At 50.3% G+C, this 285185-nt stretch overlaps 2 protein-coding genes across 2 annotated transcripts; one reads left to right on the top strand and one right to left on the bottom strand.

Annotated features, from left to right (window-relative positions):
- Positions 1-38272: 38272 nt before the first annotated feature.
- CD9 (CD9 molecule) lies at positions 38273-73740 on the bottom strand. Its single transcript, XM_082849357.1, has 8 exons — positions 73579-73740; positions 49422-49527; positions 43177-43274; positions 42509-42583; positions 40833-40931; positions 40622-40711; positions 39920-40003; positions 38273-38782 (listed from the first exon to the last, which is right to left on the bottom strand). Exons 1-8 carry the CDS (start codon positions 73642-73644, stop codon positions 38717-38719), a joined length of 684 nt encoding a protein of 227 aa, XP_082705483.1. The 5' UTR covers positions 73645-73740; the 3' UTR covers positions 38273-38716.
- A 63000-nt stretch (positions 73741-136740) lies between these two features.
- Positions 136741-273393, top strand: VWF (von Willebrand factor). The gene is made up of 52 exons (XM_082849290.1): positions 136741-136861; positions 138023-138077; positions 139542-139706; positions 149355-149457; positions 149739-149947; positions 157575-157696; positions 173891-174107; positions 175411-175533; positions 176424-176535; positions 177379-177425; positions 184918-185054; positions 185473-185611; positions 186583-186683; positions 190819-191014; positions 191925-192140; positions 195997-196237; positions 201955-202049; positions 204060-204220; positions 211628-211731; positions 212757-212895; positions 215383-215517; positions 218487-218633; positions 220847-220987; positions 221128-221241; positions 223074-223230; positions 223778-223936; positions 224594-224729; positions 226016-227370; positions 228765-228881; positions 228962-229102; positions 229395-229538; positions 232284-232448; positions 233501-233544; positions 233849-234026; positions 235872-236092; positions 237489-237681; positions 237866-238207; positions 239998-240197; positions 246251-246353; positions 246757-246831; positions 249047-249151; positions 250309-250514; positions 252064-252213; positions 257164-257274; positions 259760-259940; positions 260895-260935; positions 261408-261524; positions 265413-265511; positions 266203-266331; positions 266860-266899; positions 272549-272646; positions 273101-273393. The coding sequence occupies exons 2-52, from the start codon at positions 138023-138025 to the stop codon at positions 273287-273289; spliced, it is 8415 nt and encodes a 2804-aa protein (XP_082705416.1). The 5' UTR covers positions 136741-136861; the 3' UTR covers positions 273290-273393.
- The last annotated feature ends 11792 nt before the right edge of the window (positions 273394-285185 follow it).

The raw sequence follows: 285185 nt of genomic DNA, 5'->3' as shown, positions 1-285185 counted from the left end.
GCTGCCCGGGGGCCCGAGCTGGGCGGTGGCACTTCCTGCGGGCGGGGGGATGGGGAGGGGCGTGGTTGCCTGGAGAACTGCTCCCAAAAAGGCGGCCGGGCCCTCTGGGATGCTCCGGGTGCCGGGTGGGCTGCGGGCGGCGCGGAGAAACTCGCCCTCACGCCAAAGCCACACGCAGAAAGCCGGCTCTGTACCTTGGCGTGCCGTCTGTTTTCGCCTCTTCCCGGACTAAGTCAGAAGGAAGAGGAACCCTAGTCCTGGCTGCAGGTTGACAGGTGCCCGGTGTCCAGAGAGGGTCTGGCTCAGCATCTCCGGGGTCAAAGATGCCCGAGGCCTTGCGGAGCCTGGGCCCTGGCTTCGCGTGGGAGATCCGGCCCAGGCAGGAAGGTGATTTGTCCAAAGGCCTCAGAGAGGAGGCCGAGCTCCTGGGTCTGGACCTCCTGCTCACCAGGCCGCGGAAAGTGCTTAAAATAGTTCCTGGCGCATAGTCAGTCGTAATGTATAATAAATAGTATATGTATATATGTGTCTCATAGCTCATCTTATGAGGCGCTTACTGCATGCCCGGTATTGTTGCAAGTGTTCTTCATGGATGAATTGTTTGATTCTCACCACCGCACTAAGATATAGATACTATTCGTATCACCATATGGCAGCTGAGGAAACATGCTCAGAGAAGTTAGGTAACCTGCCCAACATCACACAGCTAGGAAGTATAGTGTGGGAGTTAAACCCAGACCCCCTGACCTCAGAGGCCGTATGCATGAGGCTGACTTCAAATATTGTTGAGGTCCAGGTGCTGACACAGAAATTAACCAGTCGATCTAAGAAAGAAATGGGAAATTTTATTCACGCCAAACTGAGGGTTATAACCTGGGAACAGCCTCTCCGAAAGCTCTGAGAACTGTTTGGCCTGTTAGAGGTCAAAGCACAGTTACGTAAGTTTTGAGCGAGGGCTGTATATTAAATGACGTATTATTGACAGTTTACACAATCCAGATCCCCTCGTACAAAGCGTGGTCATGGGTCATTGTGGCCTCTTACAAGATTAAGAAGGAAGGTTATCTCTTAAGGAGCTGTGACCCTTTATGAGATTAAGAAAGAATGTGATCTCCAAAGGAGATCGGGTTAATGCAGATGCAACACACACACACACACACACGCACGCACGCACGCACGCGCGCGCGCGCGCGCGAGGAGGGAGGAAGCCCAGATGAGCAAAGAAAAATTTTATGTTTATGTTTCTTGTCTTACCATAAAATTTGCATTTTATTTCATCACAGGAGTATGCTGCAGATGGCTTGCTTCTCAGGGTGTCTGAAGAGCATAGTGTTAAACCGAGAGCTAGCTCCGTGCTGGGGGAGGGGGTCCGGTGAGCCCTGCCCCTCCTGCTGGGGCCCCAGTTCCGCAGTTTCCCATGTGCCACAGTGCAGAAGAGAAGCACTGGGCATCCCTCTTGTCCAGTCATTGGCTATATCCCTACTGTAACCGAAAGCGGGGTCCGCCGCTCAAAAGCCAATAAAGAGGCCAGGCTGGTGGAGAGTTTGCTTTACTTTGGATGCCGGCAACCCCGGGGGGTGGGGGGGAGGGTGGACACCTGTCCAAAGACTGAATTACCCCACCCCCCACCCCGCCCCATCAATCAGGAGGCAAGAGCTTTTGTAGACCGAGGGAGGGGGCTACCTGCAGAAACAGCACAATCAGCTCGGACACTCATCTTTTTTTTTTTTTTTTTTTGCGGTACGCGGGCCTCTCACTGTTGTGGCCTCTCCCATGCGGAGCACAGGCTCCGGACGCGCAGGCTCAGCGGCCATGGCTCACGGGCCCAGCTGCTCCGCGGCATGTGGGATCCTCCCGGACCAGGGCACGAACCTGCGGACACTCATCTTGAAATTAGTCATGAGGTGGTCTGATCAGTATCATCTTGATTGTTTTAAGTACAGTTAGTCTTCAGTTCCAGGGTTGGTTTGTTCCCACTTCCTTGAGGCCATTTCCTAGAATTGTGGCAGCTTGTGTCATGGCTACAGCCTGGTCATCATGTAGTTCACTTCTTCCACCTGGTGGAGGTTTCAGTGTCTATAAGACAGCTCACAGGATATGGCTCAGAATATTATCTATAGCCCTTGAGGAGGAATTAAAGGTCCTTGACTTTGCTTAATGACTAAATTATTATTATTTGGTCTCCTTCAACTGTTTTCCTTTGTTTCTGCATTTTCTCATTTCTCTGATTAAATTTATTCTTTGGCTAAAGTTTTTCCACAGACAAAAGGCAGGCAGAGGACATGGGGGCCAGGGAACATAGGGTCCTGTTCCGTTTCACTACGGCCCCAGGACCTGGTCTCCAGCCCCCACCATTCCCCCTGCTCAGTCTGATGGACCACACTCACTGCTTTGGGGAACGTTGCCTTTAGCAGAGCTTCCCAAATACTTGCCAACAGAGTGAGGCCTACTTGGGGTTCTTTAGAATCCCAAGCTGGGGAGCACGTTAAACACACAGATCCCAGCCCACTGCAGAGCTGTGATCCTCAGCCTTGATCATACACTGATACTCAGTGGACTTGATGCCTAGGTCTTCCCCCCACCGCCGCGGAGATTCTGACTGAGTCTATCTGGGGGTCCCCCTGGGTGTTGGGACGATCCTCGTGTGCAGCTGAGATTGAGCGCCGCTGCTCCGATGGTTGAGTCCGTAAGGTTGAGGGGGCCCTAGGAATCTCTATTTTTAAGAACCTGCTTGTGTGATTTTCAGGTGCTGCCGTGTTTGCAAACCTCTGATGTGGAGCTCAATTTCTTCTAATTGGCTTTGAAGAGTGTCCCAGATTCTTCTAATGGGACCATCTGCGTCACGTGTGGGAGCTGCTTCACAGCTTGTCCCGGAAACTTTGCATCAATTCTCCCATACAAGAAAGGGAGCAGGGGTCCCTGCTCAGCCTCTCCTGGCCCCGTCTCAGTTGACAGGATTTCTCTCCTTGCCGGGCGCCAGCATTCTTGCCCACCCAGTCATGTTCATTTCTCAAAGGTTCTGGGCAGTGCGGTCAGCTCCTCTGAGCTGGTGGCCACCTGGAGCTCGGGACCCTGGAACTCTTGAACACTAACCAGCTGTGTTGGCAGCCCAAGGGCCTTAGGGACCCTCACTTCCAGCCTCTCTCCCCAGGTGTTAGTAGACTGTGTTATCATGACAGGTGAGCTGGGTGGAGTGACTGCTTCCCCCCCCTCCTCTGGGACATGCTGTTAAAGCTCTTTTTCAGTGTTGCCTCCTGCCCTGAAGTAGTTACGTCTGCTGTCTCCCAGCCTGATAGCCTTTCCTGCGTCTGTGGCTACTGTGTGTTCTTCTGGATACTTGGTGCACATGTTGGGTGATAGGCTTGGAGTCTGGGAACCTGAGTTCTGGACTGTGTGCCCCAGGGTATATCACAGCCCCCGCCCCCCCAATCCTCTCCCCTTCACTCTGAGTTTTCTGGCGTCTCTCTGCTCCTCCCACCCCAATCTCTGTCCCTGCCCAAGTGCTGCACCCTCCGCCCAGAGCTGCCATCCATTGTTCTCCTTGGGAATGGATGCATCATGGGAAATCACTCTGTCTGGGCCCAAGGAGGAAGGAAAGAGGGACGGGAATGGAATGGGCGGGTGATGGAAAAAGTGACTGCCAGCCGTTCCCTGGACTTGGGCCTGGAAGGCAGCTCAGTGTGGTTGCCGTGGTGACAGTCAGACAAGCACACTGCTGTTTCCCTGTCCTACGAACTGAAGAGTACTTGTTGTGCCTTTTCCTGCCTGCTCTGATAGCCTCAGGCCCACATCTGGGATGGGGTACAGACCCCCAGGTTTAACTCTCGTGCCTCAGTTTCCCAGCCTGACCAAAGGAAGATAAAGAGAATGTGCTGGGTATTCCATTTGCCCCTGCAGACCTTCCAACCTTCCCCACCTGCTCTGTACCTTAGCAGGCTGACCTTGGTGGACCCCTTCTCCTGGGCTCCCTGGTCTTCTGGCTTCGGGTCAGCACCCCAGGGGGCTTCATCATCCTGGCTGGTTTCTCTCAACCCCATCTGCCCCTCTGTGATTAGCCCCTCCACCAAACTCTCCCTGATCACCCCTTTCTCTCTGTTTGCTGCTGGGGGCCTGACTACTGGAGAAGTCATCTTAACAAGGAGGAAGGAAGGAGGGCAGTCACTTAAGGACTCCTTTCTCTGCCGTGAGGCTCTGGCAGGGTGGCTATGTAGGTGGGGTAGCCTTGTAGGTGTAATCTGAGATGTACCCAGAAGGCGGCCCTGCCCAGAAATAGCCAGGCTGAAATCCTGAAGTTCAAGGGTCACTCTCTGGGTTAAAAAGTTTCTCTGTAAAGATCCCACATTCCCTGGGAAGGTGAGCACCTTCCCTTCATTCATTTCTAGACATGTCTTAGTTTTAGCAGGTAAGAAGCTTGACCGTAAGCTTCAAAATGCAAGGACTGTGGCTGTCTTCCTTGTGTAGACATGGGTGGCATGGGGCCTGATGAAGAGTAGGCTTAAAATAATATCTGCTGAATAAATTCATTGCCCTTTCAATACATGTTTCTTGAGCACCTACTGTGTTCCAGGTGTTCTAGGTTCTTGGGATACATTAATGAACAAAACCAGTAAGGATCCCCCTCAAACAGAGAGACAGACAGTACATTTTATATACATACATATACATATATGTATGTGTGCGTGTGGCCAAAGCCTGCCACCCTCTCTGAAGAACCCCACTGAACCCCACAACCCCACCCAGACTTCCTCTGTCCCCACTGCTCTAAGCAGACCAGTCTCTTTGTGTCTCCTTGGTATAGCTGATCTCAGAGACAGTTGACAAGGAAAACAGAGACTCCTAACCAATGAGACAATTGTGGACCCTGGGAGTTTTTAAAGTGGATATTTTATAATGAACCCCACATTGGTGAAATTTAATGCAGTGTAACTGACTGTATTTAAAACACTCAGGTACTGGGACTTCCCTGGTGGTAGAGTGGTTAAGAATTTGCACTTCCACTGTAGCGGGTGCAGGTTCGACCCCTGGTTGGGGAACTAAGATCCTGCATGCCAAGTGGCCACACAAACAAAAAACCAAACCCAAACAAAACAAACCCCCAGAAAACCAATCCAAGATGGAGATATAGGAGACTCCTGAACTCACCTTCTCCCACAAATAGAGCAAATCTATAGTGACATGTGGAGAAATTCCACCAAAAACTCCAGAAATCAGCTGAGTGGCTTCTACACATTGGATGAATGAGAAAATATTCAAATCAAAATGCGTAGGAAGGGCTGAGACACACTGGCCATAAACCCCAAGCTACACAATGCCATGCCGTCAGGAGGGAACTCAAATCCCAGTGTCCCCCTGAGGAGCCAAGGCTTTGGATGTAATATCTTGCACACCAACTTTTAAGACTTCCACCTTTGGGGGATGGACCCCCCAAAACACCTAGCTCTGAAAGTCAACGGGACTTGCATCCATGGGGCCCACAAGGCTATAGCAAACAAAGCAATAGTTCTTAATGAGCTACACCCCCCCCCCACCCCCAAGGCTTAGTGCAGAGGGAGAAGACAGAAATGCCCATCTCCCAGTCTTTCCCTGAAGACTCCTATTTGCATATCTTAAAAACTGTTGCCTCAGCATCTGGCTTCCAATCAGTCTGCATCCAGATCTGCAGACTGAGATCTTCCACTTTGGGACACTGACAGTTCTTAGCACACCCTCAACTACTGGGAGCCATGGAGAACAAAGAAATCAGCTTGGACAATCACAAAGTCTTGAAAGACAACAAAGAACTCAGGCTGAGCTGAATGATAAAGTTCATCTGCTACTTGAGACCAGCCTGTCAAGATTGGGAGAGATGGCTGTTCTGTCTGTTGCACAGAAAACAACATGGAAAGTCAAGGAAAATGAAGAAACAGAAGAATATGTTTCAAGCAAGAGAACAAGATAAAGAAGTGGACATAAGCAATTTACTTGATAAAGTGCTCAAAATAATGGTCATAAAGATGCTCACTGAGGTCAGGAGAACAACGCATGGCCAAAGTGAGAATTTCAACAAAGAGATCGGAAAATATAAGAAAGTACCAAGCAGAAATCACAGAGCTGAAGAATTCAATTATTGAATCGAGAAATTCAATAGAGAGGATCAACAGCAGACTAGATCAAGTGGAAGAAAGGATCAGAGAACTTGAAGACATGACAGTGGATTCCATCCAATTAGAGGAGCAAAAAGAAAAAAGGATAAAAAAGAGTAAAGATAGCTTAAGGGACTTATAGGACACCATCAAGTGGACTAATATTTGCATTATAGGAGTTCCATGAGGAGAAGAGAGAGAGGAAGGGGCAGAAAGTTTATTCAAAGAAATAATGGCTGAAAACTTCCCTCACCTGGGGAAAGAAACAGATATTCAGATCTAGTGAGCCTAGAAAGTTCCATCAAGATGAATCCAAAGAGATCCACACTGAGACAGAGTATAATTAAATTGTCAAAATTAAAGACAAGGAGAGAATTTTAAAATCAGCAAGAGGATCGCTTCTCGTGCTTTTGGCTAAGATCAAGTGTAAAATCAGCAAGAGGAAAAAAAAAAATTTGCTACATACAAGGGAATCCCCATAAGACTACCTGCAGATTTTTCAGCAGAAACTTTGTAGGCCAGAAGGGAATGGCATGATATGGACATATGCAAAATGCTGAAAGAAAAAAAAAAACCTGCCAACCAAGACTATTACCCAGCAAACTTGTGTTTCAGAACTGAAGGAGAGAAAGAGTTTTCCAGACAGGCAAAAACTGAGGCTGTTCATCACCATTAGACTGTCCTTAAAAGAAATGTTAAAGGGTGTTCTTCAACCTGAAATGAAAGGACACTAATTAGTAACAGAAAAACATATGAAAGTATAAATGTCACTGGTGTAGGTAAATATATAGTTAAATTCAAAATACTCTAATGTAATGGTGGTGGGTAAATCACTTATAAATGTAGTATAAAGGTTAAAAGACAAAAGTATTATAAATAACTATAACTACATTAATTTGTTAATGGGTACACAAGGTAAAAAAATATAAATGGTGACATCAAAAACATAAAATGTATGTGTGGGGAAAGTAAGAACCTAGAGCTTTAGTATGTGTCCAAAGTTAAGTTGTTATCAGCTTAAAATAGGGTGTTATAGATATAAGCTGTTTTATGTAAGCTTCATGGTAATCACAAAGCAAAAACCTATAGTAAATACACAAAAGATAAAAAGAAAGGACTCCAAAGATACTACTATAGGATATCATCAAATCACCAAAGAAAAGAGTGAGAGAAGAAGAAAGGAACAAAGGAATTACAAAATAGCCAGGAAACAATTAACAAAATGACAATAATAAGTCCATACCTATCAATGATTACTTTAAATGTAAATGGACTAAATTCTCTAATCAAAAGATATAGAGTGGCTGAATGCCATAAAAACAAGACCAACTATATGCTGCCTACAAGAGACTGACTTCAGCCTTAAGGACTAATATAGACTGAAAGTGAAGGTATGGAAAAAGATATTCCAGGCAAATGGAAACCAAAAGAAAGCAGGGATAGTTATACCTATATCAGACAATATAGACTTTAAGCCAAAGACTGTTACAAGAGACAAAGGGGTCAATTCAACAAGAAGATATAACATTTGTAACTATTTATGTACCCAACATGGGAGCACCTAAATAAATAAAGCAAATATCAATAGACCTGAAGGGAGAAATAGGCAGCAATATAATAATAGCAGGGAACTTCACTACCTCACTTTCAACAGTGGACAAATCATCCAGCAGGAAAATCCATAAGGAAACATTATACTTGAGCTACACATTAGACCAGATGGACCTAACAGACATTTACAAAACATTCCACTTAACAGTATCAGAATGCACATTCTTCTCAAATGCACATGGAAGAGTCTCCAGGATAGATCATTTGTTAGGCCACAAAACAAGTCAATAAATTTAAGAAGATTGAAATCATATCATAGCATTGTTTCCAACCACAACGGTATGAAACTAGAAATCCATTATAAGAAGAAAACTGGAAAATTCACCAATATGTAGATATCAAACATGCTGCAGAACAACCAATGGGTTGAAGAAGAAATTGAAAGAGAAAAAAAATCCTGAGAAAAATGAAAATGGAAATACAACATACCCAAACTCATGGGATGCAGCAAAAGCAGTTCTAAGTGGGAAGTGTATAGTGATAAATGCCTACATTAAGAAAAAAGAAAGATCTCCTATAAACAACCTAACTTTATACCCCAAGGAACTAAGAATAAGCTAAGCCCAAAGTTAGTAGAAGAAAGGGGATTACAATGATCAGAGCAGAAATAAATGAAATAAAGACTAAATAGACAATTAAAAAGAGCAATGAGACTAAGAGCTGCTTTTTGGGAAAGATAAACAAAATAGACAAAACTTTAGTTAGACTCATCAAGAAAAAAAGAGAGAGGACTCAAAATTACAAACGAAAGAGGAGACATTACAACTGATACAAATGACCACACAAATACAAATCATAAGAGACTGCTATGAACAATTATATGCCAACAAATCAGACAACCTAAAAGAAATGGATACATTACTAAAGACATACAACCTATCAAGACTGAATGATGAAGAAACAGACAATCTGAACAGACCAATTAGTACTAGTAAGGAGATTAGATCAGTAATCAGATCCTCCCAAGATGGAAAAGTCCAGGACCAAGTGGCTTCACTGGTGAATTCTACAAAACACTTAAAGAAGCATTAATAAAAATACTTCTCAAATTCTTCTAAAAAATAGAAGAGGAGAAACACTTTCAAACTCATTTTATAAGGCCAGCATTATGCTGATATTAAAACCACTATGCCACTATGGAAAATAGTATGAAGGTTCTTCAAAAAATTAAAAATAGAACTACCATATAATCCAGCAATCCCATTTCTAGGTATCTAGCCAAAGGAAAGGAAAACAGGATATCAAAGAGATATCTGCACTCCCATGTTCATTGCAGCATTATTCACAATAGCCAAGATATGGAAACAACCTAAGTGTCCACTGATGGATGAATGGATAAAGAAGATGTATATACAACGGAATGTTATTCAGCCACGAGAAAGATGGAAATCCTACTGTTTGTGAAAACAGGGATGGAACTTGAGAGCTTTATGCTAAGTGAAGTAAGCCAGACAGAGAAAGACAAATACTCCATGTTATTACTTATAGGTGGAATTTTAAAAAGAAAAAGAAAGTCAAACTCATAGAAACAGAATGTAGAAAAGAGGTTGCCAGGGCCTGGGTGGGGGGTGGGGAAATAGGGAGAGGTTGGTAAAATGGTACAAACTTTCAGCTATAAGATGAATAGGGTCTGAGGATCTAATGTAAAACAAGGTGACTTTAGGTGATAACAATGTATTGTATAATTGAAATTGTTAAGACAGTAGAACTTAAGTGTTCTTACCGAAAAACAAAAAACCAAAAAAACCGAAAGATAAATATGTGAGGTGATGGATGTGTTAATTAACTAGATAGGGGGAATCCTTTCATAATGTATATGTATATCAAATAACCATGATGTACTCCTTAAATATCTTGCAATTTTATATGTTGATTATACCTCATTAAGACTGAAATAAAATAAATCAGGTAGTTTATGTGTGTGTGTGTGTGTGTGTGTGTGTGTGTGTGTGTGTGTCAGTGTTCTTAGTTGCAAAATATAAAACTCATTCATGTTTTGGTCAGAAAAGGAATTTATTTTAGGATATTTGATTCCCAGGGAACTTCCAGTAGGACCAGAGAACCCAGCTTGCAGGCTACACAGACCCTATCTCTAACTAGATCAGCGAAGGCTTGTGTCCATCTCTGGTCTTGGGCAGTGCATCTCATATGGCCAACACTGGTCCCCCAGACACTGGAACCTCCTCTCCAGCAAATCCCAGACCCCCACGCCTCTATCTCCTTCATCACCAGGAGATGTAGCCCCCCTGGTACCTGCTTCCTCACACTCTTTCTTCACTTCCCCAATTTTAAACCTCAGGTGGTTTCCTCTGGTGGGTGAAGCTTAGGTCACACGCCTGCTACCTGGCTACAAAGGAGGCTGGGAAAGCAAGTTTTCTGGCTTCTACCAGGCTCTGTCATCCGCATTCTTTAATTCTCACATCAACCTTGCGAATTAGGTATTGTCACTCTCACTTCACAGATGAAGACACGCTCAGTGAGGTTAAGGGACTTGCCTAAGATCGTATAGCTAGTAAGTAGCAGATGTAGAGATAAAGTCTAGAACTTTCTGATTTAAAATCCCGCGCTGTTTCTGTGGTTTACTTTTCTCTATTTTTGTGTGCATGGATTTGCCCAAAATCTCCAAATACTTTCACCACTGCTGGAGTCCTGGCAACAACAGCAAGTGGGGTGGCTGCCAGGGGCTGTGGCGGCAGAGGCGGCAGGAAGCTGGGTTGTGCCTGTGTGGGCCCTTTGTAGTCAGGTATTTATAAACCTGGACCTTCTCCCTTGTAACAAATATCAGAGGTATTTCTTCTGGCTCTCAGACTTGGGAAGGGTACCTTCCCCTCTGTTCACAGGAATACTTCCAGGAGAGGCAGCTCCCCAGGGGTCAGGTGAGGCCAGGCCAGCCTTGGGGGTGAACTAAGGCTCTTGGATTGCAGGTGTCCTAGGGATTTGGGATATACCATAAGATCCCCGGCCCACAGCCCCTTCTGAGAGATACTGTCCTGGATCATGTGGCCCTGTCTCCTCTGGCCATGGATGGGTGGTCCAGCACCAGCACCCACGTGAGAGCAGCCCCACCACAGGCTGGCCAGGGGTCCTTGATGGGGTTTTGGCGTCAGGGCTGTGCCCATGTCGGCGTGCTGGGGATGGGCTGGGCCTTGTGGTAGAGCGGGGAGAAGCAGGAAGTTGCCCAGAAACAGCAGGAAAAGAGGCAGCCCGCCCGAGAGGTGGCCGGGCTCTAGAGTGCCCTGGGTCCTGGGCAATGTCCCCTTCCTGAGTTACGGGGCCCCCAGTATGGCTGTTACTGGGGGTCCCTGGAATCCTTTAGACCCTTCTTACTGTGACTTCCTCACAAGTACATTTTTAGACTTAATTGAGTGAGTGACTGTGGTGACCAGACGGGGTGAACGAGGACAGTCCCAGATCACAGAACCTGATGTGGTCTGCCCGCCACATCCTCGAGGGCCGCAGCTGGGGGGCTGTGGCTGCCCGCACTTGGGCCCCGGCTCCTGCTGTTCAGATTCACAGGGACGCCTCAGGGCCAGAGGCTGAAGAAGGTAAGATGTGGACTCTAGAAGCCCAGGGAGAGGGAAAGGAAGGGCCAGAGGGACCAGGGGTGGAATGGTGGGCTTCCAGTCATGACATCACCACGGAGCTTGGCCGTGGGGTATGTTTTCAGTAGAGTGTTACTCACCACAGTCAAAGCACTAGTTTGTCTTTTAAAGCGTACATGTCTTCATTTAACCATTTCAAAATTCAGAAGGCACAGAAGGGAATCCGCTGAAAGTCTCCCTCCTTCCCGGCCGCCAGCTCCCCTCCCCCAGGCGACCATTGCACAGTTGTCGGCATCCTTCCAGACATGTTTCATGACTTAGAAGCAAGCACACGCACATCCCCCTTATTACACAGATGTTAGCACACGATTCCCGCTGTCCTGCGCCTGGTTTTCTTCATTGTGGATAACTGACTAACTTTCCCCCTGGGTGAGGGTACATTCAAGGTCATCCCTGTAGCAGGGGCATTTTCCCAAGCAACTTTCTGCCCGGCATGGTGGGTGGCAGCCCTTTCTGGCCAGGCCCTTAGGGAGGGTGTTTGCGCGAGTGTGTGTGTGTGTGTGTGTGTGTGTGTGTGTGTGAAAATGAATGTGTATACTGTGTGTATGTGAGTGTGTGAGAGTGTGTGTGTGTATGTGAATGTGTGTGTCTGCATGTGAATATGTGTGTGTATGTGAACGTGTGTGTATGTGAGTGTGTGTGTGTGTGTGTGTGAGTGTGAGTGTGCGCGCGTGCCTCCAGGAAGACCTTGGGGGAGCCCTAGTGCGGCAGCCCCACGCTGCACTGTGGTTCTAGGTTTGTTGTCTTAACCCTCCTCGGACTTGGTTTCCTTCCCACAAGTGAGGGTGACAAAAATATCCCTTGGGGTTGTCGCGAGGGTGGCATGAGGATGTGCTGGGAAACCGTCTTGTGACTTGTCATATCCCTGAGGGGAGGGGTTATTCTCGGCTGGACAGATAGGAAGAGGTTCTCCCTTTCCTCTCGAGGGCGGGTCTGCCCTTCTCGGCTGGCCTCCTGCCCACCTCCTCATTCCCCGGACGGTGACATCATCTCCTCCGGGGGAGTAAAGGGAAGGTGGTGCCCCAGCTTCCCACTCCCACCCACCTACCCACTGACTGGCATCTGCCCCACCTCCCCTCCCTCCCGCCCTCCCTTGGGCACCTGAAACCTTCCGCCTCTGCCCCCTATTCCCCAGGTCTTCCACCTTCCCCTCCTTCGGGGCTCCAGCCAGCCAGCATTCCAACATGCTCAGATTTTTCCTGTTTTAAAAAGTAAACCCTCCCCTGACTCCCACATCACCGTCAGCTGCTGTTTTTCTCCCCCACTTTGGGGTCAAACTCCTCGAAAGATGAGCTTAGGCTCAGAGCATCACCCCCTCCAGCGCCTTCACTCCTCGGCCCGTCATGTTTGCTAATCGAACGCTTATCGAGCTCTGTGTATCAGGTGCTGTTCTAGGTGCTTACATGTGGTGACCCACTGAATCTTCAGACAGCCACCCAAAGAGGCAGGTACTATTACTAAGCCATTTGACAGACGAGGAGACCGAAGGGGAGAGGCTAAGTGAGGTCACACTGAGCAGAGCCCACACCCAGGGAGGGAGTGGCTTCAAAACCAGGCCGCCTACCTCCCGTGCGTGTGGCCCCAGGAAACGGGTCAGCAACCAGCTCGTGGTCCACACAACGGCACCTGCCGGTGGGTTTTGCCTCTCCCGGCCTGTCTTGGCTTGGGACGCTTTGGTTTCTTCAATCTTGGTGTTCCTCTTTCTCTTCCCATTCTGCTCCCTTCCCTTGGGTGAGCGCACCCATTCCAGGGCTCACTGTGGGCTCACCGACCTCCTTCTTATGCCCCCACCCCAGCCCCCAGATCTGCCTCTGACCCAAGTCTCTTGCTGCCATTGCCACTCTACTCGCCGTCCTCCTTTGGAGGTGGCAGAGGTATCCTAAACAGCCCCCAACGGGATGCAGGCCATGCTCAGAAGTTTGTATTTTCTCATTCAGGTGCGGGAAGCCAAGGAGGGCTGCTAGTCAGAGGTGGGGAGGGGCCGGGGGCTGGTGGCGTTTGATCAGATTAGGGCTTTAGAAAGACTCCAGCCTGCACTGTTCACCGTGTCAGTGAACTCCTCTGCAGCACCAGGGGTCTCAGCTTACAGGTCACTTTCTCAGGAGGTTTTTCCTAAGCCCGTCTCCCTGTGTGCTCTCCAAGTCCTCGTCTGGCACTGTCAGATTGCTTCCTCCTCTGGACTGTAATTGTCCATTTCCTGGTTTGTGGCCCTGCACCCCACGTTTGGTGAGTCTGGTTCCCTTTAGATCTGATGTCACCATGCCGTGCACGCAGAGGGCACTCCATATACGTGTGCTGAGTGGCACTTTGTTGACGCAGATCTCTGTGGAGCTGTGGGAGGGAAAGGAGTTGCAAGGCGGTGGTTTAGGTCAAGAGAAATCAAAGGGGAGGAGGGATAAAGTAGGAGCTTGGGATGAACATACAGACACCACTGTACATAAAATAGATAAACAAGGACCTACTGTGTAGCACAGGGAGCTACAATCAGTATTTTGTAATAACCTGTAAGGGAAAAGAATCTGTTTATTTTATCTCTACTATATATAAAATAGATAAACAACAAGGACCTATGTATAGCACAGGGAACTGTACTCAATATTTTGTAATAACCTATAAGGGAAAAGAATTGTATACAATGTTGTGTATACACATATATGTACACACACAATATATATACACACAACATTGTATATAATACAGATCTGTGCCCAGCATCTCTCAACTTCCCTTTCAGGGGCCGTGAGAAGAGCCTGGGTTCAAATGGGGAGGATCTGGGTTCGTATCCCGCTCCACCACCTGCTGCAGTGTGATCTAGAGAAAGTTTCTTAACCGGTTTGTTTCTCATTGACATAGGTCACCTGAAACCACAGGACAATGGGCCAGGGCTCTGCTCCTGCTCTGTCCCCAGCTGTCCTTGTGCAAATGGGCCCCCTCTCTGTTTCCCAACGGCAAGATGAGAGCCGTGGCCAGACCCTTTCCAAGGGCACTTCCGTGTTTAAGCCCCTTTACCTCCACGTATACTTAGATTTTTGCCTTGAACGTTCAACCCAGCAGGGAACATCTCTCCCGGAGGAGGAAGGTGGTGATGTTTCACCGGGCCATCGTACACCCACAAGATAGCACGCCCCTGCCCACCCCGAGGAGCAATGACAGAAGCTGTTTATGCAGATGAGTGTGTCATCATCACACTGACTCTGGGTACCTAGGCTGGAAGATCTGATAAGACCCACAGCTGATAGAACCCCACAGTTTTTGTGCAAAGCTTATCTCTTTCAGCTTCACAACAGCCCTGGGGGCAGTGACCTTTACTGCAGGGTGGGCTGTCCGCCTGGAGCCCCAGGAAGAGCTGGTGTTTTGGTTCAAGATTGAAGGCTGCCTGCTGCAGAATGTCAGAGGAGGTTGGTCTTTCTTTCTACTCAGGCCTTCGACTCACTGGATGAGACCCACCCACATTATGGAGGGCGGTCTGCTTTACTCAATTCCACAGATTTAAGTGTAAATCCCATCCAAAAACAGCCCACAGAAACAACCCAGAATAATGTTTGTCTGCATGTCTGAGCGCTGTGGTCTAGCCACGGTGACACATCAAATTAACCATCGAGGGGGCTCTCCTGTTTAATCCCTACAACCTGGAAGGTAGGTATTGGGGTCTCCATTGAAGGTAAGGAAGCAGAGGCTCAGAGCAGTGATGAGGTTAACTCAGGGCTGCGGTGCATGCCGTCACCAAGGGGCATCTCCCACGACTGCACTGAGGAAGTTCTCTGGGTGTTACTCGAAAACCGGCACCCAAGGTGCCCAAAGCAGCGACCCATGAGGTCATGATTAGACCCTGATGGAAAGGGATAGCCCTGTCAATTTTTATTCAAGGCTCTGTTCCTTCTAAGACCGACAAGGGTCTGGGCTTGGGGATCATGTATCTAAGCAACCTATTTATAATAATAATAATATCATCATCTTACTTTGATTTGGTGCTTTACAGTGTTATAGCTTCAGAGTGTGTTGGAGCTGAGCACCCATAGTGAAGAGGGGAAGATACCTCTCTGCTCTTCGCGTTGTAGTTCATTAGAAGGAATCTGCATATCAATAAGCTAAGCACATCCAGACCACTTACGGTGCTGGAAAGATTCCTAGTGGAAATAAGGATGAATCCTTTTTATTTATGTAACAAGTTTTCCCGGTCTTCATTGGACTGTGGGTACTAAAGAAGTGACAATTATGTTAGTAACTAAAGAAAAAAAAAAAAACAGAAGGGAGGCTCTGGGCAGCTGGGTTAGCACATCTGTCGACATCTAGATAATACCGGCCGATTTCTTCAGCCTCCAATGTGGAAAGTCCAACGTCTTCCGCACCGTTTCTAAGGTGGCCTGGGGTGGAGGTCGGGGTGCCTTCTCTTGGTCAAGTGACCCTGACTTCCTGCTTCTTCCCGGACAGCGATATTGTTTGTCTGGCAGAGGAGGCCGGTCCTGTGGGCTTTGGAGGCAAACAGATGTGGCTTAAATCCTGACTCCCTCACTTACTGTGTGGTTTTGGGCAAATTACTTAACCTCTCTGAGCTGTAGTTTCTTCATTCGTAAAAACGGGCGTTAGAGCATCTCTGTCGTGAGTGCTGCTGAGAGAATCCAGATTGGTGAGATACGGCAGTATCTTGGCCCAAGACCTACCTGTTCAGTCCCAGGTCCAGGGAGCAGAGAGCCTGGCCCCTGCCCTCTAGAGCCTCAGAGAAAAGCCCCACGAGAGGCCACTGGGAGATGTGATCTGTGGTTCCAGCTCATTAATGAAGGCAGCGGGGGCTGCATCCCCTTGGAAGCAGTTCTATGTGGCCAACCTGAGCCCTGGGGGTCCAGGAAGCTCTTTCATGCAAGTCAAGATGCTCCACTTCCCTGAATAATCCCCCCAGATAACAACAGCCTTGGGCGTGGCCCCCAGATAACAGCCTTGGGCGTGGCCCCCAGATAACAGCCTTGGGCGTGGCAGGGATGCCCTCTTCTGTGTTCGGAGGCTTCCTCTCTGTGTGAGCTCGCAAACTGCACTCCAGGGTGGGCAGCCCTTGCTTAGGTGAAAGCTTGTGGTCTCTTAGCCAGAGTTTGGACAGGAGAGAAGGTTAGAAAGAAAAAAATCAAGCTCAGGGTATCCTTGCAATAATTTTTAGTGACACCTTCTGTGGGTGAGGCAGTGCTGCCTCTAGACTGGGGTGGGGTCCGCATATCCCCACTCCCCACCCAGTGTGCTCTTCCCCCCTCTACCCCCTGCATGGACTTGAGCCCAGGAGCTCTGGGCCCCGCAGCCAGGCCTCAGTTCCGGGGGTCAGCTTGTGCCGCCGGCCAGTGTGGGATCATGGGAGACTGAGCTGCCGGAATGGTGCTGACATGCTGATTCTGTGTGACTCCAATTGTCTATCTAGATAGGAGCCCAGAAAAAGAATATCTGGGCGGGGGCTCAGCTGTCCTGGAGGTGGCCCTAGTGGCAGGGCCATCCAGACAATGTCCTGCCCTCCAGGAGCCTATATTCTCCTTGGGGGACACAAACTGGGGGGACTGGGCTGTGAAAAGAAAGAAAGCAGGTTCAGGGGGCTAGATTACAATGAGGAGGCCAGCTGGGGAGGCCCCACTGATAGGGTGGCACTTGAAGAGCAGTGAGAAGTATGCCGGTGTGTATCTGGGGGAGAGTTTTTCAGACAGAAGAAGAGGAAGGCGGCAGCCTGCTTGGCCTGAGCCAGAGAGAAAACGATGAGGACAGAGAGGTAGTGGGGACCAGATCCAGCAGAGAGCTTGCAGGCCCTTGTAAAGATTGGCTTTCACTCCAAGAAAGATGCAAAACCGTTGCGGGGTTTGAGCAGAGGAGTACATGATCTGACGTATAGTTTTAAAAGCACGACTCAGACCCCTTTGTGTTCACTGCTATACAGTATCTCATCATGTGACAAAAACAACTTACTTGTCCAGTCTCCCGCCGGGAACTCCCTGGCTGCTCTTTGCAATAATAAACAGCCCTGTTAAGAACAAGGGTTTACACATCTCCTACTGTTCCCATGTAAGCACTTCTGTTGGGTAGGTACCTGGGAGAGGAATTTCTGATGGATGATATCATCTTATGATGTCATAAAAAAAATGCCAAGTGGTTTTCCAAAGTGATTGTAGCTATTTACACTTCTCCTGGCCATACCCAAGAGAGCTGGTTGCTGTATTTATCTCCCAGTTTAGAGCTCCTTCCTGGACTCCCCTCCTGAACTTCATATATTGAACTTCTGACCACGTATTCCTCTGTTTGGACTGCCGACTGATGTAGGTAAAATTCGATGCCTGATTCCCTCACCAGCAAATCTCTTCCTAAAGTCTGCGCTTATCTGTAAAAGGCAGCTCCATACTTTCCACTGCTCAGGTCAAACACCTTGGCGTCCTCCTGACTCCTATCAGCAAATGCTATTAGACTGACCTTCCTAATTAGATCCTCCTCCCCTACTACCCTGGTCTAAACCACCGTCATCTCTCACCTGGATTAATCCAATGGTATCTTAACCTGCATCCTCTTCCTTGGTTTCCCTAGAATCTATTCTCTAAACAGAGGGAGCTTTTGAAGACCTGAGTCAGATCAGGACCCTTCCTCTCCCCCAACCCTGCAATGGCAGCCCACCTCATTGAGACTAAAACCCAAAGTCCTTGGAATAGCCTGTGAGGCCATCCGTCTCTTGTTTCCTGTCTGACCCCCTCCCTGTGACTCTCTTGATCTCGCCGGTCTCTGCACTGTCCCTGGGACCCGCCGGCACCCTGCTGCCTTAGGCTCTTGCACTGGCTGTTATACTGAAACAGCTTCAATGTTCTGCTTTATTTGTTTATTGTCTGTTTCCCTCAATAAAAAGCGCTGCACAGGCAGAGCCTTTGTTTTTTCACTGTTGTATCTCCGGCACCTAGAACAGCGCTTGGTACAGTGTGGGTCCTGGGTTGCTGTTGATTGAATGAATCATTGAGTGCATGATTTATTATAAGCTGTATAATCTAAACCAGACAAAGAGGAAGTGACATCAGGAGGGATGAGAGGCAGGGGCAGGTGGCAAGGTCAAGGGATGGAAGGCTCTGGATAGGGTGGGAAAATGGTTGGGTTCAAAGTTCTAGAGGAAGGAGTTTGAGAGACAGGAGGAGATGAGATGGTGCATACCTGGACTGAGTGATGAAGGGGCGTTTTATTCTCCTGTCTCACTGGCTACTTCGTCTCAGTCCACCTTTGCTGGTTCCTCCTCAACTTTTTGGTCTCTAAGGCTGGGGCAAAGCCATGAAAAAAATCGAGGCCAGTGTCTTTCAAAGTGAGAGACACAGCCCATCAGTGGATTGTAAAATTAAGTTAGTGCATCTCTAAAAATGAAATAGAACAGAACAGGAAGTAGCAGAGATCAATGTGTGTAGGAAGGGTAAGTTTCGTATGATAAAGCCTTATTTTATTGAGGTCTGTACCCATGGTGCCTGTGTGTCCTGAGTCACACATATGATTGGGTCATAGACAAACAAATTTGAAAGCCATTGGCACTGAGAGTGGGCGAGGAGGTGGAAGAGCTCAGAGGCCAGGTGGTTGGAGGAATTTTACTGTGAATCTTGAAATCACCAATGCTTCATAGGGGTAGCGCTGGAGAGCATACTGTACCAGGGTCAAAACTCTTCAAGAAATGCCCAGGAGTCTGAAGGTGGTCCTTCCTCCTTGCCCCAAGATTTCTGGGTCTAACTCTTTCCAGTGGTCCCCCAACCCCGAGCAGCTGCTGGCTCCTTGCCCACCAGCGATTCCAACCTGCCTCAGTATCCTAGCAACCTGCCTCCAATGCTGGGTCACAGCCCTGGGTGGGTTTCCTCACTCAGACCTCTCACTCTTTCCAGGTGTGTTCATCAGGACAGCAACACGATGTCAAGGTCAGTCACCAACTTTGGAGCCCCTCTGTGTGCCTACAAGCAACGCTGCAGGGCACAAATTACTTCTCATTTTATAGGGGAGAGTCAGGAGTTCAGAGGTTGAGTGCCTTGCGCAAGGTCACTCAGCATCAGAGGCAGGATTTGAACTCAGGTCCATCTTACTCCTCAGTGTAGCCTTTGCAAAGCACCTCCCAACCTCCCCCACCAGCTGACTGATCTCTTACAGACCATCCTCACAGCATAGGATTCAGATTTCATGCTTCAATACAACTACAAAGCACCTATTTCGTAGATGTTGGGTTCTATAGCTCTGACACCAGTTCTCCAACAGCAGCTGGGTATCCTACAGGTCAACATGGTTCTGACACCATCTACCCAGAGACAGCATCGAATTCCACAGGTTGGGGGCTCAGTCCCACAAGACTGCTCACCCCCCACCCACTTCAGATGTCAGTGCACATCCAAGTCGTTAACCGTGCTCTGACTGACTGGCTACACATCAGAGGTTCCCACTACCCTGTCCTTGGGTTCCATTAATTTGCTAGAACGGCTACGAGAACTCAGGGAACCAGTTTACTCACTAGACTATGAGTTTATTACAAAGGATATTAAAGCATAGGAATCAACAGCTGGATGAAGAGATATATGGGGTGAGGTGTCCAAGGCAGAAGCTTCTGTCCCCGGGGAGCCTGAGGCCCAGCACGGCACACGTGGACGTGTTCTGGTTCACCAGCTTGGAAGCTCTTCACACCCCATCCTTTTGGGTTTTATGGAGGCTTCATTATGTAAACATGGTTGATTCAATCATTGGCCATTGGTAGCTTCAACCTCTAGCTCGTCTCCCCTTAGCGGAGGTCAAGGGGTGAGACTGAAATGCCCAGCCCTCCAATCACCTAGTTGGTTCCCCTGACACCCAGCCCCATCTTTAGGTGCATTCCAAAAGTCACCTCATTAACATAACCTCGGGTGTGGTTGAAAGGAGCTGGTTAAAACAGTACCCCTTTATTGTTCTTCTCACTAAGGAAATTCCAAGGGTTTTAGGAGCTCTGTGCCAGAAACAGGATGAAGACCAAATACACTTCTTGTTATAAATCACAATATCACAGGCTCTCCCACAGAGCTGAAGTGTAAACATTAACATTCTTGAATGGCTACTGTCCCCACAAATGCCAGCCCTGCACCCAGAGCTGCGAGGATGGGGATGCAGAGAAAGAGGGAAGACCCGGTCCTGGCGCTGCAGAAAGTTACCATCACGGGACTTGAGGCCTTAGGGAGCTTCCACACTTAACAAGTGACAAAACTGAGGCCTGTGTCACAAGGCAGGAAAGAGTTAGAAGCCTTGGAGCAAGGAGTAATGGTCGTTGTCATTGTTTACAGACTCCTGGTCCCTCCGTGTCATTTCTTGAGGTTTTGGTGCCCTGTAACATACCTTTCCCTCCAACTCTGTCCCTGTGACATCTTGGTGGCTCTTCAGAATCCAGGTCTCCTGCCCAGTATCTTATACCTTTCACAGGTTGAGATGATAAAAGGAAAACATAGGACACATATGAATCTGATTATGGTGTTAGCGAAACCAAGCAGGACCCTGTGGGGGTCCTGGGCATGCAAGCCTTTCTGTGTCCCCTGTTTCTTGTTTGTAGGGAACAGACTCCAGCCTCCATGACCTTCCCTGAGCTCCAAAAGACAGAGTGGAACTGTTGCTAGTCAGGGAAGGGAGGGGATGCAGAGACAAGGGAGGAGCAGCCCAGAAACAATAGTGCAGCCTCGGGGCAGGTCCTGGTTCCGCTTCAAGGGATACACATGACAATATGTTTGAAGATGTTAGCATTCTTTTTTTTTTTTTTTTTTGGCCCTGCCGCTTGGCTTGTGGGATTTTAGTTCCCCAGCCAGGGACTGGGGATCGAACCCAGGCCCACAGCAGTGAAAGAGCCAAGTCCTAACCACTGGAAATAGCAGGGAATTCCAAGCATTCTTCATTGCAGAGAAGATCACAGTTTGATAACCTCAAGAAGCTCATCAGGAGACCCCCTGAGACCAGATTAAAGGAATGCAGGGCTTCCCTGGTGGCGCAGTGGTTGAGAGTCCGCCTGCCAATGCAGGGGACATGGGCTCGTGCCCCGGTCCGGGAGGATCCCACGTGCGAGGCGGCTGGGCCCGTGAGCCATGGCCACTGAGCCTGCGCGTCCGGAGCCTGTGCTCTGCAATGGGAGAGGCCACAACAGTGAGAGGCCCACATACCGCAAAAAAAAAAAAAAAAAAGGAATGCAGGCCCTGCACACACCCTGATCCTTACCAGCAACTTCACCCTTGAACTATTGTTATAAAACTCCTCACCAAATCCCCCTGGGTTGGGACACAGTTTTTGAGGCACGAGCCCATTGTGTCCCCCTTTGCCTGGCAAAGCGATAAAGCTATTCTTTTCTACCTCACCCAAAACTCTGCCTCTGAGATTTGATTCGGCACTGGTGCACAGAGACTGAGTTTTCGGCATCATTAGGGCCTGTCCAATACCATGTCCTACCCCAGGTGCAGGTGTCCAGAGGCCACATGCCCCAGGTGAGGCTGGGATCCTCCCCAGCCCTGGGCCTGGGGAATGAGTCTTGTCTGACCCGTTATGGTAATTCAGCTCCATGTGCTTTGATTTTAACTGCGTATATGATCAATTCCGGCCAATGAGATGTGAGGGAATCTCTTCTAAGAAAATTCTGGGAATAGTTTTCATATTCTTGAAAAAGAGACACAATGAGGAAACATTATTTCTTCCCTATTTTAGACAGAGACTTTGTAGGAGATGAAGCCCTGAGTTACTTCTGGCACCATGTGACCTCGAAGGGACAAACCCAAGTGCAAACGCTACGGATCAGCTCTACCTCTGAACTTCCTATCTGTGAGGCAAGTTCCTTAGTGCTCCTCACATCTGTAGCCCACAGCATCCTAACCAGCATTGAGTGGCCCTGCCTCTAAGGACTGTGGAAGGTCAAGCGGAGTGGGAGTCAGTGGCAGCTGGATCTGTGATGGTAGTGTGACCCGAAACACTGGGTTCACTTCTCAGTGGAAGTCATGCCAAGACACAACCAAGGCAAAGAGCGTGAGAAGGAAGGACTTATTATTTGCAGCAAGTAAGATTTTCCCCAAAGCAGTGTCTTCCCAACAGTAAAACTGGCAAAGTTTTAAGCTGAGGGTACGTGCGTATTCATGGAGGGGCTTGGGTGGCTGACAGAGGCCAAGCTTCACTTGATTGAAGTCACAAGGGTCAGAAAAGGTCAACATCATCCTCACTTAGGTTCCAGTTGATCTGGTGGTGGAGCGCTTCAGGCTAATCTTTACCATTGAAACAGGAAGGGGAGTCTTCGAACTGATGTATTAGCTTTGCTATTGTTACTTCTCTTGCCTGATAACAGCGCTTTAACCCTGCATTCTTTTGTTACCTTCGATTGTTAATTACTGAGACCTGTCCAAGGACACTCATGGTGGCCAGGCTTAGCTCCCCAAATGACTTAGGCCCAAAATGGCTTCTCTTCTGTCATGAAAGCCATGCCTGGTTCTCGTTCTCGGGGGGACCCCCTACTTTCTCTGCTTACATAACCAGTTAAGGAGAAGCATGGCATCGGATGGCCCTGCTGGTAAGGACTGTACAAGGTCAGGCAGGGCAGCAACCGGTGGCAGCTGGATCTGTGATGCTAGTTGCTGTAACAGACAAGCCGGAAAGTCTCAGTTGTTGTACAAACTATTTCTCACTGTGTCACTGTCACTGCACAGCCAGTGCTGACAAGGTGGCCTTTCCCGTGCTCCTTCAGACACCCAAGATCCTTCCTTCCTTCCTCTGGGTCCTCGGGGTTTTACTCACTTAGCTGGTGAGGAAAACACGCCTGCTTCTTAAACACACGGCTGCCAGGAGACCAGTTGGGCAGCCATTCCAGCAGCAACTGCTCCCTCCGGGAAGGGAGCAGGACCTCTGACCTTCAGCGGGTGTCCTCTGCCACAGCTACTGTGGCGGCTGAAGAGGATCTGAGCCGGCCTAGAAGGAAGGAGGGACCTAGGGAGGAAGAGAGGGAGGGTCTCTCAGTGGGTAGCGCTGGGCCCAGTAAAGAGCTGATTGGGGTAGGGCCTGCATTTGGGGTGGCGAGGTATGTGCATTTGGGGAGAAAGAAAGAGACCAGATTATAGTGCCTTGAATGTGTCGGTCTGCTTTGTGTTGTGTTTGGAACTCTTATGCAGATGGGCTCTACCTGTAACAGGGAAGAGACAAATCAGGCTACACGTTGGATCTGCTTCTTTTACTTGAACCTCTGCTCTCCGCTGCTTCTGTTCACTAAAAGGATACTGTCTCTACATAATGGCCTGCCTCGGGGAACCCTGCTCCTCTGCCTGAATGTTAAACCAAAGTGCCTTTGTTCAAGGAAACATCCGGACCTGTCTACCTGTGGATGGCTGCAAGAAAGAAGAAATTAACACATTCCCTCCAAGAGGGGGGCCGTTCCAGGGGATATCTGCAAAACTTATGACCTTTTTACTTTACTTCCTCATCTCCTCCCCCTCTCTGTGCTATAAAAGAAACTGGCATCCAAATCCCGATAAGATGGTTATTTTGAGACTTTAGTCTGCCGATTCACTGGCCTGTCATGTGGCGAGCAGAGCTTGGACTCAGTAACATATGTGGGACCTCACTGCTAATCACTGGGTTCTGGGATGAATCCCACAGTATCCCATGGCGTGGATAAAGGAATGAGCTTTATTTATTTATTGGGGGGTGGGGACAGGAAATATTGACAAGCCCAGGGTCAGCAAGACCAAGTTGGCACGTTTCAGGGAACAGCCCCTGGCCCTTTCTGTAGGGCAAATTCTAAAGCAGCCTTGTTAGTGAAGGACGTGTTCGTGCAAGTTCGTGTGCCCGACGCACCGTGAGGCCAAACATACCAAAACGAAAGGGGACGGCGGGCTCATGCCCTAAGAAGCCCCGAGCTCCCGGAAGGGTTTCGGCAAAGCCTTTTTAAAAGCCAGGTGAGGGGGGGGCGGGGTCGCAGGGTCCGTGATCAGCTCGTGCACAGTTCTCTGATTGGCTGATGGTGAGGTAACAGGGCGGTGTCACAGGGGTTAACGTGATCAGTCCTTGGGCTCCAGGTGGCCTGGGGCTCCGTTCTCGGGTCATCCAGTAGTTAACATCTTCCGTTTGGTGGGGGGTTTTCACATCTGCAAAACAACTCAGGAAATGTGCATTAAATACTGTTACGTAGGTCCTTCAGAGAGGAGCTAAAGGAAAGGGTATGGGGGAGGACCCCATAGGGTCCTGATCGGTTACAGACCCACAAGCTGCTTGGGGTCAGCCAGCCTGGGTTTTGGTGCTTGACGGGCACTGGGAACAGCCCAGCACCTGGAGACCTCGGCCTAGGACGTGGCTGTTCCCTGTAAGTTGTGGGAAGCTGAGCGTGGGGCAGCCCTTCCCGCTCAGAACAGGGAGTCCCAGAGCCGCTTTCAGACAGCCCTGCTCCTGGCAGAGCTGGGCCTGAGGATTTTGGAATCTTCGAGGAGGTGAAAATCCAACATTCTCTTTACCTTACCTTTGGTGTAGCTTCGTGGGAGGAGTCAGAGCCCTGGGATTCAAAATAACAATTCGATCAGTGCGTGCCTACTGTGTGGTGGGCATCTTATATTTGCACCTGGTAGGTTAGCAGGGCCCGTGGGTTGCAGTGTCACAGCGACTCTGCCTTGTTCCTAACTTGTGCTCCGTGGGGCAGTTCTCCCTGGCCCAGCAGTGATGTGCAGTCCCAACACTTCCCTGATGACTTTTAGGATAAGGCCTACAGCGGCTTCGAGTTGCAAAACAGCCTTCATTCCAGAATGACAAGGTTCAGTCTCAGATAATAGCCACAGCTTCCAATTATAGTCAAAGTTATGACCATTTTCTTTGGGCCTCGAGGGACCTGCTCCTGGGGGAGGGGCATGGCTCACCCCTGCTCTCCTAAGTGTTTCTTCTGAGTTCCCAGTCAGTGAAGGTTCAGAAATCCCATGCCAACGATCAGAAGTGTAGGATGTGGTGCTCCCTAAATCAGCTTCTTGGCAGCCGGCAGAGGTGCCAGCAACAGCGGGGACGTGGTCCCTCCTTAGAGTCTGTCCCAGCTCTCAGGGCCCCTCTTCTGAGCTTCTAGGGCCCGGGAACCCCACATCTGCTCTCTGTTCCCCTAGCCCTAGGGTTGGTAGCTGTTTCCCGTGGTTATTATTATTGTTTTATTGGGGTATAGTTGCTTTACAATGTTGGGTTAGTGAATCAGCTGTACTTATACATACATCCCCTTTTTTTGGATTTCCTTCCCATTTAGGTCACCACAGAGCATTAAGTAGAGTTCTGTGTGCTCTACAGTATGTTCCCATCAGTTACCTATTTTATTTTTTTAAATTAGTTTTTATTTAAAAAATTTTTTTTGCGGTACGCGGGCCTCTCACTGTTGCGGCCTCTCCCGTTGTGGAGCACAGGCTCCGGACACGCAGGCTCAGCGGCCATGGTTCACGGGCCCAGCCGCTCCGTGGCACGTGGGATCTTCCTGGACCGGGGCACAAACCCGCGTCCCCTGCATCGGCAGGCGGACTCCCAACCACTGTGCCACCGGGGAAGCCCCAGTTACCTATTTTATACACAGTACTAATAGTGAATATATGTCAATCCCAATTTCCCAGTTCATCCCACCCCTCCCCTTTCCCCCTTAGTTTCCATACATTTGTTCTCTACGTCTGTGTCTCTATTTCTACCTTGCAAACAGGTTCATCTGTACCATTTCTAGATTCCACATATATGCATTAATACATGGTATTTGTTTTTCTCTTTCTGACTTACTTCACTCTTACAGTCTCTAGGTCCATTCACGTCTCTACAAGTGACCCAATTTCGTTCCTTTTTACGGCTAATATTCCATTGTATATATGTACCACATCTTCTTTATCCATTCATCTGTCGATGGACATTTGGGTTGTTTCCATGTCCTGCCTATTGTAAATAGTGTTGCAATGAACAAAACTACAATGAGATATCACCTCACACTGGTCAGAATGGCCATCATCAAAAAATCTACAAACAGGGCTTCCCTGGTGGCGTGGTGGCTGAGAGACCACCTGCCGATGGAGGGGACACAGGTTCGTGTCCCGGTCCGGGAAGATACCACATGCCGCGGAGCGGCTAGGCCCGTGAGCCATGGCCACTGGGCCTGCGCGTCTGGAGCCTGTGCTCTGCAATGGGAGAGGCCACAACAGTGAGAGGCCCGCGTACCGCAAAAAAAAAAAAAAAAAATCTACAAACAATAAATGCTGGAGAGGGTGTGGAGAAAAGGGAACCCTCGCACTGTTGGTGGGAATGTAAATTGATACAGCCACTATGGAGAACAGTATGGAGGTTCCTTAAAAAACTAAAAACAGAATTACCATATGACCCAGCAATTCCACTACTGGGCATATACCCTGAGAAAACCATAATTCAAAAAGACACTATTTCTTCATTCCCTGTATTCTCTTTTTGATTTTTCAGTCCTCCAAAACTTGTTTAACCAATTCCCTATATTAAATTCTCTCTGATGAATTACCTATTTTGGACCCTGTCTTCTTGACCAGACCATGATTATATACTGGTTATTTAACAATTTCCAATCCACCACAATTGAAAGCAGATGTAAATTATACTGAATATAACAACCAGTTATTTATGAAGGAAATGATGAAATATTTGCTTATGTCAGCCAGGGTTTGATAAAATACTACTCTCCAGGGGAGAGAGATTTGTACTTAACTGAAGTGCTATGACCTTTCTTCTCTGCCTTTGCTTTACACCAAAAGTTGCCCAGAATGTCATTCATGGACCAGACTATGAACTGGACAAGAGCTGATGCCAAGTTTCAAAACGGCTTAAGCCACGCCCCCCACCCTGTTACTATAGCGACCCACAGGTCAGAGGTGTTATCTTAAGCCACACCCCCACCCTGTTACTATAGCGACCCACAGGTCAGAGGTGTTATCTTAAGCCACGCCCCCCACCCTGTTACTATAGCGACCCACAGGTCAGAGGTGTTATCTGTAGGGATAGTTAAGGAGTCAAAAGATAATTGAAAAAAAAAAAAAAAAAAAGATAATTGAAGGCAGGTTACAAGCAGAGGGTTTTTTTTTTTTTTTTAAACAATTTGTTCCCTTACCTGCTGCTCTGTAAGACAAGCTCAAGAATTTCTGTTAGTCACCAGTTTCTGTTAACCCTGTGGGATACGGTTTCCTTTTCCAGAATGTCATGTAGTTGGAATCACACAGTTGGTAGCCTTTTCGGATTGGCTTCTTTCACTTGGTAATATGCATTTAAGGTTCCTCCAGGTCCTTCTGCAGCTTGATAGCTCATTTCTTTTTAATACTTTTTATTTCCAAAACTACCCCAGAGATATGTTGTATCAGCTCCAACTTACACATGAAGAAACCAAGGCCAAGGACCATGTTTGCTGAATGCCAGGGACAGGTCTTTTGAATGTACATCTGTTTCAGTGTCTCTGCCCTGTGGGGGACCAGAATTTGTTACCTCCAAATGTGTCTCTTTGGCATGTTAATTTTTTTAAGCGGGTTATTTTATAAGAAACAGGAGACCTGAAAGAAACTCTGCAAACCAAGGAGGAGTCACCCTTGTGTAAGAAACACAGACATTTATAAGGGAAATCTCCATTTCTAAGATGTCTTTCTTGTTGTACCAGGAAGAGAATGACCAGATCTCTAGAAACATCCTTGGAGAAGCAATGACTTTAAACTGAATCACCGGGGCTTCCCTGATGGCGGAATGGTTAAGAATCTGCCTGCCAATGCAGGGTACACGGGTTCGAACCCTGGTCCGGGAAGATCCCACATGCTGCGGAGCAACTAAGCCCGTGCGCCACAACTACTGAGCCTGCGAGCCACAACTACTGAAGACCCCGTGCTCTAGAGCCTGTGCTCCACAACAAGAGAAGCCACCGCAATGAGAAGCCCGCGCACCGCAACGATGAGTAGCCGCTGCTCGCTGCAACTAGAGAAAGCCCGCGCGCAGCATTGAAGACCCAACGCAGCCAAAAAGATAAATAAATAAATAAATAAATAAACCGCATGATAACCCTACCCTTGTTTGCTGGGCTTTTCCTGGTCACCTCCCCTAACTGGCTCTTCCCGCCCTCTGCAACCTCTTTTGTCTTCTGCTGAGGGCGGTATTTAAGGTGAGGCTTACTCAGGTTTCCATCTCCCGTGTAGGCGGGTTAGAACCGTTTGTTTGATTTTCTCCTGTGAATCTGTCTCACGTCAATTTAATTCTTAAATCAGCCAGAGGAGCCTGGAGGGTAGAGGAAAATGTCTTCCTCCCTGATAGCCCCTCCCCCATGGCTGTGGGTCTTCTCTAGCCGGCTTCGGCTTTGTGGTCCTGCAAGTCCACACCTTGTTTTTGTTAAAATTTTACTTATTTATTTATTTAGTTTTGGCTGCTTTGGGTCTTTGTTGCCGCGTGCCGGCTTTCTTTAGTTGAGGTGAGCGGGGGCTACTCATCGTTGTGGTGTGCGGGCTTCTCACTGCGGTGGCTTCTCTTGTTGCGGAGCACGGGGCTCTAGGCGTGCGGGGCTCTAGGCGTGCTTCAGCAGTTGTGGCACGCGGGCTCAGCAGTTGTAGCTCACAGGCTCTAGAGCGCAGGCTCAGTAGTTGTGGCACACGGGCTTAGTTGCTCCGCGGCATGTGGCATATTGCTGGACCAGGGCTCGAACAGTGTCCCCTGCATTGGCAGGCAGATTCTTTTTTTTTTTTGCGGTACGCGGGCCTCTCTCTGTTATGGCCTCTCCCGTTGCGCAGTGCAGGCTCAGCGGCCATGGCTCACGTGCCTAGCCACTCTGTGGCACGTGGGATCTTCCCGGACCGGGGCATGAACCTGTGTCCCCTGCATCGGCAGGCGGACTCTCAACCACTGCGCCACCTGGGAAGCCCCCAGGCAGATTCTTAACCACGGCGCGCCGAAGAGAAGTCCCATGCCTCTTTGCCTCTTATTTTCCCATGTGTTGAGAATGTAGAATAATCCACGTGTCTCCCTGTTGATTGAAAGAAAAAATGCACAACCTAAAAGTTGAGAATTATGTTTTATGTGGTGGACTTTCTGAGGACTTAAGCTCAGAAGACAGCCTCTCAGGTAGCCCTGAGGGACTGCTCTGAAGAGGTAAGGTGAGGGCCAGGATACACAGGAGTTTCTGCAAAAAATCCCAAGTAGTCGGAACATCAAAAATTACTGTTGGATTCCCTGGCGGTCCAGTGGTTAGAACTCTGTGCTTCCACTGCAGGGGGCACAGGTTCCATCCCTGATCAGGGAATTAAGATCCTGCATGCCATGCGGTGCAGCTAAAATAAATAAGTAAATAAATAAAAAGCTTACTGTTAATTAAAGAAAACCCACCAGATATCTCAAGTCAATGACTTTAGTGCTTTTCTATGTATGGGAAGATGCAAGAGTCTGGGTTCAGTGAAATCCATCCCTTTGATGTGCACCTTAACTATCTAGGGCCAGTATATATCTAGGGCCTGCTTTTCTCCATCCTGAATCCCCTCTGGTACACAGTCAGGGCCGCTGCAGTGGCTGGTGGCTTGGCGGCCGCAACATTCTTTGTTTACTGATATAGCAGGCAACATTTTTCATCCACAGGGAAAAATGAGGACTATAGCCTGGGAGACAGACTCTCAGGGAGCTCTGAAGAACTGCTCCAAAGAGGTAGGGGGCAGGTCAGTACATGTATGATTTTAGTGAAGCCCACATTTTGGCAGAAGGTTGCTGCTCGTCACGAGGGACAGATATCTCTGTTAATGATTTTAGCGCTTTTCTAGATATGAGAAGATGCAAGAAATTGGGCTCATAAGATCTTCTCCTGATAATATCGAACTATCTGAAGGACTGTTGGGCCAGTTTTTCCCAGAGCACAGAGACCCTCATTCCTGATCTCCACCCTGGACTCCTTTCAGGATGTGTTGAAGGTCAGCGGCTGCAATGGCTCACGACTTCGTTCTTGTAGAACAAGATGGTGAGTGACAATTTTTAGCTGGCATCCCTGACTCCTAGGGCAGTACTGAGGGTCAGGTGGACAGCCCAAACTCTGCTGAGATCTATGGGTCCTTGCAGGTGGTGTTAGAACAGCCCGCACTGGGTCCCTCACTGCCTGACTTGGCCAAAAGGTCAGCTCTGCCTCCGTGGGACATTGCAAAGTAGAGGGGATTCTATCCTGGAATCAGATCTGGTCCTGTCTGCATCGCCACAGGGGAAGCAGATGGTTTGGGGAAATCCAATTTAAAAGGAAAGAAATCGAATTAGCTCTCCAGGGGTCTGCCAGCCAATGCCTGAGTGAAAACTATTACATTAGCTGCTCAGGCCTCTCCAAGCCAGCATTAAAACTGTGGGTGGGGTGGGCTGAGCCGGAGAGCAGAGAACTTAGCTTGGTGGAATAAAGTCCTAAGACTCCGATGATCCCTGGCTTGGGACCCAGGAACCTGCAGCTGACTCTGCCATTGACTTTCCACGGTTCTTAGACCCTCCCTGTAACTTCCCTTTCCCCAAGACCCACACGCATAATCCCAGCCCTCCCGGAGTGTGGTCACACTTATGTAAGGAGAACATACTTCAACAGGCCTATTTACTCCGAGTATTCCATTGAAGATCCCCTTGGGGTGTGAGTGCTGTGGGGCGGAATCATCTAGGGAGGCTGTCCCAGGTGGTCCTTGAGCCAGTCAGCTCTAACAGGGAAATGTGTCCAAGGAAGTTCTTTTTGCCTAATTTCCTGTGCTTGGGAGACCATGGGGCATCCTGAACGTGGACACTGATCCCTTCACCATAACCCCTGGGACCAGGGATCAGTGTCCTGACAAGAGGTGCCAGTAGGGATGCTTCTCATTGGATGGTGCCAACTATCATTTAGATCCGTGTTTTGGGGCTGCGTCGGGTCTTAGTTGCGGCACGTGGGGTCTTCACTGAGGCGAGAGGGATCTTTCGTTGCGGTGTGGGCAATGATCTTTGTTGTGGCGCGTGAGCCTCTCTCTAGTTGTGGCTCCAGGGCGCGTGGGCTCTGTAGTTATGGCGCACGGGCTTAGTTGCCCCACGGCAGGCGGGATCTTAGTTCCCCGACCAGGGATCGAACCTGCGTCCCCTGCACTGGAAGGCGGATTCTTTTTTTTTTTTTGCGATACGCGGGCCTCTCACTGTCGTGGCCTCTCCCGTTGCGGAGCACAGGCTCCGGACGCGCAGGCTCAGTGGCCATGGCTCACGAGCCCAGCAGCTCCGCGGCACGTGGGATCTTCCCGGACCGGGGCACGAACCCGTGTCCCCTGCATCGGCAGGCGGACTCTCAACCACTGCGCCACCAGGGAAGCCCGAAGGTGGATTCTTTACCACTGGACCACCAGGGAAGTCCCTAGATCCTTTCTGCTAAGGGAGCTTCATTGTGAGATCAGAGAGAAGCAGAGATGCCATATGCAGAGCTGGGATGAGCCCCTGTCCTGGGCTTCTGTCAGGTCTGTTGTACGATGCAGACGAGAAGCGCAGAAATGCAGAAGTCATGGTGTGGCTGCCGAGAGGCTGAATATCCTCCCCCAGAATCCCATTAGTTAAGGGTTGGGGTGCTCTTTTCTTTGCACCTTTGTTACCCCAAAAATGGGGTCGCTTCCTGGTGGACGTCAAACCAAAAGACTCAGCCACGCCAAAGAGCGGGAAGAGGAAGGATTTATCACCTGCAACAAGTAGGGAGGACGCCGGGGGTCTTTCCCAAAGCAGGGTCCTTTCCGAAACAGCAAAATTGGGGAAGATTTAAGGTAAGGGTCCGTGCATATTCAGGAAGGGGCTTGAGTTGAGGGGAATTCAGCCTAGAATCGGGGCAAAGGTGGACGGAATCCCAGCTTTAGTTGATTGAAATCCTAGGGTCAGAAAAGGTCAACATCTGGGAGTCCCCTGGTAGCCTAGTAGTTAGGATTCTGGGCTTTCACGGCTGTGGTCCGGGTTCAATACCTGGCTGGGGAACTGAGATCTCTGCGGCCAAAAAAAAAAAAAAAAAAGTCAAGATCATCATTCCGATCTCCACCTGCGTTGGGCCCTTAGTTCAAAGGTATGTATCAGACTGTTACGCTCCTTGGGGAGGAACTAGGACCCTGTTTTATGGCTCAACTATTGTTTCTTGACTGCTTTTCCTGTGTTCCTGCATTCCTTTGTTCCCTTAAGATCATTGATTACTGAGACCTGTTCGAGGGCAAGCACTGTGTCCAGGCTTAGATCACAAACTGGCTTAGGCCAAGGACGGCTTCTCTGATGTCAAGAAAACTATGCCTGGTTCTCTTTCTCTGGGGACCCCCTACCCTATCTGCTCACATCTTGAACAGCCCAACCATGGCACTGTATATGGAAAAAACATGCAACAATTTCAGAGATAAAGCAATATTTTGAAATATTTTGGGGTTGTCCATAGAAATATTCACCATTCCTATTACTTTAATCTTTACTAGAGGTCCTCCCCTCACCCTTGCACCCCAAGTGAAAAAAAAATAGAGAGAGCCCTGGTTACATGAGTATTCGCTGGGAGACCTACGTCTTTATGAGATCTCTGAGATGCAAGGGATGTAGGAGTTCCTCAAGTCCCCATCTCCAGGCTCTCCTGTTCCCCCGCCGCTCCCCATAGCCCAGGGCCCACCGCTCTATCAGGCAGCCCTGGTTTCAAGGAGTTTTCTTGGCATTATGGCAAAATCTGTTCCCTGTGAGTTCTACCCATGAACTCTCGCTGTGGCCCCTGGGACAACATATACCCCTGGTCCACCTTATAGTTCTCTAGATACTTGCAAACAAAGTTTGTTGTGTTGTTGGTTCCCCATCCTTGCCCAGGTTCGAATCCCCTGGTCCCTCACTCTTTCCTTGGAAGACAGGGTTCTAGGGCTGCCCCCTCCGGGTCTCTGGAGTTGGTCACCTTCCTTTCTGAGGAGGCCCCAGACTGGAGCAGGCTCTGGGGCCTGACTGCTGCATCCGTGGCTTTATTTTCTCCCTCCACCTGGACATCTACCTCTCTGGATGGAGCCCAGGACAGCCTTACCCCACAGATTTGGCTTCTGTTAGGTTTGTGATAAGCTACATTTTCATGTCTTTTTCCAAACGGTATTGTTTTCTATCTTGTATTTATGGAATTGAGGTCTTCCCATGAAAAGGTGTTCCAGTATGTTTTTGTTAAATCTCCTCCTGCGATATTAATCCTGGGAGGCACCACTGTGTAAAATGTGCAATAAGACCAAAAAAGTACAGACCTGGATTCCAATCTGTATCTAGTATATTAACTGGATGATCTTGGGACAAATAGGTAACTTCTCTGAACCTCAAGTTCTCCAGCTGTAAGATGGAATCAAACACATCTGGGAATTCCCTGGTGGTCCAGTGGTTAGGACTCAGCACTTTCACTACCAGGGCCCAGGTTCAATCCCTGGTTGGGGAACTAAGATCCCATAAGCCGTGTGGCGCGGTCAAAAAAAACCAAACCAAAACAACACCAGCGAGACACTCACATCTCATTTGCCCCTTTTCCACTTTCACTGTAGATTGGAAGAACTAGATACTCGTGTTCTCAGCTTCCTTTATGGCTCTGAGTACCCATGTGTCAGATTTTGGCTAATGGTTCACAGATGGAAGTTGGCTTCTAGTCTGTCGGGAGAAGCTTTTGCATCTTAGATAGAAAGGGTAGTTGTATGCAGCATTTGCCCTTCTCCCCACTTCCTGCTGTGAATGTAGAGATGTTCGGAGTTGTGGCAGCTACCTTGTGACCATGGGATACAAGCCAAGAGAATCACAGCGATGCCATTTTTGACAGTGCCTTCCTGCTAAATCAACACCTGGGGTTGCCTCTGGACTTATATGGGGGATAAACACTATTATCCAACCAGACAAACATGTTATTAACTTACTCAGCTCCTTGAAGCGTAAGGATCAGGAACTCTGCTAAACGTGTTATACTGATTGCTTGACCTCATTTACTGATTATTTATTCCTGTTAAGATATATCCTTTGGGTGTTATAATCCATTATTCTAGACCCTGAGATCTCTTTGAACTATAATTTGTTACCCAAGTTACTGGATATTTCTCAGAGCTTTGTGAAACCTACAGTGTTTAATAATATTCCAAGTTATCATTAAAAACGTTGACCAAGGTAGGGCAAAGCAGGGCCCTGTAGCTCCCCGGGGGAGCCCTCTGCCCTTGTACGGGGGCTGGACTCACCCAGCTGTGGATCTGCCTACGTGCGCTGTTTAGGTCCACTCATACTTTTCCATCTTGCGCCCAAGAAGCTCATAAGATGCCCTAGCCTGTCAGTGAAATAAAAATTCACCGTACCCCTGCAGTGTCCTAATGCACTAGTTGAAACCTCCTTCCTGGGGGAGGGAAACAATAGGGGTCTGGAACGAGTGCTGGGATACAGAGGGGGTCTTGGCTCCAACCTTGCATCACTTGACTCAACTCTGGAGGATGAGGGATGTGGAGAGGTGGGCCCTCGTGAGGAGAGTGCCAGGAGTGTGGGGATTTTCAAGCACTTTCTGTCCTGAAGGGCACCAGGTGCGTTAATAACCTTTTACTATCCAGCTGTCTCTATTCATATTTGTTGCCCTTGGGCTGCATTTCACAGTTGAACCCAGAGGCCAACATACCCGCTATATCCTCTTTTGCTCAAGGGGATTCTTTCTGGACCCACAGCTATTGTTGCTATTGGCTGTCAATTGCCTGTTTGTAAAAACTTCCTGAGAGCTCTGGGCCATCTTGGTTTTCCCTCTGCTGCAGAGCTTCCCCTGGTCCTGGTGGCCAGCAGAGCAGGATCGTTCCGGTTGGACTGAGGGCAGCGAGGGAGGACCAGCTGGCTCCTTCCCGGGTGTCTGCCAGCTCTCACGATCCCTCCTCTCCCGGTCCTGGGCCCGGCCTGCAGGTCAGAGGGTGGCCGAGTCCTTATGATGTGCTGATCCCCCCACCTGACAGCTGACTGGTCAGGGCTAGATATTCCACTGCAACTGGGTCAGACTTTCTCTCCTAAAAACTTCAAGTGGGGGGCTTCCCTGGTGGCGCAGTGGTTGATAATCTGCCTGCTAATGCAGGGGACACGGGTTCGAGCCCTGGTCTGGGAGGATCCCACATGCCGCGGAGCAACTAGGTCCGTGAGCCACAACTACTGAGCCTGCACGTCTGGAGCCTGTGCTCCGCAACAAGAGAGGCCATGACAGTGAGAAGCCCGTGCACCGCGATGAAGAGTGGCCCCCGCTTGCCACAACTAGAGAAAGCCCTCGCACAGAAATGGAGACCCAACACAGCAAAAACAAACAAACAAACAAATAAATAATTAAAAAGCCAAGCATTTGAAGCCCTTTAAAAGCAAACAAACAAAAAGTTCCAGTGGGGCTGGTGGAGGTTGTCTCTGTGTAAGCCTGGGAGCTGAACACCTGCTCTCTTTCCACCCCTTGTAGACTGAGTAGCAGAGACGATTGGTGTCTTTGGAGAGCAAAACACAGCACCCAGCAGCGGAGAGCTGCAGGAGTGCCCAGTCTGTGGTTCCAGGGTCTTTTACAGCTTAACTGTGTTTCCATGTTTGGGTTCCATGAGATACTACCTGTGTTCTTAATAAACTGTTCGCTTTCGCTGAAGCTACCCAGGTGGTCCATTATTTATGACAAACGGAAAGACAGGGTATAACTCTGAGGTATTCCTCAGTTTATGTAGCAGCAATCTGTTTTGCTGACTCCACTCTCTCCGGCAAAGAAGCCAGGACTGGCAAGTGTGTATATGGGACCTGCTTTTCCTAGCGGGAGCTGGCAGTCACGAGCAGGGTGGATATTACCTTTTTTTTGGCGTGCGGGATCTTGGTTCCCTGACCAGGTATTGAGCCCATGGCCCCTGCGGTGGAAGCACAGAGTCCAAACCACTGGACGGCCAGGGAAGTCCCCAGGGTGAATACTACCATCATTCAGGGATTGTGATGCCGTGAATTAAGACAGTCTCACTCGCTGTGAGACGACTGGCCTGTTATGCCCACAACTGAAATAGTAGTTAGCCTTCAAGTGCTCAAATTAGTAAGGGCCTGAGGCCACAGAACAGCAGAGAGACCCAAGGATGCGAACCCCGCTTGGATTTGTTTTGTTAACTGTGGTAGAATAAACCCAGCTGACAACTTACCATTTTAACCACCTTTAGGTGTACAGCTCGCTGGCACTGCGCACATTTCACAGTGCTGTGCAGCCGTCATCACTATCTACCTCCACGCCTTTTTCTTTATCCCAAACGGAAACTCTGCACTCATGATACAATAACTCCCCATTCTCCTCTCCCCAGCCCCTGCTTACCTCCAATCTACTTACTGTCTCTATGACGCTGCCTATTCTAGGTACCCCATATAATTGGGATCGTCCAGTATTTGTTCTTTTTTGTCTGGCTTATTTTGCTTGGCATAATGTCTCCAAGGCTCATCCGTGTTGTAGATGTGTTGGAATTTCATTTCTTTTTGAGGCGAAATCATAGAGTAAGTCCCCTACATACAAACGAGTTCCATTCCGAGATGACGTTTGTAAGTCCAATTTGTTCGTATGTCCAACCAAGTTAGCCGAGGTACCCAACTAACACAATCGGCTACATACCGCTGCTTTTACTCTTGCTTCCGGACATCCTGGGCTTGAAATAAAAATACTGTACTACTATACTCTACACAGTACTGTACAAAGTACACAAAAGCACAACCACTTGCAGAGGATGCACCCACGTGACCATGTATGCCAGACACGAGAACTAACTTAGGTGACTGGACATGCGAAGGCACGCTGGCGTCTTTGAAAGTTTGCAGCTTGAAGGTTCGTATGTAGGGGACTTACTGTACTCTGTTGTATGGATCTAGCACATTTTGTTTATCCCTTCATCTGCTGATGGACATTTTTGGGCTGTTTTCACCTTTTGCCTCTCGTGAATAACGCTGCTGTGAACATCGGTGTTCTGATTTTTTAATATAATGGCGTTCAGGGCCATTTTGGTTCTCTCTCTCTTTTTTTAATGTGGAGAAAGAGCCCAGACTGACTCAAGGAGTGGAAGATAAAAACAGGTTTGCTACGCTTCTGTACTTCCCTTCTTGTGGTGCTCATCTCACTCCGTCGCAATTGCTGGCTTGATGCTCTGAACCGCTCACTAGATTTTAGGCTTTCTGAGTGAAGACTGTCTCCCGCACGGTGGCTTGGTGAGGGTGACTGACATCCCCCAGCATGCTTCTTCCTCCTCCTTTCTGGTTAGAGTGGAGCACAACCGGAGGTGGAAATGGAGCAGCAGGCATTCCGCAGCTCACACAGAGGGCTGCCGCTTTGCTGGCTTACTCAGGTTCTCCACATCCCAGCCGGTGTGTGCTCGGGTCCACCGCGTCGGGTCCTCGCCTCTGCAGGACCCACGCCACCATCATCAAGAACAAGAACAGACGCCGATTTGTCTGTCCTCGTGGGCTCCACATTCTCGATCTCGCCCACGTTACATCAAACTGTCCTCCCTGACTCTCTGCCTGTGGGCGTCAAGTTCCAACGTCGGAAGCAAAGATCATAGTCTTATAGAGACTGCTTAACCAGCTCCAGCGATTGTGTAAGGTCAAATCCCTGTAAAAAAAGTTATTTAATATTCTGCTTCTGTTTAAACCTCGATGAGTATACCCTCATCAACAAATCTTGAGTACCCACCATGCACTAGGCAATAGGTGCTAGGTGCTGAGGGTGTAGCAGGGAATAAAACAAAGTCTGGGCCACCGGGGACCTCATGTTTACTACTGTATCCTCAAGACACATCACATTGCTGCAAGAAAGAGTCCCGGGCTAGGCTCCAGTGTTGATGTGTGAACAACGGTGAGATCTTGGATCAAAATCCCTTCATCCCTCCATGCCCTCACTAGTAAAGTAGGGAGACCAACCTTCCCATCTACTTCTCATGTACGCACAGAGCAAAGAGCAGGTGAAAAACATTTGAAAAAATAAGCAGCTCTAAAAAAAATGTAGGGAAGCAAAACCCCAGAACCAGTTTGGGATGTTGTCATCATCTTTTATTATGTATCAAATTGTCTTTAACATAAGTTACAACCTGATTAAACTCGATAGACATTTTTTATCTATTTAAAGACACACACAAAAATCTCTTTATATACAATATCTTTTGCCTAGAGCCTAGCAAATATAGTACCTTTCAATGCAGGATTTCTGCTTAACATAATAAGCAAAAACAAATGACCAAAAAAATATAAACCAGAGCAAACCCAAATCCCTTAACTACAAATATCAATATTGAATAAAGCATTAAAAACACAAACGTAGAATAACTTTTTTGTTTAGAAATGCAGAATGAATACTAAAGTTAGTGGCAAAGAAAAACAAACAAACAAAAAAACCACACACACACAGAAACACGGAACCCCGAGAAAATAACCAACAGTCTTCAGGGGTGACCTTTCCTGCTCGCGGCTGCAGCGCTGCCTCTAGACCATCTCTCGGTTCCTGCGGATGGCGCAGCACAGGATCATGCTGAAGATCATGCCGAATATCTGGAAGACAGGAAGGGGTGTGAGCAACTATGTGGCTGTGCTGCGGGAAGGCGGAGGGAGAGGGGAAGACAGGAGACACGCCGGCCGCTACAGACGACAAGGGGAAGGCGCCCACGAGGCCAAATGAGGTAAAGGGTGTGAAGCAGGAGAAATGTAAGGAAGACAGTGGAGGGACTGCTGACCAGGGGGATTCTGAGTCTGCAGCCCTCGGCCACGGCAGGCCGCACAAGCCAGCTCCCTGGGAATTCTCAAGGTGAGCATTCTTAAATTGAATGCTCCAACGCCAGCTATTCCCGTAGTGTCTACAGGCCAATACTTTCACTTCCCTCTTTGTGTACGTCTGTGTTTTCTATTCTAGTTTTAAAGGTATTGTCATGCCTTTTACTGAAAGCTACTTCAAGCCTTTCCTAGATGCAGAGGAGGGGTGTCAATTACCCCTAAGACAGGAGGCGATTCTCTCTCTGGGGGGGTCTTTGCAAGGGGCAGAGGAAGGCTGTGTCCCCTACAGAGTCCCATCACTCCCTGGTGGGGGAAGACGGGTGACCCCAGGGAAGCTGGCTGGCCCCTGGTGGCTTCTGGGGGCTCCTGACATGACAGTAGATTGTTGGAAGCTTTCAGTCTCCTCCTGGTTTTCCACCTTGGGGTGTCTTTCTGACCACAGTGGGAGGTGAGACAGTTCACATCCATGTTGCTTTTACTGAACTACTTTCGTGGGGCAGAGAAAAGCAGGTGCACGGTGAAAACATGTTCTTAAGATGATCCCGGGATCACTAACAGGTCTGGGTGATCTACATCCTTGCTGTTCCAAGTGTGGTCTGTGGACCAGACACGGCGGAATCACCTCATATTTATCCCTGCACCTTAATGGTTATGGGAATGGATTCTGGAGACACAGTGGGTTCAAATCCCAGATGCTTCACTCCTGACCTCAGAGACTCTGATCAATGTACGCAACCTCTCTGTCTCTCCGGGCCCGAGTCTGTGAAATGGGAATATGAATAGTTCCCACTTCGTGGATACGGCGAGGCTTAAATCAGTTGATAAATTAGTTGATTAGCTAAAACAGTGCCTGGCCAGAGCAAGGGCTTAATCAATCTTAATTACTAAGATTCCCTCCCCATGCCCCCCGGCACTCACCATCACCACGGCAATCCCGATGCCCACGGCGCCGATGATGTGGAATTTGTTTTGGAAGACTTCTTCGATGGCCTCAGGGCAGGACTTGGGGGGGCAAACCAAGACGCAGGTCATACACGGTCCTGCTCCAGGCTCCCCCCCTACCCCCCATGGCACCCATCTCATACCCGGAGCGCTGGTGGTCCCAGGGCAAGGGCTGGGGACTGGCTGGTGGATGGAAAGGAGAACCAGGAGAGAGATGGGAGGTGGGTCCCCAAAATTTGGGCAAGAAATCAGGGAGGGAAGAGGGATGAGCCCTTGCTTTGGGGTCCATGTCTTATGTGGCCATAGGGTTACCTCCTATTATTCTGAAGTTTGGACATTTGCTCTAGCTCACAACCATGGGCTGCTCACAAGTCTATAAAGCAGGAGTCCAGGCCTGGGAGCATCGCCCATGCACGACGGCTGGAGGGCCCCATCGTTGCAGGGAGCTAGAACACTTTGTTATTTCCCTGGCCTTTGTTTTGCTGCCCTTGAGGAAACAGAGGCCCAGGGCAGGGGAGAAAGGAGATGGCCACCTTGGGTCCTTCCCAGGGGGAAGAGGTGTTTAGGAAGCACTGGGATGCTGTCTTCCCACATCAAGGGAGCTGAATGCAAGTCCACTTTGGCAGGATTTGCCCAGAGCATCTGGGTCGGGCACAAGGGTCTTGCCCGTAAGCTTACCTTCGTCGTGAGGTTGTCGAGTATGTCCTTTTTGGGGCAGATGTCTGAGATAAATTGTTCTACTCCCCCAGCCAAACCACAGCAGTCCAACTGCAGAGGGAAGGACAGGGATGGGGGTGGGAGAGATAAATAAAGAGGACTGAAATAGAGATGCACACACGTTCTGAAGAAAGGCAAGGAGAAGGGCAGCGTCTTAGCGAAGCCGGTGTACCGCGTAGTGGATGGCTTTCAGCGTCTCCCGCTGGGGCTCGTCCTTGTTTTTCAGCTTGTTGTAGGTGTCCCTGTAAAATTCCTGGACTTCCTTGATCACCTGGGATGCACAGACAAGAGAGGAGCAGAGATGGCTTCTTTATGAACGAACGTCACCTGTTCCGTCTTGTTCACGTGCAGCCACAAGTTCCCGGAGCGGACAAGCCACTGGACTAGGACCTCCCCGCCTTGGGGCCCGCGGGGTCCCCCCTCATCTCCTCCCACATCCTCTAGGAACCGCTCCAGCCATTTCCCCTTCTTTTTGCACCTTTGGTTGGTCCCTTCAGCCCCACTTGGCTCCTTCCCTTCTACCTAGAAACAAAATTAAATTGCCTCAATCTAAGGAACCAAAAACAAAAAGCCTACTCCTGATTCGGCTAGTTTTTCAGGCTTCCATCTTTTTTCCTTCACTCAGAGACTGGGTGACTTTTGGCAAATTACCAAACCTCTCTGTACATGAGTTTCTGCGTACGTAGAATGGAGATCATAATAGTCCCCATCTCAGAGGTTATGGCGAGGATTTAAAGGTGATATTGCATTAAGCCTGTAGCTATTGTTTTATAATACGAAGGAAGTAGCGTTATGCTTCTGCACCGGGTGCATCCGGGTTTAAGAATGCCTGTAGGGCTTCCCTGGTGGCTCAGTGGTTGGGAGTCCGCCTGCCGATGCAGGGGACACGGGTTCGTGCCCCGGTCCGGGAAGATCCCACATGCCGCAGAGCGGCTGGGCCCGTGAGCCATGGCCACTGAGCCTGCGCGTCCGGAGCCTGTGCTCCGCAACGGGAGAGGCCACAACGGTGAGAGGCCCACGTACCACAAAAAAAAAAAAAAAAAAAAAAAAAAAAGCCTGTATCCAGGGTCTCTCTTCTTTGGCCCCTCCTGCTAAACATGACAAGACAGCCCTTCCTGAAACACTGTTCTGATGCAGCCCACCCTGGCGCCCCACTGAGCCCACCCTCAGCTGTGCTCAGACCCTTTCTTTGCCGGGAAGGTCCAGCCTCCACCAGCTTTCCTCCTGAAATCCTCTCTCTCCTTCCGGGTTTAGGTCAACACCCCTCTCTCTCCGTGAAGCCAGAAGAGAGTCCCCTTCCCCACACTGGCTTTCAAATCCCACGGGGCTTCTGATTATAAATGGCTTCTGAGACGCTAGTCAAATGCATGTCTTTCTCCCACACTAGGGGCCACAGCTCCTTGAGGTGGGGACCACCACCCACGCATCTCTGGCCCCCGGCGAGCGGGGTGCAGCCCTTGGCTGGTGGTGGCACGGACTTAGAGACGAGGGGAGGGACTGGGGGTGGGTGTGGTGGGTCTGGGCCAGACGAAGCCACATTTCCCTAAGTCGTGTTCCAGAGAAGTTGAGGGGAGGGCTGCTGAGGTGTGAGGGGCAGACACACTGACCCAACAATACTACCCGAACACCCACTCCGTGCCAGCGCCGTCCAGGGCACGGGAAGCAGCGGCCGGCACTCACCCACCCAGGGTAGTGTGAACACTCGCATTCCCTTCCCTGGGGAGCTCCCCTCAGAGGCACGTCTGATGGCTGAAGGCCAAAGGCCGAAGCAAGGGACCAGCTGGGACACCCTTCCACCGCCATCACCCCATCCCCTAACTCCCAAGAGACCTTACGGGAAAAACCTACCTCATCCTTGTGGGAGTATCCCCAGATGGCCGCAGCGATTTCAATGGCAAATATCACCAAGAGGAAGCCAAAGAACTGGAAGGAAAAGGGCTGGGGTGAGGCACAGTCCCAGCCGGCCGGCTGGAGCGAGCATCTGGGGACCCAGCCTCTGGGGGCGGGAAGGGATGCCTGGAAGGGACGGGAGGGGGTCCACAGAACTACCAGTGCCCTGCCAAGGCCAGGAGGGGAAAGCCGCAGGAGGAGAGAGTGGCACAGACCCCAGAACTGATATTTCTAAGGTGTCAGCGAAGAGTCAGCGATAAAACGCCCTCACCTGCTCACAAAAACCAGAGATTTGAGGAAAGAAGGAGGTGAATACAACCCAGAGTTTGAGGAAAATTGTAACAAACTTTGAAACAAGGAGGGGAGGCGAAGGTACCTGTGGATTCAGGGAAAAAAAGCAAACGTGGTCCTCGACAAAGGGAAAAACAAAGTCCTGGCATTTAGTTGCCTAAGGGAAGTGATGAGACAGAGGCTCCAGAAAGGAAGAGGGGCAGCGTGTCATCCGGGGCCGGGGATGGGGGCAATGGGATGGGCACCCGCTCTGCCCCGTCCCGCCCCCTGGTCTGTGGGGTCTCGGGTGGGCACCCTGGGACACCAGGGGCTGTGGGCACAGAGGGGACACTCACCAATCCCAGCATGCACTGGGACTCCTGCACAGCCCCACAGCAGCCCAGGAAACCCACCAGCATCATGAGGGCGCCGGCTCCAATCAGAATGTAAACTCCTGAGGGCACAGGGCAGAGGACACGACAAGGAGCTGTTAGCGGGGACGTGTAGGTGCTTCCTGATCTCGTTCCCTCTCCGCATCCTTACTGCCCCCGTCAAGGGCACAAGAGGCCCAAACAGCCTCCTCCCACCTGTCTCTCCTCTAGGACCCACTCATCAAACCCCCATGCCCACCTTACCCTCAGCCCTCCTGGAAGATGCCCACTGCCCCTGCCCCAGGACACAGAACATCCACGGGAGCCCCAGATTCTACTCGGGATGGACCGGTCCAGTCTGCACCCGTCTCCAGCTGGATGGACCCGCTCCCGCTAGTTAAATTAGACTCTCTAAACTTGGGCTAACGTCCTGAGGCTCTGACAAACCTCCTGCTGGCCTCTACCTGACACAAGCGGCGAGGAGAGCAAGGCTTCAGCAGGAAGGGGCTGTGCACACGCAGACACCCACGCTCTGGGCGGGCCAGCTCTGCCACATTCCCAGAGGGGATGCCTTCCCGCCCTGCTGCCTGGTGGCAGCCAGGCCTGCACAGTTAGCAACGTCCGAGGGCACGAGAACCCTGCTCTAGTGCAAAGAACAGCCCGGGTGTCAGAAGACCCTTGTTCTGGTCCCAACTCTGCTACTAACTGCTGTGTGACCTTGGGTAAGATCACAATTTCCTTATTTCCTTAACAGTAAAGTGAGGAGTTGGTTGCTAGAAAGTTTCAAAAGATCCCTTATAGCACACCAGTGAGATCTTACAGCTGCAATTCAGTTACACCAGGCTAAGAGTGGAAAGGATCCTCCTTGCTAGAGGGAAGGTGAGTGACACGGTTTCTAAACACTCAGTTGGGGTGTCCAGTGCAGAAAGGGTGGTGAAGGGCTGTGAGTTCCACAACTCTGGCCTGGGACGGGGGACACAGTGGGACACAGCCCCGGCCCTAGTCATTCCACACTCCCCCAGGGAATGCCCAGAGGGGCCCATCGTTCAGTTATATTCCTGAGAAGCACAGCTGACCTGCAGTGACCACCCCCTTCCCCGGTTCCCTCCGCCACCCCCCAGAGGCCCCGGGAAAACTGGCAAAGAAGTCCTAGGCCTCCCTGGCATCTGTCCACTGCTGGGAGGGGCCTCCTGTCACACGTCGAGAGCCCCAAATGCCTGGGTTTGAAAGCCGGCTCTGTGACCCTGGGAAGGCCACTTATCTCTCTGTGTAACTGTCTTCCATCTGCAAACTGGGGACAGGAAAAATGCCCACCGCAAGGATTGCTGTGAGGGTTAGGCCATACGCTCCAAACGTCCACAAAAAGTGCTAGCTGCTGCTAATCCTTCTAACTTGAATTTAAAAAATTTTAATCTTTTATTAAGGTATAGTTGACGTACAGTCAGCTACTGTCAATCTTCACAGTACGAAGGATGGACGACAGTTGGGAATAATCACGATTGTGAGGCCGAATTTCACAGACGTGTTGCTCTCTCCCTGCTGTCCCCTCGCTGGGAGCAGGGAGACCTCCCTAAAGCAGGCGTGCTTCGCCACAATGCACAACAGGACGCTGCGACGAGAACCCCGGCAGGTGTCACAGTGATTTCACTGTCCCACATCCGTACCCTCCTCCCAGGCCGGAGCTGTGTAGGCAGCAAACCTCGCAGCGGCCCGTGGCTGAGACGCCCGGGCAGCACAGCGAGGGGCGCACACAAGGGAGCGTTTGTCCTCCGCCCGTCCCCTCCCCACATCTGTCGTGATGTCAAGTCACGTGGCCTTGCTGGCAGACCCCGATGAATATGGGTATTGTTCCCGTGCACGCCCGGCCCAGACTGGGCAAGGGGACAAATGCAGCTTGTCTTGGAGTCAAGTCCCATCCTCCTAGGTCGTCCACTCCATGGGGCCACAGGCTGGACTTGGGGAGGCAGGTCCGCCCCGCCCACACAGGGCCACTGCAGGGGAAGGGGCCGCGCTTTCGGGTCTGGGCTCTGACTTGGGGACCCCAGTGAGCGGTAACACGGCCCCCGTTTCTCCCCGTCTCCTCATCTCTCCCCACTGGGGCAAGACAACAAAGGATGAGGTCCCTCCTTTGAGCTCCATCGCAGGGTTGAGTGGGGATGACCACACAAACGCGCTCTCTCTCCGTCCAGATCCCAGCCTGGCCGGGCGACCCTGGCAGAAGGCAGAGGAGTCAGGGTGGCGGCAACAGAGAGCCATTAAAGGAAAACGCATTTCCCATGCAGAGAGAACATTCTCCTAATGGGCCTGTCGGTTAATATTAAATATTCAACCTTGGTTGGGCTCAGCAGATGAAGATTTTAGGTCCAAGGGTCTTGGTTTTAAATCTTGCTCGGACAGCTGCTAGATCTGGGGTGTCTTGGCGTCACCCTCTCCATCCAGTGGGGGACGAAGATGAGCAATTCCCTGGTGGCTGTTTATGGGGATTTTGGACGGCAGCCGTCAAGCCATAGGGCGGCTCAGCTATGAGGTGCAACCCCAGAAGCCTTCCATCCACTGCAGGCTGAGGGCTGCCGCTTCAAAGGGCCGTCCCGGGCTTCCCCTTGGACAGGCTCTGCCCGGTCTGCACCCCAAGCCTGTGAGCAGGGGCTGACGGGGATAAATGACAGAGCATTCCCCTTTATAAAACAAGTGGATGTTAGCTTTCAGTCTGACGCATGGAAAAAGTTATGTGTCACGGAGCCTGCTCTGGGATTTTACTGTATTCACTTGCTTAAGGGCTGTTTGTTCTGCTTTCTTCAGGCTGATGTTACAGGCCTACTCCAAAAAAAATAAAAAAATAAAAGCTTCTAGTGAAGCAGTAGCATCTGCCGTGTCCTTTACACAAAAGCCTTTTTCCACCTGTTGACTGGGGCTCTCGGCCTGGGGAAGGCAGGGGACACGTCAGCCTCCTGTCATCACCCCCATCCCATCTTGCAAACAGCGCTCCCCACACGTTCGTGTGCAGAACAAACTCCGGCCGAGCCTCTGGCCTCCACTTGCTGAGAACAGTTTACTGTCTCCAAATAAGTCAAGCAGGGGTTCCGAGGAACCCTAAGTCTGCTCCCCGATGGCTCTCTCCCCGTCCCCGTCCAGCCCACTGATGGCTGGACCAAGGACTGAAGAAGGGCTGCTGGGCTGGGACTGAGAAGAAGAAGTTCCCCAATTCGTCTGCAGCCTGGGATTATGGATACCGTTGACGGCCTGATCTCCAGGGCCCGAACTGCAGAGAAGGCCCATATAAGGCTGTCAGCCGTTCTGGGTCCACTAGAGACTGTTCTGAACGTTGCCAAGTTTCTTCCCTCGCTTCTCTGCCTGATTATGCATTCGTTCTCTACCTTGAAAGCTGTGGCCCCGCTGGAGAAAAGACACCCCTGGGTCCTTCAGGTTTCCTGAAGGGTCAGCTGCACGGCCAGGCTGGCCTGTGGCTTGCCCTGCAGATGGTCTGTACCCAAGTGCAAGGGACGGTCACCCATGATGTCAGGAAGAGCAGCCAGGGCGGAGCTGGCACCCTCTGCTGGAAGAGGGGCTGTGGGTCAATGCAAAGGCTGATGTCACAGCCCGAGGGGGAAGGGGACACAGAGAACGAAGCCTCCTTGGCCCTTTGCCCGGCTGTGACAATTATTCAGTTGCCCAAAGCACTCAGCGAAGCGTGGGGCCCAGCCAGGCCCAAGTGGTCAGTCGCTGACTGTGTTCTATGTGATGTCACTTGCATCACCCTCCAAGCCCTGGGCTTCTGCCAGCAGAATGAAGTCTTCAAAGCCGAGCCCTTTCCCAGGAAGGGGGTCCAGTGCAGAGGGTTTGTATCTGTCTATGAGAGCTCAGGGGGCAGTGGCCACTTGTCCCTCAGTAGGGGTTTTGCTGTGTCTCTTTGGGATGTGCCTTTGGACCAGCTCCTGGCCACCTCAGGTAGGACCACGGGCCATCAGAAGGACGCCGCAATGACCAGGGGACCTGAGTCCTGGGAGATTCCTGGAGGCAGGCCTGGCCCCTCTGGCTGTATGCTTGTCACTCTCCTGCCACCTGCCTGACTTTCCTACCTGTCACCTGCTGGGCTGCTGGTGCCGGGGGCCTGTCTCCCCCAACCACAACTGGGGCAAAGTCAAAAGGCCTAGGGAGGGACTTCCCTGGCGGTCCAGCCAGTGGTTGGTACTCCATGCTTTCACTGCTGAGGGCCCAGGTTCAATCCCTGGTCGGGGAACTAAGAGCCCATAAGCCACGAGGCCAAAAAAATAAAAAAAAAAAAGAGTGGATACATGTATAACTGACTCACTTTGCTGTACACCTGAAACTAACACAACATTGTAAATCAACTATACCCCAATAAAAAAAAAAATACACAGAATGAGCCAGAGTCCTAGATAACAAAACAGAAACTGGTCGTTGGAAGCGACCAGAGGTATGGAGTCAGGCACCTGCAGAGCATGGGGAGGCCGGGGACTCGCTCTAGGACAATGCCACCTGCTTGCACACGCCTGCTTCCAGATCTGCTCTCCCTGCGGAGGGTCCCCAGCTCCTTGTTGTGACGTGACGTGGAGAGCTCAAGGCCTGTCCTCAGCCCCTGACCCTACCCTGCAGTCCCACTGCCCCAGCTCACAGAGTGGCATTCCAGGCCTGCCGAGGCTGCCAAAAACCTCACAAAAGAATGCTGTAGCTAAAACAAGTCAGGGCCCTGTGGAAACCTGCTCCCTAAAAACCCTGTGTGTGTAGTTTTCAATGTACTTTTTTTTTTTTTTAACTTTATTTATTTATTGTTGGCTGCATTGGGTCTTCGTTGCTGCACACAGGCTTTCTCTAGTTGCGGCGAGCGGGGGCTACTCTTCGTTGCGGTGCGCGGGCTTCTCATTGCGGTGGCTTCTCTTGTTGCGGAGCACAGGGTCTAGGCGCGCGGGCTAGTTGTGGCATGTGGCTCAGTAGTTGTGGCTCACGGGCTTAGCTGCTCCGTAGCATGTGGGATCTTCCCAGACCAGGGCTTGAACCCGTGTCCCCTGCATTGGCATGTGGATTCTTAACCACTGCGCCACCAGAGAAGAGCGTGTGTGTGTAGTTTTTAAAAAAAGTATGCTGTGCTTTTCTTTCCCTTACTTTCTTTCTGACAATTGGGAGACACTCCCTAAAAAACCCCAACTAACAGCACCACCAAAAAGAGACGAAGGCAGGGAAACCATTCCCAGACCCAGGCGCCTGCAGGGCCACCAGCTGGAGGCTGGCCCTGGGAGGCGGGAGGGGGTCATGCACCACTGGCCACCGCGTTCTTCCTGAAGGTCTGGGTGATAACGCTCTTCAGACTGTTTGCTCCGTCTTTTTTTAAAAATAACTTCTTTGGTGGGTGGAAAGGAAATGACCAAACTTACACTTTGAGCCTGATGACATGACAGCATCCTCCTAAAAATAGGGGGCCACTTTTGTTTTTTGCAAATGAAGTGGTTCCTATCCCCCAACCAGGCGAGGGGAGAGCCGAGAGGATCTGTGAGCTGACTCAGAAACCAGGGAACTGCCTCAGACAGGCCCCGGCCCTCCCACTCCTGTTAGAGATGCTTACACGGCAATATGCTGGTGAAAGGGACAGAACGATGCTAGAAGAAGATGCCGTGTGCAGAAAGAAACCTGCTAAATCTATTTATCTTCAAACTGGAAGCCTTTGCCCTAAAACAAAATCACTTTAGAAAACAGATAAGACTTAACATGCATGGCCTGTGTCCCAGCGCAGGGGTCTGAGGGGCTGGTGTCTCTTCTAGTCTCTCGTATTAATCTGAATGTTATCCAGGAGGCAGGTCCTCTGGGTCTCTGAGCCCCTATCTGAACCGTGGGGGAGATGCTCCCTCTCCTTCCCCTGGCTCTGTGGGTCCCCAGGACAGAGTTTTTTAAATTAAAGACATGAACCAGGCTTCTTAGACATAAAATTCAGAGAGAAGTTCAGAGACAAGAACAGAGGTTCTGAAACCCTCCAGGGTGGCAGCGGCTTTGGTGGAGCTGACTTCACATCAGAGAATGGTCCCAATGCCAGGCTCGGTCAGCTTGGAAAAAGACACCACATCAGTTAAATGCAAATGCGTGGGCACAACTACACAAAAGCCCAGCTGGAAAAGGACCCGACTGGCAATGCAGCTGGAGCAAAAGTCCTCCCCAGCCCAAGTCTTTGGATCGACGTGGACTCTCCACAGCTGGAGGGAACAGCAAGGTCCCCCACTCACCTGTGTAGAAGCTGGAGTTATTATTATTCTCTTGCTCGAAGATGCTCTTGGTCTGCGAGTCGAATCGGAGCCATAGTCCGATGGCAAGGACCGCGATCCCGGCAAGCTGCAAGACACACGGGACATCGGCGTGAGCCCGGCTGTCAGGAAGAGCGTGGTGCCCTAGCTCAGGTGAGCTGCCCTTGGCCTCTGCCTCTCGCCGGGCATCTGGAAGTAGCAGCAGCCAGGTGGGGGTGGGAGCAGGGGATCGAGCCATTTGCTAAAAATACCAGCCAGTTGGGAATAAACAATTATCTACCAGCAGTACGGGGATGGATACCTCGTGGACAACAGAATATTATACAGCCGTGAAAATGAACCAGCCACAGTTTGTGCAATACTACGAGTGCATCTCACGATGTTAATCAGAAGAAGCAAAAAGCACCGGACACGTACAATACAATTCCATACAGTTAGAAACTCTTGTTTAGGAGGGCATGTATATCATAACAGATAAAGAAGGAAGTGATGATCATAAAGTCGAGTGAGTGGTGGCCTGTAGGGAGGGCGGGGTTTCTGAGGAGGGAACAGCGCGGGGGTGGGGGGGGGGAGGCGGGTCTAGGGCACTGGCGATATTCTAGCTTTGACTTGGGTGGTAGTGGCCCGGATATTCACTTCATAATTATCCTTCACACTGTTTGTGTTTTCTGCACTCCTCTGTATATATACCAGACAATAAAAGAAAAGAAGAAACATCGCCCAACGCGTAGGTACCTCCCTGCGCTGTGAGGGCAGCTGTGATTCCGGACTAAACCGTGCTGCTCAGTGAAACCTACCCACAGCTGGCGCCTCTCTCTTCACACAGGGAAGCCTAACAAGCTGACCCACCCGACTCCAGGCTTAGGTGGACATTTACTTACGGGTGATCCTTGTAAACATTAGACAAGAAATCTCCAGAGGATTGTCCGATCCTATAATTTAGTGAAAATCCCATTTCATAGGTGGGCAAGTTGAGATACTGGACCCTAAAGGGCAGACTCTCCCAGTAAGGAAAGACTGAGGCATCAATCCTGGCCCGTCAGGCACTGCTGAACTTGAGGCCAGGGAGGAGGCCCCCTGCCAGGCCCCGCCAGGCCAGCTGAGCTCCCCTCCCCACTGCTGCTGGCCTGTACCAGGGCTTGCTGGGGTGACTCACAGGCTGTGGGTGGTGGCCGGCTGGATGAGGCTGTGTGGGCTCAGGGCCAGTGCCCAGCCCCAGGTTTCGCTGGCCCACCCTCCTCAACAGAGCTACCCTGTGTCAGAACCCTCCTCCTCAGGGTTCTTTGCCCCAAGGGCCAGGACAGCCTGCAGTATAGACAGGCCTCTTCTCTGTCTCTGCTTCTCTCCTTTTCCCATGACTTTGCAGCGGGTTTGGACGTGCTGGGTGGAGAGTGGAGACAGCAGCAGTGGGAGGGGTGACCCAAGACTTCACACTGCAGTAGAGTTAAAACCTTGTCTACAGGGAATTCCCTGGCAGTCCAGTGGTTAGGACTCTGTGCTTCCACTGCAGGGAGGGCCCAGGTTCAATCCTGGTCAGGGAACTAAGATCCCGCATGCTGCCTGGCGGGGCCAAAAAAACCCCAAAACCCTCGTCTACTCCCGTAGAGGTGTCCACAGTGAGGGTCTGGAATGCCTTAGAGTTCTATTGCTTCAGTTCTCCCATCTGGCGAACAGGCGTGGTGAGCTCGGATGCTCTGGTTCAGTCTGGGTTCTCCTGACTCTCAGGACCTCTTAGAACAAGGGCCCAGCTGGGAATTCTCGGTGCACTGGGGACTAAAACCCAAGACCCTGGTCTAGCTCCCCTGGGGTCTTGGAGAGTTTTAAGAAAGGAGGTAGCAGTTCCCCCTTCTCCACCCCCAACACAAGCAGGCCCAATCAGATTCCTGGAGAATGGAAGACGGAGGCCATTGGCCTCTTTGGGAATGTGAAAGCATTAGCCTGAAAAGCCTGGAGGCTGGAGCTTCACATGCACTTGCAGGTAGTCCTAGACTGTGGTTAGCACTGAGCCACAAGCCCTGGCCTCAGTCTCCCCTCTCGCCCTTATCTTGGCGGGGCTGTCGCTGAGAGCACCTGGGCCTGAGAAAGCCGTGTCCTTTCACGCACGTCCTTTCTGCTCTAGGCTGCCTGCACGTATCGAAGGCTTATCCTCCAGTCATTCTCCCTGTGGATAAAGTTACTCATTCACCCCTTACTCTGCTGGAAAAATTCTTAAACGAGTCACCACAAAAGGAACAAAAACAATCCCATCCGAAAGAACGAAACTACAAAAGATGATGACAGCTCCACTCTGCCCAGAAGCTTGTCAGGTCAGGAGCTGGGTCTCTTTGGGAGTGATGCCATGCACAGGTAACAGCACCCAAACGAAACTTCCAGTTTTAGTCTTGAGGATCCTGAGCCAGTCGTTTACCTTTGACCTGGTCCAAACGCACAGGTGGCAAGAAGAACACTGTGTGGAGGACAGTGTCCCAGAAGGTCACCCCGGCCAAGGACAAGGCCAGAGACAGGAGAGGAGTCCAGGGTCCTGCCACATCTGGACACCATCCCAGACCTAACATCAGGAGGAAGGAAAAGTGGCGGGCTCTGCAGAAGTGGAAAAAGCATGGGACTTCCCTGGCGGTCCAGTGGTTAAGACTCTGCGCTACCACTGCAGGGGGCGCGATCCCTGGTTGGGGAACCCACATTCCACGTGGTGCGGCCAAAAAAAAAAAAAAAAAAAAAGAAGTGGAAAAAGCAGTAATAGATCTCAGTTTCTTATGCCTAAAAACTCACCATGAGTGGGAGGAAGGTTCAAGAAAACCCAGGAGGAAGGGAGGACAGGGGCGGGACTGGGAGGCTCGGTTCACCAAAATCACAGAGAAATGAGCACTGCTGCCCGTTTTGTTTGAATTACTGAGTTAACTGGCCTGAAGGGACGCTGCCAGCAGCTGCCCCGTTTTCTGTAACGCTATTGGAGAAACCGCTTCAGTTGGCTGGAGGTCACAGGGCCACGACACCACTTCACAGTGGCCTTCCCGGGTGTGCAGGCCATGCTATCCGGGGAGCTCAGAGCACTTCCCAGGAGGGCACACTTTTCGGTGTGCACAAAGGGGTCCCCCAGCCCCCCATCTGGCTCTTGTCCCCAGCTACTTGAGTCCTAGGAGAAACCAAACAGGAATGACCAGAACCACCAAAAAGAGCTTCAACCTTTAAAAAGGGTGCCACTGCAATGTTCACAGCAGCACTATTCACAATAGTGAATAGGAAGCAACCCATGTGTCCATCGACAGAGGAATGGATAAAGAAGATGTGGTACATGTACACAGAGGAATATTTCTCAGCCAGAAAAAAGAACGAAATAATGGCATTTGCACCAACATGGATGAACCTAGAGATGCTCATACTAAGTGAAGTAAGAAAGAGAAAGACAAATACCATATGATATCACTTATATGTGGAATCTAAAAGAGGACACAAATGAACTTATTTACGAAACACAAACAGACACACAGGCATAGAAAACCAAAGGGGAAAGGGGATGGGGGAGGGATAAATTAGCAGTTTGGAACTAGTAGATACAAACTACTATATATAAAATAGATAAACGACAAGGTCCTACTGTATAGAACAGGGAACTATATTCAATATCCTGTAATAAACCATGATGGAAAAGAATATGAAAAAGAATATCTATATATGTATAACTGAACCACTTCGCTGTACACCAGAAACTAACACAACACCGTAAATCAACTAGACTTCCATTCAAAAGGGTGTCAGCAACTTACTGAGGGGCTCCATAGAATAAGGAAATAGGGGTCTGCGGGACCAAGAAGCTGACCGTTCCCTCCAGGGTTAATGAACAGTACGTGGCAGGAATGTCAGCCACACAGGGGCCACGGCTGCAGCCCGCCTCTTACCCATCATGGCAGGACTAGAGTGCGCAGGCCGAGGATGCTCAGACAATTCCCTGCTCAGGGCGTCCCTGAAAGAGGGCAGCGACCTGCCCACCATCACCAACCGGTCTGGCGGCGACAGAAGCAGAAGGTACAGCCCCTCCACTCCCAGCCCCAGGCTCTGCCCAGTCGGCCTGGTTACCGCCTTCCAACAAAAGCCAAAGGGACGCATTCTGCCTTCAGGCCAGGAAAGGTCTCACCCATTTGATATCTCAGGGAAAAAGGACAGTTTTCCCATCGTTTTATTGGAGATTTATTTCCTCACACACGCTCAGTTTCTTCTTAGAAGATGGGCCAGGAGAAAAACACGAGACAAAACCTAACCTGCGGACATTCTACAAAATACTTGACCAGAATTTCTCAAAACTGTCAGGATCATGAAAAATGAGGACAGAAACTGTCACAGGCCAGAGGTGACGGAGGAGACAGGACACTCGTCATGTGGTATTGTGGGTGGGATCCTGGAACAGAAAGGGGACTGGGCTGGAAAACCAAGTGAAATCCGAGTAAGTCTAGCTTAGTTAAGAGTAACGTACCAATGCTGGTTTCTGAGCTGTGACAAATGTGCCCTGGGAATATAAGCTGTGAACAAGAAGGGAGACGGGGAGGAGTACAAGGGGACTCTCTGTAGTATCTCTGCAACTTTTCTGTACCTCTAAAGCTGTTCTAAAACTCTGTGTGTGTGCGTGTGTGTGTGTAGTGTGTGTGTGTGTGTGTGTGTGGTGGGGCCTCTCCTTCAAAACTTCCTGTCTCCTTCAAGAACCAGCTCCATTGGGCTTCCCTGGTGGTGCAGTGGTTGAGAGTCCGCCTGCTGATGCAGGGGACACGGGTACGTGCCCCGGTCTGGGAAGATCCCACATGCCGCGGAGCGACTGGGCCCGTGAGCTGTGGCCGCTGAGCCTGCGCGTCCGGAGCCTGTGCTCTGCAACGGGAGAGGCCACAACAGTGAGAGCCCTGCGTATCGCAAAAAAAAAAAAAAAAAAAAAAAAGAACCTGCTCCATTAATCCACCTCTTTCCTGCCTCTGTTGTCTGTCTCGGCTACTGTTTCACTTTTTAAAAAAAATTTACTTTAATTTATGTTTTATACAGCAGGTTCTTATTAGTTATCTATTTTATACATATTAGTGTATATATGTCAATCCCAATCTCCCAATTCATCACCCCCCCGCCACTTTCCCCCCCTTGGTGCCCATACGTTTGTTCTCTACATCTGTGTCTCTATTGCTGCCCTGCAAACCGGTTCATCTGTACCATTTTTCTCGGCTCCACATATATGCATTAATATACGATATTTGTTTTTCTCTTTTTGACTGACTTCTGCCAACACACATGGGCAGGTCTGTCTATCCTAAAAAAACCCCAGAAAACAAACCGTCTCCTCCTCCAGCTGCACTGCTCCTCCTGGCTGCTCTGCGCTTTAAACCCCGAACCTGTAGCTAAACCACCTCCAAGTCCTCACTCAGTAAGGAGTCCCTGTGGGGCCCCCTGCCCTTCATGTAGCACAGTGGCCATTCCTCTGAAAGGCTCAGACGGCTTGGGCTGTCACCGAGTGTTAAGGCTTCTACTCCATCCTTGTACTTCTGGATCTCTAAGCAGTAACAACATTGAACCCTGCTTCCTTCTCCCCTGCTCCTTAGATGGAATCCCTCAAAGTTTCCCAAATAAGTCTCGTAAATCCCGCCTCAGCTGGAGGGAGCCCCTCCTCCTGGAAGGCTGTCCCGACCACCTAGGCCAGCTGCTTCCCCACCAAGACGTCCTCAGCTTCCTCCCCGCTCCGCACCGGTCCTCGCCAGCATCCTCGCTCCCTCCCTTCCTGTTTACACTCTCCTGGAGGGCAGGAGGAGTTCTCGGTCATTTCAGTAGCTCCCCTGCACCCCATCCATACTTGGGACCAAATAGTCATTAGTAAATCATTATTCAATAAGTGAAGGATGACTTCAATGAAAGAGAAGCTCTGAAGCCCATCAGAATTTCCTCTCCTGGGTCCTCTCACCTTGGACAAGCCTTCTTTCCCACCGGCTTGTCATCCAGACCCATCTTCCAACATCTCCCAACAAGGGTCAGAAACTACAAAGAACAACTACTTGCCCAGAATAAATACTGAGAAAGAGCCATGAGGGTATGTGATGAATGTCACAGTGAGATTTAGGGGCACGTCCACATCAAGTCTTTTGGAAAATGAGGGTTTATAAAAAGTCCATGCCCTGCTGTGCTCACCGCCCACCGAAGTCCAGTTAGACACGCCAATCCTTTTTTTTTAATGCATTCATTTTTTATTTAATAATACTTTATTAAAGATGACTAGATATAATTAAATAAAATAAACCTTTAACCTACATAGCTTTGGATATCATTATACTTTTAACAGCAATATTCAAGTGGTGACGGGTGTTTAATTCTTTCACTCTAAAATATATGTGACCAGACTCCCCTGGTGGTCCAGTGGCTAAAACTCTGTGATTCCAATGCCCGGGGGCCTGGGTTCGATCCCTGGTAGGGCACTAGGTCCCACATGCCGCAAGTAAAGATCTCCATGCCGCAGCGAAGATCCCGCGTGCCACAACTAAGACCCCACGGAGCCAAATAAATAAATATTAAAAAAAAATATATATATATATGTGACGTTTTAGATGTCTGGTGATAGGTGTTGAATTCATCACTCTAGAATATCTGTGAATTTATGATTTTGAAGTTTTTCTGGATGACAGATGTTTCAGAATTGGGTGAAAGTCTCAGAAAAAGTCTGAAAAGCATCGCTATAATTTTCCATACAACCTCTAGAGCTCACAGACACTCTGAAACCATTCAGAAAACCTGGAGGGTATGGATTCCATATTGTGAGTACTTGGATAGACCCTCCAAGCCTTGAGGATCACACAGGTAATCCAGTCACCTGGGGCGGGATGCCAGCTTCAGGAGGCGTGAAAGCCCAGCCCCACCCCGGGCGGGCCCAGCTTCCTGTCCTGTCCTCTCCTCTCCCCTGGCTGAAAGCACAACACGCCCAAGGCTCCCTCCCACGCAGAGATGAGGATTTCAGTGAGTCACACCAGACCCATAGGGACAGGCCTAGAAACCTTACACTACAACACACACCCGGGGTTAAAGGAAAGGCCTCCAATTCCAAGGGGCGAATTGAAAACAAATCCTAAGTGCAGTGTTGCTTAGGGGCACCTGAATTCTCTGGACCCCCTGCCGAGTTTGCAAAGCCAATTCCAGCTGGGGCCAGCCGAAACACCTGAAGCAAGCGTGCAGAAAGGTGGGAGGTAACGAGGTGACACAGAGGAAAAGGGCAACCGGCTGACTGCAGAGGTGTGTGTGTGTGTGTGTGTGTGTGTGTGTGTGTGTGTGTGTGTGTCTCTGTCTCTCTGTGTGCGCGTATGTGTCACCTTGCATCCCATCCCTCAGGTGGAAGGAACCATGTCTCCCCGTGGGGGAAACCCCACTGCAAAGAAAAATCCTCCCAAGGCAAACACATTGGGTGGTCTTGGCTTGGGCCTCTTTCCTCTCGGTCCCCTCTGTCTTCTGTAATAGGACCTGACGGGTCACACATTTTTTAAAAGGATGAAATACTCATGGACACTTTCTCCACCCAGTTGTCTTGGCCCAGGAAGTGCAGGGCAGATCATCTCCACATGCAGTTTCCTTTGAGGCTGACTGCAGTGGTCCCATCTGCCACTTTGGAAGCGGCTAGAGGTGGGCGGTGGTGACAGGAGGGGGTCGGGGGAGAAGGCAGTGCTTTCTTTCCTATGTCCCATCGTCCTTCTGTGAAGCCTTGGCTATTTGGTGACTTTGGTCAAAGGGATGCAGCAGACATTTTAGTAAGGGACAGGTGGCATGACAGAACAGTGGGCAAGAAGCAGGGGGCCCTAGCTCTGCCCCCTGTCACTTGCACACCGGAGCCAGCCACGGGGTGATGTGAGAATCACCTGGCAGAGTTCTAAACACGTATCCGCCGCCACTCCATCCCGGGGCACGCGAGCGCTCCCAGGAGAACGCACATCTCTGCTGAGAGTAGCTGCACGTGTGGACAGTGGCGTGGCCTCTGGGGCTAATTCCAGCGCTGCCGCCTGGGAGCTGTGTGACACTAAGTACTCTCCGTAGCTTCTCTGAACCTCAGAGTTCCCATTTGTAAAAAAAGAGTTTGATACTTTCCTGCCTTTGACCCAGGAGGTTGAAGGGGAAGATTAAACGTGTAAAACACTCTGACGACTGTGAGTGCTAGAGACAGCCAGATTCTGTGGGGAATATAATGATGACAACGATAATAACAAACCTTGCGAACGAACGAAGACAAAAGTGGGGATATTCACGGCTCTTGGCGGCCTCAGCTGTGTGTCCTCCTCTGATCTGAGGAGGCGGCTGGGTGGGCACAGGGCGACTGAGGACAGTGGGGGTCTGTCTTCTGTGGGTCTGTGTGAGCGCAGTGTGCTGGGCGAGATGCCTCCAGAGCTCCGCTAGGACCAGCCGGGATGGGGGGAGAGAAGTGGGGCGGGGAGGGTAAGGGACACGGCTGGCCGAGAGTGGAGGCCTCTGTCCTTCCTGGGATCCCAGGCTGCTTCCGTGAGCGAATTCACGCTGCAGGAAGCAGTTATTGAAGGAGCAGATCACAGAGAGGGAGGGGATTTGACCTCTTTACTTCCTTCCTTCGGTAAGATCCGTATCAGCCCTGGATTTTTTTGTTAACATACTGGGCTTGGGAGACCTCAGCTTAGCTGCCGCTGGCCACCCAGGCAGTCACAGCGGCTGAACCCTGAGGATGTAAGCAGCCTCACCACTCACGCCTGATGCAGCCTCGAGAGTGCAGATAAGGGCCTCTGTGTTCACATGGCCTTTAGAAACAAGTCGGGCCACCTAGACCTGTGGGCTCCAGCCTCACCCATCTCCATGGCAACCCTGGCTCAGCACAGAGTGCCAAGCCTGATGGGCTGATTCACCGTCAGGAGCCTGGGCCGGGCACTGCTGGCAAGAGCAAACTGGAGCTGGCTCCCCAACGCCTCTCTCACCCTCTCCCGGCACCCTCCTCCCCGAGCTGCTGTCTCTGGAAGGATGAAGCACTTGGGCAGAAGCAGAGGTCTTGGAGTCCTGCCCTCTCCAGGCCCGCCGCACAGGATAACAACAGCTAAAACCAAACTCCACGCTGATCAGAAAAAAAACTGCCATGGCTTGCTTTCCTTAAGGATCACAAGTAAACTGGTAGGACTTCCCTGGTGGCGCAGTGGTTAAGACTTCGCGCTCCCAATGCAGGGGGCCGAGGGGGGGTTTGATCCATGGTCAGGGAACTAGATCCCCCATGCATGCCACAACTAAGGAGCCCGCCTGCAGCAACTAAGGAGCTGCCTGCCACAACTAAGGAGCCCACGTGCCGCAACTAAGGAGCCGGCAAACCGCAACTAAGGACCTTGCGAGCCACAATTAAGGAGCCCACCTGCTGCAACCAAATAAATAACTAAATAAAATTAAGTAAATATTAAAAAAAAAGTAAACTGTTCGTTCATGGCAGAACTGAAAGATGCCAACCAGGGCATATTACTAACGTTAGATTTATTAGAGATGAACAGAAAAGCCCCAGAGATCACAGTCCTGAAGAACAACTGTCCCCTACCTTCCCTGTGAGTATGATCATTTTGGGGGCCATCTCATCCCCTTGGGGCTTCTTCTGAGCTGCACATCTACAGAAGCCTGTATCCTCAAAGGCCACTGGGAGATTTTTTTCCAGGCCAGTGGTTCTCAACACGTGGTCCCCAGACCAGCTGTAGTGGCAGCAGCATCAGCTGGGAACTTGTCAGACGTGCAAACTTGTTGTCCCCGTCCTGGACTTATTTGATTAGAAACCCAAGTGAGGTGAGGCCCAGTGATCTGTGTTGTTGTTGTTTTTTTTTTTTTTTGGCCGCGCTGCGTGGCATGTGGGATCCTAGTTCTCCGACCAGGGATCAAACCTGAGCCCACTGCAGTGGAAGCATGGAGTCCTAACCACTGGACTGCCAGGGAAGTCCCAGCAATCTATGTTTTAACAAGCACCCCCAGATGATTCTGCTGCCCACTCAGGTTTCAGAACCACTGCTCTAAGGCTTTCATTTAAACACTGAACAATTGGAGGAATGGAAAAGCTCTTTCTGGGGGGTTCTGAACCCAGAGACCAGCTTTTGAAATGCCAGTGCCAAAGGGCACGAAGCTACGGAGCGGGGATGTGAGCCTCCCCTGGGTGCAGGGCTCCTGCTGGCACTGGAAAGCCAGGGAGGGGGACTGGGGCTGAGGACCACCTTGGCTGCTGAATGGTGACAGATAAGGGGGAGGATACAGGACACGTTAAGCAGGAAGGAAGCAAGAGGTAAGAAACACAGATACTGGCTAGACAACGCCCTCTTGAACCCACTGAGTGGGGAAGTCACAGTAAGTGCTCAAGTCGGAACCTGCATTTGGCTTCTCCACATGCCTCCAGCCACAGACTCACCTGGTGAACCCTCCTCCCCCAGACGCCAAAATGACTCGGGCAGCCCCTGCAGCAGGGCGCTCTTGGCAAAAACTTCCCCAATTTCTGCAGCCTACGTTCTCCCCAGGACAGGCTGCCGTTGTGTATGGAAGTGGACTCTTTCTCAAATCACCCCAAATTCTAGGCAAACAACATTAAAAAAAAAAAAAAGAACACATGCAGAGGCTGATGGTCAATGACCTTGTAGGCTTATCTAGAGTTACTGTTGATTTGACTGTGGCAGGCTTTTGTCCATTAGTAACTCCTCCAGAGGCTAGGGAAAGGAAAATAAATAATATAATAACAGTAGCAGTCACTCTTCATGAGCACTCACTCGTGTCCTCCATCGCAGGAGGTGATTTAAGTATATTATCTCATTTAATCCGCTCGTCACACTTATTTTATAGGTGAAACAGAGAGGTTAAGCAACTCACTCAAAAAGACACAGCCAGCAAGAGGCAGAGCTGACTCTGAACCAGATCCATGCAGCCAGCAGCTCAGAGCCGCACTCTTCCCAACACTGTGCTCCCTCCCTGCCAGCTGGTGAACTGGAAGAATGGGAACCCCCAAGAAATTTTCTGTGGGGGACAAGAGTCTGGTCTGGACACCGTGAATTTGGCAGGATGCTCTGACCTAAACCTTATCCTGCCTGGTGGCTAGATGAGTCCAATTTAGGGCATCAATGCCAGCCAAGGCCAGGGCCAAGGGAAGGAACGACCACAGACTCATCCTTTGGGTCCGTTCTCTCTCCCCCCCTCCCTCTGGTGAGCATGGGACAGGTGGTGGCCTCAAGCCCACCCTCAAAGTGTCCCAGGGGAAATGAACCCTTCAGGGCCACTTCTATCTTCCTTTCTTTGCTTCCCAAGGTGTCCACACAGAAGCAATGGTGCCTTTGGCTCTGTCCCCTCTGGGACCTGGCTTCAAGGTGTCAAAAATTTCTCCATAAGAGGAATCCAGCCCTTCTGGGAAGCAGAAGGTGAGTGTTGAAGGAGAGGTGCCGAGGCTGCCCCTCTTGGGCAGATTCCACAAGAGAGGTCCCTGTCAACTGGGTACGCTTATGGGCCACTCCAAGCAAAGCCCCAAACTGGTCCCTCCCTCCCTCACCTTTCCCAAACCAGGGGAATCTCTGAAATGGGCGTTTTGTAGACAGATGAAAAGATAAGTCGTCTGTTTCACCTTCTGAAAGAGAGGAAGCCTAGTGGTAAAATGTCAGCTTTGAGCAATGCCCTCAGTGATGCGGCTTCGCAGAGCTGAAGCAATAAGATGGGGACGAATGTGAGTACTTAGGACAACTTCAACCTCTGAAAAATTCTAAGGAGGGGCAGCTCCTTACGTAATCCTAACTAGACAACAGTTGCAGAAGCTGACAGCTGAGCTCTTGCTACGAGCAGGTACCATGATAATAACTTGACCCTAAGGAGAGTCACCAACTGGCCACCTCCCCCCAGGAATCTACATTTCCAACAATTCAACCCCTCCTTCCCCCAATAATCCCCCTGGGTCATAACGCCCCCTGCTGCTCTGTGTTACTCTTTTACACAATGCAGCACCTTGAGGGGGGGAGGTCTCAACAGCAACAAAAACAAAATCCAACCATCACCCTCCCTTCTCCCAAGCCAGGACCTCAGGCAGGCGGACTTCCGCTATTTAGTGCCCTAAACACTGAGAAGATTGTGGTACCTACCCCACTGCCTAGATAATTCAACATTAAAAAATAATAATAATACAAATTGTAGGATAAGTCTAAAGAATTAACTTTCCCCAGGTTCCTGAGCACAGGCTCAGCCTGTCTGTGGACCTCCTGGGAGGACGCGGGGTGGTGGCTAACAGCTACAGCCTGTGGGTACCACCATCTTGCTCTGCTGGCCTCTTTTGGGCAACTGTGTTCAGCTTGCTAACAGGGGAACATTCCCTGGAAGCACATAGTGAGAGATGTCCCAGGGAGAAGAGGAATATTGGGAGACTAGAGTCCTCCTGTCAGGCCCTGCTGCCCCTTCTGAATCTGAGGATGCTGGTGGGACTGCCTTATACTCTTCGAGGTAGTTCCGATCATCCCAGCTTGAGATGACAAAACAGGCTCAGAGAGGTAAAGTAACTTGCCCATGGTCACACAGCAGGTATGCAGTGACTCAGCTGACAGTTCTCTCCCTCTGTCACATGCACAGCATGTGCCAGGCAGAGGTTAGTTACTTGACTGCCTGTCTCATCCCTGGTGGAAGGGAGGTAGCTGGGTCCCCTCTCTGGGGTGTGGCAGAGGATGAAAGACCTTGTAAACTTCTTCTCAGCACACCTTTATGGAAATTAGGCAGTGACCTGGTCTGAACAAGTTCAAGACTTGAGAAATCCTCCCTCCTGAGGACTGAGCCAGCATCATTTAAAAACCAGAGCCCTGAGTGGGACTTCCCTGGCGGTCCAGTGGTTAGGACTCCGCGCTTCCAATGCAGGGGGCTCGGGTTCCATCCCTGGTCGGGGAACTAAGATCCTGCATGTCTCGAGGCGTGGCGAAAAAAGAAAAAAAAGAAAAAAAAGAAAAAAAGAAAACCAGAGCCCTTATTCTGCCTGAGAGGAGAAAAGTTTTAGCTAATACAAGGTGCCAGTGTTAAGTCACTTGGGGCTGAGGGATTGGGAGGGAGGCCTCTGCCCAAGGTAACCTCCTTCCAAACAAGAAGTTTCAAGTTTCCACTGCCTGCTGGCCAGACGTGCAGCAGACGTCAGCCAGCCCATAAATGCATTTTCTGCTGAAAGTAGCCATTCTGATCTTAACCAAAATCATCTGATGTGGGGATTGTTTTGGGGCTGTTTTGCTTTACATTCCAGAATACCATTGTGTTTTCCATTGTGTATGCCTAACTAAGATGCCCGGTGATCGCGCACACACACACACACACACACACACACACTCTTGCTGATACACTTTAGCCACACAGACCAGCTAGCTCTCGTTCCATCTGTGGAACCTGTTACCACTTGCTCGCGTGACCCTGAGTGGTGGGAGGTACCCCTTGCCCTATTCCTCTGCCACGATCCCGTCTTCATTTTAGTCTCAGTGATTAAACAGCAAGCCCTCCACTGTCTGCTGTGTCCCCTGCCTCACCCGAAGCACTTCACTTGAATCATTTAATTTTCTCAACAGACCCACCAGGTAGGTAATATTAACTTGTTTTCGAGATGAGAAGTTTCAGGCACAGAAGTTCAGGAGCTTGTCTTGAGATCACACGGCAAAGAGGTGCCTGAGTTACAACCTGGACCCACAACAACTGCAAAGCCCAAATTCTCAATCATGTTGCTAAGCTCAAAGGTCTTTTTGATCCATTTTGTTAATTTCAGGGCCAGAATTTTTCGTCACTTTTATCCTTTCTCCTTCCTGGTCACAGCTGATTCTATTTCAAAAGTGGCGTCTTCGATCCGTAAAGGCCCCAAGAGAGCCCACAGGTAAGAGCAGAGGGCCTATCTTCTCACGACAGGAAGGTACCTGCCTTGGCCACCTGGCCTGCACGTGCCTTCGGAGTCTGGCGTCGCTGTGGGGGAGCCTGACGGACAGAGTCTAGAGAGAGAGCCTGGGACTCCTCTTGCTGGCCTCTGGCTGGAGAGCTCTGGGCACGTTCTTGCTGGCCAGCCAGAAGTGAGTGTGGCCACAGCCCTGCTCTGGGAGTAAGCTGGTACATGCCCTTCTCGTCCCAGCTGCGCCACCGCCGCAAGCCTGGCAAGTGCAGACACCGCTGCAGCTGCCCATTGGCCACTGTCCTTGTATCCCTATAGGCATGGCCTGAAGGTGGGACCCAGAGCCTTTGCCCGCCCCTTACAGCACCATCCTGCCAGCAGAGGACAGAGGGAACGAGAGGGCATCACTGCAGGCCTGTCTCACAGCCCTGGGCACGGGGCCCTGAGAGGCAGGAGGACCACACCAGCTCCCCATTCTAAGGGTCCCTCTCCAGCTCTGGAAGAGAATGTAATTTCTAGCTGAAATGAGTTTTCTGATCTCTTAAGGGTTATCTGTCTTGGGGAGCCAGGGATATAATTTGATTGAAGAGGGGGAAAGTAGAGTGTGGGACGACTTCCCCAGGCTTGTAGAAAGGAGGCTTTAAAAAGTTTGAGCACAGGGAGGACTTCCCCAGTGGCACAGTGGTTAAGAATCCGCCTGCCAGTGCAGGGGACACAGGTTCGAGCCCTCGTCCAGGAAGATGCCACGGAGCAACTAAGCCCGTGCGCCGCAACTATGGAGTCTGAGCTCTAGAGCCCGTGAGCCACAACTACTGAGTCTGAGTGCCACAACTACTGAAGCCCACACAACAAGAGAAACCACTGCGGTGAGAAGCCTGTGCATCGCAACGAAGACCCGACACAGCCAAAAATAAATAAATAAATTTATTAAAAAAATTTTTTTTTTGAGCATAGGGATTTCCCTGGTGGTCCAGTGGTTAGGACTTCGTGTTTCCACTGCATGGGGCCCGGGTTTGGTCCCTGCTTGGGGAACTAAGATCCCGCAAGCTGCCCAGTGTGGCTAAAAAAACAAAAAAAAGTCTGAGCATAATAGTAACAGGTTGAAATCCATGGCCCCACATCACGAGAAGGCGCTTATAGTGCATCAGGGTGAGCAGGAGGAAGAGTCTTTACGGGGGACGAGTTTCCTGTCCCTGCAGGACACATTCTGCTGAGGGTGGCTTCCCACACAACAGAGGGGTGCATGGATGTGAGGGGTGCATGCAAACTGCTACACTGCAATTGTTCATCTAGATGGGAAGAGGCGTTTTTGGTTCGGATTTGTAAATAACTTTGTCTTAGTCCATTAAGGCTGCTGTAACAAAGCACTGTGGACAGGGTAGAAGTCCAAGATCAAGGCACCAGCAGACTTGGCATCTGGTTTGGACTCAGTTCCTGGTTCATAGAGGGTTATCTTCTCACTAGACTCTCACATGGTTGAAGGGAGACGGGAACTCTGGGGACTCTTCTTCTTTTTTTAAAAAATAAATTTATTTATTTTATTTATTTATTTATGGCTGTCTAGAGAGCGAGCCGGGGACTCCTCTTGGGTCTTCGTTGCTGTGCGCAGGCTTCCTCTGGTTGCGGCGAGCAGGGGCTACTCTTCGTGGTGCACGGGCGTCTCATTGCAGTGGCTTCCCTTTGTTGCAGAACAGAGACTCTAGACACACGGGCTTCAGTAGTTGCGACACGTGGGCTTCAGTACTTGCAGCACGTGGGCTCAGTAGTTGTGGCTCATGGGCTCTAGAGCTCAGGCTCAGTAGTTGTGGCGCATGGGCTTAGTTGCTCCACAGCATGTGGGATCTTCCCAGACCAGGGCTTGAACCCATGTCCCTTGCATTGGGAGGCGGATTCTTTTTTTTTTTTTTTTTTTTTTTTAGTGATACACAGGCCTCTCACTGTTGTGGCCTCTCCTGCTGCGGAGCACAGGCTCCGGACGCGCAGGCTCAGTGGCCATGGCTCACGGGCCTAGCTGCTCTGTGGCATGTGGGATCTTCCCAGACCGGGGCACGAACCCGTGTCCTCTGCATTGGCAGGTGGACTCTCAACCACTGCGCCACCAGGGGAGCCCAGGAGGCGGATTCTTAACCACTGCTTCACCAGAGAGGTCCCGCCTCTTCTTATAAGGGCACTAATTCCATTCATGAGGGCCCCATCCTCATGACCTAATCACCCCCAACAGCCTCGACTCCAAATAAAACTGCATTGGACTTTAGGATTTAACATATGAATTTGGAGAGGCGCAAACAGTCTATAGCAAACTATCTTTTAAACTAAACTTCCCAAAGAAGACATACAGATGGCCAACGGGCACATGAAAAGATGCTCAACATCACTAAACATCAGGGGAATGCAAATCAAAACCACAATCAGATATGATGTTATACCTGTCACAATGGCTATTATCCAAAGGACAACAAATAACAAGTGTTGATGATGATGTGGAGAAAGGGAACCTTGTGCAGTCTTGGTGGAAATGTAAATTTGTGCACCCAGTATGGAAAAGAGTATGGCAGTTTCTCAAAAGATTAAAAATAGAACTACCACATGATGCAGCAATTTCACTTCTGGTTACATATCCAAAGAACATGAAAACACTAATTCGAAAAGATACATGCACCCTATGTTCACTGCAGCACTATTTACAATAGCCAAGACATGGAAACAACCTAAATGTCCATCCATAGATAAATGTATAAAGAAGACATGGTACATATATACGCTAGAATATTATTCAGCCATAAAAAAGACAGAAATCACACCATTTGTGACAACATGGATGGACCTGGAGGGTATTATGCTAAATGAAATCTGGAACACAAAACAAATGAACAAACCAAACCCAACCAAACCCACAGACACAGAGAACAGATTGGTGGTTGCCTGAGGGAAGGAAGGCTGGGGAGGTGGGTAAAATGGGCGAAGGGGATCCAGAGGTACAAATTTTCAGTTATAAAATAAATAAGTCAAGGGGATGTGATGTACAGCAAGGGAACTATAGTCAGTGATATTGTTTTCCAGATTTGAAAGCTGCTCTCATCTCAAGAAAAAAAAATTCTGTAACTTTGTATGGTGACAGATGGTAAGTAGACTTACTCTGGCTATCATTTTGCAACGTGTATGAATGTCAAATCATTACGTTGTACGCTGGAAACTAAAGGAATGTTGTATGTCAATCATACTTCAATTAAAACACACACATGCTGTAGAGAAGAAATTAAACACAACATTGCAAATCAACTATACCTCAATAAAATGAAAACACACACAACACCCCAAACTTGAAAAGCAAAGAATTCGCAACTATGTATGACTTTGCTGATCTTTCATTTAAAGAGTCAATAAATCAACCTTATCATTTGCTACTGATTCAATCAGTGTAAGTTTAAAGATAAATTAAAACTAAAATGCTATAGAAATGTGTTTTGAATTCACTAAAACGGTCTAATTTACTTTATGATATTTTTAACCCCCAGTCAAGGATTTTCTCCTACGATCCACGTGTGGTGTTGTTTCTGCCCTTGGACACTGACATGCGGCTCAGACTGGGAGGAAAAGGGGCCTCCTCTAAGCAGTTTGGAGGCAGGGGCTCTGTAGGAGTCATGGCCCCCATCTGCCTGGGTCTGAGAGAGGTGGATACTGGGACCTTGAGAGTGTAGCGGGTAGGCTGTGGAGGGTGACTTCCCTAACACAGCCAGGGACACCGTTTCTGCTCCCTTGCACCATGCCTGGCAAGAGGATTGAGCAAAAGGACTGACTGACTTTCTCCACGTCAACAGTCCACACACCTCTCTGCTCAGGGATCTTCCCTGGGATCAAACAGATCTGGCCCCTCTCCTGCAAGTCAGTGGGCTTCATCCTCCCTGCTACGTAGCCAGGCTGTACATCACAACTCAGAGGTCTGCGTCTCCAGAGACTCCCGGGGGGCGCATCTCCCTTTCCAAAGTCCTCAGGGGCAAGGCCAGAGAAGGCCAGCCGAGCCTTCTAGTTTCCATTTGTGGGAAAGACAGGACCCTGCTCTTTCCCAGCAAAGACAAATCACCCAAGCTCCAGGACTAGGAATACAGAACACTCGTTGAATTAATCTCGAGTCCAAGCCACTCCTTGGGCCAGGATTAAGCTGACGGTCAGAGCAAGGATGGGTGGGAGGCCAGAGCTCCAGTCAGGGCTGCCCTTGATCCTCGGGGAACTTAGGGGCTCTCTAATGCCTTCCTCAAAGTCCCCACAGCTCCCCTGTGCAGTCCTGGAGAGCAGTGAGGCAACCCACACCTCATGGCAGAAACGTGGGATTCCGGACAGAGCAGGGGTTGCCTGGAAACCAATATGCGGTGTTTGATATGGGGAGGTTCATGGGTCTCTGGAGAAAAAAGCAAAAAAACCGGGGACTGTGTGTTTCTGGAGGCAGGTCCCATTGATTTCATGGGATTCCCCCAAAATGTTCGGACCTGCCAGTCGAGGATGACAGCAAGCAGTACTTAAAAGCTATCCAGGGACTTCCCTGGTGGCGCAGTGGCTGGGAATCCTCCTGCCAATGCAGGGGACATGGGTTCGAACTCTGGTCCGGGAGGATCCCACATGCCGTGGGGCAACTAAGCCTGTGTGCCACAACTACTGAGCCTGCGCTCTAGAGCCTGCGCGCCACAACTACGGAGCCCATATGCCACAACTACTTAAGCCCGTGTGCCTAGAGCCTGTGCTCCGCAAGAGGAGAAGCCCATGCACCGCAATGAGAAGCCCATGCACCGCAATGAAGACTAGCCCCGGCTCGCTGCAACTAGAGAAAGTCCACGCAGCAACGAAGACCCAACGCAGCCCAAAATAAGTAAATAAAAAATAAATAAATTTATTAAACAAAAAACCAAACAGAAAACTATCCAGAACTAAGTATTTCTTTGGTGGACGGGAGGAATTACTGGATGGATGTAATTAAAATAAAATTATCTCATCTGGAGACAGGACGCTGCTTTCCACAGCTGCCTGCCATCACTTGACGGAAAATGCAAATGTCCCTGGACCAGCATTACTTTTTCCACGGAATGAAACAGGCAAGTGATCTGCAGTCAGACTTTAAGAACATAAATTAAAAAAAAAATATTGTTTAGATTAGCGCTTTTGGTCTCCTTAATTCCCTCAGTTGCAAATTATCTCTGGGTGAACCTGGGTTCGACAGGCTCTTCCCCAGATTGTCAAACCCCCAAACCATGAAGTCACTGCTCTTCTGTAAGTAAGAGGGAAAGACGGTTTCTGCAAGTCTTTGGTTGAAAAGACCTGAGGCGGTTCCAAATAAAGTTCCCCTGACCCCGCCCCAGGAGGGAGGCAGGAACGCGGCACAAAAACATGAAGCTTCCTGAAACTTTTTCCTCACGCTCCTCTCCCCAGACTCTCCAGAACATGCAGCCACCAAGGAGGCAACAGGACCACAGAAAACACCGTAACCCGTGACGTCGGGTCCCTCACCCTCACAGCCAGGCACACCCAAGAAAGACGGTCAAGGCTTGCGCTCTTTGGCAGAAAAGGTGCTTTTGTTAAGTCCCAGGCGTATTATTAAGTCCCAAACTGTGCAACCAATCCCCAAAACCGTGCCTCCTTGTAAAATGGAATCGAACAGGAAAACAGACATATCGAACACGGACACACAGCTCTGTGTGTTAATAGTGAAGATTTGCATCTGACACAAAAGGAAGATGTGAGAACGGTGATGTGTGAGGTCTGAAGCCGCAGAAGACTCGTTTAGCGGAGTAAGTGCTCCAAAGGGCTTCTTATCAAAGCAGTTCCAAACTCAGGTCTGAACCGGCAGCTGCTTCCTTGGAGCACCAGAGAGTGAGGTCTGGAATGGTGCCAGGTGAGTGTGCGTACGCGCGTATGTGCGTCCGCGCGTGTAGAGGAATCCTCCCCACTCCCCAAATCAGGAGTCCCATCTGTTGTTGACAACCATCGCGGGGCAAAGTGGGGGGAAAGCCTCAGGAGTCCGGGCAGGGAGAAGTCTTATTTTCCTGAGCAGATGCAGACACCTGGCCTCCCCAAACCTGCCAGCCTCTGTGCAAACACAGCCGGCTCTCGCAGGGCTCGGGCTGTCCGGGTGCCAAAGGTGGAGGCCATTTCACGCAAGAGCTCCAGCCGCTTGCTCAGGCCAGCACTGAAGGCAAACAGCTTCTGGGTGAAGCAGCAGGTTGGGTGGGAGGGGCTTCTGCCAGTGCCATCCCGCTCGCCCATCCCCCGCCCGGACCCCGCATTCCGGATTTCTCCGCACGCAGTTTTATTTTCAGAAGTGGGGCTGCCCCACAGTCAGACTTGCGGCCACACATGAAATGGAGTCAGGGTCCTGAGGTGGGAATCGCAGAGGTGTGTGGAGGAACGAGGCTGGCAGTGATGCAGGATGAGAAGAAGGGGGGACGTGTGTGGATGTGGGGTGTGCACCTGGCTACCTCTCTCTGGTTTCAACTTCCACACTTCCTCAGGCCAGTGCTCCCACCCTCCCCACCTCCTCAACCTCCCTTCCATACAGGGATGACAAAAGCTACGGCTGGAAGTTTACTTCTCATCCAGGAGGCTAAGTGCGTCACGGGCATGCGCTCCTATAACCCACAGCAACCCCAGGGGGTAGTCACCAGCTCCACACGGTGACGGGCAAATCCAACCCAGAGCCACTCTGACCACTAGGCAGCACTGCCACAAAAGGCTGAGGGCGACCAAAACAGAGAACCCCCCCAGACAGAGAGACCCCACCCGGGGGAGTAGAGGGAACTTGGGGTTACCTGGAAAGAGAGGCACGACTCAGGCCCCAGACGTCAAGAGGCCCCTGAATGAAATGAAGCCACGCTGGGTCAAGCCTGGGTACCCACTGCACACTTCCATTTCCTGACTCCTGTTTTGGGTTGTGTGGGAATGTCCTTTGCTCTAGGCCCTGGGGGTGGGGCTGGTTTCATAGACTGAGCTACTGAAGGGACCTTTCTGGACCATTTGCTCCAACCCACTGGTTGTACAGATGAGGAAACTGAGGTCTGGAATTCAAAAGTGACCTGCTCAAAGTGAGCTGGGGGCAGAGCTGGACTAACACACAGGTCCCTGAGCTCTGGTCCAGGCCTCTGTCCATGTTTCCGTGAAGCCTGCCTTAGGCCTGCGAGACACCATTTCTTGGGAAAGAGAAATTCCCTGCTATTCCCATCAGTGAGGAAGGAGACGGGGTGAGAGGCAGGGAACAAAGGGGTGAGGGGGTGGGTAGAATGTGAAGGCCTTGCTCCTGGCCTGGACCAGCCCCGGTTCCCCACTGTACAGCTGAGGCTGCCCCTTTGGCATTGTAAAATGTTTCCCCATCGAAATTTTTTGGAGGGTGGGTAGGCAAAGAGGTCTGAAGGAAACCCAGAAACAACTGAAACAGAGCTGGGAAGTTAGGGTCCTGGGGGCACTGGAAGAACAGCCTGACTGCTGGCTTAGCTGCGGGCACCAGAGGCCCTACTTGGGGAGGGCAGGCAGCGCAGGCTCTGCTGTCACTGAGGGTCCCACAGGGATGAGACTGGGGGCCAGGCAAGAGGTACACCGCTCCCCTCCCCCGCCCCAATCACCCCACTGCCGCTGAGGTGGGCTTCTCCTCTCTGGATCCCTGCTGGACCACCCCTCAGCATCCTCTGTCCATGAGGTACTGGTGGCCCCTAGCCTCCCAACTCCTGCTCTTCAAGGCCCACATCAGGTCCCAAACATCAAGTTTATAAATTCCTGGTCTCAAGAGAGAAAGGGAAGTGATGACATCATAACAGTCCAAGCAACCAGTTCCCTCAGGTCATAGCTTCTCTTAAAAGTTATTTTTTGAGAGCTTGTTGCCCCCCTCCCTTCATTCCCACTCAGCTGGGTACAGCAGCAGGTGGTGATGGAAAGCGTGCTGAACTCGGAGCCAACCAGACCTGCCTTCAGACTTACCTCTGATGCTATCCTGCCACATGACCCTGGCTGAGTCGTGGAACCTCTCTGGGGACTAGTTTCCTGGTCATCAGTAAAATGGGGAGAATGTTACCTGCTCTGGCTATACAATGAGATTTGGAAAAGGACTTTGCAGTAACACGCTGCACAAGGGGATCATGGTGTTCCTTTATTCCAACACCTCCTAGGAGGGAGATGAGGGCTTCAACTCTACAGGGACCTGAATACAGGACGACTGAACAATAAACGATTCAGAGACATGAAGCTACTGCTGACCCCCATACACCACCCGTTACCAGGTCCCCTTGTTGGTTTTGTGGTGGAGACGGAAGAGGACAGGACTTAAGGGACCTAGGGGTTGGGGTATTGGCTGGGTTCCCGTGACGCTGGGCAGGTCAGCCCCTCTCTGGTTCCCGCTTCCTCGCTGTGAAGAAGAGGCTGGACTGAATCACCTCAAAAGTCATTTCTAATTCTATACCCAGCCGTTCCTAGAATGAGTCATTTCTGTTTCAGATGACACAGCCCATCAGCAGCACCTAGCTCAGGCAGGGGCAGGTCTGGATAGAGTGGGGTGGCAGGCAGGAGTCAGTGAGAGGCTGAGCAGATACCTGAGTGGCCTGGGAGCCTCCCGCCAGGCTCCTGCAGGTGCCATGGGGCGGGGGGTATGGAGGCAGCCTGGGAGTCCGTGGGTCCCCACGCCCCAAACCCTCACACAGCCTAGGCAGATAGCTAAGGAGTAACCAAGAGACTGGCAGGGGAGAGACGGTGCTAGGGAGGAGGGAGAGAAAAACTCCTTAAAGGACAAGGGCGGGGTGGGGCGGGGCTAGTCAGCCTTTGACGTTCTTTCCTAGAGCCGGAGTTGGAGACGGGTGGAGCCAAGGCTGGCAGCTAGCTGGCTGGCAGGGACACCCGGGAGGAGGGGGTGCCCACCACAGGAGGGTCTCCCTAGAGCAGGCCATGGGCTGGGCAGGGCACACCTGTGCACTGTCCTCACTAGAGCAGGTGTTGGGTGTGATGAGTCTTGCAAGGGCAGGTCAACCTCATACCCCGTCAGCTCCAGAGACAGGATTAAATCTCAGGAGGTTTTCCCTGGGCTTCACGGGGAAGCAGCTCCCGGGAAATAAGCAGATTTTTGTTACAAGCCCCTGGTGGCTCGCCCCTGCTTCTACAGCCGTCTCTATCGAGCGTGGCACAGGGCCTGCCTTTCCACATGCTTTCCTGACTGCAAAGGGGCAAACACTGTCCACCTGTGAGCAGGGGATGTGGCCCGTGAACCAGGACACCAAAGTCCCCTATTCCTTGCCTCTTTCTTGGGGTGGCCCCTTAAGCCCTCAAGGAGAGGTGCGGAGGGACCACTCCCCTTCCCTGCCGGCCTTAGCCTTCCCATTTGCAGACAGGCTGAGAGTGGCCGGCAGCGGGAGTCCTGGATCTCCCTGGCCTGCGTCCTCCCCAGGTGACAGTCCACTCCCCGTGGCCCCGCCCGGCTGCTGGGTGGGCTGGCGGGGAAGGGGGTGAGGCCGGCACCTTATCTCTCCCGGAAATGGAGAAACAGAGGACTCATCCTACTGAGGGCGCCGATAGGCATCTGCCCCACCCCTCCCCAACTCTCCCGGAGTTCTCTCCAGCTCAGATACTTATCGCTCTTCGGGGGAAAAAAAAAAAAATCAAGACAAGCTAGTCTTTCAGGTAGTTTCGAGGGAGCTCGGACTTTCTCACGCCGGCTCAGAATCAGTCTGAGAGCAGGGGGCCTGAAGGTTCCCCCTCGGGGGTGGAGGAGGGATCCCGACGCTCATTCAGGGACGGGGCCCGGGACGCTGACACCCGCGACCTGCGCGCCCCTTGCTCTCCGGCGTAAAGGTGCCAACAGACCTTCACTGAGCTCCTCCGGCGCCACCTTAGTCCCTTGGAGGGTCCGCATGCTCCCCTCCCCGCGGCCTCGGCCACTCGGGGGGACCACACCCGGGTCACGAGCTGCACTGCCCGCCACAGTCCCCTTCGGGCAGGGCCTTGAGTCCCCAGCAGAGGGGGTGCTCCGTTTCTCCCTCCTGCACTCGGAGGGGATCGGGGTGGGAGCAAACACCCCCCCCCACACACACTCCCGGCTTACTAGGGCCCCGCGCCCCCTGCCCGCCCCGCTTCGGACCAGCCCCGGACCAACGCGCCCTCCCAGCCCGTCTCAGCCCCCGCCGAGAAGCCAGCTGGCGGCCGCAGTGCCCTCTCCTCCCGCCAGGAGTCTTCCCCTGCGCAGGCGATGCCGGTGACCGGCAACCCCGACCGCGGACCGGGTGCCCGGGGTGGACAGGTGGCCCCGGAGAGGAGCGCGCGGCAGTCGCGCTCACTCACCCAGAAGATGAAGTTAAATCCGAACAGCAGATATTTGATGCACTTGGTGCCTCCTTTGACCGGCATGGTGCGCGCTAGACTGGCCTGGGCCGGACTGGTGTGGGACGGGGGCGCTTGAGGCCGGGACGGGCGGGACCAGTCTTCGGACCGAGGTGCTGGCGGCTGCGGGTTGGCCTCAGGGCTGCACTTTTAAAAAGTGCCACTCCTCGGGCGCGCGCCGCCGCGGTGCGCATGTGCCGGGCCCCGCCTCTGCCCCCGCCCTCGCCCCCGGCCCCGCCCCCCGCCCCCGCCCCCCGGCCCCCGCCCCCCCGGCCCCCGCCCCCGCCCCACCTGCCCCGCCCCGCCCCGCCCAGGCCCGGTGGCCGCAGCCCCTCCCGCCTCTGGCTCGGCCCTTCCCACCGAGTCGGCCGGCTTGACTTCCCGCCATCCTCCCCGTTTCCTCCCAGCAGTCCTGGGGTCTTTCCAGTCAGTCATCTTCGGCTGCTTTCGTCCCGGAGTAAGTGGAGGCCTCGCCCTTCCGGTTGTCCCCTGGTTTCCGTCCTTCTCGAGCCCTCTGCTTTGGGAGACCCCTTCCCCGGTGGTCGGGGCCGAGGTCCCTTAACCCCAGGCCGGCTGCCGCAGAATGAGGGCTCTTCTTGCTTTGGCCTTGATTTAAACAGAAGCTGCCTGGCCTTATGTATCCCTGGGGCGGCTCCTTGCAAACCTTCCCTCGTGAAGCACACTATTACTCGGCACGTCATGCGGAGCAGGAGGAATTAGAAGCTCGCCGTCCAGGTGGGAAGATCGGTCGGAAGCTTATGGGAGTAATTCTCAGATACCATCACTGAATAGTAATATGTCTGAGGGCCGGGCAGTCCGGGAGTGCTTCCTGGACTTGAGGTTCAGATGGCCCAGAGGAGAAGACAAAGCCTGTAGCCTGGCTTCTGTTCTTGCCTCTACTCCCCGGCACCCGCGCTCTTGCCCTTTGACTCTGCCCACTGCTACCTCTTTGAAGCTCCAGTGCCAGAGTGCTTAGGGTGTTTCGCCCCCGCTCAGAAATGTCCCGCAAATGATAAATGTTGGCGAGGATGTGGAGAAAAGGGAACCCTCCTCCACTGTTGGGGGGAATGTAAGTTGGTGCAGCCACTATGGAAAGCAGTATGGAGGTTCCTTAAAAAAATTAAAAAGAGAACTACCCAGCAATTCCACTCCTGGGTATTTATCCAAAGAAAATGAAAGCACTACTTGAAAGTATATTTGCACCCCTGTGTTCATTGCAACATTATTTACAGTAGCCAAGATACGGAAACAGCATAAGTGTCCATCAATAGATGAAGGGATAAAGAAGATGTGTATATACACAATGGAATATTACTCAGCCATAAAAAAGAATGAAATCTTGCCACTTGCAGCAACATGGATGGACCTAGAGGGTATTATGTGGAGTGAAATAAATCAGAGAGAGAAAGCCAGATACTGTATGATTTCACTTACATGTGGAATCTAAAAAACAAACGAATATAACTAAACAGAAACAGAGTCATAGACACAGAGAACAAACAGGTGGTTGCCACAGGGAAGGGGGGTAGGGGTAGGAGAGAATTACGCGAGGGAGATTTAAGAGGTACAAACTTTCACTTACAGAATAAATGAGTCATGGGAATTAAATGTACAGTGTGGGGAATATAGTCCATAATTATGTAATATCTTCGTATGGTGACAGATGGTAACTAGCTTATGGTGATCATTTTGAAATGTATAGAAATATCGAATCACTGTGTTATGTATCATGAACTAACACAGTGTTGTAGGTCAATTTATACTTCAAAAACAAGCAAACAAACTCAGAAAAAGAGATCAGATTTGTGGTTACCAGAGGTGGGGAGGGGAGGGGAAGGGGAATTGGAGGAAGGTAGTCAAAAGGGACAAACTTCCCGTTTTAAGGTAAATAAGTACTAGGGATGTAATGTACAATATAATACATAATTAACACTGCTGCAAGTTATAAAGGAAAATTGTTAAGAGAATAAATCCTGAGCTCTCATCACAAGGAGAAAATACAAATATTTTTCTATTTCTTTAATGTATGTGTATGAGATGTGGATATTCACTAAACCCACCGTGGTAATCATTTCGTGATGTATGTGAGTCAAATCACTATGTCGAACACCTTAAATTTATAGAGTGCTGCAGGTCAATTCTATCTCAGTAAAACTGGAAGAGAAGGATTCTTTCTGCAGCTCCCCACATTCGATGAGATAAGTTAAAATTCCTCATCTTGCACCTGTAGGGGACACTCTGCCCTCCCCAGCACCCCAGGTCTGCACCTGGCATGTGGTGTGTGCCCTCTGGCTGGCCTGCCTTCCCATCTTCTCTTGTAGAAATTCTATGGCCCCTTAAACATTCCTTTCCTGTTTCTCGCCAGAGGATGAGGAGATTCCCCCTACTTTTGAAATCCCAAAACCCTTTCGTATTTTTTTCAAAATGAAGTTTCCTTTGGTGGTTTTTTTCTTTTTTAATTACAAAAACAAAACCTGCTCAATTACGGAAACATCAGAAAATACCAATAAGCAAAAAAAAAACGTAACTCAAAATAACACTCACCAGAAACAGCCTGCGTTACCACTTTAAAGTACGCGTTACCACTTTAAAGTACATATTTTGCTCTGTTTACTATCGTTGTTAGATCTGTCTCATTGATGCATTCATTCGACACCTTTCAGTATCCTGTTATGTCCTTAGGGCAGGAGGGGGATGAGCGTGTTACAGGAGGTCAAGGAGAGAGGCTTAAAGGCCAGGGGGGCTTAAAGGAGGGGCCTTTGACCCAAATTGGAAAGCATGCTGCAGAACCCCAGGAAAAGTGGTTGCAATCATGGGAGAATCAGGCAAAGCTGGGGCTGGGGCCGTCTGGGGTCTAGGCTGGAGCTCACAGCTGGGGGAGGCGTGTAGGGAGGTGAAGGTGGGGATGTAACTAGAGGTGCCTCATGGTCCTGGACTCTGCAAGCGGGGGTGAGGGGTCGCCGAAGTGTTTATAAGCAGGGAACCTGTGCTTTGGGTAGTTAGGTGGCTGGTGGCAGGGGGCGGTTGGGGGTTGAGGGGAGGAGCAGGCAGGAGGCTCCTTGAGGACAAGGACCATTACCTCGATCTCCAGGCCTTGGCTCAGAGCTTTGGGGGGTTAGACTGAAAGGTGAGGTGTATAGTAGTTCAGGTGAGAGACCAAGGGGTGGGGCAACGGGGTGGAGGCTGGAGAGAGGGGGGCAAACCAGGAGAGGGGGTAGCGAGGGCAAGATCAGAGTCAGGCCAGCTGGAGCCGAGGAGGATTTCATTCATTTCTTCTTCCAGTGTTTCTGGAGAGCCTGCTCTGTGTCCTATACATACCCGATGCTAAGACCCCTGTGACACTGCCCTGTTACCTCACCATCAGCCAATCAGAGAACTGTGCACGAGCTGATCACAGACCCTGCGACCCTTGTCCCTTGCCTGGCTTTAAAAAAGCTTTGCTGAAACCCTTCGAAATCCTTCCTGGAGCTTGGGGGTTTTTTGGGCGTGAGCCACCCATCTCCTTGCATGGCCCTGCCCTGGCAAACCTTTCTCTGCTCCAGACTCCGACGTTTTGGTGTTTGGCCTCACTGTGTGTCAGGCACATGAACTCGTGCCAACAGGGGGAGATGTTGCCTAGGAAACAGCAGGGGCTGGGGCGTGTACCCAGGTCTGCCTGAGCTGGGAGAGGCTTCCAGCGAGGGGGACACCGCAGCTGACTTTGGAAGGTGGGCCAGCAGACAAGGCTGGGGAGGGAACTCCAGGCAGAGGGAACCATGTGGAAAGGCACAGGCACAAAACCACAGGCAGCTGCTGGGGAAACCACCATAGTGGGTGAGACAGGGAAGGAAGGAGGACTGGGAAGGAGCAGTCACGGAAACAAAGTTCCCTAAATGTGGCCAATAGTGGCCACGGGCAGAGGAGTCTTGATACTCTTTCCTAGGTCACTGCCCCTGACCCACCGTGGCCAGGGATGGCTGGGGTCCAGCAGGGTGTGGGGTGCTGAGGCCGGAAACCAGACAAGGTCTCATGGTGCTGTTGGGAGAACCTGCCTTGGGAGAACAGGTCTAAGGAGAGAAAGGATTTTATCTTTTTTATATTCTCCTCTCCTCTCCCCGCCCCACCTCCTCATTCACAAGTCCAGATGGGAGGAGTTGAGCAAACATTTAAGCTTATAAAAGAAACTCCTTCTAAGGGTAATTGTGAGCACTGACTGAGGTCATCCACCTGCCACTGGAGTGCCCAGGGAATGTTGGCTACTGTTACTATTACTGTTACTATTTACCCTCAAGAAACCATTGGTGGGAGAGGGCTATGGTGAAACATCAAATTACGTACAATCAAGGAGTCCTGAGAATGTGAGTGAGGAGATCTGAGTTCTGTTCTTGATCCCACCCTTTGGTTTATTCTGGACAAGCCACCTCCTCTGTCTGGGCCTGTACAGTGACATGTTGAATTAGGAGATATCAGGCCCCCTCTGTTGTGTGGTGCCCTGAGCCTCCGCCCCAAAGTGTGTTAGAGGCCTTTAGTCCTACAGGCAACCAAGGAAGGGAGCAACGGAAAAAATATGGTTTTGCTTTAACTGGAAGGGGAAAATCTGGGTAAGCCCCTGAGTCAGAGATCACATGAAGGCAGTGAGGCCTTCCAGGCTGTGTGGTGATGGAGTGGGAGAACTTTTCCTCCCTTCCCTCAGGGCATCCTGTTTCTGGAAAAACCCCTGCCCTGGCTGAGGGTTCACTCTGGCTCTTGTGCCCCACCTGGTGGTAAGATTTGAACACAGGGCTAGGGACCTGAGGACTGGCCACACCCGTCTTCCTGGGCCCGGTCTTGCTTCCAGCTATGGGAGGCGGCTGGAGAACCCACTCTCATGGGCCACTAAGTACTCCCAGCTGCCACACTGGTGGCCATTTCTCCTTGCCATGACCCTGCTGAACAGCCTTTCTTTCGGGACACCTCTCCCTTGCTGTCCCTGGGGTTGTACCACCCACCTTGGTTCACTCCCTTCCCTTCTAGAAACGTCTTTGCTGCGCCTCTTACTAAGCTCAAATGTCACTACTCCGTGAAGCCTTGAACACTCGGTCTTTTCCTCCACGGATTACCTTGTTTGGATCTCCTGTGTGACTCATTGGGCTTCATCGTAATCTCTCCTGTGTACACGTTTTGGAGGCGAGCTCCTCTAAATACATGTGCATTTGGTTAGTTTCTGTGTTCTCCAAGCATCCAGTCCCTTGCTGGCCCATAGGAGCCCTCTGCAAACTTGTGAAAAAACTGCCAGGGAGTGGGTCTCCCTCAGGCATGGCTCCTCTGTCCTCTGCTCCCCTCTTTCCCTGAACGTGCATCCCCCCTTGTTCCTCCCACCATTTTTCTTTTGCGCTTAAATTCATCATGATATCTGAGGGCCTGTAGAGCATTTCCCTAACCCTAATGTCCCCGCAAATATGCCCACATCCTAACCCCCCAAATCCGTGAAGATACTACCTTCCATGGCAAAAGGGATTTTGCACGTGTGATTACGTTACGATCTTGAGATGGGGAGGCTATCGTGGCATGTACTTATGGGCCCAGTGTAATCCCACGAGTCCTTAGAAGAAGAGGCAGGAGCATCAGAGCCAGAGAGGGAGACGTGGAGGCGCAGGCCGAGATGGGAAGGACACAGGGCTGCAAGCCAAGGAATGGCAAGGAAGGTGGCAGCTCCAGAGGTGGCAGCTCCAGAGGTGGCAAGGAAGCAGATTCTCCCCTTGAGCTGCCAGAGGGAGCAAATGTCATCCTGCCGACTCATTTGGGCTTCTGACCTGCAGAATTGTAAAGTCATGTGTGCTGATTTTAAGCCACTAAATTTGTGGTAATTTGTCACAGAGTCAATAGTATATGAATAGACATCTCAAAATAAACATCAAGATCAGACTTCATAATCTCCGAGGGGCTCCCTACACAAGAAGCCGCCTGCCCTTCTCCTTGCCCACACCCTCCGGTCAGCCCCGAACCCTCCTCTCACCTGGGATTCCTCTGCTCCTGCTGGTCCCACACCTGCTCACTGAATGTGCTTCCTGCTTCCTTGTACTGTTCCCGTCACCGGTAGGAGGTGCCACTGAGGCTGTCCGACTTCAAAATGAAGAAGCAAAGCCCAAGGCAGGAGAGACTGATTTCTTTTGTTTCTTATTTTTTTCTCTGTTCAAATGACAGGGTATTATTGGATTGTTGGTGTCTTTCAAAAATTTTTTATCTTTTTCAAGGAAGTTTATTTATTTATTTATTTATTAACTGAAATATAGTTGATTTACAGTGTTGTGTTAGTTTCCCAGGTAGGTTATCACAAAATATTGAGTAGAGTTCCCTGTGCTCTACAGTAGATCCTTGTTGGTTATCTGTTTTATATATAGTAGTATGTATATGTTAATCCCAACCTCCTAGTTTATCCCTCCCCACCCAAGAGAGAGGGATTTAGAGAGAGAAGCAGACCTCAGGGCTTCTGAGTCCAGCTCCGTGTTGATAGCTCAGCTTTCTCTCCACCTGCTCCACCCAAGATGGGGCCATGTCCTCGAAGCCCTTCCTCAGTCCCAACAACTGTCCCATCCTCCTACCCGCGTTCCTGTCATTCACTCATCCAGTCTGCACGCATCGCTGGACTGACTGCCTTGCCACGTCACTGGGCTTGGGCTGCCTTGGGCTGCCCTACCCCCACCATAACTTCTTTTCAGTGTGTTGAACACACGCGTAGTCCTTGTGGAGACCACCCACGCAGAGTATGGAGTTTATGAAGATTTCACGGAGAACTGGATGAGGGGTGACAGCTTGCATGCCAGAGAACACCATTCTCAAAATGCTTTTTGGATCTTTCTTCAAACTTCCATTCTGTGCAGCCACGCCTGCCTGGTCTCCTGCACCCCTGCCCAGCCCCTGCCAGCCTCTGGCCCTCGCCCTCCGCTTCATGGGGAGCAACGTAGCTCTCACTCGGCATTTCCAGTCTGCATCCTCCACTTCCCACTACCCCAGCTCAGCAAAACAAATCATATTTCTCAGGATCTGTCCACTTCAGGAGATTGGGTGGGGGGTGACGAAGAGTTGTAAGTAACTAATATTTTTTTTATTAATTAATTTATTTTTGGCTGCGTTGGGTCTTCGTTTCTGTGCGAGGGCTTTCTCTAGTTGCGGCGAGCGGGGGCCGCTCTTCATCGCGGTGTGCAGGCCTCTCACTATCGCGGCCTCTCTTGTTGCGGAGCACAGGCTCCAGACGCGCAGGCTCAGTAGTTGTGACTCACGGGCCCAGTTGCTCCGCGTCATGTGGGATCCTCCCAGACCAGGGCTCGAACCCGTGTCCCCTGCATTGGCAGGCAGATTCTCAACCACTGCGCCACCAGGGAAGCCCCAGTGACTAATATTTAATATCGTCTTTTTGTCGTAACTCCTAAAGCTTTGCTTCGCGCATTTTTCCTGCTCGAAAACCTCTTGGGCTCTACTTACTGCTAAATTGTTTGCCATCACACTTATCACCTTCTAACAGAGGAAAGAATTTTCTTAGTATGTGTTTTGTTTATAATCTGCCTCCTTCCGCAGGAACGTAAGCTCCTCCAGAGCAGGGACTGTGACTGTCTTGTTCTCAGAAGTATCCCAAGGGCCTTGCACAGTACCCGACACACAGCAGGTGCACAGTAAATATTTTCTGAATGTATGAAAGGCTCGTGTCCTAATTCTAAGCTCATCATAAAGGCCCTCTGCTCTCTTGTCACAACCTATAGTATTTACAATTCTGTTCCCTCTCTTGGGACACCGCATGCACACCCACACCTATGGCTGGGTTCCCACCGCCTCTTCCCTCTGCCCCAGTCCCTGGCCCATCCTTTTCTCTTCTCCCCCATAAGCAGCCCCCATCTTTGAGGCCAGCTCGGCCCCTGCGTTTCCCGAATCCTCGATCATCCCAGTCTGCGCTGGCCCTCCCTCTCAGCGCTCCTGTAGCAGTTGCTTTCTGAGTCACCTGCTAGACTCTGATCAGACGTTGTCCCGGATGGTAATTTCATGTGTGTGTCCCGGATGGTAATTTCATGTGTGTGTCCCGGGTGGTAATTTCATGTGTGTGTCCCGGGTGGTAATTTCATGTGTGTGTCCCGGGTGGTAATTTCATGTGTGTGTCCCGGGTGGTAATTTCATGTGTGTGTCCCGGATGGTAATTTCATGTGTGTGTCCCGGGTGGTAATTTCATGTGTGTGTCCCGGGTGGTAATTTCATGTGTGTGTCCCGGATGGTAATTTCATGTGTGTGTCCCGGATGGTAATTTCATGTGTGTGGTGTTTTTTTTGGCTGAGCCGCGAGGCATGCGGATCTTAGTTCCCTGACCAGGGATCGAACCCTTGCCCCCTGCAGTGGAAGCACAGAGTCCTAACCACTCAACTGCTAGGGAATTCCCAGTAATTTCATGTTTCATGCATCTTTTTTAAAAAATGTCCCCCAGTAGATGATCAGCTCCTGTAGTACCCACAGTAGGAGCCCAAAGAACGAACACTGGGATGGGCACAATTGCTATGTGGAAACCCGTTTAATCTTCAAACGGCCCTCTGAGGTTGAGAGTCTTACTATGTCTATTTCACACATGGGGAAATGGAGGCCGCATGAATTCACTTGCTGGGAAGCAGCGGAGCCGGGATTTGAGCCCAGGGGATCTGGCTCCAGGACCCGGGTGCTGAACTACCTCTGCACGGCGTAAATGGCTGTGTTAACATGGGTGCTCTGTCTTTCTTGTCCTTTGGTTGTGGAGGTGGGTGAAGGGACTGCAGGTGACACCCGAGGGGTTGTGCCATCTTGAAGGTACCCCCCCCCGCAAGCTGAGTGTCTGAGTCTTTGGGGCCGAAGACAGGTGGAGAGTTTGCGTCTTGGTCCTGCCTTTGCTGGAGGCTGTCCTTCTGAGGCTCCCTTTTCACAGCTGCGGAGCCGGGAGGGTGACTGCTTTTCCTCCACCACGGGGAATGGGGATGGCTGCTGACCTCTGTTCTGGGTGATGGTTCTAGATTCCCGGGGGCGGGGGGGGGGATTAGAGGCTGGACACAGGGCTCCTCCTAGATGAGCTGTGTGTGTGCGTGCGTGTGTGTGTGCGTGCGTGTGTGTGTGTGTGTGTGTAGCAGACCTGGGATCTTTGTGTGTGTGTGTTCAGGCACATATGGGCAGGTGAAATATAGTTAAGATGAACATGAATGTAAGAAACTGTGGCTGGCGTCCCCCTGGGGCCTGTGGGAAGGGTTCAGAAAGAGGGGACATCGCCGTGGAGTATTGCAGAGAGATGGAGTCTGGACCCCGTGGTGGGGCACAGGAGGCCCCGGTAAGCCGGCTTCTGCTGATGCCCATCACCCTTTCCCCCCTTCTGGCAACTTACATGCTTTAGCCATTTTGTACTGCTCTTTTTGTCTTTTTTCCTTCTCTCTCTTTCTTACTAACTCTTTTATTTTGGAATAATTTCAGGTTTACAGAAAAGTTGCAAAGATAGTACAGCTTCCCCCCAATGTCAACATCTGAAAAAAAAGTGATTTGTCAAAACTAAGTACAGTACTATTAACTAAGCTGCAGATGTTATTCAGATTTCACCTGTTTTTCCACTAATGTCCTCTTCCTGTCCCAGAGTCCAATCCAAGATCCCACATTGATTTAGCACTTTGAATTCGTTTTAATTCTCTGAACGCCCTGGGCTCATTCCCGCCTCTCTTCCTTTGACTCTGTCATTCTCTTTGTCTACGGTAAATTTCCTATTCCCAGCAAACTCCTATTCATCCTGCAGCAACCCCTCTTTCAGTCAGGGATAATATGGGGAGTGGGGCTTTGGGATCTGGCTGTTAGCAATATTAAGTGGGGAGAATTTCCACTGCTCCTTCCGTACTCAGGATCTCTTTGACTCTCATTTTTTTTTTTTTGATAAATTTATTTATTTATTTTTGGCTGTGTTGGGCCTTCATTGCTGCGCGCAGGCTTTCTCTAGTTGCCGCGAGTGGGGCTACTCTTCGTTGCAGTGCATGGGCTTCTCATTGCGGTGGCTTCTCTTGTTGCGGAACGCAGGCTCTAGGCACGCGGGCTTCCATAATTGTGGCGCATGGGCTCAGTAGTTGTGGCTCGTGGGCCCTAGAGCACAGGCTCAGTAGTTGTGACGCACGGGCTTAGTTGTTCCGCGGCATGTGGGATCTTCCCGGACCAGGGCTCGAACCTGTGTCCCCTGCCTTGGCAGGCGGATTCTTAACCACTGCGCCACCAGGGAAGTCCCACTCTCATCTGGTTTTTATGTAACCTTCTTTATGCAAATCCAAGTACATGCTGGTGCATGCTGTTGCTTACTCCCCGCTCCCCCAGCCATGGTTACTCAAGGTGCTGCGTCTGCAGGTGACCTTCACAGGATCCTGCAGACGGCTGAAGGCAGAGCTGGCACAGAGCTCAGGTCTCTCACGACTGGGAGTTTCAGCGGCTCCTCTGTCCTTCGTGATTATCCGCCTCTGTGTTCTTCCGCTGTCCGGTCTGGGGGTGCTTTGGTGTAACACTAGGCTCGGTTTGGTGGGTAGTGGGTTTCCTGTGGTTTCTCGGCAGGCTGCACATTTAGATAAGGTTGCATCGTCCTTTTATTGATTTATTTATAAAGTCCCCTTTGGGGACTTTCCTCAGGATGCTGCAGCCTAGGCTGGCGCTGGTGTCCCTGCAACCCTTCCACCTACCTCTGCCAAGCAGACCAGGAAACCCCCCAGAATGTTGGACCCCTGGGCTCCCTGACTCCACCCACCTCCGGGGGCTTCGGCGGGGGCCCCCCTCCCCCGCCCCCCTCCTCTCTGCTCCTGAGTCCCCTGCTTGGGATGGTCTTCTTCACCCCCATCCTTTAACTCTCCACGCAGCATTAGATTTGCAGTGTCTCCCGAATTTAACTTCTGTGTAGATCATTCATTTACATGATTGAGAAATAAAGATATAAAAGTGTAGAGAGGGAAGAGTGTATCTCCTGGAAATTGTTATAGGTTGAGAGAAATTTAGGACTCACCTCAACCCAGTACAGCATGAGGGCCTTGTCTGGGTCCTGATCCAAATGAACCAATTATTAAAAAAAAAAAAAAGTTTGTAGGCAGTTAGGGAAATTTAAATATAAACTAATTATTAGATGATAGTAAGAAACTATTTTTAAGTTTATTAGGTGTGATGATGGAGTTGTGGTATACTTCTGAAAAGCCCCTGTCTCTTAGAGCTACATACTGAAGTTTTTAAAGCTAGAGTGATACGATGTGTGGGATTTGCTATACATTTTCAGTCCTTTCCCAAAAGGTGGGGAGATAAATGAAACTAGAAGGCAAAACGGTCGTAACTGTTGATGCTGGGTGACGGGTAGAAGGATTCATTAGACTATTCTCTCTAGTTTTGTGTGTGTTTGAACACTTCTGTGATAACACAAAATATCACCATCCAGCCTTGTCCCCCATCAGCCTGGTTCTCCTCCAATAACCAATGCTGGTTTTATGTATCCTTTATGCAAATACTAATACATATAATTACTCACTCCTCCCTCCCTCCCCTTTTAAGTACCTTGCTACTGGTGCATTTGCTTTTTCCCCACTTTATTATAAGTGCTAGGCAGAATAATGGCCCCTGAAACTCCCACACCCTAATCCCTGGAGCCTGTGAATGTGTTGCTTTACATGGTAAAAGGGGCTTTGAGATGGGGAGGTGACCCTGAATTACCCAGGTGGGCCCAGTCTAGTCACGGGGATCTTTAAAATCAGAGTCTTCGCTGGCTGTGGTCAGGGGAAGCGTGAGTAAAGGTCAGAGAGACATGGCAAAGCCGGCTCTGAAGCCGAAGGAAGGGGCCACGTGCTGAGGGCTGAGTATGGCCTCCTGAAGCTGGAAAAGGCAGAGAACTGAATTCTCTGCTGGAGCCCCCAGAAGGGAAGGCAGTCCTGCCGACACCTTGATTTTAGCTTGCACTCCTGCCCTACACAAATGTTATATAGACGTGTGTTTAGGCTTGTGCTAATCTGTTAAGCAGCAGTACGAAACAATTACGTTCTATCCTGGAGCTATTTCTGTGCCAGGGCAGAGATGGCAGAAGCACCAGCCTGGAGTCTGACAGATCCGGGCTTGAGTCCCGGCTCTGCCACGTTCGCTGTGCAATTTTGGGCGAGTTACATCCCTTCTCTGGGCCTGTCTCCTTGTCTGTAAAAAGGCGATAAAAGCACCTGTCTCACGGGGTGCTCTGAGGGTTAAATCCTACAGTGCATCCGAAACATTCAGCACAGTGTCTGGCACATAGTAAATGCTCAAAAAAAAAAAAAAAAGCTGTGAATAACACTATTAACACTATAATTATTAGCGCAAGGCACTTTCCCTGGGTTCTCCAGGCCCCATTGTCCTGTCTTTTGACTCCTTATAAACCTGGGAGGCGGCCCGTTAAGTTAGCCCTTGTTTCTGCAGCAAACACCCTCTCTTGCCTGGGTCTGGCGTGCTTGCTTCCCTCTGTGTGGGAACCCTATTTCCCTAGAAGGTACTCAGCAGCCTGAGGACCGGGCTCTGTTCCGACCGCTTGGTGCTGGATATCAGGGTTGCAAACGGCTTGAATGATTGATCCATTAGCAGGCAGCTTCCAGAGATGGTTCCCTTCTTCCCAGACTCAAGGTTCCCTCCTTCCCACACCAAGGACAGGTCAAGGGCAATGTTAGACCCAGGCAGGCCAGGCTCCCGTGCTGCTTCCGCATGGCACAGACCCTGAGAGTGATGGGAACCTCCTGGATCGCTCTCACGGTCCCCAGCAGCCAGCTTTTGCACGAGCTTGCCGCTTCCTGAGGCCGGCCACTTACTGTGGGTAGTTCTGGTTATTACAAAGGTTTCCTCCCCGCCTGTGACCCCTGTCCCTGTTCTGCCCTCTGGGGCCACCTGGAAAGGGTCTGCTTCCCTTTCTGCCTTTTAGATGAGTGACGGGTGGCAGAAGGAGTGCAGGCTTGGGGGGCAGAGCCTTGGGGTCCAGTCTCAGCTCTGCCACTGACATGCTGGGTGGCCTTGGGATTATGTGAGTCTTTTGTGAACCCTGTTTTTTTCCTTCCTCCCTTCCTTCCTCCCTTCCTTCCTTCCCTCCCTCCCTGCAGTGGCAGCACGGAGTCTTAACCCCTGGACCACCAGAGAAGTCCAGAATCCTGTTTTCATAATCTGTCAAAACGGAGCGAAATACCCACCTTTCAGGATCGTTGTGGGACCCTGTGGAAAACACCCCCGTCTAGTGAACACCCAGTAAGTGCTGTGTCCCTTCCCTCCACTCCAGGCCACTCCTGGGCTCCTTAACTGCTCCCTGGGGAGGAGGCTTGGAGGCGGCCCCACCCCTCTCTGCTACTCTGGCAGGGATGGGCCAGCCTCCAGGGTTGGCCAGCAGTAACGCCTGGAGTCTTTCTTCTGCTGCGGGACAGCCTCTGCCTCAGTCCTTCCCTGCCCGACTTCTGCCTTCTCTGGGCGTCGGCTTCCCAGCTGGGAAGAGGAGAGAGGCCTCCCGTTTGGGGGGAGCATCACCCTATCTCACTGCTGAGACGGAGGCCCGGCCAACCCCTCCCTCGCCTCTTCTCTGGCCTCACTGTGCCTGGGGGCGCGGAAACTCCCCTCTCCTCTGCCACAGTCCCACAGATGCTAGCGCTCCCGCTCGGCATAGAAACACGGCTTATTTTTAGTTCTGGCCCTGGTCCATCACACGGTACCCCTCCCTGCGTGAACTTGTCCAGATCTGCTTAGAACCGCAGGAATGCTCTCGGTCAGTGCATTTACATGGGCTCCGCTCCTATTTCTCTCTCTGGTGGCCCCGGTTGCTTGTACGCAGTCTGTTTCTGCCACAGACACTCTCCAGCGTGCCTCCCAACTCCTTCCCCATCTCCGCTACCCGCCCCCGCCCCTCCCTCCAGAAGAGAGGAACAGTCCCAGGAAAACCCCGAAGCTGAAAGGGACAAAGGAAGGCAGCGGCGTGTCGATGCACACCCGCCCCACGCACGCGTGCACGCGCTGTGTCCTGCTTTCCATGGCACAGGGCTGGCCGTGGCTTAACCGAGGTATTACGACACTTTCCCCCTCAATTTAAATTTATGACGAACAAACAAACAAGCACCCGCTCTGGGGACAAAGAGTCAAAAGCCGGCCCTGACGCAGAGCGGCAGGCTTCTAAGCTGAGGCAGGCGGCGTCTCCCCAGGGCCGGCAGAGAACACTCCTGCGTTCCCAGAGCCTTTAGCAGGAAGCCCACTGTCAGCGTAGCCCCTGCTGGGGATTGTTCCACTTCTGATTCTAGACGGGAAGCTCCTTGCGGACATAGGACATTTTGTTCTCAACTTTTAAAATCTCCAGTTCCTCAGGGTTAAACCCCAATTCCTCAGGGCCTGTGATATGATGCCCATACCTTAACGGTGCATCTGGTCCCCACTCACCCTCCCCCAACACACACACCCTGGACACTAGGTTGTTTCTTTTTTAAAATATATATATATTTATTTATTTTTGGCTGCATTGGGTCTTCGTTGCTGCGCGCGGGCCTTCTCTGGTTGCGGTGAGCGGGGGCTACTCTTCGTTGCAGTGCATGGGCTTCTCATTGCGGTGGCTTCTCTTATTGCGGAGCACAGGCTGTAGGCGCGCAGGCTTCAGTAGTTGCGGTGCGCGGCTTCAGTAGTTGCAGCACGCGGGCTTTATTAATTGTGGCTTGCGGGCTCTAGAGCGCAGGCTCAGTAGTTGTGGCCCATGGGCTCAGTTGCTCCGTGGCATGTGGGATCTTCCTGGACCAGGGCTCGAACCCATGTGGCCTGCATTGGCAGATGGGTTCTTTTTTTTTAGAGTTCTTTTATATATATTTTAAATATACATGTGCAATACATTAAAATATATAGAGATGTGTGAATAAATATTTACATATATATATATAAATAAATAAATACATATATGTATATCTATCTCACAGAGGGCATACATACGCACGCTCTCATGTCTGTGCACATACCCCAACAGGACCCATCTATACGTAAACCAGATGCAGTCCATATCAGGCCAACTCGGACACAAATGAGAGCCCTGACTTAGCAGATTGCAGACTGCACCTGCATTGGAGCAACCGTTCAGTTTCTTCTACCAAGTGTAAGGCCATTTAGAAATACACTGAGCAGACCTCCTTTGGGTGTGTGGCAGAGCCCAGGGCCCCCCTGGCAGTGCACAGTTTGCCTGAGTAAGGACTGCAGGATTGAGATGTGAAGGAGCTATCAAGGAGGAGGGACTTGTGTTGTTTTGGGTCCTGAAACTAATAAGGAAACTTCCGTAGAATGACTTTAGCTCCAGGAGCAATGCACTAGTGTCAGAATCCTTACTGATCTCAGCTTTAAGCAAATTTCAGGAGGAAGCGAAGAGAAGTGTGTGTTGCTGCCACTCGTCACCATCCAGCTTGACCCAGAGAACCGGGCACAGCTTTTAGGGGTGGATAAGTTCAAAGGTCAATCAGGCAGACTTGTAAGGTAAAAAGAAGTTACTTAAATGGAAGGACTTGAAAGCAACATGAGAGGTGACAGGTACTGGTTTGGGTTTATAAATGTTCCAAGAAGCCAAACCTTGTGTATGGCATCATTTGCAGCGATATCATTAACATTATTAATGATCATCATGACATATTTATAGATACAAAAATAGAGCAAAGCAATTCTAGAAGAGGAGGTGAAAGAGAAGGTGAGGGTCTCTGTGCAGCCCAAATGTCAGCACACTTCAGGAAGCTTCAGAACCAACAAAGACTGAGAGGCACGTATTCCTGCAGTATGTAGCCAGCAAGGGGACATGCATGTTCTCTTCTTCTTCCCCCTGTGTGTGACTGTACATTTCCCCACCTTTCCCCCCTGTAGTACATGTCCACGCACACTTTAAAAGAGTGACAGGTGATTCTTAACCACCGTGCCACCAGGGAAGTCCCTAGGGTGTTGCTTGAAGCTGGTGGGCACGCTGCCCCTCCGACCTGGCCTCCCGCTGCTCCTTCAGCTGATCCGTCTCCCCCACTCCTTCCCTCTCTGGGGCTCGCTCCAAAGGACCCGTACCGGAGATGGCTCCTTGGCTGGAGGCGTGGCACGGCCCTGCCCACTCCGTGCATCCCTGTCGTCTCCCCTGTTTTGCTCCCTCTGTTGACTTTATCACCAGCTGACATGGTATATGTTGATGTTTCTGGTCTTTGTCTCCATCCACTTGAATGTGAACTTCACGGGGGCCGTGGCGAGTCCTTACGTTTGCCGCTGTATCTCCAGGGCCTAGATGGCGTCCACGGTGGGTGCTGATACTTATTTGTTGAAAGGGAAGCAAGGGCTCAGTATGTGTGGATGGATGAGTGACTTATAGTGGAAGCCTCTCAGGACAGCTGGGCCCCTGGATAAGGGACCGTCCAGGGAGGGAGAGCTGGGCCCGTGTAGCATCCCCCTACCCAAGAGGGCTGAGTGACCACCTGCTAGAAGGCAGGACACACAGAGAGGGGAGGGCTGGTGTGTGTGGGCTCCCCAGAAGGCTGTGTCAGGTGTGGCCAGAGACGAGGGGTCCCTGGTCGGCAGCCAGCCCTTGCAGCCCTTCCCTTCCTGTCCAGTGAGTCAGCCAGGCCTGGAAATGTGCTAGGGAAGTGGCCCTCTCAGGAGTGCAGCAGGGCTAAGGGTCAACAAAACAAGAACCTGCTCAACTGCCCTCCCCCTCTGCCCATCAGAAGGAAGCACCCCGCCCGCATCTCCATCGCAGGCTGCTGGGCCCCAGAAAGTGAGAGGACGCATCCCCGGCGTTTCGGCCCCCAGCCTGTGGTCCTCTGTGATGCCCCCGAGGAAACGATGCAAAGCCCCTCCTGCCCGCTGATGCTCGTCTCCTGGTCCCTTGATTTCTGGAGTTCAGGCTAGAAGGGGAGGGCGAGCTGCCTGTGCGGACCCTTCTGCTTCTGGCTTTCTTCAGCTGTTGTCTTGTTTCCCCCTCCCCTTCTCCCCTTCTTGTGGGTCTCATCACACAGATTGTTTCCGGTTCAGTATCTGTCGCCCCTCTAGACTGCAGGTCCTTTGTGTTCATTTGCTGCTGTGTCCTCAGTGTGTGACACCCTGTTTGTAAATGAACGACTATGTGAATGAAGGAGGAAGGAAGGAATTTTGTCCCCTTGGGCTGGTCAGAGAGGCTTTGACAAATGTAGGTGCTTAATAAGCAGGGGCAGCAGGGTACCCCTCGTGATCACGCCAGCTGGTCCAGACCTCTCCCGTGTGGGGCTGTGTTCTGGAGAAAGTCCTGCTGAGGCAGCCCAGGTAGCCCTGGGGCTCTGGGGACAGGGTAGAGGGCCTGGTGGATAACACTTTTTCCTCAGGTCCACACAACTCACACCTATAGCACTTTCCAGCAATAGAAAGGCCAAGGAGAAAGGCTTCCCATATTATGTAAGGCAGAGCCTGAAACTGGATTGGGAGAGGAAAGTGCGGGGGCTACTGGGGTACATGCCCCTCTTTCTCTTTACTCCTGCCTGCGTGCTTCTCTGTTATGGGACCAGAAAAAGGCAGGGGGGATGAGAAGGACACAGAAGTCTTCTCCTCATCTTTTATTCATATATTCAGTGAATATTTATGGGCCGACTATGTGCCTGACAGTGCAGTTGAGCCAAGGACGGAGAGCTGAGTAGACTCAATCCCCAGCCCCAGGGAGCTCACAGCTGGGCAGGGAGACAGACAGGTAAATGGTCCCAGGACAAGGCCACAGCTGCTCTGGTGGGCTCTATGTAGGGATGCTGTGGGGACAGAGGAGATACTCTGAGTGTAGGACTTGGTGCAGTCTGCATGGAGGAGGTGCCATCAGAAAAAGGCCTTGAAGGATGAATAGGAGTTCGACATGTAAAGAAAGGGAGGGGGTGGGGAAGAGAGAGAGTACACTACAAGCCGAGGGAGTAGCAGCTGGCAAGGCGGGAAGTTGGGGACGGGCTCTGTCGGTCTGGGGTAAGGGGCTTGGGCATCAGGGTGGTAAGAGAGGGGACCGGGGTTGGAGGGAGAAAGTGTGGCCAGAGCACCTGCTACTCCAGGCTGAGAACTTGGGCTTGCTCCAGAGAGTGGCGGGCGGGGGTGAATCTAGGCCTCACCCTGGTGTGCTGGTTATTTTCTGTTTGCCTCCCTCTGCCAACCCTCTCTAACCTGCTCTGACCTTGTACACTGCTTCGCCCGGCCTCCTGGACCATCTGTTTGGAGGGCAGGAGGAGACCGACGTTGGGGTATTTATCGTCCGGGATCTCAAATTTCCTTTAAGACTCTCTCCCTCCCCACCCTCTCTCTGCCCTTTTGCTTTGGGTGCGGTTGATCCAGCTCTATAATTCAGCCTCATTGGCCAAAGCCACGATGGATCACCAAAGCCACAGTGATGAGTTTCGGGAGGGATTTGGGCTCCACCCAGGGCCAGTGAGACTTCAGCTGCGGTTTCTGAGGGAGAGGTAGGGGTTCCTCCCTGATGAGCTTGAACCTGGATGCACAAACCCTGGAACCACGGTCTCCATTTGTCATCACATGTGGCCTGAGGAAGACAGCTGCTGAGAAATGGAGAGAATTCAGGTCTTTGAGGTCCCAGGCAGGCTGCACTGAAAGGCAGCCCAGCCTGACCCCTGGACCTTTCAGTTAAGTGAGCTCCTATTTCCTATTTTGTTTTTGTCGCCCCCCCCGCTTTTTTTTTGTCACTTGCAGCTGAGAGAGTCCTACATGAAGCAATGGTCATCACCAAGTTTTGCCTTCCATTCTAGTTCTCTTGGAGATGGTGCCGCAGGTAGAAGGTACCATGGGATTCAGTCAGAACATCACAGTTCTCCACTTAGGCTTCCCCTTCCATCTCCAGCCCGTGTTTGTAAAACAGCACTAACTACGCCTGCCTGCTCTGAAGGAAAAGTGAGAAAAGGAAAGGCAGACTGTAGGGCGGTTTTCAAGCTTTAGTTGTTGTTAGAGTTTACGGTCCTTGAGGGCAGAAACTGAGGTGGTGTTTTTGTTTGTTTTGTCCGTCCCACAGAGACTGCCACAGTCCCTCAAAGAAACTGGATGTTGTGCGAGCATATACTCCCCATACGGTGGATGAAGACCAGGTGATCACAGAGATGAGGCGTGAAGCCCAGGCAGGCGAAGACTCGGGAACCCGGTGTGCTGACTCAGCTGAGGACAGCAGTGAAGCCTCTGCTCTGAGGTGAGGAAGAGGCACCAGAGGAGGAGTCTGGCCCCAGGACCAGTTCTGTCAGACCTGATGGGTGACTTGAGGTCACTTCAGCCCCCGGGCCTCAGTTTCCACATCATTCAAATGGGGCCAAGCCTCACCTGCAGGGATCAGCGGGTTCTGTGTTGAAGAGCACACGTGGCCCCCCAGCGCCCTTGCTGCTTGCCGTGTGGAGCCGCGGAGCCACAGGGCGGCCTGGGGAGTAAGAAAGCTGGAGGGCTGGAGGGCCCTCTGCCCCTCCATCCACCTGGGTTCTTTGATTCCTGGGGTGTGAGGGTTTGTTTTTTTTTTTTGATGTGGACCGTTTTTAAAGTCATTATTGAATTTGTTACAATATTGCTTCTGTTTTATGTTTTGTTTTTTTTGGCCGTGAGGCATGGGATATTAGCTCCCCGACCAGGGATCAAGCCCACACCCTCTGCACTGGAAGGCAAAGTCTTAACCACTGGACCGCCAGGGAAGTCCCAGGGTGTGAGGTTTTGCAGACAGTCCTGTTCTCCCCAGGATGGGGCAGGAAGCTGAGACACTGAGGGGTTAGAGATTGCTCAAGGCCATGTGGCAGCGTCAGGACTCACGCCCCAGCTGGCCTAGCACAGGCCTCTGCCCACCTGTCTGGACAGCAGGTGCCCCCCAGGGCTGCCCAGGGGCAGCTGTGCTCCATAAGTTCCGAGGGGTGGGCTCAGGGCCCTGCTGGCCTGGCCGCTCTGAGGTGGCCTTGCTGCGGCCTGGCTGGTGAGGGCGCTGGAGGCCCAGGTTCCCTGCAGTTTCCTCGGGGTGGTGGTGCAGCCAGCGGTCCTGTGAGAGGTGGGGACTCCTAGGGGAGGCGCAGATGCTGTCTGTTTTGCTGGGCCTGGGCCCTGAGTGGCTCTTCCGGCCATTGTGCTCTGGGTCATGAACAGAGACCAGGATGCCTCTGTAGCCTTTGTAGTGGACGCAACACCCTGTACTTCCCGGCATGGCAAGGAGGCCCTTGAGTGTGGTCACTTACGGGAGGCCTCCCAGACCTGCCTTCCTCCCCTTCCCCTGGACTCCATCCTCCCCCAGAGGACGTGACCCTCTTCGTGGTGGAGGCCTCTGGCCACTCAGCTCTCCCCATGACGGGCAGCCGTGCGCCCAGATGTCCTTGGGTCCTGGCCACACAACAGATCAACAGCACAGTGAACATTTTCTGACTTAAGGGCTTTACACACTAATCTTGTGAACAGTTCCACGAAATTGTCGCTGTAGTTACCACTCCTTCCCGTTAAAATGAAGGAACCTGAGGCTTAGAGGGGTCCAGTAACCCCCCCAGGACACAGCAGCAGTGAGTGACAGAGCCAGGTCTCAGACCTCACGTGTCTGAGGCTGGAGCCTGTGTTCGTATCTGCCCGCCATTCTGCCCTCTAGTTAAGCCTAGTACTTTGTGTTTCAGAGGTGGGTAAGGATGAAACAGAGCCACTCATTCATAATTCATTTTTTTAAATAATAAACTTTTAATTTTAGAACAATTTTAGATTCACAGAATTACTGCACAGACGTAGTACAGAGAATTCCCGTACACCCAATGCCCAGTTTCCCCTATTATTGACATCTAACATTAATGTGGTACACACGTCACTATTAATGAACCAATATCAATACCTTATTATTAAGTGAGGTCCACAGTTTATTCAGAATTCTTTATTTTTCCCCTAATGTTCCTTTTCCATTACAGGATCCCATCCTGGATCCCACGTTACCTTTAGTCATCCTGTCCCCTTGGGCTTCTCTTGGCTGTGACAGTGTTTCAGACTTGCCTTGTTTTTGATGGCCTTGACAATTGGGAGGAATTTTGCAGAATGTTCCTTAATTGGGATTTGTCTGATGTTTTTCTCATGATTGGGCTGGGGTTATGGGTTTTGGGGAGGAAGATCACAGAGGTCAAGTCCCATGTTCATTACATGTCAAGGGTATGTTCTGTCACTATGACCTATGATGTTGGTGTTGACCTTGATCACCTGGCCGAGGCGGTGTTTGTAGCTGTGAAGTTCCTCTTCCTTTCCAGGACTTACAGTACTTGAGTTATGCTTTGGGCACTAGGAGGAGAGGCAGATGGTGACTCTCCTGGGACTAGGGAGGGGGAGAGAGGGCAGAGCAGGGTGATGGCAGGTCTCGTGGAACAGAAAGGGAATTTGCACCTAGCCAGGAGGAGAAGCGGATGGCCTTCCAGGCAGGCTTGATGCGAGAGAAGAGAGACTAGGTCCAGGATGCGGGCGAGAGCAGCCACTCAGCCAGGCTCAGCTGTAGGAGGGCATCTAGGAATTCCCGGGAGAGCCGGGCGAGAGGAGCTTCAGCCCTGGACTCCTGTCTCATTTTCGTGGACTTCATCTCCCAACAAAGTGAGCTGCAGTCATCACAGAGACACGCCCACGGAACTGAAAGAAGTCGCTGCTGTTCGTCTGTAAACTCCCCCCTATCTCCCCACTAGACCGCTTTGCCTGAGAGTTCAGGATACGTGAATGTTTGTTATAAATCCTGAAATTATTCTGCGGATCAGCGCCGTTAGATTGCACTATCCTTGGGGGTCGAAAGTGTAAACTTTGCAAGTAAATGTTTAAAATAGACCACAAGTTCCATAACCCTGCTTGGGGCATTTCTTCATTTTATAAAATATATGTACCGGTAATCTCAAAAGATGGAAGTGGCCTGGGCCTTCTTATGTGACCTCAGAGAGACCTTGCATCCTTCAACTTCAGGAGACTGGTGAGGGAAGGGGACTGGGGGGCCAGCTGGACCACGGCAGAGCTGGACTCAGTGGTCAAATCCTGTGTTCACGTTTGTCTGTCTGCTCAGAGTGTGAGCTAAGCGGGTGACACAGACTCTGGACAGTGGATCTGAGAGACTTTGGTCACAATTTTTTTTTTTTGCTGCGCCATGTGGCTTGTAGGATCTTATTTCCGCGACCAGGGATTGAACCTGCGCCACGGTAGCGACAGCGCGGAGCCCTAACAATTGGGCTGCCAGGGAGTTCCCGAGATGCTTTGGTTTGAAGTGGCATCTGTGGTTTTCAGTGCAGCTCCTAGCGTCTGTCACTGTGCCTGGCGTTACACAGTCAGAGAGAAATACCTGTGGAGGTCTGGGGGTCTAGGAGGTGTGTGTTCAATGCAAATACCCCTAGGATAGGAAATGACTTTAGTTGTTGGCAACTAACACAGCAGCGGAGGGCAATCAGCTTCTTGAGAAGAGCAAGGTCCTGTGAGAGTGGGACCCAGGACAGAAGTGTGGAGAAGTGCGGAGGGCAGGGGTTCGAGAGCAGGGGTAGGGGAGACACCGCGGGGGGTGGGTGGGTGGAAGGGAGGCGCCAAGCGCCTTCACAGGCCTGTGGGAAGCGGCCCTGGTGACATCCTGTTTATAGCCGAGTGACCTCAGATGAGTCACCCCCGGGATTCAGTTTCCCCACTTCTGTGTGACATGGGGAAGGTCAGCCGGTCAAGAGGGGACTCTTTTCCTCATCTTCCCGTCACACACTTGGCGCCACCACCGCGGCCGCCATCGGCTAGCGGAATGCGCCGCACGCAGGAGCGCAGGGGGCTCTGGGCTGAGGGCTTGGGATCCATTACACCTGACTTCACTCTCACAGCCCTGGGACACGGGTGCTGTTCCCGCCTTGGCTTTACCGATGGGGAAACTGAGCCTTCCAGAAATTGAATAACACACCCAATGTCACGCGCCAGGGATGCGTGGGTGAAGGGCCGCCGCAGCTGGGTCAATCCTGGTCAGGGGTGCGCACACTTTTCCCACAAAAAGTAACTATTTTAGGCTTTGTGGGTGACATCGAGTCTTCTGTCCTCCTCCTCCCTCTCTCTCTTTCTTCATCCGTTTAAAAACATACAAGCCAGGGCTTCCCTGGCGGCGCAGTGGTTGAGAGTCCGCCTGCCGATGCAGGGGATGTGGGTTCGTGCCCCGGTCCGGGAAGATCCCACATGCCGCGGAGCGGCTGGGCCCGTGAGCCATGGTCGCTGAGTCTGCGCGTCCGGAGCCTGTGCTCCGCAACGGAAGAGGCCACAGCAGTGAGAGGCCCGCGTACCGCAAAAAACAAAACAAAACATACAAACCATTTTCAGCTAGTGAGCTGTACACAAACAGGCCGCTGGCTGCATTTGGCCTTGAGGCCATAGTTGACTGTCCCCTGTTAACAGGTAAACAGAGACGCAAGTTGCTGCAGAGTGGCGCCTCTTTCCAGCTTTCAGAGGGGATGTCAAATCCACTCAGAGACCCCAGGCCTGAGAGGGTGGCAGGGTTACCTGTCTGGTCCAGGTGGATGCCGGCTTCTCTGAAGATCTAGTGGGATGTGGGCACCAGGGTCTCTCTGCCCCTCATACCTGTCCCTCCATCTGCCCAGCCTCCCCTCTGCTCCCTGCTCACTGGGGCTGGACCCCTCTTCCTCCTCAGCACCCATCTCGCTTTCTTTTCTCCTGGGACTTCTGCCCTCGGTTGGGTAAGGCCAGCCGAGAGGATCCACAGATCCATAGATCCACAGCTACTTGTCCCCAAGCCTTTTGCCAGACTGCCTTGGTGGCTGGTGTGGAGTGAGAGGCGCTGAGGCAGAGCGGGGAGAGGAGGCCTGGGGGTGGGGTGCTGCAGCCAGAGGGAGGAATGCCCCAGCCCGGGCAGGAAACTGGGAAACCTCTTTGTTCCTAAGGCGTCTCAGAGTCAAGGAGGTTTGGGAAAGGAAGCTCTGGTGTAAACACAGGCGATGATGTTTGTGTGCAGGGCAGGGGACCAGCCTGTGTGAGCCTGTGCAGAGGCAGCTTGGGAAGCGCTGGGGTCCCTGTTCTGGGCAGCGTAGAAAAGGGTTAAGCCAGGCCCACACGTGGGCTCAAGTCCTGACACCACCATTGACCCACTTTGTGACCTGGTCCGGATCCTCAACCTCTTCTCGTCTATTAAGTGGGAATAGCAATATCCAGCTCAGTAGGTATCCTAAAGCTTACAAAGTCTTAACACCAGTATCCATCCAGTGCTTCCTACATGCCAGGCCCTGTTCCACGGACTTCGTCTATACAGTTGATCTTCACTATTTGTGGATTCCGTATTTGCGAACTCGCCTACTTGCTAAAATTTATTTGCAATCCCCCGAATCATTACTCAGAGTACTTTGCAGTCTTTCGAGAGTGCGTGCAGAGCAGTGACAACTGTCAGTTGCTGGACACTCATGTTCCCAGCTGAACAGGGAGTAGCTCAGCCATCTTGCTTCAGCTCAGTCTCTCCTGTTCACAGTCTATTTGGTGCCACGTTTTTCTCACGTTTGTGTTTTCTGTTGGTGATTTCGCTGTTTAAAATGCCCCCCAAGCACAGCGCTGAAGTGCTAAGGTTCCCACGCACAAGAAGGCTGGGACGTGCCTTGTGGAGAAAGTACCTGTGTTACACCAACTTTGTTCAGGCCTGAGCTGTAGTGCTGTTGGCCGTGAGGTCAGCGTTAACGAAGCAACAATTTATATTAAATAAAGTGTCTTTAGGGAATTACCTGGTGGTCCAGTGGTTGGGACTCCAAGCTTCCACTGCAGGGGGCACGGGTTCGATCCCTGGTCGGGGAACTAGGATCTCGCAAGACGTGTGGCGAGGCCAAAAAAAAAAAGTGTCTTTAAGCAGAAACACACATAAAACAAGCTAACATATTGACTGGATGATGAAAATGTGACCGCTCGCGGAAACCTTGCCCTCCCTGATTCCCCCCCACCCACCCCCGGGAACACTGGTTCAATATTCTCTAATTCAGTGTCCATAGTGACCTCATAGGACATCACTACCTAGAACGACAAGAATCAACTGTACTAACTCATTCCATCATCACAACAACTCTTTGGGGCAGAGTCTCATTATCCTCTATATTTTGCTGATGAGGGCATGGCGGCACAGAGAGGTTGCCTAATTTGTCTGAGGTCACACAGGTCTAGGTGGCAGAGTTGGGATCAAAGCCAGGTAGTCCCTTCTGAATTAGGTAAAGCAAGATGCAGAGAACCTCAGGCAGTGCCCGCACATAATGTGTGCTCATCAGGCCTCTGCCATGTGGTACCACTCTGGCCGTAGTGTTGGAGGTCTCTGATGCCCATTCTGCTCTGATTTTCTAAGGCTTTGTGATTTCTGCCAGTCCTTGCAAGCCTGCCCAGCACTGTAGGAGTGGGCTAGGTCTGCAGGGTGGGGGGTTATAGCTTCAGGAGTGGAAATTGCGACAGACAGGCTGTGGGTATGGGAGGAAGGATGCTGGGGGGCAAATGTCAAGGGCTCAGGTGGTGTCCCTGAGGAGCCCGGGGGGAAGCCTGCTGTCCCCTCTCATGGTGCCTTCCTCTCTCCCTCCCTCCCTCCTCTCCTCCTTTCCTTCCTCCCTCCTATCCTTCCTTCTTTCCTTCCTCCATCCCTCGCTCCCTCCCTCCCTTTCTTCCTTCCTCCCTCCCTCCCTCCCTCCCTTCCTTCCTTCCTCCCTCCCTCCCTCCCTCTTCTCCTCCTTTCCTTCCTCCCTCCCATCCTTCCTTCCTTCCTCCCTCCCTCCCTTCCTTCCTTCCTTCCTTCCTTCTTTCCTCCCTCCCTCCCTCCCTCCCTCCCTTCCTTCCTTCCTCCCTCCCTCCCTCTTCTCCTTCCTTCTTTTATTTTTTTGAATTTTATTTTATTTATTTATTTAAACAGCAGGTTCTTATTAGTTATCTGTTTTATACATATTACTGTATACATGTCAATCCCAATCTCCCAGTTCATCCCACCACCCCCACCCCCCTGCCGCTTTCCCTCCTTGGTGTCCATACATTTGTTCTCTACATGTCTGTCTCTATTTCTGCCCTGCAAACCGGTTCCTCTGTACCATTTTTCTAGGTTCCACATATATGCATTAATATACGATATTTGTTTTTCTCTTTCTGACTTAATTCACTCCGTATGACAGTCTCTAGATCCATCCATGTCTCTACAAGTGACCCAATTTCATTCCTTTTTATGGCTGAGTAATATTCCATTGTATATATGTGCCACATCTTCTTTATCCATTCTTCTGTCGATGGACATTTAGGTTGCTTCCATGTCCTGGCTACTGTAAAGAGAGCTGCAGTGAACATTGTGGTACATGACTCTTTTTGTTGTTGTTGTTTTTTAACATCTTTATTGGAGTATAATTGCTTTACAATGGTGTGTTAGTTTCTGCTTTGTAACAAAGTGAATCAGCTATACGTATACATATATCCCCATATCTCCTCCCTCTTGCATCTCCCTCCCACCCTCCCTATCCCACCCCTCTAGGTGGTCACAAAGCACCGAGCTGATCTCCCTGTGCTATGTGGCTGCTTCCCACTAGCTATCGATTTTACATTTGGTAGTGTGTATATATGTCCATGCCACTCTCTCACTTCGTCACAGCTTACCCTTCCCCCTCCCCGTGTTCTCAAGTCCATTCTCTACGTCTGCATCTTTATTCCTGTGCTGCCCCTAGGTTCTTCAGAACCTTTTTTTTTTAGATTCCATATATATATGTGTTAGCATATGGTATTTGTTTTTCTCTTTCTGACTTACTTCACTCTGTATGACAGACTCTAGGTCCATCCACCTCACCACAAATAACTCAATTTCATTTATTTTATGGCTGAGTAATATTCCATTGTATATTTGTGCCACATCTTCTTCATCCATTCATCTGTCGATGGACTCTTACGTTGCTTCCATGTCTTGGCTATTGTAAATAGAGCTGCAATGAACATTGTGGTACATGACTCTTTTTGAATTATGGTTTTCTCAGGGTATATGCCCAGTAGTGGGACTGCTGGGTCATATGGTAATTCTATTTTTAGTTTTTTAAGGAACCTCCATACTGTTCTCCATAGTGGCTGTATCAACTTACATTCCCACCAACAGTGCAAGAGGGTTCCTTTTCCTCCACGCCCTCTCCAGCATTTGTTGGTTGTAGATTTTCTGATGATGCCCATTCTAACTGGTGTGAGGTGATACCTCATCGTAGTTTTGATTTTCATTTCTCTAATAATTAGTGATGTTGAGCAGCTTTCATGTGCCTCTTGGCCATCTGTATGTCTTCTTTGGAGAAATGTCTATTTAGGTCTTCTGCCCATTTTTGGATTGGGTTGTTTGATTTTTTAATATTGAGCTGCATGAGCTGTTTATATATTTTGGAGATTAATCCTTTGTCTGTTGATTCATTTGCAAATATTTTCTCCCATTCTGAGGGTTGTCTTTTCGTCTTGTTTGTAGTTTCCTTTGCTTTGCAAAAGCTTTTAAGTCATTGGGTCCCATTTGTTTATTTTTGTTTTTATTTCCGTTACTCTAGGAGGTGGATCAAAGAAGATCTTGCTGTCATTTATGTCAAAGAGTGTTCTTCCTATGTTTACCTCTAAGACTTTTATAGTGTCTGGTCTTACATCTAGGTCTCTAATCCACTTTGAGTTTATTTTTGTGTATGGTGTTAGGGAGTATTCTAATTTCATTTTTTACATGTAGCTGTCCAGTTTTCCCAGCACCACTTATTGAAGAGACTGTCTTTCTCCATTGTATATCCTTGCCTCCTTTGTCATAGATTAGTTGACCCTAGGTGCGTGAGTTTATCTCTGGGTTTTCTATCCTGTTCCATTGACCTATATTTCTGGTTTTGTGCCAGTACCATATTGTCTTGATTACTGTAGCTTTGTAGTATAGTCTGAAGTCAGGGAGTCTGATTTCTCCAGCTCCGTTTTTTTCCCTCAAGACTGCTTTAGCTATTCGGGGTCTTTTATGTTGCCATACAAATTTTAAGATTTTTTTGTTCTAGTTCTGTAAAAAATGCCACTGGTAATTTGATAGGGATTGCACTGAATCTGTAGATTGCTTTGGGTAGTACAGTCATTTGCACAATATTGATTCTTCCAGTCCAAGAACATGGTATATCTCCCCATCTGTTTGTATCATCTTTAATTTCTTTCATCAGTGTCTTATAGTTTTCTGCATACAGGTCTTTTGTTTCCCTATGTAGGTTTAATCCTAGGTATTTTATTCTTTTTGTTGCAGTGGTAAATGGGATTGTTTCCTTAATTTCTCTTTCTGATCTTTCGTTGTTAGTGTATGGGAATGCAAGAGATTTCTGTGCATTAATTTTGTATCCTGCAACTTTACCAGATTCATTGATTAGCTCTAGTAGTTTTCTGGTGGCATTTTTAGGATCCTCTATGTATAGTATCATGTCATCTGCAAACAGTGACTGTTTTACTTCTTCTTCTCCAATTTGTATTCCTTTTATTTCTTTTTCTTCTCTGATTGCGGTACCTAGGACTTCCAAAACTATGTTGAATAATAGTGGTGAGAGTGGACATCCTTATCTTGTTCCTGATCTTAGAGGAAAGCTTTCAGTTTTTCACCATTGAGAATGATGTTTGCTGTGGGTTTGTCGTATATGGCCTTTATTATGTTGAGGTAGGTTCCCTCTATGCCCACTTTCTGGAGAGTGTTTATCATAAATCGGTGTTGAACTTTGTCAAAAGCTTTTTCTGCATCTATTGAGATGATCATATGGTTTTTATTCTTCAATTTTTTAATATGGTGTATCACATTGATTGATTTGCGTATATTGAAGAATCCTTGCATTCCTGGGATAAATCCCACTTGATCATTGTGTATGATCCTTTTAATGTGTTGTTGGATTCTGTTTGCTAGTATTTTCGCATCTATATTCATCAGTGATATTGGTCTGTAATTTTCTTTTTTTGTAGTATCTTTGTCTGGTTTTGGTATCAGGGTGATGGTGGCCCCATAGAATGAGTTTGGGAGTGTTTTTTCCTCTGCAATTTTTTGGAAGAGTTTGAGAAGGATGGGTGTTAGCTCTTCTCTAAATGTTTGATAGAATTCACCTGTGAAGCCATCTGGTCCTGGACTTTTGTTTATTGGAAGATTTTTAATCACAGTTTCAATTTCATTACTTGTGATTGGTCTGTTCATATTTTCTATTTCTTCCTGGTTCAGTCTTGGAAGGTTATACCTTTCTAAGAATTTGTCCATTTCTTCCAGGTTGTCGATTTTATTGGCATAGAGTTGCTTCTAGTAGTCTCTTAGGGTGCTTTGTATTTCTGCTGTGTCCATTGTAACTTCTCCTTTTTCATCTCTAATTTTATTGATATGAGTCCTCTCCCTCTTTTTCTTGATGAGCCCGGCTAAAGGTTTATCAATTTTGTTTATCTTCTCAAAGAACCAGCTTTTAGTTTTATTGAGCTTTGCTACTATTTTCTTTGTTTCTGTTTCAGTTGTTTCTGCTCTGATCTTTATGATTTCTTTCCTTCTACTAATTTTAGGTTTTGTTTGTTCTTCTTTCTCTAATTGCTTTAGGTGTAAGGTTAGGTTGTTTATTTGAGATTTTCTTGTTTCTTGAGGTAGGCTTGTATTGCTATAAACTTCCCTCTTAGAACTGCTTTTGCTGCCTCCCATAGGTTTTGGATCTTCGTGTTTTCATTGTCATTTGTCTCTAGTATTTTTAAATTTCCTCTTTGATCTCTTGGTTATTTAGTAACGTATTGTTTAGCCTCCATGTGTTTGTGTTTTTTACGTTTTTTTCCCTGTAATTGATTTCTAATCGCATAGCGTTGTGATTGGAAAAGAAACTTGATATGATTTCAATCTTCTTAAATTTACCGAGGCTTGATTTGGGACCCAAGATGTGATCAGTTCTGGAGAATGTTCTATGTGCACTTGAGAAGAAAGTGTGATCTGTTGTTTTTGGATGGAATGTCCTATAAATATCAATGAAATCTGGTCTATTGTGTCATTTAAAGCTTGTGTTTTCTTATTAATTTTCTGTCTTGATGATCTGTCCAATGGTGTAAGTGAGTTGTTAAATTCCCCCACTATTATTGTGTTACTGTCGATTTCTTCTTTTATAGCTGTTAGCATTTGCCTTACATAGTGAGGTGCTCCTATGCTGAGTGTATATATCTTTATAATTGTTATATCTTCTTCTTGGATTGATCCCTTGATCATTATGTAGTGTCCTTCCTTGTTTCTTGTAACATTCTTTATTTTAAAGTCTATGTTATCTGATACGAGTATTGCTATTCCAGCTTTCTTTTGATTTCTATTTGCATGGAATATTTTTTTCCATTCCCTCACTTTCAGTCTGTATGTGTCTCTAGGTCCGAAGTGGGTCTCTTGTAGGCAGCATATATATGGTTCTTGTTTTTGCATCCATTCAGTGATACAAAAGTTGTCTTTTGGTTGGAGCATTTAATCCATTTACGTTTAAGGTAATTATTGATACGTATGTTCCTATTACCATTTTCTTAATTGTTATGGGTTTGTTTTTGTAGGTCCTTTACTTCTCTTGTGTTTCCCACTTAGAGAAGTTCCTTTGGCATTTGCTGTAGAGCTGGTTTGTTGGTGCTGAATTCTCTTAGCTTTTGCTTGTCTGTAAAGCTTTTGATTTCTCCGTTGAACCTCAATAAGATCCTTGCCGAGAAGAGTAATCTTGGTTGTAGGTTCTTCCCTTTCATCACTTTAAATATATCATGTCACTCCCTGCTGGCTTGTAGAGTTTCTGCCGAGAAATGAGCTGTTAACCTTATGGGAGTTCCCTTGTATGTTATTTGTTGTTTTTCCCTTGTTGCTTTCAGTAATTTTTCTTTGTCTTTAATTTTTGTCAGTTTGATTACTATGTGTCTCAGTGTGTTTTTCCTTGGGTTTATCCTGCCTGGGACTCTCTGCGCTTCCTGGACTTGGGTGGCTATTTCCTTTTTCATGTTAGGGAAGTTTTCGACTAATCTCCGCAGATATTTTCTCGGGTCCTTTCTCTCTGTCTTCTCCTTCTGGGACCCCTATAAGGTGAATGTTGATGTATTTAATGTTGTCCCAGAGGTCTCTTAGGCTGTCTTCATTTCTTTTCATTCTTTTTTCTTTATTCTGTTCCATGGGAGTGAGTTCCACCATTCTGTCTTCCAGGTCACTTATCTGTTCTTCTGCCTCAGTTATTCTGCTATTGATTCCTTCTAGTGTATTTTTCATTTCAGTTATGGTATTGTTCATCTCTGTTTGTTTGCTCTTTATTTCTTCTAGGTGTTTCTTCTTTAATTCTTCTAGGTCTTTGTTAAACATTTCTTGCATCTTCTCAATCTTTGCCGCCATTCTTTTTCCGAGGTCCTGGATCATGTTCACTATCATTATTCTGAATTCTTTTTCTGGAAGGTTGCCCATCTCCACTTCATTTAGTTGTTTTTCTGGGGTTTTATCTTGTTCCTTCATCTGGTACAAAGTCCTCTGCCTTTTTTTTTTTTTTTTTTTCCCCCGTACGCGGGCGTCTCACTGTTGTGGCCTCTCCCATTGCGGAGCGCAGGCTCAGCGGCCATGGCTCACGGGCCCAGCCGCTCCGTGGCATGTGGGATCTTCCCGGACCGGGGCACGAACCCGTGTCCCCTGCATCGGCAGGCGGACTCTCAACCACTGTGCCACCAGGGAAGCCCCTCTTTGCCTTTTCATTTTGTCTATCTTTCTGTGAATGTTCTTCCTTCCTTCCTTCCTTCCTCTCTCCCTCCCTCCCTCCTCTTCTTCCTTCTTTCTTTCCTTCCTTCCTTCCTCCCTTCTTTCCTCCTCCCTCCCGTCCTTCCTTCCTTCCTTCCCCCTCCCTCCTCTCCTTCCTTCCTTCCTTCCTTCCTCCCTCCCTCCCTCCCTCCCTCCCTCCCTCCCTCCCTCCTTCCCTCCTCTCCTTCCTTCTTTCCTTCCTCCCTTCCTTCCTTTCTTGCTGCTCCACACAGCACGTGGGATCATAGTTCTCTGACCAGGAATCGAGCCCACGCCCCCTGCAGTGGAAGCATGGAGTCCTAACCACTGGACTGCCAGTGCAGTCCTAACCACTGGACTGCCACTCTGGGACTCATGACAGGTGATAATAAACCTATTTTCACAACCGGTGGCACAGACACCAACCCGTAATCCCAGAGGATGCTGTAGGCGAGGAGGCCGTCTGCCCTGGGGTTGTCAGCTGATGTGTACTGACGGCTTGATTCTGCGTCCTCTGCGTCCACGTCACACATGCTGATGTGCAAGGGGAGCAGAGCCTCTTCTTCCACAAGCTTGATGGCATTGCCTGGGTTCTAGCAAGTTGCATCTGTCTCTTAGCAGCTGTCGTTCCTGAAAGATTGTAGTGGTGGTGTTGGTGGTGGGGGTCACCTGTGCCCCACATCAAAATAAGAATCCATTAAATGACCTGTTAGTGAGGAGTGAGGGCAAGGAATCTGGAGAGAGGGTCAGAGTTCAAACCTCAGAGGTCCACCAGCCTGCGACCCTGTGCAAACCCTCCCACCTCTCTAAGCCCTGGTTCTCTTGTGGGTAAAGTCTGATAAAACTACCTCCCTAACAAGGTGTGGTGAAGATCAAGTACAATTTCATGGGTGAACATGCCTCGTATGGTGAAAAATTCTGTACGAAAAATGAAAGGGGTTGAGTTGGACCCTATCGCTAGCGGCTCACACAAGGAGTAGGAATTGAGCTTCAAGGCATTGACCTTCAACTGCTTTGGGGACCCACAGGCAGAGCTGCCACCTGCCCCCATTCTTCCCTTCTTTCACAGCCGGTGGATCCAGATGGGGACATGAGGTCCCAGAATCCAGTCTCTGTTTCCCAGCCTCCTTGGGTCCTACAGTCCAGTTCTGGCCAGTGGGATAAAAGCATATCCTTAAAGGGCAGGGCTGTCTTTGCCACAACCCTGCCCACTCCTTCCTTCCCCCCCCCGGCTTTCCAGGGCACGGATGTGGTGAGAAGCTGTCTGAGACCATGAGATATGGCCAGGTCCCCGGGTGGGGGGATGGCAGAGCAGAAATAGATGGTGCCAGGTCTCTGTAGCCTGGATGACTTACCTACTGAGTAGGAGCCGAGGGAGAAAGGCTTTCTATCCTTTTGGTCGTCTGTTACAGTGGTCAAAGCTATAGCCTAGCCCTGTGAGGATCAACCCAGTGGTGAAGTAAATGCGGTAAAACCAGTTCTCAAACAGGCTAGCACACTGCTTTGGTGCAAGGATGAGAGCTGGGGTTGGGACGCAGATGGGTGTGAGAATAACCCCTGGGAAGGGCCGGGCCAGCCGCCAGTGCTCCTTGGGTCATTCTAGGAAGACTTTCTGGGGAGGCAGGACTTTGTGGATATCAATGGTGTGAGTACCCTTTCCTTCACCTGCCCATCCCCCCAGGCCTCCCCTCTCTTCCTGGATTCCTTCCTCTCTCTCTGATCATTGGCCGGGCACTGTGCCCTCTGTCTCTCCCGAGGAATACAGTCAGGAAGAATAAGACAGTGTCCTGTCTTCATGGCATGATGTCATACAGACTCAAGCCACTGAGATCACGAACCTCAGGTCATCCTTGACCCTTTCTTTCTCTCATGCCCCATAAAGACTTCATCAGCACGTCTGGTCAGATCTGCCTTCAAAATAGAACCGGGGGAATTTCCTGCTTGTCCATTGGTTAGGACCCTGTGCCTCCACTGCAGGGGGCACAGGTTCAATCGATCCCTGGTCGGGGAACTAAGATCCTGCAAGCCATGCAGTGTGGCCAAAAATAAATAAATAAATAAATAAAATAATAAATAAATAGAACCAGGACCCTGATTCCACTGCCACTATCCTGGTCTGAGCTGCTACCACCACTTGCCTGACTTTTTGTTGTTGTTGTTGTTAATTAATTAATTTATTTTTGGCTGCGTTGGGTCTTCATTGCTGCACGGGCTTTCTCTAGTTGCGGCGAGTGGGGGCTACTCTTTGTTGCAGTGCGCGAGCTTCTCATTGTGGTGGCTTCTCTTGTTGTGGAGCACAGCTCTAGGTGCACGGGCTTCAGTAGTTGTGGCACGCAGGCTTCAGTAGTTGTGGCTTGCGGGCTCTAGAGTGCAGGCTCAGTAGTTGTGGTGCATGGGCTTAGTTGCTCTGTGGCATGTGAGATCTTCCCGGACCAGGGCTCAAACCTGTGTCCCTTGCATTGGCAGGCGGATCCTTAACCACTGCGCCACCAGGGAAGCCCTTGCCTGAACTTTTGCGTCAGCTCCCTACCTGGTTTCCATGCTTCTTCCCTCACCACCTCGCCCACTGTCTGTTCTCAACAGAGCCTGCAGAATGATCCTCTTAGAACATGAATCAGATCATGTCCCTTCCCTGCTCAAAACTTTCCAGTGGCGCCTCATCTCTCCCAGAGTAAATGCTAACTTCCTTTCACCAGCCCATAAAACCCTTCATGATGGGTCCCCTGGCCATACTGGCCTCAGCTCCAATCATGCTTCTCTGTTCCCTTCATTTAGGGCTGCCTTGAGCCCAGCAGGTGTGCACCCTCTCAGGTATTTCTGTGCAGCTCTCTTTGCCTTGAATATTCTTCCCTAGGTATTCTAAGACTCAGCCCTCATACAGGCCTCTGCTCCTATGTCACCTCCTCAGAGAGGCCCTCCTGACTACCCTCCATAAATACCACTCGCCCCCATCACTTACTCCCATTACCCTACATCCTCTCCCTAGCACTGTCACCATCTGACTTATATTGGTTTCCTCGTATCTTTTTTTTTTTTTTTTTTGGCGGTACGCGGGCCTCTCACTGCTGTGGCCTCTCCCGTTGTGGAGCACAGGCTTCGGACGCGCAGGCTCAGTGGCCATGGCTCACGGGCCCAGCTGCTCCGCGGCATGTGGGATCTTCCCCGACTGGGGCATGAACCCATGTCCCCTGCATCGGCAGGCAGACTCTCAACCACTGCGCCACCAGGGAAGCCCGGTTTCCTCGTATCTTAGTCAGCTTGGGCTGCCATAACAAATGACCATGGACTGCATGGCTTAAACAACAGACATTTATTACTCACGGTTCTGGAGACTGGAAGTCCAAGATCAAGGTGCCAGCAGATTCAGCTCTTGGGGAGGGCCCTCTTCCTGGTCTGCCTTCTCCTTGGACCCTCACATGGCCTTCCTGGGTGCAGGCAGGCAGAGAGATCTTGGGTCTCCTCCTCTTCTTATAAGGGCACCAATCCCATCGTGAGGGCCCCACCCTTGACCTGTTCTAGCCCTAATTATATCTCAAAGGCCCCACCTCCAAACACCATCACTTGGGGGTAATTAGGGTTTCACCATATGAATGTTAGGGTGATACGAACACTTGTTCATCAACTTCCTCCCTCACCAAGTATAAGCTCTTGGAGTAGATTGTCCCACACTCTGGGTCTCCATCACGTACAATGATGCCAGCACCCAGGTAAGGCTCAGCTGATGCTCCCTGGATGGGGAGTAGGGAGTTAGAGCTGATGGATGGCTCTAAGAGAGTGCAGAACAGAGCTGGAGGGGGTGTGGGTGTGGGTGGAGCCTTTCCCAGACTGTGGTTGGTGCTGGGTCCCAGAGTCTGCTGGGTGCCGGCTGTCCCCTTCCAGTCCTGGCCGTTTGTTTACTTGGCCAGTAGTTTGGGCAGCCTTGGGCTTTTCTTGCTGAATAGTTCTTGCTGAACTCCAGGGGAGGAGTTAAATAAATACTGGCTCCCAGATACGGGAACCAAAATCCTACAGGAAATGTTGAGGTGGGAGTGAGGGAGAGGACCAGCCCTGGGCCTCCCCTGCCAGGGCCCCCAGGAGCACACACCCGATTCTTTTACCCCAGCTCCTGTGGGAAGTGAAGCGGGTCATCCTGTGTTTTCAAGTGGAAGCTTCTTGGTTCTCCTTTACAGCATTCATTCGTCCGTAGAGCTGGTGAACATTTATTAAGCGCTACCTGCCACTAACAAGTTAGAAATTCAGGAAACCTTACTGGGGCAAAATTTCTATTCAATGTTTGCAGCGTTCGTGTTTGGCAGTTCTTCCTTCTCTCACTCTTAAAACTTTCCCCCATTCTGATCCCATGCCCTAGACGAGCACTCTGTATCCCAGAGCAGTGGTGTGCTGATAAATGATTAATAGCCGGCTTTCTGCAGCCTCCACTATGGCTACATTTTCATGCTCCTGATGTGATGTAACTGAACCAGGTTTGTTTACCTGACTCTCAGCAAGCCAAACGCCGAGACACCAAGGTTTGCAGCAGAGAAAGAGTTTATTCTCAAGCAGCCAAGTGAGGAGACCGGAGAAAAAGTCTCAGATCTGCCTCCTTGAAGGCAAGGAGCTTGGGATATTTATGGCATAAAGAAGCAGGGTATTCTTACACGTGGAAAAAGGTGATGGGAGGTAGAGAAAAGGTGAGGTAATTGGTGTTCTGCGCAGGCGTATCTGCGTTATGCTTCTTCATGGGACGCGTATTCAAAAACTGGAGGCACTCAGCATGATCTGAGGGTGGAGTTTTGGGCCCTCTGACGTCAAAAGGTCGTTCATTGGACATTTGTGCAGGCCCAGTTTTAGGATCAGTGGTCCCAACCGGTCTTAGCCATCTCAAACTGGACACGAGTTGACTCCAAGTTTCTGGAAAACAGCTTAAGCCTCCATTACTATGGCAACCCATACGTCAGAGGTACTACTGTCTGCAGGGGTGGTTAAGGAGTCTTGCAATATATTTCTAAGGTATATGAAGCTTGGAGGGTAGGCAGTTAAAGAAAGTAAAAAACATAACTAAAGAGAGCTTAATCAGTAAAGTCAGGTTTCAAGCAGAGGGGTTTTAACATGCTGTTCCCTTACCTGCTGTTCTGTAAAACAAGCTCAGGAATTTCTGTTAGTCACCAGCTTCTATTAACCTATGGGGTGTGGTTTCAATGTCACTGAATGCAAAATTGGAAAGAGTTGTGTAGTACCACACCATTGGATAGAATTGCCACTGTACTGATACATATGTACGTATAACCTCAAGAGTATAGATAATGGTAAAATGTATAATAATCAGGAAATGATGAGTTTCCAGTATTTATCTCTGTTTTAAATATAATTTATTTAATTATAAGTTTATATAATTACATTTTTATTTTTTAAAATTTATTTTATTTTATATTTTAAGATTTTTTTTGATGTGGACTATTTTTAAAGTCTTTATTGAATTTTTTACAATATTACTTCTGTTTTATATTTTGTTGTTTTGGCTGCAAGGCATGTGGGATCTTAGCTCCCCAGCCAGAAATCGAACCTGCACCCACTGCATTGGAAGGCGAAATCTTAACCACTGGACTGCCAGGCAAGTCCCTTAAATTTTTAATAATGACTACTTAATAACTGATTTACAAAATTCTTAAAAATACAACAATCAGCTCTTGCAAGCCAGAATGAGCTGGTTCCAGTTATCACTGTGTGGGAGCTTGTGAGAGATGCAAAATCTTGGGCCCCACCCCAGACCTACCAAATCAGACTACGAATATTAACGCCTTTAACAATGTCCTCAGGTAATTTGTATACATGTTAGAGTTTGAGAAATGTGGCCCTAGAGGTAACCACTGTTTCTGATTTTGTTTATGTCTTTTAGACCTTTTTCACAACACAGATGCATATATTTTGAAATGATTTTTTTCTGGCTTTTTCTTTGCACAATTTAAAATAGATCTTATTTTTAAGAGCAGTTTTAGGTCCACAGCAAAATTGAGCAGAAGGTGCGGAGGTTTCCCGTATACCCCCTGACCACACACATGCACGGCCTCCCCCAAAACAGCATCCTCAGCACAGGGTACTTTTGTTACAATTAATGAATCTACATTGACACATCAGTATCACCCAGAGTCCACAATTTACATTAGGGTTCATTTGGTGTTGTACATTCTATGGGTTTCAGCAGTGCGGAGTCTTAACACTGGTCGGCCAGGGAAGTCCCTAGATTTTCAAATATTGATCTTATATTTGGCTACCTTGCCAATGTTTCTATTAATTTTTAATATTTTGTCTGTAGATACTTTTGGGACAATTATATTGTATGTTATTAATAGTTTTTTTTTTTTATTTCTGATCTTTATGACTCTAATTTATTTTTCTTGTCTTGTTGTATTTGCCAATGTGATTTAAACAGAAGTGGTAAGATTGGGCATCCTTATCTTGTTTTTTATTTGAAGGGGACTGATGTTACATTCTTACGTTTCCTCATTAGAATAGGTTTTTAGAAAAATTGAAATACAGTTGATTTACAATGTTATATTAGTTTCAGGTGTACAGTATAGTGATTTGGTATTTTTATAGATTGTAATCCACTTAAAGTTATCATAGAATATTGATTATATTTCCTGTGCTGTATATTAAATCATTCTATCTTGTTTATTTTATACCTAGTAGTTTGTACCTCTTTTTTTTTTTTTGGTGGTACGCAGGCCTCTCACTGTTGTGGCTTCTCCCATTGCGGAGCACAGGCTCCGGACGTGCAGGCTCAGTGGCCATGGCTCACTGGCCCAGCCGCTCCGCTGCATGTGGGATCCTCCCGGACCGGGGCACGAACCCGTGTCCCCTGCATCGGCAGGCGGACTCTCAACCACTGTGCCACCAGGGAAGCCCAGTTTGTACCTCTTAATCTCCCTCTATCTTGCCCTTTCCCCCACCCTTCTCCCCACTGGTAATCACTAGTTTGTTCTTTGTATCTGTGAGTCTCTTTCTGTTTTGTTGTATTCATTCATTTGTTTTATTTTTTAAATTCCAAGTGAAAACGTACAGTATTTGTCTTTCTCTGACTTCACTAAGCATAATGCACTCCAGGTACATCCATGTTGTTGCAAATGGTATCCCATACGTTTCTGTCAGTTAATCTTAGTAGGTTAGGGCTTCCCTGGTGGTGCAGTGGTTAAGAATATGCCTGCCAATGCAGGGGACATGGGTTCGAGCCCTGGTCCGGGAAGATCCCACATGCCGTGGAGTAACTAAGCCTGTGCACTACAACTACTGAGCCTGCGCTCTAGAGCCTGAGAGCCACAGCTACTGAGCCCGCAAGCCACAACTACTGAAGGCCGCACGCCTAGAGCCCTTGCTTCACAACAAGAGAAGCCACCGCAATGAGAAGACCGCGCACTGCAATGAAGAGTAGCCCCCGCTATCTGCAACTAGAGAAAGCCCACGTGCAGCAAGGAAGACCCAACTCAGCCAAAATAAATAAATAGATTAAAAAAAAATCTTAGTAGGTTAAAGTATTTTCTTCTATTCCCAGAGCTTTTATGAATGAGAAGATTTGTCAAATGGTTTTTCTGCATCAGTTGAGATGCTCAAATTTTCATCCTTTAATCCGTTAGGGTGGTATGTGATAATGATAGATTTTCAAATTTATTTGAAACTTATTGATAGACCACTCAAATTTCTGGAATAAATATAACTTGGTCAGAATAGATCTTCTTTGTAATATACTGTTGTATTCAGTTGCTAACATTTTGTTTAGGACTTTTAACTTTTACTTGTTACTGTATCTTCATGAGTAAGTCTGGCCAGGGATTTTTTTTTTTTTCCTCATATTGTTCATGTCTGGTTTGGGCATCAAGGTTACATTAGATTTATAGTCTCAATCAGGGATAATTTTCTTTGTGGCAGAATCTGTTGCTGATTCTCTAATAGTTATTCTGACCCTCTTTCTTTAGCAACAGAACTCCAATTTTTAGCTGGACACATAGCTAAAGATTATTTTTCCCAGCCTCTCTCATAGTCCTTCATGTGATTAAATTTTGGCCCGTATCCCCTCATCAGCACCATAGTAAGTGAACTCTTTATAGACCCAAATCCTGAGATTTATAATTCCTACTTTGAGAAATAGGTCCCTGAGGCGTTTATTTCTAATCGTGACTAGTTTCATTAAAACTAAAAATATGATCTAGTATGTAGACTTCATATATATTTATACATTTGGGTAGGATTAGAGAAATATTTTCATTGCTTCTTGATCTAGACTTGCAGCTTCTCTAGATAACTTAAGTGGAAAGAATATCAATTATTGAAGTCATTAAACTGGCCACTATTTGCATGAAAGAATGTCAGTTATAGACCATTTTCAGCTTTTAAAAAGATCTTTAAAGAATTTGTCTTCAGTTGTAAGAAAGCTTTCTCCTAAACATGTGAACAAACGCAACTTTCATATTAAACTGAAAATATTCCAAATTTTACATGCATTGTAGCCAGAACCACAGAGAGAAGGTAACCAAATGCAGAGGAATATTTTTCAGTTTCTACAAAGAAATATGGCCTCTTGTTTTTCTTGAAACTCAGCTCTCTTGGAGTGTCTGACTTTTTTCCATGTTTGATAGAGAAGTGGCTACAAAGAAATGTTTCTGTGCTCTAAAAAAAATGATTAAGGCGGGGCTTCCCTGGTGGCCCAGTGGTTGAGAGTCCGCCTGCTGATGCAGGGGACACGGGTTCGTGCCCCGGTCCCGGAGTATCCCACATGCCGCGGAGCGGCTGGGCCCGTGAGCCATGACCGCTGAGCCTGCACGTCCGGAGCCTGTGCTCTGCAACGGGAGAGGCCACAGCAGTGAGAGGCTCGCATACCGCAAAAAAAAAAAAAAAAAAAAAGATAAGGCAAGTGGAATGATAAATGACAACTGATGATGAACCTCATTGTTGGAGACAGAAGAGCAGGTGGAAGGGACTTGCAAATTTTAGAGAACATACCCATCCAACGAGGGCAGCCCCTCATCTCCTGCCGATTGTTCCCTCACGAGAGTGTGAGCCAGTCTTCCTGCCGGGTCTTCTAAGTGAACCAGAAACCCACATTTTAACGTAAAAGACCCTGAGCTTTTAATATTGGCTCAAAACTTACAAACGGAGACAGTAGTTAAACTCCCCCCACACACATAGGACTCTTTGGGGGGAAAGCGAGGGCCAGAGGAAGTTTGTAACTTTCTCGAGGTGGAGGATGAAGTAAGTGGAGACTCTGACCTCCAGGACTCTGGGACTTCTTCCATTTCCGAGGTCCTGTGATTAAGTATATGCAGCTATTAACTCCAATCAAGGGCATGATTATATTCTACTGTTTGCTTGTTGCAAGGGCGGGATCCTACGTGTCCGAGGCTTTCTCTTCCTGCAAGAGGCTCCCTTCTCAGAAAATGACTTGAGGGAGGGGTGGTGGCAGCTGGCTCAAGGCCCACGGTTTAGGATACATTAAATTTTTCATGCAAATTATAGCAGGTAAATTCAGTCGCACAGAAAGAGAGAGGTTGGATGTTTAGGAGGACATAAGGATTTGTCCTTGAACATTTGTGGAAGCAGAAAGAGGTACGTGCTTTTTCCTAAATCAACAAACGTTTTCTAGTATGGAGAGGCCGTTTCACACAGAGAATGGTTGTGTTTCAGGAAGGCATAAAGATAAGGGGAAGGTTCCTGCGGTTCCCGAATGAGTGGGTGAAAGCTTCCTATGAGAGGATGTGGCTGGCTCACAAGAGGCATTTTCTGTGTTTCAAAGCAGACGCCTGGAAATGCGGACTCACTGAATTCAAAGCAGCGTTGCTTGATCCAACCAAACCGTATCATCCCAAAGCCTTTTCCCACCAATGAAGTCTGAGCTCAAAGGATTCCAGCCCGTGTTTCACAGTAAACCGGGGAAGGCTCAGTCAGAGATTCTGGGACCCTTCAGCCCTTTCCTGAAAGGCTAGAAGGTGCCCTTCCAGCTGTGAGACCCGGAGTCTCCGCTTTGGGATTTGAGGGTGGGGCCCTAAGCAGGCTCAGCTTGGACTGCAATACAGGGGGTGCAATGGTGGTGCAGGGCAGAGAGCAGGAGTTGAGAGCAAGGGGTGAATTTGGGCTTTCCCACTTCCTCTCTGTGGCCTCTGGCAAGTCACCTTCCTGAGCATCCGCTTCATCTGCAGATCGGGAACGGTCCTGCCGGCTCTTGCTAACACATGGCGGTGCCCTGAGGAGGGCATGTCTGTGAAAGTGCCCGGAAAACAGAAACGATTCACGTCACATCTGACGCCTTCTTCCCTCTCCAGCCTTATCACCTACAACGCTTCCCCTGTGTTCTGTGTACCAGCCAGGCAAACCGTCTTTTGGGTTCTTCATAGGTAGCTTCCTCCTGCCCCTGGGCCTTTGCACATGCTGGTTCCATGACCTGAAGTGCTCCTCCCATCTTTGGTTTGATTTGTCCTATTCATCCTAGAACTCAGCTCATATACCTCATATACCTATTTGTCCTATTGGTTTGATCTTTGGTTTGATTAGTCCTATTCATCCTAGAACTCAGCTCATTGGCCCCCCAGCCCCATCAGTTTCGGTTGGAATCCTCTGTTACAGGTGTACATCCACAGCATCACTATCTTATAGACATAGGTCTCATCACCATTTGTAGTTAAGATTTGTTTAGATTTATGTCATTCTTGTCACTAGACCGTAAGCTCCCTGAGGGCAGAGGATGATGCAGTTTTGCTCATCTTTGTATCCCCAGACCCAGCCCAGATACCAGGTAAGTGTTAGGATTGCAGAGTGGTTTCAGGAGTGTGGGCAGCGGGGATTCTGGATTTAGTCGCCTGGGTTAGGATCCTCAGGATGAGGGTCACAGAGTGTCTCCTCTGAACAAGCTCTGTGTTCGCACCTTTTCTTCCCCTCCCTTTAAGCCACGCTGTGCCCCATCGTGTGGTGTCACGTTGATGTCCATATATGTTGCATACATCAAATTATGGCAACTAATTATTCGTGGTAGGTGGAGGTGCTCTGTGGGCATCAGGAGAGGCAGACAGCTCTGGTCCGGAGAACAGCTAGTTGGAACAGGAAGTGGGCTTCAGAACAAGGGGCACAAAATTAGTAGATTCTACTCTGTCTGGAACACTGCTTGGGAGATTTGAATTATTAATAAAAATTCTAGGAAGCCCAGTAGCTTTTTAGGAAATTTTATGCAATTAAGGGAAGATAAATTCCAAGCATGCTTCCAAGCACTATTATTGTTTTTTTTTTCATTTTGAATACTTTATATTGATATAATATTCATAGAGAAAGTATACAGATTATAGGCACCCAGTTCAAAACTTATTCACAGACGAAACACCCCCCTCATCACCAGCAGCCAGGTTAAGAATTAGAACATCACCAGAAACCCGGAAGTTCCTCTCACGCTCCCTTCTAGGCAGCCCCCCGCGCCCCCCACCACCAAGGGAACACTCTTCTGACTTCTAACAGCATGGATCTGCCATTTTCTGGTATTCTACGCAAATGGAGTATCCAGTAAGTACTTTCCTGAATCGAGCTTCTTTCACTCAACACTGTATTTGTGAGGTTCATCTGTTCTGTTGTGTGTGATTGTAGATCGTTCTCATTGCTGTGTGACAGCCCATCGTGTGAACAGACCGCAGTGTATTCATCCATTCGACTGTGGATGGACATTTGGGTCGTTTCCAGCTTGGGGCCATTACAGATAGCCCCAAGAGTACTTTGGTTCATTGTAAAGAGGTATTAAAAAGTAAATCCAACTTTTTTTTTTTTTTAACTGTGCTCTTTTAGCATTTTTCTTTCCATTTTTACCCCCCAGGGAAGCAAGAATCTGATTGGGTCAAGAAAGAGCCTATCCTTTTCCTAAGAATTCACGGTGTGTTCTTCCTCCTCAGGTCTGCAACTTCACCTGTAAGCTGAATTCTCAGTAACCTGTGTTTATTCTCCCCTCTCCTCCTTTTCCTAAAATTAAAAAAGTAAACACCCCCTTAAAGACATTGTAAGCACATTGCCAAAAAACGTGGAAACTCCTGAGAAGTTTAGATAAGAAAGCGACAACCTCGTGCCATCTGGAGATAACAGTGTAAATATGTTAGCGCCATTCTCCCCAGTGTTTTCTTCTACACCTATTTGGCATAGTTGAGATCATCTCTTTTCACTTAAGATTATACCGCAAGTGTTTCCCCATGTCATTTGTAACTGTGCCTCAACAGTGTTTCTCCTGGCTACGTGATAATCCATCCCATGTGTGTGCCAAAATTATTTGACTAATCTCCTAAACTGGGACGTGTAGGATGCTTGCACTTTCATTTTGACAATCAGAAACAATGCTGCAGTGATTATCTTGGAGGCAGATCGCTGTTCTCATTGTAGGCAATTTCCTTAAGCTAGTTCCTAGAGATGGAATTTACTGGATGGAGAATGTAAGCCCTTTAAAAAGGTGCTATTTAAATACTCCCACCAGCTTTAAGAACTGAGAGCAGGAAAGAACACATTTCACTACATCATCACACATTTTGAATATTGGTTAATATGGTGTATCTTCATATTGTGTGGTTTTAAGTATTTTAGAATTTCTCTTCCGATTTATTTTTTGACCTGTGAGTTATCTGGAATATGTTTTATTTATTTAAAAAATTAAAAAAATTTTAATACAAGTTTTAAAGGTTACACGCCATTTACGGTTATTACAAAATATTGATTATATTCCCCGTGTTGTACAAAGTATCCGTGTAGCCTGTCTTACACCCAGTAGTTTGTGTCTCCCACTCTCCCACGCCTATATTGCCCCTCTCCCCTCCCCACTGGTAAACACTAGTTTGTTCTCTATATCTGTGAGTCTGCTTCTTTTTTGTTATATTCACTAGTTTGTTATATTTTTTAGATTCCACATATAAGTGATATCACACAGTGTTTGTCTTTCTCTGTCTCTTAGTTCACTTAGCGTAATGCCCTCCAAGTCCATCCATGTTGCTGCAAATGGCAAAATTTTGTCCTGTTTTATGGCTGAGTAATATTCCGTTGTATATATACCACATCCTCTTTATCCGTTCATCTGTTGAGGGGTACTTAGGTTGCTTCTATGTCTTGGCAATTGTAAATAATGCTGCTAGGAACATTGGGGTGCATGTATCTTTTCCTACTAGTGTGTTTGTATTTTGGGGATATATACCCAGGAGTGGAAATGCTGGGTCATATGGTAAGTCTATTTTTAGTTTTTTGAGAAAGCACCATACTGTTTTCTGGAAGCATGTTTTAAAACGTCCAAGTGTATAAAGATTTAAAAAATCTTTTAAGCTAAGTTTTAATTTAGTTGTATTATAGTCAGAGAATATGGTGTGTATTTGACCTGTTCTTTGAAATGTGCTGAGAATTGTGCATAATTAGTTTTTGTAAATGTTAGGGTGACTAAACATCTAAATTCTTTGGGGGGGCTGAGGGGTTTCCTGGGATAAAAGACTTTCAGTGCTAAAATCAGGAAAGTCCTGAGCAAACTGGTTTGGTTCCTTATGTACACCTGGGAATAATATGGATTCTCTCATTATTGGGCGCAGAGCTCTAAGCAGATACATTAGGTCAAGTTTATTTATTTTTTTTAAAACAATTTTTAGTTAAAATTTTTATTTTGAAAACTGTAGACTCCCATGCAATGGTAAGGAATAGCACAGAGAAATTCATTGTATCCTTTACGGTTTCCCTTAATGGTAACATCTTGCAAAACTATAATATAATATCACCACCAGAAATCAATGTTGATACAATCCACCCATTTTTATTCAGGCTTCACCAGCTTTACTTGTACTCATTTGTGTGTGTGTGTGTGTGTGTGTGTGTGTGTGTATTTAGTTCTCTACAATTTTATCACATGTGTAGGTTTGTGTATTTACCACCATGTCAAGATATGGCCATCACAACCAAGGTCCCTCCTTTTGCCCTTTTATCACCACAAGTATCTCTCTTGTTCCTCCTCCCGCCTCACCCTTCTCTCCTACCCCTAACCCTTGGCAACCTCTAATCTGTTCTCCATTTCTAAAAGTTTGTCATTTCAAGAGTGTTATATAAATGGAATCGTACAGTACTTAACCTTCTGAAGTTGGCTTCTTTCACTCAGGTAATTCTCTGGAGAACTGCACATGTTGTTGTGTATATATCAATAGTTTATTCTTTCTTTTTTTTTACTTTATTTATTTATTTATTTGGGACTTAGTTGTGGCACGCAGGCTCTTCGATGCTGCATGTAGTTGTGCTACATGCATGTTGTGCTACATGCATGTTGGGCTTCTCTGTAGTTGTGGCACGTGGGCTCTAGAGCACGCGCGGGCTTAGTTGCCCCGTGGCATGTGGGATCTTAGTTCCCCGACCGGGGATCGAACCCACATCCCCTGCATTGGAAGGCGGATTCTTAACCACTGGACCACTAGGGAAGTCCCAGTTTATTCTTTCTTATTGCTGAGTAGTATTTCATGTATGGATTGACCAGTTTGTTTAGCTGTTAACCCAATGAAGGACATCTGGGTTTTTTCCAGTTTTTAACTACAGTATTATGAATAAAGCCACTATGAACATTCATGTATAAGAGTTTGTGTGAACCTAAGTTTCTATTTCTCTGGCATAAATACCCAAGGGTACAATTACTGGGTTTAACAGTTGTTTAAAAAAATCTTTATTTTACCAAGTTTATCTGCTTGACTTATGGACAATTGAGAAAGACTTTAAAGTTGATTTATCGATTTATGTATTTTGAAGCTATTTTATAAGATGCAGACAAATTCAGAATCTGTAACTTTCTATCTGTAAAATTAGAACCCCAGCTCCTGGGATAGTGGTTCAGGAATCCTACTGGGCTACTAGGACCAGAAACTCCACAAGATATAGCGGTCTGAGCCTTCTTTAACTCTGTGGCAATAATAGTGTGGTGTCTGTCATAGTTACGGAGAACATGAGAAGATTAGTCTGCAGTTGTGCATCCTTTTGATAGTAGGCATTTCATTACTTTGATGGTCGTCCTGAAGGCGGGAAGTGAGCATACTATTTCGCCCACAGATGTCCCTGGAGGAGAGGAAGTGGAGGAGGACGGCTTCCCTTTAGCTGAGGTGCTGGCTGTATATGCTGGGACCTGGGAGCCTGGCTTGAGAAATCTGGTGTGTTTGTTTATTTGGCATAAACTGACAAGAAAGTTCTCTTTCCTGTGGAGTTGGCATAGGAGAAGAGATGCTACAAAAATATGAGACGCCAAAGATGAGCCCTGCTAGGAAATCTCTCCCCCCTTGAAGTTCTTTTGCATTTGTGCCAGCTCCACCCTGGAGAACTTACTCCCCAGGCAGGCAGAGGTCAACTCATCCATCCCCCTGCCTCTGGGTAGCCCTGCCCCAAGTGCCTCTGACAGTCACACCTTCACATGTGAGCTTCTTCTCTGGTTGCATCTGTTCATCTTCCCAGCCTGGTTCTTCAGGCTCTTACACCCTGGCCCTCAGGGATCCCTCTTCCTTGAGCTCATGGTACTTACTGTTCTCTCAACACCAATTTAGCAGAGCTGCCTGGAACCACCCCCCAAGAGAGCAGGGCACTCAGCCGGTGTCAGTTTCCCATTGCTGCTCTAATAAGTTGCCACCAGCTTAATGGATTAAGACAACAGAAGTTTGCTATCTTACAGTCTTGGTCAGAAGTCTGAAATGGGTCAAAGTCAAGGTATGGGCAGAGCTGTGTTCCTTGTGCAGGTTCCAGGGGAGATTGTGTCCCTCACCTTTTCTGGCTTCTCCAGGCTGCCCTCACTCCTTGGCTCGTGGCCCCTCACAACTCCAACCTCTGCTTCTGCAACCACCTTCCCTGCCCCTGACCCTCCTGCCTCTCATGTAAGGACCCTCGTGATCAGACTGGGCTTCCTGGGACAATCTAGGATAATCCCCCATCTCAATATCTTTAACTGAACCACATCTGCAAAGTCCCTTTTGCCCTGTAAGGTGACATTCACAGGTTTGGGGGACTAGGGGGAAGATGTCTTAGGGCAATCACCTGGTTGACTGTACCCATTCTTCTCTTCTCAAGCCCATGGCCCTCTTCAGGCCCTCACTGTGCCTCTTCTGGAAGAGTCCATTAGCCCCCTGACTAGTCTCCCGTGTCCATCCAACCCCTCTACAATCCCTTTCCACTGCAGCCAGAGTGTTTGGCCCAGAGTCTACTGGAGAAACACAGACCCTTAACCCTGACTCAGGGTCCTTGACGAGCTGTCTTACCACTTTTTCTTGTCTTATCTCTCACTAGTTTCCTTCACATGCATTAACTACCAGCCTATTACGGCATTTATTTATTCCAACATGCCCAGAGCTTTCCTGCTTCTATGCTTTTACTTCTTTCTTTGCATCTGAAATGCCCTTTGCCCTCATTTTCACCTGGCACAATCCTATTTGGCCTCATCATCAAAGGCCTTAAAATGTGGATGACCGTTGACCCAGAAATTCCATTTCCACGTATAGGAATTTCATACTATGGAAGTAATCCTGAGGGTTGTGCATAGATACCGTTTCAAAGATATTCATTGCAGCATTGTTTTTTATTTTACTTTATTTATTTTGCAATTTAAAAAAAAATTTTTTTTATTGAAGTATAGTTGATTTACAATGTTGTGTTAGTTTCAGGTGTACAGCAAAGTGATTCATATATATATATATATATGTATGTATATATTCTTTTTCAGATTCTTTTCCATTATTGGTTATTACAAGATATTGAATGCAGCATTGTTAACAAAAAGAAAAAAGTAGAAGCAACCTAAATAAACATCCAACGGTATGGAGCTGGTTAAATTGTGGAATAACAAGAAGTGAAATACGCAGTGAACAAAATCCAAACACCCGGAAGTATTAATGCGTTGAAAAACACTTACGATATATTCAAAAGCAGATTACAAAACCCCTGCATAGGAAGATTTTATTTAAAAATTCTATTACATATACATTGAACAAGACGGGACAGCAGCATCCTAAACTGTTGATGGTGGCTGTTTCTGGGTAGTGGGATTATGGGTGATTTTTATTTTCTTATTTTTATTTGTCCATACTTTTTCTCCCCTACGATGACCACATGTTACTTTTAGAATAATAAAAAAGCAATTAAAACTATTAAAACGATCATTCTACCCACCCTACCCAGGCCAAGTCAACCCTGTCCCTCCCTGAAGCCTTCTGCAGCCATTATCCTGGATGAATGTGAGGGCTCTGTCCCTTGACCCCCTTGCACTGTTCGAAGCTCTTAGCACGCCCCCTTTATTTGTATTTAAGAAGTTGCTACAGAGCAATGTCTGGGTGTGGGGCTTCACCTCCATGGTGTGAGGCTGCAGGGCTGCTCTGCCCTGGGGCGGTGCCCCCGCTAGAGAGGGGTGCGCTCAGAAATCCTGAGGTGGGGCTGGGGTTCAGGGATTTGAAGGGTCACTTTTGCCAAGGGTCCTGTGTCTGGAGGCGGGGTGTCATTTGGGAAGGCAAGCTGTTTTCAAAATTCCATTCCTGTTCTCATGGAACTGGTGGTCTGATTAGGGAGATAAGGCAACAGCACATCACATGTTATAGGAAAATACGAACATTGCCGACAGATATCATGTTGGTCCTTGCCAAGTGAGTAGTAAGAGGGCAGAGGAGGGAGAGGTAGCCACAGGTCAGGGCAGAGGAGGCGTGCTCTGGGCCGGTGACGCATCCATCAGGTCAGTGCAATTTTGCCCCAGACTTACGTAAATGTAACCCAAACACTCGGGTAGCTCAAGGCTGCTGTGGGCCACAGTCTATAGCTTTCATTTCAAATAGCACGCTTTTATTTAAAAACTTTTTGTTTTTTAGTAGATTACGTGTGGCATGCAGGATCTTTGTTCCCTGATCAGGGATAGAACCCACGCCCCCTGCAGTGGAAGTGCGGAGTCTTAACCCCTGGACTGCCAGGGAAGTCCCTCAAAGAGCATGCTTTTATATACAAAGAAGTTTACAGAATTCCAGGAAAACCAACAACCTCAGTGGAAAGAGTAACTCAGAAAAGGTACCCTGGGCAGTTTTCAAATGTGTTTACTGATCAATTGCATTTAATATATAAAATATCTATTGAAACCACTGGGCTTAACCTGTCAAATGTAGAACTCGATGTCTTGGCCTCTGACTTGGGAATTTCCTGAAGACAGTGGCTCTTGTGGTGACAGCAGGAGTCTAGGTGTGCTAAGTGGAGTCCGGCATTGGAGAGTTGATCACCCTGCAGCCCTGTGCCCTCTGCTCACAGCACCAGCACACCCTCCACTGCAGCTGGTGGTTTACACAGGCTCCCTTCTTAGCCAATCAGGAATCCCAACTGTATTTATCTATGTTCCCCTGTATTGAAGGAAAATAGTCTTAATATTCCAGTCAAGAGTGTTACACTCTGACAAAACAGAAATTCCAGTGTCATTTAGAAATATATGGAGTCATACCTGGAGAGTCATACCAGTTACGGCTGCAGAATGACAAATGGGTGCACGACCCTGGTCTGATGTCACTGTCTGATGTCACTGTCCCCTAGGAGAGCAAACCCATGACTTTCCCTTTGCAATTTCCCCCTGAACCTCTGGTGAGTGCTTTTCTTAAACCTCTGTGTTGACAAATTGGAGAGCAGCTAACAACTTCCTCAGATTCTGAGCAATTCTTTCCTTGCGATATCAGCCCTGGATCTGCTTTTTAATATTTTATGCTAATGAAGCAACACAGGGAGTTCATCAAGCATTTCCGGAACACTTACTATGTGCCCTGCTCAGACCAGCGTACTTGGGAAATTACAGGGATGGGTAAGGCGTGGTCCGTCTTCTAGGAGAGCAAAGAGTAGAGGAGATAAGATCTAAAGAGGAAAATACAAGGCAAGATGAGTTTCCCTAGAGGCATCCAGGGTGGTTCAAAGATAGGAGAGTGGTTTCTAGACAGGGAAGTGGGGATGAGGGGAGCAGGAAAGGAGAGAAGCCTCCTGGAATAGTATACGTGTAGTAGAAAAAACATGAACTTTGCATCAGACAGACGTGGGTTCAGAGCCGGCTGTCTTTCCGTAACACGGTGATCTTCTGCAAGTTATTTAGCCTGTCTGAGCCTCAGCATCCTTATCTCTGGGGTGAATGTTGTTAGGAGGTGTAGTGGGTTGAATGGTGCCCCTCCCCAAAAGATATGTCCACATTCTCGCCCCTGGGACCTGTGAATGTGATCTTATTTGGAAAAAGGGTCTTTGCAGATATACTTAAGGATATCAAGATGAGAGCACCTTCGAGTACATAGATGGGCTCTCATGACAAGTGTCTTTTTAAGAAATACAGAGGGGAGACACAGAGGGAGAAGGGGAGACAGTGTGAATGCGGAGGCAGAGATTGGAGCGATGCAACCATGGCCAGGGAAGTCTGGAGCCCACAGAAGCTGGAAGAGGCAGGAAGCTCTCTCTCTTAGAGCCATTGGAGTCGCTTGGCCCTGTTGCCATCTTGATTTCGGACTGCTACAGAGCTTTGAGAGAATACATTTCTGATGTATTAAGCCACCCACTTGGTGATAGTTTGTTACTGCAGCCCCAGGAAACTCTACAGGGGGATTGAGTGTAAGAATGCATGTGAAGCATGTAGCAGAGTGCCTGGCACCAAAGGCCAAGGGAAGGACAATTAGCAGAGAGAAGGAATGGGCGGAGCGGGAGTGCCTTTTGGACGGTGAAACTGTGTGAGTGAGCACGGGAGGTGTCTGGGGAGCGAGGCCAGTGGGCGATGAGTGGCGTGCATGGTGGGGTCGGGTGCCGGTGCCCATGGGGGCCCAGGAGGAAGTTAAGACTGGTCATGAGGCCAGAGAAGGAGGAAGGTCCACAGAAATTGAGGTGGTGGGGTCTCCAGAGGCCATTGGCTGCCAGACCCAGAGGTCATGCCAACAGGCCCTGGAAGTTGCTGGGCTGCTGAACTTTAAAGAAGTCCTGTGGGAAGACTTCCCTGGCAGTCCAGTGGTTAAGACTTCGCCTTCCAATGCAGGGGGTGTGGGTTTGATCCTTGGTCGGGGAGCTAAGATCCCACGTGCCTTGTGGCCAAAAAACCAAAATATAAAAACGGAAGCAATATTTCAAATAGCTCAAACTAATTCAATAAAGACTTTAAAGATGGTCCACGTCAAAAAAATCCTAAAAAATAAATAAATAAAAGAAGTCGTGTGGGCTTGGGAAGGGGGAAGCAGAGAGAGGGGTGCACTAAAGATTTGAGATCAGTGTTTTCTGAGCCCTCCATAACCCCCCTGGCTTCTCGTGTCACCCTGACTGTAAAGAAGGTTAGATTTAATTTGATTTAAAGAAATTAAAAGGATTTGACATGTCTTTTGCAAATGCAAGTTTCTGGGCTAAGATTCACATTCTCTGCAACAGATTTGAAGATGAATGTTTAAAACTTTTGTAGTATTTTTGGAAGGCTACCCAAGAAACTGGAGACAGTATTGCCTCTGAGAAGGGAACTAGGAGGCTGGTAGGGTGACCAACTGTCCCAGTTTGCTGAGAACTGTCCCAGTTTTAGTAATGAAAATCCTATGTCCCCAAAAGTCCCTCAGTTCAGGGCAAACTGGGACAGTTGGTCACCCACTAGGGAGGAGGGGAGATTTGATTTTTCACTCTTTCCTTTCAAACATTTTGTGTTTGTACTTTTACTTTGTACCCATGATACCTAACACCCCTCGCCCCCAGAGCATCATACAATCCCCCAAAACCCATAAAAACCCCACCATAAGTAAAAATTAAAGGTAAATGAAGAACTGAGAAAAACATTCACATATTAACGTGAGGAAACGAAAATATTATTCCTAATCTCTAAGGAGCTTTTACAAATCAATAGGAAAATATAAACATCTCCATTGAAAATGAGCTAAAGACACTAGCCAGGGGATTTCCTTGGTGGTGCATTGGTTAAGAATCCATCTGAGAATGCAGGGGACACAGGTTCGAGCCCTGGTCCGGGAAGATCCCACATGCCACAGAGCAGCTAAGCCTGTGCTCTAGAGCCCTTGAGCCACAACTACTGAGCCTGTGTACCACAACTACTGAAGCCCGCATGCCTAGAGCCTGTGCTCCACAACAAGAGAAGCCACCGCAATGAGAAGCCTGTGCTCTGCAACAAAGAGTAGCCCCCGCTCGTGGTAACTAGAGAGAGACCCCACGCAGCAACGGAGAGCCAATGCAGCCAAATAAATAAATAAATAAACTAGCCAGAAATTCACAAAAGAAGAAATACAAATGGACAATATTAGAAAACATCCCCCCAATATTTAAAGGGTTGAATATTAAAAAATAATCTCATACCAGTTTTTGCCAGTTAAATTACTAAATAATAGGGCTTCCCTGGTGGTGCAGTGGTTGAGAGTCCACCTGCCGGTGCAGGGGACACGGGTTCGTGCCCAGGTCCGGGAAGATCCCACATGCTGCGGAGCGGCTGGCCCCGTGAGCCATGGCCGCTGAGCCTGCGCGTCCGGAGCCTGTGCTCTGCAATGGGAGAGGCCACAGCAGTGAGACGCCCGTGTACTGCAAAAAAAAAAAAAAAAAAAAAATTACTGAATAATAAAAAAATAACTGTCTTAGTCAGCTCAGGCTGCTGTAACAAAATACCATAGAGTGGATGGCTTAAACAAAAGACACTTATTTCTCACAGTTCTGGAGGCTGGAAGTCCAAGAACAAGGTGCTTGCAGATTTGGTTCTTGGTGAGGGCCCGCTTCCTGGCTTGCATATGTCTGTCTTCTCCCTGTGTCCTCATACAGTAGAGAGAGAAAACGCTGGTGTTCCTTCTGTTCTTATAAGGGCACTAATCCCTCCATGGGGGGCCCCACACTTACAACCTCATCTAACCCTAAATACCTCCAAAAGGCCTCATCTCCGTATGCCATCACGTTGGGGGTTAGGACTTCAAAATATGAATTTTGGGGGACATAAACATTCAGTCCATAACTAATAAAATGCCATGGAAGGGTAAATTGATATAGTTCTTGGCAGGATGTATATAAGTCTTAACAATTTTTGTGACTTTTAACCCAGTGATTTTTTTTCACATCTAGGAGTTTAGCAATAGGCCTTGTATGTGAAGATGGGTGTGCAAGGATGCTGGTCCCTCTGCTATTTGTGAGAGCAAAGCCAACACGCCAAGGTCACTGGCATCAGGGCTTTATCTTAGTTATCTGGTAAGTGAAAATTTCAACTGTCCGGAAAACTAGAGAGGATAATATAAAGACATCCATGTTCCAGCCATCTTTTTATAAAAATTTATTTTTTTATTGAAGTGTAGTTGCATTACAATGTTGTGTTAATTACTGCCGTATAGCAAAGTGACTCAGTTATACATATATATATTCTTTTTCATATTCTTTTCCATTATGGTTTATCACAGGATATTGAATATAGTTCCCTGTGCTATACAGTAGGACTTCGTTGTTTATCCATCCTATATACCAGTTTGTGTCTGCTAATCCCAAACTCCCTATGCAACCCTCTCCCACCCCCCTCCCCCTTGGCAACCACCAGTCTTTTCTCTATGTCCCTGATTCTGTTTCAGTTTCATAGATAGGTTCATTTGTGCCATATTTTAGATTCCCCATATAAGTGATATCATACAGCCTTTGTCTCTTTCTGACTTACTTCACTTAGTATGATAATCTCTAGGTCCACCCATGTTGCTGCAAATGGCATTATTTCATTCTTTTTTTATGGCTGAGTGGTATTCCATTGTATATATGTACCACATCTTTATTCATTCATCTGTTGATGGACATTTAGGTTGTTTCCATGTTTTGGCATGTTCCAGTCTTCTTAATGTGTTTCCATATTTGTCTCATATTTTTGGAATTATTAAGTAAATAAAACATTTACATGTACCACTCTCTGGATCCCGTCTTCTCTCTTCCTTCCTGAAGGTGACCACTACCCTGAATTTAGTGGTTATCCACCATACATGTTGACTTTTCCTGCAATTAAACATATTTATAAACAGTAATATACTGTTTTATTTTACATGGTCTTTATTTAGCTTTACATAAATACTATTGTACTGTAGAGAGTCTCTGACACTTGCTTTTATTTTTATTCTGCTCAACATTATTTTGGGGTTTTATCCATGTTGGTAGATGTAGCCTTGATTTTTTTTTTTTTTTGCGGTACGCGGGCCTCCCACTGTTGAGGCCTCTCCCGTTGCGGAGCACAGGCTCTGGACGCGCAGGCTCAGCGGCCATGGCTCACGGGCCCAGCCGCTCCGCGGCATGTGGGATCTTCCCGGACCGGGGCATGAACCCGTGTCCCCTGCACCGGCAGGCGGACTCTCAACCACTGCGCCCAGGGAAGCCCAGCCTTGATTATTTTTGACTGCTGTTTGGTATTTCATAGGATGAATGTATCACCATTTATTTATTCATACTGTTGAAGTGTATTTAGTTGTTTACATGCTTGTGAACTACATTCACTGCTGCAGTGAACATTCTGTGCAAATTGCTTTGTGCACGTAGGTGAAAGTTTCGCCAAGTGATATGCCCAGGAGTGCATGTACTGGGCCATGGGAAGAGCAACTTTAAATCTCTTAGCTATTTCCAGATTTTCCTCCAAAGTGATATACCACTTGTCCTAACAACAGCAAATAGTTCCAATAGCTCCACATCCTGGCCAATGTGATGGGAATATAGCTATGTGGTTTTATTTTGGATTTCCCTAGTGACCAGTGGGGTTGAATGATTTTTCATATGTTTACTAGCCAAATGGTTTTTTTTCTTTTCTGTGAATTGCCTTTCTGTATCACTTATCTATTGTTACTTGGTAGTTTGTCCATACCTTAATTTTTTAAAAAAAATTAAGATATAATTTAAAAAAATAAAAAGAAAGGAAATTCCCTGTCAGTCCAGTGGGTAGGACTCAGCACTCTTACTGCCGTGGCCTGGGTTCTATCCCTGGTGGACAAACTAAGATCCCACAAACTGCATGGCACAGCCCCCGCCCCCACCCCCGCCAAAAAAAGGAATAACAGACATGTAACATTGTATTGGTTTCAGGTATACAATATAATGATTTGATATTTGTAAATATTGTGAAATGGTCACCTCAATTAGTCTAAGTAACATGTTAACATCTATCACCACACATAGTTACAGTAACAACTTTTTTTCTTGTGATGAGAACTTTTAAGATCCACTCTCTCAGCAACTTTCCAATACTGAATACCGTATTATTAACTGTAATCACCATGCTGTATAATACATCCCATGACTTACCTATTTTATAACTGGAAGTTTGTATTTTTAACCCCCTTCACCCATTTTGCCCACCCCTTAGCCCCTGCCTCTGACAACCACCAATCTGTTCTCTGTTTCTGTGACCTTGGTTTCTTGTTTTGCTGTTGTTGCTGTTGTTGTTTGTTTTTGTTGCAGATTTCACGTATAAGTGAGATCGTTCACGTATAAGTGAGATCATTCACGTACAAATGACATCATTCACGTGTAAGTGAGATCATTTACATATAAGTGACATCATTCACATATAAGTGACATCATTCATGTATAAGTGAGTTTTTGTTTCAGATTTCACGTATAAGTGAGATCATTCACGTATAAGTGACATCATTCACATATAAGTGACATCATTCACGTATAAGTGAGTTTTTGTTTTAGATTTCATGTATAAGTGAGATCACATATTTGTATTTCTCTGGCTTATTTCACTTAGCATAATGCCCTCAAGTTTCATCCACATTGTTGCAAATGGCAAGATTTCCACCTCTTTATGGCTGAATACTAATATCCCATTGTATATATACCACATTTTCTATATCCATTCCTCTATCAATGGATATATCAGTTGTTTCCCTATCTTGGCTACTGTGAATGATGCTGTAATGTACATGAGGGTGCAGACATTTCTTTGAAATAGTGATTTAATTTCTTTCAGATATATACAGGGAAGTGGGATTACTAGATCATATGGTAGTTCTATTTAAATTTTTTTGAGGAATCTCCATATTGTTTTCCACAGTGGCTCTCCCAGTTTATATTCCCACCAACAGTGCACAAGTGTTCTCATTTCTCCACATCCTCACCAACATTTATTATTTTTTACCTTTTTGATAATAAAAACTTATCTTTTTGATAATAGCCATTGTCCATTTTTATTGATGATTTAAAATTTGAAATTGTCTGAACTATTCTTAATCTTTTGCTTTCCACAAGGATTTTGTATCAGCTTGTCTAATTTCATGAAAAACCCTGTTACATTTTGATTGGAATTTCATTTAATTTATACACTAATTTGGAGATAATTGGTATCTTTACAATCCTGTGATTTCAGTAAGTATGAACACAGTGTATCTCCCTGTTGGGTCTTCTGTTATGTCTTGCAATAAAATTTATGATTTTCTGCATAATGGTTGTGTGCAGATTTTATTGTATGTATTCTTAAGAATTATTTGTTTATTCTTAAGAATAATTTATTTTTATTATATTCTTATTGTATTTATTTTTTGTTGTTTTACTAATAGTGTCACTTTAAATATTACATTTTGTAATTATATAGGAACATAATAGATTTTAAAGGTTAATCTTATTTTAGCAAACTGCTGAACTCTAATTAAAAATTCTCTTATGTAGAATTCTCTGGAATTTTTTCTACGTAGACAGTCATATCTTTAAATAATAACTATCTTGCACTGTTTTTTTTTTTCTTTTGCTGTACCACACGGAATGCAGGATATTAGTTCCCTGACCAGGGATCAAACCTGTGCCCTTTGCGTTGGAAACACAGAGTCTTAACCACTGGACCATCAGGGAAATCCCTCTTGCTGTTTCTTTTTGAAGCCATATACCTTTTTTTTTTTTTTTTTGAAGCCATATACCTTATATTTCCTTTTCTTTTCTTTTTTTTTTTTTTTTTCTGTTCTGACCTGGACATCTGATCCGATGTTGACTAGCAGTGATGATACTGGGCATTTTGGTCTTGTTCTGACTTTTAAAGGGAAAGTGGCTTATATTTTTACCATAACTGTGAGGTTTGCGCTATTACTCAGGTCAAGGACACTCCCTTCTTTTTGTGGGTTACAGAGATGTTTTTGTGTGCTTGTTTTCCATAAGTGGATGTTGTTAATTTTTACCCAAAGCTTTTTCCACCTTGCCTTATAATTCAATAATTTTTTTCTTTATACATTTCGAGCTGATATTATGAAGTGCACATAATTATAGCTTCCGGGTACATTTCTCTTTTTATCTTCTTTGTATCCCCTTTGTCTGTAATAATGACTTTTTTTCTTAAGGTCTATTTTGTCTGATAGTAGTCTAATCAGCTGTCTCTTGGTTATCATTTGGCTTTTCTGTTTTTTTATTTCCTTGAAGTATTGTGTCTTTATGTTTTAGGCCTAGCTCTTAAACGTTGCTAGATGTGTGTCATCCAACCTGATAATCTGTTTCTTTTTACTGTTGACTGTCATTGTTTGCATTTTTGCTATCTTATTTTATACTATTTGTCGTGCTGTTTCTTTGTCTTCTCCTGGGTGAGTCTAGATTTCTTTGCTTCCAGCTCCCCACCCTCCACCCCTCAATGGTTTGCAAAACATACATTCAATTCTATTCTTTTAGCATCCTATCTTAAAATTTGACTGTGCATTCTAGCCACCGCAAAGTCTACAGTTACCACCTCTTTCTTCTGAGCAATACAAGGACCTTACTACACTTCCACTCTCATCACCCCCCCCCCCCCCACCATCCTAGGTGCTATTGCTGTCTGGTACTTTGGTTCCATCTTATTTTTTAACTCTCCAGTTTATCCTTATTATTGTTATTGTTTTGTGCAAATCACTGCCTGCTCCTCTATACTCCCATATTTACCAATTTCTTTCTTTATCTTTTCCTCTGGCATTTTCTTTGTGGGTTTAATTTTCTTCTTCCTGAAGTATCTTCTTGAGTAGTTCTTTCAGAAAGGACTGTTAATAATAAACACACTGCCTGTTTTCTGAAAAAATGTTTCTACTTTCCCCAATCTCTGAATGATAATTTAACTACCTAGTTAACCCCCTCACACATCCCCCTGACATTAACCTTCATGTGCTTCTTCTAGACTGCCAGGGTCTGAACCTCTGTGCTCAAGGCCCAGAGTATTGAGGAGTTAATGAGCCCAGGAGCAGCCCTCGACAGTTAAGGACCAGTGTAGGGTATTTTAGAAATACCTCTGCTTTCTTGACCCAGGAGTGGGATAATTCTGTGGCATGTGTCTTAACCTTTCTCCTAGACTTTCCTCATGGATGAAGCTCAGCTGACCATGTGGTAGCTGGCTTAATAAACACCTTTTATTGGCTGTTCTCCCTTCCCCATATCATATCTCCACTTGCCTGCCAGTGTTTCCTGCTTTCCCAAATAAATTAGCTGCACTAAAATTCTCAGGGCCTGCTTTGGGGTTGGGGGAGGGAGTGGCATTCAAGCTAAGGTAGCGTGGATGGGAATCTACATTGAAGGACATATTCTCAGTACTTCTTTTTGGATCTTCTCCTTCTATCGTTTTTCATCTCCTTATAATTTCCTAAACTCTATCTTCCAGCAAATTTTTCTTCCAAGATGTCTGGTGTTTGTACTGGAATTTTAAAAATTAATTTACTATATATTTTCACTTCTATAAGTTCTTTTTTAAAAAAATTTTTATTGGATTATAGTTGTCTAAAAGTTCTTTTTCAAGTCTTCCTCTTCTTTTCTAGCGATGTCTTATTCTTTTGTTTTCAATTCCTGCTCTTTAGTCTATGATTTCTTTCTTTCTTTTCTTTCTTTCTTTCCTTCTATTCTTTCTGTGTTGGGTCTTCGTTGCTGTGCACGGGCATTCTCTAGTTGCAACGAGTGGGGGCTACCCTTTGTTGTGGTGTGCGGGCTTCTCCTTGCCTTGGCTTCTTTTGTTGTGCAGCACGGACTCTAGAGCGCAGGCTCGGTAGTTGTGGCGCATGGGCTGAATTCCTCCTTGGCATGTGGGATCTTCCTGGACTAGGGCTTGAACCCGTGTCCCCTGCATTGGCAGGTGGTTTCTTAACCACTGTGCCACTAGGGCAGTCCCTAAACACCTGTTTTTAATTTTCCTGAGTATATACCTAGGAATGGAATTGCTGGGTAATATGGTATTTTATGTTTAACTTATTGAAGAACCACCAGACTATTTTCCACAAGAATTGCACCATTTCACATTCTCACCAACAATGTACGAGGTGAGGGATTCAAGTTTTCCACAGTCTCTCCAACACTTTTCGCTTCTTACTATATCCATCCTAATGAAGTGTGAAGTGGTACCTCGTGGTTTTGATTCACATGTCCCTGATAACTAATGATGCTGAGCATCTTTTCATGTATTTTTTGGCCCTTGTGTATGTATATCTTCTTTGGAGAAATGTCAATTCAAGTCTTTTGCCCATTCTATTCGGGTCATTTGTCTTTTTCTTTTAAATTTATTTATTTTTGGCTGCATTGGTTCTTTGTTGCTGTGCGTGGGCTTTCTCTAGTTGCAGCAAGCAGGGGCTACTCTTCATCGCAGTGCGCAGGCTTCTCACTGCGGTGGCTTCTCATGTTGCGGAGCACAGCCTCTAGGCATGCGGGCTTCAGTAGTTGTGGCTCATGGGCTCTAGAGCGTAGGCTCAGTAGTTGTGGTGCACAGGCTTAGTTGCTCCACGACATGTGGGATCTTCCCAGACCAGGGCTTGAACCCATGTCTCCTGCATTGGCAGGCAGATTCTTAACCACTGCGCCATCAGGGAAGCCCTAGCTGTGCTTCTAAAGAACATTTGTTGGGACTTCCTGGTGGTCCAGTGTCTAAGACTCCATGCTCCCAGTGCAGGGGGCCCGGGTTTGATCCCTGGTCAGGGAACTAGATCCCGCATGCTGCAACTAAGAGGCACATGCTGCAACTAAAAGAGCCCATGTGCTGCAACTAAAGATCCTGGGTGCCGCAACTAAGACCCAGTGCAGCCAAATAAATAAATATTAAAAAAAAGGAAAAGAACATTTGTTATATTTAACACAGCATTTCGAGATGTTTTGTAGTGGGTGGATTTTCAGGTTATCTAGTAAAAAGAAAAGTTGGAAATGGAAATCCTTAAGTGGCTTTTCTGCTATATCATGCTAATTCTGCCTCTTCTGCCACTTCTTTCTTGGGAACATCTTCCTCTCCTGGGGCAGTAAAGGGAGTGGTGGGGTGTGAGGGTGTGCATGGGGTGGGGGAGGTTGGGGACAAAAGGTTTCCCAGACTCTTAGGGCAGGTGCCATGACATGAGAAGCAGCAGTGTGGGCTTCCTCACTGAGATGTGTCTTAGGCTGCCTGTCACAGAGCCTGGGGTCCCAGCATGAGAGTCCCCATCCTCCTCTGTTTTATTGGCTACCTCTTTTAGCAAGAATTAGTTTAGCAGTTGATTGAGAATTAGGCTCCAGGGAATTAGAGGTTGGGAAGAAAGATTGGTGTGTGTGGTGTGTATGTTTGTGGTGTATATGTATGTGATGTGTGGTGTGTGTATGGTGTGTGTATTGTGTATATGGTGTGTGGTGTGTATGTGGTGTGTGCGTATGTTGTGTGGTGTGTATGTGGTGTGTGCGTATGTTGTGTGTGTGTATGTGATGTGTGGTGTGTGTATGGTGTGTGTGTGGTTCATGTGGTGGTGGTGTGTATGTGTGTGTTGTGTGTGGTGTGTATGTGGTATGTGTATGTGATGTGTGGTGTGTGTATGGTGTGTGTGTGGTGTTTGTGGTGGTGTATGTGTGTGTGTATGGTGTGTGGTGTGTGTGTACGTGATGTGTGGTGTGTGTGGTGTTTGTGGCAGTGTATGTGTGTGTGTTGTGTATATGGTGTATGGTGTGTGGTGTGTATGTGGTGTGTGTGTGGTGGTGTATGTGTGTGTTGTGTATATAGTGTGTGTTGTGTGTGTGTTGTGTATATAGTGTGTGGTGTGTGTGTTGTATGTATGTGTGTGTTGTGTACATAGTGTGTGTTGTGTGTATGTTGTGTATATAGTGTGTGTTGTGTCTATAGTGTGGTGTTTGTGGTGGTGTATGTGTGCGTGTTGTGTATATAGTGTGTGTTGTGTGTGTGTGTTGTGTATATGGTGTGTGGTGTGTGTGTGGTGCATGTGGTGTGTGTGTATATGATGTGTGTTGTGTGTATGGTGTGTGTGTTGTGTTTGTGGTGGTGTATGTGTGTGTGTTGTGTATATAGTGTGTGGTGTGTGTGGTGTGTTGTGTATATGGTGTGTGTGTGTGTGTGTATGGTGTGTGTGTGGTGTTTGTGGTGGTGTATGTGTGTGTTGTGTATATAGTGTGTGGTGTGTGTTGTGTGTGTGGTATGTATGTGTGTGTGTTGTGTATATGGTGTGTGTTGTGTGTATGGTGTGTGGTGTGTGTGTGTGTGGTGCATGTGGTGTGTGTGTATATGATGTGTGTTGTGTGTATGGTGTGTGTTGTGTTTGTGGTGGTGTATGTGTGTGTGTTGTGTATATAGTGTGTGTTGTGTATGTGTTGTGTATATGGTGTGTGTTGTGTGTGTGTATGGTGTGTGTGTGGTGTTTGTGGTGGTGTATGTGTGTGTTGTGTATATAGTGTGTGTTGTGTGTTGTGTGTGTGTTGTGTATATGATGTGTGTTGTCTGTATGGTGTGTGGTGTGTGTGTGTGTGTGTGGTGCATGTGGTGTGTGTGTATTGTGTATATGATGTGTGTTGTGTGTATGGTGTGTGGCGTGTATGTGGTGTGTGTGTATGGTGTGTGTGTGGTGTTTGTGGTGGTGTATGTGTGTGTGTTGTGTATATGGTGTGGTGTGTGTGTGTGTGTGTGTGTGTGTGTGTGTGTGTGTGTGTGTAAGGTCAGGGAGGAGTGAGGGCAGCAGAGGTGGTTGGAAGTGTCTTCGGGAAGAGTTCTAGCATCTGACGGTCCAGCCATCATTTCAGAAAGGCCTGGAATAGTGACCAGGCCCCTCATCTTTAACTTGTCCATTCTCTGGCCAGGACCCACACTGACAGTTCCCATCAGGGCTGGAACCGGATCACTCGCACCTAGCGGGACAGGATGCATCAGCTCTCTCCTTCCTCTAAACACGGCTGCTAAATTGGCTCAGGCTGAGGTGTTTTTCCAAACTTCCCTGGAGTCTGGCCCTGGAAACTGGATCCAAAAGTTCAGTTGCTCCAGTCTGGATTCTTCCCTGTCCTGCACTGGCCTGCCCCGGACAGCCAGCCTTCCTGGTCCTGCCGTCTGTGGGGCACTGTCTGAGGGGGGACCCGCGCCTGTGTAGGGGCGCCAGGAGGGCCAGGCAGCTCCTTAGGGCAGCTGCTAGGAAGCCTCCCACCAAAGCGTTCAAAGCCTTATCGCCTTGGAGGTGTTTCTAATACCATTTCCGTTCATTGTTTCCTCTCGGTCATTAGGAGGAGGCCTGTCCCCTGTGGTGGCAGCTCACAGCTATTGTGGTGGGAAAGCGGGGGCTGACGGACGTCACAGCTTGGGCTTTATCTCCCCTCGGCCCAGGGTGTCCACAGCACGGGGGTCACTCACCAGCAAGACAGTCCCAAGCCACAGAAGGTCCTGGAGAGCATGGCCTAGGGCTGGCGGCACCACTGCGGAGGCTGAGTTTCCCGAAGGACCTTGGGGTCACCCGCAGTCCCCATTTGCAGGGGAAGGTATGGTCTTTGGGGAAGAGGGCTGGCTCATAGTGGGAGGAAGATGCAGGACTGATCCTCACCGCTGGGGAGCTGGGGTTCTCCATCCCTGGACTAGCTTGCAGGGTGATTCACAGCCAGGGACCCTCTAACGCTACCTCCTCCACTTGCCTCTGGAGGTCCTGTGGCTGCCTACGCTACTGCCTGGGCTTTACTGCTTGTAATACTTGACCAGATGGGACAGGAATGAGCTCTGCCCTCACCTCTGGGTACCTTCTGGAAGCAGCCTGATGTACCTGTGTGTTGGGCACCTGCTCCAAGACCAAGCCTTGGCCATATCAGACATTAGAGTGTTCCTTCCACAGATACATCATGGATGGGGTTTTCCTCTCCCTTGTTTGGCTGGATGGGGCAGTGGGTGGTAAGGGAGCTCCCCACCCCCAGGGAATCTCAGGTGACAGACTGCACTTAATCTTGCCACTTTTGCAGAGGAGGGAGCTGTGGCCGGGGCCCTAGGGGATTCGGAGTACGCTGGGCCAGCCAGGGTCCGTTGTCCTTTTCTGGGGCGGCCACACCACAGGGAACCTTGCCCACCACCCAGGGCTGCTGGACTCCTGTCTATTTATCAGATCAACTCAGCAAATGTTGCCTGAACACCTCCTGGGTGCTGGGCACTGTGCTGGGTGCTGGGATGGGAATGAGAGAGGAGTTGGTGTACATTGTGGGTGATTGCCCAGAAAGCCTGGTTCCTGAGTGTTCTCAAAGCCTGGTGCCCATGGTAGGAGCAGAAGCAAGACAGTTCCTACTCCCCAGTTTGCTGCCGAGCGTGAAAGGATGAAGAGGAGGAGGGAATGAGGTGCCCCTGGCTCTGAGCGGCCGCGGGAGCTCAGGGGATGACACCTGGGGGCGGGTGGAGGCCAAGGCAGGGCTTTTCCTCTCTGTGTGCAGCAGGGACCACTGTTCGGGGAAGGATGCCCGGGGTCCTGGATCACAGTGATTGTTACTCTTCGGCCTGGCCACAGGCTATTTTGGGGACCAGCAGTCCATGTTTAAGGGGCAAATGAGAGTGATTCTCTTCTCTTGCTTGAAAAAAATTCTCCCTACTTCATGCATGGCCAGGAGCACATAGCGGCCACCTGTGTGGCCAGCGATCGCGAGCTCAACTCTCCTGCTTCTCCTCAGATGATCCCTGCCAGGCTCACGAGGTTGCTGCTCGCTCTGGCCCTCACCTTGCCAGGTAGGTACAAAGGTGCTGCTGCCACTCTTCACTCCTGCCTCAGGGCCATTGGGAACCACCCCCTGCCAGGGATCTGCAGGTGTGTCTGGAGCCCACCTGTGTGCCCAGCCCCACGTTCGGCTCATGCTGGGGCTGCCGGAGTCACTGGCTCCCTGGTTAATTCCTCTTATGAAGGTTCTGCAGAGCCCACTGCCCTGGACTTGTGTTTCTCAAGGACCAGGTGCCTGTAAATGTCTTCTCCAATTGGGGAACTAAGAAGCACCAGGGCCACACAGAACAGTCCTGTATGCTGGGGATGGAGGATGGAGAGGAAGGAATCCAAGACTTGGGAAGATTATTAGATTTAGAATGGATTGTGGAGCTCATCTAGTTGTACAGGTGTACATCTGATAGTACCAATGCAGAGACTGAGGGTCAGAGAGGAAAAATGACTGCTCCAAAGTCACACAGAACCCAAATCAGAGGCCAGCTCTCCTTCACTGTACAACACTGCCCTCCTTCCCGCACTGAGATGCTGAGTCTGTGAAAGGCAAGGGGGACGCTTTTCTGATCCTAGTCTCCATTTAGATGACTAGGCCAGCAGCATCCAGCCTACTGCTCACAGGTTAGTCTGGGGCAAAGTGTACATCCGTCATACCCTCTGCATCTTCCCGCTAGGTGTGTTCTGTGCCAGGGGAGCTAGAAAACTTAGAGATTGACAGCTGTGGTTTCCACCTGCCAACACACACACACACACACACACACACACAGTGTGAGAGCGGCAGGAGATAGCATATGACCCTGCAGGAGTCAATACTTCACAGATTCTGTGTCAGGCACACAGGTTGATCTGTTCAGAATTCAATATATTCAAGATATCCCAGTAGATGAATGTAGAAGGATGCTCAGTACAATCTATGTACATATCAGAAAACTGGGAAATGCTAGAACCTGTACCAAATACATTTAGAGGCAAAGTATAAGGCAGCCACCGAAAATGTTTTGGAAGTATGGCACGATACATTCTTTACACTATATTGAGAAATCAACAGGTTATAAACAGTTTGCTCCGCATGCTGACAAATTTGCAAAAAATCTGTAAGTGTATATACACAGGAACATACAAATAAAAGATAAACGCTAAAACGTTAACTCTGGTTACTGCTGAATGTTGGTTACAGATGATCTTAATTTCTTTTTGTTATTCTTCCATAGTCTCCCAATTCTCTCTAATGAGCACGCAGTACATTTAAAATCAGTGGATGTGTGTCATTGAAATGAACGGGTCTCCTGGAAGGCAGCTCCTCCATTATTGCCGAGTCCTGGGTCATATTCTGGGGCTGAAAGCGACAGCTTTATTGTCGTTGAGGATGGAAAGTTCTTCCCCGGAGCCTAATTTCTAACAGACGCAGCCTCGTTTCTACCCGGCTGCAGTGGTTTGGGCTGGTGGTACCAGCTGTGCTCACGTGTGGCCTTTCCCTCCAGGGGCCCTTTGTGGAGAAGGCGCTCTTGGCAGGTCGTCGATGGCCCGATGCAGCCTCTTCGGAGGTGATTCCATCAACACCTTTGATGAGAGCATGTACAGCTTTGAGGGAAGCTGTAGTTATCTCCTGGCGGGGGACTGCCAGACACACTCCTTCTCTCTCATAGGTGAGTCCGGGCCCTGAGGGGAGGAACTCAGAGGCGGGTGGGGAGGGGGGACAGCAGAGCTCAGCCCTGGCAGGTGAGGGCCTTGGGGATTGCGGGTTGGGATTTCCTACTCTTAGGACAGTGCCTGAGCGGAGAGCATGGTGGGGAACGGCCTCTCCATGACGTGGGGATTCCCTCGGCTTCTCGCTGGGCCCCTACCCATGGGAGCCTGGTGGATGGAGAGAGTCTTCGTGCTTCTCCAGTGGTTGAGTCTGTCGCTCTGGGTCCAGGCAATGCTCTGGAAGCCCCAAAGCATCGAGAGAATCGATGACCCAGAAGGTGGTTTTTAATAGCAAAAGCCTGTAGAAAAGGGAAGGAAGGTTGCATGTTCTCGCTGGAATTCAGAGTATCAGCTGATGTCGAGCACCTCCTGTGTTCCTGGCCAAGTGCTGGTATCATGCCCGTGTTATCTCTGCCCCTGTGCAGCAGCTCTGAGATGTAGGGGCAGGTACCATCACCCCCCTTCACACACGAAGAACTGAAGCCCGAGGAGGTTGCACGATCCTCCCAGGTGCTGACGGATAATAAAGGAAGAGCTGGCTTTCGATCCTGGGCTTGTCAGGAAGGAGGACCTTTCTTCTGTGTTAAGGAGAGAGGGCACTTTCCAAGGCTGGGAGTGGGGCTGGAGGCAGTGATGGAACACTGTGGTTCGGTGACCTTCACAACAATTAATGAGATGTGTGTGGTGCATGAATGAGGGACGCAGCAAAAACCAGCAAAGGCGACGGAGTCCTTAGCCTTGGCGCGGCGGGGCGTGTGGAGGGGAGATGGCAACGGACAGACCTACACTGTTACAGCAAAATTTTTCGTGACAATAGTTATAAGGAGAGCGAGGAAAACTTTACTCAGGACGGACCAGTGCAATGGAGGTTTTGCAGTAGAGGGGAGAGATGGGCTCCACTCAGAATATAACAAAGACGAGTGAGGACTTACAGTCAGGGAGCTGGGTGTGGGCTGCTGGTGGAAAACGACTAAGAGGAAACATCAGGGATCAGGGGGAATTCTGGCTAAGCCAACTTGACAGGATTCTTGCTGAAGGGAGGCCAGGGTGATACGATGTCCAGGGTGGGTTACAAGGAATATGATCAGATACTGAGGGTAGGGGATTCTCGCTAAACTGACCCAGCAGGATTCTTGCTAAAACTGGACTAAGCAGGCCAAGGACAGAGTCCGTGGGGGCACCTAACCGAGGAGAGGGCTCGGAGGAGCCTGACTCAGGTTTGGTTGTGGACAGCTGGCCAAGGAGAGCATCTTGGTCAACACCCAGACCCTCACACGAGATGCAGGCTGTAGGGATCTTGAGGCGTTAACTCCGTCAGTCAGGAAGGATGGGAGCAGAACCCTCTGGGTCTGCCGCCGGGCGAGGCTCTGCTTGGTTGCTCAGAGCTGACAGCTGGCCTTAGCTCTGGGTTCTCCTGCTTCTTTTTTAATTAATTAATTAATTAATTCATTTTTGGCCATGCCACACGGCATGTGGGATCCTGGTTCCCCAACCAGGGGTCGAACCCGAGGCCCCTGCAGTGGAAGCGCGGAGTCGTTACCACTGGACTGCCAGGGAAGTCCCATGGGTTCTCCTGCTTCTCTGGCTACCCCCTTCCTGCCCTGCCTTTTCCCCACCTGCCCTGCCTCTGCTGGAAAACCTATCCCAGCGTGACTTGAGTAGTCTGAACTTCACTGCAATGCCATTTCCCCTACTCCTCCGTGAATCCCTCAGGGCAAGGACCATGTCACATTCATCTCTGTTTCCTTAGCTCCCGGGGGTCTCTGTCATCACCGAACGGGGGATCCAGGAAGCGCGGTGCTCTGCTGTACCGAAGAGCTGGCTTCATGAACAGCACGTTGTGCCGGACCTTGGAGGAGGGGGTTTTGCTTGGGCAGAGAGGACCGGGAGGATGCCCCATTCAGGGGGGACAGCAGGAGCACAGGGAAGGCTCTGGAAAGGGTGTATGTTGGGGCCGTGCAGCCCAGTGGGGAGGTCCTTGTGCTGGGAGCCGTGGTTCCCTGTTTCCAGCACGCCTCAGGCTCACCTGGAGGCTGGTTAAAACAGATTGCTGGGGTCCTCCATCCCTCCCACCCCGCCCAAGGTTTCTAAGTCAGTGGATCTGGAGCGGGGCCTGAAATGTTCATTCTTAACAAGTTCCCAGCTGCTGCTGCTGGTTTGGGGCCCCAAGTTTGAGAAGCACAGGCCTGGGGAATAGTGGAGTGCAAGACTGGGTCACGGGGGCAGGCTGATGGGGCTGCGTCTTGCTATCTGATGGGGGAGTTTGTTTCTTGATTTCGCAGGCAACGGAGGGGCTAGTGTAGAGCCTCAGCAGAAACTGGTTCTTTGCCAAGATGCTTCTGAAAGGGAGAGAAGCGGGATGCAGGGTGGCCTTGGCTGTGGTGACCAGGCGGGTGATGAAAAGGACCAGAGACACCCCTAGGGCATGATGAATTGAGGAAGTCATCCTGAATTCTGAACTCTGGGGACCCGTCTTGCTTCAGAGGCAGCAATGGAGGGAAAAAGCACCCCCTCACCTTCCCTGGGAAGCTGAAGGCCCCAGGCCCTTCCTCCGCAGGTGGTCCCAATGTTTATTTCCGTGGATTTCTCCACCTTAAAAGTCACAGTGCATTTGCTTTGCTTGCTTTTTAAGAGTCCACATGTGAGATCGTACAGTATTTGTCTCTCTTTGTCTTATTTCACTTAGCACAATGCCTCCAAGGTCCATCCACGGTGTCACAAATGTACCGTGGGCACTTGGGGGCATGTCTATCAAAGTCAGGGTAACACTGACCCCTCTGCCTCACATCCACGCGGGTTGGTGTCAGAAGTCTGGCCTCTCTGGCCATCCTTCTCTGGGTTTCAGGGGCCAAGGAGGAATGGAAGGGCTCTCTAGTTCAGAGCATCTCTGTGGGATACCCCCTCTGTGTCCTCCTTTTCTTACAATTTGCTCTTGTCAAGTGTCAGTTTTCTGGCAGGTAGTTGGCTTAAGTCAGGCTGTAGATCAATCCCATTTCAATGTAGAATAGTTTCATTCCCACCCAAAATCGTGCTGCTAACATCAGAGAGCATGGGCGGCTACTTTTTCTGTTTTTTAGGGGTGGGAGGGGGGTATTGGCAGGAGAGGGATAATCTGAGGAGCTGAGCCCGGCAGGGTGGGCTGGCACCGCTGCTCCGGGGGCCGGAGGTGCCAAGGGGCCCAGCACCCCTGGACGCTGCCTTTCCATCCTGCAGGCGCGGCTGTGCCCTCCCACACGTCTCTGCTCTATTGTTCTCCAATGACATCCTGTTTCCTCGCTTCTAAATCGCAAATTCCCGTTCCTCTCCCGTGAACCTTGTTCGCATCCTGGGTAAAGTGTTTGTGTCCGAGCATCAAGGGCCACCTGGTGCCAAGGCGAGGCCCCTTGTTCTGATGTCGGCTCCCGGTCCGGCAGGCTCCATCCAGGGTCCCAGGTCAAGGCTCCTAGCCGGCCAGCACGGGGACCCGGGAGAGACCTCGGGAGTTCTGGTGGCCCCTGAGCCACCCTGCGGGATGTGTCTCCCAAAGCAGCCCCGAGAGAGCCACAGACAGCCAGCAAGGTTCTGGTGAACTCCCCAGCGTGAGCCTCTGCCTCCCGATCAGCATGTGGCCAGGTCACTCCAGATCGCTGTCGTGCAGCTTTCGGACAGTGATCGCCTGCATCAGAATCACAGGAGTGGAGGATGGAGTGTTCGTTAGAAACACAGAGTAGTGACTCCCACACTCTAGACTCAGAGAAAGCACTCGGGTCTGACTCTGCTCCCAGCTGCCCCCTGCTTCCCTGAATGCTCCTCGCTCACCTGGGGGAGGCCTTGTTCCCTTACTCAGAGCCTCAGTTCCTGAATTCAAGAGGCCAGACTGGAGATGGGGCCGCGGGAAGAGCTTCCCTATAGCTCGCCTCTGGGATGGATGCCTTGCCCGTCTTCCGGCAGTTACAGGAAGTGCGGGCCTGCAGGTCTGCAGACCGTGGGAGCGTCCTCCCGCCCCGGGGCTCGCCGGCAGTTTCTTTTCTTTTTTTTTGGCCGCACCTCGTGGCTTGTGGGATTTTTAGTTCCCTGAGCAGGGATTGAACCCAGGCCCTCGGCAGTGAGAGCGCGGAGTCCTAACCGCTGGACCGCTGGGGAAGTCCGTCCCTGGCATTTTCTACTGGCTCATCTTCCTAATGGCTGCCCATCGTCAGATGCCCTCCTGAGTTCTGCAGGGAGGGAAGGAAGCAAATAAAACATAAGGCTGATGGAGAGTTCTGTCCTGCACTAGTGGTTAACTGAATCCTGAGCGCTCAGACGCCCCGTTAGGTGGCTTTGTGTTACAAAGGGGGGTTTGCACTTGGAGTTAGAAAACCCTGATGTGGGCTCTGCCCGTGTTAGCTGTGTAAACCAATAGTTCTCAACCAGGGTGATTTTTTTCCCCCAGAGGACATTTGGTTGTGTCTAGAGACATTTTAGATTGTCACAGCTTGGGGGGTGGGGTGGAGGCTAGTGTCATCTGATAGGTAGAAGCCAGGGATGCTGTTAATTATCCTACGTGCACAGAGTGGCCACCACAACAAAGAAGTATCTGGCCCGCAGTGTTAATAGCGCCGAGGTGGAGAGAGCCTGTTGTAAACTTGAGCCTCAGTTTCTCCAACTGTAGAATGGAGTCAGTATAGATCAGTGTTTTGCAAACTGAGTCACAACATATGGGTCATAAAATGAATGTAATCGTTGTAACCAGCATGAAAAAAAACTACGTGGAACAGAATAGAAGACATCAGAAAGTACCAGAGCGCCTGGCACAGGGTTAGGGTAGGAATGTTATGTGAACTGTGTACGGTGCATGCGCTGGGTCATGAAGTTACTGGCATTTTTACTCCACTTGCTGGGCAAAAATGTTCTTTTTTTAAATTTTATTTTTTATTGAAGTATAGTTAAATTACAGTGTTGTGTTAATTACTGCTGTTCAGCAAAGTGACTGTTATACATATGTATTCTTTTTCATATTCTTTTCCATTATAGTTTATCACAGAACTATACTGCATATAGTTCCCTGTGCTCTACAGTACAGGACCTTGTTGTTTAGCCACTCTCTATTTAATAGTTTGCATCTACTAACCCCAAACTCCCAATCTTTCCCTCCCCCGACCTCGGCCACCACAAGTCTGTTCTCTGTTTCTGGGAGTCTGTTTCTGTTTCTCAGGTAGGTTCATTTGTGTCGTATTTTAGATTCCACGTATAAACGATATCCTATGATATTTGTCTTTCTCTTTCTGACTTACTTCGCTTAGTAGGATAATCTCTAGGTCCATCCATGTTGCTGCAAATGGCATGATTTTATTCTTTTTTGATGGCTGAGTAATATTCCATTATATATATATGTGCCACATCTTCTCTATCCATTCATCTGTCGGTGGACATTTAGGTTGCTTCCATGTCTTGGCTATTGTGAATAGTGCTGCTATGAATATAGGGGTGCGTGGATCTTTTTGAATTAGAGTTTTGTCTGGATATATGTGAGCAAAAACGTTTCAAAGCCACTCGTTTAGATGGCCTCCAAGCTCCTTCATGCCGCCACGGTTTGCTTTTCTGAAGTCTCCTCCTTCCAAACGTCCCCTTGCTGCCCCTGCCTTGGGGGTGGAATTCCACAGGGTCCTGCAGTTCTGTCCTCACCAAGGGTCTCGATCCCAGCACCTCTACCCCCACCTCCACCAACGGGCTGCTGCCTTACGCAGTGCTGGGCTCTGGGTGCTCCTGGCAGGCTCCTCAGCTTCCCGATGCCATCGCTCCTGGGACCATGCAGAGCCCACCCTTCACATGCTTAAACCAGCCCCTGGTCTGAGTTCCCAGTCCCGTCATCACTCACCAGCTGTGTGACGGTGGGCAAGTGACACCGAGTGTCAGCTACCCGGTGGACCCAGGTCCCACGGGCTGTGGAGTCAGGCTGTATCCCCTTTTACCTGGAAAAGATGGGAGCTCCCATGCACCCCAACAGTGGGAGGCTCGGGGCTCTGTCACGTTCTCCTGGCTCCCTTTTGAATGACTTCCTGCTGGAGTCTTGGCTGGCCCAGCCTTCAGGTCCTTCCTTCATAGTGGTAGTGACCTCTCGGCTTCCCCACGGCACCTGTTCAGCCCTGCTTCCCGTGGAACAAGTGACTGTTGAGGTGATCTGACATCCTTGAAAGCCTTGAAAGCAACTTCAGGATGGTGGCTCACCCCAAGCTGCCTGATTGCAGGCAGCGTTCCCCACCCATTCTCCGGCAAACACCACCACCCCACCTCCTGCCCCACCCCTGGCTGGCTGCCTAGCTCTCTCAGGCTCCCTTTCTGAATCCCCATGATGGGAAGGGAGCACCTTTGAGGAGAGGTGCCCAGGGTCCCTCTCCTGTTTCCAGGAGGGAGATGCCTCCAGCTCAAGGTGATGTTACCTAGTGAGGCAGGGGCAGAACCCTCCAGCCCTCTTGAGCCTGGGGATGGACAGGAATTGTACTGGTGAGGAGGAGGTGGGTTCTGTGGCCGGGAGGAGACCCCAACCTCTTGGGCTCATTGTACCTCTGCCAGCAGGCAGGTGGTGAATGGGGCTCCCTCCAGGCTGGGGTGTGGTGGTCAGGGTCAGCCCCAGCAGAGGCCGGGAAGGGATTCAGTCTTTGGCCCACTGTGCATGTCGAGGGGCCGGGAAGGCTCCTGGGAGGGACCGCAAACTGAAGGCTCTTGCCGGGCTCTCCCATTTGTTCGCGTTTTCCAGCATTTTATTATGGAAAATTTCAAACATACGGGAAAGTGAAAAGAATAGGACAATGGACACCGCTATACCCACCACTCAGACTCTACCATTAACATTTGAGTGTATTTGTCCTATCACTTATTTTTGTTTTTCTTCGGCTAATTTCTTGCTGTCAGAAAGTCTGTTCCACTTTTGAAAGATTTGCTTGCTACAGAAACTGTTGGAAGTGAAAATGCAGTTTGGACAAGACTCCTCAGTGGGATAGGACAAAACCCTTCCCCGCGGTTGGCATCTCTTTTAACCCCTGCCAGCGTTGGTCTGGGGCCCGGCAGATTGTGGCTTGTGGGCTGTGGGTGGTCTCTGGGCCTTTCCTGATGGCCCCTGAGCTACTAACAGTATATCATTCAAGACTCTATTCTTAGAATGGGCTTGTTAGTTACATGCCACGGCCCTCACTAAAGTCTTACCAGAAACAAGTCTATTTTCTGGCTCATTCTGTGGTTCTGTGTGTGTGTGTGTATGTGTGTGTGTGTGTGTGTGTGTGTGTGTGTGTGTGTACCAGGTGTCGCTGTCCTCCAGCAGCCTGGGTCCAGCTCAAGCCCTGGTTGGAGGACACCTCCTTCCAGACCTCTGCTGGGCTGTCCTGAGACCACCCATCTTAGCTCGCTTTATCAGTGGCCCCAGCCGTGGCAGCTGCACGTCACGTCGACAGACCTTCCAAGCCTCCTGCACTTGGTTCCATAGACATTCTTGCCTTCTCTCTCTTTATTTTTTTTAAATTAATTTAATTAATTTATTTTTGGCTGTGTTGGGTCTTTGTTGCTGCATGCGGGCTTTCTCTAGTTGCGGCGAGCGGGGCCTACTCTTCGTTGCAGTGCGCGGGCTTCTCATTGTGGTGGCTTCTCTTGTTGTGGAGCACGGGCTCTAGGTGCGCGGGCCTCAGTAGTTGTGGCACACGCGCTCAGTAGTTGTGGCTCGCGGGCGCTAGAGTGCAGTCTCAGTAGTTGTGGAGCACGGGCTTAGTTGCTCCGCGGCATGTGGGATCCTCCCGGACCAGGGTTCGAACCCGTGTCCCCTGCCTTGGCAGACGGATTCTCAACCACTGCACCACCCCTTGCCTTGTCTTTTGCTGAGGAGCTGGAGCTACAGTCCCCTGACCCTTCCAGGAGCAGGCACATGTCCTCATTTCCAAGCTTAACCTTTCCACCTGGGTCCCCGTCCCATTTCTTCAGGAGCATGAAGGCGTGGCACCCCCAACGTTGACCCCTGTTTCTCCAGCATCTTCCGTCTCTGTCTTCACCGGCTGCCCTCATCTTCCCTACTTCCATCAACTTCTCAGTCTCAAAGCCTTGAGACGCGGACCACACTGTTCCTTCTGGATCCCTCATCTCCTGTGGCCACTCAGTTATCTTTGAAAACCCATAGCCCAGCACAGGCGCCTGTTCTCCGGACAAGCGGTGGGGTTGTTAGGTCTTCATTAAGCTGCAAAAATGTCTCTTCCTGTTTTCCGGCTTTCATGTCAACCGCCATCACCCTTGCCTCTGCATTTGCCCCTCACGACGGGGATGGCAGAGGCCATCTGATCACGTGTTCGGCTATTCAGACATCTCTAATGGCAACATCTGTGTCCTTATTAAGTTCCCCGCACGGAGAGCGGCATTTTACCTGTGCTATCTCTAAACCTCTCCCAGGGAAGCGAATTCAGTACAGCGAGGAGACGCACGAATCTCCATTTTATTTATTCTTTTTAAATTTTTACCAAAGTACAGTTGATTTACAATGTTGTGTTCACTTCTGCTGTATAGCCAATTGACTCAGTTATACATGTATATGTATTCCTTTTCATATTCCTTTCCATTATGGTTTATCATAGGATATTGAATATAGTTCCCTGTGCTCTATAGTAGGACCCTGCTGTTTATCCATTCTATATATACCAGTTTGCATCTGCTAATCCCAAACTTCTAATCCTTCCTTCCCTCCCTCCTCCTGGCAACCACAAGTCTGTTCTCTATGTCTGGGAGTCTGTTTCTGTTTCATAGATGGGTTCATTTGTGTCATATTTTAAATTCCACGTGTAAGTGATATCTTATGGTATTTGTCTTTCTCTTTCTGACTTCGCTTAGTAGGATAATCTCTAGGTCCATCCATGTTTCTGCAAATGGCATGATTTTGCTCTTTTTTATGACTGAGTTGTATTTCATTATGTGTGTATGTATATATATATATATATACACACACACACACACAACACATCTTCTTTATCCATTCATCTGTTGATGGACATGTAGGTTGCTTCCACTTCCTGGCCATTGTGAATAGTGCCGTAATGAACATAGGGGTGCACGTATCTTTTCGAATTATAGTTTCGTCTGGTTATATGCTCAGGAGTGAGCTCACTGGATCATATGGCAACTCGAGTTTTAGTTTTTTGAGGAACCTCGTACTGTTTTCCACAGTGGCTGAACTACTTTGCATTCCCACAACAGTGTGGAGGGTTCCCTTTCTAAGAGAACATTTTAAATAACACATCGCAGTGTTCCTGTCACCGGTAACCACGTTGTGGCTTTGATTCACTGCCTTAGAATGCATCCGACTCATGCTTATTTTATCTTTATACTTCGATTGTAAACTCCCAGAAGGAAGGGGTCAGAATGTTACATTTCTCTTTTGAGAAATATGAGAGACTACTAGAGGGCTATGTATTCAGAGGCACACGATAACCATTTTTAGATGAATGGAAAGATGAGTGAGCCAATGAGATTGTTAGGGACATTTTTGTTGCCCATCTGTTAGATCTTTGGGGGGAGTTTTCCACTGAGATAAGATTATAGAGATGATGATTATAAATAAATGTATTCACTTTTTTGGGTAATAATTGCTACCCAGTTTAAATCATTCTTTTCTCTTTCAGGGGACTTCCAAGATGGCAAGAGAGTGAGCCTTTCTGTGTATCTTGGGGAATTTTTCGATATCCATGTGTTTGTCAATGGTACTGTGCTGCAGGGGGACCAGAGGCAAGTCAGAGCCCAGAAATGTCAAATTAGAAGGGGCCCTGATAATTCCCCTGTACTCCCCCATCGTCTTTCGGATGAAGCAGCAGGGCCCAGAGAGAGGAAGTAGATGTGCCCAGAGGAAGTGAGCAGGGTGTGCAAGAGGGGGGTGTCCCAATGCTTGGACTAGGCACACAGCCTCTGTTCCTTGGTCTGAATCCTGCAGCGTGGTTGGGTTGAAGGGTGGAGGGACATCCAGAAAATGGATGAGAAGGCCACTTCCTGAGTTCCTCCTGTCCTTCCAGGGTCTCCATGCCCTATACCTCCAAAGGGCTGTACCTAGAAACTGAGGCTGGGTACTACAAGCTGTCCAGCGAGGCCTACGGCTTTGTGGCCAGGATTGATGGCAGCGGCAACTTTCAAGTCCTGCTGTCAGACAGACACTTCAACAAGACTTGTGGGCTGTGCGGCAACTTTAACATCTTTGCCGAAGATGACTTCCGGACTCAAGAAGGTAGGCTTTTCTGGCACACCGTTTCCCAAGCACATGGCTGTGCTGTCCTGCTCACCAGTCTTCACTATGACTCTTCCCCTGGCGTTCCAGCCTCCCCAAGTCCTCAGCTCAATTTATCCCACCAGCCTTATCTCTTAGTGTTCTACTTCGCTGCCTAGACCCCCCATCAAACCAGATCTTGGGGGCTCCTCAGACCCGACGTTGTTCAGCCTTGAATTCCCCACATGGCAGATGGTTGATAAATGCTGGATGGTTTGAACAGATCCTCCTGAGCCACTGTGTTGGAACTTTGAGGATGAAATCTATAAAGGGTGGTCCAGTGGTTAGGACTCCATGCTTCCACGGCAGGGGGCCTGGGTTCGATCCCTGGTTGGGGAACTAAGATCTTGCAAGCCACACAGTGTGGCCAAAAAAAAGGGTGTCCTCTACACTGTCCAAAAAGGCTAGTTTATGTGGATGTGCGTGCGTGTGTGTGCTCACAAGCAACAGGAAGTAATATGGACAATGTGAAAACCACTGCTAATCTTTATTCTTCTTCTGATAATTTCAATTACATAAACATTTAAGTAGGGATGTTCTTTTGCAAAAGCTGAACATTTGTGTATAAGTTCTCCTTCTTTTTTACGGTTAAGGGGTAAGTGTGTAGAGAAACAGCTGATTATTCCTTTCATTGGACTGGAGAATAGTAAGATCATTTGTTGCTGTCTTTGCCAGCCCTGATTTCTTAAACTTTTTATTGTTCAATATGTACATTTGAGGCTATCAACTTTCCTTAAATACTGCCTTAGCTGTATCACACCAACTTTGATAGGTAAATATTTTCATTTTCATTGAGTTCTATGAATTTTCTATTTCCATTTTGAGTTTTTTTTCAATCTATTAATTGTACTTAAAATTTTTAAATGTTTAGAATTTTAAAAGCTATCTTTTGCAACTAAATTGATTTCTGACTTAAATTAGAAATTTGGGGAGATTTATTTGTGGCCTAGTACATGATCTTTTTTTTTTTTTTTGTGGTACGCGGGCCTCTCACTGTTGCGGCCTCTCCTGTTGCGGAGTACAGGCTCCAGACGCGCAGGCTCAGCGGCCATGGCTCACGGGCCCAGCCGCTCCACGGCATGTGGGATCCTCCGGGACCGGGGCACGAACCCGTGTCCCCTGCATTGGCAGGCGGACTCTCAACCACTGCGCCACCAGGGAAGCCCGTACATGATCTTTTGTAATTGCTCTATGTATGCTCCAACAGAATGTTTTCTTATTTATTTATTTAATCTCAGTAGAATCTATGGTACAAGATGTTTATTAGAGATCAATATCGAAAGGAAGGGGAGGAAGGAGAGCTGAGCAGAGGGAGAGCTCTAGAGCAAGGACTGCCCCTCAGAATGTTCCATACCAGGCTAAGATGTCTGGGCCCCATTCGCTCACTGCATATGTACTGCCTCTAGAAGGGTATGACATCAGGAGGTAGTTCTCTGTAGCTGAGACAGACTCTGAAGAGCAAATCAAGTCCTGCGTGAAAGGGATCTGGGTAGTGCATCTGTTTCTATCTCAGATGGGTTGCAAGATTTTTGGCAAAATGTGTGAAGCAGGGCCTCATCCAGCTAAGATTACTGGTAATTGAAGTAGCCAACTATTAGTTCTTTGCTACCATTATCAGCATTATAAAGCCATTTCTCTGTCATTACATATATAAAACAATTTTCAGTGGTAAAAAGATAATGAATTATGGTCCTATCACATTGGTTATATGGGTGTAAAAACCTGGGCTGGACAACAATGTCATAAATACATTTGCTTTTGGAATTAGTGTTGGATATATTTTACATCTGAAGAAAAAGAAGAAAATAAATTGAAATATAAGACAAGAAAAAAATTATCTCAGAATGCAAATTGCTTCTTTATTTTAAAGTCTATTTTATCTGATATGAGTATTGCTACTCCAGCTTTTTTTTGATTTCCATTTGCATAGAATATCTTTTTCCATGCCCTCACTTTTAGTCTGTATGTGTCCCTAGGTCTGAAGTTGGTCTCTTGTAGACAGCATATATACGGGCCTTGTTTTTGTATCCATTCAGTGAGCCTGTGTATTTTGGTTGGAGCATTTAATCCATTCACATTTAAGGTAATTATCAATATGTGTGTTCCTATTACCATTATCTTAATTGTTTTGGGTTTGTTTTTGTAGGTCCTTTTCTTCTCTTGTGTTTCCCACTTAGAGAAGTTCCTTTAGCATTTGTTGTAGAGCCGGTTTGGTGGTGCTGAATTCTCTTAGCTTTTGCTTGTCTGTAAAGCTTTTGATTTCTCTGTTGAATCTGAATGAGATCCTTGCCGGGTAGAGTAATCTTGGTTGTAGGTTCTTCCCTTTCATCACTTTAAATATATCTTGCCACTTCCTTCTGGCTTGCAGAGTTTCTGCTGAGAAATGAGCTGTTAACCTTATGGGAGTTCCCTTGTATGTTATTTGTTGTTTTTCCCTTGCTGCTTTTAATAATTTTTCTTTGTCTTTAATTTTTGTCAGTTTGATTACTATGTGTCTCAGCGTGTTTCTCCTTGGGTTTATCCTGCCTGGGACTCTGTGCTTCCTGGACTTGGGTGGCTATTTCCTTTTCCATGTTAGAGAAGTTTTTGACTATAATCTCTCCAAATATTTCTTGGGTCCTTTCTCTCTCTCTTCTTCTCCTGGGACCCCTATAATGTGAACGTTGGTGTGTTTAATGTTGTCCCAGAGGTCTCTTAGGCTGTCTTCATTTCTTTTCATTCTTTTTTCTTTAGTCTGTTCCGCAGCAGTGAATTCCACCATTCTGTCTTCCAGGTCACTTATCCGTTCTTCTGCCTCAGTTATTCTGCTATTGATTCCTTCTAGTGTAGTTTTCATTTCAGTTACTGTATTGCTCATCTCTGTTTGTTTGTTCTTTAATTCCTCTAGGTCTTTGTTAAACATTTCTTGCATCTTCTCGATCTTTATCTCCATTCTTTTTCTGAGGTCCTGGATCATGTTCACTATCATTATTCTGAATTCTTTTTCTGGAAGGTTTCCCATCTCCACTTCATTCAGTTGTTTTTCTGGGGTTTTATCTTGTTCCTTCATCTGGTACATAGTCCTCTGCCTTTTCATCTTGTCTATCTTTCTATGAATGTGGTTTTCATTCCACAGGCTGCAGGATTGTAGTTCTTCTTGCTTCTGCTGTCTGCCTTCTGGTGGATGAGGCTATCTAAGAGGCTTGTAAGAATGTTTCCTGATTGGTGCCAGATTCTGTATCTTTTTGTTGAACTACCTTTGTTAATTGTGTTATTCAAGTCTACTATTTTTTTTTACTACCTTTTGTCTGCTTCATCTACCCATTACTATATGAATAATGCCCTCACTGTCCCCACACCTTGTTTGAATAACTACTAAATTTGGCATTATTATCATAATTTTACATAATTGGTGCTTCTTTGGCTATGCCTTCATGTTTAACAGGTTTTTTGCTCATAATTTCTCCTTTTATGCTACTATTTTTTGTAGGTTCAATTTCTATTTTTTAAAAAACATCCCTTTGTAGTTCCTCACTCAGAGTCTGGTAGTGATAACTGAAACAAACACTCCTTCATTCTTATATGATATGTTAGCTAGGTATAGAATTCTAGGACATTGGTTATTTCTAACAGTGCTTTGAGGATGCTATTCCATTGTTGCTATCGAGAAGTATGTTGTCAGTCTAATTGTCATTTCTTCACAGATAATGTGTCTTTTAGCTTTGTGTATGAGTCATCTCATTGCTTTTGGTATTCTGAAATTTCACTGTGCTATTTCTATGTGTGGGTTTTATTTTTATTATCTTGCTTGAGACTTTTTGTGACTCATGAATCTGATGATTCCTACCTTTCATCAGATATAGGAAAATTTCAGTCATTTTCCCTCTTCTGTTAGACATATGTTGGATATTTTTATTCCACCCTATTTTCCATACTTCCACTTTTCTATCTCTTTATCCCTCTTTGTTGCTTGAGTGGTATGGTCATGTTGGCTGGTGAGAACCAATCGTGTGCATCTTTTCCAGCTCCATTTTCAGTAATGTCATGTTGGTAGCTTGGAACTGGCCATGGTGGGAGTATTTACACCATGGAAACAAGCAAATCAGGGTTTTGATTTCCCCCCAGAGAGCTGGCTTATCAGCACATCACCATTTAGATCTATCTTCTAGTTCACTAATTCTCTCTCGCCTCTAATTGACAGATGATGTCTAATCCATCAATTGACTTTTCTTTTCTATTTCATTGACTATATTTGTAATTTTAGAAGGTAAATCTGGCACTTTTCAACTCTATTATTTTTCTTATTGTCTTGTTCTTTTATCAAGTTTTGATTTCTTCTTTATAACAGCAATTTAAAATATATTTCTTTTATAACCTCTGTACAAAAGCTTTATTATCTGAAGTTTTTAGAGCTTGAATCTTGTTATCTTTATGTCTGCTGGGTCTTGCTTGAAGTAGATTGTTGCGTATGTTGCATAATTTTGGATTGTAAGCTCATCTTTAGAAGGGTTTTATGCTAATTTTTTAATATGAAGTTACTGAATCTCACAAGAAGTATAAATTGGAATCTCAATGCTAAATGAGGGCTTTCCTATCACTATAAATTCTCAGAGGAGACTTTTCCCCTCCTATTCAGAGTCCAGACCAAGGAAATAAACTTCCTTTTTATTTTCTTACTTCTCAGAGTGAATTTTTTTCTTGTTAGCTTTCTCACGGAGGGGGTAGTCCTTCAAGACTGCCAGGACCACAAAGGGGTCCAAGCCCATCTCCCTACATCATGCAGACCCAAGACTCATTTCCATCAATCTCCAAGGAGCTGTTAAAACCCAAGCACATTAGTTGGCAAGATTGCCACCCCCACTGTAATACCCTGTAGTCAGAACATCAAGTCGTATTTGCCAGTTCTATTCTTAAACTTTCTTTCCTTGCTTTTAAACTTTCTTCCCTTCCCTTCCTCCTTTCCTTCTTCTCCTTCTTTTTTGTCCCTTGTCATTCCCTCTACTTTTTAAAATGGGATTAAACACAGATTCAACAGGATATTTGTCCTTTGCAGTGGCAGAGTTTTCAGATTTTTCTAATGTGCTGTATTGCCAGAAATGGAAGTCCCAGCCCTAAGATGTCTTCTTCTCCAGGCTGTAAGATCTAAAAAAATAAAAATGGTTTGGGATTAACAGATACACACTACTGTATAGAAAATAAACAACAAGGACCTACAGTATAGCACAGGTTATATTCAATATCTTGTAATAGCCTATAATGGAAAAGAATCTGAAAAAGAATATATATGCATATGTATAACTGAATCACTTTGCTGTACACCTGAAACATTGTAAACCAACTATACTTCAATTAAAAAATACTAACTAAAAATGGGACCTATGTTCCTAGGGAGAAGGTGGTGCATGTTGGCAAAAAGTCAGGGCTCTGGTGATATTTTGGAAATCACTCTCAGAGGACTGCGGGTTAATTTTTTTTTTTGGTTGGCAAAGACTCGACAGTTAACCCTGCTTCCTGACATCATGGGAGCCTGCCCAGCTGGTTTTAACTCTGGCTCTTAGAGATTTTTCTATAAGCGAGATGACTTGTAATTCCATCTATCAGACATCCTTATGTCTCATTTCAGATTTAGCCCATAGGGTTTCACTTCCTAAAAGGTCAGGAAAGGATCTAGAGGTCCTCTAGTCTAACCCATCATTTTACATACGAGGAATCAGGCTCAGGAGATTATGGGATCAGCCCAAGATCACACAGGGCAATCGAAGGAGAACTGAGACCAGACCAGGGGTCTTGATTCTCTCTCGGGCTTTCCCCACATAGCACAAAGCCTCTTCTCCGCCTCTTCCTTGAGATGGTGTATTAGAAGGTGGGCAAGCCTGTGTGGCGTGGTGACTAAGAACCCAGAGAATGCCTATCATAATGCCCGGCACATAGTAGAAACTTCACAGATTTAAGTGCCCTTCCCTTTGGCTTCTCCATGTATTAGTTTCCTGCAGCTGCCAACAAACTACTGCAAGCTTGATGGCTTAAGACAACAGAAATTTATTCTCTCACGATTCTAGAAGGCCAAAAGTCAAAAACCAAGTTGATGACAGGACTACACTTCCTCCAGGGGCTCTGGGGAGAGTCTGTGCCTTGCCTCTTCCAGCCACTGCCAGCCATCCTTGACCTGTGCCTGCATCATTTCAATCTCTGCCTCGGTCTGCACGTTGCGTGCTCTGTGTGTGTCTCTGTCTGATCTCCCTCTGCCCCTCTCTTTTCTTTTTTAAGATTTTTTTTTTGATGTGGACCATTTTTAAAGTCTTTATTGAATTTGTTACAATGTTGCTTCTGTTTTAGTTTGCTCGCTTTTTTGGGGCACGAGGCATGTGGGATCTTAGCTCCATGACCAGGGATCGAACCCGCACCCCCTGCATTGGAAGGCAAAGTCTTAACCTCTGGACCACCAGGGAAGTCCTTACCCCTCTCTTATAAGGACATATGTGATTGCGTTTAAGGCTCACTCAGTGAACCCAGGATAAGCTCTTCCTCTCACAATCCTTTATTCAATCACATCTTTTGCTGTAAAATATTCGCAGGTCCTGCGAACTAGGAAGTGGACACACCTTTGGGGGCCATTTTTTTCTGCTCACCACACCCAGAGGCCAACTGACTATACTTCCAAGTCCTGCTTTCCTTTTTCCGGGGATAGTGTATTTCCTATTTCCAGGTGCATGATCTGACCCTGAAGCGTGCTTCACTCTTCCAGATCTGGCTATGCAGAGGGACTGCTTGCCTTGCTGCTCCGCTAAGCCCCTTTGCAATGAAGGTGCAGCAGTTCTATCCGGCACTGACTTGGTACCGGGCCATGCAGGCCCGGAAGGCCCTCACAGTCCCTTGTGGGTGGCTGATAGGAGCGTGTTTGCTGTGGGTACCAGGGCACAGATGCTCTGCGAGCACCAGGGATGCAGTGATGCGGATGCTTAGGTTCATGCCACATTCTTACCTTCATTCTGCAAAAATATGTTGAGTATCCACCGTCCAGCAGATAAGAGTTCAGAGATAAGAGGCACAGCCTGTGTCCTGAATTAAGGAGCTCACGGTTGAATGGGGGGTGAATATAAGCAAAAAGGATACTAACACAAAGGATGATGAGAGCTTTGATAGAGGGATGGCCAGGGTGCTGAGGGAGCACAGAGAAGGGGCACCCAACCAGACTGGGGAGGGAGACAGGGAGTCGAGCTAATTCAGAAGGGCTTCCTGGAGGAAGTGGTTCTGGGGCTGCATCTCAAAGAATAAATTGAGAGAGTCAGGGTAGTAAGGGGGTGGAGAACATTCCTCACAGAAGGAGGAAAGGGAGCAAAGTCCCGAGAAGCAAGAGTGGCTGGACTGTTCCTCATCGCCTTTCCTGGCATCTTCCTCACTGTGCCCATCCGCCCAGCCACCCCCCACCAGACGCTGGCTGAACCCGGGTGCCCGTGCCCTGTGGTGTTAATGCTGGGGTACTCCTGCCACAGATGCCTATGTTTTAATCTAAATAAAGTTGATTCCGGTGACAACAGACCTAGAGTTCTCACTCAGAAGTGCCGGGTCTCACGACCGTGGCTTCATCCTCCTGAAACTTTCTCCACAGGGACCTTGACCTCGGACCCCTACGACTTTGCCAACTCCTGGGCCCTGAGCAGTGGGGAACAGCGGTGCCAGCGGGCGTCCCCTCCCAGCAGCGTGTGCAATGTCTCCTCCGAGCTGCAGAAGGTGGGTCCACCCAGGCTTGATGTGGGCTGCGGGGTGCGGGGTTTCTGGAGTCAAGAGGCAGAACGATATGCAGTCCCAGGGCCTCCATCCAGGGGAGGAGCGAGTCCCTCTGGCTGCTCTGTGTCCCACGGGCCGCTTTCCTCCTGAAAACCAGCTGGGGCTAGAGTCGTGTTGACGCTAATCCTAATACTGTCCTGGGCCTGGAGCTCTGAAGATGGGCCTGGTTGAATGAGCTGGTACCGCGAGTGACTATACTTTTCTGTTTTATGTTCCAATGCCCTCTCAGCCCCAAATATCACCACCATCACCTGCCACCTGTCTGAAATTCTGGGGTAGAAAACCATTCCTTTGTAAGGGCCCAATAAGTGGTTGTTATAAAGCACAAGTATGGGGCAAGGCCCCAAGGTCTCACCAGCACATCAGCAGGAAGGGGGTTACCTCCTGGTGGGGGAGGGAAGAAAGCTGGGGGGAGGGAGGAAGGTGGGGAGAGGCAGGGGCAAGTCCTGATGCACCCAGCTTGGATGTTGTAATAGTTTCCTGAGGCTGCAGTAGCAAATTATCTCAAACCCAGCGGCTTACAGCCACAGGAATGTATTCTCACGGGTCTGGAGGCCAGAAGTCGGAATTTGGTTTCAAGGTGTCTGCAGGGTGGGCTCCCTCCAGAGGCTCTAGGGGAGAGTCCTCCCTGCCTCTTCCAGCTCCTGGGGGCCGTGGGGTTTCTTGGCTTGTGGCTGCCTCCGCCACTCGCTGCCTCTGTGGTCTCGTGCCTCCTGTCTGTGTGCTTCTGTCCGGAGACAGAGCAGATGGGGGCTTCTCCTGCCCCTCCCCACATGGCCCTATTTCTCCCTGTACTTAGCAGCTCTTTCCCCTTCAGGGTTGCCCTTTATGATCGCACTTGGAGAGGAGGGGGTCTGGGCGGGAGGGAGTGGGCAGGACTGCACGCTGTCTCCTCCTTTTGCGGGTGGAGATGGCCTTTGTGCTTCTGTGCGGGGTGTTGGGAGGATGATGCTTTAGGTGGAGAAAGACCTCCCTCTATGGACGACCTCCCTCTCCCCCTTTGGGGGTCAGGCTGCCTGGGCTGAGGGAGGAGAGAGCGGCATGGCCCCAGATGCGGCTGGGCTCTCGTCAGCACATGGATGCCCTGTCCAGGCTGCCCTCAGAGACTCACTGTCTGGGGAACGGGGTTACTTGGAGGTGATGTGAGTCAGGTTCCCTGGAAGCAGAGGTTTGTGGGCAGCGAGTGACCAGGGAGGCTCTCAGGAAGTGAGAGGGGCGGGTCTGGGCAGAGGGAGAAGCTGAATACCACGTAGTTACAACCGAGGCCTCAGCTGGTCCTTCAAGGAGCTCTGAAAGCTGCACTGGCCCCATGGGGCAGGGGGGCCCACACCGACCAGTCGGTCATTGGGTGTTGGCTGCCTCTGGGCAAGGAGACTGGGTGGCTCCCTTGGGCTGAGGGCAATGCCTGCAGAGTGACTCGGCTGTGAGTCCCCACCAGCCAACCCCCTCAGCTCCCGGTGGGTGAGTCCTTCTGCTATGACACCCAACCCCTGGTCTACGTGGGGGACGTATACCGCACCCAACATCCCCCGCAGAGCCAGCTACTCGACAGCATCGCCTCCCTACCTTCCACCCCCCGAGCCAGCACGCTGCTCCAACCCACAGCCATGCAGGGGGAGGGCGGCCCCTGCTGATCCCTGGGACTGTTGCCATGACGGGACTTGACAGGCCACATAAGCCCCTCGCCTGGGCCTGTGCGGTCCTGCAGGGCGAGGAGGAAACCAGAGCTTGCGCTGGCGCTGGGAGTTAAGGAGCTGCCCCGAGTCACCAGCTAGCATTGCGGAGTCAGGATTCACGCGCTGCCCGCCTGCCCCCGTACCGCCTCTGCTGTTCTGCGCCATCTCAGGCTGCCCAGGTGAATCCCACCCTTGTGTTTTCCTTCAGGAGCTGGGCTCCCTGAATCTTGAGGTTCCTTTCAGCTCGAAAATTCTTTGTGTGTCTCTCTGGATTGGACTAAAGAGACAGTTGATAATAAGTCTCACTAAATATTCAATGGATGGATGGATGCAAATTAGGTAATTTATCTAGGGATTGGGAACCCCCATATCACAACCCCGAATTCTTCATTTGTAAGACCAAATCTGCATGTAAGTAGAGAAACTCCAGCCCTCTCCTACTCCAGTAGCTAAATAAAACACAAGCCACCTGCACACGCACACACCTACCTTAGCATGAGAGAACTTCAGTGTTAGCTGCCCAGACTTTCTATTTTCATGGAACAATTTGATCCTCTGAACCAAGGAGTACGTCAGCACCAGGAAAACGCTCTGGGTTGTGCTCGAGCCAGCTGCCTGGACCGTAAACACAATTTCCAGTTTATCAACAAGTACATTCCTAACGCCTCTTTTTCTTGGGTTTCCAGTGTTTCAGTGGTGCTAGGTTTTCCAGCTGGTCCGGAAACATCTCTGTCACCTGGAGCGTAGCCCAGTACTGGCAACTGACAGAGGCAGACCAAGTTCTAACCCCGGGGGGAGGGTGTTATCCTGGGGAAGGGGGGTAGTTTCCTCTTCTTTCCAGGAAAACTTTGAAGCAGAGCCGCTTATCCTTGTAGCTCATTAAGTGTTTCCCATCCCTGGGCCACTTTGTAACTCTGCTTTGTAACTCTGCCCGGCTTTGTATCTCTGGGCAAGACACTTGCCTTCTCCAAGCCTCAGTTTCCACATATGTAAAATAGGCCCAGGACCAGTGCCTGCTCCTCGAGGCCATCGTAAGGATAAGGGAACACGTGTGGAGTGCTTAGCCCAGCGGGGCTCAATTGTACGAGCTGTTATTGTTATTAGTATTCCTTTTGTGTCTGTGTTTGCCCCTGGAGTGGCCGCACTTCGAGAGTAGGAGTGGGAGAAGCAGGCCAAACACACACAGTACTTTAAGTGTAAGCTCAAAACTCATTCTTTCTCTCCTCCCCGCCACCCAGCTATAACCCCATTCTTTTGGAGGCGGGGATCGATCTGAGCACAGCTTGGGGTTAGAAAGAGAGCACGTTGCCTGCACACATGGACACGGAGGGGTGGGGAAGTGCAGGAGTCCACTTTTCTTCTGGGGCTTCTTGTAACCCAGGGCCATTTGGGATTGAGGGCACTCCAGGAGCCCAGGGCATCAGGGAGGGGAGGCGGAGGGATTTTATCCTCTTTCTTTTATTTCCAAACGTACACTTCCATAGGTGGCTGTGGTTCGCTGTCTCCCACCCTTTTCCGTGTTCTCTAGGCAGGGGTAGGATTGCGGGGTTGGTGGAGGGGAGGGGACGGGAAGTTAGTTGGTGAGCTGGGTGGGGGGCAGGTAGGTACCTCTGATACCGAGGCCGTGGGCTTGTCTCACTTTATTTTGCAAACACAGGCAGCGCAGAGTAAGTGCAAGACAAGTGTTCCCACCCTCGGGGTACAAAGGAATGCTCTCATTTACCCGGAAGAAGTGGGAGGTGAAGACAGGATTTTCAAACGGGGAACCTGATACAGAGGCGGAGTAGAGGAGGGAGCTGGGCACTTTGTCTCCCGGAGACAGAGATTGGAGGGCCTGGGGGGTGGGGCATTGGGGAGGTGCTGGGAGAGAATCCAGAGAGGCCTCATTTGTCTCCCAGGTGCCTTTGGGGCTCCAGCTGCACACTTGCTACTCACTTTGCCTCCTGGGTGCCTTGAAGTTCTCACTAACCAGTGTCCTGGGAGCAGCTTAAGAAATTGGTTACCAAGTTCTCAGTGCTGGGCCGAGGCCCCCCAGACACTCAGACCTCCCAAGGCACGAGCTCCTTCTAGGTCCGAACTCCTGTTTCAGGTTGTTTACCTGAGAAGAGGGGCTGGGCTTTGTCTCAGCCAATCAGGCTGTGTTTGCCCACGAGCGGGTGCCCCCCTCGGCTGGGACTCACAAAGACATCTCCTGGGAGGTGACTGATGCGGTCTCTGTCCACAGTCTGCTTAGTCCCGCTGGGTCCGTGGGTTCAGAAGTCGGGGCTGGTAAATGGGCATCATTGACAAGGGTTTGCCATTGTGGCTCCAAGAGCCGTATTCAGTGGCAAAGTGTTCCGTAGGGGAGACGGCACTGGCTGGAAAGCTTTCTTTGAGCCGCCAGAATCTATTCGCCCACTTCTGGAACTTTCTGTCTTTCTAAGGTGGCAGCAAGGAGTCAGCTCATTCTGAGAGCCAGGTCATATTACTTATACCCGGGGGATGAATGTTTCCTTGTTATGCCAACAAAACCCGGAGCCTCTCTGCTGGGATGAATAATGGCTTGTTTAATGGCACACAGATTTGCGGGGTTTTTTTTTTTTCCAGCTTTTCAGAGGGCAGGACTGCTGGAGTCTGGGGCTCAGGGTGCAGACCTAGTAACAAAAAGCGCCCAGCTATAGATGCTCAAATAATCGGCGTTAATTTGCAGGTAACTCTAATACACAATGAATGTTTGAGAAAGATCCTTAGGTCACTTTAAAAAAAATTTTTAATTCTGTCAGTCTGGGGAATGTCAGCAAGGGCTGAACCTTACACAGGGATCCTGTTTATGTCCTGTAGTCCTGTCTGCAACGTGAAGCCCACGGCTCCAGGAGGCTGGATGTAGGCTGCAGCTGGTCCATGCAATGCTCTTTCTAATTAGAAAAAAGGCACCCTTTTCTCAAGACACTTTACCATCACCTGCTGGGAACTTGCCATAGTAAACATAAATGTACTAGAATGTAGTACACACGTATGCTGTCTACCATGGGAACTGTAGCCTTGGGTGTGTTGCCACTGCGCTGTGTGACTTGCAGAGCTATACTTGATGGCCATGAACGTGGCCTCGCTTCCACTGGGAGGTGTGTCGCTGCAACCCTGCTTCTCCTTAGGATAAGCTCCTCCAGAGTGGAGGGCCTGCTTCTGCTGCTCACATCTGAACATGAGGCCACCTCTGTTACCGAACTCAGGCCTGGCTGCTGGCTGCTCGCTGCTTGAAAGTCAATACTCAGGAGGCAAGTGCTGGTAGAAACAGAAATGTTGCTCTAATCCGAAAGCCAGCAATCTGGGGAGAAGGCGGACTCGTGTCCCAGAATCGACACCAAAGGTTTTGCTTGGCCATGAACGTTTTTAAAGGGAAAAAGGGGAAGTAATTTCAGTGAATCATTGAGATAGAGGGTCAGATTCATCGCCATCCACTGCGTGCAGGCTTGTCGACTCTTTGTCATCTTTCTTTGAGATGTTATATTGTTCACACAGTTTGTGAGATTACTGAAGTGGAAGCTGGGGAAAAGATCTGGTCCCCTGTTAATCACTTATTCTCCGTGTCTATTTCTTTGATCTAAGGAAAGAACAAACAGATTAAGCAAAGAATTGTGTGATCAAAAGATTTGAAAGGTGTGCTTGGGTTGGAGGTTAGTGAAAATATAGCTTTGCTAATGGGACAGTACAAAAGGGGCCTCCTGCAGAGACCTCGTCCTGCAAAAAGCTACTTATACTCTCCTGCCCCTGGCCCACTGAGTCCTCTCCATACCCCTCCTCAGAATTGGTTCTCAAGATGACTAGTCTTTCTTTTCATCAATGTTAGGAATCTCAGGCTCATAATAACTCAGAGTGATATGAGATTCCAGAAGCTATCTAGTCCAGTCCCCTGCCCATGTATATTCAGATAGGCAGGTGGTACTGTAACCTGGACTTTAAGACTCAAGTCTCTGAGACATCCTTGCTGGGCTCTTTCCAGCTGTTGTGCAGAGCTCAACCCTATGCAGCCCTTCTTGGCTCCCTGAGGAGAAGTCACCCCTTTCTTTTACCCCCAGTTGAAGATGAAGACCTCCCTCGGTGCCCTTGAATACCGGAGAAGCCAGATGCATGCAGTCTGGTTTTTCTAGGTCCTATTCAGGACTTCGCGTCCAGTGGTACTCCCATCAGTCACCTAACAGTCCCAGGTTGGCTGTTTTCCACTGGCTCTGAATTTGACGTTTATTTGGGGAACACAGTCCTTCTTCCTTTTGTTCTGTTACTGTTCATGTCTGCATATTTTCTCCCCCTCTCCTCCTCCTCTGAAAGCCTGCTGTTCACCTGTAATTCCTCTTCCCCCCCAGGAAGTCACCTGTCCCCGCTGGAGCTAACATTTGTAAATACTCATGTTTACTTTGAATGACGGTAACATGTCCCCTCCACGGCACAGAGAGGCACACGAAATACCCATTCTGTTGGGGACAACGCAATTCACTCTTCACATCCTCGTGAAATATTGCCCACGCCTTTTTTTTGCAAAATTCGTACCCAGCCCTTTCTCCTGTTTCTGCCCACAGTCGCCCTGGAAGGAGGCTCACAGGCCTGGAGGGAGGTGATTTGGTGGGAGAGGGGCTAAGTGCCCTGGCAGAGCTGGGGGCTTACTGACCACATCCACTCCTGGCATTCCTGCTTCCTCTCCTGGCCTCCTGCTTTCACTTAATTGGCCTGGAATAGACTTTTCTTGGAGACTGGGAAGAATTTTGTTACGTTCGTTTGCTTGGTAGGATAGTTGTGATTCATAGAGAGACCAATTGTGTGAGAGTCTGGTCCAGGAAAGGTCAGTAAATCTCAAGAAGAGATCCTTGTAACCCAGGACCCCCAGAGGAGTTAGTTGTCAGGTAACCTGAGCTGGTTCTGCAGATGGTGCCCACCCACTGTGTCCTAGTGATGCTTACATCCGAGTTGGGGTTTGAACACAAGTACACACACACATGTACACACACACGCATACACATATACACATACACAGGCACACACATACACACACATACACATACACACACATACACATATACACACGCCCACATACACACACACACATACGCACACACATACACATCACACACACACACACACACACACATACACACACACGCACACACACACAGATGCACGCGCACACACATTCCCCTTTTCTCAGAGTGAGAGCTGCTCTCTCAAGTCCTCCGTAGGCTGAAGAACGAGGGTTTATTTTGGGTACTTTGCCGAAACCCGAGAGTCTGGGGCGCGGGCCCTGGTGTGGCTTGCTTTGCTGTGTCCTCGCGTAGCTGCATCCCTGCTCTGTAGTTCAGTGTCCCCTCTGAAGACAAGTAGAGCTCTGCCCAACACTGATGGAAAAAGCACCCTTTTCCTTTCCAGCAAATTCCCTCACCCACCTGAGTGCAGGGCGACAGAAGGGGCAGTGAGCCCCTGGGCTTGTGGTGGGACAGTGACCTTGGCCACTCTGCCTTTGGGGGTCTAGCCTCATGGCAGAGATCAGGGGCTGCCACAGGGTTTCAGCATTTCCCTCAGATTAAGCAGATGCAAATGCATCCCTAACCCATCAGCCTCAGAATCCTTCCATGAAACATTTCCTAAGTGGCTTTCTTTCCCTTCTCCTCCTCCCTGGCGAGGCCAGGAACCTGAAGGTGCCCATCAGCACGTATTTACTGAGATGTTTTGTATCTTAACTCTGTGCAAGTCAGATTTGCAGTCTCACTCAGAGACAAGACACATAGGAGATACTGATGCAAACAACACATGACAGAGAACAACACAAATGCCATTTTGGGTTAGTAAAGGGTGAAGTGGTGCAGCAGCTCTTATCACACAGCTGGTTATCCTTCCTGACCCGGAGCAGGGTGGGTGGAGCTGCTCCAGCCCCAGAGCTTGGACAAACCCCAAAGTGGGAACCGGGGTCGGGAACTCGGCCCTTGTCCTCCCAGCCAGCCGGTCCTGCCCTGATCCCTACTCAGATGCTGCCCAGGAGAACAGGGTGCAGGGAGAGAAGGGTCCTTTGGAGGACTCTGTGGCCATCTCCCTTGGCACTGGGGACTTCAGTGACATATCCAGTTACCCTACTTCTCAAGAGGGCTGAACACCAAGTATCTCAGAGAGAGGAACGTTCAGCTCCACAAAACCCTCCAGTTAGTGGAAATCATGGGGTCTTTTCGAGCCAGATCTTGGAATGTGGGTGGGAATCCAGGCCAGGCAGAAGTATAATTAGAATCAGCAGCCCTCCCCCATCCATCCTTACAGGCTGACCAATGAGAAACTGTGCCCTGCCACAGGGGTGAATTCCTGAGCCCACAGCTTTGGACCGGTTTAGGCCCAGGCGCCTCTGGACCTCCTCCAGGGACAGCCGTGGGACACCCACCCCAGGGCCGGGCTGAACAATCTTGCACTTTATATATTAGCCTCCCCTTTCTTTGTTCACTTCAGACCTAGGAATGCCCCCCTCCCTTCTCCTTCCTCAGCTGTTTGGGAACCAACACAATAGCTAAGCTCCAGATCTCTCGCTGCTGTTTCCTCTCCTCGAGCCCCCATTCCCCTCCCATCTGCCCTTGGGGAGATGAGCTTCTTTTCTCTCCCTCTCCCTCGAATGGGCTTGGCATCTCCAGGGAGGAGGCCTGGTCTTCTCTAATGAACTGAAAATGTGATTAAGTTGGGCTCCAGTTGGGTCTGCACAGCCCCCCAGGCAGGGTGAGGTCATGGCTTCATGGAGCTGGGCTGGCGCTCTCTCGCCAGCCCCTGGCACCCCAGACGAGAGCAGCAGGAAGAGAGAAGTAGCTGATGCTGGGCACTGGAGCCAGGGAGATGCTGGAAGTGAATTAGCTGACCCTCTGTGTTCTCCCTGCCAGAATGGTTTACCAGGGGGCTGAGGAGAAGCCATTTTCGACCTGTTCAGCTAGTATTGACAATAGGCTGATGATAATAGTCACAGGCACTCGATTGCCCTCCCTCTGTAATGTCATTTAGTTTTATTTTGCAGCCAAGTCTAAGGCAGGAATTGCTCTCTGTGTTAGTTAGGACTAGATTCTCCTGTGCCAGGACACCTAAAGTAGAAACGGCTTACACAGTACAGAAGTGTGTTTCTCTCATTGTCAAGGAGTTCAGCTTGTGTCAGGCATCATGACGACATTCCAGTGTAGGAAGAGAAGCATTGAAAGCAGCTCACCCTCCTTTGGGGGCTGCTTCCAGGGAGTTGCCCATGACACTCCTGCTTATGTCCCGGGGGGTGGGGGTGGGGGTGGGGGTGGGGTGGGGGACAAAGCTTAGTCTCATGGCCACTCCCAGATGCAAGGGAGGCTGAGAAATGGGATCTTTATTCCCAGGGGCTACGTGCCCAGGGGAAGATTGACAACCGAGGGTTTTCTGACTAAAGAGAGAAAGGAGGAATAGATCCTGGGCAACTTTCAGTCTCTTCCATAATCTCCCTCTTTTAAGGGGGAGGGAATCAAGGTTCAGAGAGGGGAGATGATTTTCCTGAAGCCACACGTTTTGTTGGTGATGCGGCTGGTGCTTCTGAAGCCTGCACTCCATCCACTGTGCTGCGCTGTCTCCTCATCTGATTGATAGGAAACAAGGTGGGGAGGGTGGGGGCATCGGGAACATGGAAAGCCAGGTAAACTGCGGTTGGGTGGCAGTGATCTCAGGTGGCCTTGGCCTGCAGTGGCTTGAAGCAGGGTTTCAGTTCCCGGCCTGAGACTGAAGTCAGGCCGTGGCAGTGAGAGTGCCGAAACCTAGACACTAGGCCACCAGGGACCGGTGGCCAGTGACAAGGCCCTGGCCTGTCAGCTGTGTAGAAATGAATTTCCACATAGAGATGGAAAGTAGTGAAACAAGTGAAGTGTTTATTAGGAGGAAAAAGGGTACGTGTGGATAGACACACGGGCGGGCTCAGAGAGAGAATCTTGCCTTTGTGGCAGTTTGAATCACATTTTTTTTTTTTAAAATAATTTATTTATTTATGGCTGCATTGGGTCTTCGTTGCTGCTTGCAGTCTTTCTCTAGTTGAGGTGAGCAGGGGCTACTCTTTGTTGTGGTGCGCGGGCTTCTCACTGCGGTGGCTTCTCTTGTTGCGGAGCATGGGCTCTAGGTGCGTGGGCTCTAGTAGTTGTGGCCCACGGGCTTAGTTGCTCCACGGCATGTGGGATCTTCCCGGATCAGGGATCGAACCTGTGTCTCCTGCATTGGCAGGCAGATTCTTAACCAGTGCGCCACCAGGGAAGCCCTGAACCACTTTTATGGGACATTTCTTCAGGGTTTCCTTTGGCCAATCATCTTGCTTTGCCTGGTTTTCTGAGTACGTATTTGGTTTATCTTAGGGTCCTCCCCTGTGTGCGCACACATCTCTTAGCCAGGATGGATTCTAGCGAAGAGGCTTATGGGTAGGTTGACATCACTTACTACAGGGTGGCACCTCCTCCATTTTTGACCCCCCGCCCCCAGGAGCCTTTCTGCACATGCATAGTCTGGAAGGTCTCCTTGACCTCGAGAATGAGAAATATGTGGTCTCTTATCTGCGCAGGGCTTAGCTTCTCCTCCCTCCTGCTATCTTGGAGATCTGCCCACAGGGTAGAAACTCCAGAGCCTCAGCCTGGGGCCCGTCTGTACAGCCATTGGCAAACTAAACCGGCTGAGAGCCCTTTATGCTCTTGAAAATGATTGAGGACCTCAAAGAGTCTGTTTATCTGGCTTATATCTGTTGATATTTGCCATATTAGATATTAAAATGGAAAATTTTAAACATATTAATTCATTAAAACATGAGAAACATTATACTTAACATGAATACCATCATTTGAATAAAAATAGCTATAAATTCCAAACGAGAAAAATAGTTTGGGGACAAGAATGGCATTGTTTCACGGTTTTGCAAATCTCATTACTGTCTGGCTTGAGAGAAATCAGCTGGATTCTCTCATCCTGTCTGCAGTCAGCCTGTTGTGATACCACACATCATGTAGCCTCTGGAAAATTCCACTGTGCATTTGAGAAAGAATGAGAGCATAAAGGTCAGATAACATCTTAGTGTTGTTAGGAAAATAGTTTTGACCTTGTGGATTTCTGAAAGAATCTTGGGAGTCTGTAGGGGGCCCCTGGACCACACTTAGAGAACTGAGGGCCTACTGAATTCTTTACTCTTTCCTTGCTTCCTGTCCCAAATCTGGAAGGCTGTATGCAGCCTTTCTCCGAGGATTGTGTTCTTGGAAGGGGTCTTCGGGCCTCTGAAGGGCCCGTGAGTGGGAGTGGATGACGTGGTGGTCTCTGAAACAGGTTTATTTCGTGGCTTATGGAGAGCGCAGACCACCATGGAGGGGAGGAGGGGTTTGGTCTGCCTGTCCTTAAAGCCGGGAGATGGGTGGAGACTCTGTGGAGGACCATCCGGCCAGGGGTTCTATAGGTCAGTGGCCCTGGGTGGGTGGTGAGAAGCGAGAGGAAGCCGCCCAGCTACCCAGCAGCCTGTGTCCCTCTGGCCCACCCAACACTGCCGTGCATGGCTGTGCCCGACTCCCACAGACGACGGGGCGCAGGAGACAAGCCTGCATCGTGGGTGGAACCCAGGCCTGCTCACCAAACCCTGCAGTGGATGGAGTGGCCTGGGGTGAATCAGAGAAAGGCACCTCCGAGTGCTTCACTCGGGGAATAACAAACAGGGGGTCTGGAGGCACGAGCTTAGGAGAAAATAGAAACTGATTCAAGGAGAGTCCGTAAGGTTGGGGATGTGACAGGGGCCAGAACTAGCTGCGGAGAGAAGCTGAGGCCACTGACCTATGAGAACAGTGTCCCAGGGGCAGCCGTGCCTTTCTTTCCCGGGGGGTCTGTTGGCAACACCGGGTTTGGCTCAACCGTAATTACTCTGTTCCTCCTCCTGCCTGAACCTGGCTATCAACCTTGCCTGGTGTGGCCTCCCTTCTGCCCTGAAACCAAATCCTGTGTAGCGTGCAGAGCGTGGTTCAGACTGTGCATCCTTCCCTGGTACCCCGGCTGCAGGTTCCTTCCTGCTGCGATTGGCCGCACCACTGGGAAGATGCGTTAAATTGAGACCGCGTCTTCTGGCTATGGAAACACCTGGTGCAGTAGATCAGCTCCCTGAGGACAGGAGGGTGTGACTTTCTCATTGGAAACACCTGGTGCAGGTAGAGCAGCTCCCTGAGGACAGGAGGGTGTGACTTTCTCATTGGAAACACCTGGTGCAGTAGATCGGCTCCCTGAGGACAGGAGGGTGTGACTTTCTCATTGTGCTCATGACTGTTGATCCAGCACTTTGTTGTTGCCTGCTATGTGCGTCTTGGGGGATACAGCTCCTGTCTTTGAAAAGCCTGCAGGGAAGTGGGTAAGACGGCCCCAGAAATCAGGCAAGAGTAGATGCACCCAGAGGCCCGTGGGAGCATCTAACTCCAGGACCAAGTCTGCTTGCTTTCTATTGTGGGCCTTGCCTGGCACAGTGCCTGGACATAGTAGGTGTGCAAGAAATTGAATGAGACATTGGGGTGCGTTCAGGAACGCATCAGTAATGTGGGACATGGGGAGGGGGAGGGGTGAGCCAGGGCGGGAGGCTGGGCTCAGACCATGGAACGCCAGGCCTCCCTGCCTCCCTCACGTGCTGGAACTTTGCCCTCCAAGATGGGGTGGGACTTAGTCACACTTACCTTTTCTATTGACCACATGGCCAGTGCTTGCTGAGCAGAGGTTTGTTCACCGCCTACTGGTCTGTGTCTCTTCACTGGCTCTGAAAGGACATCATAGCTCCATCTTGGACTTGGGTCCACGGAGATGTCCTGTCTCGGGACCTGGCCTGGCAGGGCTGCCTGTGGTGGATCAGGGAAGAGATCTCTGGGAGGCAGAGATGGCAGGCTAGGTGTGTCACCCTCTGCCACTGCGGGGTGAGGCCGGATGGGCTGCAGGGGCTGGTAGACGTCTGGAAGTCCTCCCTGACCTTCACACTGTGGTCACCCTAGTGACCAAGCTCAGGCCGGGGCTGACCAGAGGAAGGATGGAAAGACAGACTTTTCCTAGAAAACAGCCTTCTTGCTAAGGCTTTCTGTAAACCATTTAATACCTCCAGGGACCTCCCGGGAAATGTGCTGGAGTACTGTTCCTACTTTTCCTTTGAGCAGGGAGAAGACAAAGGTGGGCCAGCTGGAGACGGGCCATGCTGGACTCTGCACCCCCCGGCTCTCAAAGGGTGAGGGGGTGCCTGGACTCCTGGTTCTGTGTCCACCGAGGTGCCTGGTGCCTGTGCCTGTGAGAGCTGGTCCTGTGGTGCAGGGACGGCTCTAAGCCACTGTCCTACAGCCCAGGCGGTGGCAGCAATCACTAGAAAAAACCCATGGCGTTGCCTTTGGGAGCTCTTTTTCTGGTTCCAAATTGTATGGGGGGCAAGAGGTGGGCAAGAGCCACGGCCCTGGCCCTTCTGGGGTGCCCTCTGCTGCCCTGTGAGGGTCCAGTGACCTCACTTTCTGAGGGGCATTTCTGATGGGCCGGGCAGTGTGACACAATGGAAAGAACCAGACACAGGCCTCAGCCTCCTTCCCTGAGTCTCACTTGCCAGTGAGGATGGAGATTCTTAGACCTGCCCATTAGAAAGAGGAGTGGGTTCCTCCCTGAGCCCCCACGTCATTCTGGAGGAGTGTGACCCTCCCAGATAAAAGAGCAACAAGAGCAGCCCTCTGTTCACCAGGGAGCCCCCAAATACTAGTGAATTGATAATGTTGCCGTGGCAACCATTCATCCCCGTACAACCCAGGTAGATGGAGAAGGGGAAAGGGACAAAGATGTCCTTCTGTCCTGCTGGTGACCTGCTCACCATTCTGACGCTAAACCTAATGGCAGGAAGGACAGTGGAAGAACTCTCTTTGGTGGCCAGGATGTCCATGCCGATGACGACACGGGTTCACCATTTCTTAGGCTAACCTTTTACATGCATTATTCCATTCGGTCTTCGTTTCAGTCTTTTCAGATAGGCACTGTTATCATTGTCCCATCCACAGAGGAGGCGGGGTTGAGTAAACAGCCAGGGTCACACAGCCAGCACACGGAAGAGGCAGAAGCTGGGCCTGGGGCTGTGAAGTCCCAGCAGGTCCTGGGCAGGACCCTCCCTGGCATTGTATTCAGAAACCTCAGTTCCCCCGTGTGAAGCGCTCAGGTGGCCCGTGGAAGGACACTTGTCGTCACCCGAGGCCTCTGTGACACGGGACCCACGGCAGCCGACTTTGTTCATCGGCTGCTTGCTTGGCGCCAGGCTCCACGTGCCCACCTGTGAGACAGTGTCTGTGGTTGGTATTCCCGTCTCACTCCAGGATGCCTTTCTCCCATGAGGGACGAGGCTTGCCTCCCTCCCCGCCATTAGGCAGTGGCAGAGCTGGGCTTTAGCCTCTGCTTTTTCTCGGCCACGCAGGGAGGTAGCTCAGAAGGGTGGGGCCGTGGAGGGAGGGAGAGCTGCTCTCAGCCACGGCTCCCGACGTGCAGAGCTGCCGGTTGTCCTGCCCACAAACCTGCCCGCTGCAGCGGCTTTGCGATTCAGCAGCCCACGCAGCTGCTGCTTTTCTGAGGTGCATAGGGAAGCAGCTATGCCCAGCTGCTTGGGCCACCTGGCCCTGGAGCTCCCCGGGTCCACCCCAGGGCCTGCAGCGATCAGGGGCCTGGTTCTGATGGCAGACTGTATAGGCTGGGCAGGGATAAGACACAGGTTTCCCTAGGACCGCAGCATGGCCCTGGTGCTTCCCCAGGTGGGTCTTCTGGGTGTTGAGTGTTGCGCACTGGGTCAGATTTCTATTCCTCCAGAGGCCACGGGCCTGGCTCCTCTGGCTCTTGATTTACACAGCTTTGCTCTGACCACCCCTTGTACAGTTTGAGCAGATTGGATTTCCCTCTTCTCAAAACCGGTCACTTCTTTCCTTCTTTTACTTCCCCTTTACGAAAGCCGATTTGCTAGGACTTACCCTCCAGGGCTCAGCCCTTCCTTCAGGTGCTCTCGTACTCCTTTCATTTTAGCTGAAGTCCTTTCACAAACAGCTGGCTTCCATTCATTTGGAGAGCATGTCTATGCATGAAAGGAATTATGCACCCGGTGGGGATCACTAATAGCAACAATACTGTGTTGTGTTAAATCTAAGACAAAGTGTGATGTCAATTGTAAGATGCACCCAATTTCAGAGATATTACGTCATGAAAAAGATGTGCATTTAAATTACTAAAAGCACAGGGCTTCCCCGGTGGTGCAGTGGTTGAGAATCCGCCTACCAATGCGGGGGACATGGGTTCAAGCCCTGGTCCGGGAAGATCCCGCATGCCGTGGAGCAACTAAGCCCGTGTGCCACAACTACTGAGCCTGTGCTCTAGAGCCCTCGAGCCACAACTACTGAGCCCATGAGCCACAACTACTGAGCCCACGAGCCACAACTACTGAGCCCGCATGCCACAACTACTGAAGCCCACATGCTACAACTACTGAGCCCACGTGCCACAACTACTGAGCCCGCGTGCCGCAACTACTGAAGCCCACGCACCTAGAGCCCATGCTCTGCAACAAGAGAAGCCACCGCAATGAGAAACCCACGCACCGCAACGAAGAGTAGCCCCCACTCGCCGCAACTAGCAAAAGCCTGTGCACAGTTACGAAGACCCAACGCAGCCCAAAATAAATAAATAAATAAATGAATGAGTGACCAAAACACAGAATGCAGAGATGCTCACAAATACGGTGTATGGGGAGGGTTTTGTGCTAACGTGTGTCCAGGAGTCGTCAGTGAGAACCATTCCAAACCTGCCTGTGTCGTGGGGTCGAGGTTGGCAACCAAGTGATAAAACCCAGGAAGAGTCCTTGCCTGGCAGCGCCCTGGCACACACCATAGAGTCCTGGCGTGTTGTTGCTGATGGGAGCTGGTCCAGTCTTGTCCCAGGGATCCTCTGGGGAAGGTTTGCTCAACTGCATCCCTGACACACCGAGTTTAAATCTCTGGATGAGGCCCGGGAAGCTCTACTTTATAAACTCCTTGTGGCACCCCCCTCATCTCTGGTGGAGGAACCAAGGCCGGGGAGGGGAGGGGGCCGGCGCGTGCGGAGCAGATGCTGACTGGCCTTCCTGGCCTCTGAGCCGTGTGGCCTCCATGAGAACTTCAAGTTCAGCTCCTTTCATGAGTGTCCCTCTGCTCTTTCCCTTCAGAGGACACTGCCTTCCAGTGGAGGTCAGGGCCCTGGCCTCTGCATTTGCAGGGTTCAGTCTAGGAGGTCGCCCTGGTCTCGGGCTGCCCCATCAAGCAGGGGTCCGACAGTGTTCCACTGACTGGACTGTTGCGTTTGACAGATGTTGACAAGCACCTACTAGGTGTGAGCGAGCATGCTTGGGTTTCCGGGCAGGGTGGGTCTCCAAGCACCAAGGTCAGGGGATGCCAGGCTGCGTGGGCGGCGCCCTCGCTGAGGTGGCCTCTCCCTCCTGCAGGGCCTGTGGGAGCAGTGCCAGCTTCTGAAGAGCGCCTCGGTGTTCGCCCGCTGCCACCCCCTGGTGGACCCCGAGCCTTTCGTGGCCCTGTGTGAGAGGATGCTGTGCACGTGTGACCAGGGGCTGCTGTGCGCCTGCCCTGTGCTCCTGGAGTACGCCCGGGCCTGCGCCCAGCAGGGGATGCTGCTGTATGGCTGGACGGACCACAGCCCCTGCCGTGAGTCAGCATGGGACCCCCACCGGCGGGGGTGAGCGGTGTCCGTCCGGCTGTCACACCCCAACCAGCCAGTGCCTGCCAAGACCCACATCCCGGGAACCAGTTCCTGCCTGGATCCTGCTCTGTCCCCTGGTCACAGAGCAAGTCCCCTCCCTAACGGCTTTGAGGAGGCTTGAAAGGCCCCCCTAAAAGCCCCCGCGTCACTTCTCCTGCCTCTGTCCTCACTCCCCGTCTTCCTCCCTTGCCCGTGAGCAAATCCATCCCCTGGACTCAAAAACCGTTCCTGGCTCCGAGGGGAATCGCAGCAGTTAAAGTCTGAACTGACTGGGAGCAGGGCGGTGGCCGAAGTGTCCCCGGGGTGATCTTGGGATCCTGGCAGGCTTTTATCAAGTTCCTCCCTTTCATTTAATCCCTTCTCTCTTCCGGCGGGTGTCACCATCCCTCCCCCTCTCCCTCTAATCTCGTGGGTCCCTAGTCATTGTCATTGTCGCCACCCCCAAATTATCCTGATTAAGTACGAGCTTCTCCAGTCACCTTGCAGGCAGCCTCCTGTCCCCGCCGTGACTTCCCACAGATCACAGGGGGCGCAGACTGTGGAGGGGAGCAGCCCAAATGCTTACGCTGCACGCATGCGTGTTTTTCAGCTTATAAATCAGAGCTGTCCATCTTTGCTGCGGGGTGTGAGGAGGGTGGCTATTGGCAGCAGCGTTCTCCTCTGGAAGGGGGAGTGGCTGATTTTTTAGGTCTTTGAAGAAAGGATGGGGAGATGCCTGAGGTATCTTGGAGGACAAGTGGTTTGGGAGGCTGGGATGCTCTGGCCCTTCTGGTCCTTCAGCCTGAGCGTCAGTCAGCAGCAGGTGAAGAGAAGAGAGAAAGGAGGGCTGTCCTTGTCCATGAGGGGCTGGGTCCAGCGGGAGGACGGAGGCTCAGGTGATGCGGCTGCCAGGGCTGTCCTGCCTCAGTGGACATAGATAGAAATGAACATGCCTTGTGTGGGGCGTGGCCGTGAGGCTGCGTGCCCAGTGTTGGGTGGGGCATCTGACTGGGCCCTATTTCTTGAGGAAGAGGAACCCTCAGAGGAGGGATGGGATGGAGGACACCATTCACCCCTTGCTTGGCCTTGGGGGCCTTGCATTTTCAGCTGGGGACGTTGGCCCCTGGGGTGCCACTGAGGTGGAGATGGTCCCTGAAGACAGAGGGGGGCAGACAAAGGGGGCACAGGGACTCTGAGCACCACGTGGCTTGTGAGATGCTGCCCTGGAAGGGAACAGCTCCCGGCAGACTCCTGAGTTTTCCATTTCAGGACTGGACTGCCCCGCGGGCATGGAGTACAAGGCATGCGTGTCCCCCTGCCCCAGAGACTGCCGGAGCCTGCACGTCAGTGAAGTGTGTCAGCAGCAGTGCGTGGATGGCTGCAGCTGCCCTGGTAATGACTTCCCACTTCACTTACAGATCTGAGACCTCGCCGGTGCCCTTGGCTTGGGGAAGCCGGATGAAGGCCACCTGTGCTTGTTCCCCATTGCCGACATCAGAGGCCTTTGATTTATTTTTTAAAGGTCCTTGTATGGAGTGATGAGGATCGAGCTGGTATTTATTTCTAATTTATGTTTTCCTGTTGCACTGTATCCATGAAAGCACGTGTGTCTGGGGAATAGAAGGATGGTCTGGGCTCCAAGAGTGACTTTGTTTGGGGAGCACGTGGCCCTATCTGAGCTGCAGTGTTTTCTCAGTTAAGAGTCAGGGAATTGTCTGGGAGAAAGATAGTCTCAACTGTTTCCTAGGTTTGTCGTGTAAGCTCAGCTGAAAAAGAACTTTGCATCAGGAAGTCTTTCTCAGGAGAGACCTTGTGAGCTTTGTTGAAAAGTTCTGGTTAAGTACTGAGAGTGAGTCTTGTGTGTTTTGACTCACGACTTCTCTACTGGAGGAACTTGAACAAAACCCTTGCCTCCGTTTCTTCATCTGATAGGATGGAGATAAATCATCTTCCCCCTCTCTCCCACTGCATTGCTGTGAAAGATAAACATAGCACAAGTTCTTTGAGCTTCCTGGAAGAAGCCTTCAGGCTAGACTCACGGCTTCCCTACTGGAAGGCCTTTGAACAAACCTGTTTCCCCCATTTCTTCGTCACTAGAGTGGAGATAAATAGCCCTCCTCGCTCTCATTGCAAACCGTGAGTGAAAGATAAGCATCGCAGAAGAGTCCTTTGAGCTTCCTGCAGGAAGCCCTGAGTTGATCACCCCGGGGGCTTCTGTGGTTGTGAGATGAGTAATGATGATGCCAAGGTCGAGTCTTTTTGCCTTGTTCCCCTTGACCCAGAGGGACAGCTCCTTGACGAAGGCCGCTGTGTGGAAAGTGCCGAGTGTTCCTGCGTACATTCTGGGAAGCGGTACCCTCCGGGCACCTCTCTCGAGAGAGACTGCAACACCTGGTAATTGGGGCCAAGCAGTGTGGTCTGCGAGAGCTGCCCGGGTCTGTGGGAGGGGCAGCTGGGCCGGCAGGGGCAGTGAGGGCACCGGCAGGTAGAACAGGACCTGGCCTGGGCTGGGGGTGGTTTGGGGAAGGGTGTGGAGGCTGATGATGGGGAGCAAGGATTATATACAGATCGGCCTGGATGAGGGGAGCTGGGGGTGGTGGTGAAGGCCCCTTCGCGTGCAGACAACATCTCTAGCTTTCCCCCCAGCCATGCTTTAATAAGTGACTCTCTCTCCCTGTTGCCTCTGCTTTGCTTGAGCCGTTTCCTCCAGAAGCCCCTCTGGTGTTCCCTGGGCTGGGTCTGTCTGTCCCCTGCAAACGGGGAGAGGAGAATGCCTCCAGACCTCTTCGCTGGCTACCTTTCCCTACTGGGCAGTCTTGCAGGAGTCTCAAGGGCTGCCCAGCATGGGCCAGGGTGTTACCCCTGTCAGCAGCCCGCCCTTCCTCCGGTCTTCTACCAGCTGTGTGTGTGTACGCATATGTGCGTGCGCGCGCATGTGTGTGTGTGTGTGTGTGTGTTTGGAATTTGACTTAGTGCCTGGGTAGACCCCCTAGGTTTCCCTCTTCTTCTATCTGTCTGTTGGGGTTTCTTCCCCTTGGCATTGTCTCCATGATTCCTCTGTGGCCAAAGCCCCTTCCTGTATACCTTCAGCCTCATGAAGCCCCCTGAGGCGTGAGCGCCTTTCTTCTCTCAGACCTCTCCCCTGGGGCTGTGGGATGGGCAGTGCACTCTCTAAATCCATTCAGGGATGCCTGCGTTTGCAGACCCACCTGTAACCCGTGCTTCTCTCCCCAACAGCATTTGCCGAAACAGCCAGTGGGTCTGCAGCAATGAGGAGTGTCCAGGTAGGTGAGCTTCCCCTCCCCTCTGCCCTCCTCCCAGTGGAGAGGTACAGCCTCCCTTCCTAGACTTGGGAGGACCACCTGGCCAGGCAGGGAAAGGTGGTCTCTGCACAGGTTGGATGCAACCCCCGACCACAGCTCCAGTGCAGAACCAGCTGTGCTAACCCTCTCCTCCCGGGACCAGCAGAGGGAGGTCCCCCAGCAACCTAAAGGGGAGACTGCACCTGGGAACCCTTTCATTGTCCTTTTCCCTTCACCTGTTTGCCCAAAGGATTACGGTTGAACATGCTGTGAAAACTGCAAGGTCACAGGTGACTAAACAAAGATGAAGCAAATTCCTTGGAAAATTAAGAGGAAGAAGGGCCTGGTAATTCTTTAAGCTAGAAGTGAGAAATTTCTGGAATTTTCTGGAATGCCTTATCCAAAGATCTTGGGAGGATCCAAGAGCTAGGAAAACCAGGTCACTCAATGATCCCTCCTACCCTGTCCCTGCCCTGGAAAATCTATTTAGGAAAAGTTTCCTTATAATTTCTGCCCTTTACTTTCTCCTCTGTTTAGCCCCAACTCTATTCTATCTACTGCAAATTTTACCCATTCAAAGCTCCCTCTGCCTCACCTTCCCGATGACCCTGGCTCTTCTCCTGATGCTTCTCCCCTTTTGGTCAGTCGTGTGATGTTTGCTATGTGTTAGGCATGGTGTTCAGTACTTTACATGTATTACATCATCACCACAACCTATGAAGAAGGTGCAATTTATTCTCATTTTACAAAGGAGGAAACAGATCCAGAGAGGTTAAGTAACTCACCCAAAGTCACACAGCTGCTATGAGACAGAGACAAGATTCAAACTCACAACCACCTGACTTCTATTTTGCCTTTCCCTTTACTCTCCTTCCTAGTGCTCGATCCATCCCTTTGCAGGAGGATCATTGCCATCGTTCATGAACCCTGGAGAGGCCCCATGCTTAGTTAAAGACCATCTCAGCCTCATTCAAAGGCTGGATACTACTTTGGGATCCCCATGTTTGTAGATTGCAATAAAAGACTGCAAGGCAAATAGCCAAATGATAGGCTCCCCTCCTGTTGGCCCCAAGAGACCACATTGGCTTTGGTGGGCTGGCAGGAGGTTGAGCTTACATACCTGGGATCATATTTGGGGTCTGTGGCTTTAGAGTCACTTAGGACTTATCCAGTGCCCACTATACTGGGAAAATTCTGGAACTAGATGGAAACTAGATGGAAAGTGAGCCCCAGGACTTAGTCAATTAGTCTGGCCCAGGGATGGCCAACCAGCCGTTTATCTTCTGTGCAGTTCTTGAAGGAAGCACAAAGAACAAAAGATGCTCTTGTAAGTGGTATCAGTGCTCCAATTTAACATAATCATACCCTGTGAAAGACCTAAAGAGTCATTTGAAAGCCATGAGGTCGATGTGATGGACCTGTGAAAAAACTTTTAATATCTAGATAATAAGCATTTATTGTGTAAGATCTATGAGGTACAGTGGGTGGAATTAGGAATTTAGCTTACTGTGTTTTGTCAGATTGACTACTAGATTAGGAATTCTTAATAACAACTTCCTATAGGGAGGGTCTTCCTTCCATCCATCCATCCAACCATCCATCCATCCATCCATCCATCCACCCACCCATCCGTCCATCCATCCACCTACCCATCCATCCATCCATCCATCCACCCATCCATCATGTATCCATCCAACAATTATTTAAAAACCCACTGTGTACATGATGGAATGCTTAATCTGGAGTAGACAATGTAATCCCCTAGTCTTCAGTTCAAAATTTGGGTGGTAACTTTGCTGAGGATGCACGAAATTTTCTTGATGCCTTGATGGGAAGAGAGCTAGTTCCAACTCTGAGGTCTACTGAGTGGTTTGATATTGTGCCAACACAGCCAATAACCTCTTGCTCTGCACGTTCAAAGCCCTGACCCTCTTCTTCTAGATCTGGAGCTTAGTTGGTCCTTGCCTCCCTGTCCATTTCTACCTGTAGCACACAGCATATTTCTACACCTGCCGAGAGTCAGCTGGCAGGGGGGCTGTCTTATCTCCCAGGGTGAAGATTGCTGGCAGAGCTTCTGATGGGAAGGTTCTGGAAGGGGATATGTCTGGCTCTGCTAGTAAAGCAAAGAGCAGGCTGGGGCTTCTCTGCAGTCCCTGGAGGAGCTGACATTGTGATTCTTAGAAATAGAGATCTGGGTTTTGATTCCCTGGAGTAAGATGAGAGTGTACTAGTTGTCTATTACTGTATAACAAAGGGCCCCCAAACTTAGCAAACAACAAACATTTATTATCTCAGAGTTTCTGTACGTCTGGAATCTGCGTGTGGCTTAGCTGGGTACCTCTGGTTCAAGATTTCTCATGAAATTGCAGTCAAGTTGTTGACTGGGGCTGTGGTCTCATCTGAAGGTTCCTCTGTAGTGAAGGGAATCACTCGGAAGCTCACTCATGTGGTGGTGGCCAGGCCTTGGTCCCTCACCTTGTGGATCTCCCCTTGGGGCTGCCTCATGACATGACAGCTGGCTTCCTCTAGGGTGAGTGGCCTCAGAGAGAATGAAGCAGAACAGCCAAGACAGAAGCCACAGTCTTTTACAAACCTGCTCTCCAAAGTGGCATCTTTCACTTCTGCTGTATTATATTTGCTAGAAACAAGACCACATGTCCAGCCTGCATTCAAGGTGAGGGCATCACACAAGATGTGAATACAGGAGGTGGGGACCATGGAGCGGGGGGACCTTAAAGTCTACCTAGCACAGAGAACCTCATGTTTGGGAGGTTCACTGAGGTTCAGTTCAATCACTGAGGAGAGCGTCGGTCTGCATGGAGAGGGGCTGGAGCTTCTGTTACAGGTTCCTTAGGCCTTCACTGCTCCTGGCACACCTCTGTTCTGGTTAGGATTAGGGCAGCCCCAGGTGCCTGGGGCTCTGCTAATTTAGTTTCCACTGAATCATAAATGTTTGGTTGGGATCAATGAGGAAGGAGCATCCTGTTAATAGGGACTATTCCTCAAACAAATAAAGCTGTGGTGACAGAATTTCAAACTCCTGGCGGAAGAGTGTGGAAGATACTCTGCTGGAGCTGGGAAGTTTATTTGAGGCCCAAGTCCTATGAACGTGGAAAGGTAGCGTGGTCCTGGGCCTGGGAGCGTGAGCTGTGGACTCAGCCTGGTAGGAGTTCCAGTTCCACCGCTTACCAGCTGGGTGACTTTTGGCAAGCTGCTTAACCACTTGCAGCCTCAGTTTCCTCATCTGTCAAATAGGATGATAACAGCAGCTTCATCCCATGAGAGCTGTGGTTACTTGACACACAGCAAGTACTCGGTAAACATTAGGTGTTTTCATCGTCACAGCCACAGCTGTTTCATTAAGCAGGGTCAGAGAAGGATGGAGACACGAAGGAGCCCGGGATGGGGAGGGGTGGTGCAAAGCAGGGTGCGGCTGGGACAGGTGGGGCACGAGGCAAGACAGAGCCTGAGCCTTCCCTGGGCTTGGTGGCATGGAGGCCCACGTTGGGGTTCCTGGAGTGTCACCAGACCTCCTTCAGGCCAGACCATGCGTCGCCTTTTCCTCTGCTTTCTCCACGTCCAGACCTGGATGTACCTGTGCTCCTCGGCACTTGCCACGTGTGCCCAGTATCCCCATGAAATGAAGCTTATTGGAAACGGCAGCCACCCCATACGGCAGTACTGGCCGGTGTCAAGTACTATGAACTCTGGAGTCTGACGGAACGCCCACGTTCAAATTCCTCTTGGGCCACTCTGGGGCCTTGGGCGAGATTTTCTCTGTGCCTCAGTTTTCTCTTCTGTAAACTGGGAATAATAATGCCAGCCTCACCAGAGCAGTAAATGAGGTAGTGCCCATAGAGCACTTAGAAATGCATCTTGCATGTTTGGTTGAGATTATGTTAGTGTGATTTAGAGGCAGGCTTTGGTGAACATTTATGCTGGGAGGAAGCCTGAGTTGCTTTGCAGAAGGCCTGTGGACTGGCCTTTCTGTAGCCGCATGGAAAAGGGTAGAAGCCAGTGAGCTGAGCAGAACAGCCCCATGGAGACTCCCTTCCTGCAAACAAAGGGGCTTATTTAGAAGAGGTAACATGTTTCCATAAATGAGAGACTTTTTTTCTCTTCTTTTTTCCGTGAGGGAGGATTCTTATTCATGTAGTGGACTCGCTTTAACTCCTGGCTGTTCTTGGTTTTATGCTATTTGCTGTTTTAAGAATCACCTGCCTTGCATGCATTCACCGAACTTTTATTGCCCACCTGCTGCGTCCAGTGGTGGCCAGCGGCTTGTCAGGCTGCCTTTTGCTGACCAGCTGGCTGGGAATGTCTTGGGCATCCTCTTGGCAGAACTTGGGCATCTTGGGGACCTCTGGGCAGAGAGAGCTTGGGCGAGTGTCAACGTGTGGCCCATTCTTCTGGCTCCTGTTCCAGCCCCCAGGCCCACGGCTCCCTAGCACCCCACTCAGCTGTCTTCCGGAGTTTCCCGTGTGGTCAGCCCCATCCCTCAATTGTACCAAGGAGATAAGCTAAATATAATACAGTATTTAGATTTCTGATTCCCGAGAAACTCCAGAATGCCAATCAGGGGGAGGTCAGAGCAGGAAATCAGATCAGAGGATTAGATTCTGACCCAGAAGTTTTGCTTTCAAATGTTTGCATATTTTCTCGTTGACCCCTCTTTTCCTGAGCATTGTCAGAGATAATGCAAGTTCAATTTCTTACTCAGATAAGAGTGCTGTTGAGAAAACAAAGAGAGGTTGGGGGAGGAATTCCCACCCATCGCACTGCAATGGGGTCAAGACATGTGATAGGGCCGTGTCATCCTGTTTGTAGAATGATGGTGGCTTCCGAAAAATAGCCATTTTAAAAAGACTTTCTTGTGACACCCGTGGATTTGGAATTCCACCGGGGCTACAGTCAGTCGGGATGACCCTGGCCCCTAACTCATTGCCTGTTCTGCTCAGACTTCCACAAACAGTGACCTGTCACTCGTGCCCTTCTTGTGGGGCAATGCAATGGGGAGGCACGATCTGCTTCTACTCACACTTGTGACACCACATGTGTGTGTGTTTCCCCCCGACAACAACCAATCCTCTGACTTTCTGGACACCACCCGGGTGTCCTACAATTCAGTTCAGTTCTGACCCTGACTACCCAGAATTAGCACAGACCCCGCAGGTGAAGGGCTCCATCCACGTGCTCCTGCTTCTGATGGCAGCTATGATAATCGTTAGAATGGCTCACAGAACTCAGGCAAACACTTTACTTACTATTACTGGTTTATTACAAAAAATATTATAGAGGAGACAAATGACCAGCCAGATGGAGATGTACACGGGGTGAGCTCTGGAAGGGTGCTGAGCACAGGAGCCTGTGTCCCTGTGGAGCTGGGGTGTCCTACATGTAAATGTGTTCACCAAACTGGAAGCCCTCCCAACTCTGCTGTTTAATAAGCGTTTTTACGGAGGTTTTACTATATAAGCACGACTGATGATGATTATTTTTTTTAAGATATTTTTGATGAGGACCATTTTTAAAGTCTTTATCGAATTTGTTACAATGTTGCTTCTGTTTTATGTTTTGTTTTTATGGCTGCCAGGCATGTGGGATCTTAGCTTCCCGACCAAGGGTCGAACCGAAGTCCCAACCATTGGACCGCCAGGGAAGTCCCTAAGCCTGGTTGATTATTAACTCAGTCTCCAGCCCCTCTCCCTTCCCTGGAGTTTGGGGGATGGGACTGAAAGTCCCAACCCTCTAATCATACTTAGGTCTTTCTGTAACCAGTTCCCATCCTGAAGCTCTCGAGGGACCCGCTAAGAGGGGCTTCATTAGAACAAAAGATGCTCCTCTCACCCAGGGCATTCCTAGGGCTCTAGAAGCTCTGTGTCAGGGATCAGGGACGAAGACGTGTATATTTCTTCTTATCACAGAAGATGATGCTGGTGAGGATGACCTGGGGCCTCCCTATTTTCTCCTAATTTCTCTGGGCTGAGTGTGCCCTCCTGGCCCACGCCATCTTAGAAGGGGTTAGTTGCTCTGGGCACCAGGCAGAGGGACACTCACTGTAACCTGGGGCTACTCGCCCTCCCCCTGCCTTCCAGCACATACCAAGGGCAGGGCCACACCTGGACCCAAAGCCGGTCCTGCCCCTCCCCCGCGCCCCCCCCGCCCCCCCATGCCTGCTGTGTCTTTCAGTGCAAATCTGGGCATGAGGTGGCAGGCAGGGGGCTGATGGGGCTTGTCTTTGACAGGTGGACAGCTGGAACCCCTCTCAGGCCTTTGGGGACCCCTGACATCAGCCCCTGGAGATGGGTCCAAGGGGGACTGGCTGCAGGACCCTCCTGGGGGGAACTTGGGGTGCAGAGCAGAGGGGTGCTGTGGAGGACGATTCTCTGCTGTTTGGAGGCCGGGGGGCACTGGGAGGGGAAGGAGGGCCCCTACTTTATGGAATGGCTGTGGTGTGTGTCTGCTTTGCTTTCTCTATAGAGTAGAAGGCAAGGAGGAGAGGAAGCAGGTAAAGGGAGCCTGGGGAGGGTTCCAGATGCGGGCCTCGGCTTCAGTGAGTCCACTGTGGGCTGAGCTGGGATTGGGTCAGTGGGGAGTCACTGGCGGCATTAGCAAAGCCCCCTCCCCCAGCACGGACGACCTGCGGTCCGAGGTGCACTGGGCCAGCACCACCGGCCGGCACTGGGGCCTGGGAGGACGGAGTAGCTGTCGTGTGGGTGCGCGTCGAGGGCTCGAGCGGCAGGGTGATGCCAGGGCATCCTCGTACCCATCCCCAGACGCGTCAGCTGGCTCAGGCAGTGGTGGGAACATGGGCAGGTGGGGTCCTGGGCCCCCATTGGCCCCAGCTGAAGTCACAGCATGGATTTGCCCAGGAGGAGGCCTGAGGGCCGCCCTTCGACTGGCGAAGGGGTGAGGATTGGGTCCTGGCCCCTGCACTGCTGGGCTCCCCCTTCCCCCATCACTGCTCTGGGCGGCCTTTCTGCCCTCTTGCCCTCAGGGACTCTCGTGGAGGGGGGAGTGCCCACAATGGCAGCGCAGAGAAAGGCCTCTGCAGGCCCGAGGCCCTTGGCCCCAGCAGAGCCAGGACCTGGAGCGGCTGTGGGGAAGGGCTGGGGGCCACGGTGAACCCAGAGCGCAGAGCCGGAGCCACGGGTTCTGGTCTGGCTCTGCCACTCCTGGGCTGTCACTCCCCTGAGGCGGGAACTGACCCACCCGGCCCTGACCTCTCAGGGCCAGAGGAGTGGGGCCTGAATAGAGTCCTCCCGTGGAGCCCCTTTATAGGCTGCGGTGAGGGGCACCCCCAGGAGGTGCCCTACTGGGACACCCGCTCTCCCCTCCCCTGTGTACCCCAGGGGACCCGCTGGGACACGCGCTCTCCCCTCCCCTGTGTCCCCAGGGGACCCGCTGGGACACCCGCTCTCCCCTCCCCTGTGCCCCAGGGGACCCGCTGGGACACCCGCTCTCCGTCCCCCAGGGGCGTGTCTCATCACAGGACAATCCCACTTCAAGAGCTTTGACAACAGGCACTTCACCTTCAGTGGGATCTGCCAGTACCTGCTGGCCCGGGACTGCCAGGACCACTCCTTCTCCATCATCATAGAGACGGTCCAGGTGAGCCTCGCCAGGCAGCCCCAGGGCAACCGCGGGGGTGAGGGGGGCAAGATGGCTCCGTGTGCGCGGCCTTCCTCTGGACAACTGAGCAAAGGGGAAGACAGACAGGGCGCACGGGGCTCCCCTGAGGACCCTGAGCGCCGGTGGAGCAACAGGCCCAAGGAGCAAGGGCAAGCAAGGCCTAGAATCCTGATGAAGGACCAGAGCGGGATGGTGCCGGGCGGTGGGAGGCCTGGGCTTTGGGCCTCTCTGTGGCATAACCCCGGGCCCTTCCCAGAGATGGTTCTGGGACCGGGGAGTGGTTCCGTGTGAGAAGGGCTGCGTGGGTGGAGGGCTTTCCCCGAGTGGATGGGTCGGGGGCTGGGCCGCGGGGCTGGCGGGGATTTGGTGACGTCCCCCGGTGTGCCCCTCTCGGCAGTGCGCCGACGACCCCGACGCGGTCTGCACGCGCTCGGTCACCGTCCGCCTGCCCGGCCAGCACCGCAACGTCGTGAAGCTGAAGCACGGGGGAGGCGTTGCCGTGGACGGTCAGGACATCCAGATCCCCCTCCTGCAAGGTGGGTGCCCTCCTCCCCCAAGGCCCCGCCCAGCTCACCCTCAGCGCCCCCGCCCCTCGGCAGTGCTCGCTGCCGCCTCTTCTGCGCAAATGTGCAGGCGAGCTAACTCTGGAGGGCAGGCTGGGCGTCCTGGCCTGCCTCCTGCAAGAAAGGAAGGCTTCCTGGAGGAGGAGGAGCAGAGGAAGCTGGCTGGGGGCGGGGTGGCTGGTGATGGGTCAGACCCCAAGATGTCATGGGGCAAAGCCAGATGACCCCGTGACCTGTAGGAAAATCTACCTGTTCAGTGACTTTGCCAGGTTGTTATGCGCCATTTTGCACAGCCTGTTTCCAACCTTCACCCTCAGAGGGGCTCCCTGACGCCTCCCCTCTTCTTCTTCTTCTTCAAGACCACTGGCCAGCCCATGGCCCATTATCCCGGCTTTGCACATGGTGAACTTGAGGGTGCCTGTGTGTGTTAATGCTATGTGTGTCTCTCCGGGGAAGAGGTATGCCTCCTACCTCTTCCCCAGAGAAAACTGCCGTTTCAGCTGTGCGCAGAGCACCAGTCAGCCGTGAGGACTGAGTAACTTAGCCTGGAAGCATGTGCAACAGCAGAGGGGCCCAGGAAATGCTGAGGGGTTAGGGGTTCAATGGGAAACGGACCCAGGCTCAGGGCACCTGCCTCAGCTAAGGATGCAGGAGCCTCTGCTGCCTCTTCGTGGCAGTACAGGGAATGGCAGGCTACAGCAGGGATAGATATGGAGGCGCCTTCCTGGGGGAGCCCAATTTGCACTACACCCACCCTGATCACCTTGCCTCTGAGACACCCCCCCACCTTAAGCCTCATGGACATCCCCAGCTGCCCCCTAACTCACTGCTTTCATTGTTACAGTCCTTTGTGAGATACCCCATCTTTCCCTACGATCCATCTGCCTGCCGCTCTCCTGCCCTCTCCCCATCTTAGCCTAAATCCCGTCCTTGCTGGGTTCCAGGTGACCTCCGCATCCAGCACACCGTGATGGCCTCCGTGCACCTCAGCTACGGGGAGGACCTGCAGATAGACTGGGATGGCCACGGGAGGCTGCTGGTGAAGGTAGGTGCCCTCCTGAGCACGGCCACGCTGCAGCCAGACCTTACAAAGTCCCCGTTGTGCTCCGGGGGGAGAGCTCAAGGGTGGGCGGGGAATTCCTTTCTCCCCCGGCCCTGCGCCCCCAGAGCGAGGAACAGGCCTCTCTGTGTATAAGAGGCTGGTGTTTGCTGTCTGGATGCCCCTTGTTCACCCCGGGAGTTCCCGGGTGCTGGGCTCTGGTACCCCAAGGGGTGTCCAGACTGGGTGGGCTCATGCGGGGCTGGGGAAGCAGTTGATTTGCTGCCCAGGCTCCTGGCTGCAACCAGGCCTGGAATCAGGGGGTGTTCCCCGGGGTGGGGCGCCCACAGTGGGACTCACAGCCAAGACCCTGTGTCGTGTACCCACTGCCTGTGAAAGGTTGTCCTGGGAACTACCAAACCCCTCCCGTGGTCCCGGGGCCTCTGCAGCCTAGGGGCCACTTCCTCTGCTTTCTGTGGCCCTGGAGTCATGCTGGGAGAGGGAGCCACATATTTCACAGGGCTTCCAGATACACTGTTTCCCTCTGGAAATTTCCCTAGAAGGTACTGTCACTGCCATTTCATAAACGAAGCAAGCAAGGCTCATGGGGGCTGGGAGACGCGCCCAGGACTGCGCACCCGATCAGCTCCCCGGGCAGCGTCACCCCCAGTAGACCAGCGCTTCTCACTCTTAGGTCTTCAGATGCCTTTGCACTCTTCAGAATTATGGAGAACCCCGAGATCCTTTACGGAGGTTATAGCCATTGATATTTACCAGATTAGAAATTAAATTAGAGACATTTATTAATTCATTAAAAAATAACAATAGTAAAGCGACTACACATTGATATAAACATTAAAAAATCTGTTTTCCGAAACAAAATTAGGTAGTGAGAATACCACTGTTTTATGTTTCTGCAAATTTCTTTAATGGCTGGCTTAATGGAAGACAGCTGGAGTCTCATCTGCTTCTGGGTTCAATCTTCTGCAATATTACATGTCAAGCAGACTCTGGAAAAGTCCACTGCGCACTTGTACAGAACGAGAGGGAAAAAGCCAAGTAACGTTTTCGTGTGATTATGAAAATAGTTTTGGCCTCGTGGACCCTTTGAAAGGGTCTCAGGGATCACCCCCTGCCATGGGTCCCATGTCCACACTTTGAGAACCCCCGCCCTGAATACATTAGGATCCCCGGAGTGTCCCCTCCTGCTTCCGGAGGTTCCGTGTTCCGTAGGCCCTCGGTATGATCCCGTGATGGGCGCCTGGGGTGTCCTCGATGACATCCTGGTGGTCTCCATCCTCGTGATGTCACGTTCTTCCTTTCTCTTGTCTTTGAAGACCCTGAGAAAGTTCCAAATTAACGCCTTTTTTTTCTTTTATAAAAAATAAAACTGTGACCACACGCTATAGAACATGAAGGTTTTTGGAGATCTTATCAACCCCTCAAGTACAGTTGGAAATAAAATCCTTTTTTTTCTGGAGCAGGAAAGTGACTCCCAGTCATTTGGTTACAGAGTGAGAGCAGAACTTGGGTCTCCTGCGCCCTGGTCTTCAAGGGCGGTGCCCCTGTCAGCCGTCCCACTTTCTCAGGCATCTCCCACCACACCGAGAGGGTCTTGATCTGACAGGTGCCCCTCCCCGCCTTCAGCAGGCACATATATCTTGGTCTTGTCTCGGGTGGCTGACCTCCCTGCCCCAGGTTTATCTGTCTCCTCTGAGGAGAGAAGGGGCACTTGTTTCTGTGGGAATGAGATGCAGGGTTATCTCTGGGGCTGCGTTTGGTCAGTTTGGCTAAAGAGAAGAAGCCTTCCCTGGTCAAGACTCAGGACGGGGCAGACGACCCCGGGGCCTGGAGAATGCGCTATGTGTTTCGGCTGGAGGAGGAAAGGCGGCGTTTGTGGATGGGGTGGAGGGAACGTGTCCCCATGCTGACGCCGCGGTTTGTGGGGACCGCCGAGCTGAAGACCCCTGCTGGAGGTTAGGGCAGCAGGGAGCGGCAGGGCGGGGCCCCCACCCCCCGGGGGGCAGCAGCCAGATGAGGTGGGATGAGGGGCTGCCAGTGGCTCCCCGGGTGAGGCACGGGTCCCGAGGTCCAGGCAGCGGGGCCCTGCTGGCTGTGATGCAGGCGCAGCTCGGCATTAGGCCAAGCGGAGTAGAAGGGACTCTGACACTTTTCATCCTGTCAGAAGTGACACTGCTATTTCAGATAGCAGATAGCAAGTGCACTCTCCAAGTCCCTGATCTCGGACAGTCGAGGCACTGCGGGCCGGGAGGAGGGCTGCCAGGCCTGGCTCCCACCAGCATGCGCACCCTCCTAACCCTTGCTGAGCCAACCTCTGAGACAAGCCCCTGGGACGGAAGGAGACAGGCTTAGAGAGTGGGGGAGGGTGGAGACGGCAGACCTGGCGGGTGTGCCCGAGGTGACCTGGGGAGCCTGAGGTGCTCAGGGCCTGAGAACTAGGAGGGAAGAGAGCGGACACTGAGACGGGGGTGAGGGGACAGACGCTTGCCCGGCTTCACTGCTTCGCTGGGGCTGGCCTTGGGTGTCGGCATCCGGAGGGGAGCCTCGCTCACTCACGAATCCGTCCAGACACTGTTCAACCATCCACACACCGAACTGGTGGCCGAGGTCCAACAGTGAAACAAAGCGGACCAGAATCCTGGCTTCGTTTAGTTTAAATTCTAATGGGGGGAGATGCACAGTAAGCAGACCAACAAGGAAATTGTGTCACGTGTTAGAAGGTGATAAATCCTGGCGAGGGAGAGAGTGGGAAAGCAGAGGAGGGGCAGGAAGTGCTGGGCGGGGAGGACTGACGTTCTCACTGCGAGGTCAGGGGAGGGCTGGTGCCTGACGCGCCAACGCTTGCTGTTTGTCAAGCAAACGAGGAAACGCTACTCCATCCTCTTTCCTATTAATGATATTTACTTGGGTACAATTTATATGGGTTTGGAACCCTCACTAGCTTGTTCATCCTGCATCTTGTCAAGTCAGAGCTGGAAGGGCCTCCAGGAGATGACCTCACAAAGCCCGGCCCGAGCAGGTATCAGAACACGGGGAGGTTCCGCAGCCACAGTTTAACCCTGGTAAATTGCAGAGCAAGAGTCAGGGCCCTGGGGTCCCAGCTTCTGCTCCAGTTTGAACCAGGACCCCCCTCAGTAGACACCAGCAGATGCCCCCGGCTATACCGTGTGAGAGACAGGCTCGACTCCCCAGAACGTTCCTGAATGTGCATCCCGGACTCAGAAGCAGGAGAACAAGCCACGTGCCGGTGGCCTGCATCCCCCGCTGCTCACCCTCGCAGGCTGCCCTCGGGTCCTCGCTGACCCCACCTCCTCTGATCATGATCACAACCCCCGGGGTCCTCTTGGCTCGGGGCCTTTTTTCCTCAGTGATGCTCAGTGGCCAAGTCAAAATCAAGAAGTTAGGAAGGGGGACGGTGGCTGAGTGTTTAAGAATCCGCCGGCCAATGCAGGGGACACGGGTCCGAGCCCTGGTCCAGGAAGAATGAGAAGCCCGTGCACTGTAATGAAGAGTAGGCCCTGCTCGCCGCAACTAGGGAAAGCCTGTGCACCACAACGAAGACCCCATGCAGCCAAAAAAATAAATAAATAAAATAAATTTATTTAAAAAAATCAAAAAGAAGTTAGGAAGGTGTTTTTCTTTGTCACCCAATGTACGTTCTAAGAAGAGTTGCACCATAACAGCTCAGCCTGCTTTGCCCATGTGTGTGGCAGAGATAAGTGTGCAAGAAAGGGGCGCTGGCTTTGCACTCCATGCCCCTGGGCATCTCCTCTGACAGGCAGGGTGACGGAGCTCCGCCCATCCACTGGTCGCAGCTCTGTGACCTCAGGCAAGTTGCTGTCCCTCTCTGTGTCCCTGTCTTTAAGTGACAGGATAATCTCTAAACCCTTTCCTGCAGGACAGGTCTCTGACTCAAAGGATTTAAGAGGGGGCACGGAGCTGCTGGTGAAGATACTGCAGTTCCCGTTTTCTTTTCTTTCGCAGCCTAGGGCTTAGCTGAGGTTTATTAAATTCATATTTATTTTTCACCTGGGGATCGCTTTTGATGAAAACCATCTCATGAGACCAAGGAGGCTGCGGCTGCTTTGGCGGCTGCTCCAAGGTGGTCTGTCCCCCGCAGCTGTCCCCGGTCTACTCGGGGAGGACGTGCGGCCTGTGCGGGAATTACAACGGCAACCAGGGGGACGACTTCCTGACGCCCGCGGGCCTGGTGGAGCCCCTGGTGGAGCACTTCGGAAACTCCTGGAAGCTGCGTGCGGACTGCGAGGACCTGCAGAAGCAGCCCAGCGACCCCTGCAGCCTCAACCCGCGCCTGAGTATGTGAGACCTGTACTGGGGGCCCCCGGAGCCCCGAGCTCCCTCGGGTTCCAGTGCATTCCATGGACGGTGCGCCCACCGTGGGGGGAGGGGCAGGCGCGCCCCCAGAACCCTGAGATTCCCCCAGGTTCCAGTGCATTCCGTGGACGGTGCACCCACCCTTGGGGGGGGCAGGCGCGCCCCCAGAACCCTGAGGTTCCCCCGGGTTCCAGTGCATTCCGTGGACGGTGCGCCCACCACGGCGGGGAGGGGCAGGCGCGCCCCCAGAACCCTGAGATTCCCCCGGGTTCCAGTGCATTCCGTGGACGGTGCGCCCACCCTTGGGGGGGAGCCAGGCGCGCCCCCAGAACCCTGAGATTCCCCCGGGTTCCGGTGCATTCCGTGGACGGTGCGCCCACCGTTGGGGGAGGTGGGTCTTTGTTTTCACCATCAGCATTTGATGACCTTCATCTGGATCATTTATTCTTCAAAGTCTCTTTATTGAGCACCCTCCGTGGGCCACACCCTGGGAAAGAAAAGAGTAGCCCGTAGTTCTTCCCCTGGACGTTCTCCGTCTCTTGGAGCAGCAATTAAATTATCGTAAGATAGATGCACGGGGCTGGCCATGGGCAGATTCGTCTGCGGTAGCGTCCTCAGGCCTACATGGACTGCCCCCTCTTACCCTCTTACTCATCAGGGAACCGTTTCTCCCTAGGAAATGTGGCTGATTATGTATTTAAGCCATCAGGAAAGTATATTGGCTGCGGAAGAAAAATCGCCATGATTCCCAGACCTGCGAGAATTTGTTTTTACCGCTGCTGCAGCGAGGGAGGGGCGGGGACGGGGATTTCGAGCCGGAGCCGGTGACCCTGGGGTCCGCGCGCGCATCGCCTGCGGCCGCCTCAGACCACGCCGCTCCTCTCCCCACAGCCAGATTCGCGGACGAGTCCTGCGCCATCCTGACGTCGCCCAAGTTCAAGGCCTGTCACGGCACCGTGGGCCCGCTGCCCTACCTGCAGAACTGCCGCTACGACGTGTGCTCCTGCACCAACGGCAGAGACTGCCTGTGCGACGCGGTGGCCAACTACGCGGCGGCCTGTGCCCGGAGCGGCGTGCGCATCGGCTGGCGGGAGCCCAGCTTCTGCGGTGGGTGTCCTCCCCGCCCGCTGCCCTTCCAACGCCACGCCACCTAGCGGGATCCACCCGGATGCCCTGCGGCCTCCGCGCTGGTCCTGTTCAGAGCGCTGTCTGAACGGACCCAGGGCATCCCCTCCCGTCTCCTCTCCCCGAAGGACGGGGCGATGGGGACGGACCTGTACCTGGAGGGCAAGTTGACCCCCTACCTGGGGGCCTAGAACCTTGGTGTCCCTGCCTGGTAGAGATTTCCTGTGGTCGCTGCCACCTAGCGTGGGATGCATGTAGGGCCGGGTTGAGGAGTCAGTGGGTCCCTGCATCCCTGGAGGATCTGATGAAGTGATGGGAGATGCAGGTACCAATCCTCTGCTTAAAACTTAAGGCAAACCATCGGGGCAGTCCCCGCCCACATCTCCAGCACTGTGTGAAGTCATATAAAGTAGAATAACATCCTTGTCCCCAGACGACGTGAGAGTCCCACCCTGCACTGTTAGATGCCTGGCACTGGAGTTGGTATCTGCCCCACACTCTGGTCCCTGGTTGGTTGTTACTGTCGCTCTGGGAACATTTGCCCAGTGCCCTGCGTGGTGAGGCTGTAGCAGTGCTTCAGGGCCTCAACCTTCCTTTTTGAGGCACAGATGGAAGCTGCCTCCCTACTAGGTGCCTGTCACACTGAGCGAGAGAATTAGTAGATTAAGGTCGGGGTAACCAAGGAAGGCTTTCTGGAGGCGGTGCACTTGACCAGGCTTTTAAAAGGCACTTTCTCGACAAAAATGTTGTTTCTGTTGGTGGAATAACAGTTGGGATGCGTAGAAGTGAAGGCGTTCAAGGAGGATAAGGTCTAGTGGATACTCCGATTTATAGGGTGAAGTAGATGCGTTTGGAGACTAAAATGTCAGTGGTTCCGACAGAGCAGGAAAATAGGAACTACAAGAAACGGCAAAAGGTCTTAATATCATGTATTTGAAGAGAAGTTTAGGTTTAGGGGCTCTAGAAGTGTCACTATTTGGGGTCAGATGAGCCAACTTATGATTCGAGTCTAAGCCACCTTATAAAAACAAGAAGCAGAGACAAAGTAAGGACAAAACGGAACAAGTGTTTAGATGTGTGAGGTTGTGCCCCTGTCCCTCTAGCCCTGAGGTGTCACGGGGTCACGGGCCAGCAGCTGGGAGAACTGAGGCTGGGACCTCTCTGGGTAACTTGCTTCGAGCGCTTTACTTCACCCTCCAAAAACCCTTATCAGCATTTGCTGTTCAGAAATTGGGGGCGTAATTTGGAGTAAGTGGCGTCTGTCTGTGACTGTGCTTTGGTGGTCCCCCAGTGTTAGAAATTAGGCATCATCCCTGTGCTACAGCATCCGAGGGGTTTCCTAATTTAGGACAGTCTCCCAGCATGCTGAGGGCTTACCGAAATATTCTTTAAACTTCAGGAGCAGCTGTTCTTAACCTCCACCCAGAACAGAACAAGAGGGGGTGAGCTGACCCTGCAGCAGCGGGCGCTGAGCTTTGTTTAGAGTTTCCTGGCTCCTGAGGCAGGAAGTGTGGGTGGTGGGAAGGACCTGTCCCTGGAGACTTTTAAGGACAAGAGGAGTCTGTCTCTATGAGTTGAACCAGTGAAAACCAGCCAGGTGGTCACGGGTTGTCCCTCTGAGGCCTGAGGAAGGTAGGCGGGATGCCTGGGCTCCTACCTTCAACCTGCACCTCATGTTCCCTTCCTGAGAAATGAACAGACTCCCTAAACCACTAACTGCATCCCCAAGAAGAGGCCACACCCACTGGGGGACACTCCTGGAGCAAGGCCTGATTGCGTAGCTGCTTCGCAGGGTGCTGAGAGGAGAGTCTGGAGAAGCACAGCACATGTTTTGTTTTTTTGTTTTTTTGCGGTACGCGGGCCTCTCACTGTTGTGGCCTCTCCCGTTGCGGAGCACAGGCTCCGGACGCGCAGGCTCAGCGGCCATGGCTCACGGGCCCAGCAGCTCCGCGGCATGTGGGATCCTCCCGGACCGGGGCACGAACCCGCGTCCCCTGCATCGGCCGGCGGACTCTCAACCACTGCGCCACCAGGGAAGCCCACAACACGTGTTTTTCCTTGTAAACTGGTTATGCTTCCTTTGGAAAGACAAGACCACGGGCCTCTGGCAGGCAGGGACCAAGTCTTACTGTCTCTGCATCCCCCAGCCTAGCAGAGCCCCTGCCACGCCGTGGACACATAGTCAACATCTGTTAAACTGATGCACATTACCTCTGGGGAAGAAGGAGCAATTTAACACAGCTCCGAGCCAGCTCCCCAGAGAGAAAAGCCTTCCTGCTCCTCCTGGATGGGGGAAATTGCCCTTTTAGGCGTAGGCTCAATGGATTGAATGGAATTCCCATCTTGATGGCCCAACGCAGTCCCATCTTAATCTGCCTTTGCTCTAAATATTCATCCAATGACCCAGCCTCTCCGCTGGTTCAGAGGAAAGCCTGTGTCTAATGTGGTTAAAACCGCTCCCCTCAAACACCACCCCCGGAGCAGTCGTAGGCAGGGAGGTTGCAGGGCTTGGCCGTTTCTGAGGTTCATGGCCAGGCTTTCCCTTTCCAGCCCCTGTGGAACACAGCCAGCGGGTTTCTGCTGTAGAAATGGCTTCTGACAGGGAGGGGAAGGGTTCTAATGGTCCCGGGAGGAGTGTCCCCAGTGAGATTCTCATTTCTTGGACGACAGCTGATCAGCAACGAGAAAGTGTTGTGAAAGAGCCTAGGACCCCCCCCCCAACACCCCCCACCCCCCAGTAAAGGATTCCATCATCAGGGTGCTCGCGAGAGGGCCGTGAGTGCAGAGCGGGCTGAGTGCTGGGTCCTCTTAGGAGGGGACCTTTGTCTGGAGCCTGTGGAGCTGGGACTGCATTTCCCCTGTTATCACGAGGGCAATAAAGCAGCAAACATCCACCCCCTGCCAGGCGGGGCTCTGCACTCACTTAACCTTCATAGCGACCCAGGTGGACGTTACTTTTATATTCCAGAGAGGACAGTGCTAGCTAGAGGTGGCACTGGGACTTGAACCCAGGAGTTGGGGATCCGGCGCCCACTCACTCCCTTAGCTGCTTTGCCGCGTTGCCGTGCTTCCTGTCAGCCTGTGTCTGTTGTGCCGTTTCTGTGTGGGAGGCCGGGGGGTGGGGTGAGGGCTGTGGGTAGGTGGATGCTGCCTGCGTTGCTGGGGCAGGTGTAAGGGTGTCCCTGCTCTCTGTGACCGTCACGTCCCCAAAGCCTGGTTCCTAGGGGACCATTTCCTTTCTAGAGCATAATGGTTAAGAGCGTGAGCTTTGGGGTCACAGAGAGCTGGGTTCAAATCCTGCCTCGGCCTCTACCTGGGAGGCGTGACCCTGATGAGTCACTAAGTTAAGTTTCAGGTTTCTTACCTGGGGGGGTGGGTGGGGGCGGGGTTGTGAGATCTGATGCACTGAGAGGCAGCCAAGGCATAAAACCCACGGTGAAGAGCAGGGTGTTCAGTGGGTGCTCAGTTAAGGGAGCTGTTATTGTTATTATCATCAGGGAAGAAATGCCCTTGCCCATCCCTGCCAGTCCTTTTGAATATTTACAGCCCTAAAATCCACCAGGATTTCTACTATGTCCCAGGCTTTGAGAATTCAAAGATGACCAAAGCGTGGTCCCCCTGGTTAAGCAGAAGAGAAAACGTGTACGTCCGTGATTAGAACAGACGTTCGTGAAAATAAAAACACACTTTTGCTCACAGTGGGAAGAGAAGGCAGTGACTGTACGGATATGATTGGGGATCCCAGCGGCAAGGGGTGGCATCCCCGGTCCTAGAACCACAGTCCTGGTCATCTTAATGCTTCCACTGAGGCTGTCCTTCCCCTGCCCTCTCTCCTCAGCGCTGAGCTGCCCACGAGGCCAGGTGTACCTGCAGTGTGGGACCCCCTGCAACCTCACCTGCCGCTCCCTCTCTTACCCGGACGAGGAATGCACTGAGGTCTGCCTGGAGGGCTGCTTCTGCCCCCTGGGACTCTACCTGGATGAGACCGGGGCCTGTGTGCCCAAGGCCCAGTGCCCCTGTTACTACGACGGCGAGATCTTCCAGCCCGAAGACGTCTTCTCGGACCATCACACCATGTGGTAAGTCAAGCAGTGGGACTGGGGACCTCGGGAACGGCAGGGCAGGGAAACGTTCCTCCATGTCCTTCATTTCGTGGATGGGTAAACTGACGCCCAGGACAGGCAGTGCCTGTCCAGCATTGCACAGCAAGTCGGGAGCAAAGCTGAGATTTCACCCAGGTCTTCCGACTGCCTTGCTGTGCAGGGCACTGGAGCTCCAGGCTGGCGGCAGAAGTAAGTGATGAACAGTAAGCCAGCTGTCACGTGTGGAGCCCCATTTCTCTGCACTAGGTCTCAGCTTCCCTTTCCTAGAACAAAAGAGGGGAGTTCTCCTTGCCCTGCTCCCCTTCAGCCTCCTGTCGGTGTCCTCAGGCGGAAGCACTCGAGCCAGGAGGAGACACACCGTAGCAGCATTGCCTCAAGGGTGCATCACCGTCCTGACTCGCTTCACGCTTTTCCCGAAAAACAGCTCCAGGTCATGCGCGCTTCCTGCTGTCCTTCACGCAGACCCTTGGTCATGGTCAGTTTCAGCAGGGCTGTCACGGTCGCAGAAGAAATTTGTAACAGAACATTTACAAACGCCTCATTGGCACCAGTTCTGTCTCAGCGCTGGGCTAGAGATTGTAACCTAAAGATGAACCAGACACAGGATGGGCCCCAGAGAAGCTGACAATCTATGAGGGAAACCAGTTGAAATGTCCTGATTATGGAAAATTTCAGACATCAAACTGGAGAGAATAGTGTAAGGGGCCCTAATGCATCCAGCCCCAGCCTCCATAATTATCGCCACTTCGCCACTCTGATTTGATCGATCCCTTTCTCCCCTTTTTGGCTGGAATGATTTAAAGAAAACCTCAGATATTATTTCATTTCATCTGAAAATACTTCAGTATGTATTTCCAACAGAGAAACACTTAAAAAAAATAAATCTAACCACAATACCATTATTAACCTAAACATTAACAATCATTCCTTCATAACATCTAGTATTCAATCCACGTTCACTTTTTCCTGATTGTCCCCAAATGTCTTTTTACAATTGGTTTGTCCAAGTCAAGATCCGATCAGGGTCCGCACGTTGCATTTGGTGTGAAGCTTTTTCCCGTCACTCCATTGAGATTAATTTGCCGTCCTTCCCGATCTCCTATATCCAAAGAGGGTTGTTGACACTTGTATCAAAACAGTTATGGTCATTGGGCCTGGATTTATGCAAAAATATGTTAAGTCTCCCCTCTAGACGGTGACCTCCTAAAGAGTAGGGACTGTATCTTAGGCCCTGATCCCTAGTAGCTAACCGTTCTGATACAAAGTAGGTACCATTCATGTTTACTGAGATGAAATAACTATATTTGGTAGACTCGCCATAGCAGAACCATAAAAACCCCTGCTCGTTCAGAAAAGGGAAGGATCTCTTCCGTTTGGGAGGAATTGGGGAAGACTCAATGCAGGAGGTAACTTTTGAGTTTGAGGAGGATTCTACTGGCAGAAGTGGGGTTGAGGGGCTTCCCTGGTGGCGCAGTGGTTGAGAGTCCGCCTGCCGATGCAGGGGACACGGGTTCGTGCCCCGGTCCGGGAGGATCCCACATGCCGCAGAGCGGCTGGGCCCGTGAGCCATGGCCGCTGAGCCTGCGCGTCCGGAGCCTGTGCTCCGCAACGGGAGAGGCCACAACAGTGAGAGGCCCGCGTACCGCAAAAAAAAAAAAAAAAGAAGTGAGGTGGAGGGTTTTAGGGGTGGAGCAGCGGTCCAGGGACTAAAATGCACAAGGCATACTCATCAGTCACCAAGGTAAGTCCTCTGGGGGAACATATGTGTGCGTGAGGGAAAGATGAGACTGGGGGGAAGTTGGGACCAGCATCAGGGGTCGGTCTGTGGAAGATAAGGGGAGGACTGATGCTTGAGCAGTAGGCCGTGGGACCGCGGAGGGTTTGAGCAGAGAGGAAATAGGGTCAAAGTGTAGTTTTAGGGAGTAGGTTCTGGAAGCTGCATGAGTTATGAGGTCAGTTGTGGGAAGATGTTGACATAGTCTAGTCGGAAGGTAAGGCCCTGGGCCAAGTAATAGCAGCAAAGACGGAGGGGGTCAGGAGCTAGAGATGCCGGGAAGGTAAACAGACCAGTGGGATGTTTGGGAGGAGGGGGAGGTGTATTGAAGGTGGTCCCAGGGTTCTGAACTTGAATGCTTGGGAGAACAGCGAGACCAAGAACTGCAAGAGGGCTCTTTGTAGGTGGAGGGAAGATAATGAGTTCGGTTTGGGCCTCGATGACTTTGAGTGACCAAGAGGGCATCTTGGTGAATGAGTGGAACCGATGGCTGGAATTATGGGTTTGGAGCTTGAGTAAGAGATTGGGGCTGGAGGTACCAGTTACAGCCGTGAGAGTAGCTAGGCTTCTAAGAGGGGAGGACCAAAGATGTGAGAACGTTCAGAGGACCAGGGGAGGAGAAAGGGGATCCCATGAGAGACGCCAAAGAAAATAGGCCAGCGGAAAGGGCAGAACCAGGAGGGGCCCATATCATGGACGTGAAGGGAACAGGGGAGTCGTACTATCTTCTGTTGGCTTGGGCATTTGGCCTTAGCCCAGTGGTTGTTTTACCATAGTTATCGAGCTATAATATTCAAGGTGTTTCTCTCTGGGGCCTTGAAACAACACTGTTAGGCAAGCAGGACTTGCTTTTTTAGTAAGGAATTGGAGGCTTAGAGAGATTATCACTTTCCCAAATCATCCAGCAAGTGGCTGGAACCCAGGGACCCTTGAACTCTTCATGTTACACGAAGAAGAGGCTGTTGAATATGGCGATCAGAAGGTCTCAGTGGCCCCCTTGTTTCATAGTGTGGTGAGGAAAGAAGACAGAGGGTAGGGGGCTGGGGTGACTCTGAGGACAGCAGTGCAGCTGGTATTGGTAAAAATAACCAATTTCACCATATCAGAAGCACAAGGAAGGTTGTGGGGGACAGCAGCTCCTGGGTGGGCAGAGGGCCGGGGGTAGCCCTGGCTTCAGGCTCTTCTCAGGGTTTGGGCATCAGTGGCCTCTCCATGACCACCTCCTCTTCCCAGCCTCCCCTTCAGGCACCAGGGCTGAAAGCTATAGATCATCTGTTTCTCCACTTCATTTAGAAAATTGGATTTCAGGGAGAATGTGAGCCAGCGGGAACTCAGGGCTTGTCTGTGGCTGTTTACTTTTATTCTTTTTAATTAATTAATTAATTTGGCTGTGTTAAGTCTTGGTGGCGGCACACGGGCTTCTCTCTAGCTGTGGCACGTGGTCTCCAGGGCGCGTGGGCTCAGTAGTTGCGGCGAGCGGGCTTAGTTGCCCCGCAGCATGTGGGATCCCAGTTCCCCGACCAGGGATTGAACCTGCGTCCCCTGCATTGGAAGCCGGATTCTTAACCACTGGATCACCAGGGTTCTATTTTTATTTTTATTCTTCTGACAACACACTGAAGAATCAGCACAGCTGGGGCAGGTGTTAGTGATGCCCATGGAAAGGTGGTAGGAAGGTGCAAGCACACGTGACCTGGAGGTTTCTCCAGACCTTTCGTGTGGTACCCACACAGCCATCGCAGTGGAGTGCTCACTCCAGGTGGGCCAGCTGTGAGCCAGGAGTTGACTTTTAACCTACCTGCAAGGTTTTCTTTTTTTTTAAAGTAAAATTAAGCTTTTTGGTCATGTCCAAATGCTAGATAGAACATGGCATTTGGGGGAAGGATCTTTTTAAGCCAGGTGTTAGTTAAAAACCAGAAGTGCAGAATCTGCATGGGCCCAGGGAGGGAAGGGCTGATTCCCTTGTTCATTCAACAACTGCTGATTGAACAGCAGTCACGTTAAAAATGTTCAAAATCATTATAATCAGCGAAACACAAAATGAAGCAATAAACGTTACTGCGTATCTGTCTTACTGGGAAAATTTGAAATCTGAATAATGCCAAGTGTTGGCAGGACCATGGGACATGGGGCCCCTGACCTGCTCCTGGTGGACACAGACTTGTTCACATACTCCCAGGATTGTTTCAAAATCTCAATCTGATTATGTCACATTCCTGCTTGGAATCCTTCCAAACCTTCCCCTCAACAGGCCTTAGGATGAAGGTCAAATCCCTCCCACGGCCTCCCAGGCCCCATGGGATCTGACCTCTGCTACCTGTCTCCTCTCCAATGCCCTGGCTTCCTTTGAGTCCTGAAGGTGCTTTGCTCCCTTCAAACCCAAGTCCAGTTGTACCTGAGAGAGCCAGGGGCACAGGCTATGCGAATTGGACATCCATACCTGGTAGTTGCACCTGGGCATATACATTCGAGGTCTTCATGTAGGGTACATGTATGAAGATGTCAATCACAGCCTTGCTTACGGTGGTGAGGAGTGAGGGACAATCTTCCATGGCTTCTACCCTCTTGGATCTTTTTATTTTCTATTTTTTGGCCAAGCCACTAGGCATACGGGATCTTAGTTCCCTGACCAGAGATCGAACCTGCTCCCCCTGCAGTGGAAGCTCGGTGTCTTAACCACTGGACTGCCAGGGAAGTCCCTACCCTCTTGGATCTTATAGTCCAGTGGCAGAGAGAGTTGTTAACCAAATAATAACTCAAATGCATGTAAAGTTACCAGTGTGGTAGGAAGCAAAGTATGTGGTCTATGAAAGCTTGAAATGGTGGGGGGGACAAAGGCGGTTGTGTGTGTGTGTGTGTGTGTGTGTGTGTGTGTGTGTGAGTGATGTCAGGTCAGAGGAAACAGTGTGTGCAGGAGCGTTTGCATTTGAGTGGGGCAATGCACCTTCAGGATGAAAAGAAGGCCAGGGGGATGGATGGGGGACGGGTAGCAGGGCTCAGACCCTGTGGAACCTAGAGGCCATGGGAGGGGTTTGACCTTCATCCTAAGGCCTGTTGAAGGGAAGCTATTGAAGGATTCCAAGCAGGAATGTGACATAATCAGATCTGGGATTTGCAAAGATACTTGGGCTGCCATGAGGTATGTGTTTTGGAGGGAGGTGAGGAGAGATGCAGGACATCAGTGGGAAGGCTTCTGCACCATCCAGGTGATGGGGGTGGGGCTCAGCAGTGGAGATGGAGGTGGCTGTGGCTTCCAGCGATATTCAAGCCACCAAGCCCAGGGCTTGGGGGTGCATAGGGTGTAGGGGGTGGGGAGAAGGCAGTGTCAGGGCTGAGCCCTGGGTTTCCGGTTTGTGAAACTAGATGGATGGTGGTTTCATTCGAAGAATCCAAGCCTCGGTGGAGAATTGGCTTTGGAGGGGGGACAGTGAGCTCAGTTTTGGGCACACTGAGCCACACAGGTGGTTATCACATAAGCATTTGAATACGTGGATCTTAAGTTCAACGGAGAGATGGGAGCTGCTGATGTGAATCTGTGAGTCCTCTCTGTAGTTGAGGCTGGACTTGCAAATGGCACACACAGTAGGAGGAGGAGAGAGGGGCTGGATGAGTCCGAAGGGGGCGGAGCTACAGTGAGCCTGAGACAAGCAACCAGCAAAGTGGGAGGAAAACCAGGAGGGATGTTTGTTTTCTTTTTGTAGAAGAGGGTGGAGCAGGCAACAGGGACGACTAATGTGGAAGGAGGTGAAGTAAGAAAAGTGAAAACAGTTGCATTGGGTCCAGTGGCGTGGAAGTCACTGGTGGCCTTAGCAGCTGCGTTTCAGCCAGGTTATGGGATGGGAGCCCGGCCGGAGGGGGCAGAGCGCCCTGCGGGAGGTGGGGAATCCCTCTAAGTCAGGCTGTGACCTCCTCTCTGCAGCTACTGTGAGGATGGCTTCATGCACTGCTCCACGAGTGGAGCCCCGGGGAGCCTGCTGCCCGACTCGGCCCTCAGCAGCCCCCTGTCCCACCGCAGTGAGTACCACCCCCAACGGGCTCTCCTCTCCCTCTGCTCAGATGGTGTGGGTGAGGGAGCTGGCTGCATTCAGGCATGCGTTTGCGTATGTGGCCTCCAGGCCTGGAGGTGCCTTTGCATGTACACATCCCAGTTGTTGAGGCAGGAGGAGTTGAATTTTGTGATGGGGAAAGACTGAACTGCCTGCAGGATGGACCAGGGAGATCTCTCTTCTGCCCATGGCGACCTTAACCCAGGGAGCAGCTGTGGGGACAGTGGTCCTTCATGGCCTCATTTTACCGAGGGACACGGTGACTGGAACACCTCTTTAGAAAGCTTCTCTGATGGATTTGAGACAGAGGAGTTTGGACTCAGTGCCCTCAGTTTGAAGGTCCTAATAGATGCAGCGCTGTTCAAGGACAAGGCACAGGAGGGAGACCTGGTGGGACCATAGTCCCCGTTTGTGGGTCAGAAGGACCCAACATCCTTGCTTAGAAAGGACCCTCCTGGTAGGAGGGAGCGAGATGCCCTTAGGCAGATAAATGGGCTATTTTCAGCCTCCAGCTTGACGTCTTCTCCCTACCTCTCACTTCCCTAAGGCCCCCTCTGTCCCAGTGACACAGCTCTGTGCCTGCGTTTGTTTTCCGGCTGGTCCTGGTGAAGTGTCCAAGAACAGGATGTCCGCATGGCTGGCTGAGGGCCCACCTCTGGGTCCTCGCTGTGTGCTCACCTGGTGGAAGGGGCAAGGGAACTCCGTGGGGGTGTCCTCTAAGGAGACTAATCCCATTCCTGAGGGCTCCACCTTCATGACCCAATCACCTGCCCCAAACCTCACCTCTTAATAGCATCACCTTTGGGGGTGAGGATTTCCCCATGTGAATTTTTGGGGGGATACAAACATTCAGTCCATAGCAGACCTCAAGGTCACTCATCCCTCTGCCTCTTTCTTCTTCCTGCTCTCTCTCATTGTAACGTTTTTTTCCGACACTCCACGCCTCTCTGTTGCGTTCTCCCTCTCAGGTCTGATGCTTCTCTTGCCCAGAGTCTTCTAGCCTAGTGACAGGAAGGTTTCTTTTCTTTTCTTTTTTTTTTTTTCGAAGTCAGGAAACTCCTAGAATTCTGTGCCATTTGGAAAAGCCATTTAACCTCTTAGGGTTTCAGTTTCCCAACAAAAGTTTCCATATAAAAACAAGGCTGGGAATTCTGACTTTCTTGTCCATAAGAGCTACTACATGCTATATATGCATGTAAGATACAAATGCTATTCAATGCATCAGGGTTTTTGAAACACAGGTGCTGTGTCAGTTACCTGCTGTCATCATTTACTCAGTCAACACAGTGATACCTACTAATTGCCAGGAGATAGAACAGTGAACAAAGCGACAAAACTCCCTGCCTGCAGGGAGCCTGTGTTCTAGTGTGTGGGTGGGATGCGGGCAAGCAATCAACAAAGAAGGAAGATAAATGGCATTCAGATGGCGATGCCAGAGCGGGGAGAATGACAAAGCGGGGAGTGTAGGAGCGTCCAGGGATGGAGTGTTACAGGTTGAAACAGAGCGGCTGGGATGGCCAGGGGCTGGGCAGAGGATGCCACGTGAGCAAAGCCCCCTTTAAAGTTGTTGTGATTTAATTAATTTTAGGAATTTAAAATTAAATGTGTTGGAGCAAAGGTTCCTTTTAAGCACCCACACCCAGGTCCCTTCAAGCCTGGCTCTGGACGTTTCTGCAGCGCGTCCTGATTCAGTGCAGCAGGCAACAGCGCAGGGTCAAAGGGGATGAGGACCGGGGGCCGTTAGAGGGATGCTGAGCTCGGCAGAGGCGTCTTCAGTGTGGGAAGAGGTCAGAGCTCAGAGGAGTAGATGAGGCTGCCATTCCGGACCCAGCTGGAGGTCCAGCAGTGCCTTGTCCCGGGGCATGGGCAGCCTGAGCCTCTGGGGTTGAGTGACTGCACGCAGGGGGCAAAGGACAGCGTAGACGGCAGATCCATTCACCCCTTCAATGATGGTCTCTTTGGTTTTCCTGACTCCAAGGCAAAAGAAGCCTGTCCTGTCAGCCCCCCATGGTCAAGCTGGTGTGTCCTGCTGACAGCCCGAGGGCCGAAGGGCTGGAGTGCGCCAAAACCTGCCAGAACTACGACCTGGAGTGCGTGAGCGTGGGCTGCGTGTCCGGCTGCCTCTGCCCCCCGGGCATGGTAAGCCACCCGAGCCGCAGAGGGATGGAGGCCTGCCGGGTTCAGCGGGCAGGGGGCAGTGAGGTGGGCTGTGGAGGCAGAGAGAGAAAGAAAGAGCTCCACAAGGACGGCACTGGGGCTGCAGACGGGGTGCAGGCGGGGGCGGGGGGAGTCCTCTGTGGCTGAGTCAGCCGCCAGAGGCAGGGAGAGAGCCGATGGGAGAGTTGGGGTTGATCTTCATCTCGGTGAGAGCTGACAGAAATACAAGAACTTAGCACAGCGGTGCCCTAGGAAGCGAGGCAAGGATTTCTGGAAAATACTTAAAAGTGCTACCGGGCATTGCCACTAGAATTTTCCCAAGGGCTGCATGCCATTGTATGAAGATGAGGAGACACGTGCACGCACACACACACACATACACACACATGCACACATTTTTGCATATGATTTGCGTTTATGTGTATAACTCTGTATCTCAAGAGAAGACACTGCCGTCAGCAAGCCGCGGGCCCACCAATGCCTTCCCCACACCGAGCCTTGCTTTCCTCATCTGTAGGGTGAGCCATGAGGTCTTGGTCAGCTCCTAACATTCCGTGTCTCTGGGGCTGAGGCTGCAAACCGTCACCCTCGGCCAGCCCTTCCTCGGGGTCCCCCAGCTGCTGGTCTGCGGCCGCCTGGCTCCTAGCGCATCCTGGTGGTGGCAATGGCCTGAGCACACCCAGGCCCCCTTAGCTCCGTCCCAAGTCTAGTCTTAGGACATCTGTGGATTAAATATACATAGACTATTCTTGTCACCCTGAAGGATGCAACTTCTGGATTCTTCTCTTTCAAATGCATCCCGTCTTCTTGCTTTCTCTAATTCCCCATACCCAATGTGAGCAGTGAGGGCTGGGGTGAGAGTCCTAGAGGCCAAAATTGGTGGGGGAGGCAAGATGGCCTCTTAATGGCTGTAAAGGTCATTCATGATGCCCAGGCCTCGGCCTGGGGGCAGTATCCTGGGCTGTGGCAGCTGGAAACTCAGATGCATCACCAGCGGCCCTCAGGAAGGCTGCGGACTGGGGTGTGTGCACGGCACACGGTCTCTCTCTTTCCCTCCAGCCCTCTCTCCTCCGAGACGGACAGACTAGCTGTTATCCATTCTCTCTGGGTGCTCCCTTCTGTCTTAGCCTCTGAGGATTCTAGAACTATCTTTTCTAACGGGGGAGCTAGAGATTGGCCAGGGAACGTCCCCAAACTGGAAGATCTTGTTTGGTGCCCTAGCAGAAGGAGGTATAAAGGAGGGGGGAACTCAGACAAGAAATAGCAGCGTGGAGAGGAAACTTCCATGTTGTTCTTTTTTACCCCAAGGGCCTCTTATTTTGACTGTTCCTTCTCCGTACTTGGAGAAGAAATTCTCCCGACATCAGAGAAGGCTCTGGCAAAAAGAGGGATGCCGCTCAGGAGACTGGAAGCATCAGGGGCTCTTTCAAATGAACTTGTTTTTTCCCCACGAAGGAAATAGTACAGAGAGGCTTAAATATTAGTAACCACAATAATCACATTATTGTCCCAAATGGAGAGCGAGGCTTTGAATGCAGGATGAGGACGCATCGTTAGGGACTCGTGGGCACTCCTGCAGCCTCTGGCCTCCCGAGGACAGTCTCTGAACATCTGTCATGTTAACAAGGTGTCTCTCACCCCAGCCGCAGGGGTTGTGAACTTGAGGCTTGTGGGATACGAGACTGGGCTGCTTTCACAACTGCTTCATGATGATGCCAGCTAACATGCAAATCGTGGAGGCCAGATCTGCGAGCAGGAAAGTCTGGGTGATTTACGAAGTGCGCGGTGTGTTCTTGGCCTCCACGCAAAGGAAAAGGAGCGGAAAACACTGTTTGGGCCCATGGGTGCAGACATCCTCCGAGGGGGTGTGTCTCGTCGGCCATCCCCTGTGGAAGGTGGGAGGCTGTGGCGTGTCACTGAGGGTTTGGGCGAAGAGGTCAGGGGTTCTGAGGACTCGAGAGGAGGCGGGAGCAGCTCCTTCCTGGGGGGCAGGCCCACAGGGAGCAGGGAGAGTAGGGACGGGGCCCGAGGGCCCAGCCCGGCCTCGCCGCTTCCTGGCTCCTTGACTTCGCACATTCACTTTCGCTGAGCCTCCGTTGCCTCATTTGTAACATGGGCACAGAAGTCCTGCTCTGCCTTCACACATGGGCCTGAAGGAGTCGTATGTGAAAGCACTTTTTTTTTTTTTTAAAGAAGATGTTGGGGGTAGGAGTTAATTAATTAATTAATTAATGTTTGCTGCATTGGGTCTTCGTTTCTGCGCGAGGGCTTTCTCTAGTTGTGGCAAGTGGGGGCCACTCTTCATCGCGGTGCGCGGACCTCTCACTATCGCAGCCTCTCTTGTTGCAGAGCACAGGCTCCAGACGCGTAGGCTTCAGTAATTGTGGCTCACGGGCCTAGCTGCTCCACGGCATGTGGGATCCTCCCAGGCCAGGGCTCGAGCCCGTGTCCGCTGCATAGCAGGCAGATTCTCAACCACTGCGCCACCAGGGAAGCCCTGAAAGCACTTTTAAAACCAGAAAGTGCTATGGGATCATGGGAATAGCTTCAGTTGTTGTTTTCGTCCATAACCGAGGCTGTCTCAGAGGCTGGGCCGGCCCCCTCCTCTGGTCCATGGGAGAGACCCAGGAAGGGCCCATTTTCATAAATTTCCAATCTGTTGTGGACCAAAGCTTTTGTAAATATAATAGAAGTGAATTATCAGAAAAATGAAGCAAAAGGCAATGACATGCAAACATGAGTAACAGACAGGATATGTTGCACGTGATTTTCTAAACACCTGCTACCCTCCTGGCTGTACTCACGTCCTCACAGACCTGCACTGGTCCTGGGGACCACCCCCCTCTTTGCAGTTTGTTCCGGGCCTGGTACCCGCTCAGATCAGAGGCTTTCTGCTTCACTCCATCTGCTCCTGACACAGGTGCCAAGGTCTCCTTGCATAGGACCAGGGGTGAGGATGCTTTCTGACCACACTGATGGGTGGTTGGTGCAGAAGCTGCCCCGAGCTTCCAGGCTTGAATCTGGGCGCCTGACGTTTACTTCAACAGAGTGGCAAGCCACTTAACATCTTTGTGTCTTTATTTTTCTCATCTGTAAAATTGGGTCAGAAGGGTTCTTGAGAGGGTTGGAGGTGACAGTGGTGGGTACATGGAAGTCGCTTCGTAAGTGGTGGTTTAATGACCGCGGTTACAAGAAGTTCATGGGGGAAAAGCATGAACCATGTTATGGACAGAGATGCTATAGGAAGTTAGTGCACACTGGGGAGCAATGTTCTGGACCTCAGGATCCACATGTAAGACCCACTAGATCAATAAAATGAAGGGGTTGCACTAGAAAATTTCCCAAGTATTTTTCTACGGTTAAAAAATCCTTGAATGCACTTCCTGCCTTTAAATTAGACTATTACCTGCTTCTACCACGAGGTGGCAGCAAAGCACAACCCACCGCCCGGCTCCCTCCGTCCCAGTCGGGGCTGTAATTGTCTCCAGGCAGAGCCAGGAGCCCTTAAGACTCACGCTTTCAACACCGCCCCCGCCCCCGCCCCCGCCCCGCCCCGCCCCAAGGACACAGACGGAGACCGAGGAGAGAAAGGACACAGAACCATTCAAGGCTACATAACTGTGTAGTGGAAATCCCGGCCTCCTGACTCCCAGTGTAGTACCCCTGTCTGGGAGATGCTCACTTACGCCCTGAAGTCCAGTGGTCACATTTGCCAAACTGGTACCCAGTTCTGCTCGTACTGGAACAGCTCTCAGCAGCTGAGACGTGTGTTCATTTCCCTGGTCCTCTGAGGCCCAGTTTTCTCACTGGCCCACTATGAAGACTGAAAAGCCTTTGGCACTGCTATTTGGTTTTTTGTGTGTTTGTGTTTTTTTTTTTTTTTTAATTAATTTTTATTGGAGTCTAGTTGATTTACAATGTTGTGTTAGTTTTTGCTGTACAGCAAAGTGATTCAGTTATACATATACATGTATTCCCTCTTTTTTAGATTCTATTCCCATATAGGTCATTACATTGAATAGAGTTCCCTGCACTATACAGCAGGTTCTTATTAGTTATCTATTTTATATACAGTAGTGTGTATATATCAATCTCAATTTCCCAATTTATCCCTCCCCCCCTTTCCCCTTTGGTTGGCGCTGCCTTTTGAAAGGTAGGGCTTGGGCTCAGGGGCCCATCCAGAGAGGGCCTCTCGTGGCGCACTGTAAATCCTGCGAGATGTCATTCTAAAAGGCCCAAGAAAGCCCTCCTGTCTCAAAGATATCTCCTACACGTCCTATGATTTGTCACCTAATCAGGTTTACTGAAATATAATAGGTATGAATTTAGTTTGGTTAATAAAAAACAACTTAAAAAAGCTTACCTTATAAATCCTCATAGGAAGTCATTCACACTTTAGCATGAGTTATTTCATCAGATTCTTTCCTCTAGCAAACATCTAGTTGAAGGCAGCTGCATTGAGCTGGAAGCATTGGTGGGGAGAACAGAGGACAGCTGGAAGGCAATAAAAGATTCTGGAGAATGGGTCAGTACGGCGGGGTGAAGATGGGGCCTTTTCAGAGAAGAGCAACAATGCCAATTTTTTTCTACTTCATAATTTTTCTTGCTGATCAAGACCCAGGACTGTGTTCTCAGCACGAGCCTTTCTTACTCAAGGTGTCAGGAGCTGATGAACAATGGCAACAGCTATTTCTGCCTGTTTTCTTCTGAAGTCCTTGAAGGACATTCGTCAACTTTCGTCAACTTTATCTTATTATCCTTCTGGTGTCCTAAAGGGAAAAAGACTAGGCAGGAATGGGTCTCTTCTTTTCAAACATGAAGTTTAAGTAAGTGACTTGCACGAAGTTCACTTCGGGGCTGCGTACTGGCCCGCCCTACCCGTGGACCTGTTCTCATCTCCATCCCGTCCGTCTCCTGCTTGTGTCTTTATCTTCCTACCTCTGTGGATTCTTTGGCGCTTTAGGACTCTGGGTGCTTCTGGCTGGGCGGGTGATATTTGATCTTCTGTTCCAAGTCGGGAGCTTCCTGCTGAGAAGCCTCTCCTCTCCCTTTAAGGCCCCACTTTGCTTCCTCCACCTCTGACCTAGGTCTAAACCCATGCCCCTGTCCTCATTTGATACCAAGGTCCTATTTTAATATCATAATCCATCAGTTAGTCATCTCCTTTCACTAAAATAAGCAGGGCAGAGAGGAGCCATGTGGTTTGTCAGTGAGAGATCGGAAGGGGGTGACAGTATTGTTTCATGGCCAAACTGGGATTTGAGTTTTCTGTCCCTTGGAAGAGGGCCGGGCTCCCTGGGACTCACCCCTGGCTCAGGCGAGGGGTTACCTGGGCCCTGGGAGTGCAGGACTTTTTGTCAGTGGGTTGACCACCCTGGAGAGAGGTAAAAACGTCCAGCACGCAGACCAAGAGGCCTGGGAGCCCTCCCCGCAGCCTGCTTCCTCTCAGGGGAGGTGAGCAGGGCCGCTTTCTGGAATCCATCCTGCATCGTTTCGCCTCACATAATGTCTCCCATAACGAGGCTCGTTGTCTGGTTGGTCTCCATTAACTGCAGGAGCCCGGGCTGGCGAGCAGGTCGGGGGTCCACAGGGAGGCCACGGTCATTCCCAGAGTAGCCACGAGGTGGCGGGTCTGGGACTTCCATCAAAGATGACAAGCTTGGGGGGTGCGGGGGTGAAGCCTGATTGCAAGGCTTTTGAAGACTGGGGTGGAGGGACGTTTCCCATCCTCCCTGTTCCCACTGGGCTGCCGTCCTCCCTCCCGGGTGCCTAAGCTGGATGTCTGCCAAGGACATTGTGGCCCCCGGAGGTACAAGCCACCTAGAGCGTGGTCCCCCTGCATCTACCTCACTCTAGCTCCCATCCTGCCCCTTCCCTTAGGCCTCGGGGACTCGGGAACACGCCAGAGGCTGCATGAAGCTGGTGGCTGAGTCGTGGGGGTTCTTCTTTCCACCCCTTCCAACACACAGACACACACACGCGCGCACGCACCCACACACACACATACACATGCATGCACACACACGCAAACTCACACACAAACACATGCATGCAAACACAGACGCATGCACACACACACTTGCATGCACACATACATATGCACACACGTGAGTTTAGTCTTTGTTCAGCCCAAGACTGCTCTGTCCCAGGGCTTTGTCTGGCTCTAGGCCCAGGGAACCCAGGCTTGTCTGCAGAGTGACGGGATCGCACACATGCTAAGGCACCCAGACCAGCAGCTTCTAACCCCTCGGGTGGCTCTGGAACCAGAGTGCCGTGGTCCCTTCACCCAGGGTCACGCATAGCCGGCGTCCAGGGCTGCCTCCTAGGGTTGGGACAGAAGCAGATCTCCGTGTGGGATCAGGGTGGGTTTGGCCCGCTCTCCCTCAGGTCACTGGGGCCAGCAGGTCTTTGTTCTTTTCCTCCTGGCCCCGGCACCCCTGAGGAGTATAGCTTGTCACATAGTTACTCCTTCACTGGTGGGGGGGTGGGAAGAAGGGCAGGCCCTGTGAGGGTGTGTTGGACCGTCAGGGGACGGGGTGACAAGGGTGCACGTAGGGCTTGAAAACCCCCAGCCTCTGGTTCTGGTCCATCCCTGCCTGTGGCCACTATTCAGCTTCCACCTCTACGGCATTAAGTGCATTCCTCACTAATTAATTCATTTTATTAAATACATTATCCATTTTTTTCAGCTATAGAACATAGTAGATGCTCAATGAAGAACATTCAGAAAAAAAATTTAAAAACCAAAAAAGAAAATAAGATTCCCTTATCCTAGCCCACCAGAGGCAACTTCTACACTTCCCAAGCCCTTCGGAGGCAACTTACATATTTCCTTCAAGACTTTTTTTTTTTTGAAATATATGCATATATATATTAATCATTGGGACCATATGTGTATACAGTTTTTTTTCTCCCTTGTTTTAGAAATTAACAGCATAAGTAGTTCTCAAAACTTTTCAGACTTTAATGCGCTCCACAGGACACCATCACCTGGAGATTCCTTAATGTGTTTAATCACGTTCCTATTGTTGAACACTTAGTTGCTTCCATTTTTATTTTGGAATGATAAATAATTGTACATTAGTTTTTGCCTATAACTCTATTACCTTTGGAGAAGTCCTCTGGAGGAATTACTGGGTCTAAGGAGATGCATGTCTCAAGGGCTTCTGACATGTGTTATCAGAGTCTCCACCAGGTCCCAGGGCTCCTGCCCCTGCAGTGTATGAGGGCGGAGGGGGTCAGAATGTCTTCAGCTGAGCCAGGGGGACCAGTGTAGACAAGAGCCGGGATTCGAGCCCATGACTGGGCGTGGGCTCCCTGGGCCGCCTCTGGCCGTGGCTGTTGGATCACTCGTTCCGGCCCCAAGACTTCTGGATTGCTTTCCCTCAGGTCCGGCAGGACAACAGGTGTGTGGCCCTGGAAAGGTGTCCCTGCTTCCACCAGGGCAGAGAGTACGCCCCCGGAGAGACGGTGAAGGTGGACTGCAATACTTGGTGAGGCCGGGAAGGGTTCCGGGGACGCTGGGGACGGGGGGGGGGGGGGTGTTGCTCTGGTACCTGCTCCCCTCCCACCCGTGGTAACCTGGCTGCTCCTTTCCTTTTCTCTGTGCCTCTGTTTCTCCCTCTGTCAAATGGGGGACTTTATCATCCTGTGTACTCACCCCACGGGGAGACTTTCCAGACAGCAGTGTTTCCTGGGGAAGATGAGGGCCATATCCGTCACTGCATGCGTGACCAAGCTATCCCAGGGCACGGGATCGGGGTCCTTCTCTGGCCTTGTCCTGTCCCCCAGCCATATTGCGAGTGTGCTTGCCTGGAGAGAGACCATCCTTCACACAACCCCAGGCTCTGCTCACTCACCGTGCCTTTCTTTGGGGCAGTGCACAGCTTTAGGGAAGGGCCACGGGGACAGGCAGTAAGGGGCTTAGTGTCTGGGGCCTGAGGTCTGAGCTTTCCACCGCTGCCGCCCCTGTCGGGCTTCCTGATGTCGGCTCTGTTACTGGGCGGAGGGATGGGGCCATAGGGCAGCCGGCAAGTCGCTGCGGGTTTACACACATTGCTGCCCACCCTCTCCTGGCAGAAGCTCACAGCTGGTCACTGTTTCCCCAGCTCAGAATTTTCCTGCCATTCTGGACGTGTGTCCCCTTAGCCTCAGAGGGGCTATCGGCCTCAGTGTCTTTTCTGTAGAGACCCTGTGGCCCCTCCTAGGTGATGTCCTGGGAGGCTGGGCTTTGGTACGTCCGGAGCAGGTGGTGACAGAGTGTCCCTGGGTCACCTCAGCCAACCAGGGCCCTTCTTTGCCTCGTGACGGGGTGGGGGGGCGCAGCATGGCTTCCCTCTCCTCCTGGGCCCCGTGCTCTAAAAATGTGTGGGTTCATGACCGCGGGGCCCTGTGAGGTCCGATCCACAGGCTGCAGACCACCCTCCCGACGCTTCCTGAGGCCTCCTGGAGGGTGGGTGGCGTCCTTGCTGTCCCGACCCCCAAGGCCCCGCCCTCACCCCCCTCATCCTGTTCCCAGTGTCTGTCGGGACCGGAAGTGGAACTGCACGGACCACGTGTGCGACGCCACCTGCTCCGCCCTGGGACTGGCTCACTACCTCACCTTTGACGGGCTCAAGTACCTGTTTCCCGGGGAGTGCCAGTACGTCCTGGCACAGGTGAGAGCAGGGTTCGGGGGTGGGTGTGCTCCCAGGCTGGATGCCACCGTTCTGTCGGTGGAAACAGCTCTGGGGGCTGGTTTCTACGGGAGTGATTTTCCAACCCCTGGAGAGGCAGGACCTCGAGACTCGAGTGATGGCTGTGTTCCTCCAGCTCACCTGCACGCCTCCCGGGATGGGGCAGAAGCTCATTCGTTGACTGGCCTTGGTGTGGGGCAGGCTCCCATCCGCCCCAGTCCCAGCACAATGCAATGAGAGGAAGGCTCCCTTTCCTTCTGCAGACACGGCCTCAGTCAGGGTACCAGTGGGGAGTGGAGCCCGGGCTGGATTTCAGCCCCAGCACCCTTCCTGCCCCCATCCTTGGGCAGTGAGCAGCCCACTCAGGGAAGGTTGAAATGCCCCTGGAGTTCGGTTCCCGCCCTGTGATTCTATTTTGTTTTATTCTGTTCTATTCTCTCTCTTTTTTTTTTTTTTGCCGCACCTCGAGGCTTGTGGGATCTTAGTTCCCCAACCAGGGATTGAACCGGGCCCTCGGCAGTGAGAGCGCAGGGTCCTAACCGCTGGACCGCCAGGGAAGTCCCCATTCCATTCCATCGCATTCTCCACCATTTTCATTTCTAACCTCGTGCAGCTCAGAATGGGGGGGTGGTGAGGGGCTGTGGGTACAGAAGGTCCCGCTGCCCGGCAGGCCGAGGAGCGGCCTGGGGGAATCCTAGCTGCTGCGTGAGGGCTGCTCTGCCCCCTTTCCCGCCCACGGATTCCTGCAAGTTTCTCTTGCTGGTTGACACTGACGCTGGTGAGCAAGGAGGGCCGAGCGCTTTGTCCTCCAGGCGGCTGGGCTCTGCGCAGCTTAAACAACTGTGGTCTCTCCGTCTCCGCTCTCGGGGGCGTCAGGGGAGGGGCTCGGTGTGGGCTGGAGGGAGGACCGCAGACCCGAGGGAGCCTCAGCCCCAGAGACAGAGCTGCAGGGCACGGGAGTCAGGCAACGAGGGCAGGGGCACCAGGCATGACGCCTGCCCAGCGCACGGGGAGCGAGCCCCCTGCCTCTGGCCCGCGCCCCAGGCTGGCCCCAGAGAGGTGGGCGGCGCGCTGGGGAGACGGGCGTGCACCCCACAAAACGCTTTTACCCACACCCAGGAACCCTCTAGGGCTTTCCCACACATCGTCTATGGAAGCCCGGCTTTCTGTTATCTGTCTGCCTCCCAGCCTTGGTAGCAGAAGATGGGGTGCTACCAGCTCTGGGGCTCCATTCCCCAGCCAGGTTCAGATCTGGGCACCCAGAAAACACGACATTTCAGTGCAGCGAGAGGGGCCGGTCAGACCTACCGCCTCAGCCTAGGAGCCAGTCGGAGCCCCTCCGAGTCGTGCCCCTCGTGGGGCTGCTTGCCCTGCCCCATCGCCAGTGCCGTTGTCCCCTCTGATACTTTGTCCAGGGCCCCCCTCCCTTTCCTCCCTTCCTTCTTTGGGAGGTGTTATCAGGACTTAACTCTTTCTCCTTCAGAAAAATCTCAGCTGGTGACAAAGCACTTGTACCTTCGTTCCCTCTTTTAACTTTCACAATCCCATTAACCCAAGACAAACCCGTTTAACCTACCAATCCCATCAAGTTGGCGGATCCCATCTTACAGAGGGGTACGTCGTGTGTGTGGAATGTATGTATATGTGTGTGTGAGTGTATGTGTCTTTGTATGTGTGTGCATGCATGTGTGTTATATGTGTGTGTGTGGTATGTATGTATGTGTGTGTGTCTTTGTGTGTATGTGAACATGTGTCTCTGTACGTGTGCCTCTGTGTGTGTGTGTGTGTGTGTTTATGAGGGTCAGAGAGGTAAGTGACTTACTCAGTATTATCCAGTAAGTGGCAGAAACAAGGCCCACCCCTAGCTTTTCTGTGCTGGGTGTTTTTTTTCCCATCACATCACAGCAATAGCCACTGTGGGAGATATTTGCCAGAAACGTGTCCGCTTTTGCTTCCTTTCTATGCAATTCCCCAGCGAGGACCAGTGCTCCCATACCCTCTGTTCCCTGCTAGGGACGGTAGCTCAGCTGGTGTTGCTGGGTCCGGCAGTCTTTGGTTACAGTTCTGGGCCAGCAGTCCAGAGGGACTCCACCAGGACTTAGAGCTGCCACGTGCCACGTGGCTGGACTGTGCTAGTTCCCCGGCTGAGGCTGGACTAACAGGCTCAGGGGGAGCTGTAGGCGGATGGGTCCACGTTCCCTCTCCCTGTGTCCCTCCTTCTCTCCCTCCCACCCCTCACCACCCCCCCCCACACCTGGCTGTAGGCACCTGGTTCATAGGTGATGGCTGAGGATGGCACACCTGTGAGTGTCCTCCGTCTCTGTCTGTCTGTCTCTCTCACACACACGTGGACATGGCAAACTCCTGTAACACATCCTTCAAAGGCCTGAGGTGATGGGACGCCAGTCTGCTGATCTGGGGAGGAGTAGCAGGGATAGTGTTTCTATCCTGACACCTGTTTTTCCCCAGGATTACTGTGGCAGTAACCCTGGGACCTTCCGGATCCTGGTGGGGAACGAGGGGTGCGGCTACCCCTCCCTGAAATGCAGGAGGCGCGTCACCATCCTGGTGGAAGGAGGCGAGATTGAGCTGTTTGATGGGGAGGTGAGTGTGGGCTCGTCCCTCCACCCTCATGCCCCTCCGTTGGCTGATGAAGAGCACGTGCTGAGTGTTCGTCCAGAACGTGTGTGGATGGAACGTCGTGCAGCCAGTGGAGAGATGAGGTAGTGCTGTATCCTCTGACCTCGCCTCGTCCTGTGAGGGTGGCGGGTGGCAGGTGGTGACAGATTACACGATCCATTTTAGTGGAAGGAAGTGCAGACACACATGTGGAGAAGGGTGTGTAACCATATCTGCACCAGCGTTGGGAGAGCCAGGGCTGACCTCTGGAGGCGACGGGAGATGGGAGGGTGGGAGGACTTTCATATAGGAATACGTATATACACACACATATATACATATGTATAATATACACACTATATATACAAATATACACACACGAGTATACTATGCATACACACATATACATATATATTATATACCCACTGTTATATATATTATATATACAAATGTACACACACACGTATATTATACATACAAATATATCATACGCATATATACATATATATTGTAGCCCACGTATATATATTATATATACAAATGTATATGCACATATATACATATATATTATAGACCCACATATATATAAATATAATGTATACAAATGTATGAACACATATGTACACATACATTATAAATGCAAATATGTTATACACAGTACACACATATACATATATATTAAATCCCACATTTATATGTATTATATGTACAAATGTATACACATATACACATATATTATGCATATAAGCATACACACAAATGCATAGGTATTATATACCCACAGTCTTATGTATTATATATATGAATGTACAAACATGTACACATATATTATACATACAAATATACACACACATATATACCCACATTTATATGTATTATATATACAAATGTATATACACATATATGCACGTATACTATGCATACAAATATACACATGTATACGTAATATACAGATATATCCCACATTTACATATATTATATATACAAATATATACACGCATATACACACATATAGTATATATTATATACCCACATTATATATTATATATTAATGTATACACACTTGTATACATATATTCACAAAAATATATACACACATATACATACATATATACACATATATAATATATATACGAGTATATACACACTTATTATACATCCAATATGTTATATATACACACGCATATATAAATATATATTTTGGGAGATGATGGTGTTTGGGGGGATTTTTACCTTCTTTTATGTTTTTCGGTTCTTTTTAGATAAAATCTTTGCTAAAGAGCTCAAAGTGCACAGACTCAGGCCCTGTGTGCTAAGAGCTCACGGAGTGGCTCTCAGAGGTCTACCTGAGAACCACCCAGGAGACCTTGTTTAAGACACCAACCTTCAGGTCCACCCTGAGGTCCTGGCTCAGGTCTGGGTGAGGCCCAGGAACCTGCGTCTGAAGTGGCAGGGGTCCCTGGAGCACAGCTGTGCTGGTCTGGCCACATCGGTACCTGGGAGACCTGGGTCTGGGCTCACCCCTTCCCCGTATCTTCATTTTGTTCCGTGGCCTCAGCCCGCATCCTACCTTCTGGCAAATACCCACCGCTGGGCTTCCCTGGTGGCACGGTGGTTGAGAGTCCGCCTGCTGATGCAGGGGACACGGGTTCGTGCCCCGGTCCGGGAAGACCCCCTGCTGATACCAGGGGGTGGGAGGTGAATTCTCCTCCCTTAGAGAAGATTGCTGTGGGGCAAGCAGGACCTGTTGACTTCGGTCAGCCGTGTCCATTTCAGGGACAGTTCTACTTAGGACAGATGACAGTGGTGACATAGAGTGGGAGGCTCTGCCTGTGGTGTGTCCCCAGGGAGAGGGCCTTGGTGAAGGGGTGACAAGTTCTTAGCGTCAGCCTCAGTCTTATGGGTTAGATGGTCAGCCAAGTGCCGTGAAACGGGCAGGGAGGGCTCGGCACCGGCAGCGAGTCAGCCGAGTCAAGGGCTCAGGTCCTTTGGGGGCTGACGTCTGGGATTCCCGCTTCCAGCGCCGAGCTTCCCTGTCTCCCTGTTCAGCTGTGACTCCTGCTGACGGCAACTCGAGTGGGAGATGGGAGGAAAGGGGAGAATCTAGTGCTCGTTTTAATAAAGGGGTGGATTTATTTTTTAATAAGCCAATAAGGGATTTTATTTTATTTAATTAATTTATTTTTTTAACATCTTTATTGGAGTATAATTGCTTTACAATGATTGCTGCTGTATAACAAAGTGAATCAGCTATATGTATACATACGTCCCCATATCCCTTCCCTCTTGCGTCTCCCTCCCACCCTCCCTATCCCACCCCTCTAGGTGGTCACAAAGCACTGAGCTGATCTCCCTGTGCTATGCAGCTGCTTCCCACTAGCTATCTATTTTACATTTGGTAGTGTGTATATGTCCATGCCACTCTCTCACTTTGTCCCAGCTTACCCTTCCCCCTCCCCGTGTCCTCAAGTCCATTCTCTACGTCTGCATCTTTATTCCTGCCCTGCCCCTAGGGTCATCAGTACCACTTTTCTAGATTCCATATACATGCGTTAGCATATGGTATTTGTTTTCCTCTTTCTGACTTACTTCACTCTGTATGACAGTCTCTAGGTCCATTTTAAATCAGTTACCTAGAGGTGCTTAAAACCATCACCACGTTAAAAACATCTTTAGGGGACCATGTGTATTTAATGATCAAGTGTCCAGAAAATTCTTTTCATGACGTGATAGGTGATCTTCTGCCAATAGGTTTCATTGTATTTTTAATCTTGTAATTATGTTTTTGCCGCCACCTCTTTATCCTAGGATTCTTGGAGAGAGGTAGGCAAGATGGACGCAGCTCTGGCCGAACGGGGCAAATGACCAGCGGCTCTGGAGGGCCGCGGGGCGGGGGGAGCCGGGCCTTACACCTGACCATCAGTGTCCTGGTCTCACACTGCGTCCTCCCTCAGGTGAGCGTGAAGAGGTCCATGAAGGATGAGACTTACTTTGAGGTGGTGGAGTCCGGCCTGTACATCACCGTGCTGCTGGGCAAGGCCCTCTCCGTGGTCTGGGACCGCCACCTGGGTATCTCTGTGTTCCTGAAGCAGACTTACCAGGTGGGTGGCCCTTCTCCGCTTCCCCCTCATCCTGTCCGGTTGCATCTTCAGCTTCCTGAGCAGCAGTCCGCGGCCCCCGCCCGCCGTCTTGGGGGAGGGTGGGTGGTCACCTAGTCCAGCCTCCCTCCCGCTGCAAATAAGACTCAAGGGTTAGCGTTCACCTTGGCTGTTCCCGAGACAGGCTGTCTCTGAGAAGGAGGGAGGGTTCCCGGACCCTGCAAACAGTCCCTGGAGTGGCCTTGCCAGGCAAGCAGTTTATATCCACAAAGGAAGGAAAGAAAAGATCGGGCAAGAGCTATTCTCAAGGTTTCTTAACCTCAAGAGGCAAACGGTCATGCGTGATGTTATCATAACTCTGCAGAGCATTCCGAGTGCACCCTCCCACGGGGCCACAGGCCAGCATCGGCCGACGCTTGCAGTGAAACCGCTCAGCACCTGCTTTGGGGAAAGCTGCTTGCAGTATCCGTCCAGGTTCCGATGGTTTGCTGGGACTTCATTTTCTCTGACGGGCATGAATGTGACAAGTGCTCTGTCTGCCCTGGTGGCAGGACAGACCTTCCCGGCAACTGTTCTAGGCACTGTGGATACAGCAGGGAAAGAACTATATATAACTATACATACATATGTATACATGGTTATAGTCATATATATAGTTATATATATATATAGTTATATTTATATGTATCTTAGCTTCGTATTAGTTTCCTATTGCTGCTATAATAAATTACCACAGACTTAGTGGCTTAGAAAAGCAACACAGATAGATTATCTTCTGGTTCTGGAGATCAAAAGTATACAGTTGGTCCGCAGGGCTGCATTCCTTCTGGTGGCTTTAGGGGAAAATCTGTCTTCTTGCCTTTCCTAGCTTCTGGGGCTGCCCACATCTCTTGGCTGTGGTCCCATCCCCCATCGTCAAAGCCAACAGCATAGCGTCTTCCACTCTCTCTGCTTCTCTCTGTCACATCACATTTCTCACTCTGACTTTTGTGCTCCTTATGAGACCCTGTGATTGCACTGAGCCCACCTAGATGATCCAGGACAGTCTTCCCATCTCAGGACCCTTAACGCAATCACACCTGCAAAGTTCCTTTTGCCACGTGTGGTAACATATTCCTGCTTCTGGGGATGAGAATGTGGATATCTTTGCGGGCACCATGGTTTTGTCCACAACAACCCTGGTGGAGATCATATTCTAGTGGGGATATTGTGTGTTTTAGACTGGTTGGTCTGATGAGACCTGTCTCAAAGGGTGTGAGTGGAGTCTTTGTGGAAGGGAGGGAAGGAGCCACGTAAATGTCCTGACTTGAGAATTCAGGCAGATGGAGTGGCAGGTGCCAAGGCCCTAAGGTGGACGGTGTTCGTGTTTGGACACGGAGGCCAGGGCGGCTGGAGAGGAGGGGCTTGGGGTGACTGGTAGTTACCAAGGGCAGGGACGGGGCAGGGGCCATGCCATGGGGGCTGTTGGACCATGTAAAGATCTCTGTCCTTTTGTCCATGTTTCCCAGCAAAATAGAATAAGTCACGTCTCTTTGTCCCGAGACAGGGCTCCAAATTTGTTCTAAGAGCATGGCATCTTTTCTTTTCCAGGCCAAATAGCTCCGGTTTTGTCCAGGGTTCTTATGTGTTGGTTTCCACCCATTCATTCATTAGTCGGTCAGGACTTGTGTCCTGCAGCCCATGATAGGTGAACATGGAGTTGAGGAAGATATTACATCAGCCCTGGGGGCATTTAGTGCTGGCCAGCCTGCTCCGAACAGGCTGCAGTTGTTTAGGTAAGGGACTCACCTGTCCACGGTCAAGTAGGACTAGAACGTTCCCCCCTCAGACTTCTCACATTCTCATTGGTGTAATGCTGGACCAGCTCCTCTTCTGCTCAGACCCTTACTGGGGCAGCTGATGGTTTATACTGCAGACACCAGGGCCCTGGAGGCCTAGTTGGCCATCCAAGGGACATGGGCGGGCTGCCTCTCTTTGTGAATGGCCTTGGTTTCCTTAACCTTAACATGAGGTCATTGTGGAAGCCGGGCAAAGGCCTTGGCAAGGTCAAGACTTTGCTGGTCACCCTGGTCTCCTTCTGCGTCTCCCTCCCTGTCCCCTCCCACCCTCCTCTTCCTCAGGTGAGCCTGCCTCCCATGCTGCCTGGAACCCTCGCTTTCCTGGCTCAGAGTTTGCTCTGAGGTTTGCAAAGCTTATGCTCCCAACTGGTCCCCCAGGAGCAGGTGTGTGGCCTGTGTGGGAACTTTGACGGCATCCAGAACAACGACCTCACCAGCAGTAGCCTCCAAGTGGAGGAAGACCCCGTGGACTTCGGGAATTCCTGGAAAGTGAGCCCACGGTGTGCCGACACCCAGAAAGTAGGTCGGGGTCGCGGTGCGGACCGTGGGCGGTGGGTGCCGTGGCCTGTGGTGGGGGCAGGCTTGGGGAGAGGGCCTCTTGGAGCCCTTCCGGGTTGACTCTTCCGGGTCCACCTGTGTACTCCTGCCTGGTTCCCCAGGTGCCACTGGACCCCTCCCCTGCCACCTGCCACAACAACGTCCTGAAGCAGACGATGGTGGACTCCTCCTGCAGCATCCTCACCAGCGACATCTTCCAGGAGTGCAACAGGCTGGTGAGGGCGGCGGGGCCCCCGGGGGCAGGCGCTTCTAGCTGTGGTTGCTTGCAGGAGCCTCAGAAATCGTCTGCAGCTGCTCACCTCTCTTGGCTTCAGGCTGGGGAACAGAAAGTGTAATCGAGGGTGTGTGAGGAGAGCAGTGCCTGGCAGATCGTTTTTCTGCATGGTTCTCTGGGCATCCAGTGCTGCTGCTCTTCCAGCCTCAGTCTTAGGGTTTGTCGCCCACAGATGATCTTGTCTCCGACATCAGAGCGGGAGCTTCCTTCTCCCATGCCCACCGTGTGTCTGGCCCCGGGCACCGCGCCGCTGCCCCCGTTCCCAGGTCTTGTCTCACGGAAACTCCTTTCTGGTCTTGAAGCCAGATTTTCAGCCTGCACTCTATGGCTTCTTTCTGTGTCTTTTGTTGTTGTTTAATTTTTATTTTATATTGGAACGTAGTTGATTAACGATGCTGTGTTTTAGATGTACAGCAAAGTGATTCACTCATACATATACATGTGTCTATTCTTTTTCAAATTCTTTTCCCATTTAGGTTATTACAGAGTATTGAGCAGAGTTCCCTGTGCTACACAGTAGGTCCTTGTGGGTTTTCTATTTTATTTTATTTAAAAAAATTTTTTATTGGAATATAGTTGATTTACAGTGTTGTGTTAGGTTCTGCTGTACAGCAAAGTGAATCAGTTGTACATATACATATATCCACTGCTTTTTTTTTAGATTCTATTCCCATATAGGCCATTACAGACTACTGAGTACAGTTCCCTGTGCTCTACAGCAGGTTCTTTTTGTGTCTTTATCTCACAAGGTGACAAGGAATTCCCCAAACAAGTTTCGATGCAGTTTTCTCTCTATCTCTGTCTGAATGTATATACGCACACCTGTGTATGTGTGGGTACACGTGTGTCTATGTATATGTACACACACACACAGAGCCAGGTGCACACGCGTGCTGCTCCGTGGCAGCTCCCTCGTGGGAGTGACGGTTGAACACCTGTGTCTCAGCCCTTTCTGTCCATCCAGTGGTTTTTAATCCCTCAGGACCCGAAGGATACTTAGGATCCCCTGGTTTGGTGGAGACCCGAGGCACCTGAGCTGGAAGGGCGGGGACAGTGAGAGGGTCAGGGAAACCGGGGCTGTTGGGCACAGTGACCGGCTTAACGTCCGAATTCATTCTCACCACAACTGCCCTGAACGAGGTGGGTGTGGGGGGCACGTCTGGGGCAGCCGAAGGTGAGAGGTGGCTCCCGAGACTGAGCACGGGCCGACGGTGGGCTTCCCCTCCGGGGAGATCTAGGGTTGGAGTCCAGGAGCGCCGGGCCGGCCGCGGTCCAGCACGCTAGCCTGTAGCATCTCAGCGAGACAGTGTGAGTGGTCCTGATGTGTTTCCTCAGTCTCTTTGCTGAGTGGAGGCCAGGAAAGAGTGTGTTTGTGTGTGTGTGTGTGTGTGTGTGCATGTGTGTGTGTGTGTGTGTGGTGTTTATGTAAAACACGCAGACACCCAAGAGGGCGGGAGTGGCTTATGGGGACGGATGGATGGCTGAGCAGGTACGTGGACAGATGGACAGAAAGGAATGTTCTTTTGAAAAATTCTCAGGCACATCTCTTCTAGGAGAGGCTGACAGGGTTGCTTTTTTCCCCTTTTCTTGCTGGACTCCACATAAGAATGTAGGATTTCTGCCTTTTTACCCATTTCCTCCTTGGGACCATTGCCTCACATCTTTCCTTCTGTCTGGAGCCCCTGTCCCTCCTCTGACCACTGGAACATTCACGCCCAGACCAAGAGCCAGAGTCCCCAAGTGCAGCCCAGGCCACCTGCGTCTCCCTTGCAGGTGGACCCCGAGCCATACCTGGATGTTTGCATCTATGACACCTGTTCCTGCGAGTCCGTCGGGGACTGTGCCTGCTTCTGCGACGCCATCGCTGCCTACGCCCACGTGTGTGCCCGGCACGGCAAGGTGGTGGCCTGGAGGACGCCCACGTTGTGCCGTGAGTCCTGCTGTCCCTCGTGGTCCCAGACACGCCCCTCCCCCCTCGCGCATTTAGACCTTGGGTGGTGAGGAAGGGCGCCTTGGTGGGGGAGAAGACAGAGACCCATGCGGGGGTGATGGCCGAGGCTGAAGGGGGTTAAGGCACGCATGGGCATGAGGAGGCGTGGGGCTGGAGACAGCGATGGGGAGAGAGCAATGGGGAGAGAGATTCAAGGAAATGGAGAAGAGGGAGCAGTGACGAAGAGAAGAAGGTGGTCAGAGTGTCTGTGATTAGACACGATCACATTTGCCGTCGTGGTCAAGCAGCTCAGACTTTATGTTGCGCCTTCCTTCCTGCATGTAAGTGGCTGATCGTTTTTATAAGGAAAATGGATTCAGAACCACGAGGCTCCTGGCTCAGGGGCTCTCAAAGCCTAGACGCCTCTCACGTGGTGACTCCGTAGTCCCCCAGTACCCTCATCCCCTCCTTGGGGCCGTCTGTCTGGGGTTGCCCAGGGTTGCCCGGTGCTTTAATAACGGTCCTGCCTGTTTTGGGGTCTGCACAGCCCAGAGCTGCGAGGAACGGAACCTGCGGGACAGTGGGTACCAGTGTGAGTGGCGCTACAACAGCTGTGCTCCTGCCTGTCCCGTCACGTGCCAGCACCCTGAGCCGCTGGCCTGCCCCGTGCAGTGTGTGGAGGGCTGTCACGCACACTGCCCTCCGGGTGAGGCCCTGGCCCCCGCGGGGAAGGGGTGCGGGGCTGGGAGGGTCCTCAGGAAAGCTGGCTCCCTGCACTGCTTCTTCTCGGCCTCGCCTGGTGGCGCCCTGTCCCCAGCCCCACTACCCTAGGTCGTGTTTCCGTGTCCTTCCACCAAAGCCAGGCCAGCTGTGGTTTTTGTCAAGCTGAGCTCCCATGCGGTGCTTCTGGGGTCTATTTATGGGCGTATCATCTAGAGCAGCGCTTTCTGGTAGAACTTTCCACAGTGCTGGGAAAGTTCTATTCAAATGTGGCTCCTGTGTCTGAGGAATTGATGTTCAATTTTATTGAACGTTACTTAATTGAGATTTAAACGTAACCAGCCGCACGTGGTTACTGGCTACAGTATTGGATAGCACAGATCTAGAGTTATCAGATCTCTCCTTCGGTGGAGGAGCAAAAAGACCCTTGGAGATAAGATTTGCTTTGTCCTGGGGTTTGGAGGAGGCGAGGTGGGGGAAGGAACACCCCCTCCTAATTTTTCAGAAAGAAGGATGCTCCCTAAGCAGTGAGGGGACCCTTGGGGGAGGCAGGCAGAGCTGGGACAGGCCTTCTAGTGCAAGGAGAGTCTTCCTTGTGGGAAAGGTGGGAACTTTGGCTCCTAACGAGAGGCTTCTCATGCAGGGAAAATCTTGGATGAGCTTTTGCAGACCTGCGTCAACCCTGAAGACTGCCCTGTGTGTGAGGCGGCCGGGCAGCGCTTAGCGCCCGGGAAGAAAATCACCTTGAACGCCGGGGACCCTGAGCGCTGCCAGATTTGGTAAAACAGCCCCCCTGGTTGTCCGGAGTGATGGGTCTTACTGTCTAACCTGGGGGCCTGCCCAGAAGTGTCGGTTTGGGGAAGAATGTCCTGTTCTTACTTACTTTGCTTCTCTGTCTTTGAGGACAGGCTGTATTTCTTTTCCAGGAAATATCTCTCAAGGGATTTAGGTTTTCTAGCTCTTCTTGCTGAAGGAAGGACGTGGTCTCTTCTTATCCTCGGAGGTGGCATCTAGTCCGGGGACAGGCATCTATGGAAGTCAGATTTCTTTTTTACTGGAGGTGGGGATGCAGGGCAGGAAGAGAGGTGGAGCCCCTGACCCTGCAGTGGGGCACAGACACCTCGGGCCATGGCCAAGGTCCCAGGATGCGGCTCCTGTAACTGGGAGTCACGGGTCGCTGACCCCGGGCTCCCACCGGGGTTGAAGGAGAAGGTTCTAGCCTGTGTGGGCCACCGCCGCAGGCAGCTTGATTTCTCCTGTGGTCTGACAGAGCCTGCCACTTTCCAGGACACTGGTGAAAGAGAGACGTGCCCAGGGGGTTGGAACTTTGGCCTGGCGGGGTGAGAATTTGTGTGGGGGGCTTGGGGCTGGGTGTGGAGCACAGCTAGACCCTGGCACAGGATGGGTTAAACGGTGGGTCCATTGCAAGAAAGAATGAGTGCGTCACCGTCGTTCTCTGTCTAACGTCTTGGAGACCCCCGTGTACCACTCCCAGTACTTTATTCTGCCGGATCCAGCTGGGATTTTGCATCTTTATTCATCTCTCTGAAATGATTTTACTCCAGTTTTCCTCTCTTCCTTAGGGCCCAACATGTTAACATAGTACAGAATTCATGCAGCTTAAATTCTGTTGTAATAAATACTGAAAAGCATTTGTCTTCGATAGAACATTTATAAGGCCCGGTCAGCATCAACATTTTAGAGCAGTGTTTGTCTTTGGAGATATTTGGGAGAAGGCTTGGATTATAATTAAATATTTATGTTGCTAGAGACATAGGTTGAAAATAAACCAACTTTGAATGGCTGTGTGGATTGCTAAGAAAGAAGAAAGATTCTTTTTCAGGTCCTAGGGTGGGTGAAATCTTTGGCTTTCAAGGAGATCAAAACTCAAGGGAAGTGTGTGTGTGTGTGTGTGTGTGTGTGTGTGTGTAGGGGGCTGCTTGGGGACTATGTTAAACATGGTGTCTCTCTCGAGTGGGGAGTGTTCCTTGGGGTCTCGGGTTCGGTGGGCTGGGAAGTGCCCAGAGGTTCCTCCTGAACCATTTCGGTCTCTCCCCTCTTGCAGTCACTGTGATGGTGTCAGCCTCACCTGTGAAGCCTGCAGGGAACTGGGAGGCCTGGTGGTGCCCCCCACAGAAGGCCCGGTTGACCTCACCACCCCGTACGTGGAGGACACGCCGGAGCCGCCCCTGCACGACTTCTTCTGCAGCAAACTCCTGGACCTGGTCTTCCTGCTGGACGGCTCCTCCAAGCTGTCTGAGGCCGACTTCGAGACGCTGAAGGCGTTCGTGGTGGGCGTGATGGAGCGTCTGCACATCTCCCAGAAGCGCATCCGCGTGGCCGTGGTGGAGTACCATGACGGCTCCCACGCCTACATCGCACTGCAGGACCGGAAGCGGCCGTCGGAGCTGCGGCGCATCGCCGGGCAGGTGAAGTACGCGGGCAGCGAGGTGGCCTCCACCAGCGAGGTCTTGAAGTACACGCTCTTCCAGATTTTCAGCAAGGTGGACCGGCCTGAGGCCTCCCGCGTGGCCCTGCTGCTCACGGCCAGCCAGGAGCCCCCCAGGCTGGCCCGGAACTTGGTCCGCTACGTCCAGGGCCTGAAGAAGAAGAAGGTCGTCCTGGTCCCCGTGGGCATCGGGCCTCACGCCAGCCTCAGGCAGATCCGCCTCCTCGAGAAGCAGGCCCCCGAGAACAAGGCCTTCGTGCTCAGCGGCGTGGACGAGCTGGAGCAGCGGAGGGATGAGATCATCAGCTACCTCTGCGACCTCGCCCCCGAAGCGCCTGCCCCCACGCAGCGGCCGCTCACGGCCCAGGTCCCCGTGACGCTGGCGCCCAGGAGGAGCTCCGTGGTCCTGGATGTGGCGTTCCTCCTGGAAGGGTCGGACAGCGTGGGCGAGGCCAGCTTCAACAGGAGCACAGAGTTCTTGGAGGAGGTGATCCGGCAGATGGACGTGGGCCAGGACGGTGTCCACGTCACGGTGCTGCAGTACTCGTACGTGGTGACCGTGGAGCACTCCTTCAGAGAGGCGCAGTCCAAGGAGGACGTCCTGCGGCGGCTGCGGGAGATCCGCTACCGGGGTGGCAACCGGACCAACACCGGGCTGGCCCTGCAGTACCTGTCGGAGCACAGCTTCTCGGCCAGCCAGGGGGACCGGGGGCAGGCGCCCAACCTGGTCTACATGGTCACGGGAAGCCCGGCCTCAGATGAGATCAGGCGGATGCCCGGAGACATCCAGGTGGTGCCCATCGGAGTGGGGCCTCGCGTGGACGTGCCGGAGCTGGAGAAGATCGGCTGGCCCCAGGCCCCCATCTTCATCAAGGACTTCGAGACGCTCCCCCGAGAGGCTCCTGACCTGGTGCTGCAGAGGTGCTGCTCCAGAGAGGGGCCGCATCTCCCCACCTCCGCCCCCGTCTCAGGTATGCGGGCGCCTTGCATGGGGGCGAGGACTTGGGGGCACTGGGGGTGGCCTTGGTGGAGATGCGGTTCTCAGGTTCAGATCTGGCTTCCCTGCTCTGTGCCTTCGGCCAGACCCCTGCCTTCAGAGTGTCTGCGTTTCCTCACCTTCCACCCCACCTGTGATCTTTGTTTGGGGGGAAGGATCTTTTCTTATTGTCTGAGTTTGAAAATGCAAAGGTAATGCAAGCTTATTAAGATGTAAGCAAAACCAGGATATGGAGTAAAAAAAATACAAGTCCTGCTTTACCATATAGCAGCATCCCCACCCAGTTCCACTCCCTGCCTTGGAGGCAACCTGTTCAATATGGCGACTATCAGCTTTTTTTACCACACTGGGTGGATAAAATTTTTCTCAGCGCCTGACATTCTTCGGGGCAAGGCCAGGAAGTCCAGTAGATTCTGGAGCCGTGCTGCCTTAGTTTGAATCTCACCTCTGACACCTACGAGCTGGGTAATTTTTGCAATTATTTTGGTAATAATTTTGGGGTAATTTTGGGCAAGTACCCCTGTGTCCATCAGTCTCCTCATTTGTAGAATGCTGGTAACACTAGCACTTGAAATACGCTTAGAGCGGTACCCGGTACTTAGCAGGTGCTCAGAAATGACGTAACTCCACAGCTGTGATTATCGCCTCTTAACTGGTACTAACGCTGCGTCACTTCCTAGCTCTTTAACACCGTGACTTGGTGTGGTTGGGGCGCCCCAGAATCACTAGCCTTCTTTTGCGGTCTCTTGACCCCACACTCGTTATCCGTGCCTTTGTTTCTTTGTTTTTGTTTTCGTCAGAGCCACAGATTTGTCTAAATTCTCGTGCTATTTCCGTAATAGCATCATCAAACCTCAGAACAGTGTTTGGGCCAGAGGTTGTTTCCTCACTGCGATCGTGACCCTGTTCCCAAACATTAACATGAGCTTTAGGCATTTTTAATCAGTTCACCTTCTAGCTCCTTGCGTGCCCCGTGAGACCTGAGGACACACAAGCCCACCTTCCAGGGATGTGCTGCTCTGTTTCCTCTTGTCATCTGCCTGTTTTCTGCTCCAGTATTTCACTCAGTTCTAGAAGAGTTGCAGCCCCCGAAATGGAGGGGAGGATGCCTCTTGCTTCCATCTGTAGCATTTAAACTGCCTTTGGGTGGAGTTGGAGTCTCCCCAGTGCCTCCAAACCCGGGGACTCACGGCCCCCTTCCCTGCTGCCTGGCGCCAGCTGCCGAGGTGCAGAACCGGGGGACACGCCTCCCCTCTGTGGCGCTGCGTGGTCGGCAGCGCCCTGCACACCCACTGAGTGTGTGTCTGCTGCAGGGGCCTGGTGCCAGTCCCCCACAGCCCTGGTTGCTCCCCTCTGCTCTCCTTGCAGACTGCAGCCAGCCCCTGGATGTGGTCCTCCTCCTGGATGGCTCCTCCAGCTTTCCAGCTTCTTACTTTGACGAAATGAAGAGTTTTGCCAAGGCTTTCATCTCAAGAGCCAATATAGGTGAGTGAGGCGCCCGAAGGGGCGCTTTCAGGGGCTCTTCCTGATTCAAAGTGTGACTTCTGTGCTTCCTCTCCTGTCAGGCCCTCAGCTCACCCAGGTGTCGGTGCTCCAGTACGGAAGTATCACCACCATCGACGTGCCGTGGACCGTGCCCCTCGAGAAGACCCACTTACTGAGCCTCGTGGACCACATGCAGCAGGAGGGCGGCCCCAGCCAAATCGGTAACGCGCTGGCGGGCTGGGGTGCAGGGGCCGCGTCTGGCCCCAGTTCTTGGTATAAGTGACCGGTTAACCCCGGCCGGCCCCTTGGCTCCTTGGCCTTAGTTTTCTTCCCTGTAAACCAAGGGCCAAGGTGCTCTTCCCGATGGATCTCACTTGTGTGTGAGACTCTCTGAGTCTCTGAGTTCCTCCGTTTCGATGACCTAAGGCTCCCCCTGGAGGCAGGACGCTCAGCCGGCCTCACACCCACCTTCCCCGCATCAGGACTGACTGTGTGGCCCGTTCTCTCTTCCAGGGAACGCGTTGGGCTTTGCAGTGCGCTATGTCACATCCCAAGTCCACGGTGCCAGGCCTGAAGCTGCGAAGGCGGTGGTCATCCTGGTCATGGGCACTTCCACGGACTCAGTGGGTGAGGCCGCCGCTGCCGCCAGATCCAGCCGTAAGTGTCGGGGGTGCAGTCCTGTGCCCGCAAACTGCTAGCGGGTTCAGAGTGGGCGGCGGTTACTTTGCGACGTCCTGGCTGATTTTGAATACTTAATACCCACATGGGGCCTGGTTTCAAGCAGCGGGAAATTGCCCAATCCCTGTGTTATTTGGAAACCAAGCAGTAATAAATGTGTGTTTATCCTTCATGTGTCTGCATGCTTTCAACTGTAACTTTATTTTTATAAATGTATTTTATTTATTTACTTATTTATTTATGGCTGCGTTGGGTCTTCGTTGCTGCGCGCGGGCTTTCTCTAGTTGCGGCGAGCGGGGGCTACTCTTCGTTGCAGTGCTCGGGCTTCTCACTGCGGTGGCTTTTCTTGTTGCAGAGCACGGGCTCTAGGCTCGCGGGCTTCAGTAGTTGTGACACGCAGGCTCAGTAGTTGTGGCTCGAGGGCTCTAGGCGCGTGGACTTCAGTAGTTGTGGTGCATGGGCTTAGTTGTTCCGCGGCATGTGAGATCTTCCCGGACCAGGGATCGAACCCGTGTCCCCTGCACTGGCTGGCAGATTCTTAACCACTGCACCACCAGGGAAGACCTTGACCGTACCTTTTAACTTCTCCACATATTCCCTCTGCGTTGAGGGCTGGGTCATACCCCCGCGCCTGTGGTGTCCTTAGCCTCTCTCCACTCTGAGGCTAGAGTGATACATTTTGGGGCTTTGAGAGCCGTCGGAGACCTTCCTGTATTCTGAGCCCCTGTCCAGTACCAGCCTAAGGGGCTTGGGGGTGCAGGATGGACAGGAGACCAAGGCTGCTGCTTTAGGAAGGGGACGGATGCAGGTGTGCCCGAGCCTCGGTGCCTATGAGAGCTTGTGCTGGGAACAGCAAGAGCACGCGAGCCAGGGCAGGCAGTGTCGCGCTGGCGGGGGGCTGGGTGAGCGGGTGACGTGACGCGACACCTTCCCGTGCCCCCGGGAGAGTGGCTCATCTTTCAAAACCCCGCTCTGTCTCTCCTCTGATGTCTTCCCGGGAGTTATTCACTCCCTTTTCTGTACCGTTGGAACGACTCAAAATGTGCAAACCACATTGTTTTTATGTTAGATATCTGTTTCTTGCACAAACTAGGGATTCTTTGAAGGCACGGGCAAAATCTTGCTTATTTTTGTATTGTCTGTGCACGATGCACAAAATAGGTGACCATTTAACGTTTGTTAAATGAATGAATGTGACCTATTGATGAAACCTATTATTTTGGGGAAAAAGACCCTGAAAGGATGTACGTTGGGGTGATACAACCAGCTTAGAAAAGATGAAAAGCTGCTAGCAGAAAATTAGCTCTAATCGTAAGCAAACTGCAAATACCTAGAACTTTCTGGAGAACTAATTGGGGTAATTTTATGATGGAGACTTTTCTCCTTTAGTATCAAGAATCCAAAGAAAGTCTTTCATCGAGAAAGGAAGCAGCTGTGGTCTGGAGGAAACAGACATGATCCAGGGCACATCACTGAACCGTTCAAAGCCTGTTTCTCACCTGTAGATGCACGTACCCCCGGCTAAGCCCTGTGACTGACATTTTCTCTTCTCTTCTTACACTCACCTCCTGGGTGGTCTCATTCTGTGTCATTCGTCTAGATACATTTATGCACGATTGACTTAAGAATTCCTATCTCCAGTCTGGATTAGGAATTAGAACATCTCCACCTAGATGTTCCAACAGGCAACTCAGCATAAACTGAATTACTGACCCTCACATCCAAATCCCCTCTTCTTACAGTCTTTCCCATCTTAGGAAAATGGCGGTTCCATCCTTCCAGTTGCTGAGGCCAAAAGCCTCAGCGTCCTTAATTCCTCTAGTTCTCTCATACGTCCATCCAGTCCATCAACAAACTATATTCCATCTTCAAAATACACTGAGAATGCCACCACGCCATATCACCTGCATGCCACCTGCACCACTGTCTCCCAGTTCAAGCCCCCATCACCTCTCACCTGGATTACTGTAATAGCTTTCTACCTGGAACAGCTTTCTACGAGCTTCTGTCCTTGCCCCCGAAGTTCACAATCAGCAGAGCAGCTGCAGTGACCCTTTAAACATTGAAGTCAGCTCACCCACGTCACTCCTCTGCTCTCAAGTCTCGGCTGGCTCCCATTTCATTCAGAGAACATGTTTAGTCCTTCCCGCGGCCTCTGAAGCTCTGCATGATCTGTGTCCCTCTCCCGCTTTCTCTGCTCTGGCCTCCCTGGACTGTGCAGCCAATTTTCTGCCCCAGGGCCTTTGCACGCACTGTCTCTGTGCTCAGGATGTCCTCTTGGCTCCTTCTGCCCTTCATCTTTTCACCGCACACATCTCCAACCATCCTGTATGAAACAATAACCCTCACCCCTACCCTAGTAACTCTTATCTTCCTTACCCCATCTTGTTTTTTCCTAAGCACTTACCCAGGTCTGAACTACTAGATATTTACTTACTTGTGTGTGTGTTGTCTGTCTCTCCCCAGTGTAAGCTCCATGAGGCCAGGACTTGATCTGCTTGGTTTACAGTATCCTCACTGCTTAGAATAGTACCTGACACAGAGCAGGACCTCACTAACGTTTGTTGATTGACTGAATGCCCTCCTCACAGGGTCGGTGTGAGTGGCCAGTTTGGAAAACATGAGGCTCTGTGCACACGCTGGGCGTAGCTTCAGGCCAGCGCATTTTGAGCCCACCTGGCCAAAGGCTGACGCAGACCCTTTCTTGCTCCTCTGTAACCCTAGGAGTGGCGGTGTTCCCCATTGGGATTGGAGACGGGTATGACTTGGCCCAGCTGAGAATCTTGGCGGGCCCAGGGGCCAGCTCCAACGTGGTGCAGCTCCAGCGGATCGAAGACCTCCCCACCATGATCGCCCTGGGCAATTCCTTCCTCCACAAGCTGTGCTCTGGTGAGTCTTGGCATGTTTTTCTTATCCCCCTCAAAACAGAAACAAAAGCAACCGAACCCATCTAGAGACTCAGAGGTTCTCCTATACAAGATTTGGCCTTGAAGTAAGTTTGTGTTACAGGCCGGGACCTGTAAGTGTCTACTCGTGGAAGGTCGTAAGGCAAACCTCCAAGGGGTTACCAGAAAGTTCTCTGTGTATAGACCTCCTTCCATCCTTACCGTCCATGCTAACTTGAGCACAGAGCTCTTGGTCAAAGAAGTGGAAGACAGAGGCAGGGAACTCCAACATCCTTAGATCATGGACCTCTTCCCCATGCCCCGCACTCACCGTCACCATGGGTATAAAGGGCTTTAGAAAAGCAACAGGGATTTACCGTCTAGCACAAGGAATTACATCCAATATCTTGTAATAATCTATAATGGAAGATAATCTGAAAAAAAATAACAGTCCCTTTGCTGTACACCTGAAACTAACACAATATTGTAAATCAACTATACTTCAATAAAATACGAAACTGAAAAGATTAAAAAAAAAGAAATACAATAACATAGAATATAACATCAAACTACCGTAGTTTAAGTTGATTTAAGGTTAGGAACTTTTTATTTTTACCGTACATGCTTTTTTGAAAACCTGGTTTTCTATATTTTCCTAATGTAATTAGCTGTGAGCCTAAACCTACTAGAGTTATTGCCCTTTCTTGATAGACGATGGCTCTCCGGGTAGGAACCTTGATCTCTTTTAAGTTTTCAGCCTCTTGCTGCATCTTCCTCCTCTCACTAGGCACTGATCGATATACAAAAGAGGACAAGGAGATACTGACTGTGGTTGTTGCCATGTTATCACTGTTGTGTCACTGTAACGACTACTAACCACAAAGAACCACGGGATGACATCCTCCTAATCTCCTGTACCTGCATCCTCACTGCTAAACCCACTCACGTTCTTTTCAGAGTTCATCCAGCTTCGAGGACCAGCCAGGTAGCCGAGTGAAGGGCTTGGAATTTCTGGATGGTGGGTGGGAGCAGAGATCTTGCTTGTGTCTGTTTCAGGGTTCATCAGTGTTTGCGTGGATGAGGACGGGAATGAGAGGAGGGTACGTTCATTTCCGTTGACTTTGAAGGAAAGATCAGGAATGTGTATTTGGGGCCCTCATTCCCCTGGTGAACTTTTCCTCCTTTGGTCTGGGTCCAATTCTCCCTCTTACCATTATAGCCTCTTTTTTTAAATTTTGGTTGTGGTTGGGGTGGATCCGCCTGTACATCCTATGTTCTGTATCCTGTCTCCTGACCATTTAGGCCCAAGGCCTAGTCTCTATGTTTTCCAAGGGGGTCAGTTGCCTGGTGGGTGTTGAAGTGCCTCATTCCATTCCCTGCCTGAACCTGGTTCTTCCTCTGCAGCCCGGGGACATCTGGACCTTGCCGGATCGGTGCCATACGGTGACCTGCCTGCCAGATGGCCAGACCTTGCTGAATAGTCACCGGGTCAACTGTGACCAGCAGCTGCGGCCTTCCTGCCCCAACAGCCAGTCCCCGATCAGGGTGGAAGAGGCCTGTGGCTGCCGCTGGACCTGCCCCTGTGAGTCCTCTGCTTCTCCAGCTTGGACGGTGTTCGAGGGGCAGTGCTTTTTGCTTGGTTGTGCAGAGAGGTAGACCAGAAGCCCGTTTCCCCCTCCACCCGTGTTCCCTCCCTCTTGTGACCTCGGGACGTGTTTCCATTCAGTCCCAGGGCTCCCTGTTCCCTTCCTGTGCCTTCTGGAGGGCACTGCCCCAGATAATGCATCACCAGAAGGAAGAATGGATTTTCTGAGGTCAGTGCTCAGCTTGGCTGTTGACGAGTCACCCTTAGGGGGTCCAGGCAGGGCAGGGACAGCAGTGAGAGAGAAGCCCCCATCATACCTGTAGGGGTTTGAGCGCTGGATGCAGGGTGTACCATCACGGTGGCCTGGTTTAATAGGAGGACCTAGTCAGCTCCATCACATGCAGACCTGTGGGGAGCGTTCGTCTGTGGGGTGGCCTAGCCCTCTGTCTCATGGTTGGGAGAAATGTTTGCTTATGGCAATCCCTGCTCAGCAGTGGATGGATCGAGTTGATTATGATGAACAGACACCACTTGCGGGCTGAAATCAAAACCGCATCTTGTACCTCACTCTCCCTTTAGAATTTATTGAGTGGGATAAAGTTCCTTTTTGCCTGGATGAGAACTCTATCAGACCTCATACGATTTCTGTTTATTTATAAAGAGTTCTATGGTTGCCTTAAGTCGTAAAACACGGTCTCAATTTGGTAATTAGATGCCCACTCTCAGGTAATAATCAAGACTTTGAACTTGAGTTGGAGTTGAAACACCTCCCTAATCCCTGTGTGGGCTCCTGGCCTCTGGGAAAGGGGTGTAGTCAGCCTCCCTCCAGCTTGGAGCCCAGAGAGGGAGGAGCTGGAAGTGGCTTCTCCAAGTTCTTATACGACTGGTGCTTCTGTGAGAGGCCCTGCACTCACCGGCCTGGCAGGTGTTTAAGGCAGCTGCATTTTCTTACCAGCTCTCAGGAGTGGTCCTTTGATATCAGTTGCATATTCTATATTCTTTCGCTGTCTGCTGCTTCACCCTGCCATCCTTCTGGGTTTTTTGTTTTGTTTTGTTATTTTTTTTTGTTTATTTGTTTGTTTTTGCATCCAACCCCTCATAGGCTCTCTTTCTTTCTCTCTTTTGACGTCCTCCTTACTGTGTAGCAGAAGTTCACTTAGGATCACTATTTTTTTTTTTTTTTTTGCGGTACGCGGGCCTCTTACTGTTGTGGCCTCTTCCGTTGCGGAGCACAGGCTCCGGACGCGCAGGCTCAGCGGCCATGGCTCACGGGCCCAGCCGCTCCGCGGCATGTGGGATCTTCCCGGACCGGGGCACGAACCCGTGTCCCCTGCGTCGGTGGCAGACTCTCAACCACCGCGCCACGAGGGAAGCCCAGGATCACTTTTAGAACAACCCTGGGCCATCATTCCTCTGTAGACCCTACACAGAATACACGTAAAGCAGTTTCAGGACTGCTAACCAATACCTTTATGAAAAACAGATCTACTAACTAGAGTACACATTTGTGCACAATTCTTTTTGTTGTTAGCCTCTGGGTATATAGTAAGTTTTTCCCCAAAGTTATTTAGGATGGTTTCCCCGCTCCCTTCTGTGTGCTTACGTTATTCATTACCTACATTATTCTTTTAATTGTATCTGTTTCTTTCCATTTTGAATTTTCCTTACTGCCATCCTAGCTGATTCTCTTTGTTTTCATATGTGAAGCCTTAACATGGTTTTCAATGTCAGAAGTCTATGGAAAGATGTACTCGCAAGTCTCCCTGTCAGTCCAAAGAGAGCAGAGGAGATAGGAGAGGAAGTCTGGGCAGGTCATATCCATCCTTTGCTCTCTCCGTCCAGGTGTCTGCACTGGCAGCTCTACTCGGCACATCGTGACCTTTGATGGACAGAATTTCAAGCTGACTGGCAACTGCTCGTACGTCTTATTTCACAACAAGGAACAAGACCTGGAGGTGCTGCTCCATAATGACGCCTGCAGCGCCAGGGCAAGGCAGGCCTGCATGAAGTCCATCGAGGTGAAGCATAACGGTGTCTCGGTTGAGCTCCGCAGCAACATGGAGGTAGGAGGTGCTTTCTGTGAGTCCTGTAGCGTGGCAGCGGCAGACCCTTGGGGAAGCCACATGGACCCGGTGGAAGCCGGTTTTAGCTGGTGCTCCTGTTGTGGACTCGGCCTCCTGCCCCGTGAGCAGAGCGCCACCTTTGTAGGAGGGGCTCATTGCTATCTCCCTCGTGGTGTAATTTCATGTTGTTTTGGGTCCAGATTTGGAAGAAAGGGTCCATTTTCGATAGCATTACATTGTGATGAATGTCGTGCCAGTTTCTGGCACTGGTAGAAGAATGGGGGTGACACCAGGCTGTTTGCCCAGCAGGCATTACGTGCCCTGTACCCAGGGCCCGCGAACCTTCCAAAGGAAAATATTTAGGGCCTATGAAAATATTCTGGGCCCAAACAAAATGTGTGGACCCAAGATTCAAAAAGAAAACTGCAAAACTGATAAAAAATAAATGTTTGATTAAATGTTTACAAGAGGTTGCTTTATGCCAACTTCTTTACACGTTCATTTAGAAATCGTAAATATTTCATTTCATGAAAGCGGCTTATGGGTTAGATGTTCTCCTCTTGCAAGAATTCTTGAACGTGCACAGTGATTGCTGAAAAATCACAGCTCGTCATATGTTAAATGAGTAGCTCACAGACAAAAATAGAAAAATCAAAAGGATAAAAAGCGGGCTTCCCTGGCGGCGCAGTGGTTGAGAGTCTGCCTGCCGATGCAGGGGACGCGGGTTCGTGCCCCGGTCCGGGAAGATCCCACATGCCGCGGAGCGGCTGGGCCCGTGAGCCATGGCCGCTGAGCCTGCGCGTCCGGAGCCTGTGCTCCGCAACAGGCCACACCAGTGAGGAGAGGCCACAACAGTGAGAGGCCCGTGTACCGCAAAAAAAAAAAAAAAAAAAGGATAAAAAGCCTTCTAAAATTTTTACAGCAAAAATTATATTCATTGTGGGATGTGAGTATATTTTAATAGGTTTGATAAGATATATTGTGGGGCCTCCAAAGAGCTAGTCAATCAAATCAGATCAAATGGTTAAAGTAGTCCTGTTAGATGCTCCTGGAGATAGGGCGCTGGCCAGTTGGCAAGTAAGCAACTTCCCCAGCTTTTCTTGAGGAGTCATCTTCCCTGTAGAGTGACTCAAGGTTCCTCTTAATCCCTGGGCTTTCGGGTGCCAGATGCATGGCTGTCTGTTCAGTGTTATAAGAGTCCACTCTTTTGTCAAGCTCTGCAAAGCTCCTTTGTCTTCGAAGAGCTGCTGGCAAATGTCCGGGTTTGTGGATAACAGTGGACTTGAGTGGGGTGAATGTGTAGGAACTGTCAGGAACTTTGGAAAGCGGCTAAGAGTGAAACCCTAGGATTCCTTGTTGCCCTGACTACTGATGGGTGGTTTTCTTCTTTGGGCAGGTGGTGGTGAATGGGAGGCTGGTCTCTGCCCCTTACGTGGGTGGGGACATGGAGGTCAGTGTCTACGGTGCCATTATGTATGAGGTCAGACTCAACCATCTGGGCCACATCCTCACCTTCACCCCACAAAACAACGAGTTCCAGCTGCAGCTGAGCCCCAAGACCTTTGCCTCAAAGATGTACGGTCTCTGTGGTAAGAATATCTTCTGACCCTCCTCCCTGACATAAACCCTCCTTGCCCTATCCTCAGGGCCCTTGGACACTGCTGGGTCCAGTAGTAAGGTGCAGATGCTGGCGGTGATGGAGAATGGCCAGGTCTCCGGCATCAAGGGGTTGGCACCCTGGGCTCCTAACCATGTCTTTCCTTGCTTCTCTAGGCATCTGTGATGAGAATGGGGCCAATGACTTCATGCTGAGGGATGGCACAGTCACCTCAGACTGGAAGACGCTGGTCCAGGAGTGGACGGTGCAGAAGCCGGGGCAGACATGCCTGCTGGGTCCCGAGGAGCCATGTCCCATCTCCAGGGGCTCCCACTGCCAGGTCCTCCTCTCGGAGCTGTTTGCCGAGTGCCACGCGGTCCTTGCCCCGGCCACATTTCACGCCATCTGCCAGCAGGACAGTTGCCACCAGGAGCAAGTGTGTGAGGCCATTGCCTCTTATGCCCACCTCTGTCGGACCAAGGGGGTGTGTGTCGACTGGAGGACCCCCGATTTCTGTGGTGAGTCTCCTTAGGCACCCCCAAACGCTGTGAAGACCAACGAATGGGGGACCTGCTCAGCCTCTCTGGGCCTCACGTTCTTTATCTGGGCAATGAAGATCAAAACCTCTGGATTTCCTGTTTCCTAGGATTCCATTCAGGATCAAATAAGATGGTAGATGTATAAGTAATTTGAACATAGAATTTCTATGTAATGAATTTCTATGTAAATGAGAGCATGGTCCTTTCTAGCAGTAGTTCTGCAGGTCATACAAATGTGATTTTAATGTATGAGACACATCCCGGCAACAGCAAAGTACAGACTGAGCAGTCAGTCACCTCGAATTTGGAACGGCACCAGGCTTCAGCAAAGGCTCACAGAGCAGCCCATGCCTTAGCAGGATTTTGAAGTGTGAGTGGAATTTTGCCATTTGAATACCAAGAAGCTTCTTCATTACGAACACCACAGGATTGCTAGTGTAGACACCTCCCAAGGTCAGCTTCCTTACTTGGACTTGGCATGCATTTAATATTTAACATGTCAGGGACACCAAAATGAGTCAGGCATGGCCCCTGCTCTCAGGGGCTGTTGGGGTGGCAAGAGCACTGAACTTCAGCAACCTCAATTTCTAATGTAATCCCTGACCTTTTTTTTTTTTTTTTTTTGAGGGAGATCAATGTGTACAGGCATCTCAGAGTCTCCAAGTTTATTATTATAATGCTGTCACAGCTTTAACTGGGGCTGGAGGACTTGGGCATCCTAGCCCCAGCTCAGCTGGTCATCAGCTATTTCCTTAGTCTTTCTGGACCTCAGTTTCTGCATCTTGGAATGAGATAGTTGGACTAGATAACCCCCAGGTGTCTTTGGGGCTCTGGTTTTCCGAGTCCCCGTGGATGACACAGTCTCCTTTCAACCTACCTGCAGATTAAGGGGAAAATGTCGGTTTCTGAGTTACCGGTCACACCTTCTCTGCTTATTAATTTGTCTACTTCCAGGCAATTTGTCGTGCATTTATAGGAAAGTCTTTGGTGCTCTAAATCCTTGGAAACCTTCTCTACCACCTGCCTTGGCACCGTGAAAATGTGAGGAAGGGGTTGAGCAGGACCAGAGGGGGAGAAGTGGATCACTTTGTAGCTTTTCTCCCAGGGCAGCCTTCCATAGCTGTGGATTCCTTACTTAAGGTTAAGAGAATTTTCGAAGCATTAAATATATGTGTATTCAAAGAAAAGAACCATAGGACTTCCTAAGGATACACAGGTTCACATCGTCAGTTGGGATTAAATTTGGCTACAAGTAAGAGAGAAATAAAATTCTGTGTCACACAGCTGGTCAGAGGGAGGCAGTCCCAGCTCTTTCTGGGTCTCGAAGTGGATTCTGGTTCTTGGCTCCGTCCTCAGTTGGGTGTGCCTTTTCCTCACAGTTTAAGATGGAGCTCTGGGCATCACATCCGGTTTCAAGGGGCGGGATGAGGGGAAGGAAGGAAAAGGGCCAGAGACGCAGCTGTCTTTCAAAAAATGATCCTTAGAAACTGCTGTTAAGAGTCTACACTTGCTCTTACAGGTCACTGGTCAGAATGTAATCACATGACTGCACTTAGTTGCAAGGGAGTTGGGAAATGTAGTCTTTATTCTGAGTGGTCACGTGCCCGGCTTGAAGGTCTATTTCTATGAAAGATGGAGAGAATGAAAATTGGTGGAAACTAGCAGTTTCTGCCCCGGCAAGTTTGTTAGATGATCAACTGCCTTGAAGCTGAACCACTTCCCTCTGGTTGGTGCAGACCCTTGAGGGTGACCCCCTTCTCTGTCTGCAGCTGTGCCGTGCCCGCCATCCCTGGTCTACAACCACTGTGAGCGCGGCTGCCCCCGCCAATGTGAGGGCAACTCGAGCTCCTGTGGGGACCATCCCTCAGAAGGCTGCTTCTGCCCCCTGCACCACGTGCTGCTGGAAGGCAGCTGTGTCCCCGAGGAGGCCTGCACCCAGTGCGTCGGCGACGATGGGATCCGGCACCAGGTAGGAACCCTGGCCTCTCGCCCCCTGTGGGGCCGGTAGGGGGAAGTGTTCACCGTGTTTGGCCCCTTCTAACCTCGGCTGAAGGGCTCTGCTCTCCAGGGGGGGGGTCCCTGAGGGATGGGAAGACAGTATGGCATAACGGCTTTGGGGTCAGACACATCTTGGTTCAGAACCCGGATCTGTTAGGGTTAGCTGTGTGATCAAACACCAGAGTGTAACGACACATCGCTACCATTACTATATTTATCATATCCATCGTAGTAGAATGCTAGGAATCCAGGAGGGGATGGGAAAAGAATATTTTATATGGTGATGTCTACCATTATTAAGATGTATTAGGTACCTTACATTGTATTAAGCACTATATATTCATTATTTCAACGTTTTTCAAAGGTGTGTTTAGCAGGCAAGGTATTGACATTTACCTGGGGTCAAGAGGTTTTAAAAAACACCGGCTAAGCAAGTTAGACAGGTTTCTTTATTGCAGGATTCTTTAGAGCTTTTGATATGCTATGTACCTTGCAAGTTTTTGCTTCTCAGACTTATTAGACTATAGAATTGTGTGTGTGTGTGTGTGTGTGTGTGTGTAGCATCCCCTCTCATAAATACTCACAAAACACCTATGAGAAAATGAGGGCTTAGAGAGCTTGGTACCTTGCCCATGGATGCAGTTCGTAGGAGGTGGGGTTGGGAGTTGGAGTTAGTATTTGAGCTCTGTCTGATTCCAAAGAGCTTGCTCTTTTCGATACATGAAATTTCCCTTTTGCTAGGTCCCCTTTGGGCTGATCTCCTTGGAAGTCATTGAGTCGTCAAGTCATCAGTTCTCTTAGCCTTTTAGGAATCATTATTTTGAAAGGCTATTTATTTACCAAACTCCCTCATCTTGGACTCAGATGGCAGTCATATCTCTTCAAAGTTGCCAATGTGTGTATCGTAGTACCTGGGGCGGTGTGTGTCTGTGGACCTGTGAGTGTGGGCAGTGGTCCTGCCTTTCAGACTGGCAGTGATACCACAGAGCCTGGTAGAGGGGCAGCACATTTGGCTTCTAGCAAAGGAGAATGTGTTCTATGACCATGGGCTGCGCTCAAGACCTAACATCTCCATCATCACCAGGGAAGACCTTCATCACTAAGTGGACCAGGTCAGGTGACTTAACACTGTATTTAATCAGAACTGGGAGAACACATGGTGAAGCTAGCTAACCAACTGGAGAATGATGAAAACAGTCATTCCAGGATTACACTATTCTGTCCCTGCCATTAGAAGCTAGGAAATGGACCATTTCATTTGATTCTCCCCAGAGCTCCATAGGGTAATTATTACATGTCCCTCTGAATGGGAAACTGAGGCTCAGATGACAAGAGGTGATTTAAAAAGACCCTATGCACTACACCAGGTCACCCTATAGTGTCCAAGCCCTGCCACTGGTCTCACGGGAACTGGGAGCTAAACTCTGAGCTGACTGGGTGTCCGTGTGAGCATGGCACCAATAAGGCGATCACCTGGATGGTCCCACCGGCTCTGTTCTGTCGCTGGGCTTTAGCCCAGTGGATCCCGTTCGTTCTCACAGTGTAATAGGTGAACCAGGAAAGAAGCCCAGTCGCGCTCTACTGCCATATTTCAGCTGGCCAAATTAAGTAACTGCCGGTACCATAATGTTCCCCCAAAGAGTTGACAAAACCTTACACGGCTCTCCCTGACGTGCACAGCTCCTGGGCTCCCGCTGGGCGCAGATGACGTGTACCATTGCCCTGGGGTGCAGACACCCAGTGGTCATTTCAGGCTGGTTTTGCCGTTGGTGGCAAGGTGCTCTCAGAGGCAGTCCGAAATGGTCTCTGCCCCCTTCCTTGGCATCCTGGAGATCAGGAGGAAGCTCAGGTTTGCATTTCTGGCTCTCTGTGAGTCAGGTGTCTGCAGGGACCCGAGGGCGAGAGGCTTCCGAATGTTATCCTAGGGTCTCTGCCCCCTTCCCCCCTCCTCCTCTCTGACGCTGTTCCCTGCTCCCTGCCCCTTCAGTCCCCCGCATGGGAATGTGTATCAGAGGTGTATGAAGAGGGCACCCAAATAGTGCAGTATTTTGACATAGATACAGTCTGATAAATACGTTCTAAACTCAAGCGACATGAAGTTAGTTAGTAAAAAACTAGGGAGGGAGCACAGCCGCTTTAGTTATTTCAGAAAATATAGTTTAAACGGACGAAGACAAATATCCAGCCAGTCCAGCTTTGACTTTCAAAGTAGAGAGGGAATAAAAATCTACTATGAAGAACATTTTCATTAAGTGAATTTTCTTGAAACTGAAAAATAAAGCCCAGAAAACTTTTCTTCGGGGAAATAATCCAAGGTAGAAATCTCTTGTGGTAATTTTGGAAGGGCAGAGTATTTACCAGTTTCCATAGCTCTTGTGTATTTTACAAAATGCACTCTGCCTTTGTAGCCGGCTCTAAAGGGATCTGGGGCCATGCATGGGCTGTCCCGCCTTGCCCATACACCCCCCACTGTGCTGGGCAAGCGCTGCTTCAGCTCCACTGGGGATTGCCTGCATCACCCAGACGGTCTGCTGAGCCTCGTCTCCTCTCTGTTCTGTAGTGGCTCAGCGCTGACATTTAATTTGCATCTTCCCTCAGATCCTGGCGGGGGTGGGCAGTGCCTGGTGACTTGCTTTGTACCTGTACCTGAGTACCTGCTTTGACCTTGGGCTCTGAAGACTTCAGTTTTCCCTTGCTGCATTCTCTGCAGGTCGTTCTCCTGTCATCTTTATTTAATCTTTAACTCCAGCCAGCTCGCTTACCTGTTCTGTCCAGGTAACAATCCTGCACCAGGCCCTGGAACCTGGGGGCTGAGACAGGGCTGCCTGGAGTTGGCCTGTCCTGATGCAGGAGTGCCCTCTGCTGGCCGATTGGCTGCATAATGCGCCAGGGGTACTGCTGTAAGGCTGGCCGCGGGCGCTTTTAGAAGCTTAGCCTTTGCCAGACTGGGCTCTTTTTCAGGGCCATAGATTCTGTGACCTGCCTCATTAAAGCTTCCTGGGAAAATGGAAATCCCTGGAAGAGGACGTTTAACACCTGCTTTTGGTCATCTATTGTGATGTTGCCAAGGAGAGTTGGAAAGCTGTATAATTCGTTCTTGAATTTTAGATGTCTGGAGTTCATTTTTAAAAAGAGAAAAAAAGGGACTTCCTTGGTGGCTCAGTGTAAAAGACTCTGCGCTCCCAATGCAGGGGGTCCGGGTTCGATTCCTGATCAGGGAACTAGATCCCACGTGCATGCTGCAACTAAGAGTTCGCATGCCACAACTAAGGAGTCTGCATGCTGCAACTAAGACCCAGTGCAACCAAAAAAAAAAAAAAAGAGAGAGAGAAAAGAAACCCCTAATATATAAATATATATCTCCGTTCTTATCTCATCACTTTTGCCGTTTAAACGTCTAAATATAAATCCCTTGATTTATGGTTTTCTTGGCATCACCGTCCGTGTAAAAGAGCAGGAGAGAGGCAGAGTAGAGAGAGGCCTGGGGAGATGTGTGAGTCCCCCCGCCTTCCTCCGCTCTGCCCAGCCTCGCCTGTCCCTGTGCCCCTCCCTGGGTCTTTCCAGCCCCTTGGAGAAGCTGGAATAGTAGCCGCTGCAGCCTCTGTTCTGTTTCCTGGTCCTCGTCCCCCGTCTCCACCCGCTCAAGGCTTTTCCTTGTTGAACTTTCTTCCCTCTGAGGCGGGCCTGCTTACAGGGCCTCAGGGCTGCACCCTGCCCGCCAGGTTAAGCATAGCCTCCTGCAGTGGCCACGTCCCCAAGTATGTGAGGCCTCTCTGGAGCCCACAGCCCTAGTGAACTCTTCTTTTGCACTCCTGGCACTTTTTTTATTTTAAAAATCACCTTTATGGAGAGTTCACAGACAGTAAACAGCGCCAAATATAAATGTACGATCTGATGAATTTTTGTGTGTTTTTTTTTTGTGTGTGGTACGCGGGCCTCTGACTGTTGTGGCCTCTTCCGCTGCGGAGCACAGGCTCCGGACATGCAGGCTCAGCGGCCATGGCTCACGGGCCCTGCCGCTTCGCGGCACGTGGGATCTTCCCGGACCGGGGCACGAACCCGCGTCCCCTGCATCGGCAGGCGGACTCTCAACCACTGCACCACCAGGGAAGCCCACGATCTGATGAATTTTGACAAGTTCATTCATCTGTAAAAACCGTCATCACGATGAAGATAATGAAATTTCCATCACCTGCGAAAGTTCCCTGATGCCCCTGTTTAATACACCCCCAGTCCCCACCTCCATCCCTAGGCAACAACTGGTCTGCTTTCTGTCACTATAGATCCGTTTACATTTTCTGGAATTTTATGTAAATGGACTCATGCAGTATTACTCCTTCTTTGCTTGGCTTCTTTCGCTCAGCGTAATACTCTCGAGATCCAGCCACACTGTACGTTCCGTCGTTTGTTTCCATGGCTGAGTAGTATTCTGTGGAGTGGATGCGTCAGAATCGAGTGATCTCATTCACCTGTTCACGGGCAAGTCCTGTTTCCTCGGCTTGACCGTCAGCCATTCGAGGACTGGGACAGTGTACCCAGGGCCTGGCACTCCCACAGCCCCTCAGCGGGCTGGCTGAGCCTGGCGGCTGTGGTTTGGAGAGAGAGCATGTGGTGTGCAGGGCCAGGATGCCGGGTCCAGACCCCGGCTGTGCCTCCTGGTCGACCTCCTGGTCTGTGCCTCACTGTCCTCACTGGTCAGTGTAAGTAATGGTCATACTCACCCGCTAGGGTTACTAGAAGGAACATACGATGAGTCAGTGTAAAGCCTTTGGGGAAATATCTTGAACATGTTTAATGCTACTTATTACCGGGAGGCAGCAGAACACAGGGATAATAAGTGGATTCTGGGTCCAGATCCCATCTCTGCACTGCGACGGTGTGACCCCGAGCTAGCGCCTCCGCTTTCTCCTTGGACAAGTGGGGATAACTAAGGATGTCCTGGTCACGGGGCTGCGATGAGGATTAAATGAGTAGTTTACGTAAAGCCCTTAAACCGTGCCACGTGACGCCTGCCGCTCCAATGTGGGCGGTTACGTGGATGCAGCAGAAGGTGTCAAGGGAAGCACCCAAGGTTTAATCCCACAGGAGGACGGGTAGGGCCGGGGAGGGGTTTACCCGGAGATGTCCCATCTCTCTCCCTCTCCGCGGCAGATGCTCATTGCAGACCATGGAAGCAGACGGAATAAGTAAGACCTTCTTGGCCTGGGGACTTTCTAGCGGCCTTTGAGCTGCTGGATGAGGAGGCGTTTATTCAGGGGTGACTTCACTGGGATTTCCCTTGAGGGCCGAGTCCAAAGGGACCCAGTCCTGGCTCTGCAGTCCCATCTGTGCTCTGCACAGCCTCCTGCTTCTTGCACAGTCCTGGGAGGCAGGCTGGGGGGCCCTCCCCTCGCCTGGGAGGAAACCGGGCAGTGGCACGGAGGGTGAAGCCGACCGACGTAGGAGTTGGGGGGCTTCCTGACTCTGAAGCCCTTGTGCAGTGGGGATGCCTGCTGCCCTGGTGACCCTCACCTGGAAACTGGTGGTCTGGAACGTTACCACCAACCACCAGTCCCAACAATGTGAGGGTTCTGAGAGTCCTGCTGTCCCCCCTTCAGCTCTTCCTGCCACATAGTCTTAAGTCCATTGCAGAAGTGAGTGGCATCTTTCTCAAGCTGCAGCCCAGCTTCTCCTTGGGCCTGGGCAGTGGCTGGCGGGTGACATGGGGTCCTCATTTTCTCGCCTTGCTTTGTTTTAGTGTCACCATCAGAAGGGCTGTGATGAAATCTCCATGTTTTCTGAGACCTGGGGCTTGCCCTTCCCCCGAGTGTACGAAGCAGTGTGGGTGCCCCGGGCACCCCGGGCCTCTCCAGCTGCCTCCTCCGCAGGGTCCTCAGCATCTGTCAGCTTGTCTTGGTTCATCTGCGCAGCTCTGACCCAGGCGGGGCTCGGGCACTGGGTGTCCCTCAGGGAGACAGAGCCAGGGGTGGGGGGACCCAACTTCCATGAACTCCTGGGCCCTCTCTGAACCTCGTTCTCCCTCAGCTTCTGGAAACGTGGGTCCCAGACCACCAGCCCTGCCAGATCTGCACGTGCCTCAGCGGGCGGAAGGTCAACTGCACGACACAGCCCTGCCCCACAGCCCGAGGTGAGGCCCCTCCCTAGGGCTCCCGCCAGGCCCCGAGGCCACCTGTCTGCAGACCTGGGGGACCAGATCCACACGTGGATTCCCCACGGCAGCCCCACCCTCCTTGCCTCGCCGGGCTGGGCTCCCCTTTCTGCACGGGGGTAGAGCTCTCGGGGGCGGGTGCGTGTGTGTGTGTGTGTGTGTGTGTGTGTGTGTGTGTGTGTGTGCGCGCGCGTGTGCGCGCGCCTGCCCTGCTGTCCCCTCCTCGACCCTCCGCCTTGTTCTCCCGAGGGTGTGTCTGAGGGGACAGCAGGGCACACCGGGAGACTCATTCGTCAGCGGGCCTGGCTGGTTCCCGCCGCCGAGAGTCTGCAGTGGGTACTGCCATCTCTTTCTCTGACCTCCGCGGCCTTTTCTCCCCCAGCGCCTGCGTGCGGCCCGTGCGAGGTGGCCCGTCTCCGGCAGAGCACGCAGCAGTGCTGCCCCGAGTACGAGTGTGGTATGTGTCACCTGTGGCATTTCTCGGGGTCCAACCCCAGCCCCGCTCTGGGGAGAGGGGGCCAAGGTGGTGGTGCTGAAGGGGCTCGTGGTCAGGAGCAGGGTGTGGATTTCCCAAAACCTAGAAAGAGTAGCCTCTGGAAAAAAGGATTTGTTTCCTAGAAAGATTCTGCTGTGACTTATTAAATTAAGTTTTGAAAGCATTAAAAAAGAATGGGGTGCAATGTTCACAGCAACATTATTTGCAACAGCCAAGATATGGAAGCAACCTAAGCGACCATCAACAGATGAATGGATAGGGAATTCCCTGGTGGTCCAGTGGTTAAGACTCCATGCTTCCATCGCGGGGGGCACAGGTTCGATCCCTTGTTGGGGAACTAAGATCCCGAGTGCCGCGTGGCATGGCCAAAAAATAGGAAAACCCCCCCACAAAACACATGAATGGATAAAGGAGATGTGGTACATACATGCAATGGAGTACTACTCAGGCATGAAAAGGAATAAGATTTTGCCACTTGCAGCGACATGGATGGACTTGGAGGGTATTATGCTTAGTGAAAGAAGTCAGAGAAAGACAAATGCTGTATGATAGTGCTTATATGTGGAATCTAAAAATACAACAAACTGGTGAATATAACAAAAAAGAAACAGACTCACAGATGTAGAGAACAAACTAGTGGTTACCAGTGGGGAGAGGGAAGGGGGGAGGGGCAAGATAGGGGCAGGGGAGTAAGAGGTACAAACTACTGTGTATAAAATAAATAAGCTACCAGGGTATATTGTACAGCACAGGGAACATAGCCAATATTTTATAACAACTATAAACGGAGTATAACCTTTAAAAATTGTGAATCGCTGTGCTGTACACCTGAAACATGTAATATTGTTATCAACGATACCCCAAAAATAAAAGAATGGGGTAATCACTGGTGGGGGAGGTGCAAGGGATTTACTGCAGAGCCAGTTATGCCAGAGTAACTGTAGAAAAGGCCACACATGGGCACCTTGACTTCAACACGTTATTTGTCAAAGGGTTTCATTATAGGCCTGCAACCTGCATCGTGAATAATGGGCTGAATAACGGTATAATTAAATGAATTCAGAGCTGATGGAATTCTGAGAAACACAGCAGGAAGTCTCTAGTGCTTTGTCCCCGTCCTGTCACAGGCATTTGTTAATTGTACAGATGAAGACATAAAGCACAGGCTTGTGAAGTTTGAGGTGATAAAACCTTTGAGGGAGAGCAGATAGATCAAGACAGTCTGAGGATCTAAAAAAGAAATCATCTGAGACATTGCTTTAGGCTGATGAAATTTAGCAGGGATAAAGAGAAGCCTTATGTGGCAGGGCGGGAGTGAGGGGCGAATCTGACTGGAGAACAATTTAGTAAAAATAGATCTTAAGATGTTAACAGTGGAGGGAACTGGGGGTCATTTAGTTCAAAGCCCTCATTTTATGGACATTTTGAAGCTTCTCCAACGTGCCAGGCACTTTGCCTTCATTATTTCAAGACATCAATAGACCGACCCTGTGAGGTAGACTGCCCACCTTACAGAAGATGATCCTGAGGTCTAGAGGGTTCAAGTGATTGGCCGAGATCTGGAGTCCCTGCAGATGACAAGAGTAATCAACATGGCTTGTATCTATCTATCTGTCTATCTATCTTCCTATCTATCGATCCGCTCTATTATCTATCTACTATCTATGTACCTACCTACCTATCATCTTTCTATCTATTATCTATCTACTGTCTATTTATCTATGTATCAATCATCTATCTATCTATGTATCTATCATCTATCTGTCTATTATCTACCTATCTATCTATCTTCCTATCTGTCTACCTATCTATGTATCTATCTGTGTATCTATCATCTATCTATTATCTATCTATCTTCCTATCTCTCTACCTATCTATGTATCTATCATCTATCTATCTATTTATCTATCATCTGTCTGTCTATCTATCATCACCTCCCCCCATCCCCTCCCTGTCCGTGTATCTCCATCTCTATCTCCATCTCTTCCCCTCTTTTCATCTTCCTGTATCTTTTCCTCTATCTCCATCTCTAGCTCTGCCTTCAATTTATCATCATCACATATGTGAAACAGTGAAGGTCTGCGTGAGTAGGAATGTAGTGTAGGGAGCCACTCACTAGCACAAGAGTAGCCTCGCTGAATTCTGAGTGCACGTCTCTCTCTCTCTGGGCCCTCAGTGTGTGACCTGGTGAGCTGTGACCTGCCCCCGGTGCCTCACTGCGAAGGTGGCCTCCAGCCTACACTGACCAACCCCGGCGAGTGCAGACCCAACTTCACCTGCTGTAAGTTCTCCCTCCGTGGGTGAGGATGGGCGGTGCAGTCACTGTCCCCTGGTCTGGGAAGGCATCCTGTATTCTAGTGAGCTGAGTCTGGGCTTGGGGTGTGTCTAGAACAAAGGGGTCAGGGTCACACGTGGACTGAACGCCCTAAGACTCCTCCCAGCCGCAGGCTACGATGGGGAACGGGGTGTGGACACAGCTGCAGGCATCCCCCTTTTGGGCTTATTAGGTGGCATTTGGACCTGAGATGAAGAAGCCTCCAGATCTAATTTTTATTTTCTCCCACCTCCCATAAGCCGTGGAGGGGAAGGAATGTACCCTTGGTTGGTTCAAATCACTGGATCTTATTCCCAAATAAATTTATACATTTTTCTTCCTCTGTATGTTTATGTATTTAATTTCTAAATACTACAATTTAAGCATAGGGTTGGACTACAGACCGTTTCTGGACATGTCAAGAAGCTGAATTCTGTATTTAGTTACTAAGAATACCCACTTTAAGTCACTACCCATTTCTCATCCTGTTGATTGAGAATCTCACTCGAGTTCTGAGATGAAAGCCCTCGAGTGCGGGAGAACACGTTGTATCTGCAGAAAGCTGGGAACAGGCAAAGGCATGGGATGGGATTTGGCAGTGATAAAAGGGCATTGTGGATTTGACGAGATTGCTGTCATTTTTCATTCATCATTGTTGGAGGACCTAAAACTGTAGGTCATTTATTATTCCAGGTACTGAGGTTGGGGATAGGATCTCATAAGCTACCAGCTTATAAAAATGCTAACCAGTACCTATGTGCCCAGGGCTCGCTGGGTCTTAGAGATTCTACACCAGTCATCTCTGAGTATCTGCAGCTGGAGGGACCCCACCCCTTCCAGATGTGCCCGGGAAGGTGGTGGAGCCTAGCAGCCTTAGCTTCTCCATTAAAATAGCTTCATATTTCTCCTTTGGGTTAGTTTTCTTATTTTTCTGCAGACTAACCACTTTTTGGTATGATTGACTATCCCTCAGCTCCTGAGCTGGGCTCCCATGTGTTTCTGACTTAATATTCTGGGGCTAGAGTTCCCTGGGACCTTATATAGTAGCTGAACGCTTAGGAACCCAGGCTGAGTGCAGAATTCAGTGTGGCAGGACCGGGGCATCACCTCGTGCTGCCCCTCAGCCTGCAGGAAGGAGGAATGCCCAAGGGGGTCCCCGCCCTCCTGTCCCCCGCACCGGACACCGGTCCTTCAGAAGACCCAGTGCTGTGATGAGTATAAGTGTGTTTGCAACTGTACCAGCTCGGCGGTGACCTGCCCACTGGGGTACCTGGCCTCCACCGTCACCAACGACTGCGGCTGCACCACCACCACCTGCCTCCCTGATAAGGTAGGGGCTGCTCGGCTCCAGCTGGGACAATGGCCGGACACATCCTCCTGTGGAAGACTTGCCTTCCTGCCCCCACGAGTGCTGTGTGGCCCAGTGAAGGGGCATCAGCATTCCATCTCAGCCTAAATCTAATTAGCTCAGGAGGTACTTACAGAGACGCTACCATGTTCTGAGCATAGCTGGGTGCTATAGATGATTCGAAACGCGTGAATGATTCTAAAACCTAAATTACAAAACGATGCGCTCCCAGAAATCTCACCTCTACCCTCACCTTCCCTACCTCGCTCCTTCTCTCCCTTCATAATTTATCATTTTCATTGGTGTACCCATCCATTTTTCTTTTTGAAAATATAAGCAAGTTTTGTAAATTTGTATCGCTTCCTATTTCTCCCCAGAAGGGTAGCATATTATAAATTCTGTTTTGAATGTGTATTTTTTCATCTAACAATTTATAGTAAAATTATCCTCTGTCCGTATATGGAGATCTGCCTTACTCCTTTCCACAGCTTAGTAATCTACGGCAAGGATGCATCTTGGTTCAGTTGTGTGGACTCACAGTTGAGTGGCTTCAGCCTTTTGCTGTTACTAGTGACGCTGCAACAGCCTTCTGCATCTGTCATTTTGTATTTTTGCCAGAGTGTCTTTTGGGATAGATTCCTAGAAGTGGGATTCTGGGCGGTAACACTTTTTAGGGGGGCTTCTTAATCCAAGAACCGGGGGTCTCATTCACTGAGTTCATTGTACAAAAGTGGGAAGACTGAGCAGGTATAGGAAAATGGTTTAAAAATGTGCCCCGTCACCATGTGAATAAACGTGGAGACCTGTTTGTAGCTTCAGAGGACACACTTGGGGTAATTTAAAACCTCACGATCCAAGCGTTTCTTCAGTACCTCATTCCTAGAAGATAAAGGCTGAGCGTGTGTATCACGTGCATCCCAGGCTTTACGATTCTAATCGTAACCAACCGTTGGGATCTCATGTCCCACATTCCTTCCATAGCCTACAGTTCTTCCAGACAGGATCCCTTGTCTCTCAAACACATCTCACGCTCTGTCTTCTCTTGATACATTCCTTGTCATTGGTGGGCATGAAGGGAACACTCCATAACCCCTGCCCACCCTTCCCTCACCTTCAGCCACTACTGATGGGACAGAGGGCTATACGTGGGTGGGTTCCAAGTTCAAGGACATTTACTGGGTCTGAGAATTAGGGTGCAGCTTTCCGTGTGACACAGGAAGGAGTTAAATGCAGTTAAGGCAGCAGTGATAGTGCGTCAAGGCAGCCAGTGTGTTACATCCCCACTTGAGGGCCTCGAGGGACTCAAAAGGAGCCACTCCCAGGGTGAACCTTCCTGAGGCAGGTGGGCAGGAGAGGGAAGAGGGCAAGCTCTACTATGTAAGCATCCCTTCGCGTGGGCAGAGACTATGTTGCTTTCATTTATTGCTGTAGTCTCAGCACCTAGAGTAGCTTCCAACACGCCGTAGATGCTTACTCACCTCTTGTTTAGATGAACTGAGTCACTTCACTCTCGGAAACCTTGTGTCTACAGGTGTGTGTCCACCAAGGCACCATCTACCCCGTGGGCCAGTTCTGGGAGGAGGGCTGTGACGTGTGCACCTGCACGGACCTGGAGGATGCCGTGATGGGCCTGCGTGTGGCCCAGTGCTCTCAGAAGGCCTGTGGAGACAGCTGCCGGCCGGTAAGGGGGAGGAATAGGGTAGGGAAGTAGGGGAGGTGATCCCAGGAATAGGCAAGAAAGCCCCTTTAGGAACCTCTGGTTCAAGGCCAGAGGGGAGGGGCAAGGAGGGGAGTGGGGCTGGGTGAAGGAAAGGAGCATGAGGAGAGGATTGCTGTCATCCTTCTGTGACAAGTTCTTGGCTGGCAGTCATGTCTGCTGTGCGGTCTTGAGTCCACAGGGCTGGGGAGTTGGTCTAAGCAGAGATGTGGCTTAATTGCCTAGAAAACAGGGCTTGATTTCCCCCCTATCTATCTCTTCCCTTTTCAGACATCTCCTTAGCCTACACCTAGTACAGACGCAGGTCCTGAATTTTCTGAGATGGCCCCCGTGTCCGTGTACTGTAGTGTTTCTACACCGGTTGGTGGGTTTTCAGGCCAGGTTTATCATCTGAGGTACAGAAGTGGAGCCATGTTTATAATTTGAGGTATGATCTGGGGGTTTGAAACCCCCAGTCCAGTTTCTAGTTCTTCGTGTGGAGGCCTGCCCCTACGGCTCCTGTGTGTCTGGGGAGCTTTGTTCTTGCACATTGAAGACCGAGCAGACGCTAGAAAAGGGAACCACAGTCCGCGGGGGTACTGCGGGTTCAATTCTGTTTGCTGGTTAACGCTATTATTGTTAGCGCAAGTTCACGTGCCCATGTCGGCGTTTGGAGCAGAGAAAGGCTTATTGCAGGGCCAGGCAAGGGGACGGGCGGCTCGCGCTCTAAAAAGCCCCCGAGCTCCCAGAAGGGTTTCGGCAAAGCCTTTTTAAAAGCCAGGTGAGGGGGGGGCGGGGTCGCAGGGTCCGTGATCAGCTCGTGCACAGTTCTCTGATTGGCTGATGGTGAGGTAACAGGGCGGTGTCACAGGGGTTACCATGATCAGTCCTTGGGCTCCAGGTGGCCTGGGGCTACGTTCTCAGGTCACCCAGTAGTTAACATCTTCCGTTTGGTGGGGGGTTTTCACATCTGCAAAGCAACTCAGGAAATGTGCATCAAATACTGTTACATAGGTCCTTCAGAGAGGAGCTGAAGCAGAGGGTACGGGGGGGGGGGGGAGGCCTGTTCCAGGAAGGCTCCATGGTGTTCTGCCCAGTTACACTACTATTATCACTGCATCATTATCAGTAGAAAATGATGATAAAAGCAGAGGACGCAGCACAGGCAAGTGCACGCGTGTAGCAGTTGCTCTTGTAACCGCGGTGCAGAGCAGCCTCTCGATGCTTCTTCTCGGAAGCGTGTGTGGTTTGGTGACGGAGGGGAGGGCCTGGGAGTGAATCCACGGATGGGGGGGGTCTGTTCAGGTCATCTGCGCGCTACATGCCTGGCTCATGCTGCGGAGGAGCAGGGCTGCTGGCCCCCTTGGGAGAGGATGATGCCGTGGTTCCAGGTGTGCCTTTGGGGAACACTAGGCTTTGGAAACCCATCGGTCTCCATCTCCTCCCACAGGCCATGGGAGGCAGTGGAAATAACTTGCTATCAAGTAAAGAGAGTGGTGTTTAGAGGTTGTTTTTATAAAATGGGCCCCCAATATGTTTTGTGTTTTGGTAGGGAGTTTTGATTGCAAAGAATGGAATCCACTCAAGCTAGCTAAAATAAAAAGAGGGGGAGGGACTTCCGTGGTGGCGCAGTGGTTGAGAATCCACCTGCCAATGCAGGGGACACGGGTTTGAGCCCTGGTCCGGGAAGATCCCACATGCCACGGAGCAACTAAGCCCGCGCGCCACAACTACTGAAGCCTGCGCGCCACAACTACTGAAGCCCGCGCACCTAGAGCCCGTGCTCCGCAACAAGAGAAGCCACCGCAATGAGAAGCCCACGCACCGCAACGAAGAGTAGCCCCCGCTCACCGCAACTAGAGAAAGCCCGCACACAGCAACGAAGACCCAACGCAGCCAAAAATAAATAAACAAATTTAAAAATAAATAGAAAGGGGATTTATAGGAAAGACAGGGATCACTCAGAAACGAAGTGCAGGGCGTGCAGGTGGGCCCCGTGGCTGTACCACTCTTCTCTCCGTTTGTCCCGTGAGCCCCTGTCTCCACTTCTCTCTGCCCATCCGTCCGGTTCCTCACTGTGGGCCTGGGAGGACGTTTTGCTTTCTCAGAAGCTTCATTTGCACGTGGCTTTATGGAACCTGGCTTCAACTCAGTGTGGCTTTTCAGGTCCAGGGTTCGCCCCGTCCAGTCAGACCTGTTCAATCTGTGTTGCTCCAGAGATGAACTTCTCAAGAAGAAAATGGATGGGCTCAGCTCGGCCCGTGGACTCTGGGTCCTCTGTGCAGTCCCCACTCTGGTCCATCAATGCAGGGCACAGGGTGTGAACCTGGCTGTCTAGAGGCCAAGGCGCTGGAGGCGGCTTCAGGAAGATGGTGGGTCCCGAGGTCAGAAATGAGTGCAGGGGGTACCACGTCCAGAACTCTCGACCGGATGATGGCTCTAGGGTGGCGGAGTGGCCTGTCTTAGAGACAGAATGTTCACACCTTCTGGGAGGAGAAGGAAGCACTGAGGTTTAGTTACAGCTGAGGGGAGGCTGGGCTTTGGTCTGTATTGTGTGTTGAAGTGGGAGCTTTAGTGAACGGCCTCAGGCTTCATTCTTTGTAGAGGAGAGGATCAGCTGTGGTCAGACTCCAGAGGCATTTAGGCTCACTTACCTGAATTCATTTGCTGTCTAGGCTGTGACAAAAAAAGAAAAAAGAAAAAAGAACACTACCACCATCACCCTCTGATTCTTCCTTTATAAGCCACTGTCTGCAGAAATACGCTTTCCCCTACCATCTCCATAATTAATCCTCTACGCGTCACATCAGAAATGTGATGTGAGATAAGCAAAGGGCGTTGCTGGTGTCCCAAAGAGTTTCATAGGTGTACTATGGCCTTGCTTCTGCGTTGACAGCAAGAGGAATTCCTGCTCTTTTGTATAAACCTCAGAGGAGTTTTTCTTTGAAGGCTTATGACCCTTAGACCCCAGAGTCAGACTAAATTGTAGCTTCAGGAACTGTGTTCTGAGCGACTGAATGCAATCCATTATGTTTTATTCATCCTCGTGATACCCCTCCAGAAGGAAGAAGAGGCAGGGCTGTTCTTCCCATTGGCCACTACACTGAGGCTCGTCTGAAGCCAGCAGACACGTGCGTGTCCTGACTCCCAGGCCGGGGCCCCTGCTGCTAGGCTGGTACAGCTGGCCACACGGGTGTTGTAAGGGCCAGGACGACCCGGCCAAGAGACAGGGGCCAGCGCTCCAGGCCTCCACCTCCATCTCAGCTGTGGCAATTGTGCTGTTAAATCAGTGAGGAAGTTATTTTCCAGTGGCATCTGTTTCCAGCTTGGGTGGATATCAGACCTACTCAGTTCTACTCTTAATTGGGAAACCAGTGAAAACAGGATAGAGAAGAGGGTAGGGAGAAAGGTCTGAGATGTCTGTTTTGGACAGATATAAGCTAGAGGGTTTGGAGGAGTACGGGAAAAGAAACAGAGATGAGAATACAGGATGAGCCCTGGTTGTGCAGGAGGAAACTGTGGAGGGGAATCTTGCAAAGTCGGCAGCCCCAGAACCTGGGGGCGTGGCCGGGAGCACCTGAGCACGAGAAGCAGGTAGGGCTGTGGGAACCAGGCGTCCAGCCTGGGTCACCCATAACCCGCAGTGTATTTGCCCGTGGTGGAGGCAGCAGAAAACATAGAGTATGCACAAATCCAGACCAGTCAGCACCCCGAGGGGGGTGCCCAAGGGTGACTCTAGATCCCTAAGGCATCGATGTCTCTGTTCCAGGCTCCCTCGTGTCTGTTTCTTTTGTGCCATTTTGTGTATCCTGCCTTGTGGCGGAGGGCGTGGCGGAGGGCGTGGCGGAGGGCGTGTCGAGCGTATCCTAATTTGTTGGCGCCTCCAAAGCACCTAGTAAATCATAGGTGCACGATAACTAGCTCTCCGCTGATCGAGGACTGAGGGCAGTTCACTGGGCACCGCTGTGACGCAGGTCGGGGTGTAAGAAGGTCCCATGGAGATGCTACAAAGTTGAGCCAGGTCTCTGGGGTCCTCGTGTTCCCCCGGGAGAGGCACCACCTGGGATGATAGCGAGTGTTGAATGCGTCCTCTGACTGGGCCCTGCTTGTGAGCGCTCTTGGGGAGCAGAGCGGGTGTGGTACCCACCCCCATCCCGAACGGCTGCGGCCGCAGTTCGCCCTTCTCTCCGAGATGCTGCACAGGCCCTGGTTCTTGTCCCTCGCCCCTGGGACAGCCTCACATGTCATCGTTTTGTCTGTTCTTTGTACGTCGCTTCAGAGTTTTCATTGGAGGGTTTCAATCCAAGTTCCCGATGCTTTGGCCAGATTGGAGGACCTCCAAGAGGGGGGATAGGCTGGCAGACTTCAGACTTGCAGGATGCTGGCCTCCCTGGCAGGCTTTCTGGGGAAAGTGGGTCTCGTCTCACTGTGCCCCGTAAACTACTAGGTAAATGTCAAGTGACGACCTGGGGAAGCCCAGCTCTGTACATCGCTGAGAGGTCCTGGGGTCAAGGCACTCATGTTGTGCAGATAATTTGCCCTGTTAGGGCAGAGCCGGGACTCCAGGCTTCTGGAATGTTCTCCCCCAGTCAGTAAGGGACCCTAGATTTGGGCTGTGATGAACATCAGGGCGCCGGCTGCTTCTGAGTGAGCTCTGAGCATCTTTAATACTCCCATGGACTGGCTCTTCTTAAGTGGAAGTTTGCAGAGGGCAGGGTTGTGTCTCTTCGACTGGTGTAAGACCCATAGTGACTCAGTGGGTGACGCTTCCTGACCACTTAGCATGATCGAGGGGCTGGTGGAGGACAGAGATGAAAACATCCGGTCCAGCTGTCCCTCTGCAAGCCCCAGGGCTCCATACACCTGCCGAGTGGACCAGAACACCTGTCTTTGCTGCCGGCCTGTCCTGACGCTCCACCCCTTGTGTGTTTTCAGGGCTTCACTTACGTTCTCCACGAAGGCGAGTGCTGTGGAACGTGCCTGCCATCTGCCTGCAAGGTGGTGACCGGCTCCCCTCGGGGAGACTCGCAGTCCTCCTGGAAGAGTGTAGGTCTGGGCCAGGGCGGGTAGGAAGGAGGGCGGGGGCCTCACCAGCCTGGTCGTCCATCTGGGGTCCGGTGCTGCCCTTGGTTCTGTCCATAAAGTAGAAGCTCATTCCCTGCCTTTTGCTTTCCCCACAGAGAGTTTAATGCGGCTGTTGGTTTATCCAGATGTCAGCTGGGATCACCTTGCTCCCGGGGAACTAGTTAAAGTTGCCCCAGACTTCCCGTTGTGTAGATTTTGGGAGGAGCCCAGTTCCCTCCCTCTGAGTTCTGTGAACGCCTGAGGGTGGGGGTCATGTTCTCCTGTTTAACCTGTGAAGCTGAGGACCTGCTTCCGCTGATGGGTGGTGCAGGGCCGTGTCGTGGGCCTGGCACCCTGCCACACCGGCCCGGGCGGCGTCCTCTGACCTTTTCACTGGTTTCTGTTGGAGAAATATGTAACCCAGAGAAGCAAACTACATTTCTGTTCCCAGGGCCCCCGAGCCCCCTTCTGCAGCTCTGGCTATAGCCCCTGGGCGTGTTGGCAGCCCCCGTCTCCCCACCCTTGTCTTCTCCTGCCCAGCCCCCCACCCCCAGATCCCCTCCCCTGACACAGAGCAGGGTTGCTTCTCCTTCGTGGCCCAGAGGCGCTCACTTTGACTCTGGGCTCATAAAGCCATTTTCTGAAGCACAGAGGATCCCTCCCCGGGAGTCAGTCGTAGCCCACATGCTAGGATGCTACCAGTCCTTTAACTCTGATGGATAAGGATGAAGTGGAAGGGTGCTAAGCCCTGGAATCCTCAGGACGTGGATGCTGGGAGGGGGTGAGGTGCACCTAGGGACCTTCCCCTTCTGAGTCCTCCAGCGAGACCAAAACACACTCTGTTTAGAAGGAGGGCAAAGGGTTACCTGTCCTGCCCTGAACATGCTCACCTGCTCACCTCCTACCCTGGCCCACCAGTCTCCTCCTCCTTGGTGGTGACAGACTGAGTTTCCCACAAGGGTTCCCACCTCCCTCTTCTAATTCTGGTTACCTGTGGATTTCCCTGCTGTGTCCCTCCTCTCCATGCTTTTAACCTCTTTTTTCCCCAATCCATCCTAGGATCAGGCTGGCTTTGCACCTCCTCCCCAGGGCCAGAGGCTACTCCATCCTGGTTGGGGTTGACAGCTGGTCCCTTTTTTTTTTTTTTTTGCGGTACGCGGGCCTCTCACTGTTGTGGCCTCTCCCGTTGCGGAGCACAGGCTCCGGACACACAGGCTCGGCGGCCATGGCTCACAGGCCCAGCCATTCCACGGCATGTGGGATCCTCCTGGACCGGGGCACGAACCCACGTCCCCTGCATCGGCAGGCGGACTCCCAACCACTGAGCCACCAGGGAAGCCCTGCTGGTCCCTTTGAGGCTCAGAATCCTCTTCACCGCTCCCCCCCGCGCCCCACCCGCCTCTGGTCTCTCATCTGCCTCCAGGGCTCCCTCAGCCCTGACCCGCATCAGTGTTCACAAAAGAGTTTCCCTTTCCAATTCAAGTCTCCATCTTACCTACAAGACTTGCGTGTCGGCAGTGGCTCTGGGGGGCCCAGCAGGTGTGGTAGGGACAGGTCCTCTTGATGCACCCAAAGCTTGGCGGGTACGTGGTCGGAGTGGGGCGTGGCCCGCAGCGGGGAGCTTGGTCGGGGGGAGTCAGAAGCGGGTCAGGAGAGAGGCTGCAGTGTGTGGTACTTTCTGCTTCTCTTCTGGAAAGAGAAGAAAGGCGACAGGGGCCAAGAGACGTGGCTGGGCCTGGAGTGGGCAGGCCGGGTGCCCCCGCTTGCGTGTCTGGGAGCTGGACCACACAGACCGTGCTCACGGTCACGTGTTGTCCGGGCAGAACCTCCGCAGGGATTTTCTGAACCATGTTCTGGACACTCAGTGGTCCTTGACTGTGGTGCCCTTGGGGACAGGCCGCCTGTGTGCAGCCTGGGAGCTCAGGACTGATTTCAGAGCTGAGGCTCAGACGCCAGCATCCCCGGCTCTTACCTGGGACAGGCCACCCGTGTGCAGCCTGGGAGCTCAGGGCAGATTTCAGAGCCGAGGCTCAGACACCGGCATCCCCGGCTCTCACCGGCTCCCTGTACCAGAGGGAAGCAGCACGAGGTTGGGTGCTGGGCTGAGTTTCCCTCCACATCTCCCCTCCACTGTCTCCCCATGCAGCCGTTCCTGGACACTCAGCTCCCAGCCGAGCCAAGGGTGGAGGGAGCATCCTTAGGTGTCCCCAGGTGCTTCCTCCGGTGGCTCAAGACTCTGTCTTGGGAGCACACGGGGCTCTGAGCTAGGATCTTGGTCAGGGTGACTCTGACCCAGACTCACTGAAGGACCCGGATGAGCTGTCCCTCCCTCTGTGCGCCTCACCCTGTGGGCAGGGCTTAGCCGTTGAGCCGGGCTCACCTCCAGGACCCACACCAGCTCCTGAGGGGGCCACCCACTCCCAGCGGGACCTTGGCCTCCTGACCAACTTGGGTGCTCCGACCACAGGTTGGCTCTCACTGGGCCTCTCCCGAGGACCCCTGCCTCATCTACGAGTGTGTCCGAGTCAAGGAGGAGGTCTTCGTGCAACAGAGGAATGTCTCCTGCCCCCAACTGGACGTCCCCACCTGCCCCTCGGGCTTCCAGCTGAACTGTCAGACCTCGGACTGTTGCCCCACCTGTCACTGCGGTAAGATGTGCTACCAAGCCCGCCTTCAAGCCTCTCTCTCCTCTAAGGCCCCCGAATCCTTGCCTTTTGAGCAGCTCAGGGAAACGGGGAGGATCAAATCTCTCCATCCGTTGCTAACACTTCGGGGAGAGAGCAAGTAAGATGAGGGAAATGGGACAATTTCCTGAGGGTCGTCACTGTGTCAGCGCTGGTTTTGTACCCTGTCTCATGTCATCCTTATGACAATCCCATGAGGTGGGTACCATTATACCTCCCTTTGCTCTTGTGAGTTAGTGAGTGGTAGAACTGGGCTTGGACCCAGGCTTCTCTAATTCTAGACTTCTTCTCAGTCATTCGGCTGGAAAAGGTATTCTGACTGCCCATCCCCTAACCCCACCAACCAACCAGCCAACCACATAAACAAACAAACAATCAACCAACCAGTCAACCAACTAACCAACAAACCACACAATCAACCAACCAACCAACCAAATAAACAAACCAACCAAGCGACCAACTAACCCACTCACCAGCCAACCAACCAACCAGCCAAACAACCGACGGCAGCAGCAGCGCCAGCGAACAGCTCTCGCCACCGCGTCCTGAGCTCTGTGTGTGATTTTATCTCGGCGCTTAAAGTTCCCAGAGTGGAATGTCTTTCTTTGACAAGCCCAAACATCCTCCCACTCACCCCTTGGGTGTGAACCACTTAAACAAGTGCCCTCCCCTCGAGGACTCCAGGGACCTTCTCCCTGCGGGCTGGGTGGTGGGCAGCAGGTAGCTGCCCTTCCTCAGCGGGCCTGGGGCCACTGTGGCCACGTGGGCTCCGGCAGGAGGACCCACAGTGCCTGGCGCTGGGTGGGGAGAAGGACCGGCAGGTGGAGCAGGGAGGCCCAGCCTGGGAGGAGCAGCTGGGTCGTGGGCCTTCACCAGCTGTGCTCCGCACACTCATGCCCTGTGCCTGTCTCTCCCCAGAGCCCGTGCAGGCCTGTGTGCTCAACGGCACCATCATCGGGGTGAGCTGCCGCCTTCTCCTCCAGGGCGCCTGGGGGGCAGGGATGGGGTGCCCTGGGAAGGGTGTCACTCTAAAGTGCAAGTGAAAGGAGCCAGGGGGGCCTGCCCCACCCACACTTTCCTTTCCTCCAGGGCTTCCCAGGCATCCTGGAGTGGCCCGCCTTCTAGCGCTCACATCCCGGCCCCAGGCACTGGAGCGTTTCTTCTGTGCATGCTTCAATCTGCCCCTCTCCCTCTGCCCCAGCTTCCTCTCTGCTGGGAAAGCCCTCACTCTTACCATGCCATCCTTGAGGTGGGGTGGGGAAGGGAGGGAGCAGACCTCTCGGGACAGGAGGAGAATCAGGGTGATGGATCCTGGCAGCTTTGGGCAGCCGGGCCCCCATGCCCAAGGCAGACGGCTCACGGGACTGAGGGCAGTGGAGGGTCGGGGGTTCTGGGTGCCAGGAGGCCTGACCCTGGTCCCTTTGGTTCCAGCCCGGGAGGAGTCTGATGGTTGACCTGTGTACCACCTGCCTCTGCACCGTCCAGGTTGGGGTCATCTCCGGATTCAAGCTGGAGTGCAGGCAGACCACCTGCGAGGACTGCCCGCTGGTGAGAGAGGCTCATGGGGGCCTGGGGGTGGACTGGGTACTTGTGGGACCCAAGCAATGGGACCTCACCGGGCTCGTTAAATAAAAGCTTTCGTGATTTTCTGATTATGGACATATTTGACAACGGTAAGGAAGAGAATAAAAGTCACCTACCCAAATTGCATTTCTCAGGTATAATCATAATTTAGTTTTGGAAATTTAAACATTTTCTTCCTGTATTTGCAAGGCTTGTGATACCATATTTACAATTCTGTATTCTTTTTAAGCAACATACTACTGTTCTTTGAAAACATTAAAAATTAGTCAACAAATATTTATCAGTGACTAGTCAGTCCACAATTACTTATCAGACACTTGCTATGTGCAGGGTTCTATGCAGCATTCTTTGAAGGGGCTCTGCCTCAACATACACTTTTATTGTTGGACATCGCGTTTTAATAGTTCACCCTGCCAGCTCACGATGACTGTGTTTGCTCAGAACACCTCTGAGGGTGGGATCTGGGAAGTGGAATCATCATTTCTAGTTGGGTGGAGGAAAGCATGCACTTCACTATTCTTATCGTGACTCTTAGCCCCACCTCGCAGAGCTGGACCCAACGCTCTGGAGGATGCCTTGGTTTCCTCCGCAAACTGCCTTCTGCATTTGGGGCTCCTGCTGTCTCAGAAAATATGGTTGGTCAGATGAGTTTCTTGTGAGCTAGATGCACAGAATACAGTCATTGCTCTTTCAGATGGTGGGGCAGCGGGCGGGTTCTGGGCGGGGTCGGGGAGGAGTGGAGCGGCACAGTGGCCAGAGGGGAGGGGTGACGCGTGGGTTAGGGACAAGGTTAGGACAAGCTGCTGGTGGTCAGCGCTCTTGAGGTCGGGGAGTGTTCTGCACCTGTGCCCTTCCTGGCACTTGGCACCCGTGTGATGCCCCAAGTAGGGGCTTAATAGCATATTTACGAGGGGAGTGAAGGGGTCCGTAGGAGACACAGCTACTTCTGATAGAATGGCTCAAGGAGAACATTCCTGCCTCAATTAGAAAGAAGCCAGTGAAGTATGCCTTTTTGCTTTTTTTAAATTTAAAATCCCAGTTGTTTCAGGGTTTCGGATTTAGGCGTGTGTGTGTGTGTGTGTGTGTGTGTGTGTGGTGTGTGTGTGTGTGTGTGTGAGATAACTCCCCTGCATACATCTGGGCTTGAATATGGGATGGAATGATGCTGTCTGGAGTCTTTGGCATCCCTTTAACTGGATGTCCATGGAACTACAGTGGATGCAGGAAGCGGTCCACGCTAAGCTGTCCTGAAGGAGAGTGTTCTGGGGAGGCGGGGTGGGGGGGGGGGGGACGAGCCCACTAACTCTCTACCTGCGCCCTCTGGTGGTCAGAGGGTGGCACGGCCACTTCCTCTGCGTCCATAGAAATCCAGCTTTAGAATCCGGTCCAGACTTAGGTTTCTAAATATTTTTAAATTCACGGCCCCTTTTGGTCTGTGTACTCCTCCTCCTCACCTCCAAAATTCCGCTGTCTCCCCAGGGATCTCCTCCCTCTTGAGATCCCTGAGATTAGCCCTGCTGTGTATCTCTCAGCCTTTGCTGAGCTCTGCCTCAGATGCCCCCATTCTAGCTCAGCTTACCTGGTCTTGTCACGTTCCTCTGCCATGAAGGGCCTCCGTGTGGCCTCCTGCAGGTGGGGAGCTGTGGTGGGTCAAGCGTAGGCTGGTCTGTGTCTGTTTGAACTGCCGATGTCAGATGGAACTCTTAGCATCATCAGAGACGTGGGGCCTGTGTCTCCTTCAGGGGAGATGACGCTTACACCTAAAAGGAGCCCAGAAGCCGGTCTGTGCTGCTGGGTGGTAGAGACAAAGGAAGGCTTGAGGAAGAGAGGTGACACTGACCAGGAACCTTGAGAAGGCCTCCCAGAGGAGCATGACCATGGGCTGACCTTGAGCGATGACCCCCCAGGAGGGGGCACAGGGACAGACTGGCATTTAAGCAAGAGTTAGAAAAGGGCAGCTGGGAGATAAGACTGGGGTCCTTGAGCAGCCGATGTAGTTTATGGAAAGGGCCGGGAGACACCTGTGAGGAGAGTTTGGGGGGCATCGCTGGACGGGGGGAGCAGGGCTAGTTGGCTGCTCAGACCTGAGTGAGTGAGCCTGTGGCTGGCTGGGCACCTGGCGGCTCCTGATTGGATGCTCCGGCCAAAGTCTGGTCAGCACGGCCCTCCGTGTCCGTCTGGCAGCTGTGCGGTGCGTACCCCGCCAGCAGGGCTCACCAGTGCAGCTGTGTTCTTGCCTTGCGGGGTCCGTTCTCTCTGCTGCGTCCTTCCAGTGGTTTCTGCCGTGTTCCCTGTCCTCCCGTCCCTCTTCCCCCGGTCCCACAGCACCTCTGAAATCATCGCCCTTCCTCTCACCTTCCGCCCTCCTCCACTTTCTCCTGTCCCTTCTTCTCCCACAGAGCCTACCACCTTTCCCTGTTCTTGGCTTCACCGTGCCCTCTGCCTCTCTGGGGTGTGGAGTGTGTGTCCACCGCCCCATCCCTTCACTTTGCAGACCCCTCCTCCATTTGTCCCCCACCCCTCACTTCTCTTGTAAAGATTTTGGGCACGTTCTTCTCCTTGGGCCTGCTGAGTGGAGGGCATTTCCTAGTGTCTTCTTCTAACACTCACTAAAAAATGCCCCAATCCACGCTCCTGTGAAATCGTGCCTGATTTACGCCTCATTTTATTTCCTCTTTCTGACTGCAACCGCTCACATACATTCATGATGTTTTTCCCATCTCTTTCTTCCTCTCCCATCCACCTCGGTCCACACCTGCCAGGAATTGTGCGTTTTTGAAAACACAGTTGAAGCTCACCGGTGAAACGTGACCTGATGGCCTCAAATGTCAGCAGTGTCCTTCTGAGTGTGTGTGTGGCCTGGGCTCTCTCTCTGCGGCTTCCCTGATGAGTTCAGTGGTTGCTCATAGACTCCTAACCTCCCCAGCTGGTTATGAGCTGTCAGTCGGAGTGCAGTGAGTAAGGGGGCAATGTGAGAGGACCAGGTGTTCTGTCCGGGGCTCCAAACTGACCTGCTAGAGATTCATAGTAGAAAAACCACAGGACCCCAAGGAATGAATCTCTAAGTCATTACTAAATGTAGCAAAATGAAAAAAAGAATGACACCATAGCTGGTTTCACATAACTAAATTTATTCTTTTAAACACCCCTACCTTCACCCCATATGAGGAGCCAGCTTGTCCGTGTTCTGGGAGCGAGCCAGCATGGGTACCTGTTACTTGTTCTCACTGCCCCTTGCTGCAGCAGGGACCCTAATAAAGCATTGCCTGAAAAAACCAACCAACCAACCAAACAAAACCAAAAAAAAAAACTTTACTAGATTTAGTTCTTTTTTTTTTTTTTTTTTTTTCTGGCATGGTGGGGAGAGTTAAAAGAGCTTTAATTTTAACGCAGTGGTGAGACAGCTGATGATCACTTTTTGGCTTTGTTAACATGGTTTAAAATACTTCGCAGAATAAAAAGTTGTCCACCCTATGTTGTCTCCCAGATTGGGGGGGCGTTTTTGTGAAACAGTGAAATCCGTCTTCCGGGAAGCTGCTGGATTGGCAGGAATAGAGGTAGGAAGACAGTTACTACCGTGACAGAGTCCAGCGGTGGGTGATGATTTCTTGGATCAGGTGATGACAGAGGACCCTGGCACGACAAGCTGTGGATGAGCTCAGGATGCAGTTTTTGGCAAGATCTGGTGATGAGTGGGGCAGGGGGGATAAGAAAAAGAGAGAACGCAAGGATGACCCCCAGATTTCTAGTTTGAACAGCTGCTTAATGAAACCATTTACCATTTGGCCTACTTTCGATCGGGATCTTAGGGGGAGGTTTAAACTAAGGCTGCTTTTTCTCCTGGTTACACAGGGTTACGAGGAAGAGAAGATGCAGGGCCAGTGCTGCGGGAGATGCCTGCCTATGGCTTGCACCATTCAGCTACGAGGGGGACAGATCATGATGCTGAAGGTGTGTGTGGGCAACTTAAACTCAGGGGTCTCCCTACGACCACTGTCTGGTTTCCTATTTGGGGATATTTTCTTCAAGGAAGAGGGACTGAGTTTGGGTCAATATTGACTTCCTTTTGTACCTAGTTCTGATTTCATGAGGGAAAGATGGGTAACCTTTAGGAAGTACAGAATTGTCTCTTAGATTTGGTTAATTTGTCACTCTCTGTGACAGAAGTTGGTGTAGGGCCCCGTGACTGGGAGTGAGTTGATCTTTAAGATTTTCTCCAGCCTTGATGGTCTATGAGACTGGCCAGGCAATCAGGGTGACACAGACTGGGCTCTATGAAAGCCAGAGTGGGCTGGAGGGGCTGGCAGGTGGCGCCTGGCTCACCTCTAGTTCAGCTACTGATGGGCCAGGGCCAGTTTCCCTTTGCTGTGTCTTAATTCTTTAAGCTGTTAAGTGGTCAGTAGAGTTAGGGATGCCCTACATTTATGCAGCCCCATTCCCAGTTAACAAGCCGTAAAACTGGACTCCACCTCCGTTCTGGGTTCTGGGTGTGGAGACTTTGCACACACTGCCTCGGTCTTGTTCTAAGGTCCCCTACCTTGTCTCAACAACTCCAAGGAGTCAAGGTCATGGCTTGAAGTGGCTTTGGACCCCAAACACCATCTTCAGATTTGCTCTGCCCACCTCCCCTCTTTCCTTTCAGCGCGATGAGACTCTCCAGGATGGCTGTGACAGTCACTTCTGCAGGGTCAACAAGAGAGGCGAGCTCATCTGGGAGAAGAGGGTCACGGGCTGCCCGCCCTTCGATGGACACAAGTGTCTGGCCGAGGGGGTGAGTAGCTGGGGCTCAGGCCCTGCTTTCCTCTTGACTGTCTCCATCTTCGACTCTCAGAAGAGGGTTCTTCTGAACAGTGGTCCAGCTCTGCTGTTGGACACGTGATTCCCAGTGTCCAAGGAGAACACTGACCTAGTTTAAAAATCAAGGAAATTACAAAATCAAAGCCCGACGCAGGGACAAAACTCTCTCAGCTGTACCGTATGCTTTAAGAAAACACCTTCCTTTGAGGGAGACTGGATCTGTGATCCTTGATTGGGATGGTGAGAGAGCAAACTGATTTCCAGCCTCCCCTGGGAATGATGATCCTGGTGACTCAGCTGGAAGGGAATTCAGAATCATCAGAATCATTTCGGCCTGGCGGGTGGAGTGGTCAGTCTATTCCCATTTGTGATGGGAAAACCCGTTCATTTCTGGGGACTGAAGCTCAGGACTGTGAATCCAGAGGAGGACTTGGCCTGGAGTGACTGAAAGTGTCCACTATGTACTATTTGTGCCTAATCTGGGACTTTGCTGTTTTCTTAGGGGAAAATCATGAAAATTCCAGGCACATGCTGTGACACATGTAAGTACCTTACCAATAGCTTGTCCCTTGAAATCCATCAGGCGAAGTCCAGGGACTGTTCTTTGCGATGAACTTTCTTCTAGAAAGATATTGCAGTCACTGTGTTCAATTCTGCAGGGAACTTCCACCCCACCCTGCATGTCCTTGGACTGCCCCCTGCTCAAGCCCCCTTTCAAGATGCCTGTGAGGCACACTCTTCCTCCTTCCTTCCAAACTCCTGGCAGTCACTAGCCTCTTACCTGCCTTTCCCCTTGCAGAGCCTTGGGTTGGTCATAGTAGTCCTATCATGAGAGAATGTCTTCCCTCTGCCACCAGAACTCCTGAAGACAGGCACCTTGATTCATGATCTCGACAGAGCGGACATTCAGTATGCCTCTAATCTTTGGGTGTCGTGCAGCTCTCCCAGAGAGAAAGGGAAACCAGCAGCTGGCTGTGGGGCTGCAGTGAACACAGCCTTCTCGAGGATTTATGAGGCTGGTCTCAGTTTTATTAACCTCGTCTGCTTCACTCTCAGCGCCTCTTGACCTTGCAGTTGTGTTGTACTGGTTGGTCCCAATAGTTACGGCTGCAGCTTTGGAGACGGAGCTCAAGCCTGCCCACCAGACAGCATCTCACCACATGTTCTTGCGTTCTTGTTTCCATGAGCACAAGTACCTTTCAGAATCCCAGTGTTAGTGCTGTATTCTCTGAATGTAGAATTACTTGCCTGGACTAATATTCTTTGTCTTTTAGTTTAGTTAGTTTTGGGGTTCACGGGCCCATGTTCCCATGTTTATTTTTGGGTAGAGAAAGGAAGAGTAAAAACACGAATATCTTCAGTGCTCAGTCATTCATTCTTTTCTTGACAGTCCCTGTAGTTGCTGTAACCAACTTGCAGATTGTGGAAAACACACTCTGAAAGCATCTTTTTCTATGGTTCTTGTCTGCATGGTTGAAGAATGTGGTCAGGAAACCATCAGAGGAGATGCATTCTCTCTAGGCGTGCTGCACATGGAATTGGGCCGAGGCTGTTATCTTCAAAACTAGCAGCGAGGCCAAAAGGGGCCTGTGTTGGTCTGTGCTTTCAAGAGGTGGGGACCTTCCATAAGGAAAAGAAGCCAGGCTCAGGGATTTAAATCCACAGCAAAAGAATATAGTGTGTTGGGCTCAATGTGTTTTCCTTTTTCACCCTCTTAATGTGGTTGGCAGGCTTTCACTTTAAAATGACATTATTTGGGAGCGGGGAGCCCAACTATTAGGCAGTTAAAGTTGATTTAGATTTGGAGCCATCCAGGAATGGAAAACTCCCAGTGTTTGGATGGGCAATAATGAGGTGGCATTAAATCTTAGATTATCAGTGGGCCAAGGAGAGGTTCAGATCTGAATGCTTTTAACCCCTGTACATAAGGAGACCCATGCTAGCGACCCAGAGGTAGCTATACCCAAAGGGAAGATTCCATAAGGGCTCCTACGATCAGCTCCCACAGAGACAATGACATTGGCAGGGATGGATAGAGCTAATTGTATTTCTTAGCTACCTCATTGCCCGTCAGCTTCTGGATATTGTTATAAGCGCAGGAGGATTGCTCTGATCATTATGGTTTTTATTTTATTATTTTTAACATCTTTATTGGAATACAGTTGCTTTACAATGTTTTGTTAGTTTCTGCTGTATAACAAAGTGAATCAGCTATATGTGTACATATGTCCCCATATCCCCTCCCTCTTGCGTCTCCCTCCCACCCTCCCTTTCCCACCCCTCTAGGTGGTCACAAAGCACCGAGCTGATCTCCCTGTGCTATGCGGCTGCTTCCCACTGGCTAGCTATTTTACATTTGGTAGTGTGTATATGTCCACGCCACTCTCTCACTTCGTCCCAGATTAGCCTTCCTCCTCCCCGTGTCCTCAAGTCCATTCTCTACGTCTGCATCTTTATTCCTGTCCTGCCCCTATGTTCATCAGAACCTTTTTTCTTTTTTTTAGATTCTCTCTCTATATATATGTGTTAGCATACAGTATTTGTTTTTCTCTATTTCTGACTTACTTCACTCTGTATGACAGACTCTAGGTCCATCCACCTCATTACAAATAACTCAATTTTGTTTCTTTTTATGGCTGAGTAATATTCCATTGTATATATATGTGCCACATCTTCTCTATCCATTCATCTGTTGATGGACACTTAGGTTGCTTCCATGTCCTGGCTATTGTAAGTAGTGCTGCTATTGTAAGTAGTGCTGCAATGAACATTGTGGTACATGACTCCTTTTGAATTACGGTTTTCTCAGGGTATATGCCCAGTAGTGGGATTGCTGGGTCATATGGTAGTTCTATTTTTACTTTTTTAAGGAACCTCCATACTGTTCTCCATAGTGGCTGTATCAATTTACATTCCCACCAACAGTGCAAGAGGGTTCCCTTTTCTCCACACCCTCTCCAGCATTTGTTGTTGTAGATTTTCTGATGATGCCCATTCTAACAAGTGTGAGGTGATACCTCATTGTAGTTTTGAGTTTCATTTCTCTAATAATTAGTGATGTTGAGCAGCTTTTCATGTGCTTCTTGGCCATCTGTATATCTTCTTTGGAGAAATGTCTATTTAGGTCTTCTGCCCATTTTTGGATTGGGTTGTTTGTTTTTTTGATATTGAGCTGCATGAGCTGCTTGTAAATTTTGGAGATTAATCCTTTGTCAGTTGCTTCCTTTGCAAATATTTTCTCCCATTCTGAGAGTTGTCTTTTTGTCTTGTTTATGGTTTCCTTTGTTGTGCAAAAGCTTTTATGTTTCATTAGGTCCCAGTTGTTTATTTTTGCTTTTATTTCCATTTCTCTAGGAGGTGGGTCAAAACAGATCTTGCTGTGATTTATATCATAGAGTGTTCTGCCTATGCTTTCCTCTAAGAGTTTTATAGTGTCTGGCCTTACATTTAGGTGTTTAATCCATTTTGAGTTTATTTTTGTGTATGGTGTTAGGAAGTGTTCTAATTTCATTCTTTTACATGTAGCTGTCCAGTTTTCCCAGCACCACTTATTGAAGAGAGGCTGTCTTTTCTCCATTGCATATTCTTTCCTCCTTTATCAAAGATAAGGTGACCATGTGTGCATGGGTTTATCTCTGGGATTTCCATTTTGTTCCATCGATCTATATTTCTGTTCTTGTGCCAGTACCATACTGTCTTGATTACTGTAGCTTTGTAGTATAGTCTGAAGTCCGGGAGCCTGATTCCTCCAGCTCCGTTTTTCGTTCTCAAGATTGCTTTGGCTACTCGGGGTCTTTTGTGTTTCCATACAAATTGTGAATTTTTTGTTCTAGTTCTGTGCAAAAGGCTATTGGTAGTTTGATAGGGATTGCATTGAATCTGTAGATTGCTTTGGGTAGTATAGTCATTTTCACAATGTTGATTCTTCCAATCGAAGAACATGGTATATCTCTCCATCTGTTTGTATTGTCTTTAATTTCTTTCATCAGTGTCTTATAGATTTCTGCATACAGGTCTTTTGTCTCCTTAGGTAGGTTTATACCTAGGTATTTTATTCTTTTTGTTGCAATGGTAAATGGGAGTGTTACCTTAATTTCTGTTTCAGATTTTTCATTGTTAGTGTATAGGAATGCAAACCCTAGTGTGTAGGGTTTGTCATACATGGCCTTTATTATGTTGAGGTAGGTTCCCTCTATGCCTACTTTCTGGAGAGTTTTTATCATAATTGGGTGTTGAATTTTGTCGAAAACTTTTTCTGCATCTATTGAGATTATCATATGGTTTTTATCCTTCGATTTGTTAATATGGTGCATCACATTGCTTGATTTGAGTATATTGAAGAATCCTTGCATTCCTGGGATAAACCCCACTTGGTCATGGTGTATGATCCTTTTAATATGCTGTTGGATTCTGTTTGCTAGTATTTTGTTGAGGATTTTTGCATCTATGTTCATCAGTGATATTGGCCTGTAGTTTCCTTTTTTTGTTATATCTTTGTCTGGTTTTGGTATCAGGGTGATGGTGGCCTCGTAGAATGAGTTTGGGAGTGTCCCTCCCTCTGCTATATTTCAGAAGAGTTTAAGAAGGACAGGTGTTAGCTCTTCTCTAAATGTTTGATAGTATTCGCCTGTGAAGCCATCTGGTCCTGGGCTTTTGTTTGTTGGAAGATTTTTAATCACAGTTTCAATTTTAGTGCTTGTGACTGGGCTGTTCATATTTTCTGTTTCTTCCTGGTTCAGTCTTGGAAGGTTGTGCTTTTCTAAGAATTTGTCCATTTCTTCCAGGTTGTCCATTTTATTGGCGTATAGTTGCTTGCAGTAATCTCTTATGATCCTTTGTATTTCTGCACTGTCAGTTGTTACTTCTCCTTTTTCATTTCTAATTCTGTTGATTTGAATCTTCTCCCTTTTTTTCTTGATGAGTCTGGCTAATAATTTATCAATTTTGTTTATCTTCTCAAAGAACCAGCTTTTAGTTTTATTGATCTTTGCTAATGTTTCCTTCATTTCTTTTTCATTTATTTCTGATCTGATCTTTTTTCTTTTTAATTTTTGGCTGTGTGCGGTCTTTGTTGCTGCACACGGGCTTTCTCTAGTTGTGGTGAGCGGGGGCTACTCTTCATTGCGGTGTGCAGGCTTCTCATTGCAGTGGCTTCTCTTTTTATGGAGCACAGGCTCTAGGTGCACGGGCTTCAGTAGTTGTGGCATGGGTTTAGTTGCTCCACGGCATGTGGGATCTTCCCAGACCAGGGCTTGAACCCGTGTCCCCTGCATTGGCAGGTGGATTCTTAACCACTGTGCCACCAGGGAAGCCCTCTGATCAGATTTTTGTGATCTTTCCTTCAGTTAACTTTGGGGGGGGGTGGTTTTGTTCCTCTTTCTCTAATTGCTTTAGGTGTAAGGTTAGGTTGTTTATTTGAGTTGTTTCCTGTTTCTTGAGGTAGGATTGTTTTGCTATAAACTTCCCTCTTAGAACTGCTTTTGCTGCATCCCATATGTTTTGGTTCATCGTGTTTTCATCGTCATTTGTTTCTAGGGATTTTTTGATTTCCTCTTTGGTTTCTTCAGTGAGTTCTTGGTTATTTAGTATAACGTATTATTTAGCCTCCATGTGTTTGTATTTTTTACAGTTTTTTTTTCCTGTAATTGATATCTAGTCTCATAGCGTTGTGGTTGGAAAAGATACTTGATCCGATTTCAATTTTCTTAAATTTACCAGCGCTTGATTTGTGACTCAAGATATGATCTATCCTGGAGAATGTTCCATGAGCGCTTGAGAAGAAAGTGTATTCTGTTGTTTTCGGATGGAATGTCCTATAAATATCAATTAAGTCCATCTTGTTTAATGTGTCATTTAAAGCTTGTGTTTCCTTATTTATTCATCATGGTTTTTAGAGTCTACAATTACATAAAAGTAAGTCCTATCCATTGACATCACCAAAGCACAGTGAATCTACGCTCCTCCTGCAATTAAAATTGTGCCATTAAGTGAGTTAAACCCAGCGATAACTACATCTCTGAATATGAAGGGCCAGGAGAAGCTGAGGGGAGCCAGGACCACTGACTTGCCTTCCCCATGGCTGGCTTTGGTGATCCGGTTACTGTGAAATTGACCTATTTCCAGTAAATGAGGGAACTGGGCTGGAGAGTGTTGTGTGGAAGAACAGGTCCCATCTCTCACCTGTCCTGTAGGTGAGGAGCCCGAGTGCAAGGACATCACTGCCAAGCTGCAGTACGTCAAAGTGGGAGACTGTCTGTCTGAAGAGCAAGTGGACATTCACTACTGCGAGGTAAGGGGTCCTCGGTTGGGAGGGGCAAGTTCTTTGTTTGGTCACGTCTCTTTAGTTACAGAGTCGAAGGATCTGGGAAATTCACAGGGGGGAGAAGTGAAAGGAACTGGGAGCTTTTAAAAATTTTTTGAAAAGCCTATGTTTTATTGAAGTAAATGGGAACTTTTGACCCTAGAAGAAAAAAACCGAGCAATGATTCAACACGTCCTCTGAAGAGAATGGAGAGTTGCTTAATGGAAGATGGGAGTTGGGTGTGACAGTTCCGTTAGGACAGGCCTTTCAGACCTCCCGAGAGCTCTTTTGCACATCGCTTGGCTGTCCCGTGTTTCTCCGGGCAAGGCCAGACCTTCTTGATTGGAGGAGGGCAGGTGGAGGAAGTGGGCTGCCCCAGAGCCCTCCCCACCCTGGGACTCTCCACCGCCCGCAACGGCCGCCTCTCTCTGCCCTGCCGTAGGGAAGATGCACCAGCAAAGCCCTGTACTCCATCGACACAGAGGACGTGCAGGACCAGTGCGCCTGCTGCGCGCCCACACGCACAGAGCCCATGCAGGTGCCCCTGCGCTGCGCCAACGGCTCCGTCATCCACCACGTGGTCCTCAACGCCATGCAGTGCAAGTGCTCCCCCAGGAAGTGCCGCCAGTGAGGCGCGGTCCTGCCGCGGACACCCGTCACCACCCGCTTGGCAACCCCTGCTTGGCGCATGCGTGCTCCGCTCCTGGGCTTCCCCGGGCGCACAATAAAGGCCAACCTGTCATCTTGCCAAAGGCTCATGGTTCATCTAGGCTGAGATGGCTGTTGTAGGCTGGGCTGGAGCTCTGAGGCTGGTGCCGAAGGGGGTGGGGGGCAGGGGAGCACAGGCTCCATCTGCAAACACTTGAGCCCCGGGGTCTGCGGGAGGCACCACCCACGTCGGGGAGAAAGTGGCAGCTCAGCGTCCACGGGGAGGGAAGGGGAAAGTGAGCGCCAGGCCTCCTTGGAAACAGCCCAGTGGCTGAAGGAGAAGGGATTTGCTCTGGAACACTGGGGTCTCCAGTCTCTGAATCCAGGGGCTTCTGGGCAGAGCAGAGGAGTCCCTAGAGCCAGGCTCCTGCCAGGCTCTGGCCAGTGTGGCTGACTCGATGGGGAAGGGGCCCCAGTGGGTGTGCAAGGGGTTCTCTGAGCCCTCAGCTGAGCCAGTGCCTGTGTTCCTCAGTCGCCCCCGTGGGAGGGTGAGAGGCTGGGGGCTGGGGGGCTGGAAACGCGGTGCTGGGCATGTGCGGGAACGTGGTCCCTCGCGGCACAGGCGTGGCCGTGGCCGGGGACCCCCAGACTCGGGGGCGGCCCAGGTTCCACCCATGGCCTTCGCCGGACTGTGTGGCCTCAGCAAGCCCCTTAGCGGTTTTCAGACTTAGTTTCCTCAACTGGAACCAGGAACGTCAGTCTCACTCACTCGGCTGGGAGGGTCAAATAAGCCAGAAAGTCCGGGAGTAACTATGAATTGCTCTCTAATAACGGAAAAAGTGACCAGAAGAAAAACGGGGAAATCAAGCTTCAAAGGGAAACCCTAAGTGTCCCCACCGTCAGTGGCAAAGCATTGAGGATTTCCTTTGTTCTGAGGGGTGAGGGAGCTGAGTTCCTTTTGGGCTGGATGCTGGAGGCCAAGGCCTTGCCCACTCCAGGATCCTTTAGTGGATAGAAGAGGTGTAGGTAACTCCAGACCTCACTGGGTCCCCAAATCACTAACCACTGCTGTCACTCTCAAGGAGAGATCATCCTTTCTTAGACTTTTATGAAAAAAGCTTACATGTATATGCTGGCAAGATGGCAGAAACTCTAGGTGGGGAGAGCACACCCATGAGAATAAAGCAACTGTCCTGGCTATGAGACAGGAATTTGATGGAAGATTGACTTTCATGCCGGATCCTCCTAGCCCAGGAGAGACTCAACTCATTGAACGTACTGGACCATGGAGCTGGAAAGGATTTAGACATCTCATCCACTGCCCTCTCCTGCCCCTTTGCAGAGGATGAAAGCAGCTCAGAGAACTTGAGTAACTTGCCAAAGGTCACACAGCTGCTGGGTGGCAGGGTCAGGTTCAGAACCCAAGTACCTGGACACCTGGGCAGGAACTCCGGAGCCGGTGCATCAGAGCCGCACATCCCTGGTGCTGACAGATTCGGCCCTGTTCTCACAGGAACCAGTGACGGCTGCATTTCTAGGTCTTTCTGCTTCTGTCACTGCTGGGGAAGAACCTCCAGGGAAGATACATTAAAGGCAAATGGCATGGGTTGTGTTGAGTCGTTTTGGTGGGGAGTTTAGCCGGGTAGAGGGAAGGAAGAATGGATAGAAGTTTTATGTAACTGCTCAATAATTCAAAGGCTGTCATCCTCCATCCATCACCCCACCTCCAACTTTGAGTGCCTCTATGGTCTCTGTAGGAAACCAGATCCAGGGCCAGAGAATTACCTGTCTCCCTTCTGACTGATGGCCTAATGCTCCACCTGCGGACGAGACGCCATTGGAGGCATCGCCACAGAGGAACTCAGCAGGGAGTCTGCCTCTCCAGCAGAAGGTGTCAGTTTTCCAACTGCCTCCATAGCCTGAGTTCTCCTCAAATTTACTGATAGTACAGTTCACTACCAAGAAAAAAGCTGAGTCAGAAAAATCGCATATTTTGATTTAAAAAAAAAATGCAGGAAGTAGGGTAAAAAGGAGAAACTGGTAGTGGGGGTATGAGCCAGGAGCTGTCCCCATTCTGCATGTGTTCCAGGGCGGGTCTGCCTCTGGTCTCAGGCACTCTCTTTTTTGTCACCCTTAGACCAGATGGGACAGTCCCCAAAGTGAGAGTCTTAGGGGGAGTCTCAAGGGAGGAGTATGCAGGGACCAAGGGACTAAAACAGTGCGGGAGGGAGAGAAGAGAGGGAATGAATAAGGAACCACCATGGTGGAAAGGTTTCCAATCCTCCTGGCATTGAGAACACGTAGAGAAGGGTCCCCAGAAGTGAATGGAGAAGGGTGTTGTCTCAAGCAGCCAGGAACCAAGTGTTAGAGCACAGGCTCTGGAGCAGGCAAGTCCTCAGAGGCACGGTGCCTGACCGTTTACACTGCAGTCTCCTGATCTGTGAAATGGGCACACAGGCAGTAATTCCCTCATAGATTTGTTACTAGAATTCGATAATTCCTCTGGGGGAGGCTCTGAGAAGGATGCTGAGGGCGAGGAAGTCCACATCCACGTCAGCCATGGTTACTCCTGGTGCCCAGGATACAGCCCAGGTTGGCACACACTGCTTTTGGATTTCCTTCTGCTCAGCCCCTGACTCCCCTTTACTGCCTCAGTTTCCTCATCTATAAAGTGGGGAGCAGTCCCCACCAGCCCACCTTATCAGCGTAGGAGATAGGAAAGTCATTCAGAGCCTACTTGACATATAATGTTATAATACCTTTTCATTTTCAGGGTCCCTGGTATTAATGCACTTGTTTCGCTTGGGGGCGTCTTGGAATTGTAGATTCCATCATCCAGAATGGCCCTTTGGAGGTCTTCTCTTCCATCCCCCTGCCCATGGCTAGATGTCAAAGCCATTCCGGAGAGATGGAACTCCTCTTTTTCCTGGAATGGAGCTTCCACCATCTACCTCCTCAGCTGGTCCCAGCGTCTCCCTGGGAAGCTTTGCTAAAACCCCTTGCCTCCCCAAGCCCCTCCCCTTGCCTCTTGCAGCCCCTCTTCCTGTCCCTGGGGCACAATTCCTCCACTCCTGTTCCTTTTAATCTAGAGAAAGTTGGGGACATCTGGTGGCGGGTAGAGTGCAGGCAGGCGTGCGGGGGAGCCTCCCACCCCTACCCAGGCGATAAGGGCCAGGGCGGCGGGAAGCAGGCTTCCCGGGCGGAATTGGAAGCTAATCAGCCAGGCTGTTCACGAGATAATCCGGCTGAATGCTCACACCCGAACCAGGTTAGCAGGCAGCTCCCCGGGTGGGGAGAGCAGCGGTCTTACTGTCTCGCCCCTCAGCTTCATTAACCGGAGCGTGTCCCGGACTCAGCCGGCCCACGGGAACGCCCTCCTTTCTCCACGTGGCGCGACCAGCGCCGGTGCGCCTAGGGTGCAGCTCCGGGGAGGCCTGGTAGCCGCTGGCGAGGGATGGGGGAGGAGGCAGCGGCAGCAGGCTGGGGCGGGCACGTCCAGACGGAGCTGAGCTGCGATGGAATTAGTCCCGCGACTGAATAAGCCAGAGCAGACGCCAGAGCAGCCCCAGCAGCGGGGCAGTCCCGGTTTCCTGCCCTGCGCGCCCGCACCATGGCCACCCCCGGGCTGAGCGGTGAGTCCCCCCTGCCGGGGACCCTGGTCCTGACAAGTTGTAGAAGGCAGAGGGGCTGGGAGTGAAGGGCATGGCATCTTACCCCTTGGGATTCGTGACCCCAAGTGAACCTGGAATGGTGGTTCCAGAGCTGATCCCTTTCTCCCAGGATGGGGAAGGCGAGGGATGCCCGAGCACTTTCCTGGACACTCATTTCCAATCAAGGAGAGAAGAAGTAGGACAAGAGGCAGGAGATTGACGCAGTGGCTTTTAGGTGATGAATTACCAATTCCTATCTCTTTATATTCTTGTTAAGTCGGGGGTGTTCAGTTCAGTGCATCTGAATGGTAAGCAAACACCCAGAGTTTAGTCAGAAACAATCTGCTGAGGAGAGAGGTTCAGATTCACCCCTGGCAATTTGACTTTGGCATTCCTGGAGCAGCTTCACAGTTCCAGGAAGTCTCCTCCAGCCCTTATCCAAACCCACCCCCAGGAAGGACATTTACACCTCGGGGTGCAGGGAAACACAGGCGTGACTTTCCTGGGGACTATTTTTTTAAAGGAAAAGCAAATTGAGGCAGCGTTTAGGGGGGCAGGATGTGATACTGCTGCACCTCCAAATGATACTGAGTAGAAAGACGTGTTTGGCAGGGTTGACCTTGCTTGGAAAGGGATTTTGTTGGGTGTCTTGTTTCTGGTGGCTCGTGGGAGAGGCGTGGAGTGGCGGGGGCAGGGTGCCCACCTCATTGGCATGAACGGTGGGCAGAAGGGACTGGAAGGTAGGCATCAGGCACAGTCCCGAGACTTTGTGAGCAGGTGTGGAGAGGACACCCCAGACCATGTGGATGCTGGTCCGGGGACCATGTGGACGCTGGTCCGGGGACCGTGTGAACGCTGGTCCAGGGACCATGTGGATGCCGGTCCGGGGACCGTGTGGATGCCGGTCCGGGGACCCTGTGGATGCCGGTCCGGGGACCGTGTGAACGCCGGTCCGGGGACCGTGTGGATGCTGGTCCGGGATAGAAGTTCCCACTGAGCAAGGTTAGATCTCCGCCCCAAGGCAGGTGACAGGTGAGGGAAGATCTTAGACAAGGTAGGGCGCTTCTGGAGGATGACGAGACTCCGGGTCCCTGCACTCTCCTGGGCTTTGTGCTTGGGACCGGACATTAGAGCCCCGCCTCAGCTTCTGGGTGTCCAGGGCCCAACCTCCCCCTCACTGTGTCCTGTCATGCACCATCATTTTGGGAGCCAAGGACCTGAGACGGTCCTTTTGGGGCACCTGCATCGCTCTCTGGGTTGCCTCTACGTGGGTCCTGGGCCTCTTTGCTGGCTGATGGAGAAAGCTGTGTGAGGAGTGGGGATGGGTTCCAAACACCAGCCTCAGGTTCTGTCCAGTTTCTCTCCGCCCCTTCCCTGCCCTCTTCCACTACAGGGCACAGCTAGGGGGCCAGAGGCACCGGGTTCTAAAGTGGAGCTTGCCTTTCATTTTCTTTAATGAGGACCTGATTCCTAGAGCACACGGAGAACAGAAACTTGACCACTAGAGATGAGAATCTTGCCTCTAGCTACAAAGTAGAATCGGTCTCTATTTGTATGCAGGTGGTTGGGGAGAAGGAGTTTAAACAGAGATTGCATTCAAGGAAAGAACCAGCCATGTGGACACCTGGAGAATGATCTAGCAAAGGCAGTAGTGGCGAAAGATCCCATGGCAGCAATGTGCTTGGGCTGTCCAAAAAATAGGGGGGAAGCCCAGTGCCTGGAGGGAGAGGGAGAGGGTGAGAGTGAACCAGATCACGCGGAGTCTTGGGACTCAGGCCATATGTTTTTGACTTTTCAAAGAGAAAGGGAAGAGTAACATTTATCAAGCATCATCTGTATACCAGACATCGTGCTTTGCTTCCCCCAAAATCTGGGGGTCAGTGTTAAGTCCATTTCATTGACGAGGAACCTGAGGTTCAGAGAGGTTAAGAAATAGGTCTGTTACATTGTGTTAACTACCGAGTCATCAGAGAAGGATAAAGTTGGAATTCAGTTTCATTTCCCCACCACCTCACCTTGCTGCTTTTGTTCTGTTCTTAAGAAGCCATTAGAAGGGAGTGTAGATACCAACAAAGAGGGGTGGTTGAGAAATGTGGGTGGAACTGGGGCTTTTAGGGAGACACTAATTTTGCAAGGCTGGTAGGTGATGCTGTGGTCATAATCCAGGCAAGGCTTGCCTTTACACGACTTCCAATCTGGGATCATCATGGTTAGTTTACTTAGTGGGGTCAAGCCCAGGAAGGCAGGTTGTCATCACCAAACTCCTAAGGCAATGTGCCACTGTGATCTCCACCGGGGACACGAGCACGGGTTATCTGAGTTCCACATCTGTGGCTCACAGGCACGTGGGAGAGACTGACCCGCTGGGGGCAGAGGACTTGCCCAGTGTCTGATATGCTCTAGCAGACCTGGCTCACGATCATTTCAATGGATCTGCACACCATGCACCTGTGCTTGCAGCTCACAGCAGTTCAGAGCACACCTGCCGAGCCAGGTACTACACTCAGTGCTGGAGCTACGAGGATCAACAAGGGCACACAGTGGCCTGTCAGGATTCTGGGGGCCCTAAGTTGATCCTAGTAGTGTAGCAACCACGTCCACTGTTGTTGGACATGAGAATGAGGAACCAGGATCAAACCTGGGCTTGTTTAGACCAAACCAAAGAAATTAGTCCTGTCCATACTTCAGGCATTTCAAGATGTACTAGAGGTCTTTCTTAGGCTCCTTCTGACAACCCTGCCCTTCCTCCAGAAACTCTTGAGGAAATAATTTATAAGTCTGTCTGGCTGACAGCTCTCCATCTAGGTTAACTTGTGCTGAAACTACGAAAGATGGCATTTCTCACAAGGATCCAGGGTCAGATCGTCTCTCTGTGTAGCAAACACAGGTATAAAGCACCCTTGCATCTTCTGACTAGTCCACTGACCAAGGGATAATTCCCACTTTCTAGCCTATTGTTCATCATTAACTAATTAAAATAGCTTAAAAACTAAAAAGTAATGATACAGCCCATTGTGAAAAAAAATTAAATGCAAATAAATAAAATACCTGTTTTTAATATTTTGGTAATTATTCTTCACCCTAACTCCTTTTTAATCCATTTTTATTCTTGCCTATATCAGTAATTATTTCTATTATTTATTAATCTTCAAACAAATTACAAAAAAGGAAAACCTAGATGCAATAAAACTTAAATCAAAGATAAATGAGCAAATGCCAAATAATGAAAGATTAGGAACATACTATTATAGCACCAAAACCTAGAGAAGAATAGGTCCTGTAGTTGAGTGAAAACTTACCTATGAGCCTCCTGACAGGCAGAACAGAAAAGAGATAGTAAGTCCCGTGGGTCTCATTGCCTAAGAAAAGGAGATTCGTTCATCAACATTAAAGTTTAAGAAGAATGGCACAGTGGTATTTGTGTGACATATAAGACATTGCCTAGCATAATGGGCTGTAGTTTCATTAATAGCTTTTCAGAAAGAGTATTATTTTTGATGTGGGCATTTATTATATTGTTTCTGATTTTTTTTTAAAAGAGGCGTTTCTGTTTTACTCTTTTCTCATCCATTCTATTCCATTCTATTGAAAAAAAATGCTGTTTTCAAACCATTAGATAACCAACTATTGGGTGAAGCCTCTAATTTGAAAAGTTGTGGCTTACAGCAGATAGAAAACTTAGAGGCTAATGGTCCATTTTGACCAATGGCTCACAATCTCTTTTCCTCGCCTGTGTAAGAAAGTGATGCACTCGTCCATCAGGTGCAATACTTTTAATTGATTTCTTTATATTTATTTTGGCTGCACTGGATCTTAGCTGTGGCACGTGGACTTCTTAGTTGTGGAACGCAGGGTCTAGTTCACCGGCCAGGGGTCGAACCTGGGCCCCCTGCATTGGGAGCCTGGAGTCTTACCCACTGGACCACCAGGAAGTCCCAGGAGTAATTCTTAGCCAAGTTTCTATCTGTTGTCATTTCCCTTCATTTTGAAGAACATGCTTTAGCATTTTTTTAAATTTTATTTTATATTGGAGTATAATTGATTTACGCCAAATTTTATTTTATATTGGAATATAATCGAGTATAATGTTGTATTATACTGTATGTATTATACAGTTTAATGACAAATCATTAAACTGTATAATACTGGTGACAAATCCTCTCAGCTTCCTTACCCACCCAAAACTCCAGAATTCCATACCACAAAGCACGGAAGAGATGATTGGCCAGAAATCCCTCTCTGCTCATCTTTCCAGCAGCTCAATTTTTTATCCGCCCTTTCCTTGAGCACCTACTATGTGCCAGGCTGCAGTAAGGATCAAAGGTGATAGCCAGTCCCTACCTTTGAGAATCTCTCCCTGCATGGGGTGTACAGGTGTGAGCGGGTTGTCCAGTCTGTCAAGTTGGGGGAAGTTTGAGCAAGGTTGTGACGCACAGGTATTTGACGTGGATGGTATCTCCCTGGGCTGAATTACTGCACTTGTAAGTGGAGTTACTTATTATTGTCCACATTAATGAAGGGTACTGTATTAGGGTACTGCTCTGCTCTATTTATTATTATTCACATTGATAATGAAGGGCACTCTATTCAGGTAATGCTCAGATAACTTAACGAGCAGACTAAAGAATAAGGAGGAAAACACAGCAAGAGTTTACTTCTTGTTAAAGGGATAGGCCTGGGCGGGAACCAAGTTGGTGGGGTGACTCTTTTCCAGGAAGCTTTTCAGGGACCCGGGGTGACGGAGGCTCCTCCAGCTTCAACTGTGACTTCCGAGGTGGCCCTGAGAATTGCCGCTCCAGTTATCTGGGCCGGGGAAAGAGCGTGGAGGGGCGCGCAGAAGCAGGCCTGGAAGGTTTCTATGGGCCAGGCCCAGAAATAGCACATATCACTCCTCTCACATTCCTCTGGCCGGAATTCGGTCCCGTGGCCACATCTAGTTACACGGGAGGGAGGCTAGGAAATGTGGTCTAGCTGTGTGTTCAGGGAGAAGAGGAAGACATGGATGTTGGTAAGCAGCTTGTAGTCTCTGTCATAGGGGCCTATCAGAAATGGTAAGTTTGGTGTGGTATAGTCACACTTACTATGCTGTATGAAAGTTACAGATTTAGACATTTGTCTCCCCAAGTAGGCTCTGAGATCTTCAAGTTTCAGCACCCAGGACAGGACAGGGTATGTGGTGAATGCTTATTAAATGGTTGGTGAATGCATGAATGAATGAATGAGTGAGTGGTGAGCTGGTGTGACAGTAGCTGACCAACAGATTCTGCTGCTTCTTTATTATGCTTTTAAAAAATTGAAGTCTAGTTGATTTACAATGTTGTGTTAGATTCAGGTGTACAGCAAAGTGTTTCAGGTGTACATATATATATTCTTTTTTGTATCCTTTTCCATTGTGGTTTATCACAGGGCACTGAATATAGTTCCCTGTATTGTACAGTAGGACCGTGTTGTTTATCTATTTTATATATAGAAGTTTGTATCTGCTAATCCAAAACCCCTCCCCCACCCGCTTTCCCCTTTGGTAACCATAAGTTTGTTTTCTATGTCTGTGAGTCTGTTTCTGTTTTGTAAATAAGTTCATTTATATCATTTTAAAAGATTCTACATATAAGTGATATCATATCATATTTGTCTTTCTCTGTCTGACTTCACTTAGTATGATAATCTCTAGGTCCATCCATGTTGCTGTAGATGGCATTGTTTTCTTTTTTATGGCTGAGTAATATTCCAGTGTGTGTGTGTATGTGTGTGTGTGTGTGTGTGTGTGTGTGTATGTTTACCACATCTTTATCCATTCACTGTTGATGGACCTTTAGGTTGCTTCCATGTCTTGGCTATTGTAAATAGTGCTGCTGTGAACACTGGGATGCATGTATCTTTTCAAATTATAGTTTGAATTTTAGTTTGAATAATTTGAATTCAAATTATTCTGTTAGTGATTCTATAGACCAATGGTCTCGACCCTGGTGGCGCAATAGAACGCCCCAGGCAAATAAGTCCAGATCTCGAGGTGGAACCAGACATCAACCTTTTAACTTTCCTAGGTGATTCCACTGTGCATCCAAGGTTGAGAACTGCTCTCTGTGTCCGTTTGTCCTTGCTTTTACTGATCGCTGGACCCTAGTACTTTAAGTCTGGCTTCGCATGGCAGGCTCCTCCCACCCTCCCCGTAGAGTAGCTCCTGGGGGCTTCTGTTTATCCCTTTCCAGAACTTCTTCTCCTAGTTCTGTCCTTTGGAATGTGGTGACTGTAACTTCACTGATAGTCAAATAAGGACACATGTGGTCTTAAGTGAGAGCAATCTGTATTTGGCTAGGACAGCAGCCTAGTAGAGGTGAAGTTATGAGACGTTAAAAAATGTGTCTCCGCCTTCCCTGGCGGCGCAGTGGTTGAGAGTCCTTCTGCTGATGCAGGGGACACGGGTTCGTGCCCCGGTCTGGGAAGATCCCACATGCCGCGGAGCGGCTGGGCCCGTGAGCCATGGCCGCTGAGCCTGCGCGTCCGGGGCCTGTGCTCCGCTACGGGAGAGGCCACAACGGTGAGAGGCCCGCGTACCGCAAAATAAATAAATAAATAAATAAAAATGTGTCTCCCAAGTGTTTCCACCACTAGTTATTACAGGATCTCCAATCCCCCGTAAAGCCCCACCCAGTAATTATGGGAGACCCTAGGGGGTGTCTCAAGTGTTTTCATGAACAGTTCTTCAAGATTCTACACGGTGTTATCTCAAAGGATGCTTGCTGTCGAGACTTCCCTTTTCCAAAGCTATGCGGAAACACTTGCCCAACTCCCAAAGCTGATTACGTGCCAGTCCCCCTGTTTAGGGCTAAGGATTCAGTGGTGAACAAGACAGGCACAATTCCTGTCCTCAAGGAGAGTACAATCTACCAGGTGAAGGTTTGTCTCCATGATATGAATTTACTCATATCTGTTAACAATGCTGTAACATAGAGAAAATCTCTGAGCAATTTCCTAGAGACTGTAAATGTATTGGGGATATTTATAAAAATCTCAGGTTCATCCATGTCCCTCACATCTGCTGAGTCCCTCGAGAACTCTCAATGTCTCATCCGGACCGAAGGCTCCAGCAGGTTCAATGGGGAGCTATGATTGGAAGAGCTGTCTTGGGCATTAACCTCAGAGCCAGTTCACTTTGGGAAAACAGAAATCCGTTCCACCTTCTCTGGAGAGCAGGGGATGAGAAAGAGATCATCGGTCTTGGTTACACCCAGGAGGAAGAGAAGGGTCAGAGATGGGAGCTGTTTGTGGGTGGAGGAGGATGAGGGCTGTATACCCAAGAGAAGAGTCAGTCAATCTCATGAAAGTGGGGTGTGTGTGTGTGTAGAGGGCTGCGGGGAGGAGGACGTTTTGCTCACAGCTGCATCGTCATGCTCCCTCCTGTCAGTGTACTTGCAAAACAGGTTATGATTAACTAGCTAACAGAACCGCTTTGACCAGTTATGTTGTAGATGGGTCGTGTCCTCATGACACAGAGGGAGGGACATTGACACCTCAGTCTCATCAGTCACACACCAAACCACAGTGTAGGATGGTCTGCCAATGGGTAGGTTTCATCTGGGCACCTTATCCAAGTCCTGGGCTGTGGGTTTTGTTGTGGAGGGAGGTACTTCCTGAAATGAATTTCGTATTCTTTTTTTTTTTTTTTGTCTCTGGTCTTCATTTTTAGGACCTTGGATCTGAGCATTGAATGTAAATGCTGTTTGTTAAAAGTCCTCTTTAAAGAGGTGAGGGATGTTCAGAATGTCCAGGCAGCAAGGGACTTACGGAGTAGTCTTGGCTGTCCTTCTTCCTTTTGTCCCGTAGAGCCTCCTGGTTAAAAGTGTGGACTGTGAATACGTCACTTACTAGCTGGTGACCTTGGGCAACTTACCTGACCTCTCTCTGCCTGTTTTCTCATCAGGAAAAAGGGGACAACAATAGTGCCGACCTCATAGAGTTATCATGAAGACTAAGTGAGTCGTTACACGGAAAGCGCTCAGAACAGTGCCTGGCGCATGTTAGTGTTGTAGTTGGTCTAATGATTAGGGCAGGTCTGTGCTCAATTCAGAGGGGACTCCACTCTGTTCAAAATTCACTCACAAGCAACGATTCTCTCATTTCCCGCATTATTACCTCCAGATGTTTACTGAGCCCCTATTGCACCCAGAGTTCTGTGCCAGGAATACAAAGATATAAAAGGCAAATTTTCTGAACTTCTTGAGGATTTCC

Source organism: Leucopleurus acutus (genome assembly GCF_964270905.1).
Source record: "Leucopleurus acutus genome assembly, chromosome: 11".
NCBI lineage: Eukaryota > Metazoa > Chordata > Mammalia > Artiodactyla > Delphinidae > Leucopleurus > Leucopleurus acutus.
This window is presented reverse-complemented; position numbering and strand designations above follow the sequence as displayed.

Excerpts from the sequence above, each read along its gene's own strand:
- VWF (XM_082849290.1), top strand. The coding sequence starts at position 138,023 with ATGATCCCTGCCAGGCTCACGAGGTTGCTGCTCGCTCTGGCCCTCACC. Across the intron at positions 157,697-173,890 it reads TCTCCTCCGAGCTGCAGAAG|GGCCTGTGGGAGCAGTGCCA; the intron begins GTGGGTCCACCC and ends TCCCTCCTGCAG. Across the intron at positions 215,518-218,486 it reads TTGAGCTGTTTGATGGGGAG|GTGAGCGTGAAGAGGTCCAT; the intron begins GTGAGTGTGGGC and ends GTCCTCCCTCAG.
- CD9 (XM_082849357.1), bottom strand. The coding sequence starts at position 73,644 with ATGCCGGTCAAAGGAGGCACCAAGTGCATCAAATATCTGCTGTTCGGA. Across the intron at positions 43,275-49,421 it reads TAACTCCAGCTTCTACACAG|GAGTTTACATTCTGATTGGA; the intron begins GTGAGTGGGGGA and ends CTGTGCCCTCAG. Across the intron at positions 40,004-40,621 it reads TCGACAACCTCACGACGAAG|TCCTGCCCTGAGGCCATCGA; the intron begins GTAAGCTTACGG and ends TGCCCCCCCAAG.